The sequence below is a fragment of the Psittacula echo genome (genome assembly GCF_963264785.1).
Source record: "Psittacula echo genome assembly, chromosome: Z".
NCBI lineage: Eukaryota > Metazoa > Chordata > Aves > Psittaciformes > Psittacidae > Psittacula > Psittacula echo.
Window position 1 is genome coordinate 3,977,620 of NC_137742.1, and position 251,186 is coordinate 4,228,805.

The window sequence follows — 251,186 nt, forward strand, 5'->3', positions numbered from 1 at the left end:
GACTAGAGGAATAAAAGATTTAAATCCATAAAGGAGCTATTATCAATAGTAGAGGAGAACAATGGAAGGTGTTCCTGCCAGTGACTGTGGTTGGAAGTAGATGATCTTGAAGGTCCCAGCCAATCAAACCATTCTATGATTCTATGAAAATAGCCCAATAAGTGTGTATTATTGCTGCCACTTTTTTGGATAGAGAAAACACCCTAGTAATAAGGATGTCAATGCCAAAGCTTCCTAAGTGTACAAGTTCAGATCTCATTAATTCTTTCCTACACCTGAAAACATTGAGTTAGCAAGTTCAGGTCTTAACCAATATTTGGGAGAATGAGTGTTCTGTTGAAGAAAGCAGATGTTTATGTAGACCTTGGAGACAATCATACTGACCTCAAATTGTACCACTGAATCCATACAAATGCTACAGGAGGGTGTCTCACTAGATGTCTGCTAGTAACTGTGATAACCCTCTGTAGACATCTGTAGGTAGAAAAGCAGAGATGCAAAACAGAGCTCCAGGGATGGGACAGCCCCAGCTTCTCTGGTCAACCTGGGCCAGCACCTCACCACCCTCACAGGGAAGGTGCTGAAGAGCTTCTGCCTAATACATAATCTAATCTACTCTCTGTCACTTTAGATAACATGGGCTAAAATCCACTGTTTTCCTTTACAGGGCATCTTTTGTTTATTTTTGCATGGAATCAACCTCATCAGATGTACTAACAGCCCAGGCTGTCACACTGTCAGTTGTTACACTCTTTCTGCCTTGCTGGACTTAGAGTCAGCTTTTGGAAAATGAAGTTCATCCTTTCCCCAGATGAGGTGAATGAAATGTCATTGAAGCATCTGAGCTGACGCCTGGAGCTTCACAGGAGCATTTCATCTCACAGCCTGTTTGCTTAGTGGCACTTGATAAACTCCATGCTGCAGTCAGGTCAGGTGGGCAAATGCCTTTCAGGCAGTGGAAGTTAATCTTGGTAACATCAGTGTTTCTAGGCACCTTATTTCCCTTGAGAAGCTCTGAGGCACTGAGGGAGTCTGATAATTTTGCAAATTATTTACCATCTTTGCTGCTCAGTGCAAATGCCTTTGGGAGATATAGTGGAATACTTGAGTCTGTAATGCTGTGCTCTATGGATGTTTCCATGAGCATGTGGCACAGGACGGTAAATATGGAATATGAATCTCTTTCACTTGAAAAGATCAATAGCATTTTCAACTTCCTTTATGGGTGTTCCATGAAGTAATGTGTGCTGGGAATGTTTTGGGTTTGTTTTTTATTTTGTTTCAAGTATGTCCCAAGTAACATCTTTAATAAGCCTTTCAGAAACTTTGCTTCATGTGGCAACAGTTGGGAAAGGTTAAGCAACAGTGATGGATTTCAGTATCTCACTATATGGACACTGATGGAGTAGGCCCTTTGAATGATGGTGTCCGGGCCCATGTCAGGGGGTTGGAACTGAATGAGCTTTAAGGTCCCTTCCAACCCAAACCAGTCTGTGATTCTATGATCCATGATAGCTCTTTATTTCCCTAAAATGTTCCAGAAACTATCTAGGAAGAAATTGTCTTTGGGAGCACTCGCTCTCAGCCTTGACTGAAACTTAATGCAAGAGTTGTAAGGCAGAAGGAAGAGACTTGACAAACAACAGGCAGGGGCTTACACAGCCCTTTCTATAAGACATCACGTCAACAGGCACTTCTGACCTCAAATAGTAAGTACTTGCCCAATAACTGCTCTGTTATCTTAATAATTTTTTTATCCTAGTAGATTTGCGGACACTTTTCCAGGCTGATGCTTAACTGTTTGTCACAGGGAAGAGGCTGATAAGACACATACAAATGTAACTCAGTGATTCTCTTGGAAAAGTAGCAAGCATTTACATCTTTATAAGCTCTTATCATTAAAGTTTTTGGGTGAGTTTTCAACCAGCTCACCAGATGCTGACTGTCCTCTGCAGGGTCTCATCAGCAGCGTGGCTTTGTGGCACAGCTCATTCTCATCTTCTCTGTTGAGGACTTTTGTCCTCCTCTAGTGCAGATTTTTAGTATCACTAAGCTTTTGCTTGAAAAATGTTTTTTTGTGATTAGCAAACTTTGTAGCTGCTTGAACAAAAGATTTCATTTCTTGAGATTAATTAACCTATGCCTTAACAACTCATTTTCATCTATTAGTCTTTTGATTTTTAATGTTATACTAATAACCAAGAAGAAAAATTAAACAAGATTCATTCACTGAGCAATCAAATAGACATTTTTACAGTGGATGCTTCAAAGGACATTAAAGTAGTTTAGCCCCATCCCCTTACCTTAGCCAATATTATTTTAACTTAGCAGAGAAGGACTTGGGAGTGTTGGTCGATGAAAAAATGAACATGAGCCGGCTTCAGTGTGTGCTCACAGCCCAGAAAGCCAACTGCATCCTGGGCTGCATCAAAAGCAGCGTGACCAGCAGGTGGAAGGAGGTGATCCTGCCCCTCTACTCTGCTCTCATGAGACCTCACTTGGAGTACTGTGTGCAGTTCTGGTGTCCTCAACATAAAAAGGACATGGAACTGTTGGAACAAGTCCAGAGGAAGGCCACGAGGATGATCAGGGGACTGGAGCACCTCCCATATGAAGACAGGCTGAGAAAGTTGGGGCTGTTCAGTCTGGAGAAGAGAAGGCTGCGTGGAGACCTCATAGCAGCCTTCCAGTATCTGAAGGAGGCCTACAAGGATGCTGGGGATGGACTATTCATTAGGGACTGTAGTGACAGGACAAGGGGTAATGGGTTAAAACTTAAACAGGGGAAGTTTAGATTGGATATAAGGAAGAAATTCTTTACTGAGAGGGTGGTGAGGCACTGGAATGGGTTGCCCAAGGAAGTTGTGAATGTTCCATCCATGGCGGTGTTCAAGGCCAGGTTGGATGAGGCCTTGGGTGGCATGGTTTAGTGTGAGGTGTCCCTGCCCGTGGCAGGGGGGGTTGGAACTGGATGATCTTAAGGTCCTTTCCAACCCTAACTATTCTATGATTCTATGATTAACTTAAAAATGCTATTTTCTGTTACGTAATTTTATACCATGGTTATGGCTATTTTAAGTGGCTTGCTATGGAAGACAGTTATTTGTTAAAGGCTGTCTCCATCCATACATAAATCATAAGGACTTAGATGGGTCTGGCTGGGTTCTTAGCCTTGACCATCTTTTTTAAGCCAAATCTTACTCTGCATAAGAAAACTGAATGTGGCTCATCTCAGTGTTAAGTTTCATCTTTTTTAAGTGACAAATGGGATCTCAGCCTAGCAGAAAATGGTTTTGTCCAAACCTGTGGTCAAGGTTTTGCTTGTTGACCGTTTGAGATACAACCCCAATGTGTTAAGACCCTGATAAATGAAGAGGTGATGGTTGGCCATTGATTTCCAGCAGCCTGAGTAGCATTAATGAACTCAGCTGAATATTATATTCTCAGTTTACAAATGGAAAAACAGACAGAGAAATGTTGAGTCTGCACCTTCTGCAAATACAAACCAGCAATACTTAGTATGAAATTCATCTTTCCTAATTTTAGGTGTCTCCAGTGTAAAGCCTACAGATGAGCTCCTTGCCAAGGCTCTGTTTGTAGAAATGTGCCCTAAATTTGCCAGCTTTGGCCAAGTGTTGGTTTTGTTCATCCAAAATGTCATGAGACCGATTATGGATTTCCTGAGCATGCCACATCTTGCCTTTCTTCTCCCCGCTCTGCAGCACCCTGGCAGGACTAGAGCTAAAAGGAAATGTCATCCCGTCCCTGACAAGGCCAAGATTAAGTTTTGTTTTCTCCAAAATATGAACTGCTATCTTTAAAGAGAAAAACCAAAGTAAAATTGGTCTGACCTGAAACCTGGAACAGTCTCCCGTTTTGCATACTACAGGAACAAAGTGAATATCTAGCTATCTGTGACACTCTAATTAAGAAAGGTCATTCATCCCAACAGAGCCAGCTTGTGTTGCAGAGCAGTTTGTGCTCATACGAGCTCTGATATTGGGATGTAATTGCTTTTCTGATATCTATGTATTATTTACACTATGCTACTGTTGTAACCAGTAGCAAACTCCTTTTGACTCCAGATCTGTTGTTACTGTAACATATTTATTAGGGCAATGCAAGATCAGGCTAACCTGTTACTTGTCTGTAAATGACCCAACTGAAACCAATAGTTTTAGTGCTGTAACACCAATGTGAGATTCAAATCAGGACTTTGGAGTATTAATTTACTTTATTGTCATATCTTGCTAGACGGTTATTAAATACTTTGAGTATTAATGTTGCTGCTTGATTTATAACACAGAGATGTATGTGAAGTGTTTCCTATGTATTTCTTCAGGAGAAGGGTTTGAAAAGAAGACAAAGCAAGACACACACACCAAAGCTGATGAGATCAACAGTGATGGAGGCAACATTAGTCTTTGAACTCTCAGTAGAGTAGGTTAATACCTTTGCAACTCACAGTCCAGAAATCATATATACATATATATATATAACAAAATATAAATATCACCCTGCAGAAAAATGTTGGCGTGGGATTTCAGATTGTCTGATTTCTTTCAAAGTGAAATTACAGTCTGGAATGGGCTGGGAGGAAGTGTAGGAACTTCATTAGCTTAAAATCCAACTAACATTCGAGATATTCTCCCCAACCCAGTCAGTTTTACTGGGTTTGTACTGCCAGGTTGGAAAGGGCTTGGAGCAACATGCTCTAGTGGAAAGTGTCCCTGCCTGTGGTAGGGGGTTGGAACTGGATGAGCTTTAAGGTTCCTTCCAACTCAAACCAGTCTGGGATTCTATTCTATAATTTAGGTGGGTGCTTGATATAAATGAGGGCTGTGCAGCGGAGTTCCTGTGCTCTTTGCTGAATTCAACAGCTCAAGATTGCAATGGCCTTGCTGTTGGTGTGAGGAAGTATCATCTTCACCTCACTGACATAGAATCATAGAATAGTTAGGGTTGGAAAAGACCTTAAGATCATCTAGTTCCAACCCCCCCTGCCATGGGCAGGGACACCCCACACTAAACCATGCCACCCAAGGCCTCATCCAACCTGGCCTTGAACACTGCCATTGATGGAGCATTCACAGCCTCCCTGAGCAATCCATTCCAGTGCCTCACCACCCTCTCAGCAAAGAATTTCTTCCTTATATCCAATCTAAACTTCCCCTGTTTAAGTTTTAACCCATTACCCCTTGTCCTGTCACTACAGCTCCAAATGAAGAATCCCTCTCCAGCATCCCTATAGTCCCCCGTCAGTTACTGGAAGGCTGCTATGAGGTCTCCATGCAGCCTTCTCTTCTCCAGGCTGAACAGCCCCAACTTTCTCAGCCTGTCTTCATACAGGAGGTGCTCCAGTCCACTTGTCTTCCTTGTGGCCCTCCTCTGGACTTGTTCCAACAGTTCCATGTTGAGGACACCAGAACTGCACACAATACTCCAAGTGAGGTCTCACGAGAGCAGAGTAGAGGGGCAGGATCATCTTGCTCTCTGGCTTGAATGAGGGTAGTCCACACACTTTTCCACATTTCTGTGGTTTTCGGGAGTTTCCTGTGGTGGTGCATATATACCTAGGAGGGGTAGCTGTTGATAGATCAAAGGGATGCCAAATGAACCACATCTAAAACTTTAAGAATTTCCCAAGCATTAGTTGTATTATTCAGTGAAGATATTAATGCAGCATCTAAATAGCATGTTCCTTCTCATTACCACATTCAGTGGGACTGATACAAAAAACACCTATAAAAACAGAACCCAATCCAATGGTTGGCCACATACGAGAAGCCCAGGGTGAGAAGGATAAGGTGGGCAGGCTGGTACTGGGATCTTGTCGCATGTGCTTGGAGCATATTTTCATCCATAGAAATGAAAAGACCTTTTCCTTCATAGATTATTCCTTTATTTCTTAATTAGGTTCATGTCTCTCATTCACATAGACACGTAAACACTGGTTTCCATTTGATAAGTGTTAGGTCATTTATTCTCCTTATGTCTCCTCTTCACTGCTCAACAATATTTGAATAGTCCTCACCTTCTGTAGCTGAATTAAAGAATTTTCCACTTTGCAGATTATTCCATAACAGACTAACTTGCAAATATAAGAAAGCTGGCACATTTCTTCTTCTTCAAAAATAGACAATGATCAGGGTGAGAATTTAGGTTAGTCATGGATCCTCTCTGTTTAAAAAATCCATGTTGCTATATATCATATACTTTCTTAAACTCTAGTGTCTAACTCAGACTGACTTTTGGAGTATATGTACCATCACCACCTTAGCTTATGATTTATATCTGAAAGAGTAGGCTTTGAATTTGTGACTCAAAACGTTTCAAATACTTTGGTCCTTTAGCTCTTTGAAGAAATTTTGTTCACTAAATGGCTCCATTATTTGTTCATGCTTTGGTGGTTTTTTGAGTTTACAAAAGCCAGTAAAGCAAAAACTACTTCAATGTGTACACACAAGCACAAGCTCAGACAACTGGGCCTTGTTCATAAACAGCCATTTGTGGAAAAGTGCTTTTTCATCGTAACAAGTACACCACAAAAAGGCTTAAATTAAACCTTTTACCTTGGAGGCATGATGTGCTATAGGGTAAACATGCCCCCTGGTCCATGCTGCATAGTTGACAGGAACCCTAACATCCCCCATAGCACCCTGTGGTAGGGTTGGTATATTTAATGTCTCCAAGGTTCAGTATTAAAGCTTAAAGGGTGCTCTTCAAAGAGACTTCATAAGATGTCACTTGCTCTAGTTTGCTGGTGGTCTGCAGTGATGGCTGGATCTTCATGAAACCGGCTCTGTAATTCTTTATGTATTACTTTAATTACAGTGAAAACTTTTCCTTTTCCAAAGGAAAGTGCATCTACCGAGTTGTGACCTGAGGAAACACTGCAGATAGTGTCTTCAGTGCAGGATTTCTAGGTCACATTTACCTAAGACTTCTGCTCTGACCTAATCTTGTTTCTATAGCAAAGCAGTGGTGACCTGCCCTTTGGTTGAATGCAGGTCAATCTGACTATCATGCTCTCCCCAGTTATCCTCTATTCCTTTGCTCAAGTAGTAAATGCCTGGGAAAGAGGGAGGAAATCTGTGTTCAGGATTGAATACTGAAAAGCAAAAGACTACCTCAAGGTCCATTTAACATCAGGACTGAAGGTATTCTCAGTTTATATGACAGACTCCATAAACACCCCTGGTTGTTGCTTTGAGAAGGGGATTTTACTGTTCTTTGTGCTGATGTTGAAAGTCAGAAACTGGAGGTTTTTTTCCTCCTTTGTATAAAAAGACAAAATAGATCTAGTGTGTAGTATATGGAAAAAGTCGAGGTGAGTTAAATGGAAGAAATGATATTACGGATGAAACGTGCAATGGTAGAACATCTGCTTAACATGCAATTAGTTATTCTTCCTTCCCCCTTGCCTTTCCCTCATGTTATCACACCCCCTCCCCCCCCCCCCCCCCATAGTCTCTCAGAGGTCAATAGGTCCTTACTGGTTTCATATTTTGTTAAAGCCCTCATTAACTTCATCAGGGCTCTCAGCTGACTGCCTTTGGCACATAAATACCCTGGCTCCCCTCGTAGCTGCCTCTGGCAATTCCTCTGCTGAGGACATTTGAGACCTTGGGAATAACTTTTTCTCTCCCAAGTGGCTTTATTTAGCAATTTGCAACCAGGGCCTGGTTGATCACCTCTAAAGGAAGAGGAGTCACCATGTGGTGTGGTAATATGCTCCAGTCTGCTGCTGGGTGTGCTGGTAGGATAATGATTTTCACCTTTCTGTCTATTATATGCCACATTAGATGTGAAAAGATGCCTTTTCCAGGTGGGTTGCTCACCTATAATGCACATCTAGGTGAGATGAGCCACACATGGGCAGCTCTGTTCGGGTGTATGCATATTTGTGTGTGTGTGTGCGCCTAGGCAGTAGCTGGACCTGCAGAAAGAGCAGGTCTCATAGCTTGGTAGATGACCTACTGATGGGAAGGACTTGATTTCTCATTGAAGTGTTCATCTGTGAGGATTTGGCTGATGGTAGGTGAGCTGTGGCTGGTTCTGTCATAGAATAGAATCACAGAGTGCTTAGGGTTGGAAGGGACCCTAAAGCCCATCTGCTTCCAACTCCCTGCCCCTTGGCCAGGTTGCTCCAAGCTCCTGTGTCCAACCTGGCCTTGCACACTGTTGGGGATGGGGCAGCCACAGCATCTCTGGGCACTGTGTGCCAGTGCCTCGCCACCCTCATGCATGTGAGATGTTCCCTGTCACCCAGAAACATTCAAAGCCAGGTTGGATGGGGCTCTGGCCAATTTGTTTAGATGAAGATATCCCTCCTTATGGCAGGGGTTTGGACCAGATGGACTTTGAAGGTCACCTTGCCCACTTGTTACAGGACATAGAGCATTTGTGCAGCCATGATGGAGTCACTTATAGACAAATAATTGAGAGGATACTTGGGGGTGGAATTGGTGTGATGCACTTTGGGGAAGCTTATTTGCATGCCTTCTGCTACTTACAGCCGTATTCAGATAAGGTATAGAAAGCAAAGAGTCCTACAGGAAATAACTGGATCAACCCTGACAGCCTAAAAGTAAATCCATGGCATAGAAAGATAAGGGGTATTACTATTTCTTGAGTTAGGTCTGGATCCTGGTAACCCAGAGAGCTTTTCTATTTTTGTGTCAGCTTAAGAGAAAGTTTTGTGTTTATTTGGTGTTATCTGGGCAAGTTCAGCTGCAACGATTTTACTTTTATCCTTTCCCAGACACGCTTACGTAGACTTGCATTCTTGCTTCTTGGCAGCTTGTAACATTGCCTCTAATCCTCCTTGGCAGAAATCTTCAAAACTAATTCTCTTGGCAAAAAAAAATTGTTGGTGATAATTTCATTGGTGATGCAAGAATGAAGGTGAAAAAATACTTGAGAGAAGAAACTTTGGCCAGAACTTGGCTTTCTTTCAGTGCCTTTCTTGAATAGTTTGTGTGCTGCAAAGTCTGAGTAATCCTTCAAGACAAGGATCCTTGGGTGGAGAAGGAGGATGGTATTATGAGCAGAAGGCTCATAAGGTACAGTACATTATAGATATAGATATTGTATATAATACAATAAATAATATTGAAAACTCAGTACTACTTGGATGACTCGGAGATCTTGTGTGAGCTGGGGAACTTTCTGCTTGGATATGGTCTTTTGGTTACAAGCCCTTTGATGACCTATCTTAAAACTAAATAAATTACAAAAGAGAGCACATACCTAGCAAGGGTCCCAAGCTCTTGTGACTGATGGGAAAGTGTCTCGCTTCTAGAAAGTGGGAAGCAAGGCTAGTTTCTTTGAAGGAGATAGCAAAGATCATCTTCCTTAGCAATTGTGGTCTTATAAACTTAGTAGCTTATGGTCTACTACTTTCCATCATTTACAGTCCTTGAAGGAGAGAGAGTACTGACTAGTACAAACAGATTATGAAATGCCTCAAGTAAGCTCATTTAGCCCTGACTTCACTTCTGTATCTGACATGCTAATAGCCAATAGTCTGACGAGGTAAAGAGCAGATTGATGGTGCCATCAAATGTCCATTTGCCCAGAGAAGCTGTGTCTGCCCCATCCCTGGAAACGCTCATGGCTACATTGGATGGGGATTTGAGCAACCTGGTCTAGTGGAAGGTGTCCCTGTCTATGGCAGGGGGTTGGAACTCGATGATCTTTAAGGTCCCTTCCAACCCAAACTATTATATGATTATATGATTATATATATATATATATATGATTAAACCCATTCAGCCCAGATGTGTGTATGCAAACTGACAGATACCACCTGAAATCCAGTATCACAGTTTGGATGGGGGTTTGCAGAACTAATAGAACTAATTTACAGTCTGTGGAAGAACTTTGAAACACTTTCTTTGGTTCCTTCCTAACAACAGGTTTTGGAAATTCATCCATTACAGGTGTTTTAAACATTCTGGGGATGATTAGTGTTTTACAGGTGAAAAGATGAAGATAATACATGTATTTGTACAGAATTACAAAAACAAAGCTTTGCTTTTTTTATTATTACCTTTTTTTTTTTAAGTTTTATTTTATTTTAAAAGGAAATAAAACCTAGCAGTCTTGCAGCTGTTCTCAGTTCTTGATCCTCTCTGATTTCTCCTACAGCAGAGTTAATGCACAGGATTTTCAGCTGTGGTCAACCAGTGGCTGATACATTGTGCTGAATATCCAAAACTGAAATAAAAGTATTTGGTGTGCTTCACTTCCTAGGTGCTGTGCAAAGAAATGATTGTTTTTAACAGCTGAGACATGCACTGAAAAAGGACCCTAGCTTGACATTTGGCAAGACATTGGACTTTCATCTTAGAGGCCCTGTCTGAAAAGAGCTGGTTATTGTGTTTTCTGGGATTTAGAGATGAAAGTAGCTGTGTCACTCTGGGTTCTGAAGCAGGTGCTGGCAGATGTATGTAAAATATTAGTAGGATTTCCTGCTTTCCTTGTAGAATATGTTTGACAGCTGCGTCTGGCTGTGATCAGAGCTGTTACTGCAAGCTGCTGCCTCAAATCAGTGATGGAACATTACTCTGTTCATGGGGAAAAAGGAAGGAAGGACCCAATCCATATAGCAGTAGCAGAAAACCTCTGGTAGGTTGGAGAACAGTGTAAAGATGTGTGATGGGCAGAAAGTAGTTCGTTCAGTAGGTGTCCACAGCATTGCAAGCTCTTCATTAGCACTTCTACATCTCCTGCACCTGGAGGAGCCAGGGCCACCCTTGCATTCTCTTGGGTGGAATTCATCATTGTGTATGAAGACACATCATCTTGGTCATCCACCAGACCTGGCAGAGGTGTGGGGTGGGTTGCTGGGGTGTCCATTCCAACCCAAACCACTCTATGATTTATCTATGAGCAGATATCCCTTGCTGGGGACAAGTCCACTGGTGAGGCAAGTGCTGCTATATTGTAATTGGTGTGAATGATCACTGGATAAGGCCCTGAGAATGGTGGAGTGCCATCAAGACAGACACAACTGAGAAGTCAATGGCAGGATGGTGACTCCTGGACCATCTATGAGGTATTTGTATTGTGACATGCCTCTGTAGCATCACCTGCTCACAAAGTGATTATTTTGGGGAATGCAGTGTTGCAGGAGACCATGTGTGTCACCAACTTTAGTCCCAGCTTAACCCATGAAGTACTTAATCCATGAAGGCCCCAAATACATGCTGAATCTAGCTGTGGGGTTTTTCCCATTACAGTTTTTTTGGGGGCCATTTGAGAATCTCCCTGCTGTGATGTTAAGAACCTGAAACTTGTTCATGACCAACTTATTCAGGAGCCACCACTGCTTGAATAGTTCTTTAGTTGTTAGTGAAGAGCACCTATTTGTTAGGGGAGAAGTGCATGCATGAGCATTCACACACCATTCAAGACTGGTTTGGGGTCTCCAAGCTCTTTATCGGGTACTTTGTCTCCATACAGCAGGCCATGAACTGTTCTTATCTTGTTGTGCTGCAGCTTCTGATGGTTGTGGCCTCCATATCTTGTGGTTTATGGTTTTTGTGCCCCTACTCATGGGCAGAGCATGGGAGACTCTGTTCAGGACACTTCTTATCTAGGACATACAAGTCATAGACCAAGGGTAAACATGACTCAGAAACAGCTAAAACATCAGTGTGTTAACAATATTCTTCTCACACTAAAAACAAGGCAAAATACTGTGCCAGCTTCTAGGGAAAATTACTAAGAAAACTATTTCTATTCCAGCCAAGAGCACGACTAGATGAAAGTCCACAGCTTATGGCTTAAGGCTTCAGCACATCTAGCTGCTCATACTAAGCAAGTAAAGCTAAGTAAATAGCACACTAAATCGCACAACACTGTAAGTGACTCAAACTATTTAGAACTTACTTATTTAAGTTATAACTAATGTCTCTCAAGATAGTACACTCCTGAGTCTGTTTCCCTGCATGCAGCAAGGTAGATGTGAAGACAGTAAAATTTGGGGGTTTGGCACATGCTGTTGCTGGAGACTCAGTGGGACCTGTCCTGCATCCAGCTCTGGGGCAGCAGCACAAGAGGGACATGGAGCTGTTGTAGTGAGTCCAGAGGAGGCCATGGAGATGCTGCGAGGGCTGGAGCACCCCTGCTCTAGAGCCAGGCTGAGAGAGCTGGGCTGGGTCAGCTTGGAGAAGAGAAGGCTCCTTAAGGGGAGGCCTTAGAGCAGCTCCAGTGCCTAAAGGGGCTGCAGGAAACCTGGAGAGGGGCTTTGGCCAAAGGCCTGTATGGACAGGACAAGGGGAATGGCTTTAACCTGCCAGAGGGGAGACTGAGATGAGCTCTTAGGCAGAAGCTCTTCCCTGTGAGGGTGCTGAGGCGATGGCACAGGGTGCCCAGAGAAGCTGTGGCTGCCCCATCCCTGGCAGTGTTCAAGGCGAGGTTGGACACAGGGGCTTGGAGCAGTGTGCTCTAGTGAAAGGTGTCCCTGCCTGTGGCAGGCAGTTTGAACTGGATGAGCTTTAGGGTCCCTTCCAAATATAACTGTTCCGTGAGTCTGTGATAATTAATTATTGCGGCTCTTCTGATCTCTGGTATGTGGATATGATATAGAAATCTCATCTTTCCTCTTGAAATCTTTGTTGAAGTTGGAGGACATGCATGGGGGTATGGCTATTTACTGTTGTTACATCAGTTATGGGTCTGAACTCTGAAAACACTTGTGAACACTTGCTATCTAATGTCAACAGTGTTACTAGCATCACTGGCAGCACTGAATTCTCATAGGTGACATACTGTTTGCGTTAGATATTAAATGTACTTAGATGTGGTAGCCTGTGCATATGTTTATATAAAAAATTAAAAATTGTGTCCTTTAGTTGCACAACTTTTAAGTAAATAGAGCAGTAGAAACATCTGTTAGATTTGATTTTTAATTTACTGTGTAATAGCTTACATCATAATAAATGATGTTGTGTGATTTGGATATAATTTTGAATTTGTCAGGAAGCTTGCAGCCAAATCACTGAAGCTAATGATAGTTCTGCAATCAGCTGCACTATGTGTCAGATCAGAGGAACCATTATTGAATTTTAAGAGGCTGAATTATTCTGTTGCTTGTATTAAATCTTAATGTCATTTTGGATAAAGGTAGTGTTTTCCCTTGGAGGTATGTACCGAGTAGAGTTTCTTTTCTTGAATATAAAACCCAGACAGGGTTTTGGTGAAATTGTTGAAATTCCAATTTAAAGGGGTTAGATGTATCCAAAAGTAATTTCAAAGCTGCTCTAAATGAAAGTATATATTTCCCCTGCTGGAGGTAGTGTCATAGTGGAGTCATTTTTATGAATTGCGACAATTTGGTGTGCACTGTAATCATTGAATCATAGAATAGTTAGGGTTGGAAAGCACCTTAAGATCATCTAGTTCCAAACCCCCTGCCATGGGCAGGGACACCCAAGGCTCTGTCCAACCCAGCCTTGAACACCGCCATGGATGGAGCATTTACAACTTTCTTGGGCAACCCATTCCAGTGCCTCATCACCCTCACAGTAAAGAATTTCTTCCTTATATCCAATCTAAACTTCCTCTGTTTAAGTTTGAACCCATTACCCCTTGTCCTGTCACTACAGCTCCAAATGAAGAATCCCTCTCCAGCATCCCTATAGTCCCCCTTCAGTTACTGGAAGGCTGTTATGAGGTCTCCACGCAGCCTTCTCTTCTCCAGGCTGAACAGCCCCAACTTTCTCAGCCTGTCTTCATATGGGAGGTGCTCCAGTCCACTTGTCTTCCTTGTGGCCCTCCTCTGGACTTGTTCCAACAGTTCCATGTCCTTTTTATGTTGAGGACACCAGAACTGCACACAATACTCCAAGTGAGGTCTCACGAGAGCAGCGTGGAGGGGCAGGATCACCTCCTTCAACCTGCTGGTCACACTCCTTTGATGCAGCCCGGGATACAGTTGGCTTTCTGGGCTGTGAGCGCACACTAAAGCAGGCTCATGTTCGTTTTCTCATCGACCAACACCCCCAAGTCCTTCTCTGCAGGGCTGCTCTGAATCTCTTCTTTGCCCAACCTGTAGCTGTGCCTGGGATTGCTCCGACCCAGGTGTAGAACCTTGCACTTGGCATGGTCAAACTTCATAAGGTTGGCATCAGCTCACCTCACAAGTGTGTCAAGGTCCCTCTGGATGATGTTAATTACAAAAAATAATCTAGTGACATGGCTGATCTTTAAGTGGGTAGGGGGTAAGAAATGTTTAAATTCATCTAGAGATAGAAAAGGAATGGGAACTGCCCTGTGCTTGCTTGTTCTAGGGAGACTCACTTCCACAGACCACTGCAAGGTGTGCTGTGAGCACCATGAGAGCAGCACCTTGTACTTCTCAGGATGGGCTGGGACCCAGTAGATGGGTATATGTATATATGTTCCCAGACCTTCTGGAATTGATGGTAGGAGTGATTTTCTTCTTCTTTCCCATGGAAAGGGACACCATGTTCTCTAGAACACCATGACTTTTCATGGTGTTTTAGGCTGATTGGTTCTGGTAGTCTCTTGCCATCCATAAGTTTCTATTTTAAAATACATAATTTTTTAAAAGATCTCCTCCCATAAAGAACTTCTGGAGCTGAGAGCTTTCCTTGCTGAGTGGAAACAAGCCTCCTAACTCTGGGAAAGTGCTTTCCTTCACTGAATCTGGTGCTTTGGAATTACCTGCCTGGTCCCTGGAAAGGAGAGGCTACATCAGCCCAAAGTGCTAATGTTAAAAACTTGTGCCAAGGAAGGGGGTGAGATAGGACTCCTTTGCTCATGTTTCTGTCTCTGTTTTGCTAAGTCAGCTTGGGGAACTGCTATAATAAATTCATTATCTTTCCCAAGCCCCAGATTACATGTTCACATGGTGGCAAAGCTTTTTGGCTTAACTACTTGCTGTAAGGATTGATTTGTGTTCTAGTTCTCTGACATGTTTGGAAGAAAATCAGAGATGCACAGCAAAACAGCAAAGCTTGATAGTTTCCATCACTTTTTATGTAGATGATGGCTGGAATGTGACCTGGCTAGATTTTTTTCCCATTGGCTGCCCAAACACAGTCCAAATGGGGCAGGGACAACAAACCCAGCCTACCCGTGCATTTAATGGGAATTTAAAATCATTTCTGTTGCCCTTGGTTAAATCAGCATTTCATGGGTATCAACATCTTTTAGAGGAATTTTATTTGACTTTTCATTAGCCCACAATTTCCCATGGCAAATTACTGGCTGGTAGGTTTTTCTTCTTCTTCTCTCTGAAATCATTGACTCACTCTGTGTGGTGTCTATCCCAGCAAAGCCTCTCACCTGCAAGAGAGCACTGGTCCATGCCATCACTGGTGAGCTGAGAGAGCTTTCCCATCTCTCTCAGGTGGTACATGACAGCAATAGATATAATGGACTCATCTGGATAATTTAGTACTTGCTCAGTGTATTTGGTTTCTCTAGTGACACCCTGGCATTCATGCTTGACTTACCCACCTCTCAGATAATAAATGAAAGAGGTTTCACCCTGTTGGCAGCACTGGCTTTTGGCCCATTACCTTTACTGACATTGTATACTTGAGAAATTAAATTACCTAGTTTCCTGGCTAGCTCCCTAATGAATGCCATTAATTGATGCATTTTCAAAGGAGGAGGTGTTTTTATTCTTAAACTACAGGAGAATCTCTTTCTTTGGCAGTCTGTGAGCAGGGAGGTTGCACAATCAGGAGCAGGTTGGTCTCTCTGTGGTTGGCTCTGCTCTTCAATATCCCATAGGTTTGTGCTTGTGGCTCTGGTCCCCAGGGAAATGCTGACTGGAAATGTGGGAAAGTGAGAGGTCTGGCATTTTCCCTATGTGAAGCACAAGTGGAAAGTGCTAGATGATTCCCTCTCTCTTCCCCATCTTCTGCATCAGCCTCTGTTGTTATGAGCAACCTCTGTCCCAGCAAGGACTGTTGATGTTTCTGCCCTTATTCCTCGTAGCCAACCTTAAAATCCTCTTCTCTGTGCATCTTAGGCTAATGTTACACAGTCCTATCATCTTCTGCTCTCAGGCCTTCCTCAAGCCCTGAGAAGAGAAGGAAAATACACTTTGCAGAAGACTTGTCCACCTCAGTGCTCTCTACATACGCCCTTTGGCTTGTAACTTGTTTTATGGCACTTCTCAGGGGAAGAGCTAATCCCGTAAGTATCCAAGTTAATGAAAAGGATTATTATCTCTGCAGGTGGTGGACCAGTGTAGCAAAGATGTGCTGCTTATGATGTAGCTGGAAGGTGGATAGAAATGCAAGCTGGTCCTTTGGTAAGAATTAGCAGGAGAGTTTGGATCTGTCACTCTCCCTCTTTCCGTTGTTTCTCTTTAAATCTCCTCTCCTCAGTGGAAGTGGCAGCCCCACATATGGATGGACATTGGGTTATAAAACCAAGCTGGGGAGAGGTGTGAAATGAATACACTTTGAAGATCAGGGATGAATTTGGTTCTTCTGGATGGAGAAAAAGGCGCTGATCTAGGGATGAAGATCAGGGCCGGGGCAGTGGGCACTGGCATGGTTGCAGTGTCCATCTGTCCTTGTTAAAGATGGAACTAGAGTGAGTAGGGGGAAGCTCAAGGTATTAGGGATGGGCTGGAACAGTTCCTGGCCTCCACCGCAGATTCGACAGGGTGATATAGAATGACTTGATACAGGCTTAAATTCCCACTTCTGAGCCTTCCAAGGGAGAAGCTGGGTAGGACCTTGGTGTTGCAGTTGGTTTATGGTCTATGGAGTCTGGGAGCTGGGTAGGAGCAATCAGAGATGTGCTTGAGCTCTGCAGGGAGAAGCAGCCACCTGAATGCAGGCAGCAGTGACATGCTGGGTGTCACTGGGATAGGAGAAAAGCTCTCAGATTTCCTTAGAGCTGTTCTGATTCAGGTGGCAGTTCAAGCATTGATTGATCCCACTGACTTCAGGGTTTCTATTCATGCTTTAAACCTCACTGTGCTCAATACTTTGATAAACTGAATGCTTTTAGTTCTTTACCCTGCTGCAGTGCCTGAAGATAGCTGCTTTTCTCCTCATATTCCTACCATTTAGTCACTTCTGCTGCTACCTCTTGTGGTCCACAGCATTCTTCATTGGGATGAAAGAACAGACCCCTTTGAAATACTGAAAGCTGATATGAGTCACAGTATTTGTAAGGAATGCTGGATTTTCATAAGCCTTCTGGCTCAACAGATATGTCAGAAAGTTTTTAGGAAGCAAGGAGGTAGGTTGATCCCTCCTGGGGGAAACTTAAGCTAATTCCTGCACAAGATGATGGATCTTCACCATCTGTGGGGATGCTCAATACTTGGTACAGAAGGGGATGGTGCTCTGAATCCCTTTTCCCACTTTTGGGGGCTGGGCTAGTGTGTATTATGATCAAAACGAACAGGTGAATTATAGTCTTGAGGCTGAATCATTCTCTTGATAACAGTTTGAGTCCTGTGGATAGTCTTTAAGGAAAAAGTCTCTTCAGTAAGAAACCATATTCAATACTAGTGATTGTAGCTAATGCCTTACTTAGGGCTGGCCGCACAGCTGGTTTAAATAGAAATAATGTCCTTTAAGTTGCTTAGTGGATAGTCTAGCCCCCCTGTGCTGGAGTGTATCTAGGTATGCTTGAAATTCCTGATGTGGGTCTTATTTTCTTATCATTTTGCTATAAGGCAGTTGGAGAAGTGTGTGAAAATGCAGTAAGCTCCTTTCCTGTTTTTTTTCATGCTGAAAAACTCCCTTCAATGAGAAGTCTTAGATTACATTCTTCCGAACCCCATGTTGCACAACTCCCCTGGTGAAAGAGTTCGAAGTCTCAGCTTTGAGACCCCTCTGTTTTATGCCAGAAGCTTGAAATGCAGATTTTTCTTGAGTTTGTATTTGCTGAGTACATTTAGGCTCAGCTTGACTTTCTAAGGACACATAATCACAGCTGTAATCATGGCTCAATCTATTTCTAATGTTTGCTAATTAATTCTTAGCAGTGCTTAAACCTTGTGAATTAAATTGATACAAAAGAAGAACAACTCTTTTGCAAGGCTTATGCACATGTTATTCTAAGGACTCTGGCAGCATTAAGATGCTGTTTCATCCCAGGCTTGTGGCTTTTAAAACAACTCATGGATGTGAATAAGCTTTAGTGGGTTACTGCACGTATAACTTGCCAGCTTCATGTATCTGGGGCATACCATAAGTGTTTGGCAGGAGCCTTCAGACCAGAGCACCAGGGAAAAGTAGATGAGGGCATTACACTCTCCCATCACCTACTTATTTGAATTGGAAGCCTCATCCAGTGAAAACCTCTGGGAAATGCTTGAGTGTTGAACCTGCATTGATTTCTGTGCTCCTGCAGCTCCTCCGGACCTGAAGCTGGGTAGGTAATTTTTAATGCTTGCTTGACTGTTCCTAGGAGGTGCCAGGGATGCTGGTGGGGTCTGTGCTCTGACGTCTGTCTGTTCAAACAATGGGAGAGACTTAATTCTGAATTGTGGAATAATATCATAGAATTCCAGGTTGGGAGGGACCTCAAGGATCATCTGGTCCAACCTTCCTTGACAAAGCATGACATAGAATAGATGTCCCAGCACCCTGTCCAAGTGCCCAGCTTTGGCAGTCACACAAATCCCTACCATGACATGGACTTCCATTTTCAATCACCTGTTCTTGAAAGAGCTGTTGTAAATATATATATATATAAAAATATGTATTTAATTCTTCAGGCAAATTCTGGTAAGAGCCATCATGCTTTATCTCTGTTTTCAAGGCTTATTTCTTACTACCTTGTATAAAGCAGTTTCATAGTATCCCAGACTGGTTTGGGCTAGAAGGGACATTAAAGCTCATCCAGTTCCAACTCCCTGATACGGGCAAGGACACCTGCCACTAGAGCAGGTTGCTCCAAGCCCCTGTGTCCAACCTGGCCTTGAACACTGCCAGGGATGGGGCAGCCACAGCTTCTCTGGGCACCCTGTGCCAGCGCCTCAGCACCCTCACAGGGAAGAGCTTCTGCCTAAGATCTTACCTAAATTCACTCTCTGTCAGTTTTCCCAGACCCGAGTTGAGATGTCTGTAGGAGCTGCTGCTTTGAGAGCTCAGGGTCTATAATCATGACCCTGCTGATAGGTGCCTGCAATTCCCGGGGACCAGGAGCTATTACTCTTCTCTTGGTGGGACACAGCATCTCTCGCTGCGTTTTGCTGGAGAAATACTTCTCTCGACTAAACCGCATTTTACCAGCAGAGGCCGTTATGTCCATACGCTTGAAGGCAGCGAGCTCCCACTGAAGCCTCTGGGCACATGAAAACCTTTCCAGCCTGTCTGTGAGATGGGTTGGGCTGCGTATCCCAGTATCCCCAGCTGCCTCTTGCTGAGCTGTTGGGCTGATGGGATTGCAATGTAGATGCAGATTTTGTTATTGGAATTAAAAAAATAGAAAGGAGTAGTGAGGAGCCATATGGGGATGAAAGAAAAAGCAAAGTTCTTAGTAGACACCGTGAAGTCTGATTAAATCTGTAATGACTGGTGCTGCAATAGTGTCAAGCAACTCCCCCAGCACCTCCTTTGCCCAGCCTGGTATAATCTTGTGCATTTCTCATGTACATGGGAGAGAAATGTGATGGCTTCATTGAAGGAAACCTTTGGTATTTATTTCTGTGGCATTAAATTGTTTTCTGAAGCAGATGGACTGTGTGTACTGAAGTATACGGTGTTCTGGGCTACAGGGAGTACTATCAAGAAACTATGCAGAGATGGGGGTAGATACTGCCCTACTGCAAAGTATATGAACAGAACAGATACGAAATATTGCAGTACTAAAGCTGAGGCTGTGCCTTTGGGACTTGTAGCTGCCTTGGGCAGAGCATCATGGGCTTTAACCATCCCTGAATCTCTCCTGACTGTGGTCATTCAGCTAGAGCTCAAAGATGCCCTATTTTCCTGGATTATACCCCAACTTGCACCCCACAGATGCAGCAGGGGAGACAGAATAAACCAGCTGGTTCATAAAACATCTGCTTTGCCTAGATCTGACCTGTGTCTTGCAATCTGTCCTTCAGAGTCAGCTTCTTCACCCTCATCTCCATGGGGTGTGTGGGTCACCAAAAGAGCATTTAAATATGAACCATGGATGCAGACATCAACTTTTCCTTTTAATTGCCCCCAGATTGTGCAATGAGGATCAGACATTTCTAACTGTAAGTGCAGAGGAGTACATACTGAAAAATAACCTCTTCTGAAACAAGAGGTTTCACTGCATCTGCCTGGGGGAGGATTCTAGAACAAAAGTTCCCTTGGGATATGCCACCTGTGTTGCATGGTGCCTGAGAACAGGACATCTGGATTTTATGCTAATAGGTGCAAAATCGGAACCACATAGAAGAGAATGAACTAAAGAAAAGATGCGTTCATGCCTTGCCTAATATTTACCTAATAATTATTAGTAATAATACTCTCATTACCTAATAATGGGATAATTCCCAGTTAAACACTGTACAGGTTTTAACATCCCAGGGGAAAATAGAGGCTACAGCTGAGTTAGGACCTCAAAGAGCCAAATTCTGACCAAATCTGTGATAATACAAGAACTGACTCTGGGCTCATGGTACTCTGATGAGTTCTGGGCTGAGTCTGTTTGGCAGGGAGGATTTGGGGGATTCTCTTGCTGAATGGAGGGTAAGAGTAAAAACCCATATGAATATTGTTGATGGTTTTAACTAATGGTTCTCACAAATAGCTTGGTTGCTTTCCCGGTAGTTCTTTATGCACCAATAAATCCCATTGTTCTCCTCCCAGCTGTTATTCACAAAAAGAACAAAAGCGAGCTGGAGCGTTCCCTGCACATTTCTTTTTAATTAAAGCAGCAGACGAAGGAAGCGTAAGGAGCAAAACTTGAATGAGCCACGATGAATGTTTCTTCCTCCCCCATCGTTTTAAGCCTGTTTGATAGAGGTGATTTGTTTCTGACATATACCTGAGGTCCTGCTCTGCTGCATGAAGAGAAAGCGAAGTGCAAGTTTAGAGGTAGCTCAGATGGGTGGGTCTCAATGGGGCAACTACCAAGGTGTCCCACTGGCACTCTTAGAGCCTTGGATCTTTCTTCCTGACACATGACTCATTATTTCTGCCCTCTGTGGAGCTGCATCAACCAGAGGCTGCTCCCAGAGGTGCTCTGAGCATCCTAAAACTGTGTCTCCCAGTGCGGGAGAGGGAAAAAGGCATTTTTTTTCCCTACCCCAACAGCTCTGCTGTCAAAGGTAGGTAACTTACTACAGGAGCAGATATTAGCAAAGCTATTTTAGGGCTAGAAGGGACCAACCTTGCAACTGGATGTGCTGTTCTGGGTAATCATACTGCTGCCTTTTGGCTTTACATGTTGATTCTGTTAGCATTTTGCTGCCTAGAGCTGGAGCTGTTTGGAGCAGCAACACTCAAGGACTTGGTGTGATGAAGTGTTTACCTTGTGAAAGCATAACAAAGATATAAGCTTTGCTTTTCTGCATGATCCTGTGATTTTTCTTTTTCTGAAGGCGTGTTTTTGTTCTGTTTTGTGGGATTGTTTGTGTTTTGGTGATTGTTTGTGTTTGTGCATTGGCTTTTCTGTGGCCAAAACCTAAGTCCAGCTCCCAGCTTAAGCTGAAATGTTTGTGTCTGTGATTTCTGCTAGGGGCTGAGGGCCATTCCAGAGAGGAGAAAGCTAATGGTTATGAATATAACTGTGCTGCAAAGCATCTGTCTGGGGAAATGTGCTGCATCACCAAATATCTCTGCAGGATCCCTGAGCTCTTTTGGGACTGGCAGCATGGAATGATAGAATCACAGAGTGGTTTGGGTTCTAGTTCCAACCACCTGCCATGGGCAGGGACACCTTCCACTAGAGCAGGTTGCTCCAAGCCCCATCCAACCTGGCCTTGAACACTTCTAGGGGTGAGATATCCACAACTTCATTCTCGTGCCTGTATGGTGCCTTTTAAGCAGTGTGCCCTTGGTGCCTACTGGGCCAGCCACCCCATGCTCACTGTCATAAGTGCTATGCAGCGATGCACCATGTGCTTTTCTGCTCCTTTCTAAAAAATAAATACCTGAAAGTAAACACAGGATTTCTAGCATGGTGCAGTTCCTGTGACGCTGTTATCCCAGGAGTCTGATAAGCCAGAGATGTATCATGAGGAAGAAGAGTGATTAATTTATTTTCTGTATGATTTTTAAGACCTTGGAAAAGCCATTCTTGTGTTTCATCCCAAACCTGTGCTTTAACCTACTTGGAAGGTGTCCCTGAATTGCTAACTTTATGATTCTTAATAGAAATATTTCCATTCAGCAGCCAACACCATAAAAACACTCAGTTTTTAAGAAAATAATATTAGTCACATTAAATTGTTGGAGACTGGTGCCAAACACCTGCTAAGGAGGGTGGAACAGACTCCTACCAATGCTGGATCCCCTGGGCCTTGTGCTTCCCATCCACTCCTGCTCAGGGCAATGCCACTTCCATCCTGCTTGGGCTGCACATCCTGCCACCAAAACATTCATGTTCCTTATAACCCACCACTGAAGCCATCCCTTCCTTCCAGGCTTGGTCCTGGAAAGCCCCAGGTTTATCTAGGAAGGGTTTTAAGTCATGTGAATTAAAGACTTAGACTCTTACCTATACTTACAGTATCATTAACTTGGGCAGCATACCATCAAGCAAATTGCACTTAATTTATCATTTGAGGAAGCTGTGAGCTGAGTTATCCCACAGGCAGTTTGTGTGGTACAGGAGGCTTTGTATCATCATCTACAGCCGTGCCATAAGTTCAGCTCTTGCTTCTCCCATTAGTATGATTTAGTGCCAGGCTGACTGATTTTGGTTTACGTACAATTGAGCTACACCAGAGCAATTCAGTATGGTTTTCTCTATTGCAGTTTTTAACAAAACTTCATTTTCTATGACAAATCCATAATGGCACCTTTGAAGAAAAAGGAATGGTGTTTCTTCTTTTCTCTTCCTGTTCTGAGTCAGACTTTAAATCACCTGCAGTGCTGAGTGCCAGCCTAGGTTCAGCAGCTGGGGCTGTTGTAGGGCTTGGACCTGAGCTGGTGGCTAAGGTGGGAAGAGAGAGGTTGAAGGACCCTCGGTTCCTTCCTATGTCCCACTGACATATCTGCCTTTGGACATGGCAGTGAATCCTCTGTTGCATGTGCTAGCTGTTAGGTGAGGCCAATGCTGACATCCCTGGCACAAACTGGGTGTTGGGCATGCTTCATGCTGTGGTGTCCTTCCAGACATGATGTTAAAAACTTATTTTTGTCATCCTTTACCTATCTCACCTCAGTATTTGCCTGTTAGAGGTGTCAGATAGGTATATTTGTACTTATACTCAGTTATTACTCTGAGTTTTATTTCTCTTTGGTTGACCTAGACAGGCTGTTGTACAACCATCTTGTGTAAAGCACATTCAGTGTCTTCTGACTGTTGCATTTCTTTATTGAGTGTCAATTTTCCATTTGATTGGAGGTAGAGCACAGTGATGGGGATGGAGGAGCTGGATGCCGGAGCGCATTACTGATGCTATGGAGATCTCCAGACAGAGATCCTGGAAGTGCTTGTTTTTCTGGTCATTGGACTGGCTGGTCAAGAGGAAAAAAAATCCAGGTAAAGCTGAGACCCTTGTTATCAGTAAGGTGATCCTGACACCATGAATAATGGAGAGGAAATATAGACCAGTGTGATATAGTTGCTTGATCGGTCTCCTTTTTCACCTGCCCATCTGTCTTATAACCACATGACTGGGTAGCGCTAAGTAATTTTTCATGAGGTTTTTGAAGCTGCCACATGTTATGAGGAGGAGAAACACCTCTCTTTCAACCCATCCTGAGCCCATGTGAAGGATAAGAAGTGGCTTGACCATGTGTCCTCGTCTGACTGATTTCCCAGATAGCTACAGCCTTGATTGGCACATCCTGATACCATAGACCCTGATTGGCAACTGACCCTGAGCGGAGGCTGAGGCAGCTCTGATAAAAAGAAAGAGTTCTCAGCACAGACCAATGAATAAGTAATAATAAAGAAAAGGAGAAAAAACAAAGACCAGGAGAGACAAAAAAGAGAGGAAGGTGCCTCAGCCAAGGAAGTGAAGGGAGGCAGGAAGAGTCAGAAGGTGAGCTGTTGGTACCTGTGGGTTGTGAAGGACAAAGGACTCCAGGACACACCTAAGAAAAAAAGATGGCCCAGTTGTAGGTAGATAGAGGAGGACTAAAGGACATCAGTGATTCATAAAGGAGCCAAGTGGCAGAACTGAGGTTAAGGCAATTGGAGTGTTTTTTTAAAATGTAGAGGTGAAAAACAATGACATGAAAGAAAAGACTAAAAAGAACGAAGTAGAAGAGGTGGAGCAGGAGGAAGAGGAAGAACAGGTGGTGGAAGGGGTAGCTGAGGAAAATGGGAAAGGTGAAATCCAGGAGAAAAAAGGAAAAAAACAATCAAAGTCTGAGGACTCAGAGGTTGATGATGAAGTGAAAAAAAAGAAAAAGAAAAAGACCAAGAGAAGGGAGTACAGCAGTGAGGATGAAGATGACTATGAGCACAGGAAGAAAAAGAAGAAAAAGGGCAAAAAACACAAAGAAAAGAAGAAGAAGAAAGGTGACAAGTCCAAGAAAGGAAAGGCAGATGATAATTTTTTGGAGATGTATGAACAGGAGCTTCGGGACTATCATTCGGACTCCTCCAATGCGACTGAAGACGAGTACAACAAGAAAAAAGGTCAGCTCCATCGTTCCTCATCTCCCCTCTTGAGTAGGCATTTATACTGTTGGCCCTGCAGATGTCCATTTTGGGACCCTTCCTGGGAGTGCAGGCACTTGTCGTTCCTAAGTGGGGGATATTTCTAATGAATTAAGAATTTTACTATGTGAAGTGGCACTGACAGATTGTGTCTGTATTAGCTTTTCAGTTCATGAAGTCACTTTGCCGTGTGCATGGTACTGCTGTAATTACATTCTCCTAATTAATATTTGCATTGTGGTACCATTCAGAGGCTGCAATCAGCAGATTCCCTTCTTGTAAGCAGGATACATAGCAAAGACTCACAGTTCTACCCAAGCATATGCAGCAGCAGGAGTGTGCCGGTGATTTTGGCAATCAGATGAGCAGGCAGTGGAGCGTTTAGGATTGATGTAGAGGCAGAAGATCCAGCATGCCACCTCTCTGGCTGTTGTAAGTAACCAAATATGCTGGGGAAATATTGCTAGTCATCCCTAAATCTTCATACTGTGTCATTACAATAAATAGTCTGCTACGTTTATATACACAGGGTACTTCAGTTCGATGCATGGCATACTGTGCAGTGACTTAAGGATATAGATCATAGAATCATAGAGTGGTTAAGGTGTGAAGAGACCTAAAAATCACCTGGTCGATCCCCGCTGCCATGGGCAGGGACACCTTCCACTGGAGCAGCTTGCTCCAAGCCCCTGTGTCCAACCTGGCCTTGAACACTGCCAGGGATGGGGCAGCCACAGCTTTTCTGGGCACTCAGTTTCATTAAAAGACCATGGTTTGGGGAAGGATTGCAGCCATCAGCCTGGCAAAGTCTAGACAGCTTGTGGAAAAAGACTGTACTTCAGCATTTTATCTGCTGGGCTGCAGCTAGTAATCCCCTCCTTCCCCAGGAAACCTGCAGTGCTGTGGCAGAAATGTGAGGAAACTTCAAGGCAAATGGCAATGACCCATGGTGTAGATCCATGGTTAAAGAAAAAGCCCTCAGTAGGTAGAAGGATGCTCCTGAGCACAGTGAGGTTATCTCCTCATCAGAGGGGTGGGAAGCAAAGACGTAATGGACCGCTGAGGGTTGACACCAGCTGTCCATTACCTGTGCAACTGGATCTTGGCACAACTGGGGCAAGATGTTTACCCTCTCAGCACCATGGTCTCCCCATCAGTCAGAATAATAACGCATTTTGTATGTGACAATTTGGAGAACCGAATGCGCTTAAGGAATCTTGTACAGCATTTCATGCTTGTAGTGTGGCTATAGGTTAACTATAACTGATGACTTCTGTAATGGTGCCATATGGCTATGATGGGAAAAGAAAAATGATTCAATTGTTCTGATGCAGAGAAGCAAATTCCTCCTGTATATACTGTATTTAGGTCATTGCACACAACCTACTGCATTTGTGACTGCTTTTTAAGGGGAGAAAGGTTGTCTCAACTCATACTACAAATTTTTTAATAGTAGAGGAATCTTGCACTTCTCAAAGACAGAATTTCCAGCACATATTTCTAATAATCTTTCCATCATATTCTCCTTAGTTTGTCAACAGTTTCTACATGGCAGGTGATAGCTTGCAGCTGAAACACAGGGAGATAAATGAAACAGGGATTTGATTCTCATAGTCCCTATCAGAAATTAAAAATCCTGTTCAAAAACCTGCAACTTTGACAGCCTCAGGACCTCTATGAATGTTGTCATTCAGTGAGTCCCACTGAACCACTGGTTGCTCCAATGCATGGTGGACTCTCTTGCTTGAGCTGTGTCTCGGTATTTTGCATCCTCCATTTATAGATATTGATGGAAGACAGTGCACATGTACATGAGGGAAGAATAGGGGGGCAAGGAAGAGGAGAAAAATGCTGGGCAGAACATACACTCTCAATAAGCCACTGAGGATTTCCACCAGTGAGAATCTCCTTCTGGGCCATTTGGCATCAAAAAGCAAAAGCTCAGGAGTAAACTCTAACTGCCCTATCCCCCTGCTTGAGTTTCAGCTATTTTCTCTGCCATGCATTGTGCTGCTGCTCTTCCTGTTTTGATTCATAACAGTAAATTTTTGTGTGTGTGACTCATTTGGAGGCTGCTGCTGCTTTTCTTCCAAAAGACCATTGACTGAAGTGACTGCTGCTGGTCAGGGTTTTGAGAAACATGCAACCTCTGCAAAAAGCATCCCAGAAGCTTTGGGATGCAATCTCCCTTTGGTACCGGTGAATATTCAGTACAGCTATATTTCAGTCCACAAGCTGTGATTCCTTTTGCAGTAAAAAGAAAAGAGAGGTGTTGTAAATGTTTTATAAGCAGGTAGTCAATGGTGCCTGTATCATCTGATGTCCTCTTTATCTTACTCTATTAGCAAACAGAGGCAGGGGTGCCCCCTATCACTGTTGATTGATGATTGAAGAACAAGGCAAATTCAGCTCCTGGGGACAGGAAAACAAAAGATACCAAGTCACTGGGAGATAGTGTATTTGAGAAAATTATAGCAGAGAAAGCAGGCTTTTAAACTAAATTGCATCTGTTGCCCATTCCTGTGATCCTGGTGTTAATGAGATTGCTTATTTATTAATAAAGTATTTGCAAAGTCACTTCTACAGTGCAGTGTGGAGGGCTGCAAGTAGACCTTATTGCAGCCTTTCAATACTTAAAGGGGATTTGTAAGAAATATGGAGAAAAACTCTTTACCAAGGTCTGTAGTAGCATGAGAAGGGGCAATGGTTTTAAACTGAATGACAGTGGGTTTAGATTGGACATAAGGAAGAAGTTCTTCCCTGTGAGGATGGTGAGGAACTAGCACAGGGTGTCCAGAGAAAAGATACTGTGGTTGCCCCATCCCTGACAGTGTTCAAGGCGAGGTTGGAAGGTGCTTGGAACATCCTGTTAGAGAGGAAGGTGTCTCTGCCCATGGCAGGGGGTTGGAACTGGATGAGCTTTAATGGTCCCTTCAGTCCTGGTTTAAGTCCATGACACCTTCCAACTCAAATCAATGTATGATTCTAAGATCTTGAATTGCCAATAATAGTGCAAACAGGGTACAGTATATTATGTAAATTTATTGATGGAATCAGTAGATTTCAAGTGCAGTAGGTATCCAGAGACTTCATATAGCACCCTGGCTGCCTTAGACTATCATTGAAAGTTCTATAGACACCAGCAAACTGAGGCACAGAGTGGATGTCTAAGGCCTGAAACCAGCCCTTTGAAGGAACACCATCTCTTTCTCCGTATCTTTCTCTTGATATCTCAGATCTTGTCTGTGATGGAGAAGAGGGAGACTGGTGTGGTTATTGATCCTCCTGCTCAGATTTGGGTGCTTGAGAACCATGAAGGAATGGGTCAAGTGTTACATCTGTTTTCTGGGTCATTTTTGCCAAAGCCATAGGTACATCTGGGTTGGTAGAAAGAAAGGAAATGTTTTCTTCTCCAAACTTGCTTTCATGCCACTAACTGAGCCTTCCCTCTGGCTGAGCTGGCAGCTGCTGGATGACTGGGTTGGCATGGAGACACCCCCAGGCTGTGGCACTGGAGGAAAACTCCCTCCTATACTCTGCAAAGTGCTGCTGACTCGGGAGATCTTGGGGCTTCCCTTTTTGCATAGCTGTAGCTCAACAGAGGCATATCTCATCTCAGAGGAGATCAACCTTTTTGGGTTTGTATTGATGATTAATTCTCTTTTTTTTTTTTTTTTTTTAATTTTCTCCTCTCCTGTTGTTTTTGTTTTTGTTTCCTGATGAGTTTCATGTCTGGGTATCAAGGAGTAGGCATCTTTCCTTCAAAAGGAAACAAATCCTTTAGTGGGTTTTCCTTGCCTTTGTGGAAGCTCTACTCTAGCATGTAGTCAGACCTGCAGCACTGTGCTCTCATGGTCACCATCTTCACTATTTGAAGATTTAAACCCTTGCAGATGTCTCCTTTCATTTACAAGTGTATGCTCAGCAAGTGTGGCCAAAGTTCCCAGGACTTTTTCACTGAGGATGAATGATAAGGAACTTCCATACATACAATTTATCAAAAGGCAGGTCTGTGTGACAGCAAATGGCTAGGAAAGCACAGGTGATTCTTGACAAAGACACTGTAGAGGTCCATGGGATGTATACACTCCCAGGCAAGGGAGCAAAGCTTGGATTAGCTCCCAGGAGATGCAGTACTTTGAGACTTTAGGCCTCTCTTCCAGGTACAGATGCTGAGACCACTTTGTATGCAACACCACTGGTTTGTCCATATTGCATAGTGGGTGAAGCTGGGCTTCAGTGATGTTGGCAGTGCCAATAATAATCATAAAATGAAGCAAGCTACTCAAGAAATGCAGTTTTTGTTAACACGTTGTCTCAGATGGTGATGGGGGGGAGGAAAATGGCCACTGTTGATTTGTAAATAGAAATACAAGCTGCTCATAATTTCTTTTGATGTGAGACATCCATTTTATTGTGTTATATTTATCACATCATGTTACTTTAGTGACTGCAGCAAGGGGTTACACACACAAAACATTCAGGACACGCTGATTTTATTGCTAACTTATGTTTAATGTAACTCAGCAGCAGAATGAAGGAGGAGAGCAAGCGCTGTGTGATTGCCAGCTCTCTCTCTGTGCTATGTACAGGACTGGAGAGAGGTATCACATATTTTTATGATAGATGATCATCAGTAGCAAAACCATCTCATCTGTTCCTTACATCCACTGATCTTCCCAAACTGAGGTTTTGATGGATATCCAAATCAGGATAAACAAAGACTCCTTTTTGGAAGACAGATTTTCTTCTTCCAATTAAACTGAGTTGAGTCTCAGGCATAAAGCTTTCAAGGAAGAGTTTTGGACTCAGTTTTATGTCTTGTGATCTGGTGGGACATGCAAAGCACATCACCAAGAGAAGGTGGTGCTGCACCTGCCTTGCAAGCAGGTGAGATCCACCATGTCTGCACCTCAGCATTTTCCATAGTTACAAATCACTGCCTGAAATATGACTTTTGAAAAGGTTAGATCACTTTCACTCAAAAGCTATCAGCCTGTGTGACAGAACAAGCCAAATCTAAACTAGCTGTGATACTGAAGTGTTGATTAAGTTGCAGTAGCACATGCTGATATTTTTATGTAGGCACCAAAAACTACCCCCCACTGGAAACTTGTGTAGCCCCAATGGAAAGTTGCAGTTGTCTGGAGATGTTGTGCTGAAATGGGGTCTTACAAATTGGAAATGAGTAATTAAAATGCTGTAGATGGGGCCTTGCCAGGAATCACACAACTCTTTGCCGTCCATGATCAGCCATCAACCCGCGGCAGGGCTGTTGCTAGTCATTGGTATGGAAAATCAGTATTGCAAAGCAGATGAGTGTGAATAAACCTTTCATAGCAAGCAGTTGTTGGTATCTGAAGGTTTAAACCCTTGCAGATGTCTCCTTTCATTTACAAGTCTGTGCTCATCAAGTGCACACACAGGGCTGGGGGGAGTGATCGCTTATGTACCCCTGCCCAGGCAGCCCCGAGCATACATAGGAGCCATCCCCGTTACTCACACAGGATCCATTTGGGATGGCTCAGCCCAGCTGCCAGCACCAAAAACAGCACCGAGGAACAGCTGTAGGCACGAGGCTGCCAAACGCTTGGCACAGCTGATGCATGGCTGATGCTTGTAAAACCCGCACCCGTGAGAATGCAGCCTTACAGCACTGCTGCTTTCCTCACACCCCAGATCTCATATCTGAACTGAATGGCAAGTTCAGTTTCATATCCTTAATTGTCTGTGGCTACTTTTTAGACTGAATATTTGGGTTTGGACTTTTAACAGAAAATGCCTGAGAGTTCCTGAAGAGAGTTTCTCTTCAGGATTTCACTGAGAAGCAGATGTTGAATGCAGATCAAGATATTAAATTCTAGAAGTGTTTTCCCCAGCCTATGTGTCCAGTCAGCCTGGACTCAAAGCAACCAAGGTGTCCTCTCTGAGGAAGGTGACCTTTAGAAGATGCAGGACTAGAACTTGATCACACTGAAATCATTCAAGATCTGTGGATTTTTGCTTTTTGTCTTCGTCTTCCTGTCCTCTCTCCTTAAACTAATCAGAATTCCTGGATTTTAGAAAATCTGAGATTTGCCTGGGTAGCTTTTCATTCTCTGGCTGCAGAAAGAAAACTGAGGAGCTGCTTTTCCTTGCAAATACTGCAGATCCCTCCACTGATGCATCACATTCCCGGTTTCAGGACTGCATTGGTATTCTGAGGGTGACTGGTTTTGTTCTTGCTTATACTTTGCTAAATGTACTTCTTCCAGGCTCTTTGTAAAGCTGTTTATCACCCTCTCCCTGAGTATTTGGACCAGTATCTGAACACTGTACCATTAAAACAACAGAATTATTTCCATCCAAATGGAAAGTCTGGCCAGAAAATTGTACTGAGCTATACGGGACTAAGCATAGAGAGAGAAAGAGAGCAAACCTGGAGTCCTGTGTTCAGCTCTGGGGCAACAGCACAAGAGGGACGTGGAGCTGTTGGAGCGAGGCCAGAGGAGGCCATGGAGATGCTGCGAGGGCTGGAGCGGCTCTGCTCTGGAGCCAGGCTGAGAGAGCTGGGCTGGGGCAGCCTGGAGAAGAGAAGGCTCCTGAAGGGGAGACCTGAGAGCAGCTCCAGTGCCTAAAGGGGCTGCAGGAAACCTGGAGAGGGGCTTTGGACAAGGGCCTGTATGGACAGGACAAGGGGAATGGCTTTAACCTGCCCGAGGGGAGACTGAGATGAGCTCTTAGGCAAAAGCTCTTCCATTTTAAGTCAATCCCCACAGCTTCAGGTGAGCTGTTGTATCCATCTAAGATCAAGGAAAGCAAAAACTTCTGGCAGGGTTGGTATCAAGACTTCTGCTTGTAAGCTACAGTTTACTAGGGGTTCCTATGTCAGCTGTCAGGGATGTGACTAGGATATTACTTCCACATAACATAATTTTTATCTTGTTAAGGCCTCCACTTGGCTGACTATTGCTGCTCAAACAACAAATACTTGTTTATTCTCAGTGTCTTGCATTTGCAGATATGTCCCCAGGCATTGTCAGAGGAGTTTTTCTTATGCCTTTGGCTCTTCTTCCCTGCTGGACACTGTTGTCTAACACAATGTCACAGATACCTGAGTGGCAGCACTTACAAACAGTCTGAAAATAATAATAATGATGGCTTTTGCTGATGGATTTATATGCATTGCAGGACTCGCTAGACACATACCATAAAGTAGTTGTTCATCATTGCTGTAATTAGATGTGGCTGTTGGAAACGATTAGTCTTTTTGGCACTTCATGCCCTGATGTTCAGATCTGTTGTATTTTTCCACAGTTTCCTCGATTTTATGGACATCAGTATTATGGTAGTATGTCTATCAGACTTCCTTGGTGAGCTGTAAGTATTAATCAGGAGATACATGTAAAGAAATGAGGTAGGAGTTGGGAAGGTCAAAGGTTGTATCAATTCACAGTATCTTTTTAAGTCTTTCTTTAAGGTGTCATTCAGTTTTTAATAAGTGCCTCCATGACTTGTTAAGTTGCAGAATTATGATTAATTCATCATGACATCTAATAATGTGTGTGTAAGGATAGGTAACACTCATAACTTGCCATAAATAAAAGCTTCTGCAGGCACTGGTCCCTGCTTACCATAGAACCACAGACTGGTTTGGGTTGGAAGGGACGTTAAAGCTCATCCATTTCCAACCTCCTGCCAAGAGAAGGAACAACTTCCACTAGAGCAGGTTGCGCCAAGTCCATGTGCCCAACCTCGCCTTGAACACTGCCAGGGATGGGGCAGCCACAGCTTCTCTGGGCACCCTGTGCCAGCGCCTCAGCACCCTCACAGGGAAGAGCTTCTGCCTAAGAGCTCATCTCAGTCTCCCCTCTGGCAGGTTAAAGCCATTCCCCTTGGCCTGTCCCTACAGGCCCTTGTCCAAAGCCCCTCTTTAGATTTCCAGGAGCCCCTTTAGGCACTGGAGCTGCTCTCAGGTCTCCCCTTCAGGAGCCTTCTCTTCTCCAGGCTGCCCCAGCCCAGCTCTCTCAGCCTGGCTCCAGAGCAGAGCTGCTCCAGCCCTCGCAGCATCTCTGTGGCCTCCTTTGGCCTCCCTCCAACAGCTCCACGTCCCTCTTGTGCTGCTGCCCCAGAGCTGGATCAGGACTGAAGGGGGGGCCTTCCCAGGGCACAGCAGAGAGGGAGAATCCCCTCCCTCGACCTGCTGCTCACTCTCTAGGGTTGCAGCCCAGCACACAGTTGGCTATCTGTCAATCAGCCTCAAACGCAGCTGGTCTCAGGAACAAAAGGTGCTGGTTCCTCACTGAGAGCTGCCAGGGGTTCAGTGTTCCCCTCTTGCAGGCGGTATGGCTGTCGTGGGACAACTGTCCCCACTCACAGCGTTATCCAGTCCTCACATGCTGGTGGCTGTGCCAGCTACTGAACACAGTCCTTCTGGATTCACTGGCTCTGGCTGAGCGGTTCTGAAACATGTTGTTGTCTGTGTTGTTGGTTTTTTTCTGCAAAAACAACTCAGCTGTTCCTCACAAACAAACCATGAGACATGTCTTGCCTTGCTCATCTCAGCATCCAACACCTGCAGCACCTCTCGGCCAAGGGTTCTGGGGAAGTCCGCAAAAAAATGGTCTTTGCTGAAATTCCTCTTCCTCAAACATGGGTATTGGGGGTGAGGGCTGGCAGCAAGGAGAGCATCTCTCCTTGGTTGTGGTTGTCCTACTGCCTAGACAGCTAGGAAGTGGGGCTCTTCTTTGAATCTAGTGGTGTGATAGACAGCAGTGAATTAGTTCCACTTGTGTTCTGCAGACACATCGCTCTACTACAGACTTGATTCAGTGCCACAGCTAAAATCAATATTGTATTTTACCCAGGTTGCATGATACACTTCCTGTTGGACAGCAGTACCTAATGTTGGTGTGTACAGTTGTGATTCAGAGACACCCCACATCCTGGCAAGCCCTCCTCGTCTCCAAAAGATAATGAAAGAAAAGGAACAGTTTTTTCTCATTAATGTTTCCCTCCCCTGAGGCACAGCGTTTTCCTCCAGTGCAATTTAAACTTGAGTAACAAAGATGTCGATTGCTAAGCTAATTCTGCCTTGCTGTTCCAGCAAAGAACTGACTTTTTTTCTGGTATTGCTAAGGCAAAAGCACTTTTAAGTGATAGCTGGAGCAGCAGACGTATCAAGTTTGGCTTCCTACAGTGCATGAAAATGAAATGTTGATTTTGTAATACCTGACGAAATAAAACAAACTCCAAACCTCAACTAGAATGCCTGTGGGAACAGGCAGGACAGTGTTCAGCTTTAGATTTGTATTTTAGAAGATAAATGATGTTTCAGAGCTCTGTATAGTTCTGTTTGTATGTACAAGTAGTAACTTTGCAGGAAACTTCCCTAATTCGTATCCATGAAGTATCTCAAAATGCAAGGTACTATTAATTCTGCAATTCTTTCTATAATGTATAGTGAAAATGTATAACAGTGTGCAACTGGTCCAGATATTCATGGAAAATATCCCTCTCTTTTGCTTTGAATAATTAATTTGGCATCTATGCTGAACTCAAGAGCTGCTTTTGCTAAAGCATGTAATGAGCAGGCAATCTCCCATAGCTTGTGAGGCCCAAATCTGTTCACAGTTTGGCCAGTATGAATCCAAAGTCATGGTGCTCAAGTCAATGGAGTTAGCCAGCATCTCTCATTCCCAGAGTGAATGAGAGAAGATTTTGACTCATTTTGTGTATGACAAGAGATTATTGCCCAAATTGTGGCTTGATAAAAACAAGCTCTGATTCCAAACGCCCCTCTTCATGGTGGTGAAAGGATAGTCCTGATAAAGATGTAATTACAGTAAATATTTAACTGGTGTGTTCATGTGCATAGAACATAATTTTGTCAAACGTACCCTGTAACAATCAGCACAGACCCGTAAAAACTTCTAGGTATTCTGCATACATGTAGTTATCAAGGTTCTCTTCAGGTACTCCAAGCAAACATAAGCTGAAGTGCTTCAGTAGGAGCCAGAGTGACTGGTGCTTTGCATGAATCAACATTAAGTGAATACTGAGAACAATCACTGAATTTCCAACTGGAAATACAGTGAAGTGCAGACAACCATTACTGCTGCTGAGGTAAATGCATCCTGTCAGATGCTTCTGAAGGTAGCTCTGATAGCCATAATTTCAAGCTGTGTTGGTCTGGGTTTTATAGTCGAGATGAAGACAGCATCTTGCTGGTTTCTTCTGCTATCTTGGTGTAGGAGGGTTTGGATTTTGTTTACTTTGTGCATGTAGCCTGGGTTTGTGGATCTTTAAGGAAGCAGGAGGCAGTGAGAGAGATGAGGTTTGCCACAAATGAGGTGTATGATGATATTTGATATATCAGCTCAAAGAGGAGTGAAGACATACTGGAGGGGGGAAAGCTGCCTTCAGGACACTGGTGCTTTTGTGCACACTGGGATGTCTCATGTCTGCAGCCACCTTGGGGCTTTTACCCAGTGCAAGCTTTACTAAGCTAGCCAGCTTAGCTTGGCTCTAGTTCCTGCTTTCCCTCTCCTTACCCAGACTCTCTGATGACTCCGTGCTTTGCTGTCTTGTTGCATTTGCATAACTGTGGCATATTGCTTAATTATTTTCTACCAAGGGCCACTTTTGTTGCACAGTTAGGCACCGTCGTGAGCTCCAGCTCAGTTCTCCATATTCACCGTATGAGAATGTGACCTGAAGGGCTCTGCAGTCACTGCCAATATTGATCCTAAGCAGTCCCATGTTGGAGTGAGAAAAACCTGAGTTTATCAGACAAAGCACTCTTCTACCCTGAAGATATTCCTTCCTCGTGGAGCTAAGAGAATTTTGCATGCTGTTAGCTAGGGGATCTCAGCCTTCACTTGTCAGTCTTTACAGCTTTACAGTCATTTGAGCAACTGTTTTGAAGTGAATATTTACTCTGGCCACTCAATGGACAGGTTTATATTATCAGCTCTTACTGCAAGACAGGGAAACGGATGTAAGTTCTTCCAGGAATGCTGCAGTGAAACTTGATACTGATTTTATGCTGTCTGTATCTTGTGCTTGAAATGACCATTTCTGAATGCTTGTTTTCAGCAAAGAAACTATGTCTGTTATTTCCATTATTGAGCTTGTATATGCCCATGAAAAGCAGTCCATAGCAAATTAATTCTGTTTTGCCTGCTGAAACTTTGACTGGTCTTCATACTGGATAGCTGAACAGTGCAGTCAGCTGGGGATTCAATATTTACCAGATGAGATAACTGCACCAAATTCCTCTTGATTGAAGTAATATTTGGAACTAAAGAGACTGTATCGGTGGCTGTATTTAAAGCTTTGTATTGACTCTGCCTAGCCTACTGGGAGAAAAGCAAGATTTGGAGACTGGCCTGAAAGTCAAGCGTTCCCATAATAACACCACAGATTACTGTAAATTGGCCGTGTTCATTCAGAATAGGCTTACCTTTGTCCTAGAGCACCTAAATGTAGGTTTCTTTCAGTAAGCAGTTGCCTGCTCAGCAGGATGATGGTCAAGCTGAGATCCAGTACTCTCCCTCTTCCTTTTGTGACCTCTCTTCGGGGCTCGCTTATCCATGGTGCGTGATGAACTCAGCCAACACTGATAGGAACTGTTGAGGAGTAGGTAGCACAAATGGGCAGGAGCATCCTCATATTTAATGACCTCACCAGGTCAGCAGCTTGGGTGAAGAGGCATGGACATTTGGAGCATCCTGTCCAGTTTGAAGGGAGGCAGATGACCAATGCCAATGTCATGGTTTGTTCCTTATGTTTAACCAAGAAGGAAATAGGGGCATGGTGGCTGCAAAGCTATCCATCCATGGAAGGGCTGAGAGCTCTCTGCCACAATACATCTCAGGGTGTAAGACCAGCAGGAATGCATATAAAGGAGTTGTTTTTCACATCATAGAAGCTAAAAGTTATTGCAAAGCTTTGAAGACAGTTCATTCTCAAGTCCTGCTGACTACAATGGGAAAAACTATAAACTCTTGAGGTGTGCAGCTAGCAAAATGTTGCAGTGTCTCGACTGTGGTCTCTCAACTGACTCTGTGGAGGAAATGTCAATGGGATTGAGCCAGCCCTTCCATACTCCACTTTGAGAGCAGACCTCTTTGAGGAGGTTAAAGATTGCCTACAATATCTCTTAAAGATGTCAGACAGCTAAATGCAAAGTGACTACACACAGACATCTCATAAATAAGCAAGGGAAGGAGACTCTTTGGATGCACTTGGAAACTTCAAGGGTAATCATAAAATCCCTGTGGGTGCTCCCTTTATTTGCATTTAGTGATTGCTTCCATTGAGGAGTATAAATAATAGGATGCAGCCAAATTTGGAGTGATACTCCAAAACCTTATTCTATCCTGAAAAGCTTTGCTATAATTTGTCTTTGACTGTTGGACCAAGCAACAACCCCGAAAGAAATCTTGAACTGACTGTGTGCATCAGTGTCAAAAGATGGGAAAATAGCAACCTTTGTATTTCATGACTTTGCAAGGAAATATTGCACTCCTGTTGTGAGCTGGTTCTTGGGGATTTTTACCTTTCCATTTGTAATGATAGAATCACAGAATCATAGAATAGTTAGGGTTGGAAAAGACCTTAAGATCATCTAGTTCCAACCCCCCTGCCATAGGCAGGGGCACCCCACACTAAACTATGTCACCCAAGGCTCGGTCCAACCTGGCCTTGAACACCGCCAGGGATGAAGCATTCAGAACTTCCTTGGGCAACCCATTCCAGTGCCTCACCACTCTTACAATAAAGAATTTCTTCCTTATATCCAATCTAAACTTCCCTTGTTTGAGTTTTAACCCTTTACCCCTTGTCCTGTCACTACAGTCCCTAATGAATAGTCCATCCCCAGCATCCTTGTAGGCCCCCTTCACATACTGGAAGGCTGCAATGAGGTCTCCACGCAGCCTTCTCTTCTCCAGGCTGAACAGCACAAACTTTCTCAGCCTATCTTCATATGGGAGGTGCTCCAGTCCACTTGTCTTCCTTGTGGCCCTCCTCTGGACTTGTTCCAACAGTTCCATGTCCTTCTTATGTTGAGGACACCAGAACTGCACACAATACTCCAAGTGAGGTCTCACGAGAGCAGAGTGGAGGGGCAGGATCACCTCCTTCGACCTGCTGGTCATGCTCCTCTTGATGCAGCCCGGGATACAGTTGCTTTCTGGGCTGCAAGCACACACTGCTGGCTCGTGTTCATTTTCTCATCAACCAACACCAACATTTGACAATGTAAACTGGATATACGCTGGATTTGGAGAAGGCTGAGGTTCTTAATGACTTCTTTGCCTCAGTCTTCACAGGCAAACGCTCTGACCACACCATCCAAGTCTTGGAAGGCAGACACAGGGACTGTGAGAACGAAGACCTTAGGCCCACTGTAGGACAGGATCTGGCTCGAGGCCGTCTGAAGACCCTGAATGTACACAAGTCCATGGGACCTGATGAAATCCATCTGCAGGCCCTGAAGGAGCTGGCAAATGAAGTTGCTAAGCCACTGGCCATCATATTTGAAAAATCATGGCAGTCAGGTGAAGTTCCCAATGACTGGAAAAAGGGTAATATAACCCCCATTTTCAAGAAGGGGAAAATGGATGACCCGGGGAATTACAGACCAGTCAGTCTCACCTCTGTGCCTGGCAAAATCATGGAGCAGATTCTCCTGGAAGGCATGCTAAGGCACATGAAAAACAAGGAGGTGGTTGGTGACAGCCAGCATGGCTTCAGCTAAGGGGAAATCCTGCCTGACCAATTTGGTGGCCTTCTATGATGGGGCTACGAAACTGATGGACAGGGGCAGAGCAGTTGAAGTCATCTATCTGGACTTGTGCAAAGCGTTCGACACTGTCCCACACGACATCCTTGTCTCGAAATTGGAGAGACATCAATTTGATGGGTGGACCACTCGGTGGATAAAGAACTGGCTGGATGGCCGCACGCAAAGAGTTGTGGTCAATGGCTCGATGTCCAGCTGGAGACCGGTAACGAGTGGTGTCCCTCAGGGATCAGTGTTGGGACCGGTCTTGTTCAACATCTTTGCCGGTGACATGGACAGTGGGATTGAGTGCGCCCTCAGCAAGTTTGCCGAGGACACCAAGCTGTGTGGTTCGGTTGATACACTGGAGGGAAGGAATGCCATCCGGAGGGACCTTGACATGCTTGTGAGGTGGGCTGATGCCAGCCTTATGAAGTTTAACCATGCCAAGTGCAAGGTTCTACACCTGGGTCAGAGCAATCCCAAGCACAGCTACAGGTTGGGCAAAGAAGAGATTCAGAGCAGCCCTGTGGAGAAGGACTTGGGGGTGTTGGTCGATGAGAAAATGAACATGAGCCTGCTTCAGTGTGCGCTCGCAGCCCAGAAAGCCAACTGTATCCTGGGCTGCATCAAAAGGAACGTGACCAGCAGGTTGAAGGAGGTGATCCTGCCCCTCTACTCTGCTCTCATGAGACCTCACTTGGAGTATTGTGTGCAGTTCTGGTGTCCTCAACATAAAAAGGACATGGAACTGTTGGAACAAGTCCAGAGGAGGGCCATGAGGATGGTCAGGGGAGTGGAGCACCTCCCGTATGAAGATAGGCTGAGAAAGTTTGTGCTGTTCAGCCTGGAGAAGAGAAGGCTGCGTGGAGACCTCAGAGCAGCCTTCCAGTATGTGAAGGGGGCTTATAAGCATGCTGGTGATGGACTATTCATTAGGGACTGTAGTGACAGGACAAGGGGTAAAGGGTTAAAACTCAAACAAGGGAAGTTTAGATTGGATATTTAGTTCTGAATGCTTCATCCCTGGCGGTGTTCAAGGCCAGGTTGGACTGAGCCTTGGGTGACATAGTTTAGTGTGAGGTGTACCTGCCCATGGCAGGGGGTTTGGAACTAGATGATCTTAAGGTGCTTTCTAACCCTAACTATTTTATGATTCCATGATTCTATGAATTATTTTTTTAACTTTGCCTGGTAATGAGTACATATCCCATGTTCAGCTGATGGAGGTTGAAGATAATATGTGAATAAAGAAGTGCCTCTGTTAAAACCAACTTTGAAGATCCTGGAGACTTTGGGTAGATATTTTCCATCAGCAAAGGGGTTTTAGGGGCTGGCATCATTGCACTGTATAGGCACATTTTTGGTGAGCATTAACCCCCGTTATCCTAAGAATATTCACAGTAGTGATGGAGGTGAATCCTCAGCAGGGAATTCAGATCTTTTGAGTGGTGGAGAGGGGTTTGAAAAATCAGGACTCAAAATAAGGAAAAGTTTGGAAATACCGTGAGACCATCTGAAAAAATAAGGAACTCAGTGGGAAGGGAAGACCCAGTTTGTGTAATGAAACATGTATGATACTCGAGATACTTAACTTCTGTGTTTTCTTAATCTTCCCCTTCACAGCTGGAGAGCCCTGCCTCAGCTGCACTGAAGTAGCAAAATTGATCTTTCTAGCCCAGAAACCCTTGGTTCGAACTGTGACTTCTACAGAAATCAAATTTCAAGCTTTTCAGCTAATTCGGCTTTATTGTCCCAAATCACAAAGTACAAGATGTTTATGCCTGGGATTTGCTAAGGCTGAACATGTTGTCTCAAAGCCAGAATATTCAATTATTCAAGAGCAAACTACTGGCATGGTTAAGAAATGTCACTAGTGTACAGTTCTTGTTGTCTTATACCATAGTTGCTGTTCCCAGCAAAGGGGCTTATGGTACAGAATGCTGCCCCCCATCCCAGAACAGTAGCTTGTTCTGCCTGCTGGGTCCTCAAGCTGCAGAAATGCTCTCAACAAAGATGATATCCATCAGCTGTCAGTGGTTGATCACAAATAAAAGAAATGCAAAGAAAACCAGGTTGCACAGGGCTTGGGGCAACCTGGTCTAGTGGGAGGTGTCTCTGCCTGTGGCAGGGGGCTGGAACTCGAGGAGCTTTAAGGTCCCTTCCAAGCCAAACCATCCTGTGATTCTGTGAAAGGAACAATTCTGGACTCAGATCAATGAACTTCTATGCTTTCAAAGAATGTAGCTAAATAAACTGTCTCCAGATGCCTTCTCCAGAAAGAGCTAGCTTCAGTACTAGTATTAAACCTCTATTTTCTTCCTGCAGAGGAAGTCCTGACTTCCTGGACATCTCTGGAAAGCTATGACATCATTGACTTGCACAGCTGGCTGCACAGCTGTAGTGCTGGAGAAGGGGCAGCAGGGCTCCTTTTCCCTTCCAGGGGTGCACCGTAATGCTTGTCAAATGTGGTGATGTGCTGGTGTCATCTACCCAGCCCCTCCTTTCATCCCTCTGTGCAAAGTTAATTAAAATGGTGCTAACCTCTGCATATGGTCAGTAATGACATGTGCTACTCTGGCAGGGCTCGACACATTTGTCTGGTAAAAACTGCTGCCTGCTTGCTGCAGTGTGTGGAGGCTGAACTTGGGTTTGTGAATGTATAGTGTAAATTTGGATGTACTCATGGCTTTTCTTGCAATTGTGAGACTCCCATTGTGGGAATTAGAGAAGGGTTTTGATTTTTTAGAGGTGGGGGGAATATTGTGGCTTGTCGATGGTGTTGTCTTAGATACTTAATTTCCTTGTGTACCATCATCTCATTTGTTAGGCGTTGAAAAGTAGAAGCAGGTCAGTCTGACTTATATCTTCTCTAAGGAAGTTTAGGTTAGATATATAGATGGGGTGACGTCAGTGGCTGCAGAGGTGCAGCAGATCGGTTCAGAAAAGGGTTTCACTTGATGTAAACATGAGCAGATGTAACATGACAGATTCTGCCTGCCACGTATGAGTCCTGACATTTCTCTAGCAAGAGAAAAACAACTCACTAGAAAAATCTACCTGAGCTTTTGAAAGGTCTCTGCAAAATTAGAGTGTTGCAATTATTATTTTCCCCTCCCTTTTTACAGGAAAAATGCATTCAGCCATGTGCCTGTCAGCAAGAAATTGGACACAACGTAACCTGAAAACAGGAAAGAGCTACATTTTGCTGAGTCTCTGTGGGAAGAGGGGGGGAAATGCATAAAAGGCCCTTTCCCAAAAGAATGCTTGCAGAGGGATGCTGAGCTGTAATGGCCACTTCAGAAATGCCTATAGGATGCTCTAACAGTCATAAGTACTTCCATAGTACAGATAAGTTGAATTTGCTTCGAGAGGGCCAGGCATAAAAGGCTGCTATAAAAGAGTACAGAAATATTATGAATTAACGGTGTAAACTCCCTGTTACCAAAGCAGAGTCGATACAGCACTGAAAACCATGAAGCAATCAGTGGTGAATCACTGGGGCAGAGTGGATTACAAGTCTTCCTCCTGCTAATGACTAACGCGAGGACGTTGTCTATCTCCCCACACTACGCCAAATGTCTCCCTTTGGCATGTGTGAATGCTAAAAGGAGGAAGGTGGAATGAAAACACTGTTCATACATATTACTCATATGCAAGCTCTGGATTTCATATTCTTTTTTTCTGAAGAAATCTCCTTTCCTTTAAGACCAAAAATAAAATATGCCAAGGCAATGAATTCTGAAAATTTACCAGAACACATATCATAGCTTACTGTGTTTATCATAATAATGTCCCCTTTCTGTCTTATTTACCTTCATGGAAAGGTGAGGTTTGGAAAATATTTGGAAATATTATGGTACCTTTTTCTTTCCTATCTCAATGAAATAAAGTTGCTGGAAACAAGGAGCATTTTCTAATCAGTTTTCATAGAATCCCATACTGGTTTGGGCTGGAAGGGACCTTAAAGCTCATCCAGGTCTAAGCTCCCGCCATGGACAGGAACAGCTTCTACTAGAGCAGGTTGTTCTAAGCTCCTGTGCCCAACCTGGCCTTGAACACTGCCAGGGATGTGGCAGCCACAGCCAGCGCCTCAGCACCTTCACATGTAAGAGCGTTTGCCTAAGAACTCATCTCATTCTCCCCTCCTGAGTGGCCTGGATTTTGCTTTAGCTCTCTGTCTCCATGCTTTTCAGTTAAAATGGTAATTTAATTTCTTCTCTGTGGTCCTTTGAGGGAAGAGTGTTAGTGGGGAACAATGGTTGCTGCTCAGAGTATAGTTCCAATACAGGTTTTGTCTCTTTTGAATATATATGTGATGTAAAGAGGGAATGATGGGCGCTAACAAAATACATAACAGTTCTGATTCACTCATGAAAAGGACATTTCTACAGCATTAGTTCTGATTATTTATAATCACATACTTAGCAGTCAGGCTGTGCAAAAGGAAATAATGAATGTTTAGCCTTTTATCCAGCTTATAGGTCTGAGCCTGAAATACTGATTAGCTAATGACCATCATGTTGTCTAATGCCACAAAGAGGCCATAAGGATGCTTGGTTTGCCCATAGGCTAAGTTTTACAATTTTTTCCAATTCCTTCTGCACTGAGCCAACCAAGACATGTAACCTGTTCTCAAGCCTTACATCTTGTTCTAAATTCTCTCATCAATCTGCTTAAGAAATGGGCGTCTGACACTAATTTGAATCTATCTGTCTCTACATTGTGACCATTGGATCTTGTTGTGCCTTACTCCACTTGAATAAAAGGCTCCTTTTAACCTGTGTGTCTTCCAAGAAGATAAATATGTGTAGTAATAAAGTTGCCACTCAACCTACTACTTGGAAAGATTAATTGGTAGAGCTTTGAGACTCTAAACATTTTCCTACCTTATTCTCATAATGATTTACCATTTGGTCTTTGGTAAAATTTCCAGAACAACCAAAATGCAAACTTTATAGCTGTAGTGATTTCTCCGCTTCATACAAATATATTATCAGAGTAAACAGGAAAGCATGCACTGCATTGACATGTGCATAAATGAAAAAATGGCTCAACAGCTTTAACACTTCACATAAATTCATCTGTTATCTGTAATACACGCACATGCATTATGGTAGGGGAGGCAATGTGTTCACAGAGAAGTGTTTTATTTGCAGCAAAATTTGTCCTACCTGCATCCCTCCCTTCTCATGTAAAGTGTCTCCAGCAGTTTTGGTTTGATGTGATGACTTTCACCAATTGTGTTGATCCTTAGCAGTGACTCTGCCCTCTTCAAGAGATGGGTTTGTTTCAGTGGTGGGTGCAGAGATCCATCTTTGAGGTCTGTATTTCAGCTCAGGATTGGGGATGACTTAGATCTAAATGTAATAGACATCGAGAGGCTTACAGAGCTGGGTTTTTCAGCCTGGAGAAGAGAAGGCTTCTTTAGGGCCTTCTTAAGGACCTTAGAGCAGCTCCCAGTGCCTAAAGAGGCTACTAAAAACCTGAGAGGGGCTTTGGACAGGGGCCTGTAGGGACGGGACAAGGAGGAATAGCTTTAGCCTGCCAGAGGGGAGACTGAGATGAGCTCTTAGGCAGAAGCTCTTCCCTGTGAGGGTGGTGAGGTCCTGGCACAGGATGCCCAGAGAAGCTGTGGCTGCCCCATTCCTGGCAGTGTTCAAAGCCAGATTGGACAGGGCTTGGAGCAACCTGCTCTAACGGAAGGTGTCCCTGCCCATAGCAGGGGCGTGGAACTGGATGAGCTTTAAGGTCCCTTCTAACCCAAACCAGTCTGGGATTCTATGATCCTATGAATATATAAGGTAAGGGATTTCTCCTGTTGTCCTGATCTTTCTTTTCTCCTTCCACAGTCTACGAGGTGGTGACAGTGACAGGAGATGTCCGAGGAGCAGGAACCGACGCCAATGTCTTTGTTACTCTCTTTGGAGAGCTTGGGATTACTCCCAAGACTCATCTCACAAGCAAGTGAGTACCTGGAAAGAAATCTGTATCTTTGAGGCCTGTATTTCAGTAACATTTATTGCATTTTGATGAAACGTAATATTGTGCTTATGGATGCAGAGGGAATAAATCTAAAAGGTATTTTGAGATCACCAGGGAAATCTGAATTTTTTGCTGTTGCATAGTTCATACAAAATCCCTTGCAAACCTGTATTCCCTTCTGTAGGTGGAAATGTATGTTCAGTTCCATATTATATAAAGCTCGCACTTGCAAGGTGTGGGGATGCTTGCTTTTCTTAAAGCCTAAATTAGGAGCTCCCAATTTAGGAGATGAGAATATTCATCGTTTGTTGGAGTGTGCATGATGGGCCATGTTTACATGTCTATAATCCCACTGAGGTCTCTGTGCGAAGTCAGGTACAGAGATAAGTGTCCTTGAATGTTTCTGAAGAGTGACTCAGTGGGTTTGAAGTAACGTTGATGGGTAACCACCCACACCCAGCCACAGGAAATCTGAGGCGAGTAGAAATGGAAGAATTGAAGCTGATTCCTAATTTAGACTGTTTCCATCCTGTCTGATGTATGCCTTATTGCACACCACTGTGGCTGCACATTGCTGGTGGTACTGCTCTGTTTTCCTCCAGCTGATGCCAATGCCACCCTCTGGCTGCAAGTTCTCAATTCTTATCATTATGTTGAACTTGGTGGAAACCATATTTTCTAATTTAAACACCTACTGTTAGGCTTTTGACTCTCTCAATAGCTTTTATTTTTCTTAAAAAAAAAAAAAAGTTAAAAAAGGAAAAAGTGGGAATTAGGGCCAGCAGGTGCTCAGCTCCCAAGAAAGCAAGGTGACTTTTAACAAAGTCACAGCTCTGCATGTACTAATTTCTCCTTAGGTAGATAATTACACTAAGATAAAGCAGAAATCCCTTTTCCATGGGGTCTAGGAGAGGCTGTGTGTTTCTGTTTTTCGGTGTTCTTATTGTTTTGGTTTTCTTGAAAATGTGTTTCAGACTTATTAATCCTGTGCTAATGTCACACGGTAACTTCACATTTTCTCCATTTCTACAGCACCGACAAGAGGTACCTGCAGCTATTTTAAATTTTACCCTCAAAAGAGCTTCTCTTCCCAGTGAAGCAACTCAAACATGAGAGTCTGTAAAGAAAATGATATGGGAATGGTAAAGAAAATACATGAAATTTCAGCCTTGTTTGCCATATTTGAAATTCAGAAATTAGAGCTAGGCAAAGGAGTTCTATCATCCCAGCATCCCTAGAAACACCAGGGAGAACTTGATGATCGTATATTGTGTATCTATACAAAATGCTTTGTCTCTGCCCTGTGATTTTCATCCAGACATCCCAGTGAACTTGTAAAGCAGAATACCATTTCTTTTGATTTAACGGTGAAGGAAACCGAGGCAAGGAGGTAAAAGACATAGCAGGTCAGTGGCAGAGCAGGAAGCAGCAGCAGCAACTCTGTGGGGGAAAGACCTTCTAGCACCCAAACCTGCCTTGTTGGCAAAGCCATCAAAGCAGCTTTCCAGGGAACGTTCTTGTGGTCAACCTTTACATAAAGAGCCATTTCACTGTGAAAGTGCTCTTCTGCATGTGGCTATGGAAAGAATCCAAGTATTATCTTAAAAATATAATACTATATGCCCTTTACAGAAGGAGTCAGGAGATCCCCATAATAGATTTCTCAATCAGCTGTGGCCTTAAACAAGCTACTCATTGTAAAAGTAATTTTTGCTGGCACTCTGGTTAACACCTGCTCTTTCCTCCTGGATTCACTGCATTTTACCCTGTGAAAAGAAGGGACACACAGGGATTATTTTAGGTTGCAGCAGCAGCAATCTGAGCTTGTTCAGACCTGGATTAGCATTCTGGGCTTGGTCCCTGTTGCTTCAGAGAGCAGATGGCTGAGGTGTTGATGAAGAAGGATGAAAGGCATGGGAAGGCAGCCTTCTGCAGCTCAGGGCACTTAAAGCTGGTCCCGTAGGAGGTGAATGTTAGAACTGCAACTACAGCTTTCCAATGGGAATTTCCCAAACATCAGCAAAACTTCTGTCTCTCTATGCAAAGGCTGGTGTTGCAGTGCATCATCGAGGAACAGCAAGGAAAAAAACTAGACTGAGTGTAGAAGTATCTGCAGATCTACTTAATTGATAGTCTTTCCTCCTAAATATGAAGCAAACCAATAAATAGTCAGTTTGTGCCAAATTTATTATGCAGCTTTGTGAATATGGCAAAAGGATGGAATCTCATGCATCTTTCAACTAAATGTTTACACGAGTTCACGTACGACTGCAAATGCATGACATTTTTTAGGTGTTTACATTCCCTGTGTATGACAGAAAGCTAAAATATCATGCATTGCCTAAAGACGGTACTACCACTTCAGCTTCTGGTTAGAATAGGTTTTTTATTTCTTATTTCTTTTGTGATTGTGTGCTGGTAGTGAAATACGTGACATTTCAGATCTTTTTGTCATGAGTGGTAAAGGGAAGACATGGCAAGCTGGTGAAATATCCTGTGTTTTCAACATTGGCCAATAATAAGATAACTGTGAAAAACAGACACAAATCTTCATCATGTCTTGTTAGAAGGTACATCAGTTGTAGAAGTGGCAGCACCTAAATTCTGTCCCAAAAGATGGATTTATTTAGGCTAGAAGGTTTAGCCGAGTAGTGTTTGGGTCTGGGAGGAACAGGAATTCCTCCCTTGCAGTCACTGTCTGCCAATCTGGCGTATGGCAATGCTTCCCCACTGGTGCTGGAGGTGGTGGATGGGTGCTGGCAAAGTGCTGCTTAGCCCCAGCCACTCTTGGCAAAATCCCACTTCAAAACCCAGCTCGCTCAACATTTCAGGTCCCCCACCTGCCATCCTGCACCAGCTACAGCTCGGCCAGAAGCTAAAAGCGCTACCACAAGTAAGTTTCTTTCCACAGCCTCCATCATGGGCACCTGGAGGGACACCAAGGCCTTGCTTGGTGGCATTTTGGCAGTTGCCAAGATATTTGCTACAGGCAAGAGATGCTTCTCCAAGGTCCAATGCTGGCCATGTGCTGATCCAAACAGTGCTGATCCAAACAGTGCTGATCCCCTATAGCATTTTAGTTCTCCATGCTCATGTGCTTTCCACCACTCTGAGGCTGAGGACTGAATATAGGACTCAGCTGGGAATGCCGCTGCCAGCTCATTCATAGTGTTTAGTAACAAATTTATTTATTTGTTGTTAGTGTAAACAAATCCACTTTTCAGTGTCAGGCTTATCTGGTCCAGCTTGTGACAACACAATAAATATTCATGGAGAGAATTTTCCTTAGAAAAAAAGAAAAAAAAGATATAAAAGATGGAGCAGCAATGGCAATCTGAAAGAATGATGAAGTAACTGGTAAGTGACAGCTGGCTTCTCACTGAATTAGGGGACTTTTCAGTGGATTTTAATTGTTTCTTTATTTCCTATGCTGAATAACTTTAATTGGCAGTCTCTTCTACCTGGTCACTACACAAAGCTTTTCCTGCTCCTAATGCCAGCAAATAACACATGAATTGTACAGTATGTACATGATGGTCTTCAGAGGATGTTGATGTTTGTAGCTCTACTGCATCTAAGAACTGTGGAGTTGCATAAGATCTGTCTTTACTGTTTAACAGCTCTGGAATAAATAAGCATCTTATTTGCTGTTAATAGTTAATGTCATAAGTTAGGAAGTGTTGGAAAGTCGGTACAGAAGGGACTGTTCAGGCAATGCAGCAAACAAACCCCAAGCTCAGTGGAGAAAGGCTTCTCGCATTGCTGCTGAAGCACTCATTCAGAAATGAGTTGTAGTGCTTTTCCTTTAATGGCACAGGATGTTTCCCAGTTTAAAGCTGTTTATGTATCTAACTGTACTCTGATTTATGCCCATACAAATCTGCAGAACTTACACCTCACTGTGCAGACTTTATGATCTAGAGCAACGTTAGGTGACAGCACAATTTGTAGTTTATATTCACTTCTGAAAAAGAAACAAAGTGGGAAATTTCTTCATTCTCTCTCACTCAGGTTTATTGGTTAGCCTTTGTCTAACACTTCAGAAACAAAATTACCTTAGAGGGTGCTTAGACAGCAATGTTGAACAACCCAAAGATAAGACCTGGTAGCACTGGCGCCTATGTAAATTATAATCCACCTGCAGCTATGCACATAGCAGCTGGTGGTACCAACTGCAAGGTCAAACCTTTGAGGAAGAAAGAGGAATTTACTCAAAACAGGCAGACTTTTAAGGGAATTTAGTGCTAGAGCAGGTCTCTGCTGATCAGGCATCAGCAGCATTTTTCAGCTTGTAAAACCTGTCCAGTTTTCCCCATGGGATGAATATAAGGTGCCTTCCTGGAGCAAACTCGACCTTTCTGCCTTGCTCAAAGTCCTGCCCCTATCCCAGCTCCTTAAATCTCTGTCTTAAACATTCATGAGCTCATTCTCACTAAAATTTTCAAAAAATATTTCTCCAATGGAATGGGATAGAATTTTTCAGCAGAGTGAAATTTGCCCCCAAATCTGTCAAAAAAATTGTAATTTAATATTGGGACATGTTGAGTAACCTTTGCATTTTTTTTTGGTGGCACTATCTGCTTTGAATACAGTTTTACCAGAAAATATTAACCAAACACTAAATAAAGAAGACATGAAGAATAGCTATGATTATCTGAATGGAATACCACTCTCTTATACTCTTTACGTAAATCATGCCACCAAAGATGAAAAACCGGTACAATTGCTGCTCCATGCAGTGAAGAAACACATACCCAATACGTGCCGTTAAGGCTCTTAAAATCTGTACTGGGAATGTTTATAGATAAGGCAGGATCTGCTTCAGTGTGCCTTATGGCACTTCGTTAAGTTTTAGGGTAAGTTCAGAAAAAGGCTGTCACAGTTTTGGGCCAGTGTTTGGCTCCTGGGTGTCATCATGCTGCTACAGCCCTGAGCAATTTATCTTATTCAATTGAATTCTTTCAAGTGGGACCATTTTTTCACTAATTCTTCTGTGCTTGTTCAAGCAGGATTCCTACTGCTAGTGAGGTTATCGGTAGGAAAAGAAAATAATGTCCTTGGTACACAGACATTTGTATTCACTGCGCTTCTCGGCTGGTTTCTTCTCCATCTGGAGTATTTTTGGACGTATACTGCCTTATGCAGTATTTCCAGCTGCTTGCAAGCTGATGTTGTCAGCTTCATGACAGTCTTGGCAAAGTGTTTGCAGACCAAACTCCCTGGTGTATTTGTTGCTCCAGGAAGGAGGTTAAAGATGCTGCTATTTGAGCTCTGCGTTAAGGTAAATATGGTTTGAACATACGCATGAGTCCAGACAGAGACAATTAACAAGAGCATGTAGTGACAGCACAAGGGGGAATGGCTTTAATGTGCCAGAGGGGAGATTGAGATGAGATCTTAGGCAGCAGCTCTTCCCTGTGAGGGTGTGGGACACTGGCACATGGTGCCCAGAGAAGCTGTGGCTGCCCCATCCCTGGCAGTGTTCAAGGCCAGGTTGGACACAGGGGCTTGGAGCAATGTGCTCTAGTGAAAGGTGTCCCTGCCCATAGCAGGGGCGTGGAACTGGATGAGCTTTAAGGTCCCTTCTAACCCAAACCAGTCTATGATTCTGTATAGAATCATTTTGAAGTTAGGCTGCCTGTAAGTCCATCCAGGTCAGTGTCCTCTCTCCAGGATTAGTCAATAGTGAATGAGAACAGAATAATGAGGCAAACACACTGTAAGCATTTATCCAATATCTTTTTGTGTCCCGTGGCAAGCTGCCATCTTAGCCAGAGGCCTGAAAACACAGATTCACCCAGCCTATAATGCATACTGGATAATCTGAGGACAAGGAAAGCTGTCTGTACTTTCAAACCATCTGTGCTTTCCAGCCGGGACAACAACAAGGATACAGCAGTGCTCATCCGTGCTACCTCTATATGTTAACACTATACTGCCCACCCCTAGTCCATGAGAAACTCGCCTCCCATGAGATAGCAGGTGAACTGCTCTAGGTGTTCCTAGAGAGTGACAAGCTGTGGGATGGTCTTTGCTGTGCAACCTTCTGAAAGCATCCCCAATACCCAGCTCCTTCCTGATGCTGCTTAATGTCAGTGTCAGGAGCAGGCAGACCTGTGGGCAGCATTTCAGAGACATACCACCAAGAATTGACTCTTTCTGATGATTAGCAGAGCATCATTAAAATTTTGTTTGAACTGACATCCATGGTAACACTTTGTGCTTCTGTGCAGCCCTTCATCCTACTTTTGCAGGCTCTCCTGTGTGTGAAAAGCATTATCAGATAAAACACCTAATAAAAAGGCAATTTCAATGATCATTTATGCAGTGATTCAAAGCTAAATAGGTTCAGGTTACTTCATCACTGCTAAAGGCTATTATTTTTATGCCTCTGCTGTGATCATACTCAGGTTTTCCCTCTGTTCCTGAGAGCTCAGGATGCTGTGAGCTGATCAAAAGTGATGAATATTTTTTTACAAATACTCAAAATTTAAATTTCAATTGTGACCTTATTTAGTTGGTGGGATTATCTCTTGTTAATTCAAATATTTTTTTTTTTTAAGGTGATTTACCAATGCAGATGTTCGTGTACTTTTGCATTTAGGAGTGCATTACTGAAAATGTTCTTGTTGCCAACATACCAAACAGTAGTGAAATTCTAGCACTGGCTCTGTTGTTTCTGCCAATGGCCTGCAAAAGAGATGCATACAAGGATTTATAAATACTATGCTCAAACACTCACCACCCTTGTGGTGCTTTTTAGCAATGTGACTTACCCAACCAGGGACATTCAGGTTGGAAAAGACCTTTAAGATCATCAAGCCCAACTGCTAGAGGCTGATGAATGCTCTAAATCATTGTACATTTGCAGTATCACTGCAATGCAACCTGCAGGCAATCATTTGAGTAAAAAAAAAACAAACCTGTAAACAGCTTCAGATACAAAAATATTTGAGAATTTCCTATAGGAATCTTCTTCGAAGTTCCTTGGATGTTTCTTACGAAGCAATTGGGTGAAACTACAACAATCCATAAAAAACCAGGACTGCTAATGACAATTAAATAAGTGAAATAAAAAGCTGAGTTGAAACATATTTCTGAAGTTGCCTTAGCCTGCTATCCCAGTTGAATTATAGAGCTCTGAGAGAAATTCTGCTGATATTCAGACTATGACTAGCCATGCCCAGTGCCTGTGTGTAAACCCAGTCAAGCCTGAACATTGGAAATTTAGTGCTGTGATTTCCAGCTCAGATTTCTCCCTGCTTTAGTTGTCACCAGAGCTGTGCAAGCCATCATGCTGCATTGTTTGGTGTAACGAGTTCCTTGTGGTAATCAGGCTATGGATTTCTTACCCAGGTCAGATCAGACTCTGATAAGGCCCAGTTGTAATTTCTCCTTCTCTCTCTCTCTCTCTTTTTTTGGAGGGGTTAAATTCAGTATAGTTATTCACTGTGAGGTATTCCCTCACTCTCTTTTCCCACAACTGGCAACAAGAGAAGGATTGTTTTTTTCCCCTAAGACATTCCACTTTTCTGTGCTGTTGATGCTGCATATCAATCTCAAGGGAAGAGATGTGTCAAATTCTCCTTACCTTTTGACAGCAAGACTTCCCTGGAGTTTGGCTCCTGGGCTACATCACATTTCCCAATGCTTCCCCAAGGTCTTTCAAAATACACAAAGCATCTGCCCATTGGACACTTTAGGATGCTCAGTTGATACTCCTCCAACAGAAGGTTTCCCTCTCACCATCCCAGCAACCAAGACTGCTCAGCACAGCAGTCAGACTGCTGTAACCCAGCAGCAACCAGAACGGGTGTGCTGAATGCTTTAGGCTAATTAGTCTCACTTTATACTTTTGTGGCATCTCTGTAGCAGTCTGGAGCACTGCATCGATCTCTGGAGCCGAAGCAGGGAGATGCTGCTGTCATTACAATGATCGCTCAAGCCTGACAAACTAATTGCCTCGCACTCACTGCCTATTTTCCCTCTGACAGCCAGGTTGGGGGAGGCTGGGCTGGATTTAATTGTCTCTTGTCTTCACAGCAAGGTTAACTGTTTTAGCTTTTTCATGTAGCAGCAATGCTCCTGGTGCATTATCTGGAATAGCAGGAGGGAAGAGAAGGAGGACTTCACAAGCATTTGCAGAACACACAATGTAACCTGTAAACATAGGTGCATGCAGGTACTTCAATGATGTGCAGAAGAGAGCTGAGCAAAGCTGATCCCCCTTGCTGTGATTATTAATATTCATTAACTTGATGAGTACAAGCTGTGTGTCACTGTGGCTTTATGCTGCTCAAGTGCTGTCGTTTCTTGTTCATTTTAATATGACTTCTGGGTTTTGCTGTGTTTAATCATCTGTAGCAATGCTTAGTGGCCCAGGTGAAATGGGAGCCCATCAGGGAGGGTAAGTGAGAGAGGCTGTGTCTTCACAGCAAGGATGGGGTTTTGCCTTGCTATTATTCTTAGTGGTTTTGTGGAAAATAGGAGCTCAAAAAGGTGTTTGCCAAAGATCACTCCTCAGGCTAGAGGCAGAACTGGGAATTACATTCTACAACCCCTGACCTGGGCCAATATACTTAATATTGACTTCTCTTTCAGCTGTGAAATGCAAACTGCATACTCAACACTTCACAAAAATGTCAAACTAGTACCTGTCCTACAGTTATTTGGCTTTGAGTGAGATACAAATTGTAGGAAGGAAGTTTTCTAGGTAAGAAAGGAAATTTCAATGGTCATTAAAAAAGTGTTGGAAGATGGATGTGGAAAGAAACCTTTGATGCAGTTGGATGCTTTTATCTCTGGCTGAGCTCTGGGCAGATCTGCAGCTCTACAGGGAACTCACTATGTTACAGAACCCCTTTACTCCATCACCAAGAGTTGGTCTGCTTGATGCCTGAAGGCTTGGATGGCAGGAGATGATATATTTAGGAGCTGGAAATAGAGATAAAAAGCATACTGAGGCCCTCTAAAGCAACTGAAGTGGGTGTTCAGGGCTTCACATTCACCAAGGTCTTCTGCATTGGTTGGTCACCAGTTGCTGGTTGATAAGCTCTTGACTCAACCATTCCAAATGAGCATTGTCCAGCTACCTTGGATGGGAGCAGCTGAAATCATCCCCGTGTTTTTTCCTGTTACTTCCATATTTTAGCAACAAATGGGCAGAATGACATTTCTTGTGCCTGAGGAACCATAAATGCGGTGTTACGGAAGAGCTGGAGTTCATCTAGTTTTTAGTTCATTGGTGCTGCCTTGAAATACTTTCACCAAAGGTTATTTTCAGACACCTCTGAAAGGCACTTGCTTATGGGCAAGTCTTACAGGCTCTGTGAGCTCCCCCAGCTCTCACCTCTACAGGCAATTTAGTTGAGGATTTTGAAAAACCTTAGTCATTTTATATTCTTGGAGGTGATATGGAATGTGATCCAAGCTTTGCATCTGCTTGGGCCAGCATTACAGTTCCCCCAAAGCTGCCATCTCACCTCCTAGAAGGACTCTTAGAGCTCAAGAAGGGAAAAAATCTGTTAAATGTCAGTACTTAGAGAATCTGAAACTTGTCATAAGGAAGGGGGCATTGAAAAGTAGGTCTCTCCAGGGCTAGGAATGACATTTCTTCATCCTTAAACACTAGTGCTCTGTCAGGCCACCATGCGTGGTGGTTTTGCTGACAAGGTTGCTGTTTCTTTATCATAACTTTTGTCGCATGTGCATTACAGGAGCAGCACGGCCTTTGAGAGGAGTAAAACAGATGTGTTCCGAGTGAAAACCAATAATGTTGGACAAATAAAGAAAATAAGGTACCTGCACAATGTTACTACCACAGTACCTGATCCAAGAGGTGTTAATTGAATGACAGGCTGTAGAGGTTTTGGAGTTTCCATGTTTTATTCATTACTTGTTAATGTGCTCCTATCAAGGTGAAGTTAAAGGGTAGTAAAAGCTTGTTTACTGCCTAAGATTTGAACTGAAGCATAAAATCACCTGCAGAATTGCTCATAGCTATCCATGCTCCCAACCAAGAATTGTATTTCTGTCATATGCAATCATGGAAGAAGGTGTTTAGGACTGGTTTTACGTCCCAATGAAGGTCAATGGGGTTCACTACCCCCTTTTGTTAAATTAGTGTGATATAAATGATAATTATTATGTTTAACCACCATCTGACTGACCCATATAAAATTAAAAATTAGTAAGTAGTACAAAGGAAGCTGTGGAAATGGGAAGTGGTGGATAAAACAAAGCAAGAAGAGAAAAGAGCAAGAGGGATACAGAGTGGGATGAGAGCCACTTATATTTTAGACATGAAGTGTAAGATGAATTGTTACACATATTGAATGAACATGCAGGTGTGTGTATGCTTGTGTGCATCTCCTTCAGATAACGGCCCACGTATGTGCTTATGATACCTGCCCATAAATGTATATGGAAGGTTGTTATTTTCAAAATACTCTGTAAAAGCCCATAAGACCCATGAAAAATTTTGGGTAGGCAGGTATAAGCAAGCATTTTGTGTGCAGTTGCTCTAGTCTTGCATAATATAAAATATTCCACAAAGTTACAGTTCTAGTGGTTAGTCTTAACCAAAATACAAATCCAGGGTTGTTCTTCTCCTAGGATTGAGCACGATAACACCGGACTGAATGCGGGCTGGTTCCTTGACCGTGTGATTGTGACTGACATGAACAGACCTCACCTGCGGTTCTACTTCCCCTGCAACAACTGGCTGAGCAAGGAGGATGGGGATGGACTGTATGTCAGAGACCTCATTGGCAGCCTGAATCCCATGGATGTGCCCAAAAGTAAGGGTTTTCCAAAAAGCTTTGCTTCCTGGTGTCTTGTCAGAAAGGACAGGGTTGTTTTCAGGTTACTTCAGCCATGTAAAAAGTAATCGTTTAGTGAATTTTTTTCTATATAGTCAGTGGAGAGAGAAATAAGGGGACACAAGATGCCTCCAGAGGATAATTCCTTCTTTCAATGTTAGACCTCAGATCTTAGGGTGGGAAAAATTGCTATTTAGAGAAGTTCTGCTCTTTGGTTGAGCACCAAAGGATCTGTGGTGACTACTTTAAAGTAGATTAAACGGCTACTGTAGATGAGATGCATCCTACCCTGGAAGATGTAGCTGGTGTCATTGTGTGCTATCAGAAAAGGCAGCATAGTTTTAGTCCTGTATATAAAGTGTTTCCAAGCTCTGGTGATGACCTGCAGGAAAATTCCATAAACAAGCCAACTGTCTTACTGTAATTCTATGTTGGTTTGCTGTATGTGTATGATATCCATATTGAATTGGTGTCTATTTTTTCAGAGTGGTTTTAAGCTAATGATGTTGAAACGAAGCCAGGACAGCTTGCAAACCAGACGTACTCCCAAACTGATATCAGTGTGTAGGCCATGCGGTGATGTATAGTGCATGTAACGTGAGTGGGAAGATGATCGAGATGTGAAAGTGGAGCCAGAAAACCAGCCTCAGGTGGTATGTCAGCAGTTTATCTCCAAGTGCTAATGAGGAAACCGAGTTGTGTTTTCCTGATGACTTCACCGATGCTCTATTCCTTTCTGGGAGCTTAATTTTTCACTCATGAAGAGTGAAGTACACCTGCTCCTAGCCAAAGGTCTCGGGAAAAGGAGAAGGGAAACTTGTGGTTTTGTTGTTTCATATATCTTTGAGAACATGTAGTAGATTTCTTGAAGTAACGTAGTTGATGGGACCACTTAAGAGTGGATTTTTTTGGTAAAACAGCTTTATTGCCAGCCTTAACACAGTGCTTTGAATGTTGATAGATGCTGTATGAGGGCAAAGTATTGTTATTTTTGTTGAGATCCTGCTTAAAGTTAAGAGAGAAACAGTACACCATGACACAATTTGTCTGTGAATTGTTGAATAATTTTTCCCTATTAAGATATGACCATCAGTATCAGTATGTTGAAGATGTAAGTATTGAATGTAAATATTGCATGTATTGAGGTATTGCATGTGAGTTAGCTTACACAAATAATATCCATTGACAAGAAACGTATGTGGGAGCATTTTATAAATGCAGACCTCTCCAGGGTGGCTGCCACAGGAGAATGAGATAACGTTTGGAGATGCTCTGCCAAAAGCCCACCCAGTTACTGTTGGGGTTCTGTGTGCCAAAGTCCCTTTCTGATCTTTTATCTGTTCAGTTTGTGAAACAGAATTGTTAAGGACACTCAAGGGGCAGGAGAGGTCTGGAGGAGATAGCAGATGAGTCAAAGCAATACACAATTAAAGAGAGGTTCTCCAGAGGAAGAAGTCAACCATTCAATCTTAATGGATCTTTAAATGACACAACAGTTTATCTGAATTTATTATTGCTCCTGCATGGGAGAGCTGATTCAAAGGAATGCATGTGATTTCCTCCATCCTGTTCAACACCTGTCTCTCAGCAGGAAGAGATTTGTGAGATAAACTCTCACTAGTAAAAATCACTGCAGCTCCAACAAAAGTGCTGGAGCAACTTCTCATTTCACCAACCAGCAACCTTGTCCCGAGCGTTCACTCTTCTGGTGAAGTGGTTTTGGTTAACAGATCAAAAGTTCACTATGTGCTTGGTCCAGGACAAACACAAATTACAGTGTCTCGTGAATATGAAAGAAGAGATTTAACCAGGCATTTGTCAGAAATGGATCTGTTATCATCATCTGTATCAGACAGAAAAGCCCACTTTAGAATGGCACAGGCTGGACACTCTGCGGCCCTCCATATAAATGCAGGGAGCTGGGCTAAGGCCAGAGGCATGGGTGAAGGGTTGGATGCCTTCCAGGCAGCAGGTCTGAATCTGTAAGAGGAGAGGGTTAGCTTGGCTATCTCAGGTTGCAGCTCCCCTTGAACCATAATTAATGAAAGATAAACATTCCCAGGCTGCTGAGGTGAACTGTCAACTGAAAATGTAAATTTAACTGAATTCATTTGTCTTCCTCTAGATCTGTAAGGGTCTGAAATGAAATTGTGATATGATTTTCTTTATACATACAAGTAATTTGCCCTAAATTTGGTTGGATGGTTGTCGGCTTTTTTTTTGTTTTGTGGTTTTTTTTTTTATTTTGTTTTCCTTATTTTCTTTCAAATAGATTAAATAGTTCTGTTTACTCTTTGAGTATTAATATTTTCTAGTCTACTAGAACAAATGAATAATTATGTGGTTTGGTGATTTTATGCGCCTGTAAAGAAAGATTAATTACTCCCTCTTAAGTCTATGTTCACATTAGCAATGTTCAGTGTCGTACTCTTCCCCCATTTGGTCATGTCTCTTCAATCACTGTTCTCCTGTTTTCTTTAGTTCTTCTTTGTAAATCACCCAGGCACTGTTGTTACAGATCTTAGTCTCACACGTTGCTTTCATGCTCCATTTGCTGCCACAGTCTGGTTTGTTTTTGGAGGTAACCAAACAAGTTTCCTCCTCCAACATCTCTAGCTTATGATGTTCTCCTGAAGAGTCTTCTCATATTTATCTTGAAGATTTAGCTTCCTCTCTTGAACTGGAAGTCACTGCTGCTATGTGTATCATCCCTGTGATACATGTGGAATGTGAACTCAAAAACAAATAAATAATTTTTTGGACATAAGTTTGGTTTCTTGATGCAGCTGAGCCAGCAGTGTGCGCTCGCAGCCCAGAAAGCCAACTGTATCCTGGGCTGCATCAAGAGGAGCATGACCAGCAGGTCAAAGGAGGTGATCCTGCCCCTCTACTCTGCTCTTGTGAGACCTCACTTGGAGTATTGTGTGCAGTTCTGGTGTCCTCAACATAGAAAGGACATGGAACTGTTGGAACAAGTCCAGAGGAGGGCCATGAGTATGATAGGGGAGTGGAGCACCTCCCGTATGAAGATAGGCTTAGAAAGTTGGGGCTGTTCAGCCTGGAGAAGAGAAGGCTGCGTGGAGACCTCATAGTCTTCCAGTATGTGAAGGGGGCCTACAAGGATGTTGGGTATGGACTCTTCATTTTGGACTGTAGTGACAGTACAAGGGGTAACGGGTTCAAACTTAAACAGGGGAAGTTTAGATTGGATATAAGGAAGAAATTCTTTACTGTGAGGGTGGTGAGGCACTGGAATGGGTTGCCCAGGGAGGTTGTGAATGCTCCATCCTTGGCGGTGTTTAAGGCCAGATTGGATGAGGCCTTGGGTGGCATGGTTTAGTGTGAGGTGTCCCTGCCCATGGCAGGGGGGGTTGGAACTAGATGATCTTAAGGTCCTTTCCAACCCTAACTATTCCACGATTCAATGATTCTGTATTTGAAGGGGATTATTGGAGGTTGGACCAAAACCTACTAAGCTATGCAGAGACTCAGCCTATTTCTTGGTGAGGAGCACAGCCCAGCCAGAGAATCCCTGTAAGTCTGTGAGCTTTGAAGAGGCATTTTTAAGAAAAAAAACCACAGAAAATAATAAATTCAAAAAAAATCGTCAGCATATAATTGAAAAATTGGGGACACACACGCACAAAACAACAACTCTTTTCATGATCCAAATAGAGTGATTGCAGACATCTGAATGATTGCATTTACTTATCTGAATAAAAAGCCTCTTGTCAGGTTCCCTGTTGAATGCCACACATTTCTCTAGGAAAACAGGTTGCATTTTAAGTGTTTCTGCCTGAATGATCCTCTATTCCCTGTGTTCACATCCATGGCATCTTATGTCCATGGCCCTTTGACAGATGATAGTGCCACAGATTCTTATTTACCCTGCAGCTGCTCTTGGCAGCCTGGATTGATTTACATTGCAGGTATTAATTACAAGGAAGGGCTATTGTTTAGGTTTATCCTGCTTCACTTGAATTTATGAAGCCTTAGGATTGTATGACTGTGGCTGAGCCTTTACGCAAGTCACTGACTCAAAACTGAAGTCAGGTGCTTTGAGTTTAGCAGGTTTTGGATCACTCTGAGGATGTCTGATACCCTACCAAAGTGATGGTGGGTGAAAGCATCCACAGCAGCTGCACTAACGAGAATTACTGACCCAATGGAGACACACAGCAAATGAAACTCAGGAGCTTGTTCTCAGCAGTTGTTTGCTACCTGCAGAATTACTTGTACCACTCTGGGCACAGACACTTTTATGTCTCCAACCCCATAGTGACAGTCATTTGGCTGGACTTCACTCACCTTTTCCCAATGGTCTGCATCCCCAGAGCCACTCTGGATCTGTGGCAGTTGGGACACCAGTGGTGTCTCTTTCTCCATCCCTATATGTGATGGGTACAGCTTTTATCACCCGGCTGGAAAGCAGGGAGTCCTGAAATGTGGTCTTCAGGTGGATTTAAGAGAGTCTCAAGGTTTAATAATGCAATATTTTTGCAAGGCTAAGTTTTTTCCTGACTCATAAAAGCAGCTGAGGCTTGGTCAGGTTAGATGATTTATTAATTAACCCTTGGCCATCTTCTCTCTGGGATGACAACAGGCTGTAATTGCTATTTAGGTGGTCAAGGTCAGGCTGGCTTTCTGCAGTTTGGCCTCAGAACAAAGGAAAAAATTGCAGTTAGATACCACCAACGCATACTGGCTCTTCTTGATTACTCTTGAAACTTCTCCCTAATCAAAACATTTCCTTCTATAACATTGCTCTTAGACTGAGAGAAACTAGGAACAGTAATTTGAAAAGAAGACATTCAATCACTTGGTCCTTGTGATTAAAAAACCTCCATGTTCAAGGATGCAGGTATCTGAAAATTGTCTTCTATATGATTACAATTTATGCTAACTTGTCAAATTTTGGTCAAGGCTTGCCAGCCTTTTGCAAATGAAGTTTAAGAGACAAGGATTGACTTCCATCTTCATCTTTGAACATCAGTACCCTGGAATAGTTTAGGATTGGACACAATGGGCTATATATGTGCATGGAGTAGCAGCTCATGTCAAACTGTTCCAAGGCTGCATTTTCACAGTAGGACAAAACCACATGTGAGACCTAAAACTGTAAAAGTTCTCCATTCTCTACTTTTTCTGGGTAAAATTTAGTCTTATTTGGTCTATTAATAATGAATGTGTTGACAACGGGTTTGTTACACAGCACAGTCCTGAGGAGTAGGGCAGTCACAATGCCCAGACCTTGAAGGTGGAAGAATCCAACATTGTTAATTTGCATTTATTTTTTTTCCATACTTCAAAGTGCTGGGCACTGATCACCTATTGCTTTTGTTATTACTGATACTATGTCAAAAATGGATCGCAAGACCAGATCAGGTGTAGCTGTGCTGTATTTAAGGCTAAGTCTGTGTGGTCTTTTGCAGGCAGAGATGCGTTTTCTCATGACATTGAACAGAATGGTTGGCTGTTATGTCAATTCTGGCCTGATTCTGGGGTTGATATGTAGTGCACTTGATAGTTTGCATGGATATGTCCTAAGGGGTAACAGCTGTAAGTTCACACTGAGCAATTGGAACTGGATTCCTGTGAAAGCAGAGGAGTGGTGAAACGTGCCCATGTGCTTGTGCATGCAGAGGGTAGTCTTGCCTTTAAAATATGAGAACAGTGTTATAATTACAAATGAGAGCAGTTCAGCTGATCAAGTTGCAGGTCAGCCTCAATCCATTAGTCTTTCACAACTTCCCCTGAATCATTGGTCTGTCCTCATTTTGGGCAGAGTTAATGAGATCACCAGGGAAGACTTGGAGAATCTGTGTTCATGGTGAGTCAGAGGAGAAGACCACAGGCAGAGAAAGGCACAGAACAGTTTCCTTAGAAGGCTAGAAACACAGTCTTTGTCTGTGTTATGAATGCAATCTGTGCACATGAAGAAACAGCCTGTGTTGGACTTCATAGAATCACAGAATGGTTTGGATTGGAAGGGATCTTACAGCTCATTCAGTTCTAACCCTACACTGCCAAGGATGGGGCAGCCACAGCTTCTCTGGGCACCTTGTGCCAGGGCCTTACCACCCTCACAGGGAAGAGCTGCCTAAGAGTTCATCTCAATCTCCCTTCCAGCAGGTTAAAGCCATTCCCACTTGTCCTGTCCCTACAGGCTTTTGTCCAAAGCCCCTCTCCAGGTTTCCTGCTCTAAGGTCTCCCTTAAGAAGCCTTCTCTTCTCCAGGCTGACCCAGCCCAGCTCTCTCAGCCTGGCTCCAGAAAAGAGCTGCTCCAGCCTTCACAGCATCTCCGTGGCCTCCTCTGGACTTGCTCCAGCAGCTCCACATCCCTCTTGTGCTGTTGTCCCAGAGTTGGATCAGGACTGCTGATCTGGGTTCTCTCCAGAACATAGCAGAGGGGGAGAATCCCCTCCCTCGACCTGCACTCTGGGGGTGCAGCCCAGCACATGGGGGTATTCTGACTTTTTTGCCCTGTGTGCTTTTGAGAGCATCTGCACAAGCACACATAGAATTAACATCCTCTAGATATTCTCTGAGATTTTCATATCCACCAGGACCTAAAACTCATATATTTGAGCTGGGAAGGTGAAGGTGAGCTGTGTTATTCTTTCCTCTACGAAGAAGGCTTGTGTTAAGATTTCACAGTTCATTGTCCAGAGTTTTAATGCTGGGCATTGACCTGGCTGTAGCTTGAGGAAACACTTGAGGGAGCAGATATTGATGCATATGCTTGAATTTTAGTCAGTAGCTAAATCTTTCCTGACCCAAAGGGATATGCATGTCCTTAAGGGATGCACTGGATCCAAACTGAAGCTGTGGCCAATATTACTCAATAACATAGTGGTGCTAGAAGCTCTGATAAAGAGCAGTGTTTTGAATGTGAGGCACCAGTCGATGATGCCCTGTGTGTTTGCAATCTTGTTTTATAAAGCATCAGATCTGGAGAGTGGGACTGGCCCCTCTCCTGGTTCTCCTGAGTTGTGATTGAAAATTAAATGCTGCACATTTGGAACTTTCCTGATCAGTAAAACTAAAAAAATTATTTCTGAGGATGAAGAAGGGGAGGAAGAGAAATATTAATAGGTGCTATCTGCTCATCAAAACTCATCTTTATTTACATAGAGAACTGGAAGTGTATAATCAGCACAGGAAAATGCAGCTAAATATATTTATGAAATAAATATGAGTTGTTTACTTTTATATAATGGTGAATACCCCCTGCATTAAGGTTGAGATCTTGCTGAATGCTGAGATATTCAATAAACAAGGTTTTTAGAGGGATCTTTTATCACCCAACTGATAATACTGGGCAAAAAATTACATGCTATCTGGCACATTGAGCACCCAAAAATGCCTTCTCTACCCCCAAAAAATACATCAGTTGGTCTAATAAATATTTTTTTCCTCGCAGAAAACTTTGCCCACCTTATATCACCATGTCTAAAATGAGGCAGCTATGGACGTTTTGCTTGTAATGTATTTTTTGCCTGTTGTTTTGTCTCTGAAGATGGACTATGAGAAATTGAAACACAGAAATAAAAAGGAACATGAGTGACTTGTAAGCCACAAGGAAGTCAAGATGTACAGAGCTTAGAAACAGGATGGAAATAGAGATTTGTAATTCATATAAAGGACCTCATGTTTCAAGAGAAAAAAATCTGGAGAGGCATGAGACATCTCTGTGTGCAGCTGGTATACAGAACTGTATGTACCAAATACAAAACACTCCAGCATGTTTGTGAAGATGGGGTATAATTTTGACCAATTATGTCTAGATGTTGCAATTAACTCAACCACCAGTTTTGAAAAGAGTAACTTTTAAAAAGTACCTTATATACACAAAGCAAGACTGAAGTACGGTGATAATGGTATGATTTTAAACAATACTGTAAAGTCATTTCAGTCTTCATTCTGAGAAAAAATATTTAACCCAAGAAGTTATTTTCCTCAATTTTGATAATAGCACATCTGGGCAAAACAGAACTAGATATTTCCATTATGATATATCTGCCCTTTTTATTTTTATTTTTCTTCCATGGGCTAAACTAAACCTTGGGACTAAACTAATGAAAAATAATGGGAAATCTTGGAGAATTAGATGAATGTGGATTTCCACACTGCTATAACAAGGTGTGTTACCCCTTGCTAAGCTCTGTGCCCCTGCAACTAAACTGCTATTGTCTCTTGAGCAAGGTCATTTAAAGCTCACTTTAAAAAGCCATCATCCCTTTGAAGTCACAGTAGGAACATCAGTTCAGCATATCCTATGAGCAAAGACTCCTGCATGTGGTAGATTGCCTCTCACAGGCTTTGCAGAGGGATGATCCATACTGAATCCTAATACATTAACTGTTTTGGTGCATACTTTGATTTCATGTAGGAGACAATCAAAATGGAGCTGACTCTTGTTATCTCTGGCCTGGGTGGGGAGACCAAGCAGCTGAGTTCATTATAGGAGAGGCATGAGGCAGCATTTGAGTATAATACAATATTCAGCAGAGCAAACATGATAATTTCTTTTTCCCATGTGAGAGGCAGCAATAATATCTCTTAAGAAAGCAGTTATAGAGAGCTCTTCTGGAACTAAAAAAATGCCACCCCAGGGTCATACCAGCCTTGCATCCTCAGTGCTGCCTCTAACGACGTGCACCCCAAAGCTGTGCAAAGGCTCTTTAGCATCTCCCCCCCACTATCACCATGTTTTGGCAGCAGTACTTATGGCCAAAAACAATGCAAAGCTCTTTATTCATCTGCATCCCCTGTGCTCCAGGTATGCTTGTAATCTGCACTTCTAGTTTGAACCCTTGGGTTAAGGAGCTGTTCACCACCTCTGAGGGCGCAGTTCATTAAGAAAGATAGTTGTCAATTACTCTTGACAGAGACTAATTATTTTCGAGCTCTAAACCAAACCTTTGAATTCAACCGTTTCTTGAATGGAGGGAAAAATATTCTTCCTTAGCTGTGTGCGGTTGCTTTGTACAAGAACAGGCCATGCTTTTGAGGCAGAGCTCACTCCTGATGAACTCAGCAGGGCTCCTCTGCTGCTCCAGAGGTTGCTTTAGGTTCTCACTATGTCTTGCTCTGCATAGTGTCTCTAGGATCCCTGCTGCTGCAGCAGAAGGAGGTGTAATGGTTAGGGCTGTGTGAGATTTCTTCTCTGCAGCATTTGCAGAGACTCCAGAGATTGTGCTGTGTGTGAATATGCAGCAAGGCGTCTCCACCAGAAGTTCAAGGGAAGCTCATCTAGGAGGAGGTGTTGTTAGCTTGGTGGAATGGGCTCTCTCCCAAGACAGACGAGAACTAAATTCCAATGCTTGCTGGGAGGCTAGACCCCACATGTGCCCTGGCCATGTCTGACCTTTTAAGATTGCTCTGACCAAGAAGTCTAGCTGTCGCTGAGGAATGTGCTGCCAGCAGTGGTGTAAAGAAGCTTCCATTTTGACAATTCAGTGCTTCCTCCATCAAGAAGACATATTGTCAAACAGTTCCTAGTGGGCTGGAATGACTGACTTGATATGACAGAGAAGAACTGAGACATATGGACGTTAAACCACCTTCCCGAGCTTGTGCAAAACGTCTGTGGCAGACTCAGGTTGAAGCTGCGCCTTGCCTGCAGATCCAGGCACCCGCCTCTCCCTCTAATAACAATTCTTTCTGCTTTTCATGCCAACCACAAATGTGTTTCTTTGCCAGCAGCAATTCAGAGACAATAGTGGTGCCTCTACCCTCCTTCTGAAATCTGCCTACTCAGTGCTGAGCATTACAGGATGGATCTTTTGCGCCCTTGGGAGCACTGTGAAAACAGAAAGATAATTGCTAAAAGTTGCCTTATGAGAAGAATCCATCGTTGTCTACAACATAGTTCCCTGCTTTTAACCCAGCGTGTTTTGCTTCTGAAGGCTGTGACATTTCTTAGCTGCTGGATGCTGTGCGGCTGCCCTGCTCCATGGCAGGCCATGCACATGGGAGGCGGCAGGGATGTGTAGCAAGAAGTTCACTGTGCCCCTCAGGAAGTAATAACTCTAGGTAATGAAGCATGGCTGGCTTTGTTTTCCTGCCTAAATCTGGTGTTCCTGCTGCTACAGACTCAGCAGCTTGTGCGTAAACACCCTAATGCCCCAAATAATATTAGCTACAAGATGTTGTCAAGCAATTCTGTCCTATGGCTTTTCAGGTGACCATGATATCATACTGCTAAATAAACGGCATTGGCAGATCAATACCACATGGATGAACAGTCAGCCATAGCTTGTAGGTAGAAGGATTTGGCTGGGATGTGTCCATGCATTTCCCATTGTTGGAGGCAGGGGAGAGGTTGCGCAAGAGCACCCAGGGGGGATGGGACTGAATAAAAAGGAAATGGTAGTGGGGCCAGCCTCAATGGGGAACATTAGGGCTAGGAGGGCTGCAGCTTCATGCCCTTTCTCCCCCAGAAGCAGTGTTGGAAGTGCCTGTAGCATCACAGCCCACCACTAAAATAAACCCCTTGGCTCTCTGTGGAAAGAGCCTGACTATCCCACTGCGCAATATTAATCTTTTGTCTTAGATGCTGAGAGCTGTTACTGACTTGATTAGCAGCAGACAAGCTGCTTGACTGTCACACCTCTGCTGAATTGATGCTGTGGGGTTATATCAGTTAGTGCCACCCCACTGCTTCTCAGAAATGGCATCCTTGCAACGTCTCGAAATGCCTTCTTCAGACAGCTTTGTGCGTGTTGGATGAGAGCTGTCAGAGGAAGCTGGAGGGTCTCTAACAGAGTAGACACCCAACCATAAAGAAAAGGAAGGTGCTGTAACCACGTAGGACATTTGAGCTCGTCTGTTGCAACTAGAAGAGGAAAGACAGCAGAAAATAGTTATGGCTGTCATTACTCAATTTGTGTTTTCTGCTTTTGGCATCTTGCAGTTCGTGCCTCTGAAGCTGGTAATTTTGCTTCTAGGAAAGCTCCCCTCTCCCTGCCTGTGCTGCAGCGAGCATGCAGTGGTAGATGGAGTCACAGCTTTTACACAGCCATACATTATAATTTTTGCATGTTCCCAATGCTAGGAGAAGCACTTAGAAAAAAGATATCCAGGCAACATCTTGATCTCTATTTTGCAGATGAACTCAGAGGCATGTATTGAGATTAAAAAAAGCCAAGTGGGTATTACTGAAAAGATGATGTTAATGTTTTAAATAATGCATGATTAAGGGCTTACAGAATAGGGAACATCCACCCATGCTTAAAATGAAGAGTGCTTGACTTCAGCCAGCTCTCTGCTTGGCTGCAATGAGAGCCTTTTCCTGCATGCTCCTAGCAGCTGAATCCTTGCTGTCTTTTTGAGATGCGACGTCCCTTTCTATTTAAATTTGCACATCCACCATGTAATTCTGCAAGATGTGCTGATGTATGAAGCACAGAAGGACCCCTGAGCAGAATGAAGAGCCACTCTCTCTTCTCTCACTCCGCACTCACTCTCTCTGCTGCAGCTGAGCTTTGAATTGCTTGGAGAGGGAGAGAGCTGGCAAAAATTCAGCATGGCTCAGTACTGATCTGTTTGCTTCCTGAAGATGAAGGAAGTAAAATAGTCCTGCTCATAGAGCTGAGTGGGGCAGGTATGGGGGATGGCTTGACTGCATAGTTTCAGAACGGGGACATATGAAAAAACTAAGGGGAAAACCTGGTGAGAACATGCTAGGCATGACCCTACGGTCTGTGAAGCAGGGATATGCTGTGACCTAAGCCAAGGACCACTAATGCTCTTGGAAACACTTCTGCAAGGAGCATGGAGATGTGTTCCAGTGTTCAGGGCCAGCATGAGCCATGCACCCCATCCTTGCTTGTATTTTAGAGGACAACATAAAACCCATGCAGCACAGTGCCCTGTGATTGCCACCAGCCCAAAATCTTATCCCGGTGCATCTCTGTAGGCTCAGGAATTAGCTTCACCATGGGGATCTTTGTGCTGACACTCTGACAGCAGTGTTGTGTGTGTACTTGGGATCACTTGTGATCCCTTGGGATCAGTTGTTGTTCTGAGCAGGTTTGTCCAATAATGTAGTTTCTTTATATCACTTAGATTTGAAATATAGCCATGTTGAGAAATCTTTCAAGGTATTAGATCTGCAATAGAATTTTACCAGTGTTTTTCTGGCTGACCAGACATATTTCTGCAGCAGCTATGCAAGGTGTCCTTCTTGTCCTTTTTTTGGTCACTGGGCATCTGCCTTCATGGACTTGTTCTCTACATGTCCTGCTTGGTGCTTGGCATGTGTTCTGCCATCCTTCTGATCTATACTTCAAAGGCATAAAACTTGACCCTACAAGGGTAATTTAAGTTCAGTCACTGATGCTTGTCCTTTTGTGGTTCTTTTTATGCTGTCAGGTTCTTCTGGTCCCTGAAATGCAGAGTAGTAAATTAATCACTGACATCAGAATAAATATTCTAGAGGAGGCACAAGGAGCAAACTTCCTGAAGAATGTGGCCTGTGATTAAAAATCCCAGTGCACAATGGGTCACATAGTTAGAGCAGCTTAGTGGCCAAACGGAAGCTGTAAATTGCACCATCTAATGCAAATGAAATCTTTTGGAGTTGGCATATCTCTAGCAGGTTGTTAGAGGAATGAGAACTGAAACAACAGAGTTAAAGAGAAACATTAGAGCATTTTTCCCCTTGTCTGAGCCTGGCTCAGTCCTCCCCTTTCTTGTTATTTAGTATTTATCGCACTTTTATCATTATTGTTTTATTTGTAATGGCATGTTTTGTGATGGGGTGCCAGGAACTTCAGGTCGATTTTAGCACATTCATTAAACCATGACAGGTGATTTTCCCTTCTGTGTGGGCTCTGCTCTTGTACTCCTCACCCCGGGAGCTGAGATCATCTTTATAATTCAGAGGATGGTAAGACAACCGCTTCTCATACGGTTGCTCTCACATCCTCTGCCTCAGCGGGAGCACCAAGGTGCCTGCTGTCTTTCAGACCAAGTCTTAATATACACTGGTGATGGTGGAGGCGGCAGGTGACCTGCTCTGGGACTGGTAACCCAGCTTTTGTGATAGTCTGAGGGCATTCATTTCTGGTGTTTGCTGGGGAGCCAAGGCAAGCTTCTCCCCTAACCTTGGTCCTGCCAAAGGGAAAAAGTTGCTCACCATGGATCATGGTGCAAAAGGTTCACAAGGGAGGTATGTGTGAGGTGCCCTGTGCATTTGTCCCTTTGGCAGGAGAAGCATGACCAGGACTCAGAAATAAAGAGGTGATGTAGCACAGAGGTTTCAGTATCAGCTAGCTAGAGCTCAGTAATACAGGGTATAACAGATGCTTTGTTGAAGGCATATATGACATTGTGTACCTCCCAGTAGATTTTGCATTAATCTTCATTAGTTTTATTTTGTATCTTGCTATTTGTCTGCAACACTGGTTCTGCACAAAGAATACAGCACTAGACATCAGTCATGTCTGAGTTTGCTTGGAGCACCAAGGTAGTCACAGAATCATAGAATCCCAGACTGGTTTGGGTTGAAAGGGACCTTAGAGCTCATCCAACTCCAATGCCCTGCCATGGGCAGGGACACCTTCCACTAGACCAGGTTGCTCTAAGCCCTGTCCATCCTGGCCTTGAACACTGCCAGAGATGGGGCAGCCACAGCTTCTTTTTAGTCAGGTAGACTTTGGTGGTGGATTTTGAAAGTTGTTCGTGTTTGGCCCAAATATATTGTCGTGGTTTAAGCCCAGGCCGTAAATCAGAACCACGCAGTCCACTTCCCCCCCCACCTTTCCTCCCTCCGCTCCTGGAGGGACGGGGAGGAGAATCAAAAGAATGCAGCTCCCACGGGTTGAGATAAGAACAGTTTAATAACTAAGGTATAACACAAATCACTACTGCTGCCACCAATAATAATAATGATAAAGGAAATAACAAGGAAGAGAATACAACCGCTCACCAACCGGTACCTCACCCCCACCCTGCCATGATCCAGCCCTTCCGGGAACTCCCAGTTACATCCCCGGGCATGACGTGCTGTGGTATGGAATACCTCTTTGGCTAGTTTGGGTCAGGCGTCCTGTCCCTGCTTCCTCCCGGCCCCTCCTCCTCCCTGGCAGAGCATGAGACTCACAAAGTCCTTGGTCAGTCTAAACATCAGTTGTTATCAGCTCTTCCCAGGCCAAAAGTCAAAAACACAGTGCTGCACCAGCTACTAAGAAGGAGAAAAACTGACTGCTACTGCTGAACCCAGGACATATATTCATACTGAAGGCCAAGGGAGTTTTCTCATTGGTTTCAGAAGAAACTGAGCTCACCCTTGCTATCCTTTAGACCCAAGTTAGTCCCATCCTGATCCATTTGAAGAACTTGCTTCTCAAAATCATTGACATGACATATGTGAAACGTCTGCAGTGTGGCTCATGTGTGTGATCTTTGTGTTGCTTGGTGCCACACATAATGTAGCTTCATCCTGGGCTTTACTCCTGTTTCTCCATAGAATGGACTGAATTGTTATTATTTGTTTCTTGAACAGGGCAGAGTAACAGGGTGGTCACCTTCACATTTTTGTGCTTGTGCATTGTGCATTGTGACTGATCTTTCCTCAAAATACAAGTTGTCACCAGCGAGGTAGCAACCCTGTAAGCTAAGCTGCAAAAATAGTTCTAGAATGTCATTAAAAATAGCTCTAGGATAGTATTTGGACTTGAGGGGTCAGCTCTGAGTTTGAGCACATGTCTGGCTCTGTAACTCACTGATGTTTTCAGAAAGCAAGGCTGTGTGTGGATCTTAGTTCACTTAATGGCCATGTATCAGTGTCAAAATTTTCACCCTTCTCATCTATTTCAGCTTTCAATGTCAAGGTCAGGAACTAAGTGACCTGTTCCTCTTGCCTTGGGCAGTGAATATGCAGTGTCAGAGCTTTGCATATGGATTTTGTTCCTCTTATGCAGTAGAGGGTGAGTGTACCAGGAGCCATGGTTCAGACATGCTTCCAAGACAGCAGCGCAGCCTGGATTGGTTTGTTCTATCATGTTTTGTACCAAACTGTTGAGTTATTAATGTATTGGGATTTCTGCCTCTGTTCTTGCAGTCAACAAATATGTGGTCCGAGTTTTTACTGGTGAAGTTAGCGGCAGTGGAACAGATGCAGATGTCTTCATCAATATCTTTGGTGAGAAAGGAGACACAGGTATTCAAATGCAAATCATTTCCTAAAATACTTCTTCCTGCTTTGCAGGCCTGCTATCTGAACAACACACAACAGCAATCTGGCAAAGGCAGAATAATTTAGCTGAGTGAAGGGCACAAAAAATGGTGGTGTTGGCTCTGAGGTTTCTCACATCCACAGCTTCTGGAAGCTGTGTCTGCAGTGCAGCAGTTGTGGCTGGAATGTGAGAATAACTGAAGCTACCTATCACCAAAAAACCCCAAACCCTTGGGAAACGCAACATAAATCACCAATGTAAACAAGTGCAGTGAGTACCCATCCACTGAGGGATCCAGAACCAATGTGTATTTACAGTGCCTGCAGTAAAAGCTGCATTCCAATGTTTCTGTGTCACTGGACAGATGATACCGGTTTTTTCAGGGAGGCAAAAGCTGTGACTGAGCCTTCTTGGCCATTTTGAAAGATAATCTAACCAAGGTTTATATTAGCTGGTTTTAAATTAATGGTGGGAGCTTACATCTTTGTTCATTTAGGTTGTTGGGTTTGTTTTTTTTTTTTTTCTGTAGATTGTATTGCAACAGTGATCTGGGAACTTGAATTTATGTTTCTTAAAAAATATTTTTTTAACTGATTAATAATAAAAGATGTACCCAGACCATAATCTATGGAGAAGAGCGTATAGAAATTCCTGGAGACCCTGAGAGCAAATATTCTCTCTCTTCTATACTGCACCTATCCTGTCAGATTCAAGAAATAATGATATGATGTCTGCCAAATGTCCTTGAACTGATTATGAAACATAGTGGATAGGTCTCATCCTTGATTAATTCACCTGATCTCTCTGGAGACATCTGAAAGCTGGAGTCTAAATCTAAGCTGGTTGTCCAGGCACTCGTATCATATCTACACAGAGAAATAAAAACCCTAGAAAATGATTCAACCTCCTAAAGTAAGAGGGATGGCTTTACCTCTAACACCTTTCTTGCACTGGTGCCTTGGGTGGGTTCAATCCCACTCCCAGCATCATTCACACATGAACAGTGCTGGATGCAACTTGGGTCATCACTTTAATAATCTTCATAAGGCCAAGCTCCTCTGAGATCAGGAAAAGCTAACAGCCATGATTGGGTCCTAATTTGAAAATAAATCTTTCCTGTTCAATGCAGCAAAGAATCCTGTCCTGAAAAGTCAAAATCTGCAGCTTGTGACCAAAGCCTTTTTTAAAACAGTTTAGAGATTTTTAAAGACATTAAAAATAAAAGGGAAATGTGGTGGTTTGAAAAAAAGACACAAGAGCCATCTGGATATAGATTTCTAAAAACTCTGAAAGCTGTAAGTAACTCTGACATCAGAGTAAAAATCCTGGTTTTTTGTGTTCTCAAGAAAAGCTACTTTTTTATTAGAATATAAAGTTCTCTGTCTTAACCTTGAATCCTGGTTTTAGAGAGCTGTTACCTGGAGGATATTTAATTCAGTCAGTTGTGACATTCCTAAATATTTCTTCACTTACAACACGCATGTGCCAGTAACCTCTTTCTCTTTGTTTATTAATCTGTTTATTTTTTCTCAGGTGTGAGGAAACTGGACAATGACAAAGACAACTTTGAAAAGGGAGCTGAGGACAAGTTCACACTCGATGCTCCGAATTTGGGAAGGTTAAGGAAAATTAATATAGGGCATAACAACAAGGGTGGCTCTGCTGGCTGGTTCCTTGCAAAGGTTAGTTACTTCTGAGGTATTCAAGATAAGCATGTTGTGGAATCAGAATACCTCATTTGCTCTCTTGGTGGTCTGATGTAGAGAAATACAAGGATATTTGCTGGCGAATCAGGTTCCTGGCTATGGGGAAGGCACGAATCAAGTTTTCACCTTTCCAGAAGTATCCTCTCCAGCACTTTCTTTTTCTGCAGAGCCAAGGGGGGTTGATGAAGCGCTGGCAGGAGCCTGGTGCATTCCACTATGGTGCATCTAAATCAGGTGCAGCAGATTCAAATTGAGTAGTTATAAAACAAGGGACGCTCTGGGTTAGGGTAAGTTGTTGAGCATCTCAGGCAACTTTGTGGCAGTGAGAAAATCCCGCTGGGAAGACTTGAATATGCCTGCTCTAATATTTCTTATGTCTCAGTCACTGCAGTTTCTTTGACAGACGAGGGGGAACTGTCCAAGCCCCTTCTCATTCTGTTGACTTGACTCATTACCAAGATGGTAAAGATACCAGAGCCTAAGAAATATCTGTTGAGTCAGTTGACATTGGAAATTTGAAAAGACTTATAACCTGGCCACATTTAAGTGATCTATCATGGGCACTGCAAAAGAGATAGACCTGCCACAAAGATACCTTTCTTCCACTTTCATCCTCATTTTAATCTCCTGCTCTAAGTTGTGAAAGCTTTAAGCAGCTTTTAGTGGAATGGTTGAAGGAATATTTTAAAAGAAGAAATGTATGACTGCTCTTTCCTCTAATCTCATTTTCTTTCCTCTGCTGGTGTAATTTAACACAGCTGGATTTAATCCACTGAAGATCTGACCCCAAATTTATAAATCCTGGATGAGAGGGTGGTTTGATGTATCACTAATGCAAATATTAGCACATACTTTTCCACCACCACCATATGCTGCACAAGAAGTTTTTATGTTGGATGTCTGCAAAAAATGCAGAAGATAAAAAAGAAAGCTGTTGTGCCCCCTGGAATAAATAGAGCGAGAGGAAGTGGAGAGGGATTAGAAACCCACAGAGAAGGAACCTTATTCTCACATTACAGATGAAGTCTGCAGGACATGTTTTGCTTAAGACCCAAAGCCTGAAGTAGTGACTAGTTGCAGTCCACATGCTAATCCTATGTTCTGCACAGGGACAGCTCAGAGGTTAGTGATTAAGTAAAAGGCAACTTTTGCCTTGCAAGTTCAACTGGAAGCTTGGAGGAATGAGCTGAAACAACTCAGTTATCATCTACTGTTGGTAGATGTTTTTCTTTAATTTGCTCCAATACTTGGGAGTGTTGTCACTTCTGGATGAGCCTGTTAAGCATCACTCAAAGTTCTTCTCATGTTTCTTGTACTTTCAGTGTGGTTTAGACTCAGAGCTTTTTTTCCACCTCTAAATATATGAATAAACATATTAACAGGTACCCAAAGAGGATCAGCTGGTAGAGGGGGGTCTAAGTGCTGATATTGCTCCAAAGCCTCATATATTTTAGTCTGTAACACTCCAGCACAGCACTCCTCGCTCATGCTGACAATCCCAGCCCTGGCAGACGCTGCTGTCTGTGACTACAGAGACACAACGAGGATCAGTAACACTACAGGAAACAGCACAGTGTGGGTTGAGTGACAAGAGGGAAGTTCTGGTTCCCAAAAATGGTTTCACAAATCTATCAGAAAGGACAGATTTCATATTTTCACTGTTTGCTGAGAAGGCAGAGAAAAGTGGCAATGACTTTCAATCCCTTATAGTGATTTTGGGTTTTTATTTCTTTGAGACATAAGCCATGAAGGTGAATAGATATCTTTTATTTCTTCTTTTCTGGCTGAAAATATTCAGTACTCTTCACTGCTTGTTTAAAATACTGCAGTAACTCTATTACAAGATTCAGGAATACAGAACAAGATATTGTAAGAAATGCCTCTGGAGGAGGTGTAAGAAACTCCAAGCAGTTGACGTTAGCTTATCTAGCATTAAAAAGGAAGATTGTTTTAGTAAAATATATATCTACATAGGTCCAAGAGCCAAATCCTCCCAAATAAAAACTATTCCTACTGTGGGTTTTCTTAGCTGTCTTTCCAATGATTCTATCCTGGAGTAACCGAGTGGGATCACACAATTTCATTAGGTCACACAAGCTGATTGATGGTCTTGATTTGTCCTGAAATTCCTTGGTATTATTTTATAACAAAGCTCTAAAACCAAGAGTGAAAGAAGACAGCCTGTTCCTAAAGGAGAACAAAGAGCTGCCATTCAGCTGATGGAGAAGGATAGCCAGCAAATGAGCTCTGGAGGGAAGGAAGACAGACCAGCCAGCTGGTCTTGCTAGCAGAGACATCTGGTCTTGTATATGGTGAGAGATGCAGATTGAGTTCACTAGATAAAAAGAGAAAATAAAAAAGCCTGCTTTTTTACTCGCTGATTGTCTGAAATTCTATCAGTACTTAATTAGGGAGCAGAGAGGGATCTGCCTGACTATTGAATATATTAAATACCAGGTGAGAGAGTTTACATTAAGCTTCTGCTGTTTTTTCACCCCCTCATGTAACACGATAGCTTTTCCCATGTTATTTTACAAAGTGCTGTTTCTTTTCTCTTAGGTGATTATTGAAGACATTGGCAACAAATGTGTGTACCAGTTCCCAGTTGGACGCTGGTTTGCTTTAGATGAAGATGATGGAAAAATCCAGAGGGACATTCTTGTTGGGGGCACTGAGGCCACAGGTAAAGTTATGGGTTGAATCCATGGTGGGTAATATGGAGGTACAAAAGCATGATTAATGCTACTAGCTGTGCTTTTTAGAAGATGGAATGTGTTATGCTTAGGGACACCTGCAGTGGACTGTCTGCTGGTGACAGAGTGTTTTGAGCGAGAGTCCATGGACTACCATTGCATTTCCCATCTCCACATCTCACTAATGAAACTGCACAGGACCTACAAGCTGATTTATCACCTGATGATAAATCCAGGTTCAGCCTGGAGAAGAGAAGGCTCAAGGGAGACCTTACTGTGGCCTTTCAACACCTTATGGGGGTCCAATAAGAAATCTGGAGAAGGGCTTTGGACAAGGGCTTGTAGAGACAGAACAAGGGGGAATGGCTTTAGCATGCCAGAGGGAAGATTGAGATGAGCTTTTAGGCAGAAGTTCTTCCCTGTGAGGGTGCTGAGGCCCTGGCACAGGGTGCCCAGAGAAGCTGTGGCTGCCCCATTTCTGGCACTGTTCAAAGACAGGTTGGACAAAGGGGCTTGGAGCAATGTGCTCTAGTGGAAGGTGTCCCTGCCCGTGACAGGGGGTTGGAAGTGGAGGAGCTTTAAGCTACCTTCCAAACTTCCAACCCAAACCAGTCTATAGTTCTATGCATGGGGCTGATGGACAGATGATGAAAGACCCAGCTTGTACTTCAGCAAATCACTCATAAGGTTTCAGAAAGTGGATTGCTATTTCCACAGTCCCAAGTATGTACACATTGTACTTCAGGTTTTGTTCTGGGGAGCTGTGCGTCCTTTTACAAAACAAGAAAGGCAGACCTGAGCCCTAGAAGGGGCATTTTTACTGTCCAACATGAAATAAAAGTATGTCTCTATTAAAAGAAATGTGGATGTAAATTCAATGAAAGAACTTAACATGAGGCAGAAGATTATTTGGATAGAGTTCTGCCTGTATTTATTCATTATCATAAACGTTAACACTATGATTATGCACATAATAGCTGTTCTTTACTTGTTTGCATGGTCTTCAACATCTGCAGTCCTCATATTCCCCCCTCCATGTGCTGAAGGAATGTGGACTGAGTGCACTGTTCTCACTGCAGGATGCGAGAATGTGTGCTGGGAAAAACATAGGGGAAGATGGGAGAGAAATCAGAAAAAAGTACAGTTGATTTACTAAAAGATTTTCCTATTTTTTACCATTCATGACTGTGCATTTTTCCCCCCCCCGTTTCTTATGAGTTTTATTGAAGATATTTGCACAGCAGAAGGTGCTTGAATACATTTTTAAACATAAACTTCAAAGAGAGGATTGTTTGAAAGAGAATGAGTTCTGATGTTTTGTCTCAAGTCCTTATTGAAATTCCAGGGTAATTTAAGAAAAGGAAGAACTTAGCTTGGGCCCCAACTGTCTTATACATGCTCCCTAAAACACTGTTATGGATACAGAGGTGTCTCTTTATTTGATATTATGATTATTTATTTTGATATTATGATATAGGTCTGTTTTATGGTTGCCAGTGAATGAGCCTTCTGGGAATTAAGGCCTGTAGGAAGAAATATTATCTTTCTTAGATCAACAATCAGTTGGTGTAGTTAGAACTGGACATTAAACAACCAAACTTTTATGCACATAGACTTCTTTTCAGAAATATTTCTATTTCCTCCAGCTGGGATCATATCTCTCCCAAGCCTTCCTTGCTGAGATCTTTAGGATCTCACAGTGACAGTGAAGGTCCTGCTGGCTTCAGCAGCATTGTAACATTTGTGATGTTACAGATCTTGCCACCATTGTTTAAAGCAACACTTTTTCAACCTCTGACGTGTTTGGTGCTTGGTACCTCTCAAAATCAAGTTACTTAGTTGTGAATTCTAATTTTTCTCCTTTCTTCACCTAATCATCACCATATGGTGGTGGTAAAAAAACCCTCATACATTTTCCATGTGACAGGGAGTCTGTGTGCACAAACCTGTTTCTCTTGGACAATCTGAAGGTAGCTCTGAGTTTCTCAGAGGTATGTGTGGGACAAAGCAGAAGAAGCATTGCAGTCTGTATAAGTTGAAAGCTAAAAAGATCAGTGGAAAACCAGTAGAGCTCAATGTAAATCCAACCAGCATTTTTACTCTTAACCTTTTTTCGTCCCTTGTTTTCTTCATAACTGAATTCCTGAATCCTTCAGGTATCGTATACAACGTTGCTGTAGTGACAGGAGATATCAGAGGAGCTGGCACTAACTCCAAGATCCACATAATCCTCCATGGGTCCAAAGGCTTAAAGAACAGTGGGAAGATTTTCTTGGAAGGAGGTGAATTTGAGCGTGCCAGGACAGATCTCTTTAACGTGGAGATAGCTGCTCTTCTCAGCCCACTCAGCAGAGTCACCATTGGGCACGACAATTGTGGTGTCAGCTCTGGCTGGTATTGTGAGAAGGTGAGACCAAGCTGTTTGTCTGTAGGAAGCTGTCAACCCCTTTCCCATTCATGACTCCAACACAACAACTAAATATGGTTAAAAACCCCCTAAAATAAAGCTGCATTTATTCAGATGAGAATATCCCTGGTTTAACAAGTCAATATTATACATAATGTATGGTAGTAGCTTATTGTCTCAAAGGCACACTAGATGAATAAGTCAATCACTCTCTAATGGGGTTGATTGTCCCTTCGCAGTCACAGAGATGGAGATTACTGTTTGCTCAGCGCCAAAAGCACCTTCAGATGTTAGCCCAAGGGGCCAGACAGAAAAGCAGTCTTGGATTATGCTGAGCATGTCAAATTTATCATCTATATTCAAACTTCCCTCAAGTTTTTAGATGCTCTTTTCGAGCTCAGAAAAAGAAGTGGCTAACCACAGCTGTTACTGGGAGGTAGTGCAGCAAGATGTGATGTGAGGTCATATACAAGATCAGCAGGAGGTAAGTGAAGGGTGGAAAATAAGGCAGCTGCATACCCTGAAGGTAGGAGTAAATGCAGTTTTCCTGGAAAGGAAAATCAGTTTAGGATGTGAGTTAGGGGCACGAAATTGCTCCGAGGGCTGGAGCATCTCTACCCTGGAGACAGGCTGAGAGAGCTGGGCTGGTTCAGCCTGGAGAAGAGAAGGTTCCTGAAGGGGAGACCTTAGAGCAGCTCCAGTGCCTAAAGGGGCTACAAGAAACCTGGAGAGGGGCTTTGGACAAGGGCCTGTAGGGACAGGCCAAGGGGAATAGCTTTAACCTGCCAGAGGGGAGACTGAGATGAGCTCTTAGGCAGAAGCTCTTCCCTGTGAGGGTGCTGAGGCACTGGCACAGGGTGCCCAGAGAAGCTGTGGCTGCCCCATCCCTGGCAGTGATCAAGGCCAGGTTGGACACAGGGGCTTGGAGCAACCTGCTGTAGTGGAAGGTGTCCCTGCCCATGGCAGGGGGTTGGAACTGGAGGAGCTTTAAGGTCCCTTCCAACACAGATCATTCTGTGATTCTATGTGCTTGAAGGCTTTTTGTATCTTGTGCTCCCTTCAAAACTCGAACGTGCGCTGTTGTAGTTCGGGGCATGTGCTGCACACTGATAACAGCAGTGACTCACTGCCTGTTCTCATTCTCTTCGCCTTGTGGTATTCTACCTCTTCTTTGGTGACCCATTTTGATCTACTTCTGGAAAGTGGAAATAACAACACAGATGGGTTCTAGCTATACCCAAAATTGGGAATTGTGCAACCAGTCCAGTTCATGTTGGTCCAGAAAACTTGATTTTTTGTGAGCAAAAGCAAGATCTCTAGCTGTACCTTTGTTTCAGTTACTTAAGTTTTCAGTATCAGGGTCCTGTGGGCTGCCTGCAAAAGAATATTCACCTTCCCAGTCCCTTTTCCTAGGTGGTGGTTTATTGCCCATTCACTGGTATTGAACAGACCTTCCCCTGTGATAAATGGCTGGATGAAGATGAAGGAGATGGTCTTATAGAGCGGGAACTCTATGAAATGGTCTCACTGCGCCAGAGAAGACTGAAAAGTAAGTACAAGTGCCCAGGAGCCTCCTGAGACCCCCATACATGCAACAGCAACCTGAATATCACCCACACAACGTGACATGTAGTTTACCTATGGTCAAGTAGATGCTCAAGGGAATTGAGTACTGCATGAGTATCAGCTTTGAACATCCTGGTTTGAGGAGTTTAAAATGAAACTTTAAAAATATTTTGAAGAATTTAAATCATTTTCTTAAAGGAAGAAGTGGGACCTGGCAGCCTTCCTAGGTTCATTGGGCTTTGGGCTGCCTCAGCTGCCATTTCAACTTCGCAGGCAAGCCAGGCTACGTTTCTTATTACTACAGAACCAAAGCTTTCTTGTTCCAGATAGAAACAAAACCTAAGTATAATAAAAATACAAACATGGAGAAAACCAGGAAGAAAACCCAAACTCTTCCCACTAACTTCAACTTTTTAACTCTTGGCCTAAGAGAAAAAACCAGGTCTTAGTCCTGTCCAGTTGTCAAAAGTGCCTCCTGAGGCACACCAGTGCTGCATTTGAAGCCTTTTTTTCTTTAGAGGAAGGCAATGGCACACGTTTGCTGGGAGGCGTTGCTCTGTGATAGGCAGGGCAGCATACCAACATGTCCATCCATTCACACACAGCTCCAGCACCCAGCCTCATTTGCCACACAGAACAGATCGCTGTTGTCTTGCCTGCACCAGTGCATATGTGTAAGCAGAATGTTTTAAATAAGATAATACATCCAGTTTAATCTGAATGTTTCAGGTGGGCTCCTACTTAAACAGCAGTTCATTTAAATAAGCTTTGTCTAAACGTTAGTCAGTGTTAGAACCACATTGCTTCTCTGGCTCGGTCCATTTAACTAAAGCTTCTGCAACCTTTAACCCTCTATTATCAGCTCTGACTGTTATTGACAGGCTAATTTCCTTGCTGCTGCAGTGCAAGAGATAGACAGCATTAGCCTTGAGAAATTTGTGACCTTTATCTGCCAGATTATAGAAGCATAAGACTTGGAGTTAGAAAAGACCTATTATGTCATTTTGCCTATCTCCCCGTGCATACAGGACTGTCCGTTTCTGTAGAGATGATCAAAGCTTGGTTCAACCTCACTTTGGGTATCCATGGTGAAACGGCTGCCTGCACAGTGTTTGCAAGCTGTTCCCCCTGTGGATTGCAGCCCATCATATAGCTTCTATTTATTCTCAGCCTTTTATTTTCCCCTTGTTATCTCAAATGCTATCCTGAAAACTGTAGTGCCAGGTCTAGCCCTCCAGGGCACAAACAGTCCATGGGGAATATTCCCTGGGGAATATTCACTCGGGTTCTGAGAATTTCCAATCTGCTTGGATCCCTGGATGTGAAGGGATAGGGATTGGGAATGGGCCCAGAGAGCCCTGGGAGGATAAAGATGGGTATTTGGGGATATGCTTGGTCTGCTCCAGCAGCTGCAGACCTAGCTCACCCACTTTTCTCTGGCTTCTCCCTGACATCCCTCCATCAGCATCTTAATCCTGGTACAAGTTCCCTGTTCCCCATCCCTGCATGCATTTCTCCTCCTTTCCTTCAGCAAGAGGTCAGGGAGGCCGAATCAGACAGATGAGAGAAGTCTCTGGCCTGAGTTGCCCTTGCTCTTTTACCCAGGGAGAGCAGGACTGCTGTATCACATGCCGTGCACAAACTTGCCTTAGCTTCATTTCTGCTCAGATAAAACTTGCTGGTATTTTTCAGAGGGAGTAGTCATGGACATCACGCATAGAGGGGCAAAACTTTTTCTAGAAGAGAGTTCCTTCTTTCCCCTCAGTAGCTGTTGCCTCTTTTCCACAGTCGAGTGCTGAGTGCATCAGTAAAGATCTAATTTATATGCATGTCATTTTATTTTTATATTCCATTCTGGGCTCTGAAGGTCAAGCCATGCCGATCTGGGCTCTGGCATACCTAAAGAGTGAGCAATCCTTTCATTAAGATTTGTTAATAATTCAGCTGATGTCTGAGTCAGGAAAGAAGCCTGTTCCCTCTTCCGCGAGTGCTGCAAAGCCTACAGAACTGGAACACGTTATTACCGATAAAGAATGCAGATGAGGGGCTCTTTAGGGGAAATAATGTCATCTTTACATAGGCAACCATCCCCTGGTACGAAAACTATTACAAAGATGCTGCAGGTGGACTGCTTTTATAGACAAAGTGTGGGATGAAGACTTAAGAGAGGAAAACGTTGTAGCTTTGACATGATCTTTGAGCATGTTGCTTAGAGTAGCACAAGTGTTAGCTGAAGTCAGGTAGGATTTAGACATGTAAATAACTTCGAAACTTTTGAAACTTTGTTGCTCTGAGCATGTTTGCCCCACATGATGCAGACTGACTGGAGATACCTGAATGGGATCTTAGACAGCCTGTCCTGCAAAAGCCATATCTGGAGTAATTGACCCAACCTCAGGAAGGCTTGTTAGCTCAGGATGAACTGATACATGGCCATACCCATACTCCTCCTTGTTCCAAACACAGATCATCTGGAGCAATTTTTAGGAGCTACCTGGATGTGCTTTGCACCATACACAAATAACTGGAGACTCGTTGACAAAAAGAAAGCTGACTGTGTACTCAAACTACAGAGATGGAGTACATCCCTGGATTACCCTGTTAGATGTATGACACAGAGGAATATGGTTCACCTTGAAAGCGGTGATTCATGATCTATCTCATTTTATTTTAAATGAAAACATAGAATTAGATTTCCAGGCAATCTCATTTGTGTATATCATGTAGCAGCTTGATCATGTTTGTGCAGAAAAGGATAAAATGTCCTGAAGAATGTCATGCCATCCTATCTTCTCCCAGAGGAAAGAATGATAACTACGATTTTTACCTTGAAAAATTGCTTTTTAAACAAAATGTCTTGAACTTTTCTTTGTAGAAAGCCCCTGGTCTCTGTGGATCTGGACAAGTGACATTAAGAATGCAGGGACAGATGCCACCATCTTCTTCCAGATTTATGGAGATAAAGGGAAGTCAGATGAGATGAAGCTGGACAACAATTCAGACAACTTTGAAACTGGACAGACTGACAAGTTCATGGTACGAATCCTGTGCAAGTGGTAAATTTGGTTTGGTATTGTTTCCTGGGGCATTAGCTTCAGCCCTGCACAGAAAATCAGCAGCATGAAGTCTTTACCTCAGTAGATCCTTCTGAAGTGTAGGTGAAATCATTCAGTTTGCTGGTGTTGCAAATTATTCATCCACCCGTTTAGGCCATGTCTTTCTAAAGCTAATAATTTATCTATTTTTTCCCCAGTCCCTAAGAGGTTATTAGCTGTTTACAGAAGAATTAGGAGTGGTGTTTCCTCTCCCCAGCGATCTCGTCTTCAGCCTCCTTGGACGCGAGCCTCCTTGAACGTTTGGAGCTGAGCTCAAGAGCTTATTGAGTTTGGAGGCTAGAGAGGGTCTTCTTGTATTTAGGAACCAATATGCTTAAAAGTTAACTGGGGACTGGTCAGAGGAAAAATAAGAAACAAACAATTTTAAGGCATGGCTGGAGGCAAAAGTTTAACACTCTTTGAAGCAGCAAAGATGCTGCAGCAAACAGATGCCTTCTGGAGGAATTGTGGCTGTGCTTTGCAGACCCTGTTTGAGAAAGAGCTGAAGCTTGGGAACTGGCCGTAGTTCTTACTGGGATGAGTGGCTTCAAGCAGCTGTCATGATCAAAAGTGTATGGATTAAACTTATATGCTCTCCTCTCCAGAAAAGAGAAGCATCAAGCTCTTAGCAGAGTGGAAGTGATAACTTTTAAAGAACAAAATTTAGGGGTTTTAGTTTAGTTTTAGACTTCTCTTTGATCTGGCTCTAAAAAGATGTCCAGAGGTGTCCTTTGTGTGCGTGCTTTGCTGCCTTAAGAAATGGATAATACGTTTTTTCTTTCTCCCCCTTTATAGATTGAGCTCCCTGATCTGGGCACGTTTTATAAGCTTCGGATATGGCATGAGAAAAGAAATCCCTTTGCTGGCTGGCATCTGAACAAGGTGAGGGGATGGCAGGGGAAGGTAGACCTGGAAAGACAGATTGGTTGCAGTCCTGGGTCACTGCATTCCCCAGCTGGCAGCTGAGTTTGATGTGCAGTGATCAGAGGTGCCTGCCTTTACAGGCAGCCCAGTCCTAGGGGTGGAAGTGAAAATCCTTGATGAAAACAGGATGTGGAGAGAGCACATCATAGCATTCACAAAAATACATGGGAAGAGAAGGGTTAGTTGTATGCTCTTGGAAGAGATTCCTTCTCCCTCCTGTCCTTCTCAGTTCAGCCCAGGTATGTATGGGAAATGAGAGCAATGGGAAATGGTAGCTCCCAACAGCCCAACTTAATGGTGATAATGATATTCCCCCATACTTCCACCATCTGACCACTATAGTCCCCCCTCGCTGCTGGCAGGGACTTTTTCGCTTACTCTTCAAAAAGCTTCCTACTCTTAAACATTCTTACTATATGGAGAGGTAAACCTTCTATTTAGGCTGGTCATAATGAAGAACTGATTACAGCAGAGATCTATTGTATGGTCTCCTATTCAGAGTATAACCTGTCAAGAAGTTTTGACAGCCCCACTGCAGGACACTTGCAGACTGGGAGAGCCTGTGGAGACTGTGCAGAAGAGAGCAGCAGTGTTGTGTTTGGGAAATGAAAAGGGTGATCTGCAGCCACATGTCCTCTGTTCTACCTGCAGTGATTACCATGCTGTCAGCCCTCACATGGATCTGCAAGGCAGCAAGTTCATCTCTAAGCTTCACCCATACTCCTACTGCAGAGCTTGGAAGATGTTCTCTGCACGTAACAAAACATACTCTTTGTTCTGCAGCTATAAATAACTGCGATGATAAATCACAATTTACCGCTTAAGAGGTTTCTCTTGAGTGCTTTTAATGTGCTTTGACAGATCCTGCTGTCCTGCATTGTTAGGGAGCTGCTAAAGCATACACAGACAAACACCTCTGCAGTGGGGAAAGGACTTTAAGTAATGCTGTGTTCACCATGTGGTGGGAGAAGGTGTCTGGCTGTGGTCTTTATCAAAGAGAAGCTTCTGGTCAGACATTAGGCCACTGCAATCTGTTAGCTCATTCATGGCTGATGAGTAAGACTGCTTAGACCTTCCATAGCTACAAATTTCCCTAGGATATCCTTTTCCCCTGCACAGAAATTGTGTTCAGGAAGGACAAAAGGAATCTAACAGTGTGCCTAGGATTCACTTTGGGATAACCTTTCTGAGCAAACCTGGTGAAGATGCATGAAATCAATCTGTACATGTACACCCAGTCTGCTGTTTTCTGGATGGATCAGTCTCATGCAGATGATTCCCATCACTTGTGCCTCCATACTGAGATGAAACCTTAATGATGCTTTGTTCCAGTCCTCACAGATTTCACGCCAAGCTTCTTACAAGAATGCAAGAACAGTCACACTGGTCAGCCCAAAAGTCCATCTAGTCCAGCATCCTCTCTCCTGTGTCACATAATCCTTGTCTCTAAACTGGGGAGGAATGGACTTGATGGACCACTAGGTCGATAAGGAATTGGCTGGATGATCACACTCAAAGAGTTCTGGTCAACAGCTTGATGTCCAAATGGAGACCAGTGAAGAGTGGTGTTCCTCAGGGATCAGTGTTGGGATCAATCCTATTCAACATCTTTGTTGGTGACATGGGCAGTGGAATCGAGTGCACTCTCTGTACGTTTGCTGTTGACACTGAGCTGTACGATGCTGTTGACAGGCTGGAGGGAAGGGATGGGATCCAGAGAGAGCTGGACAGGCTGGAGAGGTGAGACTGTATGAACCTCATGGAGTTCAACAAGGCCAAGTGCAGGGTCCTGCTCCTGGGTCAGGGCAATCCCCAGCACAAATACAGGCTGGGGAAGACTGGATGGAGCAGCCCTGAGGAGAAGGACTTCGCAGTATTTGGTGAGGAGAACCTCTCCATGATCCAGCTTCAGTGTGTGCTTGAGCCCCGAACCCCCTCATGTGCTGGGCTGCATACCCAGAGTGTGAGCAGCAGATTGAGGGAGGGGATTCTCCCTCCCTGCTACACCTTGGAGAGATCCCAGACTTGCAGTCCTGATCCAGCTCTGGGGCAACAGCACAAGAGGGACGTGGAGCCGCTGGAGCGAGCCCAGAGGAGGCCACGGAGATGCTGCGAGGAATGGAGCAGCTCTGCTCTGGAGAAAGGCTGGGAGCTGGGCTGGTTCAGCCTGGAGAAGAGAAGGCTCCTGAAGGGGAGACATTAGAGCAGCTCCAGTGCCTGAATGGGCTACAAGAAACCTGTAGAGGGGCTTTGGACAAGGGCCTGTAGGGACAGGACAAGGGGAATGGCTTTAACCTTCCAGAGGGGAGACTGAGATGAGATCTTAGGCAGAAGTTTTTCCCTGTGAGAGTGGTGAGTCACTGACACAGGTTGCCCACAGAAGCTGTGGCTGCCCCATCCCTGGCAGTGTTGGACAAGGCTTAGAGTAACCTGGTCTAGTGGAAGGTGTCCCTGCCAGTACCATCAATATTTTGCTCTGTGGATTTATGCAGTGGCATATGACAAGCAGTTACTAAGATCCACAATATCCAACAATACTTTCACAACACTGTGGAGCGATAGGAGAATGTAGGAATGAAAAGCCGTCAGCTATGACAGACTTGCTCCATGCATCACCGTCATGCACAAGTCAGAATGATGGTCTCATTTTTAAAGTGTGCTATTTCTCTGTAGCTACCTACTCTTGCTTCCCAGGCAAAAACCTGTCAGGAGCTTGTTGCTTTTTTGTCTTTAAGCCCCTGAACTCACACAGTGTTTTGGTTTAATGAAGGTAACTCTGCTGAAAACGCTGACAAAAGAAAAATACTCGTTCAACTGTGGCCGCTGGCTAGATATAAATGAAGATGACAATGAGATCGTGCGGGAGCTCCCTGCGGAGGGATCTCTAGTGACTGAAGTCATGCCAGGTGAGAGCCATGGGCTCCTTTTAGGGGTTCACTTAGGACCTGAATAGAAAGAAACTCTCTTTTTGTAAGGGATGCACAAGCAGACCGATGCAATTCAATGAGCTTTTCTTTCTGGCACTTTCTCTCTGCAGTATTTTCTGAGAGCATCATTAGCTTCATGAAGCCTTAGAAATCCCAGGATCTTGTTCTGAGCAGATTTCTTTGTGATGGGAGAGGGGAGAGGTCTGGCTGCAATACAATTGTTTCCAGAGCTATATTTTTTTTTTCCAAACTTGGATTTTTTTCTCATTCTTCCTTAAAAAGTGGAATACGAGGATTGAGGGGTGTTCATGGAAAGGTCACTGGCTGAAAGGCAAAAAATTCAGCAACCAATTTTGGGCTTTAAAGTTTTATTTAATTATATGCACATTTAAGCAGCTATACGTATAAATGTATAGGAAGTTACACAGAAGAGTTCTGTGAAAGCATAGACACCATTCAGTACATGTAAGCAATCTGATATATTTATTGGGTTAACTGTGCTTGAACTGGAGATTTAATTAAGGAAAGCTGCATAACTTTGAGCTGGCGCCCTGAAGTGGCCACTTCAGTCTTGACCTTGTGTCACAAGAATTAAATGTACTTGAAAGGAGACTTTTGAAGAGCAGCATATCTCAAGGTGGATGCTGGGATTTCTCTTATTTCCAACAAAGCAGCCAGTGGGGCTCCACACTCTGTAGACCATGAGTCCCCTATTTTGTGAAGTTTCCAGTGAACTCAGTGATCTGCATGCAGCTGAGCAGTTCCTCAGAAGAGGAAGAGTAATTGTAATTGCAGATGTTATTAAAATGTAAATAAAGCTGGGTTTGAAATGTATTTTTAATCAGCTGTGGAGAGGGCTGCTTGAGTTCAAAAGCAGGCACTTCCCTGTGAGGAGCAATTGTGCTGAGCACGGGTGAGATGCAGCACTCGTGTGTTCGTTTCAGAGGGAGGGTGGCAGTATTGCTTCTTGTCCCTTCCTGATGCTAGAGAATAAGGTTACTCTCTTGAAGGTTGGTTTTGGGGCTGGTTCTTCCTTGTGAAATTTCTTCTAGAAATCCTTCACCCAGTGGGGTGGGGGGGAAGAGATGAGGGCAGGGCAGGGGGAGGAAGATGGCAACTCAAAATCTATCCATCAAAATCCTCAATAACTATCTCAAAGGTGATAAGCAGGCAAGGCACAATCAAACCTCCTGCACTATGAGGGTCCCAAGGAGATGGGGCCAACTGGACTTGTCTTCACCCATAAAGCCAACGTGAAGAGCCTGTTCCTCAGGTTCCCAGGTGCTCAGCACTTTTTAACTTTTTTTTATTCCCTGCCATGCCTCTGGGTGCTGAAAATGATGTTTTTCCAGAACATGTTGTTACAAGGTCTCCCATCACAAGGATCCACATGGAAAAACAGGAGGGAAGGTAGGAGAGGTGGGGCCCTGAGGAGGCTATGCACTCCAATTCATGAGGTTTTACCTGAAGGGGATGGCATTTTTGTGTCCTGTGGAGGGGGTTCATGGTTTTTCCTGGCATTTCAGGCCTTCCTATTTCGGCTATTTTTCTTTTCCTAGTGGCCCCATCCCTGGCAGTGTTCAAGACCAGGTTGGAAGGGGCTTGAAGCAACCTGGTCTATTGGAAGGTGTCCCTGCCTTTGGCACGGAATTGGAACTGGCTGAGATTTAATGTCCCTTTCAACCCAAACCATTCTGTGATTATATGATAACATGGAAATGTTAAAGTAAACACATCATCAGAAGTACCAACTGAAAGTACAAGCATTTAAAATTAATTGCAATTCTGTGAAAAATGCAGTAAATTTAAATGGCAATTAATTGTGTTGCTGCAATTGTTTTATTAATCTATGTCTCCACAGTGATTAAGTACCGGGTGACGGTTTGCACTGGGACGGTAAGTGGGAGCGGCACGGATGCCAATGTCTTTGTGTGCCTCATCGGTGACCAAGGAGACACGGGAGATCGTGTTCTCTACAACTGCATCAACACTGTCAATAAGTTTGAAAAGGGCAACGTAAGTTCACACAGCAGCTCCTTAAGACGGGTTTTTAAGTGTGTGACTCTTTGTAGATTTTCTTTTTTGATGTATGTGTTTGTAAGCTTTGCTAATTTTTGTGCCAGTTTGGGCTAGGGCAGAAAGGAGAATAAATTATGTTCACAGAGCGTCATAACAGGTTGCAATTGGAGGGACGTTCAGATCAGGGGCGGTGTGTCATTGGTTGAAATCAGTATGTTCATAAGAGTCTCCTAGTTTGCTTCCCAGCTAAGTCCTGACTGTTGACATTGCATCTTCAGATCAGGGAAGGCTTACAGAAAATCTGTGCATCTTCCAAGAACAAAAGTGAGCCTTTCGCCCTTCATCTAATATGCAAAAAATCTGTCTCCCAGGGCAAAGCAAGAAAAAGCATCTTATTTAATGTGAAAATTAGAACCGAAAGCCTAATCTGTTTCCTTTATATTTCCTCCAGTCTTCCCTCAACCATGATGAACTCAGTTTTTGTGTGTTATTTTCAATCTGCTTTTCAACATGTTTTTCTATGACCAAGTCCTGAATGGAGGGGGTGGAAATGGCCTGGAGTTAAGACAGAGATACTTGGAAAGCTGGAGCTAGGAAAAGGTTAAATTGTAGTTAGAGCCCTTGTAGCGTTAACAGCATTGACAGGTGTATAATATGCTGATCTGATCTATGGGGTCAACCTATGTTGTATGAAGCCAGTTTTGGATCTATATGGTCCAACTTTGACAGGTAAAATGTAATCTGTATCTCCTGGAGAGGATTTTGAGAATCTGATTACACAACTCTGCAGATTTCTCATCTTTTGTGTCATTATTTGATTTAAGATTTGGAATAGAAAGAAAATGAGGATGTTGGAATGGAAAAATGAAAAGGAGGTCACGTTTTCAAAATTGACTGTTGTATTCAGGCTTCTGAAATATGTATTGATACATTGGATTTGCCTTTGAGTGTCCAGAAGTTCCAATTCTTCACTGAAATCACTGAGTTTTTAGACTTTTAAAGAGCTTTCGTCACAGTTTTCTTGTGCCTGTAAGACCTGTACATGGAAACGTAGTATTTACATAGTCTATAAATTCACTCTGTTTCTAAATGACATACAGGTTTGCAGACATGAACATTGAAACATCATGTTTTTTCCTATGCAGTTATGTTCACTTTTTTATTTTTAAAAAGTAGGTCCAAGTTATAAAGGACAGCAAAATCTTGTTTTGTCAAAATGATAGCAAAATGAGTCATGTTTCGGTGATGATTTAAACACTGTTTCAATGAAGTCCCAAAGAAGGTGCTTGATTCTCAGAAGATAAAAGGTATTTTAAAGACAGATAATTATTATTTTATTTTTACTTCAAAAATGAGTTATAGGGTAACCTGCATGAAAGGGAAAAATTGAAAAAATGATAAAAATTTTGGAAAGCAATTACTATGATTAATATCATGCAAGTGATATAAAACAAACTGGAACTGGCTAATGGAAAACTGCTGTCTTGGCATGAGGAGTTGATAGCGGGTGAATGAATTGGAAGCTGTTTAAGAATTGATCCTGAGAAACTTAGAGCTCATAAGTTCAAGAGACTGAAAGAATATATCTACACTGATTAACTCAGACACTCCGTTAAAAAGAAATGTACCTAAGTCAGTGCAGTCTCTAATCTACAGCTACTTAAGCCAGTAGTACCTTGATTACCAATTCGACTTGAAAAGCCTGTATATAGGGTAAAATTTAAAGATGCCTCTAAATTAGGTGTTTGCCCTGCTGTTGTTCCAGTTAGTTACTTTCACATTAGTTTATATCAGCCATTAATAAGGGAGATGAACAGCAGGCCTAATGAATTAGACTTCATTGACTTAGACTGACTCAATGAGGTTCTGATACCTTACATCCCCAATTCAGCAGTTTTGACTATGAAAGTAGCACTTTTTCAGGTATGTAAGCCCATAACTAACACTTAAAAAGTGGTAATCTGTCTAGTCTGTATTTTAAAGGTTGGTTTCGGGTTCTGAGTGATGAAAAAATTACAACTCTTAATAAATTTAAATATTGAAATGAATATTGCCATGGCACCACACTTGCTGGGAACTAGTTGGATATATGTTACCACCATGTGTGCTTCATGGGCTTTTAGGAAATGAAGAACAAAGGAATGGCAGTATTTTACCTAGCAGGGCATCTCAGTTAGATGGTAATCACAGCAATCACATCTCTTTGTTGGACTATATGCTTCAGATACTCCGTGTGCTTGCACACAGTATTTACTATACATGTGTGTGTGTCTGTACATGTACCATAGATACCTGTCTGCCTGATTCCCAGAGGATTAACTTGCTCTTTTAATACATCTTCCATCACCCACTGGGAACTGCTCCTCCCAGTATACTCTTGGATAACAGAAGTCTGGTCTTGAGGGGCCATCTTTTGGGTTAATCTGTAGGTTGGCGATTTGAAGTTTTTTCCAGGAAAAAAACCCCAAACAAAAACCAACAACACAACAAAAACAACATAAAATTCATCTGTTTTGTGGGATATTAAGGGCGTTTTGCTGCTGGGTTAGGTTCACACCAAACTCTGACACAACCAAACACAGTTCATGGAGCAGCTGGAAATACCCCTATGCAGCCATGCCTAATTCTTGCATGCCAAGAAATTGCTGGGGTTAAATTGTGCTCACTAGTCCATAATTTCACGTGGAGTAATATCCTTAAACTGTACATCTAAATACCTCTGTGGATTTGTTCTGAAGTGACTGCCCTGGATTTCCCAGAAAGCTTGTATCTGAGCAGGGGTTTGAAGTTGGATTTCCGGCCCCACTGTATGAACTTCTTAATAATCAAATTACTTATCTTTTTTACAGTTATGGAGAACATGCAATGATGTGGGAGATTTAAGATGCTGGAAGATCATATATTTGTAAATCTGATGTTATACATCTAGCACAAATATTCAAGCTTTCATTCTTTGGTATATTAATTCATAATTTCTCCTTTGTCTTATGAAGAATTGTCTTGCAGAATGCTGATGATGTTGGTTTGATTACAATAATATATTTGGCTGGTTTGTTTGTTTTTAAGGAGAAATATTGCCTTACCTTTTTTCTTCTTCTCAAAGGCTGATGAATTCTTCGTTGAAGCAGTAACGCTGAAGCAGGTGAGGAGGGTGAGGATAGGGCATGACGGCAAAGGAGGAAGCAGTGGCTGGTACCTTGCTAAAGTGATAGTGAGGGAAGAAGGACAGCCAGAAAGTGAGGCTGTGGAATTCCCCTGCTACAGGTACTAGAAACAAAGCTTGCAAATTGTGCCTCCATCTATGCATTTGCAAGAGTTTGAAGAGCCTAGCTGTTGTTCCAAGACTGGAATCTTCCGAGCACAGCTTAATCCTTTTTATTTATTCATTCATGTATTTTTGCTAAGCCTGAAAGTAAAGATTGTGGGCTGGGAGGTTTAAGATATGGCTAACTCCGCTTACCAAATGAACTGCAATCTGAATTGTGAACTTCTCAGCAATTAGCTCAGTAATACAGAGTTTCCAAAAGGTAGAATGCAACTTTCCAGTGCCACATCCATAATCACTGCAATTGCCTGCTGCAGAAACATGCTCTGCAATCCACTACAATCTGCTAGTTTTATTGCATGTGTGTGACGAGGTTCTGGTCCCTAACATGCACATCCCATCTTTCCAGGAGCAATGGGATGCTATTTTTGTCTTGGGAGAATGCAGAATTTTTATGCTGCTGTCTTAAGAGCTCCTTGCATGAAAGGAAATGCATATCATGCAGACAGAGATAGTGGTAGAGCAGAGGGCTCTAACTTACCCCTATGGGTGAGTTATAAATGTATTCTTCTCTTTTCTAGACAACCTGAGGGTATCCATGGGGAATGAGATATACCATCTGTTCTGAAGCTAATGAGGGCCTGCCTCAACACTGCAGCACAAATAGAGAGAACTTGGTGGAAGCAAAAAAGACAAAATTCAGCATAGTTCAGTGTCCTGTAAAGTCCCACTTGACCTCTCAGATTGTCCGTCCTATAGGATGGAAGTTCATTTTGTTTCACTTAGCTACATCAAGTACCTGCTCTAAGAAGTCATCTCCTGGGGAACAAGGAGAATTACAAAATGTAGTTATTTTTAAATTGCAAAGGTAAAACCTCTAAGCTGGTTACTTGCCTCTTTTCTTGGAAGAACTCCACTATAATGAGGGGATTCAGTCAAATACAAAACATGAGCCAGCCCCAGCCTCTCTGCACTACTAAAGCCACATCTCGTCAGAGAGCAAACTCACTGGGGAGACAGCAAGGAGCAGCAGATGCAATGTCATCTTGGTTGTGAAAAGCAAGCCAGTCTCTCCCTTTTCAAAGAACAAACCACCATGTTGTCATTGCTGCCTTTTGATACATACTTAACAGCCGTATGTTTTACTGAGTTAAGCTAGCAAGCTAGACAGGTTTTTACTTGGACATGAAGCGTCCATGTGAAGAGCTGTTTTGCTCAGACTCCTCAGAGATACCTCTGTGTCTAACTGCACTATGCATCTGGTTCATTTTAAATATTTCCTTTTGCATTGCCTCCTTACCTGACTGTTTAGCTGGGCATCTTGCCTCAGCTTGGAGTGATAGCCCCCTTCCCCTTAGATTTATAGCTGTGCATCAGAGTCCACAGGGCATTTCCCTCAGGCCAGGGACTGAGAAAGAAGGAAGAAAGAAAACCCAAGACTTTATCCCCAAAACATTAGTGGGGTGTATTCAGGCTTCAAGTCACAAAAGATGGAATTCCACTCTTCCTACCTTTCTAAGCGTCTCTTTTTCCAAGTGATATCTGTGTTGTTCGTGCAGCTTTATTTGCTGTCCTTGTGCCAGCATTATCTCTTCCTCTCAGATTGAGAAGGTAACATGACTGATCACCTCCAAACACAGGGACAGCTGCTCCCTCTCACTATCTTTGGTGCCTGTGTCTCTTGAGAGATGGGGGCATCATCGCAGTATACGGGTGTCGTCATGGAGTCTGGAGATATCTGAGGGCAAAGGTGCTCACCCACTGCATCCTCTATGTGAGGGATAAAAATCTCCATGACCTGCAGCATTTGGACATTCCCCTCCAGTCCTGTAGGCCACGGACAGCTTATGTCCTCTCTGTTTTGGCAGCTGCTCATACAGCTGTCCTTCACCTGCCTCTTCAGAGCCAAGATGCTGAAGACTTAGCCAAGAAGAGCCAATGCAAGTGAGGTTAATTAGAGAACTCCATCTGGGGGACACCAGGGAAGCTTCTGTTTCTGCTTGGGTATTCTGAGGCCAGCCAGTATACATGCTGATGTTCTCATTGCCTTAATATCCAAGACCTGATTAACTTTGACTCTTCTACACAGTATAACTGCATGGTCTGGAAAAAACAGCTGCTGCTGCTGTATGGGTACTGAAAGATACTCCGTTGACTTTTTGCTGCTTAGCTGTCACTGTGGGACAGATAGAGGACAAAATGCCTTCCAGCAGAAGCACATCTCAATGATGCAGAAAGTTTCACAGGCTTCTTACCTCTACAAAAACTAGGTTGTGCTAGCATATGGGAAATGGATAGCAGAGCAAAGAGCTGGCTAACCAGCTTCTACTGTAATTAATATCTGTAGGGTATCCTTATATATCTTCACTGCATATAGCTCATTGAAGCCTCTGCTCTTGTTATTTACCTATTCATATACTTGGCTGCATTTTGTCTTTGAATTTGAAAGCTTTTTTATGACTCTATAGGAACATCTATCACCTAGTATCACAAGAGCCCTATGAGAAGAGCTGTCTTTGTTGTACAAGGGAGCCAGCCTAGATAAAGAGAAGCTAAGTGAATTAATTGTGAGTTTGTGTCACATTCAGGAAGAGCATCAAGAAATAATGACTTCCAGGCCTATGTTTTCAACTCTAAAAGCTCTAGCTGGCTGTAAAGGGAATGGTTTGTAGCTCTTCTCAGTGATTTTTAAAGCAGTCATTTGATTTGTGCTTTCAAGAAGTAAATACGAGTAATTTATCCAAACATTATCTGCAGAATTACGAGTATATCACTTGGATGCATTGCAGTGTTATTCCTCCCTTATGACTCCATAACTTTATACTATCTATGCTTTTAGGGAATGAACACTGAATCATCCAGTGGCACAACTAAACAATTAATACTTTATAATACCTGATGCGGTTTAGGTATTGTGATTGTGAATACTGCTAGAAAGTTCAAAATGAAAGAGTTTATTTTTTGCCCCAGAACTGGAGGCAAACTTTTTGAAGATCAGAACTGAGTTCTTCAGGTTTTATTTTCTCCTCAAGGCTCTGTGGAAGTCCAGGAATGGACTAGCTGACATTCTCTAAAATAGCCTATTTTCAATAATATTTCTATCCCAGACAGAAATGAATTTTCAATCAGGCAAAGTCACGAGTTTGTGATAGGATAGAATTTTATATGCTATAAATCATTACAGCTCCACTGAAATCTTCAATGATACTTCATTGCATTTTCTTCTCAGTGTATGGACTGCACCATCCTAATTTTTCTCCAGCACAAGCATAAGGGAACATCATTAATTCTCTGAAGAACAACAGACAGACCATGAATAGGATGATGCACTAGGAGACTTCAGTGAAAGAACATTTATTCAATCAAATGCCAAAAGTGTTCATCATAAAAAGGATCCAGATAAACCTCTTTGTGTTTTTTTTTTTTTTTTTTGTCCTCCTAGAATCAGACTGAAATGTCTCTTTTACACGTATTTATATACACAGGTTATATTTAAAGACACACACAAATACATCAGTATCTCTGAATCTAATGGATGTGCTAATCATTCTAATTAAACACGGCTATCACCTGGTGGCTTTCAAATGCTATATGTGATATCACACCATAGTTCTTTTCAGTACTTCCCTGATTCTCTGATCCTCTAGAAATTATCTCTGAAGTGGCTTTCATATAGTATTTGTGTCTGCTTTTGGTTATTGGACATACAGTATCTCTCTAAAACAAAGTACATGATACATCTACACCCTTGCAAAACCCACAATAAATCTCATGTACTAAAATCATGTGGAAGCTCTGGTAAAATAAAAGATTTTGTCACATCTTTTGTGCTAGAAATATGATGGCACCATACTGAAAAGTCTATTTTCTGAAGGCTGGTGTGTTTATAATATGTCAATCCATTTGTGTTCAGTGTAAGACTATAAACCCCTGGTTGCAATCTGCCATTCAGTGATATGCTATTGGAATTACATTGAAGTAAAATTAGGATATTGCAGCATATGTGCTAAAGCGAAGGAACACAGTGGCATTGCTCATCCAGATGCTTCCTCTGCCATGAAAGTCAGAGAAAACAACTTCTCTTTTTTTGAGAAAATAGTGCCTCTGCCACTTCTGGCTGTTCTCTTGGCTGAAACAAAATAAGGAGCCTTAAGCCCCTTCTGCTGATAAACTTCATTTTATCTCCTCCAGTCTAAGACATACTCCTCTTACCTTCAGTAGCTACCAACACTGGTAGTGGAATTTTCTTTATCTAGGGACACATTCTCCTTTTTTGACTCACTTTTCTCACTGTTGAAGCAGTTAGCATTTCTCATTCTGCACACAGAGATCTGTTTCTTGTGGATGTTATTTTCATCCCACCACTTTGGTGCAGAAGATGTTTCCCTAAAACATCGTCAGTGGTGAAGGCAACAGAAAGCAACAGCATGTACACCAGCAACAGAACAGCAGCTTGCAGAACACAAAAACAGCAGCAGGAGAGCAGAAGTGTGTCTGCCTCATGAGCTTTTGCCTTCCAGAAGGCCATGCTGTAATCAGTAGTCCTAGTGGGGTGGAGTTTACAGGCTCAAATTTTGTGGGTCCTTCCAGTTAACTTCCATGCATGCTTTTGCGATGATGCAATCCCCTAACCATTGGATACCTGTCCAAGGATGTGAATACTGAGCCGGCATCAAGAACTACATGATATAAAGATATTAAGGACCAGTTCTAACAGGTAAAAAAAAAATAATCCCCCAATTCCAAAGCAATAAAGGCTTCCTTCCTTAAGAAAAAGTGTTGTCTTAGTAGGCTCTTCTTCTGCTCTCCTTGCACTCTACCCTTGCTCAATCCTTGGCATCAATTTCATGGTCTTCTGTACAGATTTTTCTGCTCCTCTATCCCTGCTACAACTCTCAGCCTCCACTGAGGCACAATGCCGCATCTCATGCTCTCACATGCTGTCTGTGTGACCATCACATATTCATCACCTTCATGCTGACTCCCTTAGCTTTTAGCCCTTTTCAAGTAACACCTGCACTTGGCCACCTGCTTTAGTGAAAAGTACTGGGTAGACTGCGTACCCGACAACCCGCCAAAGCTTACAGGAGAGCTGGAACTAGAAATGTTTGTTTGTGTGATGGGGCTCTATGTACCTCTTTTGCATGGGAACTTTGCTGTTAGTGCTTCTGGAACCAGCTGGCTCTTAGCTCACGTTTGAATTTCTTTCCTGGTCCTGGTTTTTTACATGATTTCTTTGTGCTTATTGTTTTCCTCTGGGAAGGAAAGGAGAGAAGGACAATAAAAGATAATATCCCTTCAGATGGACAAAATGGTCTTCCAAAACATCTGCTTACTTCTTGATCACCATGGCAAGTCCAGCTGTTCATGACTGAAAGCTGTGCTGGCTTATTACCAGCAAGATGCCATAGGTCTGATCCATTTGGGCATTTGTTCATGTCCCCAGATCATAGAATCATCGAATCACAGACTGGTTTGGGTTGGAAAGTACCTTAAAGCTCATCTAGTTTCAACCTCCCTGCCATCGACAGGGACACTTTCCACTAGATCAGGTTGCTCCAAGCGCTGTCCAACCTGGTCCTGTCATTTGCTGGTTTCCATGTGTGCTGGCTCGTCAGCAAAATCAAAGACGGAAACTGAAATGGGAAAAGAGCTTCCCTTCTTTTTGGTGTGAGGGTCAGCCAAGGAGAACATGCGTGGCATGGCCATGTTGCAGGAAGCTTGCAGAACATCTGCACTGAATGTGTTTGTGCAGAAGCAGTTCTTCTGTGGTCTGGTGTCATTCACATAGCTGTGTGGCTGCCTTCTAAAAGAAACAGTTTCAGTGGATTTGTTTTTCTAGTTCTGGGAATTATTAAAGCAATTTAGATATCCTATGTGGCCTGCTAGATCTTGCTCACTTGTCCCTTGTTCACCCACACTGGTTTTAAGCAGTATTTTTAACTGCAAAACTGGCTGCTGCAAAGAGCTGTGTACCTGGGAAGAATGGGCTTTTTGGAAACTGCTTGCTCTCATGTGATGTCTGGGGGACTGAAATGGCCCCAGTGTGCTGCTGTGGGAAATCTGACCCTAAGCAGATGCTTACAGGAATACCCTGAGCAGTCTGGGTTTGAAGTGGAAAGTGAGAAACCTCTGCCAGAGTCTTTGCCATTGTCATACTATGCTGGTTGTATGGCATATGATGGGATTGGGGCTGTAATTCACTCATCCCTGAGGCTGAAGGAACAGCTGTCAAGGTTCCAAGATTAGCAATTGGTTTCCCTAAGTTTTCCTTTCACATCTTTTTTCCCTTATTCTTCTTGATTTTTTTCTTAATTAGTCTAGTTGGGTCACTAGATAGAGGCTGAGAAGCAAAGGAAATTCTTCCTTTTGCTGGTGCCAGCTGCCTCTACAACTCATTTCTGAAACTGGGTCAACATAATTCATCCCCTTCCTGGTGGAGAAAAGAGTGTGATATACTGATGTAAGGAAGGAATAACTGATGATAAACGAGAGTAAGCAAACAATAAGAAGAAAAGTAGGGGTTAAGTAACTTAGACGATATAAAGGTTGTAATAAAGGTGGGTTGTAATAAAGGCTTCAAGTATTTCTGGTTAATGAAGGTCAACGCTTTCAAGAAACTGAGCTTGCCCATTTACAGGAATAACTTGTGACTATGGAGTTTGTGCTTTCCAAACAGATGGACATCACAGCAGATGCTCATGTACCACAAGCAGGGCTCTTATGATCTCAACTTTTGGAAAATGGAGGTTTAAAGTGTGACTGCTGTAGGGTTTGGTCAAGCTTCTGTGAATTTAACAGGATAAAGAACACCTTTGTGACTGTGGTGTGGATTTTTACAACGTGGATTTTTACTATGTGTAGAGCCAGCCTAGGTTTTGAAAGGTATAATAGGTCCTAATTATTCAAAGATAACTTACTTCTGTTTGTAAACCAGATGGCTTGACAAAAATGAGGATGACGGTCAGATTGTCAGAGAACTAGTACCTGCTGGGGAGTCACCAATGCTAAAAAGTGAGTTTAGCTTCAAAAAAGACAAGGTCTGAGTTTGATCTGTGTATGCACGTATTTGTTTCCTTTATTCTATTTCGTAATCCATGTCAATTCATAGCAAAACTACTGGGTGTTTTTTGCCATTCTTATGCAAGAAACTGAAGTGGGTTGCTCAGGAGGAAATGCCTTTGACCCTTAAATCCTAGTTTACAAATGAGATTAATTTGTAAAAAAGAGAACAATTACAACATCAGTGTAGAAAGAAACTTTGATTTTTAATGTTATAATTTGTTCTAAAACTGCTTTCTTGTACAGATTTCTCTGAAGGATCTTGAATCGCCACTGCTTTAGTGGAATAAATTTCATTAAATAACATTGTGTTCCCTGAAGAAAATCACCAAAAAGATTAAATTGTCCTTTTCTGAAGAACCAGGGCTCAAATAGTACAATTTTCTTTAGAAAAATCACGCTTACAGAGCTCAGGCTGAGATGCTTTTTGTTCTGTTTTAGGAAAAATAATCAAAGTTATTGAATTAAATTGTAAATATAAAAAAAAAAAAGAAAGTGAAATTACCTCACTTGCCCAAGCCATTTTTACGAATTGCTAATCATCTAACAGTGAGAGAGAGGCATACAGAACATTTTTTGCGTATTAGTGTAACTGTTGCATCTCTTATGTTTTGCTGAGTAACTCTAAGGTGTGACATCTTACCCAGTGTGGCCCTAAGACGCTGGATACATGAACAGAGGAGAAAACTCCTTTCGGTGTCTCTAGCTGAAGCCCTTCTTCCCTGTATCTCTTTGAGGCTGATTGCCTGGCTGAGCACTGGAAATGTCACTTGTGTTTCTGTGTTCTGTAAATTGATCTCTCTAGATGTCAGTTATCACATCAGCGTGAAGACAGGAGATGTCCCTGGTGCCAGCTCAGACTCCAAAGTTTTCATCAAACTCTACGGTGAAAAAGCAGACTCCAGTAAAGAGACTCTCTTAGTCTCTGATAATGATCTAGGCAATTATTTTGAACGTGGTCGAGTGGATGAGTTTACTATAGATACGATGGACATTGGGAAGGTAAGAATTAATTGTAGGTGGCTCTGCACTTCATCTAAGTGTCTGAATTCCCAATCAATGTAACACTCAGGACTGAATATGATGTAAGTTTCTGACTTTTACACTGGATATTGAGAAATACATTTTGTACATACTGTGACACTGGCACTCTGACGTACATACTGGCATGTGAAGAGTTTTGTCAGTTTATAGTGAAATACATATATAGATTGTGTACATGAACATAGTGGAAGAACAGGGTGCCAAGGACAGGGTTTTTTTATATATATTAAGTAAATTCTGTTGTGTTGGGGATTTTTCCTGCCCTTTTGTTTTTTGTTTGTTTTTTTTCAAAGATCAACAGAATACTGATTGGACATGATAATGTGGGTCTTCGGTGTGGCTGGTTCTTGGCCAGTGTCCAGATCACGGTTCCAGTACAGGGAAGGCAATACATGTTCCCTTGTAACCGATGGCTTGACAAAGATGAGGCTGATGGCAGGGTGGAAGTGGAGGTCTACCCAAGTGAGATTTTGCCTATTGAGAAATGTAAGAGAAGACACATTGAGAAATGCATGCTGTTTTATAGCTAGCACTAGATTTGTATCACTAGCATTCTTAAGGTACAGGACTCCACTGTGTTAGACACCAAAACCAAAACGTCCCTGTCCCAAAGAGCTTGTGTTTGTAAGAAAATAAAATTATTCTCCTCATGTTTTGTTTTCTAAAACAGCTGGAAAAACATTACTGAGGTTTTAATTTCTATTTCCTGAGATCGTATGAAAAAATTATATCCTGAGCAGCAAAACAGAGCACAAGGCACTGTGCTTCATTGCAATATCAGCAGATTCTGCTTTATTCGCATTTACTGCCTCCCTGTCCCAGGGCTTCACCAGCATACATCCCATCCTGCCTTTATTACCCCATTGCCTGGAAGAGAGGAGCTGTTTGATAAATAAGGACCAAATCCCTACTGCATATTTGAGTTTCATCAGTAGATATATTTTCTTTTAAGGATATGGTTGAATTTGCCTTAGGATCTTAAGAAAGGATGCCGTGGTTTTCCTTTGCTCTGTGTAATTCCCTCCCTTGTATTATATTAAGGAGGTCATTTATCCACGCCACAGTTAAAACTGGAATGAAATTCCCTTTTAAGGCTCTATTTTGCACCACTCTGACACTGGCTTAATACTTGTTAAAAGAAAACTGTTAAGCTAGTCCTCAGTAAAGAGCTGTGTTATCTCACTTTTGGTTTAGATAAGAGCAAATGGTCGGCTACATGGTCATTTGTTAAGACAAGGTAATTTAATTTTGAACCTGAGCCCTAGGGAGTGTTGTTATTTGAGCTTCTCTGCTAATTTAATGGCTTTATTTTTGGAGTAGTGATAAACTACGAGGTGTCTGTAGTTACTGGAGATGTGCGGGCCGCAGGCACCAATGCCAAAGTCTTCATGCAGATTTATGGTGAAACTGGCAAAACTGAACTGATCACCTTAGAAAACAGATCGAACAACTTCGAAAGGGGAGCCACAGATATCTTCAAGGTATGATGAAGGTAGTCATTGACGCTTCTATGAGGGGAAAGAAATGACCAACCAAACCTGAAACATCAACACGATAATTGGCCCAATCATACAAACAATAGATTTTCTAACAAAATTGCCAGGTCTGTGGGTATCTGCTGACCTCTATCCATATTTTAGGGAGGTTTTCTCTGGGTAAGTTTTATGTCTTGGGGAGTGACTTTCATTTCCTGAGGGACTGGTAACAAAAATAGCATGGAAGAATACAGTCTAATAGCAGCATTTGTTTACCTTTTCTTTCAAAAGTAGGTACTCATGTTAGACCTCAAAAGACCTTAACCTTCTATTTGGGCCTTACCACACTTTGCTGTCTCTTTTCTTTATCTAGTTGGGGAAAAAGAAACCCCATACAGAATATAGGATATCCTGACCTTGCCTGTGGTCACACATGCTGTTAACCACAGGTACCTGTTGTCAGGCCAACCCTGCAGAGGTTTGCTGCTGTAATTTCTGAGAACATGTGAATGCCCCATGGATTTTACTGCCTGTAGTACCACTCCAGGTTACACTGCACAGGCATGGCTCTTGGGGTGTATAGCACACTCCTTCAAATACCTGTCTGGTCAGTAGTTAGGTAATGGAATGATCTTCTTTCCTGGATGAGGTTTCAGAACAAGGACAAGATGTGCTGTCAGGGCATGTCATAGCCATGTCCTTCTGTGTTGAAGCAACCACCGGAGACAGTAACGCACAAAGTACAGATGGAAGTAGGCATTAAGACATATCTGTCATATGTGCTCACAGCACAAGGCTCAGAATGGTGGTACCTTGGTCTCCTTGTGAATTTGCAGTCCCACAGGGATGGGATCCAGCTTATCACAGATAAGTGCCTACTTGGAGCTAGTCATGGAAGACTGGGGTATTCTTCCCATTGTCACTGACCAAATGAAGGTGCCTTTATCCACAGCTTTACTACAGTTCTGAAATGTGCATTTTTGAGATCAGTTCAATTCTCCTGCCTCAGTTTTGTGCTTTATAGAATGGAGTTAGTGCTGTTTATCCAATTTTAATGAGTTCTTTGAGATGTAAGATGACTTGCACCTTATAAATGCTTGATTTTTTAAGACTGTCTATAATTTTAAGATTAGGCTTCTCTGATTTTAAAAGAAATAAGCTTTCAAAATTTATGAGTAAGAGCTATTAGCCCATATCAGATTTATAGTAAAGCCATGTGTACAGTGTTCTGTTTACATAGCCATGCTTATATCCTCAGATGTTTATTGCTGGACTTCAAAGTTCTGCCTATTTTCTGTGTGGGGTTGGTTGTTATTTTTTTAATAAGCACACAAGGCAGAAGCTCTGAGGCATTAATAAGATTATCTCTTTCATGATATGAATATTTACAGAAAGATATGGGTAATAATAAGATTCTGTGAGCTACATGTTAATAGGAAATGACATCAGTTACAAGACAAGGACAAGCAAAGTGATTATAGCAAATCCAAGGGTAAAGCAATGTAAAAAAAGACACATTTTTTATGCAAGGACAGCTAGATCAATTTTAGTTTTCTGATAAGCATCTTGTGTGCAATTGATTTTGGTTTAATCTGCTGTAGAAAAAATGCCTCTAGACTGAAACCTTATATGCGAAGTTGCCAGAATTTAGCCTGAAGCAAATGTTTGCAAGTTTTATAACATAAACACTGCCTAGCAGCCTAAGTAATCACCAGAAACAAGCCATTGGTTGTTGAAGGATTTCATGGAGTAAAACTTCCTATCCAACTTCATTAGGTAGTAATCTGGACAAATAATCTAAATGAACAAGGTTTTGTATCCGCTGTATTGACTGGAGAGATGGAAACCTTCTTACTGATACAGCAGTCTGCCACTGATGCATTGTAATCACTAATAATTGTATCCTCTCTGCATAGTAGTGAAGTGAGAAAGTACTTTTCTAATTTTCCGGATGAGAAGGATGGTCCATGTCAGAGATCAGGTTATATGAGTCCAAGTTTACTGCCTGTTCGCTTTACCATCATTGCTTCTTGCTTGGTTCTTGTCTTGTGCAAAGTATTAAATGTAACTTATTATTAATTTAAAAAATACCTCAGGGACTGAGAATCTGTATGTAGTATGACATTCTAGCATATTCACCTTTAATGCCAACATAGAGACAATACGGATGCAGAGAGCAATGGCAAAGTAGGGAGCCCAGTAAATATGGATTCAGCTCCTATCCTAGCCATGTTTGTTCTGAATATACTCAGCTGTCTGTTCAGAAGATGAGATTTGGTGATGGAAAGTATGAAAGAATAAAATAGGAAGGAAAAAGTAAAGGTAAGCTTGCATAAAAAGTTGATCCTATCCTTGCTTAGATGTTTTGGGTGGTAGACGTGATGCTCCTCATTTTTAAGAATGCACTTTATAAAGTTAAGATGTTTTATATCCTCCTGGATGCTGACTTTCCCTTGGTGACAGAGAGAGGCTGCAGATGTTGGCAAGATATATAAGATTCGGATGGGCCATGATGGGAAGGGCATTGGGGATGGCTGGTTCCTGGAGAGCGTCACGCTGAAGCGGCTTGCCAAAAGGACAAAGGACTCTGATGAAAAGAAGAAGAAGAAAAAGAAGAAGTCTGAGGAGGAGGAAGAAGATGAGATCAAGGAGGAAGAAGTAATGGATGTCTATACGTTTGTGGCACACCGCTGGTTGGCTAAAGATGAAGGAGATAAGGAGCTTGTGGTGGAGCTGGTGCCTGAGGGAGAATCTGCCCTGGAGGGTAAATATCAGAGGGAATGTGTGTGTGTATGTGGATACAGCAGTTGCATGGAGAATGATAATCACACTGTGGTGCTTTGCAGGACCATTTATGGCCCTGCAGCAACCCCGTTGCCCCAGGCCTGCAGTGTAGCTTACACTGTGGTTTGGTTAATCAGCTCTGGGGAGGAAGAGTACAGTGGTTAAACTAGAGGGAAGGGAGAGGAGACAGCCTGAAATGGGAGTATCCTAAAGATACTCTCATTCTGTAGAATATCTGTAAATACAGATCTCTACAGATATCTGTAGAATTCTTCAGGGCTTCTCTCTGGTCTTGAATCACACAAGTTACCACTGTGGATGAGAGTTTAGTAAACTCTAAGTGTTCACATGTTTAGTGACAAGGGCTGAAGAAAGATAGAGATGCTCATGTTTGAAGATAGATGCAAACAAGCTCCAGACAAAATCTTTACTAAAGCTGGCTGTGCTGGCATTCTGGGGCTCCATCAAAGCCATGGATCTGATGGAATATGGCTGTTTCTGGTCTTCTCCTGATCTGCTCTTGCAATTTTACTTGCAGAAAATACGTATGAAGTCCATGTTCTCACTGGGAGTGTTTGGGGGGCTGGGACGGATGCTAATGTCTTCTTGAGCATCTATGGCATAGGAAGAGGAGACACGGGTGAGCGCCAGCTGAAAAGGTCGAATAATCTCAACAAGTTTGAAACAGGACAGGTAATGCATGAAGTCAACTCACTTAAGCAAGCAGGAGGCTGGCAGAGCTCTCAGTTATCATGCTGGCCATTCATTCTCAGCAAGGCTTGGCTTCTTCTTTCAGGTTGCAGCTCAGATGAATTTTATTTCTTAGACATATTATTTAAAGCAAAGTGCTTCTAAACATTTTTCAGGGGAAATCCATTTGAATAATAAGCTGAGCACCAATTCTACATTGAAGCTACCTTTTGCATCTGCTTCCTGTGAGCATTCTGGTAATAATGTTTGAAACCCACAAACTCTAAATTAACATTGGAGAATATTTGTGAGGGAGCTCAAGTATGTCAAAATTTAGATTACAAATATGATTCTAAATGTTCTACTCAGCCACTCAGGGAATAAAACCAATATTACACTATGTGCTGTAATTGCATTATAATCCAGTCCAATTGAACAATATCACTTGCAGGTTAAATATTTGCCATAAAAATGTTCACGAACAATTAACAAACTAGTATTACAGCCAGGCATTGCTGAAGGAATAATTCTGAATAACAAAAACTTACAGAAACAATAAGCAGCTGTGGCAAACTTGGAATCACAAAAAGAGAGACTTCAGGTTGTTAAATAAGCTTTTCACCGTGATTTATAAACTTGGCACTGATGAAACTGCAACCTGCACATGGTTTTTCATTCAGTGGGAATAGCTCCAAGCTACAAATATAACATTCTCTGCTCTTGGAAATAGAAACCCAAAGTCCACCAACAAGCTAATCACATTAAGATGCTTAAAGTGTTATGATAACAAAGACCATCCTGTCACACTAATACAAGTAATAAATGAACCTCTTGATTGTAGTAAAAATAGGAAGAAATTCTGTGGTTTGAAATAAAACACATGGAGGTGCACAGGAGAGTTTCCATGTAGTCAATACCTTTTTGTCCAGTTCCAGATTCAATCTGAGGGAAAATACTATGCCTCAAAGGGATGAGATTTAGAATAAACGAGTTAAACATGGAGGAAGCTGAAACTGAGGTAAAGAAAGGAGTGAAGGGTTGTGCAGCTCAATTTAACTGCCTTGTAGAAGCCAACAATGAGTGTTAATGGGAGAGCTCAACTCTGTAATTATCTTAGTACATTCATGCAAAGTAGGTGTAGAAATACCTATTGTTTTAATGGGAAAAAACATAACCCTTGCCCTTTTGCTGCCTTTTTTTCCCCCTTTCTGGGAAATCTGTCATTTGCCTCTTGCCTTCTGTGCAGGTGGATGTGTTCACCATCAAAGCCATTGACCTGGGTGAGCTGAAGAAGCTGCGTATCCGCCATGATAACTCAGGAACCAGTCCAAGCTGGTTCCTGGAGAGGGTAGAGATTGTTGACCTCAAGGACAGCACCACGTGAGCAGCCTGTTGCACCCTTTTTGTATGGTCAGAAACAGGGGCACATTCTCAGGATCCCACAGAACCATGGGAAGTTGCAGGAGATGCAGAAGGGCATCACTGTAGTTCCTCATCATCTCACAGGAAGCCTTGTGATGATTGTGCTGCAGTACCTCTGTGGGGGGTTTTGCTGCCCCAGCATCTCTGCAGTTTGGGAACCAGCAGTGTTTTGAAAAAAACTCAGCTTTTCTCTGTTTCTCCTGTGAGGGGCTTTCCCTCCTTGCAGAGCCTGCACTCATGTTTCCTTTCAAAGCTCCACTCTGGAAGTTCCTGACCTCACTTTTTGTTTGTCTTTTGTATTTAATGTGAAGATCTGGGCCAAAAGCAAGCCGCAATCTAAGCAAACTTCCATGATTTTCACAGACAACTGGATGAGCAAAGCCTGGGCTGTAAGAAATCTGAAATACAGGCTTGCCTTTGATATGAAATGTGCTTGAAGTCACATGCTTAATAGCTGTGCAGTGCTCTGATGGGTGGGACTGCTTGTAAGGATCTCAGAATGAGTCCGTTCTTCATAAGTGTAAAATGCCTGAGAGACTGGAGGTTCTCCTAAGTTATTTAACTTTTTCCGGGACTGAAAACCAAAAGAAATCATTCGCATGAGGTTGACAGCTCAGAAACAGCACTTTACAGTCAGTGCTCGCTAACCTATTTACGGATTTATCTCCTACAAATGATACAGAGCTCAAACAAAACAGATGTATTGTTCAGCTTCAAGTATTTTTGCTTTTTGTTTTAAAGTAGCCTCTGATCTCTGTGTATGTTATTAAAGCCTGTGAAGTACTGTGTAAGTGCTGGGTGCTGCTGTCATTCTTGTAGGTATTATTTCCCATGCCAGCGATGGTTAGCAGTTGAGGAAGATGACGGTCAGATTGTCAGGGAGCTGGTCCCAGTGGATGAAGCATTTGTAAAGAAAGATTCGGAAAACGAAGGCCAGTCTCTTGCAACGCTGGGCCTGGAACAGAAAGGTTTATGTTAGCCTTATATTTCTTCCAGTGTGGGGTTGAAAAGGAACCAAATTATTAGCACTGCTGAGGGCATTAGCAGTTAGCATGCTGTGTGTAATTCTGCCCTGACCATGAAATTTTCAGGTGTTAATGAAGTGTGAAGTGCATGTTAGCCAGTGAGGATGGACATTCCTCATTTTTAGGTGATTTAATCATCCTGCATGATTGGACCCAAAGTGAGAAAACTGGGAAGATGTATAACACATTCAGTCATCATCTCTCAAGTGAAATGCACACTTGTTGCTAATATCTAAGGCATGATTCCCGGTCATTTCACATTGTGGACTGGAATGGTTGAACACATCAACATAAACCAAGCAGAGAGCAAACATGACCAGAGAAAGGGAAGGGACCTATATATGTCTTACTTTCCATCCTGCTGCTTGTGTCCATTGTCTTCCAAAATAACTTTGTCTCTCTTGTATGTAATTTTGCACAGTAACCACAGAGCAATGACACACTCTTGCATATTATGTTGAAAGGTGCTGAGTGCCCAGCACTTCTATTTCTTCACTGCCAGTGAAAAGTCCTGAACTCACCCCTCATATGCTTTCAAATACAAAATAATTTCCACAAATTCTATAGCAAACAGATTTCCACAAATTAGGTATCCCTTTGGTTCAGGAGGACCTTCTGGCTGAGCAGCATCTTGGAAACATGTGTCTAACTGTGGAAGAAATGTGACCATTTGGAAATCTTGAGTAGGTCTTTGCAGTGCAGTGATGACTATAATAGACTTTTCCACAATTTTCGTGACTTTAAACTGCCTGCTAGACAATGGTGTGATAGAAATCTCCCTAAGGATGCTATGATAAAGGGTGTGTTCGTGAATATGAACTACATACGTCAACATGCACGTATTTCGTGGTATGTGCTATATGCACATATATATTATTTGGTGCTATTTGCACATATGTGTTATTTGGTGCTATTAGAATAAGTGGGGTAATGTGTTGGGTTTTTAAAATGAAATAGCATTATAGGCAGAGGTGGATTTGAAGAGCCTTACAGATTCCCAGGAAGCAAATACCTTGAGCGCATTTCTTATCTATAGACATGCAGACAATGTACTGAATGGCTGGAGCAGTACATTGAGTCTGCAACCAAATATCCCAGCTCACCCCAGGAGCTACCACAGCATACAATGAGAATTAGAGATTACAATCAAAATAAAACCCAAACCAAGCACACATATGCAATGAAAAGTAGAGTTAATTTCTTCTCAGACTTCACACTCTTTAATCAAGGTATTTTATCTGACAGCTAAATCAACAACATACACGGTGAAAGTGAAAACCGGGGACAAGAAGAATGCTGGGACAGATGCCAATGTCTTCATCACACTCTATGGAAGTAAAGATGATACAGGTATGGCTTCACATAGTGGAAAAGGATAGCACCTCACTGCTGGACACCTGAAAAGGCAGGTCATGGTTCCCTCAGTACCCATTCTTCACTCCTTTTTAGCACAATTCCTTGTTCTTTCTGTCCCCACATACATCGTGATAAGTGGGAGCATACCACCAGCTGCTGTAAATCATTGCTGAACTTTGTGATGCTGATTTGCACCAGCTGCTGATGTAAAGGCTTTAATTTCAATTACAGAAACAGCACAGTTGACTGGGACTACATTACCAAGTACTGAATGCAGTGAATGATTTGCTTTCCTCAGAGATGAATCAGCATGCTCCTTAAATCCAGTTCTCCTCTGCCTTTTTGAGTAGCTCAAAAGTATTTAATCAGCTGATGAACAAATCCTCTTGGAAGCAGACAAGCTGTGTGTGCGGCGACTCAGATGTCTATGAGAGTGATAAGTAACTGATGGGCAGGACTGATTTCTTTAGCTTTGAACATAGCACACCAGCATCGTCCCTGTGACACTACCAGGGGATCACTCAAGAAAGGAATTCTGTGTATTTTGCTTGTTGATGCATGTTTGGGTTTGGGGGAAGGGACAAAGCTCAGATCTTGTGATGAAAAGCCATTTTTTTTTACATTTTAGCCACTTCCCTCATGCCATTGTTGACATTCCCAAAGGATTTGTTTCACATGCTGAGCAATGTCCTTTTGCCTCACCGCAACAGGGATAGTCAGCCTGAAGGCCTCAAAGACTAACAAGAACAAATTTGAGCGTGGGAAGGTAGACGAGTTTACAGTGGAGTCTGTGGACATCGGAGACCTGAAAAAAATCAAGATAGGCCATGACAATAAAGGTAAGATAATCTACTTTGTAATGTAGTATTTCTAGTGCTTTAGGCACATTGCTGTACAAAATTACCTGCCTCCAAGACCCCAAACCTAATTTAGCTTTTAATGACAGATCCTTGTTGTCTCTTTGGCTGTTGCTGCTACTATAGCACAGTGGTGGCAACTTGCTGGTAGTTTTGCAACCTCTCTCTCTGCAAAGTGCTCTCTAGTTTTGCAGCTACATCTTTAGAGAGATTTCTCATACATCACCAAACCATGTTTTTTCTTGTCACATCTATAGGCTTGTCTCATTTATTTACGAATATTTTTGGTTTTTTGGTCATCAGGTCCTGGCTGCTTTTTAGATATGACTGTGTCTCTACTGCAAACAGGGGAAGGAGTGGAAGGATGCATGGATTCCTTCCCTATGGGGCATCAAGGGACATGTTTGCTGATAACTCCCTGTCTGATTACAAAAGCAAATTAATCTAAGGGATATGGTTATTAGCACTTCCACATGCATATCTTTAACCTGACACATATAGAAATTTAAAGCACATTAGCTCAAACCTGGACAATCGCTTGCAATGATCTTCATGGTATCCATTCTATTTTTCCATCTGCAACAGAGAGGTAGAATTCTTTCTCAAAAGTCTGGAATTCATTTGCTGTTGTCTGTAAAGGCTTTGTGGATTATTCACTGTTATCTCTCCAAACCATAGGTAATTCAACTGGCTGGTTTCTGGAATGGGTGGAGCTGGATGCCCCATCACTGGGACAGTGCCACAAGTTCCCTTGTGGCCGTTGGCTGGATAAATCAGAGGATGACGGAGCCATTGAAAGAATTATCTTTCCTGCAGAACTGCAGACAACAGAGTATATCCCATGTGAGCAGAATGCCAATTCCCCAGGATACACCCATCGTTACAGAGGATAAAATCTCCCTAGCTCATGCAGTTTTATTGCTTTGGCCTGTCCCTTGAACTGGTTTTGAAAAATTTGTAAATGCATCACATGCCAACTATTCTGATTATTACAAAAAGGTTCATAACGGTGCCCTAGACCAACATTTCCTGTATTTACCAAATTAGAGAGTCATGAGAAGCCATGTGGCTTTGTATGATTGTATTCTTGCTTCCACTTGCCCTGTCACCTCCAAGTCCTCAGCCCATTCCAAGCTGTCTTCTTTGTCTCCAGTTTCCCTTTGATCTTGCTCCATTTTAGTATTGCTGTTTCTGTGGACAAAGCAGACACTTTGGTCCTGCTTCCAAGCCTTGGTTCCCTCAGTGCCTTTGGCACTGCACATGTCTCTCTTGTTGAAAGATGCTCTTCCACAGTTTCTTCAGTGTTGTGCTTTTCTGATCGTATTGCACCAGTCTGCCTCTTTTAGTGTTCTCCAGTTTCTCCTTATTCTTCAATTCCCTCTAAACTAATGTTTGGGGTAAACTCAGCTCTTTCTGAGTAATAAGCTTTTAATTTTCAAGTCTGCTATGATACCCAAATTCTTCTATTCAGGCAAATTCTTTTCCTGTCTCCAGAATATTGAGTATTGGATAATATGGCTCTCTTGGATAAATGACTGAAAACATTATTTTGCTTATTTTGTAGACCTCTCTTTCCCTTTTCACATGTGCATCCTTGACTGCGTGTAGGTAACTCACAGCACCATGACTGTTTGATTTGTCCCTCCTTGATCTGTTTCATTTCAAGTTGTTAACAAATATTTCCTGGCCCACCTTCAGGGGGCTATCAAAACTGCCTTTTCCCTTTATTATGTTGGATGCCACAGTGATGTAGGAGGAGGTCTGGAACCTGAGAGCTGATTTCCATCTCCATGCCCTGGCGAGGTGCTACCTAGGTTCATGTTCAAGGTTTCCTTGACACTGGCTGGCCAACCCTCCAGTGTCCTGATCCTCATACCCTGCAGTCTGTATGCTAAAATCATAGAATCATAGAATGGCTTATGTTGGAAAGGACCTTAAGATCATCTAGTTCCAACCCCTGCCATGGGCAGGGACATCTCACAGTAGACCATGTCACCCAAGACTCTGTCCAGTCTGGCCTTGAACACTGCCAGGGATGGAGCATTTACCACTTCTCTGGGCAACCTGTTCCAGTGTCTCACCACCCTCACAGTAATGAACTTCTTCATTATATCTAACCTGAACTTTGCCTGTTTAAGTTTGAACCCGTCATCCCCTGTGCTGTCACTACAATCACTACAAATTATCTTTCTTCTCTGAGGATCTGCAAAAGTCTTCTTTTTGTGACTCTCGTATGCTTTGGCCAAGCTAATTTTTTTATTTCTCATGCTTTGCCTTCTTTGCCTAAACTGTCTGGAGCAGAAGAACAGATACTTTCTGCTCCCTTCCTCACTTTTGTCAGTCAACTGGAAGACATTTAGTCTTTGTATCTGAAAAAATAAATTGGTAGATAGATACAGTGAGTAAGTTCAAGGGAGTGAGTATAACCCAGAGACATTATATGTGTTTCTCATCAGGTTTTCCCATGTTATCCCAGTCAAAATTTTTTTGCAGATGTTCACTATGTAATTTATTAATGTCCCTGTATATTACAATGATGTAAGGGTTTCTGGCATACCATGCCTTTAAGTACACAGTTTGTGTAAACCAGATTTTCCTCAGCAGTCCACATTCAGCCTTTGAAAATAAGCTTCTCTGGTGAAAAGCTTGCACTAGATTTGGTGTCAGATTTGGCTCTTTCACCATTTAAACCATTCCCACTGTGCTATTTACTGCCTTCTGATTTCCTAACTATTAACCCTGGGCTTTCAGATTGCCAGAGGTAACTAAACCGGTTTGATGTGTTTTATGGTGACTTGTGCCAGAATTGTTTCACACTGAACAAACGATAAAAACATGTCATCGTCAGCCCAATTAAAATCATCCCTATGGGGATGCAATTTTAAAAGTGCCATGTAAATGAAATGGGTGTCTGACAGCTGAAAGTTGTGCTGCTGGTGACCTTGTTACAGTGCCACTTTGCTGATTCAGTTCTAAGCCAACGTTAATATTCAAGCAACAAGAGCAAGCACCATGAACTTCAGCAGAGATCATTTTTAATTCATAATGCATAGAATGTGATTTTTGATCTCCAGGATTATTTTTTTTTTCCCTCCCCTTACATACTGGAGAAACTATTCCAGTTTACTTGTAGCACAGCAGAGTGGATTTCATTGGGTTGGACAGAAAAGAACATTAAGTATCTCCAGGCTGACTCTCTGTAGAAGGAAACTTCATCTATGTTCTTCTGAGAGCTGTATTTAGAGAGCCTGAGTTTTTAATGAATGATTAGTCTCTGATACACATAATTAGAGTTACTCCAACAGTAACAGTTATGGTGCCAGAAACCTTCTCTCTACCCTAGCAGAGATGCTGAATCTGTAATGTAGCACAAAAAGCTGTGGTGTGAATAGCAAAGATGACTGAAGTCGCTGCAATGTAGGAGGATGCAAAAGACAAGCAGCTGAGAAAATAGTAGTGAGGGTGGGAAATGGTGGAAGCTGGGTGGGCCGTGTATAGAAGAGGGATGGCCGGGCACGGATCCTGGTGATAGCACTGGCTGTGCTTAAGGATAGCAAGGTGGACTACAGGGATTGTGTCTGCTTGTGGCAGGAGAACTCCCTGTGATAAATCAGTGGTGCCCAAGCACAATCTTTCATCAATAGATTACAGAAAGGATTTAAAGGAGAGTGGGACACAATCCAGTTTTCCAAATGGCACACCTGAATTTGCATGTCCTCATGGCAGTGGAAAGTCTGAATTCCTTTTATCATCAATAAATGTTTTTTCATTCACAGAAGGTGAATTTGGAGAATGATTCAGCTAACCCAGAGGAAGATGCCTGCATTTGCTTGTCTGATTCTTTCTTCAAACTGCATTGGCTTTAGTGATTACATCTGCAGATGAACATGAATATCTGATGTGCAGACACCTCAACACAAATTTCTTACTCTGTGAGATAAACACCATCTCACTTTGGAAACAGAATAGTCAGCAAATCTGTAGCAGAGCCAGAACAGAGCCCTAGTCTTATTCTATGGTCAGTCTTATTCCTGAACAAGTCTGAATCATGTTTCAGCACAACTCAGGCCTGAGAAGCTATGAAGATAGGAAAGAGCAAAAAGACTTTTCAGATTTTGGGGTCACAGGACACTCTGAAGAAACCAAGGATACAGAATAAGGAAGTATTTAGGGGCTTGACCTTCATGGTTCTGCATTCACAGGTGACCTGGTATTTGCCTTGGTGTTACAGAGAAGATAGTATGAAGAGGAAACTAGATCAGAGTGGACAAGAGCGTTTTACTTCTTTTCATTATGATTGATTTTTGTCACTTGTTTAGTAATGAAAATAATAGATATTTTTACCAGTAAGGCTATCTCAGATATTTATGTACTGCTCCACTTGGCTTAACTTCATCCATCTGCCTAGTTGTTCTAAAAATTCTGAATTCATGTTTTGCTTTAAGACTTGAGCTATTGAAGTAAGTCTCATTTCAATAACTTTAGACGACAAGCGTAAATATACTGAGTGCTTTCTTATCATGGGATTAACCCCAAAATATCAGTAAATGAACATGCATCAAGGTCAATTTGCCTTATAGGGTTAAAGGAAGTTCCTCTGGCTTCTGGAAGTGTTCAAGACAAGGCTGGATGGGGCTTGGAGCAACCTGGTCTAGTGAAAGGTGTCCCTGCCCATGGTAGGGGGTTGGAACTGGATGAGCTTTAAGATCACTTCCAACTCAGACCATTCTCTAATTCTATGATTCTCATAGTACATAGACCAGATTGCTAACTAAATGACCATCTGTGATTCCTACCCTGTCCTATAAAACTGTTGAAGTTTCTAATCCAGATTTGCTTCACTATTTTTTTTAGGGTTATTTGAATGCTGCTTACAAACTTCTGATGGTTTATTTAACTTTTTGCTGTTTCCAAAATCAGTTGTTCCTTACGAGATCACGGTCTACACCAGCAATATCTTTGGAGCTGGCACGGATGCAGATGTCTTCATTGTTCTCTATGGAAGTGATGGGATCTGCACTCAGCAGAAATCCCTGTGCCTCAACAAGAGAGAGCAAAGAATGTATTTTGAAAGGAACTCGGTCAATCAGTTCATTGTGGAGGTAAGATTGAAGATGCTTGCTGTTGTTGGAGCAATGTAGAGATATTCCAGCTGCTCCAGCCAATGAGCCGGCTTCATTTGGAGCTCAGCTCGGATGCCTCTATACAAACACCCATAGCATGCGGAGCAAACAAGAGGAATTAGAGATGTGTGCACGTCTATGGGGGTATGATATAATAGGCATCACAGAAACATGGTGGGATGGCTCCTATGACTGGAGTGCTGGAATGGAAGGTTACAGGCTCTTTAGAAAAGACAGGCCTGGCAGGTGGGGAGGGGGAGTTGCTATTTATGTTAGGGATAGGCTGGAGAGTATGGAACTCTGTCTGGGGATGGGTGAGCAGTCAACAGAGAGTTTGTGGGTAAGGGTTAAAGGAAGAACAGTGACAGGAGACATTATTGTAGGGATCTGTTACAGACCACCAGATCAAGAGGAATTTGTGGATGAAGCACTCTACAGACAAATAGGAACAGCCTCACACTTGCAGGCCCTTTTTCTCATGGGAGACTTCAACCACCCTGACATCTGTTGGAGTGAAGGACGGCCCGGCACAAGAAATCCAGGAGGTTCCTCGATTGTGTGGAAGAAAACTTCCTTCTGCAAGTAATAGAGGAGCCGACAAGGAGAGGTGCCATGCTTGGCCTCGTGCTCACCAACAGGGAAGGGCTGGTTGGAAATGTGATGCTCCAGGGCAGCCTTGGTTGCAGAGATCATGAGATGGTCGAATTCGAGATCCTCAGGATAGTAAGAAGAGCGTGCAGCAAGCTCACTGCCCTGGACATCAAGAGAGCAGACTTTGGCCTCTTCAGGAACCTGCTTAGTGAGGTTCCATGGGATATAACCCTAGAGGGCAGGAGGGCCCAAGACTGTTGGTTGGTGTTCAAGGACAAGGAGTATTGCATCCCAACTAGAAGGAAGTGCAGCAGGAGGGCCAGGAGACCTCCTTGGATGGATAAGGAGCTGCTGAGGAAACTTCAAAGGAAAAAAGACGCTTATAAAAGGTGGAAGCAAAGACAACCTGGGAAGAATACAGGGATGTTGCCAGGGAAGCTAGGGACCAGGCTAGGAAAGCTAAGGTCCAGTTAGAAGTGAACTTGGCTAGGGATGTTAAAGACAACAGGAAGGGATTTTACAGGTACGTAGCGAGTAAAAGACAGAGTAGAGATAACGTAGGCCCACTCCGGAAGCTATCAGGAGAACTGGCTACCCTGGATTTGGAGAAGGCGGAGGTTCTTAATGACTTCTTTGCCTCGGTCTTCGCTGGCAAATGCTCTGACCACACCACCCAAGTCTTGGAAGGCGGACGCAGGGACTGTGAGAATGAAGACCCTAGGCCCACTGTAGGAGAGGGTCTGGTTTGAGACCATCTTAAATACCTGAACATACACAAGTCCATGGGACCTGATGAAATCCATCCACGGGTCCTGAAGGAGCTGGTGAATGAAGTTGCAAAGTCACTGTCCATCATATTTCAAAAATCATGGCAGTCAGGTGAAGTTCCCGATGACTGGAAAAAGGGAAATGTAACCCCCATTTTCAAGAAGGGGAAAATGGATGACCCGGGGAATTACAGACCAGTCAGTCTCACCTCTGTGCCTGGCAAAATCTTGGAGCAAATTCTCCTGGAAGGCATGCTAAGGCACATGGAAAACAAGGAGGTGGTTGGTGGGAGCCAGCATGGCTTCACTAAGGGGAAATCCTGCCTGACCAATTTGGTGGCCTTCTATGATGGGGCTAAGGAACTGATGGACAGGGTAGAGCAGTTGACGTCATCTACCTGGACTTGTGCAAAGCGTTCGACACTGTCCCACATGACACCCTTGTCTCTAAATTGGAGAGACATCAATTTGATAGATGGACCACTCGGTGGATAAAGAACTGGCTGGATGGCCACATGCAAAGAGTTGTGGTTAATGGCTCAATGTCCAGCTGGACACCAGTAACGAGTGGTATCCCTCAGGGATCAGTTTTGGGACCGATCTTGTTCAACATCTTTGTCGGTGACATGGACAGTGGGATTGAGTGCGCTCTCAGCAAGTTTGCCGATGACACCAAGCTGTGTGGTTCGGTTGATACGCCGGAGGGAAGGGATGCCATCCAGAGGGACCTTGACACGCTTGTGAGGTGGGCTGATGCCAACCTTATGAAGCTTAACCATGCCAAGTGCAAGGTTCTACACTTGGGTCGGAGCAATCCCAGGCACAGCTACAGGTTAGGCAAAGAAGAGATTCAGAGCAGCCCTGCAGAGAAGGACTTGGGGGTGTTGGTCAATGAGAAAATGAACATGAGCCTGCTTCAGTGTGCGCTCACAGCCCAGAAAGCCAACCATATCCTGGGCTGCATCAAAAGAAACATGACCAGCAGGTCGAAGGAGGTGATCCTGCCCCTCCACTCTGCTCTCATGAGACCTCACTTGGAGTATTGTGTGCAGTTCTGGTGTCCTCAACATAAAAAGGCCATGGAACTGTTGGAACAAGTCTGGAGGAGGGTTACGAGAATGATCAGGGGTTGGAGCACCTCCCGTATGAAGAGAGGCTGAGAAAGTTGGGGCTGTTCAGTCTGGAGAAGAGAAGGCTGCATGGGGACCTCATAGCAGCCTTCCAGTACCTGAACGGGGCTTATAGGGATGCTGGAAAGGGACTCTTCATTTTGGACTGTAGTGATAGGACAAGGGGAAACAGGTTAAAACTTAAACAGGTGAAGTTTAGATTGGATATAAGGTTGAAGTTTTTTATTGTAAGGGTGGTGAGGCACTGGAATGGGTTTCCCAAGGAAGTTGTGAATGCTCCATCCCTGGTGGTGTTCAAAGCCAGGTTGGAGAGAGCCTTGGGTGGCATGGTTTAGTGTGAGGCGTCCCTGCCCATGGCAGGAGGATTGGAACTAGATGATCTTAAGGTCCTTTCCAACCCTAACTATTCTATGATTCTGTGATCTTAGGTTGCTCTAAAGGGATTAAGAAGATAAAATGGAGTGAAGTGAGAACTTCCCTTTTAAGAAAAAGCTTTTCAGCTCTTTTCTTGAAGAACTGTGTTCTGCAACTGGATCAAATATTTTCTTACACACCTTCAGTTAGTAGCAATTCAAAGGTATCAACCTGCAGTGTCCTTATGGCTTAATGCTATGTTAAACCCTGTAAAGGCCTGAGCAACTTTATAATGGAGCTGAGATGTACATGCATAGATAGAAAGGCTTGCCCTTCCAGGTAAAGTTTGAAGCCACTTAGGAAGGCCTTTGCATCTTCCATTTCCTAGACTGTATTTAGTAAAGAGAGGGTATCAGTCACTATGCATACCAGATCTAATATGTGTACCTCTCCTTAACACTCTTATTTTTCTTGTATATTTGCTTTCTCTTGCAGTCTGCAATACTTTGAAATGTAACTGGAACCAGGTGCTTGCAGTATCACTGAAATTAGCTGCCTTGTGTTTAAGGTCCCTTTGCATCATTTCATGTTCCTGTTTCAGCATATCATGTTGAAGAGTCCATGGTGCTCACTACTTACATAGCACATCATTTGGTGTAGATGATCTGTTCATTTATGCTAACTTTATGGCAAACTAAACATCTCTTTTTCTCTGTATCCTTGGACACAGAGACTATTACTTTGTTGCAGTCAACATGATTTTTGAATACCCAGGGCTAACATTTTGAAAGATCTTATCAAGCATTTCCTGAAGTGTCTACAAAACTAATAAATAATCATAGAATTATTGAGGTTGGAAAACACTTTTAAAATCATTGAATCCAGTTGCTAACCTAAATTGCCAAGTCCACCAGTAAATCATGTTCCTAAGTACCACATCTACACGTCTTTTAAATACCTCCAGGGATGGTGACTCCACCAGTTCCCTGGGCAGCCTGTTCCAATTTATCTTAAGCAGAAACTCCTACTGTAGCACTTAAGGGAGAAAAATGCATAAACTTTTATAGATACCACAAATTAAGGAACTAGGCATCAGGGAAAAGGAAAGGATTCTATTTCTGAGATGTTTAATTCTATATTAAGTCTTACGGGTTTTATTAAATAAATTTAGGGAGAAGTTTAAATCTCAAAGATCTTTTGCTTGCATATTCTTATAGAACTCTATGCAGACAGTAAGCCAATGCACATCAGCGAGTGAGCTCATTTACATGTATTCAGCTATTCCCGTTCATAATATACTCATTACTGGGAATTTTTAAGAGGTAAAACTATAGACAGTCCTGCTTTGGCTTATCCTTCTGGTACTGCTTCATGCCCTTACCCTCCATTTCTGGCTGCAACACCAACACTGACTTCATAGAAGACCTTACAACCTCTGTGTTTTGAGTTTGGTTTGTTTTTGTAATTGAAGGCAAATCTTAAACTAAACTTTTTAAACAAGTTAAAATACTTCCAGCCCATATTGTTGTTATATGGCATGAATCATAAAATAAATCCCCAGTGTGATTCCTTAAAAATAAAGCAAAAGGCTTATTTGGTAGAGTTTCCATGCAGTTTTTCATAATAGAGATTGCATTAACCCATAGGTATAAATCTTAAACTGAGTGTTATTGTTATTCCTTTATTCCATAAGATTTATTTTAGGCTGGGTAGAACCTGAAACATCAGTATTTTTCTTAGATGAAGAGAGTGGAAATGCTGTTTGTTCTCCAGATTTATAACATCATATTAACCTGTCCCCAAGCCTCATTCTGTCTTTGCCGGTTCCTCTTGCTGCAGGAGATGGGGATGATCAAAATACGTTCTTCTTTCATCTACTTGTGTAGATCCATAATTTGGAGTTCAACAGACCTTAAAAACAATTTGGGGATTTCAGAACACACAAACTGAGAATGGCCCATTTATTTTAGTGTTTTAACTGCCTTTACCATTTTGTATTTCACAAAAGAGGCAAAAAAGGTTAGCGACTGTTCTCAGCTATGCTCCAAAGTGATGATTTGCTGCCGATGCCTACAGCAGAGTAAAGACCACTTTTTTAACATGGATTTTTACTGGTCAATCATCATGGTATTGCTATGTATTGATTAAAAGCCTCATTGAAATATTAGTACTTGGACAGAACAAAAGAGGAGAAAATAATTTTCCCTTAGTACATACTTGTATGCATGTGTGAGTTTTAGAAATTAGTTTGGATCATATAATTATTTTGCAATGAATCTTATGCTGTCTAAAGTCAGGACAGGGCTGATGAAGTCAAACCCGGTTTGTATGGAGTGCAAAACTCCGTGACTAGTGCGGTCACTGATTACTGATGTCTTTGCTTCAGTATGGGGCAATTCTATCAGATGGGAAGCAAAGAAAGGAGTAGTCTCCAGTGGTCCAAATTGAGATGTTCAGTTTTCTCATGTTTCCAAGAAAACAAGATTCCAAGTCCCTATGGGTAGAAAGACAGCTCAGTGTGCTTCTCCTATGAACAAGAGGTTTGCAGCCAGCCTTGTTTTATTTAAAGGCCAGCTATACAAAAACTTGCAGTGAAATAACCAGAAGCTGTTACTTAAGAGAAAATACAATTTTTCCTGTTCAATCCTTTGTAAGGGAGATGACTTAAAAGTAATGAACTAATAACAAGTTACTCAAGTAATAAGGTGAGGCATTAAAAAAATAGTATCCACTTCATATGATAGTGACCCTCTTGACCTGTTCAGAATGACATTGAAATTCTGTGGCAGAACAGGAGAGATATAATACAAAATGCCAGGCTGTTAATATTGTACGTTGACCTCAAAGCTATTCTTTCAGTGTTTGAAGAGTGCATGTAAGTGTTTAAAAAGAAAAAGGATATAAAATAACTTAAAAAGCATCACTATTGCAATTTCTAAGCATTTACTTTCATTCCCACTCATACAGAGAAGCCGGAGCTGCAGGATTGCTGCTAGGCAGCCAAACCTATCTTATATTGTTGGTAATTTGTGTAAGGTAAGATTGTCTCAATATTTGGAACAGAAGTTCAGAGAAACCCTGCAGCTAAAATTCAAGTTAGGGCATAACTGACAACAACTCTAGTATTTGCTCCCCTAGAACTCCATACAGGCTGGAAAAACAGGAAATAAGCTAAAGAAGTAGTATCTCAAATATCTGCTGCTCTTCAACATATCTCTTTCTCTCTTTTTTCTCTGTGGATGGAAAAAGCTGGAGGACATTGGTGACATTATTGAAAAGATCCGCATAGGACACAAGGGTGGAGGACTGAACTCTGGATGGCATTTGGACCGTGTTGCGATTCGGAGGTTGCTGCCAAATGGAAAGGTAGGCTGCAAATCCCAGCAGTTTGCAGAATGTTTCCATCAGCAGCTGCTTCCATTTCCCAAAGCGCATCTTCTGTACACAAAGCATGATTAACAGTGAAAAACGACTCCCTAAAGAACAATGCACACTAATGAACTTGCTAGAGCTTTGGATATGGAGACAACAAACATGTATTACCATGCTTTATTCTTCAAATGTTGACTATAAGATTCTGCAGTCATTACTTTACTTTGAAAAAAAAAAGCTGTTTTCATTCTACCTTTTGACTAGAGTAGACTTAGTCCATCCTGGCAGAAGATGGGAGCAAAGCAGTGATGTGGCTCCTAAACCTTTTGGAAGTCTTCGCTAGTCTTTATCTGGTGTGTGAAGGAGCAATCTGCTCACTGAGTTTGAGGGAAATGGTATCACAACTTGCTTGCTGGACTGAGAGGGGAGATTCTTGACTTTGTACCCATCACTGTGTAAATGCAGCTAAAGAAGTAGGGGGCTGAGCCAATGTCCCTGTACTGCACTGCACCACTGTTGCTGGACATCTCTGAGTCCTGAAGGCTAGCTTAGATAATGGTTTTGGGTGATGAAAGCTTAATATTGTCATGTGTACTTTTGTTATGAACAATCACAGGCAAGGAAGTGAGTGTACTATTTCAAAATTAAAAAGTTACTGTTACTAAACATGGACAAGAAATAAATTCATCAGCCCCATAATTCTGGAAGAACAAGTGCAGGGAGCTGGTACAACTAAGACAAGCAAAATGCTTGTCAATGCAAGTCCCTGAATCACGCCTATAAAAAACATCAAGTTAGGTGCCAGGACTTTTGGTTGATTATGTCAATAGGATTAAGGCAGTACAGCCAGATAGGACATCTTGACCTTGTCCACCTAAGAAACTGTTCCGCAGCCCTGCTTTCAGATGTTGGCTGTAGAAACAGGAATGAATCTGGCTGTAGAGAAGTTTGGAAGAATATCACCTCTTCAGGACCAGTTCAGAATTGGAGCAGTAGCTGTGTTTGGCAGCACCAAGGCTCTTTCCTCTGTCTTGTCCTTTCTCCCCTTATTCAAAGGGATGTCAGCTTTCATTTCCACCTCAGTGCTCAGGTCTGTTCCCCTCCTGAAGTGACTTTTGATATCTAGCCTTGGTGTAAACACACCTTGTTCAGTCATGGTGAACCTACTTCTTGTCTTGTTCCTTCCATCAAAATTTCCAGGATACTTTTTACTCTTTTTTGCCTCATGATCAAATCAAAGGTCTGCCAAAACCCTCCTCATCATGCTCAAGTCTGTATCCTCCTATACAAGCTTCTTCACAAGCCAATACTCTTTGATTCTTTATTATTATTAGCTTTTTGCTAGTCTGTTACTATCAGACCCTTTATCTGTGTATTGACAAACCCTTGCCTTGCACAACTTCATTAAGTTAATGGACAAGATTACTTTTTTTTTTTTGAGATATTGTTATTGGTCATAGGCTAGGGAAGGGAGACACACAAAGGTATGGAAACCAAGACAAAAGAGATTTCTGTGCTGCCTTTTTCTACACCTACTGTTAACTGAGCACTTAGGAGGCTCCTGAGGGCTCCATGTTGGGTGCTCTTCCTTTGGTCCAGAAAGAGTCTTGATGATGCATGCCTCTGCCATCATTAGAGCCACTTAAAGGACGATGAGAAACCTGGGAAAGTGGAAGAAGGAAGGAAACTCATGAACAACTTAAAAATTGAGAGATTTACAAGTCTGCTTATCTTCTGATTATGGCATGGGAAGAAAAGATGAAAGCAGAACACTGCATGATGCCACTGATCAGCTGCAGGATATTATGACCTGCCACAGCATAGCAATATGCTGCCAACACTTCTAAAAGCTGTGCTACCTGATTAGACTGCTAAGATGGGTCTAGATGTATCTGTAATAGTGCAAAAGAAAAATGAGGTCAGTAACTTTTCAAATTAAATTGAAAGCACTTGGGTTGGAAACGAGGATTGTTGCATGCAAGTAAAGCTCTGTCTTGGCATGCCAGTTATATCTGATGATTGTATTTCATTTGTTACAACCTGGGGAAGGACAAAGCACTGATTTTTAGCACATTATTGTACCCTGCTTCTAGCTTTGGGCCAAACTCAGAATCCAATGAAACAAATCCTGTTCAGAGCTAGAAGAGGATGTTACCATGGGTAACATAAAGCAGCACACTTTACGTCACTTAAATATTAATGCAATCACTAATAAGGAAACCCCAATAAAGACTATGGCAATGAGATGGTGATTAACAATAATGATACAATTAACTCTTGCAATTACTGCACATTATGCCCCACTGTGCAGATACTCAAGTCCCTAGATACTCTATTAGCAAACAGTGTTCATATCAATGGCATGTACAGCCAACATTATGAAAGTTTAGAAGCAGTTAAAAGCTTCAAGTGAGAGATGTGACTGAGGTGGGATCTCTACTTGAATAAGAAAGTTTCAGCACTGAAGGATCGTCTGGAAAGCCCTCTCTTCCCAGGCTGTAGGTGGGGAGATAAGCACCGCTCATCAGCCCAGCATGCAGCAAAATAACACAGGGTAAGTGGTCAGACAGACAGTGCAGAAATGAGGAGGCAGCTGTAATGGCATGGCCAGTCCGTAGGTGTTGTATTTTGCTTAAACCGCCCAAGTAACACTTGAAAGTGAAATATTTGAAATCATCCAAAGTGGTGCTAGTTTGTTTGACACCATTTTGTACTAATCATGGTCCAAACCACTTTACAGATTTAAACATTGCAAGTCTGGGGGTAAACAGCAGCACTGCAGAGAGCAGCAGAGAGGAGGAGAAATGGCATTTTGTTGACAGCAGAAAATTTGGGCTGTGTGGATAAAAGCTGATTCTGCTGCAGAGTCAAGACACTTGATCATACAAACCCCTTGGAGGGGTTCAGCTCCTGCAGATGAACTCATCTGTGATTTGTGCATGATCATATGATGGCCCATTCATGCAAGGTTAGCAGTGACTGGAGTGTGCCTCTCATGTTAGTTGCACAACTTATTTCTCCCCAGCGACCAAGTCAGAAAGGGCAGGATCTGACAGCTGAAGGCAGTATTACACAATGATAACAATATTCAAGATTGCTACAGGGAGATCTATTCCCTTCTTTTACTATATATTAATATTTTACTATTTAAATAATAAAAATAGTGAAGAAAGGACCCTGTATTAGTTTGATAAATAATTACATGAGAGTAATTAAGGTGGACAGTATTCATATGTATATTATACATAAAAATGCTGGCACATAAAGTAGCAGAAGAAAGTTCCTGTGCTGCTTAAGAGAGAAATTATGAATTTGTCAGTAAGGAAAAGGCCATATTCTTTTATTCCTTTATTTAGTTACTGTGAGATTAAAACATTTCCTTTTCTGTTCAGACTTGGGGTCTTTGCAGCTTGCATGATGGCTTATGCCCCTTTCTTTACGGAGACATAGCCCGGGGTGCCCAGCACACAGAAAGCTGCCTGCATCTTACCGTCTTGGAGGCCTTATGGGAGTCTGTTCTTAATGAGTAGTCTGGGATTGATTTTGTTTCCCAAGTAAAAAACACATGTTCTATTGTTTTTGTTTGTTTGATGATAGAAATCATATTTGTTTCCACCAAAATGAAGTCAAAACAAAAGGTCAAAAAATTAAATCAGTATTTTTCCCTCTTAATGTGCTTATAGGAATTGCCTGGAAACCAGCTTGAGTCACAGAATTATAGGGCAAAATCTTGAAGTACTGTCTCAGAAAAATCCCCTACTAACTTCAAAGAGAAAGCTGCCTGAATAAGGATAGAAGAGGGATTGCAGTGTCTCAGTAAAACACAGCTTCAGCAGGAATGGTGCAGTCCTGATTAGGACTTTGCAAGATAAGGAATTTGCAAGATTGAAAACTGGGAAGGGAAGAGATCTGTTGGTTCATACATCCAGTCTCACACAGCATTGGGAATACTGTTCTCTGCCTCTTCTCAGAGACCTCAGATGTCCTCTTTCCAGAGGAAATGTATTTCTGTATACTATTTCAGGTCTGCATCTGCATATAAATGCATACAGACATGAGCTGAAAATCCTTGCCTGCATGTCAGAGTGTTTTCAAAGGGGAAATGCTAACATGTGTTCACATTGTTTTGAAGAGATTAGCTCTGTCATGTTCACTTCAGGGCTCAGAAACTGTCACATTTCCGTGTGAAAGATGGCTTGCGAAGTCTGAGGATGATGGCGAGATTGTCAGAGAACTGGTACCATCTGAAATTTTTACTGAAAAACTCATGAAGGATGGGACACTTAAGCAGATAGAGGAAGAAGTTGAAGACCCATTAGAAGGTAACGTAATACCATGAGTAAGTAGGGACCTTTTAATCTGATTTTTTTTTTTTTTTAATAAAACACATGTGGTTCAAGCAAATGCAACGCTGGTATGACTGTTCACATTTCTTCCCCTTCCTGTTCTCTGGCTTCTGTTATACCTGAAGCACTTCTGTGCAATAATACCATTATTTTCCTGCAGGTCATTTATAAACCTGTCACAGACACCCTTTCACACAGACATAGTTTGCACATCTCCTCTAATGCCTAACAAAATTCTTCTATCTTTTCTTCCAGGCTCTGCAAACATTTGTCCAACTTCACCTGTCCTGTACACTCTGCCTCTTCCTTTCCTACCCTACCAGTGCCCCTGAGGAGGAGAATCATAGAATCATACAAAAGTTAGGGTTGGAAAGGACCTTAAGATCATCTAGTTCCAATCCTTCTGCCATGGGCAGGGACACCTCACACTAAACCATGCCACCCAAGGCTCTGTCCAACCTGGCTTTGAACACTGCCAGGGATGGAGCATTCACAACTTCTCTGTGCAACCCATTCCAGTGCCTCACCACCATTATAGTAAAACACTTCTTCGTTATATCCAACCTAAACTTCCCTGTTTAAGTTTTAACCCATTATCCCTTGTCCTGTCACTAAAGTCCGTAATGAAGAATCCCTTTCCAGCGTCCCTATAAGCCCCCTTCAGATACTGGAAGGCTGCTATGAGGTCCCCATGCAGCCTTCTCTTCTCCAGACTGAACAGCCCCAACTTTCTCAGCCTCTCTTCATACGGGAGGTGCTCCAACCCCTGATCATTCTCGTAACCCTCCTTCAGACTTGTTCCAACAGTTCCATGGCCTTTTTATGTTGAGGACATCAGAACTGCACACAGTACTCCAAGTGAGGTCTCATAAGAGCAGAGTAGAGGGGCAGGATCACCTCCTTCGACCTGCTGGTCATGTTTCTTTTGATGCAGCCCAGGACATGGTTGGCTTTCTGGGCTGCGAGCACACACTGAAGCAGGCTCATGTTCATTTTTTCATCGACCAACACCCCCAAGTCCTTCTCTGCAGGGCTGCTCTGAATCTCTTCTTTGCCTAACCTGTAGCTGTGCCTGGGATTGCTCCGACCCAGGTGTAGGACCTTGCACTTGGCATGGTCAAACTTCATAAGGTTGGCATCAGCCCACCTCACAAGCGTGTCAAGGTCCCTCTGGATGGCATCCCTTCCCTCCGGCGTATCAACTGAACCACACAGCTTGGTGTCATCGGCAAACTTGCTGAGAGCGCACTCAATCCCACTCTCCATGTCACCGACAAAGATGTTGAACAAGATCGGTCCCAACACTGATCCCTGAGGGATACCACTCGTTACTGGTGTCCAGCTGGACATTGAGCCATTGACCGCAACTCTTTGCGTGCGGCCATCCAGCCAGTTCTTTATCCACCAAGTGGTTCATCTATCAAATCGCTGTCTCTCCAATTTAGAGTCAAATTAGAGAATTATAAATAATAAATTTATTATTATAATAAATAATAAATAGAATAATAAATAAGAAATTTAGAGAATAATTAATTACTCAGTTCTGAGCCTATCTCAGTGTTCGTATGCTATGTTTGGCTTTCCTGGTAGCTGAAGCAACTGAACAAGAACTCAAGTTTCATTCCAGAATTGCTGCTTCTCTGTTTGTCCAGCTGATCCTAAGTATTTTTCCTCTAGGACCTACTGTTCCCACTCCTTCTGCCCTTGGGAGAAGTCATGCACCTTCTTACACTCTGAGTAGAGCAAATTGAATTCAGCTGCCATTTTCATTCTTGGTTCTTGCATCTGGCAACAAGATGATTCAACAGAGAAAATAATTTCTCTCCCTGTTTATTTTCTCTCAGAGTCTGATTTAAATTTACGGTACACCACTGTCAGAGTGGAATTTAGATGGATTTTAAGTGTTTTCCATTGCCAGGGGAAGAGGTGCCTTGCTTTAAGGAAGGCTGGAGCCTGACCACTGTGCCCTTAAAAGCGAGAAGTGTGCTCTTTCTTCCTGTTGGGAACTACATGTGAGATTTTTTTCCTGCAGAGACAAAGACAGTTTTAATATCAGTGAGTAAATACATCACTGCTAGATGCTTGCATGACATTTTCTTTTATTTACTAACTTCTGTTGCTTTACCTGCCCTATCGCTGGCAATGTCCAAGGCCAGGTTGGACAGGGCTTAGAGCAATCTGGTCCAGTGGAAGGTGTCCCTGCTCATGGCAGGGGGTTGGAACTGGATGAGTTCTAACGTACCTTCCAGCACAAACCATTCTGTGATTCATTCTATGATACCTTGCATTAGTTACTATGTGATAACTAACCTAGGTGAATATTTTTTATCTTCAAAAAGCAGAGACTTAAATCAAGTTTTACAATCTGTGGAACAGGATTTTTGAATAATTAAAGGTTTCTTTTGATTGGGAGCTAGAACTAAGTTTGGGGACTTCTGCTTTAGATAAATATCTGGGATGGGAACTATGTCTTCTTCATCTCCATGAGTCCTCACACATCTTGGGCTGTGGCACAATCTAAATGACAATGGAAAATTAGCTTGTGTTATTCTGAAGATCATTTTTTATATAGTAGACTACATTTCAGTCTTGAAGGTGTCCATAACTGGCAAGTGAAAACCAAACAAGGATGCATAGAGTTGCCTTTATTCATTACTTTCTTTATTATTAGTGTAACAGTTGTCTTTTTAATATTAAGCTATAACACTGCAGGACATAATATGAAGAGGCAAACCAGAAAACCTGTTGTACCTAGCTTGTTGAATAGTCTCAGGTAATGATCCTGTTCCATTTCTTAGAGAAATCAGTGGAAGTCCTTCATGGACAATGAAGCAGAATAGTCCCTGGTTTACTGGGAAAGCTAAGTACAGAACAAAAAGGTAATAGAGATACTTTCTTTCATGCTGTTAACATGCAAAAAAGAATCATAACTAAGATTTTGTGCCTCTTTCCCATTTGCATTGCCCTGGGATTTGCAAGGAAGCATTCTCCAAGGCTCTTATGCCACCACAGTAATCAGAGACTTGTGTAGTTCCTAACTGTTTTACTGGAAAGGATGCTTTCAGTAACTGTTTGTTTTCCCTGTGTTATTAGAAAAAAGAGTAGCAAAATAAAAATAGGAGTATTTAACAGGTTTAGTAAAGTACATTACTAAAGACATGATGGGATTTTATTGCACCATTATTGAGCAAGCTAAAGAGAAAACGTACTTAAACAGTACAGCTCCAGCACTTCCTTAATTAAATACTGTCTCAGCAAAAGGACCCAGAAACCTGTTCTCTTTCTGTTTGTGGAATTTATAGAGATACACACCATTAACTCTGGTAATAATTGCACATCTGAATTCATGGGTTTGTTTATGGCAGATGAAATATAAAGAATTCACAACACTGAATCACTTGTTCTCAGATGTATGTCCCTTGAGCCTTGGTATGAAAAGGTGCTGAGTTCCCCCACCTCTATGGACTTTGCATCCAGTAATAACCATGATTCTTTGCATTTTTAACTGTGAACTATGTGATCAAAGCAATAGACAGACATTGATTAGATGGAGAAAAGGAAAGTCAGCAAACTTCAGCCCAGTGATTCCCCAGTCTTTGGATCATTACCAGAAGCCTGGAAGCGTAAAGCATATGGGATTTTAAGCATCCAAGAACTGAGTGATAAGCAGAAAGCTTGGGGACCATTTTTGTCGGTAAATTCAGTAGCTAAGATGAATAGATCTTGATAATTCACCTGACCAGAAATCACACCTCCTTTTCTTTCTGCAGTTCACACCTACAAGATCAGCGTGTTCACTGGAGATATCTACGGTGCTGGGACAGATGCTAATGTTTTCCTAAATATGTATGGAGATCTGGGGGACACAGGAGAGAGAAAACTCAGCAAATCTGAAACAAACTTCAACAAGTTTGAAAGGGGACAGGTACAAATGCAAGGGGTTAATAACACTTCCCATTTCACAGTCTTTAACCTAGTAAGTCCATGACTGTCTTTATAGGCTGCATTTTCCTATGAGGGATGAAATGATTGATACCACTTACCATATTCATTACCTTTTAAAATTATTTGTATAGATTCTCAGCTGGGTATTACAACCAACAGGCACTTCAGCAAATGGGTAGATGCTTTTGTGAAGTCATTGACAGACAAATTATGATCTTGATCCATATAAACTGGCCTGAATTGTTAGCTGTAGGCTTGAGAGCGCACATGAAACCTGAGGTGTCTCATTCGCATAGACTCTGTGCAACTGATTTGCATGTATAAAGTATATACTGTAATTCACCACATAGCATGATAAATTGATGGGATCTAAACTACAGCTGTGTTTGACAAAATAACTCCAAAAGTCGTACTCTGTGGTCAGCCCATGAGTCATATTCACAGCCTCATATGGAGATACTTAGATATAATGATGCCAAAGATTGTGGTATCTGGATTGCCCATACAAATCCCACTGCGTTAGAAAGGGAAGTATACTTAGATTTAAAAAATCAGGATGTAAAATTCCAGAAATTCAATATTCTAATTGATTGTAAAAGTGACATTTTATGCAGCTCCCCTCATAGCAGAAGCAGGCTTCAAAACACTTCCCTGCAGAACAGTTTTAGCATACAGATATGCTTCTACATACTCCTGCAAAGCCCTTAACCAAACACCATCATGTCAAACAGAATTTAAACGCACATCGTGCCCTGCAGTCTCCACTTGCTTTTGTCTGGTAGATGATCTGTTGAGAGGTCTTTAACAAAAGCAACTGCTGTTGAACACACTGCAGGAGGACACGTTTACTATACAGGCTGTGGACCTTGGCATCCTGTATAAGATCAAGATTCGTCACGACAACAGCATGTTCAGTCCTGACTGGTTCCTGGATAAAGTAGAGATCCTGGATGAAACAACAGAGGAGTCATTCATATTCCTGTGTGAGCGCTGGCTGTCTAAAAAGAAAGAGGACAAAAAGATAGAGCGTACGCTTTATGAACAGGTACAGTTACGGCACAGAGTGGTGATCCCAACCCACTGCTACTTATGAAAATAAAATGATTGAATATCTGATTGAAGTCCAGGACAGCTCATTAGGGTTTTTTTGCTTGTCCAAAATGAACTTGTGATTTTCAGACAAGTGCTGAAAGTATGGTCACTCTCAGCCCAGTATAACTAGCTCTGTAATTTGCAATTTCTACAGAAAAATTAAGATATCTAATTGAGATTCTTCAAATGAGAGCAAAAGTATCTTGCTGATGCACAGTGAAGTATATTTTCCTGTTTCTCTGCTTGCTGTGCTCACAAAGTAGGTTAGTTATGGATCCCACTATTCAAAGTCCTCGAGCCAAAATATTGGATCCCTTGACTTCATCCTCACCAAACTAGGCAGGTTTTTACAGATAAACCTGTATCTTTTCAGCTCCTTCTTCCATCACTGCCAAACGTAAGAAGTCTGGTCTGTTTGCTACCACTCAAAGCACCAAATGGTCCTTATTGAAATGCCCTTTTTACTTGCACATTCTCTACTGCTTTATCAGGCTAATGTAGGTAATTGGAATTCGAGGTACGTGCATGAATTAAAATGGGCAAACAAGATTAATAGACCTCTCTTGCTTCTATACAGTGAGACATAATAAAGCAGCTGATTGTAAGTCCATTGTATTCAAGGAGTCCATTTTGCAAAATACAGTGATATATTAATTGACAGTTACCACTAAAATTATCATCAATGGGATAGGGCCAGACTCATTCTGAAATACAACAGAATAGATATGAGAAGAGTTACACCATGGATGAGTATTGCCATATGCTCCCTCATAAAACTGCAGCAGACAATGCTTTGCATGCTTGTGGTCACACTCACCCTGTTGCCAATATTAATTCATAATGAGGAAAAGCTAATCACTTTTTTTTACAACTTTAATTACATGACTGTGTGGTAAAAGCCTCACATTTGTTGGATAATGGCATTAAGCACATCTGCAGTGACTCTTCAAATACAATAGACATTTTTTATCATTCAGCTTTGCAGTACTCTCCCTCTCGTGCTCTTTGAACTGTACCAGATACTTTCCTCTGACACCTTGGTGTGTGCCCTGATAAGCAAATCTGGCACTGCTCCATTTATCTGAATTTTCTGTGGCTATCGCTCATGCAGGTAGCAGAGGAAAAGTCACAACATACCATTAAAGTCTATTAGGCCCATTATATTTTCTTATATTATAACACACATCCAGAATGACCTGTCAAGGTCACCAACGAAGTGAATGAATTACTTACAGTAAATTACAAGTCATGTTTCTTTGAGCTACACTGAGTAAAAGGCTACCTGGGTAACTATAGGGATTTCTTCTTACGTTGTTCTTGGAGGCATGTGGGAACAGCTGACAACACTTGAACACTCAACTTCATTACCCTCTACTATATGCCTTCCAACTAGAACTATGGCGGTGAGCGGAACAGTCTGGATGGCTTATCTCTCAGCCTGTCAAGTCAGGATAGCAGTGGAAACCTGAAGGAGACAAAAAAATCCAGCTTGGTCAAGGCTGCAGAAGAAGGATCATGTGAGCAATCACTGTGTTTGATTGCATGTGTGCATGTGTTCTCAGCTTTCAGTGCTTGCAAGTCTGTGTTCATCCTGCTGAAGAGCAAGGAGAGGCAGAACAGCAGGTTGCTTCTCTTCAACTTCTGTTGTGACTGCTTTGTAAAAGCTCCATCAGTGCTTGTGTTTCTGTGCTGCTTTTGTGTAGCTCTCCAACCCTAAATGTGAAATAAGCCATGAAGTTCATAGCAACTTCAGTGTTTCCAATCCTCTTATACATCCCCTGTAGAAATCTGTGATGCTGCAGCTTGTCAGAATTAACTTCTCTATTGCCAGAAGATGTAAGCTCTCCAAACAGTGTGATGTGTTGTACAGTGTGACAATAGGGTTACGTAGGTGGTTATTCAAGGGTACGCCATTTTCTGTGACAGTGAGGCAAAATGCACAGGGGAACTCTATGGGCGGCTGCAATAGCAAATCATGTCCCTTAGATGCCTAAAGTTAGATGAGATCGTTCACACCACCTATTGTGGAAAATCAGCCAGCCAACAACATCCACAGGACCTCTTCAGAAAGAAACCCCTGACTTGAAGAACTATACACTCTCTTCCTCCTCTTCCACCATAACTTCATTAAGGACAGCAATTTAGAGGTGGGGAGAAATGACACTAGCCTCTGATCATTGGGTTCTCATAGAGTAAAGGGAATGATTTATGCAAATTTTGTATAATTTTGTACGAGGTGTCCTTTAAAGGATCCAAAGCTCTTTGCAGTGAGAAGGACAGTAAGTAAATCTAGATATGTTGTCACCAAATAGCCTTCCTTGAAGTATCAGAGGCTCTTTTTCACATGATTGTTTAAAGTAGCTCTTGTTGCTGATATCAGCCTTTTTTCTCCTCCTGTATCTCTTTGACCTTCTCAAGATGGTATTTCATGTAGCATATTAGATCTGTATTACCAAAAACAGCTTTGAATTTCTTGTTTGCCACATTTAAGCCATCTCCCCTTTTTTCATGATCCGTCTAGTAATGCCTCCTCACCAAGGATGTTTGTTTAACATTAAGTGAAATACGATTTGCTTTAGAGCCCTTCTGGTTTTTTTCTTACAACACAGCTGCACCACAGCAGCTGTTGTGAGATATGGAAGGTGGGCAAGAACACAGATAAGTCTCTTGGCTCTCAGAAACCAGGCTTCAACTGAAAGTGCTCAGGTGAGCTTGTTCTTTTCTAGAAATGATCTGGGTTATACCTTGGTAGAGGAGAATGTTCTGCAAGTGCTGTCATTGAAAGACAGGGAGTTCATGAACTCTGGACTGAGTTTTTCTGCTCAAATAACTGATGGAAACTGTTTGTGGCTTTAGTGTAGAGTTGCATCTTTAGGCTCTGGTTCCTGAGATAAGGCAAAGCTGACTATATGGATTGCATCTTATAAAAAGTGAAATATGCCAGACTGTGTCTGCAAAGGTCAGCTTACATGCAGGGGGGCTAGACCTGTTTTGGTGCTGCAGTAGGAAGTAGGAAAGCTGTGCATGTTTTGTTCTGTCCTGGCTGTGAAGGAAGCCTGGAAGATCGGTGTCCATCAGCTGAAGTTAACCTTGGTGGAAAACTTCTCTAGTCTATTGGTATTTCCTTATAACTTCATTATCACATAGGCTTTTTTTCTCTGTATACCTTTTTATTAACTACCTCTGTGTTCCAGGACAATGACTTATTATTTAAATTACACCTATAGTTTGTTGTCATCCCCCATGGGGTCTTTTGGATGTATGACTAAGTTCTTGTGTTGTAAGAAGTAACTGGGCAACAGCTGAGTCATGATTGCTCTTAGTCCACAGTGAGTGCCAAGTAATTAATTTTATCTTAAACTTCCATGGTAAGGCAAGTGTAAAATGATGTAATTTGGCTTAGGAGTTTAAGATAGCTTTCACTGATATGGTCCAAGGGAATTCACACAAATGGTTGCTGCAGCTCAGCTGATACCCAGTAGCTTGTTGTGATGTGATATCTGGGTTGCATGTCCCGTGCCTTTAAGTTGTGAGGCAGACATAATGCTGCATGTTGCTTATCCTGGTTTGCAACCCATGTGTCTTGGATCAACCCTTCTTTTGTAATCCCATATTGTGCTCAAGTGGAAAATAAGAGATTCCCATGTTCCTTCTGATATTACTTCTGTGGTGAGACAATGGATAACATCTGCCATGTTAGCATTCCATGTAGTTTCACAAATAATGGGTAAAATATCAACATCTCACAGGAGAATCTCTCTCCATCAGAGCTAGGATGTACCCATCATCTCCATTGTGCAGGGTGGTCTTTCTCTTCTGAGTCCTGGAGTTTGTCATCAACACTATCTCTGTTGCAGTGACATGACCTCATTAAGGAAACTGCATCCTGAAGGAATGTCAGATAAGATGGACTGTGTGAGAGAGACAGCCACCTCCCGAGATGGATAAAAAGCCAGCTGTTACTTAGTTGATTAGGGGAAATGGCATTGGGAGCTGCCTGGGAAGCAGAGTGAGAGTTCAAGCAACCCAGTTCTGACTCTCGCATGCTCAAGATGGTCAATTACTTTGAGGGGCAGGAGGTGATGTGGAGATGAAGAGCAGCTAAAGGCCCTGTTGGCTAGGAGCCTGCTGGAGACAATGTGGTCTGTATCCCTAGTGAAACCCAACCCTCTGTAAGGGGGATGTGTGTCCTCAAACAGCGTGAACCCTGCACAGGGCTTCAAGGAAGCAGGGCAAAGGAAGATGGGCTGTAGGACCTGTGGTGTCCTGCTGTGGCCACATGCCTCAGGTTCTACCTTCTCCAGTGTTTGAAGAAGTAGAACTATGAGTCCCAGACAAAAAGTGAGACAGTGGAGAAGGGAGATAAATTAAAGGATTACTTTTCCAGTTTTTAGAGGAAAGAACAGCAATCAGTGTTTCCTGCTGTTTCCTGAAACAGTGTTTCCTGAACCTACTCTCTGTGTCTGTATCCATTATTTAAAGTGGAAAATGATAATTTCTCATACTTCTCATTTTTTTCTACCAATATTTCAAGTACTTTGGCTTGAGAATGCAACATCAGTTGGAAATACTGGTAGTTCTGTTAACTTATTCAGCCACAGAATAACAGGATAAAAACTGTATAAAAAGGAAGTTCTGTCCCTCTTCAAAATATACTTTATTTAAAAAAGGGGTCTGGGGCTGATCTAAACATGATCCTTTGATATATTCTTACAAAATTTGTCTTGCCTAAAGCTAAGCTCTTTCTCCTCCTAATGCTGTCAGCTCCAATGACTACTTTGTGAAGAATGCATTGCATATCATTATGCTGATGCGCACACTGAAATGTAAATGATACTATAATGGGAAGAATAAGTCTTGCCTAATTATCAGTTTATTTTGTGTTAGTACACAAAATCCTCAGACTGGGGCTGAATTAATCTCTCTGTGTTCTGCTCTGCCCAGAGGTAAGAACAGATTTGGTCAGCATGAATTCGTGCCTTCCCTGGTATTGCACATATATTCTGAGCTTGACGTGAGTTTCTAGTACAACCCCCACCCTGAAAGTGTTGTTAGTCACCATAAAGCAAAACTAGATACCAATTCCAGGTGATCTGAAAGCCAACTGAGCCTTTTTAAACAAAAAAAGTGATGATAAAGCCAAGCTCAATTTCGAGTCTGTGACAAGGCAAGTTTCAGAGCTCTGAGTCTTGTCAGAACAGTTTGAACAGCCCTGCACAAATGTTCTGAGTTTTTAACGTCTAATTCTGCACCGCCTGCTTGGCTTACCCAAATGAGCCTTTGGAAAGCATTTGAAAAGCAGTCTGGCACTTCCTCCCTTTCAGCAGCTGAACTGAAATGTCTGAATACTACAGAGCAACCTGCTAAGTCCCAAGCGTTGGCCTGAAGGTTTTTACCCTGAGCAATATTATTACTCAATGTACAAAATTATTGAGTGGCCTTCTGTTAATACAAGGATTGTTCATAGTTTACCTGGATTTGCTAAGGGATGCTGAAACCCTGAGCTGCCCCATACATCGTGGCAATCTTGAATGAAGCACAAAGGAGAACCTTTTCAGTTGTACTGGGACTCTCACTCAGTTATGGTTTACCTTGGAGTCAGCACAGATTTATTTGCCTTTATTGAACAGTGAATATAAGATCACTTGGGTCTAATAGCCTGTTTAAGATTTAGTTGCTCAGTCTCATCTTCAGGAAGGTCTGTTGGTGTAAATAAAGATTCAAGCCCTTTGTTGTTCTGTCAACTATTAGTGAAAAATCTGGACTTACAACCTCCTTGCAGCCAGTAGGGTTGTCTGGGGAAATTAACCCTTGCAGAATTCAGTCCCAAGTGTGTATGGTAAGTAGTCTCTTGTGCACACTTATAGCCCAGTGCTGCATGGTGTTATCCCTTCTACGAATGAGCTCAATGGGATGTGAACCTATTTAGTATGCATGACTGCTCCTCCTGATGGCATGAGTCCCTGGTTTTCTGAAGTCTCATGTAAATGCATATGTGTGGGGGGTTTCTGATGACTAAACCTCTGTTTGTTGCAGTGATCCCATACCACATCACTGTCACAACGGGCACTGTGTACGACTCCAGCACCGACAGCAGAGTGTACATCATCATCATGGGTCCTCAGAAAGTGCAGACTGAGAGGCTGTGGCTGGATCTCCCAGAAGGAAAAGACGAGTTTGCAGATGGCTCCGTAGAGAAATTCTCTGTTTGGGGCCTAGATGTTGGGGAGATCAAAAAAGTGGAGGTACTTTGTGAAGGCAGCATGAGTACTGGAGGCATACACATGGCCAAAGAAAGTACATGTTGCTGTTATTCTTAGCAGTGAAGGGAAGGCACTTGGGTCAAAAAGGACTGTAAACAGGGATGTGCTAATGGTATTTCACATGTGTCTGAACTTGAAAATAAGTACGCTTTATATCTCACAAAAACCAAGATCCTTGAGATGCAGAACATAATCTTGAATTATAAGGAAGTTGTAATATGTTCCAGGTTTGTCCCAGCTCTGGCACTGTATTTAGTCAAGCACTGTTATTGACAGATGCAGTGAAGGTTCCAAGGGTGCAGTACTCCATCAGTCTTTTTCCTAGTTGATTTTTACTCTCTTTCCAGTTGGGTTTCATAAATTGTGCCTGCAGTGAGAAACACATCTTGTATAATTTTCTAGTTAAACATTAAAATTGTTTTCACAGCTTGGAGGACCCAGGCTCAGAGAAGAAAATTAATCATTGCTCGTAAGTAACATACACAAATAGATTTTGGTACAGGAGCCATTTTTAATGCTATGGCTCAGGGAGACAGAATTTGCATAGGCTTTCCATCACTGAGCTTAAACTTCACGAGTCTTCCAGAGCATTTGCGCACAACATTCTTGTTTCATATGGCAGTTCCATCTCTTTGAAAGCCTGCTCCAGCCCCTTGCCTGCTGAAACCCACAGCATCTGAGAACTTCAAGAGCTTATTTAATTTTATTTTTACCCCATGCTTTGTGTTGCAGTAAATCTACATGCTGATGCTTGTGCTTGTGTATTCAGAGGGAGAGAAATGAAAAAATATAAAGAAATCCTAAGTAATTAAAAAATCTTTGGAGTTTTATGTCCTGTTGTAGCAGCTGATAGACTGAAGCACCCCTATTAGCTTTCATTCAAGCAATGGATTCTGAGAAGCCTCCTTGAGAGGTTTCCATATTTTAAGTTTATCATCAAGCCATTTCCTTAATGCACTCCAAGCATCTGGTTATTATGAGTATTAGTGGCATTTTCTATCTGATTCATCTCTATGTGAAACTATGAAAGTGAAGCAAGTGCACAAATCCTTCTGTGTGCACATGGAAAAAACCGTGGGTTGGGACAGAGAGGAAGAAAAAGCTCAATATCAGAGAGACAAAAAGAGCAGGCTGAAGAAAGAAATAGAAAGGGGTGCAGGAAAAAAGCTTGTGAGTAGGGTGGGGAAGGATAGAGAATAGGAGAAAGTAAAAGCAGACACTAGAAAATAAGCAAAAACAAAGGATTACAAATGGGAAAGAAGATAAAAGGTTGTAAATGAAATGCAGTTAGAAAAAGAAAGAACATATAGCTTTCAAGCTGGTGATGGTCTTCTGCAGTCTTTCAGCCCTATCCTCAGTGATCTCACCAGTCTGCTGCCTCCTTCTTGCTCATTTTTCCTTTAAGTTTGTAACCTCCCCCCCGTTGTAGCTGGAGGAGCCATCTGCTTCTGGCCTTCTGCTTTCCTTCATGCAGTGCCCTGTGCTTGGAAGGTCCCTTGTTGTTGATCCATGTCCCAGCGATGACATCGATGTGCCAGTCTGCTGTGGTTGCCATGGAATCAGTCCATATTCTTCTTGTACAAAATTGCCGTGTTCAGGGACATTGCAGAAAACTGGTAGTTATCTACTTAGGAAAAGTCAGGAACAGTTTGTTCTCAGATTTGACATTTGGCTGCTTCTGGAAAAAGGCAAGAAGTTCTGAATACAAGTTACCATGTGAAAATAACAGAGCATGGGGATTAAGTTTTCAGAAAACCCTCTGTATAACCCAGGCAGCAGACTGCAGGATTTAGTAGGATCGTAAGATTTGCAGCGTGATGCCACTTATTCTTTGGTATTATTTTCCTGCTGCAAATATACTTTGGTGAAAGCAGAAACAGTGGAACATGAAGTTATTTGAAAGGGGCTCATTTATACCTGTTGTGTAAGCCTAAAGATATAATATTTACTACTGGGGTACTTTAACAGATACCCTGACATGAAAACAAATAATACATATTATTCAGTAAACACTTTATATTGTGTTCTTAAGACAAGTTTTAATATTTCTTCTCCTAATGAATAAAAGTATCTCTGTTTATAGGCTGCTGTTGCTGCAAAGACATAGGTATGTTGGGAAGAGTCTTTCACTGTTCTCCATTTCTAAACTACTTCTAGACTTTTTGTTCAGAGCCTTTCTTGATCACAAGCACAGAGTAAAGCCAAGGGCATGTAAGTGTTTCAAGTCCAGTCCTTCACTGACTAAGGGCCTGATCCTGGAAGACCCTGAGGTCACTCTAGTATTCTCTGCACCTTGCACATTAAGCAGGAAATCCTTTTTTTCGTTCTTTTTTATTTTATCTTTTTTCTTTAATCTTCTGCTTCCATCTCAGGTTAGAGATCACTCAGATTGTCTACCATTTCCCCCTGTTGTTGCACTTAGTCTCTTTGTGACTGTGAGCTGCTAGGTGTGAATTGTGCATCTTAGTCTTGGTGATGAGAGATACCCAACAGCCCTTCAAGGACAGTAGGAATGAGTTACAAAGGTTTTCAAACAGCCTTTGAAATTCTGTCATTCTGGCTTTAGCTCAAACATCACAGTCTCAAACTTGTGATATTAGTACACATGTCCAGGCTACGCTGCTGGTGTGGCTATGGCTTTGGACCACTCACTGTATTGGCGTGTTGTATCTACAGAATTACTTGGAATTGAAAAACAAATCCCAGTGTTCTGCTCTCAAAGTCCAGCCATAAGTAAGACTCAACATTGGATGAATTTATACCAGACTTTACAACACTGTTTTTGAGGCCCTTGGAACTCTGCTTGTGTGCAGGTTTTTCAGGGCAGCTGGATGTGCCGGATGCTTTCATCTATCCAGTCATTGATACCAAAGGAGTTAGAGGTTGCTGTGAAAATCTGGTACCTAGCAATGTCTTGGAATGATGCTCTGGGGGGGGGGCTGTAATGAACCCAAAAGAGCAGCAGATTTTAATAAGCTTATTGGGATTTTCCCACCAGCTGCTTTGTCCCTGCTTCCCTGCAGAGCCATTGCTCTCAATTTTCCCATCGCCTTGTCTGTGCCATCCTGCAACAGGTCTCAAGAGGCTGTGTGCAGACTCTCAGAAGGGGTGTGGTTTTGAATGAGGGCAGCTAAGCTGTCAGAGGGGCAATGGGTAAGTGTTCTATTCCCATTCACCTCACACCCCAAGAATATGAGAATTAATGCATCCATTGTAGACCTGTATTTCCCTAGTGGTTAACTCTAATTTTCTGCAGCTGCACAGACATTAGTATAGTAATAATATTCCTAACAAAAGTGATGACTGAGACAGATAAAAAAGATCATTTGTTTTTTGAGGAAAAGAGAGACACCATGGATACATTACCCTAGATGGATCTGTTATTAAGAATTATTTTGCAAGCAACACTAAATATCCTAATAATTTCAAAACAAAACCAGCAAGAGCTAAGGACCTCATTTTCCTAGAAATTATACAAACAACACCTGCTCTGAAAATAATGAAGTGCAGGTACCTCTTCTATTCTGCCTTTTATGTACAGATAGCTCACTGGAATGACTGGGTGGCAGAGTTTCATACATAAGCTTGGATACAGAATTATGCTTATAAGTCTGTCCCAGGATGAATTCCTCACATTTTTTAAGAGGAACACATGCAGTTCCTTGGAGAATTTGGACCATCATCCTCCTTTTGCTGATGATATACCTGTAGAAACACAACCTATTGCTCATTATGGCCCTTGCCAGAATCAGCTTTAAAGGTGGTCTTGGACCTTCCAAACCTCACCCCTGCACACTCAAGCAGCGTCTCTGCATTTCTCCAAGTTCACTGACCCTGCTGCCACCTCTAGTATTCTTTGTTTTTCCATGTAAGTTTTGTCAGGAGCCCCTTGTTCATCCATGAAGGTTACCTGCCACTCTTGTATGCCTTCCTGCTCTCCAGGTTGGACCATTCTTTACCTTGGAGGAGGTGGTCCTTGGTAGTAGAATATCAACCAGCTACAGATGTAAGCTCCATCTATTGGTTCCTACACAAGCATGGAGCTTTTGCAGTTAAAGTACATGGCAAGCAGAGAAACAGCCTGATACGTATAGTTGACTTAGACTTCCTTAGAGGGAAGGAGTGTTTGAATAACACATGTGGGTGTTTGCCTAGCTGTGTCTTTCATCTTGACTATGAAGCTTTGGATAGTCACTTCTAAGTGTTGCAACAGCAGCGGAAGGGGTTAGAAATATGGAGAAATGGGTCTTCAGAGATCAGCAAATTGGCAGACAGAGGTCAGTGAAGAAGAAGCAGAGCAGTATTAGACTGGAAATGTTTCCACGTAGGTCAGTCCAGTCTATCATCCTTAATTATGCGACTGGCAGTGTCCTGCCTTCTCTCATGCTGAACAGCCCTTCACCTGGGCTTCCTTGCCCACATCAGCTGCCATGTCCACTGATGTCTTGCCTGTGGGGCACCAATGGCATGCACTATTTCACAGCTTCTTCCATTCCACTCTGGAAGTGGTTTTTATGATGGTGTATGTGTTCAACACTCTTAGTCCTTCATCTCTGGTTGAAACACCCAGTCGAGGTCTTTCCTCCCAAGAAATTCCCTTTAACAAGCAGATGTTTTCTCACTGACTGTCTCAGGTGGGGCACGACGGCGCTACCCCCGAGAGCTGCTGGCTGGTGGAAGAGCTCAACATTGTTGTGCCCACCAAAGGCATCATGTATAACTTTGTTTGTAAGTGCTGGCTGGCCAGAGACAAAGGCGATGGGCTCACCTCAAGAATCCTCAACATCCTGGATGCAGACTGCATTAACATTGGCGTCAAGGTAGGCTCTTTTCTCACCTTTGGCTGTTGCATGAACCTGTGCTGATGAAGGTTGTGATATATGCATGTGGTTTGAGTCTTTTATTTACAGAAGGTTTGTTTGTAATTTCTTCAGCAAAATCTTTAGGAGTGGATAGGAGGATGACCATGAGCCAGCACTGTGCCCTTGTGGCCAGGAAGGCCAATGGCATCCTGGGGTGTATTAGAAGGGGGATGGTCAGTAGGTCGAGAGAGGTTCTCCTTCCCCTCTACTCTGCCCTGGTGAGACCGCATCTGGAATATTGTGTCCAGTTCTGGGCCCCTCAGTTCAAGAAGGACAGGGAACTGCTGGAGAGAGTCCAGCGCAGAGCAACTAAGATGATTAAGGGAGTGGAGCATCTCCCTTATGAGGAAAGGCTGAGGGAGCTGGGTCTCTATAGTTTGGAGAAGAGGAGACTGAGGGGTGACCTTATTAGTGTATATAAATATGTAAAGGGGGAGTGTCATGAGGATGGAGCCAGGCTCTTCTCGGTGACAACCAATGGTAAGACAAGGGATAGTGGGCTCAAACTGGAACACAAGAGGTTCCACTTAAATTTGAGAAGAAACTTCTTCTCAGTGAGGGTAATGGAACACTGGAACAGGCTGCCCAGGGAGGTTGTGGAGTCTCCTTCTCTGGAGACATTCAAAACCTGCCCGGATGCCTTCCTGTGTAACCTTATCTAGGTGTTCCTGCTCTGGCAGGGGGATTGGACTAGATGATCTTTTGAGGTCCCTTCCAATTCCTGATATTCTGTGTGTGTGTGATTCTGTGAGTGGTTTAGCATCATTATCTCTTAAAGCACTGATTAGTAACACTTGATGCAACCATGTCATAGGCAGAAGGACAAGGTAGGGCAGAAGAGGTAGGACACAGTTCAGCAGCGTGTCCTCTTTTTGTCACTACACTTGGCGCACCCCCCCGTCACCTCATACCTATGGAATGGGAACAGCTGAAAGATAAACACCTTGGTGCCATCTAACTCCATCTCAACCCTTTTGTTTGAAACTCAAACATTTTGTTTGAGGAGATACTTCCAACTCATCAGGTTAGAGGACTGGAGATGTTTTAATCTCCGCACAGTGTGGCTACATAGAATCGTAGAATGGGTTGGGTTGGAAAGGATCTTAAGATCATCTAGTTCCGACCCCTCTGCCATGGGCAGGGATGTTTCACACTAGGTCATGTCACCCAAGGCTCTGTCCAGCCTGGCTTTGAACACTGCCAGAAATAGGAAAACTGAATTCAGTTAGAAACTAATAATAATTGGAAATTGTTGAAACACAGAAATATTTGTTATCTTTATGCTTGAAATGAATAACTAATTAAAATCTAATAAGCAAGGGAGAAAAACCCAAACCCTACATAGTCTTTTCATCCATAGATATGAAATTTGAAGTAATGTATGCCAAGCTGTATTTCAACCAAGTGCAAAAAAGAAAGCTGAGCAACACTGATTTTGGATGTAAGATTTATAACTGAATTAACAGTCTAGATGAATGGGATAATAAAACTGTGTTTAATACCTGTATGACAGTTTAAAACCTCTGTAACTGTGTTTCTATATGCAGTAAGGTTGCACTGTCATAGTACATTATTTTTCTTTACATTGCTCTTGATTGCTAAGCTAGAGATATTCTCCTGAAATCTGTCTTGTTGCCCAGACACACAAAAATGGGATAACATTTTTAGCATCTCTGAAGGATTCAACAACTCAGTGCAGGCTTCAGTGTTGGAATTGACCTAAGAGGAAAAAAAAAATCCCTCCCTCAGACTCAATACCAAGGTTAAAAACCTAATCTTTTAAAAACTTTCCATCAGTTGTTTAACCTCCTGAATAAGTTTTCCAAACTCCTATCAGTGAGCTGATGACTTGCGTGTAGATTGAAGTGGATGTTAATGAAGACTTACGTTCAGTCTTCCTTTGAAAGCTTGATCCTGAATATTTATTTTCATAAGCATGCCAAAAGTAGACACATCTAACTAAATTTTTTTCTATGATGTTGGGCCAGAAACTTGAAAGGTTTGAAGGAAATCAGGGGAGATGCTTGGGATATGAAATCAGAAGTGTGTATTTGACTTTCTGATCAGTCTCCTGGTTGAGGGAATTTGGGACTCTTCCCTCATAAATAGCTGTAGTTAGAAACTGAGTTAGATTATTCTTTTTATTATTATTCAAAGAAGACTAATACTTTCAACATCTTTGGGAAAGTTAATGCTTTTTTGTTTTGCTTTTGCTTGACCCTTGCACAGCTATACATACCCATTTGAATTTAATTTTCTTCTTGGCTTGATATTCCCTCTTTGTGCTTTAAATTGAATATTTGCCTTCCCAGACATAAAGAAACTAGTCCATGTCCACCACAGTCATTAAAAGTCCTTAATGCATTGTGAAAAGAGTTTTCGTTTTCCTACATATAGCAATTATGATGTTTTGCTATTAATTAAAATATGCATAAGGATGAATATATGATGGACAGATTACTCAGGATTGAGAAAACATGAAAAATAATTTTTCTATGACATTATTCCATTGCACTGTTTTTGTGGCAATCACAATTCAGGCCAATAAAGCTTGTACTATTTGAGATGTTTTGTTGGGGCAGTTTCTTAATGTTCTTCCACCTCTTAAATCCAGAGGCCTTGTTACCATAGGTACAATCTTGAAAGCATGTAAGTGGCCTAACACTCGTAATGCCACTGACAGCCACTGGGACTTGCACACTGCTGAAATATTTTATTCTGAATCTTATTATTCACATGTCAGGAGAAAAGAACAAAGTTAAGCTAATAAGGTGAAAATGATGTAAAACATCTTTCACAGGTTGGCATACCATCAGTGTACAAGATTTGGGAACACTCTGTGTTCGAGGCTGCAGTGTGCATCCCACTGGGAAACAGTGATTTTTTTTTTTTTTAGACTGTGTTCAAATGTACAGACTTCAAACCTATTAATGATGCTGGACTAAATATTGTCCAGATAGACCCAAACACTGGGGGGAAATATTTTGCAGTCGGGGGAAATAATTGTACAATTGGGAGCTTTTTTTAAAAATGATGAGAGTTTGGTGCAGTGCAGAGGTCTGGAGTGCTGGGAGGTAGCTGGGAGGAGATGCCAGCAACAGATCCACCCATTGATGTGAGGGTTGTGACTCCCATGGAGAATCAGTTTACCAGGTCTTCATTGTTCCACAAGAGTGCTGTTGATAAAATGAATGTGTCTCTTTCTAAGTCTATCCAGGCTGAGAAAAATCTGCAGAGAAAGTCATAGACGATGCAAAGAGAAAGGTCCTGTAGCAAGTTCAGACTCTAACTATGCCTCTGAGAGCCATGGTATGGAGAGAAGCCAAGGAGCTCTGTTGTAACCATTTCTGGCAATGAAGATCTCCTGCAAAGCCCGTCTAGCCTTTTGCCCAGGCTTTTGTGTGGTTTAAGGACAGCTGTTCAAATGAGACCTTCTGATAGTTTCAAATCCTCACCAGGTCCTCTACGAAGTCACTGTTGTGACTGGAGACATTGAAGGTGGTGGTACTGATGCCAGCATTTTCATGACTGTCTTTGGATCCAATGGGAATACTGAGGAGATGCCACTAGAGAAAAATGGAGACAGGTACAGTAATTCTGAATTTTTGTTGGTTAGAAGTGGAGTGATAACAGATTCAGTGTCAAGTCAAGGAGCACTTGAGGTTTTGATGGTGCTCCCACTGAAACACAAAGATAAACTCCCATTGACTTTGTAGATTCAGAACTGGGCCCCTTGCAAATGATCTTGTAATGTAGTTAGCAGAGCAGAGGAAACTGGGTAGGCAGGGAAGCCATCCTTTGTCTTTTGTAGAAGCATTGTTTAACCTGTTCCTCACTGGCTTTAGAGATGAGCATTGTGGTGAATAAAAACATGAATTGCATTGGCTCCAAGAGGAACTATGGACATTGCATAAAACCACAGTTGCAATTTCTGCAATGTGGACATGCAGTGGCATCTGCCCAGATGTGGCCTTGCAGTGCAGAGACATGGAAATGGGCTGTGAGCTGCCCAGAACACTGCACTATGTGCTCTGATTTTAGTGAAATGGTGAAATCTCGTTTTCTTCAGCAGAAACAGCTAACAAACACTGTAACCCTGGTGTGATGCCAGCACTTCAGTAAGCCAAAAAACGTCACTGCAACAAATCCATTTCCTGATGCTTTCCTGTGCCTTCCTAGCACTTCTCCTGGTACAGAAAATTTTGGCATGCTCAAGAATGAACATGGCACTAACAATCTTTCAAAGACAGGCTTCATCAGGTTTAAATTTAATTAACTGGCTACTTCTGATCTTGTTCAGCAAAGCAGCAGTGTCAGGAGGGCTGGAATATTTGGCCACAGGGTTTGAGCTCAGCTTGCTGAGGTGATGTTGGACTCTTCACCAGCTTCCTGTCAATGCAGCTTCATGTATCACATGTGGGCTGAGTAATTGAAGATAAGGCTTCTTGCACAGAGGTGTTTGCTCAAACCATGTTTTACTTGCAGTTGTCATAGCAGAAAGCCATAGCTCTTGGCTCTGCTTCCCATCACAGAGAGACATGCAACGTGTGGGACAATGAACCTGGGTTACCAATGTGTCTGGCTGTTGGTGACATACCCCTTTCAACATCCCAGGCAACCCCAAACTGGTCTGTTTTCTGCTATTTTAAGCCTAACATTCAATTTTAATAGGAGAGAAAATGGACCACAGCTGTTTGCACTTAAAAATAAAGCAGATTTCACATCAGGGTAGGTCAACCAAAAATCTATAAAAGGGACTAAGGCATCTCTGTAAAGAGGGATTGCGGTTTTGATCCACTTTGTTAGGCAATTGATATCGCTATGTTGTGTGGCCTATCAAAACCTACTATATTTGTCTATATGGGTGGGATGGATAATCTCTGATATAAGAATGTGAAAATGCAATAAAGGACAGCCATGCTGTTTGTATGTTAATAATTGCTTGCATTGTCTTCTGCCAGTGGAAGTTCTGCAAAAGAAAACTCACTGGGGCTGTGTGAGGAAGGAGGATATGTAAAACACAGCTGTTAATATCTTAATATCCCAGGATGCTGTGCTATTCTTTGAGGATGTACTGGCACATCTCTGCTAACTGGAGGTGCTCTGTATCATACCTCCAGCTATACATTAGCACTCTGTGCAGAGGACATCCATGTCCCAAGATACACATACTGCCTGTTTCCACACTGCTCCCACCAGTCTTCATCCAGCTGTTAACAGCACGGGCTTCCCTTGGAGACATTTCTCATGGAAATGTCTCCAGCCTTTGTGCCAGCAATAAAGGATGGGTGAGAGCCACTGCAACCAAATGGTAAGGCACTTCATCTTTATTGACGCTATTCAGTGCCAATTCACTCACAGCAACTTAGTGCATTACGAAGAACTGCCTGTCTAACCTGCTGCAGATTTAAGGTAATTTTAGCTACATTACTGTTATTGCCAAGACCTCTGGGCAACAGACATATTTCTAAGTGCAGGCATGGGTAGAAAAGCTTAATGAAATCCCTCAGATAAATGCTTCAGTGTCCTGGAAAAGGAATAGCAGCAGTCAGCTTGTCTGGTACTTCCTCCTTTCTCAAATTTTTTTCAGACTTATGTTCATGTTTATATAAATTAGGAATAGAAAAGAGCTCTTGGGTCACCCAGGTTGTCACTTTAGCAATTTCTTCCCTTTAGTACAATGACTTCTGGGAAGTAGCAGGTGAGTATCAGCCTTTCCTCCTGTAAACAGGCCATTTACTGAAGATAAATAACGGTTTGTTTTGCTAACTGACAACTTAGTTTAGAGTTGCTTATCCTGAAAAAGATCAGAGTAAGAGACTTCTATGAGGCTTTGTAGGTAATAGTGATTGTAATGAAAACTGATCATTAGAGCATGGGATAATTCAGGCTGGAAGGGTCACACCTTTTTCTTAAATAGACGTGGAAATCAATCCAGTCCAGGTACAAAAGCACATTCTCTTTCTCACATTGAGACAGGCTGTCTTGGTATCCAGTACCACAGAAAGATAAATAAAGAGAGGGGAATTTTTCAAAGAGCAAACATATAACCCTTAATAACTGGAAATGGACTGGGATCAAAACACCCCATCCAAATGCTGCTGGGAGTGCAGGGAGAGCAATGCCTGCATGAAAACTGAGAGGCTGGAGTCAATCCCTATTGCTAACATCTGCAGCTATGCAGGCTTAGATAATGGTATGAGGATAATCACATTCATGCTGTGAGGTGTAATGTGAGCAGAGGTTGGTAAATAAATGTTTTTTTCCTCCATATCCTGGCACTGCATAGCTACAGCAGACTGAGTGCATTGCCAGGAATGACGTATCATCATTATGGATTGTCTATGCTATGGTAATGCCCACAGTTTGCAGAGCTCTCTTCAAACCTCTTAGCAGACTCAGGTAACATGTTCACAAGGAGAAGTTTGCTTGAAGGAGGAACCTCAGTCGCAGAGTGGCCATAGTGCTGCTTGGTAGACCCCCAGGATTTTGCTGTCCTTCACTTAGCAAGGGTTCTATTTTCATCTCCGAGCCCATAACAGATCTAGTAAAGTGATTTTGGGGGAAAACCTAGAAGACACACTTGCTCTGAACAGGTAATATTGAGCCTGAGGCAGAATTTTCATTGGAGCAAGGCTTTCTTGCTAGCAATATTGATGTTAAGAGGGAGGTAAAGTGGCTGCAATCCTAGCCATTGTAATATCTTCAGGAAACGTATGTTTTTACTTTCTGCTGATTGCTATGGATGAGCAATTCCTACACATCCTTATGCCTATACAGAGCAGCCAAGCACAGGGTAAGATCTTTCATGCAATGTACACAAAGCCACCCTGGTTCTTAACGAAGATGAAGCTAGTTTGCAAATCCACATTCCCCAAATTCATGAGGGAAGTGCAGGACAGTCGGTTTTGGCTCCTTTCTAACACAGTGTGCTGAGCTTACTAAACTTAGGCGCTGAGCTCTGACTTGCAATGTAGTTGCTGTATTTAGCTGAGCTGCAGCAACTGTCTGTCTCCACAGTGAATCCAAAGTTATGTATGTGCTGCATCTTAGCAAAAGAAGATTAAGCAAAGTTGCTTTGCCTTCTAGTTGGGATGGGCTAAGGACACGGGCAGATGCCAGGAGCAAGGCAATGTGCAGAAACCTGACTGTGAGTCTCTATTGTTCTGGGTACAAATGGAGTGATAATGTCTGTGACAGGCTGCCTGGAACGACTCCAGGTGCCTTGTACGGTCTCGATTTTCCAAGGGATGAGGAATCCCTGTCAAATCTGCACTGAGGCAGTCTTGCCAAATACACAGTAGCTGATGATTGGAGGACAGGAAAGCTTAAGTGCAATAAAGGGTACTCATAAACTTTTAATTTGAGGCTGTTGGCAAAGTGTGAATTGCAGCATGGACAGCAGATCAAGACGTGATGATGCTATAAAGCAGTGGGAAACTTCCTTGGTCTTTCAATCCCCCCAGGTTTGAGCGAGGCCAAGAAGACAGTTTCATTATGGAGATTGCTGACATCGCACCTCTCAGGAAGATGAGGATCCGGACGGATGGGAAAGGAACTCGCCCGCACTGGTACCTGGAAAGGGTAATGCGCTTCACATGGCACATCGCTTTGCAACCTACTTGTGTAGAAGCCTTTCAGCCTTTGAGAAAGAGGAGAAAGGCAGCGAGTGACTCACTTTTATTCATTCCCAGCATTTGGTTTCTTACGGGTTTTTCCTGCGTGAATTAAGTCAAAAAAGAAGGGAGCAAGGACAAAAGCAGTGCTGTGAAGCTTTGCCACAGTCTCTCCTGTTAGATCTCACTCTCCCTCCCTGCAATAGAGCTTTGGCTTGTCACCGAAGCACCAGCAATATTGTATGGTCCCTGAGATGTACCCTTAGCTCCTGCAGCCCCCTGTCATGCTCTGCCCTCATGGAAGAGTGGATGTTCCTCTGCCAGGCAGGGACAGCTAGCATGAGCCTGGGATGAATGGGACATTTCCAAGAAATCCATCCTTTGAGGTGAAACATCCAACATCTCCCCTTCTGTTCTCCCTCCAGCACACAGGCAGATTTCTTTCTTTTCTTGTTCATACAAGTAAGTTGTCATTTTCTGCCTTTGTTTTGAGAAGAGCATTCAAAATGACTCCCACCACTTCCATTGACTTATTTTTCTCTAGTGTCCTATCTTTCACAAAAGCACAGTGCTTGCTTTTATCTTCTTTGCCAAACCACCAGCTCCTTGTAAAGATCACTTGTATTTGAGGATGTCTTGACTTTTTATGAGAATAGGTTAAGACTCAATAGCTTAACCCATGTTCAGAAAGACTAGTGCATGGGTTTTTTTATTGGGTCCTTTGTCCTTTTTTGACTAGTCTGAAGCTGTTCTTCTTTTTCCCATAAATAATGTGTTTCTGAAAGGTAGCCACAAGTTTCCAGTGAAGTGATGAACTGCTTTTCACCTCCATTAGCATGGGCTAAAAAGCATTCCTGTCATGTAGTACGTTTTTCACATGAACATTTCCACTTCAAAGTTTTTTATCAGGAAAAAATTGTGAGAGGAAAGCTGACTTTTGTACAGCTTTCCAAAGCATTAGACCTCCAGCGTCTATCTTCTGAATAGATGCCACAGACACAGATTTTCTCTCTGTGCCTCAGGAATAGCTCAATCTGTTCACTAATTTGATTCAGTCATCTTGGTCAAACTCCCTTCGTCAGTCCCCAAAACTTTCCCATGAGTTTTATAAATCATATTTATAGAAAATGAAATCAAATAAAGCTTATTCATCCAGAGACATTCCAGATCTTGCAGTCATGAATTAGCAGTACCTCAAAAGCAAGGGATGGCAGCACCTTTAGTGGCAGGTAGCATCTTCCCATTGCCAGCTCTGTCCAGTCTTCCAACACCTGAGCCTGATGCATTGTCTCACCCAAAGCAAGGTTTTCCCAAGGAAGTGGGCAAGAAAGAGTTCTCTTTTGGTCTTGTCAGATGGGCTTATAACTCTCTTATAGCTCTATAGAAGCAATGGGCAGGCCAAGCACCAGGATTTCAGGAGGTTTTGAAAATTATACCCATGGTTTCTATTTTTCTTCAGGAAACAGAGCATGGAGCATCTTCTAACCCCAGTGCTACGTAGACAACTTTATCCATTAGTTTTCTTTCCCACCTTCCCTGCAAAGGTTAATGTAGCATTTATATTCCTAGGCAGAGAGAGAAGACAGAAGTGCTCTGGAAGAAAGGAGGAAGGATTTGTGTTCTCCGATTTGTATTCCATCCTTGAAAACTTATGTAGCCTGGTGTGACATGAAAACTGATCTGAGCCCATTTCCATTTCTGTCAAAAGTGCATATTAAAACTGCATAATGAAATACTTGTGGGGGTAGTGCTAAACTCTCAGACAGATGGTTCACAGTTAGTGCTAACTAGCACAGTGAAATGAGAAGCTAGATTAAGCCATCAACCCCATAATTAACCATTTGTTGCTCCATTTATCTACAGGATATTCTTAGTTTTCTTATTCTATTAAAATAACAATAAATGATCTATTTAATTGTCTTTAGTCTTTTTGTAAACTGTTGCTAGTCATAATTTATACTGCTTTTAGTTTACTAGAAATTGAAATGCATAAATACAAATTAAAATGCATGAATGATATTGTACATAGCCAAAAGATTCAATTTACAAGGAGGGAAGTCGTCATAATTTTTTTTTCTGTTTAGATAAAATACACTGAAATTTCATTTAGAATCTCCTCAAAGTAATGAACATAGTGCCAAAGATTCAAACTGCACCAATAGAGGCAGTAAGTTTTAAACGCTGATACCTAATCTCTAGAAGGAACAAAATTTGATTAGTGATGTGTTGGGCCAGAATGAATTTTATTGATTATTGCTATGCACAGACATGATGAAAACTCTCCAGAGCCAAGCAAAACATTCCGATCCCACCACTGATGAGAGAGACAGAGTTTAAATATTTTCCTCTGACCTAATGATGAATCGCATGTTCTCCCACATCAAGCTACTGTGACACTGGCCTTTGTTCTGAAAAATCAGAGTAGAATCACGGACTTATAGAACCACAGACTGGTTTGGGTTGGAAGGGACCTTAAAGCTCATCCAGTTCCAACCCCCTGCCATGTGCCTTCCACACCTTCCACTAGACCAGGTTGCTCCAAGTCCCGTCCAACCTGGACTTGAACACTGCCAGGGATGGGGTAGCCACAGCTTCTCTGGGTAACCTGTGCCAGCGTCTCACCACCCTCTTAGTAAAAAAAGCATTGTGATTTCTAATAATGAAACTTATCTAAACGAATGTAATGGAAACCTCTTCCTGGGATAGCCGGTTCCTGAGTTCACATGATGATTCCACCTGCTGCCCAGTGTCATAGATACACAGTTGAAAAGCCAGCAGTAAGAAGGGATGAAAGCTGTCTTGGTGCAATAACAGGAATTCTGAGACTGTTCAGTTCTGCAGGATTGCTTCTCTTGGAATTTTAATGTTACTTTGTGCTGTCAAAGCCAGGCAGATAAGAAGCTGCCTTAATGAAACACTAATTGCATTGCATTCAAACATCACAAATAATCATGAATGTTGGACTTGGTCTTTATTCAGTTCTTTTCCCTTTATAATAAAGGAGATCAAGAGAATTTGAGACAATTCATTATATAGCTGAAGCTTACTGTTATTATTTGCAACAGAGCAAAGTCTTTTTGTTTTACAGTCAGAAGATCTTATTTCTAAGCAAAGACTAATGACATGCAACAGAACCATAAAAACCTGTGGATGAGTCTTTAAAGACAAAATCCAGGACCTATGTATTTTGGAGTTAATGGGGTTGTGTGCCCCTGCAGCTGGCAGAAAGCTGGGTAGAGATAGATCAGATCAGATCAGATATGTCAAACCTTTCAGTTACAGAATACAGCACACAGCACACAATTAATTTCAAGTTGCTGTTCTAAAGTTCCTGTCAGCTATGATATTTGATCAGCTGCAAAGCAAATTAACAATGTTTTATTCATACACACAGTTCCCGCTTTCTTTTCATTGTTTATAGGTGTTCTACAGCACAGTTAAAATGCATAATTAGTGATAGAGTTTAAAAGCATGCAGGATGTCCACAGCAAGTTCCAGGTGTCCTAAAAAATAGTTTAGATGCAATGGAAAGTAGACGTCTCATTTCCAAATGGTGGCTGATTTTCCTGAGGGAAAAAGAGAGATAATAAAAAGTTTCAGCTCCTCTCCCTGAGATGACTTACTTGACCGTCACGATCAAAATGAAAATCTTCCATCATCCTCTATGTGCACAAGACTCACAAACATCTCCTTGTAGGATGAGATTAATTTTGTGCAAGTTTAGTAATTGAAAAAGTTACATTCATCTTTAATCATAGAATCCCAGACTGGTTTGAATTGGAAGGGACCTTAAAGCTCATCCAGTTCCAATCGCTGACACAGGCAGGGACACCTTCCACTGGAGCAGGTTGCTCCAAGCCCCTGTGTCCAACCTCGCCTTGAACACTGCCAGGGATGGGGCAGCCACAGCTTCTCTGGGCACCCTGTGCCAGTGCCTCAGCACCCTCCCAGGGAAGAGCTTCTGCCTAAGAGCTCATCTCAATCTCCCCTCGGGCAGGTTAAAGCCATTCCTCTTGTCCTGTCCCTACAGGCCCTTGTCCAAAGCCCCTCACCAGGTTTCTTGTAGCCCCTTTAGGCACTGGAGCTGCTCTAAGGTCTTCCCTTAAGGAGCCTTCTGCTCTCCAGGCTGACCCAGCCCAGCTCTCTCAGCCTGGCGTCAGAGCAGAGCTGCTCCAGCCCTCACAGCATCTCTGTGGCCTCCTCTGGACCCTCTAAAAAGTTTCCTTCTTCTACCAGTTTCCAGAACTCTACCAGAGTTATTTCATCTCTTGCACCAGTTTATTTAGGCCTCTGTGTTCAGCAGAGAGATTTGTGAGGGGAAGAGATGCCTTGAATGGCTGTTTACCTGCCCCCACCTTGGGTGGGATAGGCTGTGTTGCTTCCTGTGTGATACCAATCTCCAAGAACAGACCTTAGGGAGGACTTGGTCTGGATGCACAGTGTTTAGGCAGTTCATTTTAGGTAAGGTAGGCAACATACCCACGCTGTGACTGAGCAATCAGACTGCACAGGCTACCTGCTACCTTCATATCCCTTGCTGTGATCTCCCTTAAGCAAATGATGCTCGTAAAAATTAATCTCTTTCTCCTGTCTGCTCCACCCTGGAGCAGCATCCCAGAATGAGATAGCAGAGGCTGCTCACTCTGCCTGTGCTAACTGCTTACATGAAGCTGCATACGGATGAAATCACTCATCCTGCTGAAGGGCTGGGAATGGAAAGAGAGGGCATTTTGCTCCAGCAGGTTTAGTAGCCAGACAGTTTTTCCCAGACAGCATCTGGAGCACTGGGCATGGGCTGGTTATTTGTCTGTGAATGCACTCCAGCTGGCAACTCTAATCTGCTTCTACCCCTCGCTGCTTCCTTGACGTTTCCCTGTAAGCTTTGCTCAGGACATTCTACTACTAACAGCGCCACTGTGAATCCTGAGCAGGGCAGAGGTAGAGCTGGCTGAACCTTTCCCAACACAGTTTATGCACCAAGAGGGAAAAAAGGCATTTTTGATCAAACTGACCTTATTCTTTATTGAAATTTGCAAATTTTAGCCAAAGAAAAGTTCCTAGGTTGGACTACTTAGAGTATGTAGACATCATTCACACATCCAAGGGTTAATGGGCTCAAACTTGAACAGGGAAAGTTCAGGTTAGATATAAGGAAGAAGTTCTTCCCCATGAGGGTGGTGAGGTGCTGGCACAAGTTGCCCAGAGAAGCTGTGTCTGCCCCATTCCTGGCAGTGTTCAAGGCCAGGTTGGATGGGGCCTAGAGCAACCTGTCTAGTGGAATGTGTCCCTGTCCATGGCAGGGGGGTGGAACTGGATTATCCTAAGATCCTTTCCAACCCTAACTATTCTATGATTCTATGGTCCTTGATAGAGGAAGCTTCCTTCTGGTCTGTGCCCCAGCAGACAAGGCACTGGCTGGGGTGATGGAGACCTGATTTCTGCTTGGCTGAAAGCAAAGGTTCGTTTCAGCTTCTCTTGACGCTTAGAGAGGTTTTTGACCACAAAGGCATAGTATCTCTGGCTGTGAATAAGCAGCTTTTTAAAACAGTGGAACAGCTTGAACAGCCCAAAATATACGGTACCTCTGGGATAGCAGATCTCCATTTAGCATCAGGCAGAGAGAAAACCCCAAATGAGTGTTCTACCCGTGAACTGTACAATGCACAAAGAGCACAGCTACAGCTTCAGCTTCTACTGCCTTCTTTAAAATATCTTTTTTATGATCTGGAGCAATGTTCTTCTTTTGAACTGCTAAAGGTTCCTGCAAAGCTTGGTTGGGGTCAGCAGAAGGCCGTGGACTGGGACACATGCAGTTTGAGGACAGAATTTGAGCAGTTTTTATCTCAAGATAAGTCTTATGAGCTTTTTTGGCTGATATACAGGAGTGCAGCAGGAGGTCACTAAGACAGTCAAGGGGCTGAAGCATATGGCATACTAGGAAAGGCTGAGGTAAATGGAGTTTTTGAGCCTAGAGAAGAAAGATTGAGAAGGAATTTAATTGCATCTTCTGCTACTTAAAGGGAGGTTACAGAGAGCAACAATCCAGTCTCTTCTCAGAGGTGAACAGTGAAAAGGCATGAAGCAATGGACACAAGTTGCAACAAGGAAAATCCTGACTGGATATAAGGAAAAAAGTCTTCCCAACGAAAGTGGTGCAGCCCTGAGATAGGGACCCAGAGGTAATCTCGACCCTTAAAAATTTTCAAAACCCATCTGGACACAGCCTTGCAGTTAGCCATGCTTGGAGCAGGAGATGGGACAAGACACCTCCAGGTATCCCTCTGACATTTTCCGGAGACGGAGCCTGGTTAAGGGCCTGTAGGGACAGGACAAGGGGGAATGGCTTTAACCTGCCAGAGGGGAGACTGAGATGAGCTCTTAGGCAGAAGTTCTTCCCTGTGAGGGTGCTGAGGCGCTGGCATAGGTTGTCCAGAGAAGCTGTAGCTGCCCCATCCCTGGCAGTGTTCAAGGCGAGGTTGGACACAGGGGCTTGGAGCAACCTGCTGTAGTGGAAGGTGTCCTTGCCCGTAACAGGGGGTTGGAACTGGATGAGCTTTAAGCTACCTTCCAACACAAACAGTTCTGTGATTCTATGACATGATTCATTTCTCCCTAATATCATGTCACACTTCTCTGACAGGTCTGGGCTCATGTTTCCATGGCCTTTGCAGAGATACGCCTTGCAAGACACTGTTTGCTGATGCACTGCTGCACCCAGGTGTGGTCTCTGTTTCTGTTAGATGGTAACACAGATGGTAGTTTTCAGCCCTGTCTCCTCCCTTACCTCCAACTCCCTCAGTTTAGTGAGAATTTACTACCACTAAGGTAAGTGTAATGTCTTTCTCCCAGTGGACTGATGCTCCACTGAACAGAACCCATAAAGGTGAGATGTTTATTAAGGATTTGTTGGAGTACCTCACTGACTTGTTCTGAGTAGGTTCCTATTCTGTTCTTATCACCACAGCATCTTAGCTCCTTCCCATGACACATTAGACAGCGTGACTAGTATCTGTTGCATACTGTTTGTTCTGTCACCTTTCCCCAGGGAGAGGAGTGTGTGAAGCATTAACTTTTGCTGCCCTAATTTTATCCTGTGCATTGCTTTAATTTGTCTGGGGTTGGTTTGCATATCTCTACAACAGTTGCCCTGTGTTTGCACAGAGAAGACTGGTGAAAGCAAGCCTAAAGAGGGATAATGTGGTTTTTAATAACTCTCTGTTACTTCTTTGGAGTAAATTCCATACTGATATGCCAGAGAAGAAAATTTCTTCATATGCTTTACACCATGCATTGAAAGGTCCAATATTATGAAAAACATTTCTCAGGACAAGTCACGACAGTAAATATTGCCCATAGGAAAGAGTTCTTTTCTTCCCAGAAAAGCTCAGCACAGGTTCTGAAGCTATGACCAAGCTCTACCTATGACCAACCACACTATATACTTTATAAATTTGATCTTTGTCCTTATTCAAATGGTAGCTATGCTTTGGCTGGAGTTTTCTGACCTCATTTTGCCTCTTTGCAGATCATCTTGAAGAACCTGACTAACCAAGAAGTGGCCACCTTTACCTATGGTGAATGGCTGTCAAAGCTGAAAAATGCCAAGGGAAGTCTTGTGTGTGAGATGCCTGCTGTTGTAAATGATGAGCAGATGATGGAGGACACAACATACACTCTTCAGGTTAAAACCAGTGACATTGGAGGTATGTTTATGGTGCATGTTTTATGACTTCTCTAGTAAGAAGTTTAATTTTTAGCAATGGAAAAAAAATCCCCTGCTTGCAAATTGGAATTGTGTTTAAAAAAAGCATAATTCAGTGTAGTATGCTGGAATACTGCCATTTTGGCTGGCTGTTCATCATGACAGTGTTACTCTGTGGGATTCAGCCTCATTTAAGCTCTGGGCATAAAATATTTAGACGCAAGGCCTAGATTTGGCTTCTCAGAGCTTCCTCTGAAGATGTCTTAAAGCAGCTATTGCCAGACCATGTTGCAATAGTCAGGAGCCTCCTTTTTGGTTTTGGTCAGGTCATCCACATAGGTTGGAAAGAAAAGGCTGTGCTCAAAGCTGGTGGGCCCCAGGTTTTCAGTCGGTACTGTCTGCATTGCCCAAAGAAGACAGCAATAATTCACCCTGCTTTCCAGTGTGTCTCAAGACCATTTATCTCAGGCTGAGAAATACCGTCCCTACATGCACACCAGATAGAAGAGGTGGAACAGAGCATAAAGAAAGCTACAGATCTCCCAGAGCCAAGAAATGGGATTTCTATGTCATTTCATGGGATCACTGCCTCTTTTCATGAGAACTTCTGTCAAGGCTGCTGAATGAAAGCTGCAGCCAAGTGCAAGCTCCCTTGTGCCAAAATTGGGCAAGCTAGACATTATCTTGTGGACACTTTACTTGAAAGGCTGCCCTCAAAAGTGATTCTGCCACACCAGTGCACATAATCACCTCTTGCTCTCTACCTCTTTTTATTTTTATGTCTATATATAGGGTTGGTTTTTTTTTTTCTTCTTTCTGGATTTACCAGTAATTTATGCAGCTTGTGAGGTTTGATCTGAGAATGTAAAAATCCCCTGGCAGAGTGTCTTCATGCCATCTCACAATTTTTTATCTATCAGCTCTGCCTGCTGCTTGTCTGGAAAACATGTAGTGAAATGCATAAAAAAACACAATGGAGAGAGAGGAAGATTTGTTTATATATCTGGCAGTCCATCTAGTGTAACGGTAGATCTTTCTGTGACCTTTTTGTGAAATCCAGCCCTAACTCACAAAGGCGGTGGAAATGGGAATGAGAGGAGAATAGAAGATACCAGGAACAGCAGACAGATCTATCCTTCCCATTGAATGAAGGTTGATGGGTATTAATAATGAAACATTTTATTTCATTACAAGCAGCAGCAACCAGTAGGAAAAAGCAGTTTTGAGAGAGTCTGTTTATGATTAGATCACGCGGAACACTGACATAACGCTGAACTTTATACAGCTTATCGAAAGAGGACACAAGTCATGAACTATCTCTCCACTTTGATCATTATTTAGTCCATGCTCCTGGTTAGACCAGTTCAGGAAGAAAAGCATTTTATCCTTGACTGTCAGTTTGAACATGTCTCCTGACACACTGACATTGTCTCAGGACAGCAATGCTCAACAATGAGTAGAATCAGACGTGTTTATTTCTACGTTTAAAGTATGACTTTGGAGTAGCTTTCATCTTTTCAGTGCACCAGAGGAACTGAGACAAAAAAGAAAGTGGAAGAAAAGAAAAAAATTAATCTCAAATATTTGTCACCCTCCAAAAAATCCTACTTTTATTCTTAGTATCTTCTAATCTAGACCGTGTGGTCAATTCATCCAGGAGAGAAATCTTTAGGAGTGGTTTGGATCACCCTCTGGAGGGTCTCTGTCAGTCTCTCTTCATCAGATTCAAACAGAGCCAGCACAATTAAGTTAGGGTAGATGGCTAAAGCTTGGGGAAATTAATCCCACTAACAATGTCCTGCAGCAAACTAGAAAACATCAGCCATTTCCTCCCCATCATACACACATATTCAACAACAGTCTCATTTTACATTTTCCTCAAAGAAACCTTTGAGTCACAGTTTGGTTTTCCAGAAGCCTTTCAGCCTGGGAGATCATGTAACATACCTATTTCACCAGGGGAAAGCTCCTCTCCTGCAGTGCTCAAACCTCCTGTCTTTCAAAGGTCCAATCCAGAGGCCCCCAGAAGTAGCTCAGATGGCAGTTCTGAGTACACACAGATATAGGCAGAAGAGGTTGTTGTAGCAGACACAATTGTGGTTAAAACCAAGATCTTGATCTATTTTTGATCTTACAAGAGATGTAAAACATAATCTTATTTTCTTCAAGGTATGACTCACAGACACAACCGCAATAGAGTCAGACCTCCTGATATCTCTTTCTATGGCACAAAAATGTCCTTGTTGGTTAATTTTGATTTACACAAACTCCCTGTATTCTATATGCAGGCATGTGCATGGTAATGCAACTACATGAAGAAAGAATAAACACCACTTTCTGATTTTCCAAGCACTAATGAAGCAGAAAAGTTTTATCTTCGCTGTTATAAGGTTAATTAGTATGTTGACAGCTCAGCTACAGCCTAAAAATTACATAAATTTGGACAGTTGGTGTCAGTTCCTAGTGCCTTATCCAAGTCAAAAGAAGGATGTTCTTTGGCCTCAGAAGGCTGACTCAAGCCCAGAGTTTGTTTAAAAATTATGCACCTCCTCAATAAGAATAATAAAATCATAGATCTTTTGTTGAAAGGGGTCTCTGGATGTTGTTATTTCATCCATTTTCCTGCTCAAAGGACCGTTGCCAGGACTAGGTCAAGTCAGCTCTGCCCGGAATCATGGGCATCTCCAGAGATGGTGACGCCACTACCTCCTCAGGCACCTGACCCAAACCTGAACCATTCTCATTATAAACATTTTATTCCTGGTGCCTAATCTCAACTTCCCCAGCAACTTGTGGCTGTGGCTTCTTGGGGTATGGTTTAACAGCCCTACTGTACCTGACCCTGTCACTATTATCACTGTCCTTCCATGTGGTCGAAGGACCCTTTTCACCTTCCCCAGCTCATCTCCCTTGGCTTATCCTCATGGTCATGTGCCCCAGCTCCTGTCCATCTTGACAACCATCTGCTGAGCCCTCCCCAGTGTCTTGACATGACACAGGAATTTAAACTGGTGGCATGGCCTAAGTGTAGGCTTCTCAGTACTGAGCAAAGGAGGTTTCATTCCCTTCAGCTCCTCTTGATGTAGCCCAGTATACAGTTTGCACTAACCACTGAGAACTTGCTGTTAGCTCAGATTCAACCTCCGTATGAGCATTCCTGCTATAACCTTTGGGTCATCTTCAACTCCCCAGCACATACATGTGCGGCATTTATTCCACCCCAGATGCAGAACTTTATATTTCACCTTGACAAACTTCCTGGGATTTCTGCTTGCCCAGTCCTCAAGTTTCTCAAGGTCCATCTAGGTTGGAATTCTGCCATTCAGCATGTCAGTCACTCCCCCAAACTGGAAATCTGCTGAGGATGCACTCTGTCACTGCTTAGGGTGTTGATGACAAAGTTCAGTGCTGCAGACCCCAGTATTGACTCATAAGCTATTGCACTCATTGCTGTTTAAGGCTTGTGCAACCATAGTACCTTCATCTCTTCATTTGCCAAGTTTGTCGCAGTTCCTGAATGCGCCTGACAGGTTCTTGGAATTTACAACAACAGCAGAAAAAAATCAGACATCCAGATAGGTGAAATGTACATCGATTCAGAAATATCTGTTCTTTTCATTCCCATCTCCTGCTAATTGCTTGTGAGGTAAAAGTCACAGCATGAGGCCTTCATAAGCTTCTACCTGCAGGGATGGTCTTGCTAAGAAACAGTTGGTTCTGTGCTTTTTCAGACCTTGCATTAATTGTGAGGCTGCTCCTTGTAAGGAAATGGACTTTGGTTTGCTTTTTTCCCCACCTCAGCAAGCTTTAGGGTCATAAAAGGTACTAGCAAATGGACTGCCTGAATCCCTGATGCTTTCTCTTCCTTCTTAAGTCCCTCCCAGGTAACTGCTGAAAATTAGCACCAATTTAACATAAACAGTTTTTTCACATGGGCACCACATGTTGCTTTGCCTTTTCTCTGTATGACTCTTTTTCTTCCCTATTTTATTTTCCTTTTAGCATTTTTTTTCAGTCCTGCTATAAGAAGAGTTGTGATTTCTTCCTGATTTCTGTATTTAAATAATTACCCTGAAGAAGCAGTAGCTTTCTCAAGAAGTTTTAAGTGCCCTCTACTTTGTCTCTGCATTGTGTTGTGAATGGAGCTGTGGGAAACATGGCCCATGTGGGCCAAAGTGGATTTACAATACTCTTGCATAAGGAATGGCTAAGCAGGCAGTTAGTTTTCAAAGCAGGGCTGCCTAATCAGCAGCAGCAGAAGCTGACTTTATAAGAGATATTTGAGCTTCATGATCTTATGTTCATTTTCCCAAAATTTAAGGGCTCTGGTTCTGAGACAGCAATGAATGTCTTCCCATGTGGAACAAAATTTCTTTTTATTAATCTGCTTTTTTAATTATAGCATCAAAATATGGCACCAAAAAATAAAAAGCAATAATTTTGGTCAAATTATCAATACTGCCAGGTAAAGTGTTGTAGCATTTTAAGCTAAAATGTTTGTAAAGTTATTATAGGTGATGGATTAGCCCTAAACTTTCCAAAAGTCAGAAAATGCATGGCAGGGGGTTGAAACTAAATGATCTGTAAGGTCCTTTCTGACCTAAACCATTCTATGATTCTATGGAAATTGACAGCATAGCTGTTCTTTGTGGCAAAATATGGACAGTAATGGGCATACAACAGTCAATTTCAGGTAATAAAGATCATCTTAGAAATTGCTCTTTTTCTAACATATACATAAGAAAAAGTAGGAGTTGGTGGAGGGAACTAGGGAACGAGAAATGGATTTTTTTCCATTAAATGCAGCATGGGAAACATTTTGAGAAACCTGAATATAGAAGGAAGACCTATGGAGGTAGAAGATTGGTCCACAAGATGCTGTAGTGGTTTGGCTGATGATCTGTACTTTGCTTTCAAAGCCCTGTGTTGGGCAACACAGGGAGAGCAATATGACACAGACCCAAGCTGAAGTGTCCTGGGTGCCACAGAACAGCTTGGAGGAGGCTGTGGGACCACAGTGTGGAAAAGGGGTTGTGACCCAGTTGGAAAGACAACATGTACTAACACTTTGAAGATAGAAACATTAAAATATGTTCTTTAACACTTTTTCATAGATTGCTGGGTTAGTCACTTTGCTTCCCAAGCCACCTTGGAAAAACGGAAGTGACAACACTGATATCCCCTGCAAAGTGATGAGATAGATAGTGCTCAATCAGTAGCAGATACTCCTCCTTCCTATTACTACTGCTAACCATCATGGTCACCATACGCTGAATGCAAGGGGGAAGCATTCCAGCTGTATTTGAGGGATGGGCTGGAAGGGCTGGCTTGTTAGCTATCATGGGGTGTACTCCTTGGAGGATCCTGCACAAATTCAGTGAAATTCATTGACTGTGCCCAGACAGACCTGATCAGCACTGCACCCTCTTCCAGCCTGCTTTTGCTACCTCCATTTCCGTCACTTGGGGGCTGGGTGTCAGGTCTATATGGCAGGCTAGCTGTTGACCGTGTGCCTTGCTCTCTTCTTCCAGGAGCAGGTACCGATGCCAACGTGTCCTTGATCCTGTTTGGGGAGAACGGGGACAGCGGGACCCTGCCTCTGAAGGAGTCCAACAAGTCTAACAAGTTTGAAAGGAACCAGATGGACGAATTCAGCTTTTCGGACATGCTGAGTCTGGGAGATCTCTGCAAAGTGCGGATCTGGCATGACAACAAAGGTCAGGGCAGTGACTTGGGGGGCAGAAGAGGTCAGGACAATGTTTTAAATCAAAGCACCTCCTCTGTAGACATGGGGCAGGCTGAAGGCACTCTGATGCAGGCTGGGTAATCTCAAAGATCTTACCTGGATCCTGTGTCTTAGCTTGCCTGCCTAGACACATCCCGTTATAGAGGAGACCTTCTCCTTTCATGCTGATGAGGTCTGATGTGGTCTGATGTGTCTGCTCTAATGGGTCCACAGCTTCAGTCTGAGCTTATAGCCACTGCAGGAGTACAGATGACAGCTCATCCAAAGCAAAGCCATTTGCTGGTTCTTTTAGTGCAATACCTTTTTTCACAGGCTGATATGGCACTTCTTTAGCAATTTAGTACTATTAGCATGACACCTACACATGGGGCATTGGAGCCTGGCATAACACAGTGAGCTTTAGAACTTAGAAATAAAGATCTGTGTCTGTGTTTATTAAAATCACTATACCAGCCGGTGAGCTTGTATTGCCCTGCTGAGAGAGATTCTGACATTTCCTTGCTGCTGGATACCCTGATGGGTTTCACAAACAGCAGCACTTGATACCACTGTCATAGCCATTGGTGTTGTTATTCAGGCACCAAGCAGCATCTTGCAACAAATGCATCATTCACTTGCTGTGATAACATCTCATCCCATCTCCATCTAAAAGAGATTAACAGTGACTTGCTTGCTAGTGGCAGGCCCTTGCTGCAGCCCAGAAGTGAAGCTTTATAGCTCTCACAGACCCACTTGGTTCAGTGTTAACAAGGCAATTTTGGCAGTAGTATTTATCAAAGTCCTGGGAGGAATGGCAGCAGGACTAGCCAGTTGTTGTCTGGTTGTACTGAGGCAGCTGGTTTATGGCTGGGCAGGAGTTATATGTCAGTATGAATAGATCCTGGCCATCATCTTCTTGACCCTCTGCAAGTCGTGGCAGATGGCGAAAGGCTGCATCTCATGCAACATTAATGGAAGATACCACCTCTGGGTCAGCCTTCCCCACTCGAAGTTTGCCCCCTTGTTTTTATTTAAAACAGTAAAAAGTGAAAAGAAAGGAAATCTTATTGTAGCCTCTATTGTGAAATATGGAAAAAACCCCATCCACCTAACATGATTGTTTATTCCCAGCCACTGCAAACTTTGCTCCCATTTATCACTCTCACAATGCAGGACAATTTAGTTGCTTAACCTCTGTGATATCATATTATACAGCCAGTGCTGTATGCAGTCAGAGTGCTGCTTTTACCTGATTTTAGTCGTCAAATCACTTCTTTGAATCTTCAGTTTAGATGCAGATAAAGAAAGGGCTATAAAAGTACTAGAGTTTTAACTCAGCAAACCGGCATCTCTGTAGTTGCAAGGGTAGTTTGGGTGCCCTGAGAGCATGAAGAAATATACATGGACTTGAACATTCATTTCCAAATGCATCACTAGCTAAATGTATACAAAAAGAACACTCCTCAAGTCACATAGTGGCTCTCCATTGGTGGGTCATGCAAACAAGATGAAATGCACCCACCACATCAGAGCTGATATTTAAGGCTCAGGCACGTGAACAGGCTGGGGTGTAGGGAGACGGGAACTCGGTCAGATGAGGATCTGTTGAGCTCAGCAACTGTTTCCAATAGCCTCATCACTGTGTGCCCAAAAAAGAGGAGAAACTGCAAGAGTATATAATCCTTCCCCAGTCCTCTGCATCTCACTATGCGTAGCTCCAGGCATGTCATGAACTTGTTATCCTTTTTGTCCATTAAGCAACTTTCAGTGTATTTTCTCATTCAAGTGCTTGTCCAGACTCTCCAGGAGACATTTGGCACCCACGGCAACCTGTGGCAATGAATTCCATGGGTCTACTCTCTGCTGAGTGACAAGCAAATCCTGTTAATCTGGGCTGGTTTGCTGCCTTTTTCTTCTTGCACAAGTAATCACAGTTCAACTTCTCTGTGCCAGTGATGATGAAGCTGATGCAGGTTGGGAGGTTACCACATTGCAGCTGTGCTATGGTAATGGCTATCAGCATGCTCTTGGTTAGAGGCAAAGGGAAGAAACAGAGTTTAGCCTTAGGCTAAGCAGTAAATAGTCTCAATTAGTTTAAATTTGCTATGTGCTAAGAGCATCTACCCAGATAGCCACCAGAAGTCTGCTAAAATAGTAAACCATGTGTCCAGAACCTGAAATATGAATACAAATACACATTGCAACTTCATACTCTTTCCATATTACTGCCTTATCACTGGTTTCCATTTATAAACACAAGTCAATAGGGCTTTTAACAGACCTAGTTGACTGCAGGGTTAAGGCTTGGACAAAAAACATGAACAGGTTTTGCTCAAAAAAAACGTACTTGTTTGCCCCCCCTAGAAAGGAGAACTGTGTTTTAAATCATAACATATGTTGCCTTCATTGTTCTTGCATTAGTCATGCGAAAGACATATCCTATCTAAAACTTTACACAATGCAGCATGACAGTTTGTTGAGTGGCTAGAGTATTTATTACTGCTGGGATCCTGCGCTATAGCTAGCTTTTACATATATGCCTGCTCTCTTTACCTATTTTATTTAAATTGGCTGTGCCACTGGTTAGAAATTCCTGGCTGTATTTTTTTGAAAGGAGTAGCGGGGTCAGGGTTTGAGGGTCGTGTATGGTTTTTGTCAGATGCTTGGGGGACTTGAGGTATTAAAAAAAATGTACTTGTATTTGCCATTACTTAGAGGCATCAGATGTTGATCTTTCTTTCCTTACTTTTTTTTTTTTTTTTTAAACTGAACAGTTTTCTATCAGTGGTCTGTGGAAGACTCGGCCTCACACTGGCCTATCCTGCTGCTGCAATCATAGACTCACAGACTGGTTTGTGTTGGAAGGGAACTTAAAGCTCATCCAGTTCCAAACCCTGCCACGAGCAGGGACACCTTCCACTAGACCAGGTTGCTCCAAGCGCCTGCATCCAACCTGGCCTTGAACACGGCCAGGGGCCGTGGATGGTGGATGGGGCAGCCACAGCTTCTCTGGGCACCCTGTGCCAGCGCCTCAGCACCCTCACTGGAAGAACTTCTGCCTAATATGGTGGTCAGTGGTCAGTAGGTCGAGAGAGGTTCTCCTTCCCCTCTACTCTGCCCTGGTGAGACCATAGCTGGAATATTGTGTCCAGTTCTGGGCCCCTCAGTTCAAGAAGGACAGGGAACTGCTGGAGAGAGTCCAGCGCAGAGCAACTAAGATGATTAAGGGAGTGGAGCATCTCCCTTATGAGGAAAGGCTGAGGGAGCTGGGTCTCTATAGTTTGGAGAAGAGGAGACTGAGGGGTGACCTTATTAGTGTATATAAATATGTAAAGGGGGAGTGTCATGAGGATGGAGCCAGGCTCTTCTCGGTGACAACCAATGGTAAGACAAGGGATAGTGGGCTCAAACTGGAACACAAGAGGTTCCACTTAAATTTGAGAAGAAACTTCTTCTCAGTGAGGGTAATGGAACACTGGAACAGGCTGCCCAGGGAGGTTGTGGAGTCTCCTTCTCTGGAGACATTCAAAACCTGCCCGGATGCCTTCCTGTGTAACCTTATCTAGGTGTTCCTGCTCTGGCAGGGGGATTGGGCTTGGTTCTTTCCAACTCTAACTGTTCCATGATTCTATGATTCTATTTCTTGTAGGTCCCCATGATGGAGTGAAAGAATGCCTACATGCTGAATGCTTGGTTGATGTTCCTTTCTTAATATTCTTAGTAATCAGCCTCAATGAAAGCATCATCCTGGTTTGACTCACATTAGATCATTTAGCACTAGTTCACGACTAGTTCAGAGAACTACTACTAAGATCACAAGGCTTCTTTTTTCATTCAGACATCACCTGGTCCCAGCAAAAGTCAGCCAAACTGCTCTCATTTCAGAACAAAATACATTTAAATAGTTTGTCAAATGTGGCTACTTTGACATGAAGTCCAGCTCCACATTACGTCCTCATCACAAAGTTCTGCTGCAGTGGCTTTGCTCCCATTTCACATCCCACTTTTGTTTCTCTTCTCACTGAAATTTGACTGCAGAAGGGTATTGAGAGTTGAAGAAGCAGTAATTACAATGCCAAAGGCTGATGGAATGTTTTTAAATAGCAAACACTGTGTTTGCCTCCTCTGGAAAAGCATGTCAGTTTTATGGTCCCACTTTAATGCTTTTAAATGCCATTTTCCCCACAAAAACTGCTGAATGGCATCTTTCTATGAGATCTAAAGGAGAAATGAACTACCTTCTGACTTCAGTAGTTTCCTCTGTCTTCTGTTAAAATTGATTAGGGAAGAATTCGGCACTCATTTAAAAGCAGGCAGTTTAGAGACTTCACAACTGCAACTTTCAGGAATTTGTTCCTGGCTTTTTAGCTGTTTAGAGCTCACCTGTGAAAGTCTGGTAACAATGAATTGCTGTGAATGAAAATTAATTTCAAGTTTCGCTCCACGTCTTTTTAGCTTGCCGCTATTTGCTTTTAGATACTGATGTTCAATCTAATATATTTAGGCTCCCTGAGCAAATCTAATAGTTTCCAGATTCCCCATCTCCTGATCTCAGATAGACATTATGGTTTTTTTCATATCTCAGTTAATTTACTTCTACATTTATGCAAGATCAGTATCTGTAGGTCTGTAGAAAAGATGGCTTTCTAAATATAGGCCTCAATTTTTTCTCTGGTTTAAGGACTAAATCAGCATTCTGGAATAATGGCTTAAAGTTTCTCAGTATCTCAGTAATGGAATTATTTACCTATGAAACTCTTTTTTTTTTTTTACCTTTTTCTCCTTGCAGAGATGTATCTCCAAGGACATATGGGAAATCTGGATTTAGCTCTTTCATCTGCCTGAGTAGATTTGAACCCAGATGATAAGCAGTCTTTCTAAAGTCATTAATTTCAGATTCTTGATTATCTCAGTTGCCATCAGCCAAGGGGAGCCAGAGAGAGTCTAAGTATGGGTAAACCAGACTTCTTTGTGTATAGAAGCAAAGACAGAAGTAAATAACAAGGTTATCCAACATCTTTGCATCAACAGGGCCTTTCTCTCAATTATGCCAACTGCTGTGACATTGTCTAATTAAGTTTTAAATAGCATAACTGCCCAGTGACTTCTTTTCGGTGGCTCTTCAAATGGAGAAAGTATCTAATTCCAATTTCTTGATCTGGACCCAAGTCACAAGCATTAAAAGCATACTTCTTTTCTTTCTTTGAAGGAACAACCTGTTTAAAGAGCAGTATCTTGGATCAGATCTTAAATTGTCCAGGCATTGAACTTGTAGCACATGGTCTTTCCAGAGATATATTTGTGCAATTCACAGGCAGGATTTAAAGCCTTTTGGGCACTTGTAGGTCATAAATTATTAAAAGAAACCTGAAGATCTGCCTTTTTAGTCTTTTGTAAGGGCACACCCCACCACTGACTCACAAAGCCCTTATATACCATGCACCTTCCTCCCTTAGAAGTAGTTTTTTTCCTTACATTCAACATTCCTATCACAGAGATGTGCTACAGGCATTACAGCAGAAGCAGAAGACACTGCCAGTATCTCACTGTCCAGATTTGACATAAAGTAAGGAACAAAAGAAAAAGTTGTAAGCAAATAAAACAACAGACTTGGAGAGAAGGTGAAGACTGCAGTGTTGACCTTGTGCAATCATTCATTTTTTCCCAATTTCCTGTAACTGCAGAACCCTTCACTACAGAGTAGAAGGGCCCCAAAGACCATCTGTAGAATCAACAATTCTATAAAAGCTGCTCTTTTCTACAAGCCTCCTTTGCATCTTTTGGGGAGAAATTACATCTTTCTTAAATGCTTTTGCATCAAGTATGTCTCAATAAAACACAAAAATATACTTCAATCACAAGAATATAATCTGAGAAACTGCTATATCTTCACTCTGAGCTGTTAAGTGTTTTTGCACAGGAGTTGTTTATCTGTAAGATAAGTGGGTGGGGTGGTGTCTGAGACTAATTTATGAGTGGTTTTGAGTCAAACCCTGGACTGTGTAAGTTACACAGACAACAGAAGAAGAGGGACAAGGGATCTATTTTCTAAAACTGTCGCAAGTGTTAAGCTTTTGCTTTGCCAGAGGTTGTGAGAGGTTTTGCATTGCCTGTCTGCTCTGATGGGAAATGCTGTGGTGTGAACCAACACGATCCTAAAGGAGAGATACACAAAATGAATCTATTTTTATTCTGCCACTGGCCTGCAGAATGACCTTGAGTAAATCACATCCCTGTACCTCATTTTCAATTATGTAAATTAGGGATAAAAAATATTCACCTTCTGAGAGTGTTTTGAGATGTACTGATGCACAGCTAGATGCTATGATTTTAACACCTCACAATTAACGCTCCATTTCTAGCAATCCGATGCTGCTATCAAAGATCCACCACTTTCTGGGTGATGTCTTGTGTGGTGGTTAAGGATGGATGGTCATCTAATCAGGCAGGGTATAAATAATGTCAGAGGACACAAGGCTGATGAACTGTCTTTGTAGTGGTCATTACTTTATGTTTCAGAAGATGTGGAAATTAAAATATTGCAATTAAGAGGCTGATCAGATCTGGTTGATGGCTGTGAAAGGCTGGGCAGCAGCAATTCTTCACTGCCCCCTGAGCAGCCAATGTCCCAAGAAATATTTTTCTTTCACTCCCATGGGAACATAAGCACCAGCAATGACAGCTATTATCCTTGATCAGGTACCCACTTCTTCCAAACCAAAGAAGATCTGCTATAGATAGATAAAAGGATAGAGAAGAAAATCAATGAATATAGAATCATAGAATCATAGAATAGTTAGGGTTAGAAAGGACCTTAACATCATTTAGTTCCAATCCCCCTCCCATCGGCAGGGACATCTCACACTAAACCATATCACCCGAGGCATTGTCCAACCTGGCCTTGAACACTGCCAGGGATGGAGCATTCACAACTTCCTTGGGCAATCCATTCCAGTGCCTCACCACCCTCACAGTAAAGAACTTCTTCCTTATATCCAATCTAAACTTCACCTGTTAAAGTTTTAACCCGTTACCCCTTGTCTTATCACTACAGTCCCTAATGAAGAGTCCCTCCCCAGCACCCTTATAAGTCCCCTTCAGATACTGGAAGGCTGCTATGAGGTCTCCACGCAGCTTTCTCTTCTCCCGTCTGAACAGCCCCAACCTTCTCAGCCTACCTTCATATGAGAGGTGCTCCAGTCCCCTGATCATCCTCGTAGCCCTTCTCTGGACTTGTTCCAAGAGTTCCATGTCCTTTTTATGTTGAGGACATCACAGCTGCAAAGAGTGGATATGGTTTAGCTTCCACGGACATGTGTTTGCCAAGCCTGGATGTGATTCTGACAGCACAGATTTGACCCCACCAGCTTTCACTTTGCAAGGAATAGTTAATGTTCAGTAACACAAAGCGAAGGACCAGGCACCTGATGAGCAGTGAACCCACCAGACTCGGTTCAATCTCACTTTTTTTCTCCCATCCTTCCATGTTTCTGCGTGTATCAGAAGAGCTTAATAATTTAGGTGTCAATATAGGCTGTGGAAGAGGTGCTGTTCCCCAAGAGGGGCAAAGGAAACTTGTAGTGCTGCAAGTTGAGGTTTTAGTTAAATGAAGCAGTAATGTCATTATGTGTTACATCTACTACTTCTAAAGTCAGACTTGACTGATCAAATCACTGCAGAAATACATGACAAGAAGCCTATAATCCAGCCTGTCTCTCTAATATCAGGAAACCACAGACTTTCATCATCACCTGGTAAAAAGTCAAGATGGTCATTTCAGGTATGCGCAGAGGGTCCTCGACCACCATTACTCAGATGTCAGCTTGGACCCTTTTGAGAAAGGACGATAAATGGGACAAATAACTGCTCTTTTACATAAGAACACTTGGGGAAGATAATACCCTTCATGCCACTAAATTATACAGAGCCAAGCAAGCAAAATTATTCTGTTTTCCTGAAAGCTCTTCTCCTCCTCTAAATTTCATTTGAAATGTTTTTCATGCTACTGAAAATGTCACTTTCAGATGTGGACCATTAGGGAGCCTACATGACACAGCCACAGTTTTATTAGGGCAGGTTTGTTGCTGGAGATTTCGATGGCAGCAAAACAGACCCGGATTGAAGTACCTTTTATTAGGAACATTGAACATTTGTTATAGTGAGAGGGGATCTTCTACAAAGGCGCGGTGGTGGCAACATTTTTATAAAGACTGAGACCTGAATAATCAAGCAGAAACTGCTCAGATAAGTGCTGTTTCTATCCCTTTGCCCCAAAGCAGTAATGGAGACAAATGTAATAGTCCTAGTTCGTACTGGGGTCACTGCAGAAAAGCCCACTATGTTGTCCAAAGCCTTTGTACAGTTGATTTGTTCCTGAGTCCTTGTCCTGATGCTGTTGATTGAGGTGCCAGTGGGACACAAACAGATCTGCTCTGGCTCTTCTACAGGCATCAAAATTTGAATGATGGAGCAGCTGTGGTTTTCATGGTAAGTCAGGAGGGTAGATTTAGATTAAATATAAGGCAGAAGCTCTTCCATGGGAGGGTACTGAGGTGCTGGCACAGGGTGCCCAGAGAAGCTGTGGCTGCCCCATCGCTGGCAGTGTTCAAGGTCAGTTTGGACAGGGCTTGGAGCAAGCTGCTCTAGTGGAAGGTGTCCCTGCCCATGGCAGGGGTTTGGAACTATATAAGTTTTAAGGTCCCTTCCAACACAAACCAGTCTGGGATTCTGTGATCAGGATTCACTATCCAGTGGTATCCAGGGAAAAAGCTGATGAGCCTAATCGCTGCAGAGGTCCTTTCAGGCTGTGTGAGCAGTGGACAGGACTTAGGTTAGTTCCTTCTAACCCTGCTACATCCCTACCACTTTTCTGGCTCCTCTTCCTCAATCCTTCACTGCTATCTACTTCATAAGCCAGCTAGTGCTGAGGGTTTCATGCCTCCAGGTTACATCTGTATAGGATGTAGTTTCCTTTCCTGCTGTTCCGTAGAGATTGTAATGTCTCTGAGCCCATTGCACTGCTGAAGCCACACAGGAAGAGAAGCTGTAAACAGGGTGATATCCTGAAAGTAGCATTTCATACCTGAAAAGTGATTCTGCAGACATGGTTTCTTTTCCTTCCACTGATGTGCTTTCAGCACACAGAGTCAGCTCAGCAGAAGGAAAGTCTCACATTTACACTGTGTTTTACTGGACTTTGCAGTTTTTTCCAGATGGATGCAAAAAGAAATTGGATCTATCTTTTCCCAGTCTGAAACAAGAGTAAAATAATACCTTGGCTGGTAAACCACAATAGTTCCTTCAGCCTTGAACCAATCATTTCATTTCCATATCAGCTTTTAAATGGCATTAAATCCTGTGGCAGTGAAACCCTTGATGTGACACCACTCCTGGTACAAGGGGACACGGACTGGGTGGGAAAGTGTGCTGCTCTGGGCACAGCCAGTACAGCGTTCACCTGAATCATTTTTCTTGAGAAATTAAAAGTGATATGGAATACTTCTACAGCTTCCAGGTCTCCTAATTTAAATTGTTAACCATTAGGAAGGAAAACAGGAAAAAGGAAAGACTAATTCTAGTGAGAAGGGAGAAAAATATTTTTTCTTTAATGCAAAAAGGAGGATGCTTTGGGGCAATAACACAATTTTTCTAAGCTCCTTGGCTTGAGATACCCTTGTGCTGTAAGGGACACCCTGTTGGTCTTTTCTTTTCAGTGTCAATTCCCTGACAGAGCCCAGATCTTGCCCTTTAAATAACCCAAAGCTGATAAATGCATCTTTCACAGGGAACACCAGGACAAGCTGCACTTTGTGCTTGCTTTTCCCTCAACTCCAACATGTGCTAGAAAGTCAGCTCTGGCTCACCTCTCCCTGTGATAAAAGAGCAGGCTTTTGATGCTGCTCTCCTGGTAAGCGCATGCTCAACCAGGTTGAAGAAGAGGGAGCAAGGTTTGTGTATCTCATTCACTCTTCTTTCTGATACTGCTGCTTAGCACTGATACTGTCCAAGTCATGCTGCTCACTGCTGGCAACAGGACTAGGATCAGAGATTTATTCTATCCCAGTGTGCATTCATTGATCTCTCTCTCTAGAGAATTATGTTTTCTTTCTTTCATCCTGTACGGTTTTAACTAAAGTTCTGATGGAAGCCTAGCAGCCTTCTGAATATGCTGCAGAGATGTTCATTAAACTTAAATGGAAATGAGCATGCTGAAAAGAATAACTGCTGACACTGCCAACATGCTTAGAATACATTTCCGTACAGCCCGAAAGAGCAAGTTGCTCCAAGTAGAGCATGGTGGGAGCCCTGGGGAACTTGATAAGGTCTGCCCAGGAGGCAGTAAACTGATACTTCATCCCATCCCACCCCACCCCCAAAACCATGCTCAGGACTTTTGTCCTGCTGATGCAGCCTGAAGGAGATCTTGCATGTTGGTAGTGCACTCATTTCCCCTGCCTGGGTGCTGGACCCGTGGTGTTTGTACAGGTCTTGTCACTGACACATGGCACTTGTCCTCCCAGTTCAAGGGGTCAAGAATGTACTGGAGAGAGTCCAGTGAAGGGCCTCAGAAGTGATTAAGGAATTGGAGCATCTGTTGTGGGATGTTGGAGCATCTGAACTACCTGGGGCAGTTCAGTTTGGAGAAGGAAGGTTCAGGAGGATTTTATCAATATGTACCAATATTAGATGGGGGAGCAAAGAAAATAAGAAGATGGAGGCAGACTCTTCTCACCAGCACCTGGTGACAGGACAAGAGGCAATGAGCATTATTTGAAATACAGGAAACTCCATTTAAACATAATAAGAAAGCTTTTTTTTCCCTGGTCATGGGTAATCAAACACTGGCACAAGTTGCCCAGAGAGGTTGTGGGGTCTCAGTCCTTGGAAATGTTAAAAACCGTACTGAAACAACCCGCTTTAGCTAAGGTTGTTCTAAGCTAGCAGCTGGACTAGGTGTTCTCCAGAAGTCCCTTCCAGCCACAATGATTCTGCACTTTCATGCCCCAAAATGTAAAGGGCAAGTGGTGTCTTTGGTTGAGGTCTGTCCTTCATAGCAGGCAATTTCCTAACTTGAAGAAGGTTCTGGAAGCCAAAGTATGAAACAGGAATCCTGTGAGGCTGGTAAAGACCTGCCAACACATAATGTGGAAGGATGTCAGTCCACTGGGTAACTTGCTGACATAAACTAGAAAGGTACCATCATTTCATTTCAGGGCTACAGAAGATTAATATTTGCAAACTAAGGAAGTAGGCATATGGCAGTGAGTTCTTGGAAGAGCAAGGGCTGTTTAATGTCTTTGAGATGTAAATAAGCCAGCAGAGATCTTTCATCATGAGCATCACATTTCTTTGTCTAACTAATAACAGGACTTGTAAGTAGAACTGTCAAAACCTTTTGTCCTCCCCCAACCTCAACAAGAGCTTCTTGTATTTCAACAAAGAAATGAGGAAAATGTTCACAAATGCCCTTTTCTTCATTTACAAGTTTCTTTTCCACTGTGGAAAATGAAAAAGTAAAATAGGAAACTGAAATGGAGCTTGTCGTGGTTTAAGAAGGCCCCAAGGCAAAGTTTGGTGATTTGGTGGTGTCCTGCTACAGCATCCATCGCTTTAGTCTGTCCTATGTTCATATCCAGTCTAGTGCTACTGGATTTGTGCTGGTTGCTTGGCAAAGTCAGGATAGCATGGGTAATTTCCTTGCATGTGTTAGCTCGCAGGGTCAAAGGAACGAGTTGCAATTTACCTTCTGACCTTCAAATCCAAGTACAAAGGTTTTGGGGGTAAGACAGCCCATAGGAAAAGACACTAAACCCTACAGCTTTTGGACAGCTAGCACTCCAAAAAGAGAAGGGATCCACCACAAACCATACCTACATTTCTGTGTCTAATAGTTACAGACATGTGGTGGAGGAGTGGAGCTTAGATGAAGCATGAATTCATATATTTTGTTTGGATTTAAGTTTTCATGTTTCTCTTAAAATGGAAGGAAGAAACAATAGCAGTTTATGTGACAGAAGCTGGTTCATTAACTTTTGCCCCCAAACCATCTGATTTCCAGGAAATTTCATTCTTCTGGCTCGGGCAAACAGCTCTGCAGGGCCCTGATTTCCCTGGAGTTTTGAAAGCTTTGGTGTCCCTAAGCCCCGGCAGTGCTTCTTCCTGGGACAGCTCCAGTACTGGTATGCTGACAGCAGGCCTGAGCCCCAAGCTCTCCCTGCTCACTGCTTACTGCTGCTGCTTCTGGTATTGCAGAAGCCCAGTCTCATGCAAAGTGCTGGGTAAGGACAAATGATTCTCCCTTGCCCAGAGACCGTAAACCTTGCTTATCCAAGACCGTGCTCCAACTCCCTTAGATGTAATCAAAAGCCAGTGACTCTCTCAAAAGCACAGCTTGAGTATAGAAGGGGGATCAGCTTACGGTCTTCAGCAAGTCAACATTAGTTTTGGTGGCAGAACAGTCCAGTGGAAGGTGTCCCTGCCCATAGCATCAGGATTGGAACTAGATGACCTTTAAGGTTACTTCCAAGCCAAACCAGTATGTGATTCTATGATTTCTAGCACCAAAACAGTGCTACTGAGGAGAGGGAATCTCACCTCCATGCCCAAGATACGTGAAAGTATCCAAGTCTTTTTTATTCTATTGCTTTACTAGGAGTCGCACCAGGTTGGCACTTGGAATATGTTGATGTGATGGACTCTGCCACAGACAAGACGTTTCGCTTCCAGTGTGATCGCTGGCTGGCTAAAGGTGAAGATGGCGGGCAGCTGATAAGAGAACTGGCTTGTGCCAATAATGACATTCTGGAACTGAAGGAACGCACTGGTAAGATTAGAGTTGACTCGTGGTGTTTGCTGAGAGACTGCAGAGGCCATAGGATCATTAGCTCCTCCACTAAGGATTCCCATGCAATAGGTGTTTGCAGTTGCAGTGTGTAAGGGTTGGGTCATTTAGGATACTCTTCAGTTCAAAAGTGCAGTGGTATGATCAAAAAGAAACAAATCAGGATTTACAAGGAAGAAAACCATGTCATTCTGTGTTGAAATCTAAGAAGGGCCCATCTGCAGCAGTTCAATCCAGCAGTAAACCGTAAGCATAAGCAGTAAGACACATGGTTATGGTCTCATTAGATAAAATGGGTTTGAGTCTTTCAGGTGGAAGATAAGTTCAACCCTTAAAGCTTTGTAGGTAACATTGATCCAGCTTCTTCCTTAACATGTTCTGGGCTACTAGCTCAAGTATCCCAGCTGAACATGATGGCTGAGCTAAACACCCCATAGCCTTGAGTCTGTTCTGGGCAATTTCCCAGGGTCTAAGGTATTACACTGGTGTCTAATGTGGTTAGCGAGTAAACGATCAAGAGTTATTTAACTGCACTGGTGATAGGCAAAGTGCATTGCAGTAACTCCTGCACCACAGTGCTCTTCTTTGTGAGAGTGCTGGAGAGTCAATAATCACATTCCTTCAGTGTGATTTCACTCTGCCCCTGCAAAAAAATCAGCCTTGTGATTGTCGTTTTGGGTACTTACATGCCACCACAGCACCTGAGCACATCCTGTTGGGTACATGCCTAACCTCACTGTCCTTGTTAGGATTGTGGAACAAAAACTTTTGGATTTGGGCTGTGTTGAAAAAGGAGTGCTTAGCACAGCAGGGAGCTGGGCACAGCTTGTTCAAGAGCTGCTCCATCTACGCTTGCAAGCTGATCGAGCAGTACTAATGTTTTTCATGTACTCTATCCCTGCATGAAATCCAAAGCACGTACAAGTCAAAAGTCCCACAGACTTCAGCTTGGTTCCATCCTTGTTTCACAAATGTTTTCTTGTGTGCTGTGATAAATATTAGAAAGAGAATTTTTACAGCAAAGTGACAACCAAATGAAGAGATTTTTCTGACCATGTGCTCTTCCTTTTCTGTTTAATGTGTGTGTTAATTATGCTTTAAAGCCTATGAGATTGTCACAGTAACAAGTGACAGAGAGGACGCAGAAACAAAGGAAAACATCTGGATCATCCTAGAAGGAAAGCTGGGCCGCTCGAAAGAATTCCTTATGGAAAACTCCTCCAAGAAAAGAAGATTTGAAAGGTAGTAGGACACGACAGTGGGTTAAAAGAACAGTTTTGTGGATTCCACAAACACCACCTCTTCTCCAGTATGGTTTACAGGGCTGTGTTTGTGCCATGTTGTTTTGCATCCCTCCTTCCCAAATGCTTAGTGACTTCTCATCTAAAGTAAAAGGAAGATGTAAAATCAGTTTCTTATGGGCAGACACAGGGCAGGTTTAAAATCATTAGAAAAAGGCATCTGTAATAGGAAATGTAGATTATGCGTGTGTGTGTTTGTGTGTGTCCTTTGTATTGGTACATGCAACCAGGCTTCTGGCAAGCCCTGGGAAAGGCTGTGTGCTTTTGAGCTGGGAGGAGCAAAAGGAAGCTGGAGGTGTTTTTAGTTCCTTTTACAGCATCATACTGGCAGTGGGAATCAGAGAAAAAGTAAAAATAGTTGGAGGCTAAATGCTGTCAGAGATGCTTAGATTTGACTTTCCAGATGAATCTGTGGGGGTAAGGCTGAAAAATGGCGGTCACGTGAGGAAGGCAGAATATCAGCCTCATTCGCAGATGAGCAGGGGGCACATTTAGAATCATAGAATCATATAATAGTTAGGGTTGGAAAGCACCTTAAGATCATCAAGTTCCAACCCCCCTGCCATGGGCAGGGACACCTCACACTAAACCATGTCACCCAAGGCCTCATCCAACCTGGCCTTGAACACCACCAAGGATGGAGCATTCACAACCTCCCTGGGCAACCCATTCCAGTGCCTCACCACCCTCTCAGTAAAGAATTTCTTCCTTATATCCAATCTAAACTTCCCCTGTTTAAGTTTTAACCCGTTACCCCTTGTCCTGTCACTACAGTCCCTAATAAAGAGTCCCTCCCCAGCATCCTTGCAGGCCCCCTTCAGACACTGGAAGCTGCTCTGAGGTCTCCACGCAGCCTTCTCTTCTCCAGGCTGAACAGCCCCAACTTTCTCAGCTTCTCTTCGTACGGGAGGTGCTCCAGCCCCCTGATCATCCTCGTGGCCCTCCTCTGGACTTGTTCCAACAGTTCCATGTCCTTTTTATGTTGAGGACACCAGAACTGCACACAATACTCCAAGTGAGGTCTCACGAGAGCAGAGTAGAGGGGCAGGATCACCTCCTTCAACTACTACAACAACTACAACAACTACAACCTACTTCAACTCCTTCTGCTGGTCACGCTCCTCTTGATGCAGCCCGGGATACGGTTGCTTTCTGGGCTGTGAGCGCACACTGCCGGCTCATGTTCATTTTCTCATTGACCAACACCCCCAAGTCCTTCTCTGCAGGGCTGCTCTGAATCTCTTCTCTGCTCAACCTGTAGCTGTGCCTGGGATAGATCCCTTCTCCCATGTGGGACCACAGTACTCCAAATGTGAGATAGATTTTCTACTTTAAGGGCACAGCACAATCTAAGGAGACAGAAATGTCTTTGAAGTCATGAACACTGCTCACATTCTGTTGCTTTGCAAAGAAGAAAGGTTTCTCTTGTGGTTCTGTAAAGGAAGGTGAAATTATAGCTGATGTGGAGTTTAGTATGAATGGCTGATATTTCATACAACCATGGAACTAGATGATCTTAAGATCTTTTCCAACCTTAACTGTTCTATGATTCTGTGATTCTGTGGTTTGTGTTGGAAGGGACCTTTTAGCTCATCCAATGCCAACCCCCTGCCAAGGACAGACACCTTCCACTACAGCAGGTTGCTCCAAGCCCCTGTGTCCAACCTGGCCTTGAACACTGCCAGGGGTAAGGCAGCCACAGCTTCTCTGGGCACCCTGTGCCAGCGCCTCAGCACCCTCACAGGGAAGAGCTTCTGCCTAAGAGCTCATCTCAGTCTCCCCTCTGGAAGGTTAAAGCCATTCCCCTTGTCCTGTCCCTACAGGCCCTTGTCCAAAGCCCCTCTTTAGATTTCCAGGAGCCCCTTTAGGCACTGGAGCTGCTCTAAGGTCTCCCCTTCAGGAGCCTTCTCTTCTCCAGGCTGACCTAGCCCAGCTCTCTCAGCCACAGAGAGATGCCCTTGCAGCATCCCTGTGGCCTCCTCTGAACTTGCTCCAACAGCTCCATGTCCCTCTTGTGTTGTTGCCCCACAGCTGGATGCAGGACTGCAGGTCTGGGGTCTCCCCAGAGCACAGCAGAGGGGGAGAATCCCTTCCCTCCACCTGATTTCATTATTTCATGTGAAACAGGCAAGATCAGGAAAAGCTTCCTCCTGGCCTTAAGCTGCTGATGTTCACAGTGAAGTTGAAGCCAACTCTCCAAAACATTTGTCACAGCCTGTCCTTGGAGGTAGGCTGCAATAAGGACCAGTCCAAGCAGATAAACCTAATAGACACGCCAGGGACAGGACAGGGAGCCAGCCAAGGGTTTGACAGAGACCTATTGTTTCTCTAAACTGTTTTCAAGCTGAGCTTCAGGAAGGGTGGATGAACTAGCAAATTTAAAACAGCTATGGTGGGTAGAAGTGTAGCAGATACAGTATCTGTCAAGAATGAATAAGTCCTGGAGGGGAAATAAATCATTCTTTAGCTTTATCTACAATGAGGCAAATTTTTTATGTAGAACAGCTCAAGTTTATCCTGGAAAGTCCTGGTGGCAACAATTTGAAGTGTCACCCCTAATCAGAGAAAATACTAAATTTATATATGGAAATTATACTTCGTGTTGAATGATGGTGAGCTAAATCAAATTACTGTAAATGAACACTTACCTTCTGTCTTCTGTGGCATTGAGCAAATTGCTTAATGTTCACATGAGACAACACTGCCAGTGTTCAAGGTGCTAACTGAAACTGCTCCCTGTTTCCTGTAGGGCTGCAACAGACACATTTCAGTTCTCTTCAAAGAATGTTGGGGATATAGCAGCCATCTGTGTTGGTCACTGCCCAAAAGATGGAAAGAAATCATCTGCAAAAGCTGATGTCTTCTGGCACGTGCAAGAGATTATCATAACAGAGATGGAGCTTTGCAACAAGTAAGTGCCTCTCATCTGCAAGGAGCTGCTCTAAGGTGGCATGGGGAAGCTCAGAAGCTCTGCATGTGTCCTCTTGAAGCATTTCTGACTTAAGTATTAGCGGAAAGTCTTACCAAATTTTAATCTCTTTCTGAAAGCTAAGGACAAGCTGTTTGGTGTGTTGGGTACAGAATGTCCCTGCCTGACTTCCCTGTGTGATTTCTGAGTTGTTAGAGAAGGCATTTGTGTGTGCAGATAAATTTATAAACAAGTTGGCTTAGATGAATCTTGCAGCCATGACAAATTAATGTGTCAGCTTGTAGAAAATACTCACACTGACTGAAATTTAAAGGGTTTGTAGGATGCTCTGCACAGACTGGCTTTTAGGTAAGTCTTTAGGTAAGGCTTTTAGGTAAGTCTTGTGAAAAGAGCTCCTAGAAAGAAGGTAAGAGTAATAGAAAAACTGAACTTTCAATTCAGACTAGATTGGATGATAGACCCTTTTGGTATAGTCCAAAAGGTCAGGCTGGATGAGGCTTGGAGCAACCTGGTCTATTAGAAGGTGTCCCTGCCCATGACAGGAGGCTGGAATTGGATGAGCTTTAAAAGTCCTTTCCAGCCCAAACCATGCTATGATTCAAAAGGCAAATATAAAAGTTACAATTGTGCAGTTTGGATATGCTGACTTGAGCATGACTGAAATATGCCATGGCCAAAAAATGAACATTTCTGAAGAGCCCTGAGCACATCAGGTCCTACTAGTTTTGGAAGGAGTGATGTTCATTACTCAGGGTGCAGATAACACAGGGGCTATTCAGGAACCAGAGAAGGTTTCTATTGGCAGAGCAAACTGCTCTTCAGAGAAAATATTTATAATGTTAAGTGTAGATTTCTTTTCCTCTCTATGATACTTCCATGCTGCTAAAGAATTTAACTATAACAAGTTTGTTCCAACAGAGACAATTGAGTGTTTAAGAAAAAATCCTTGAAGGTTTTTTTTTTTTTTTTTCAGAAGCTAAGAGTCTCTCTAGCAAATTAATCAGTCAGCAGAAGAGCCACAGTAATATTTGCTGAATGAAAACTCAGTCAATTACATACTAAGACATGTTCTTTTCTCCTGGTGGGGAAAAACCTGGAATCCTTGAAGTCCATCTGTGCAATTGAATCTGTGCACTAAACTCATTGGGAGCATGCTGAAACTGCTGAAACTGTGCTTTGAAGGGGCCGAAGATGTTCTTATGAAACCCCAGTGTTTTTAGAGTTGTTTTAAATTAAAGAGGGCAGCCAGGAGATTCTGGTGAAGCCTGCAGCTTGTCATTGCAATGAAGCAGGGCTCCAACTCTGCAGACGTAGCACTTCACAGCAGTGTTTGTTCTGCAAACCATCCACTGGAGCAGATTGCACTGTGAGAGCAAGCTCTCACTTCAGGTATTCCTGATCCCAAGCACCCAAAAAACCTCATCAAGTCAAGCCCAAAGACCAAACTAAAAGAGTTGTGAGATTTCTGCAGCAGTAATTTTGAGTTATATTGGGATGTTTCCCTTTCAGTAGTAGATCTTAGAGTAGATCAGAAAAGGCAGTATTTAGAAGGTTTTTCTTGCAAATCCAAGGGCTAGAAAAGTCATCTTTTTTTCTTGCCCCCCAATGAAAACTTGCATGCTTTATTACAACTCCAAACCATGAGACATTACACTCCCTAGGAAATAAAACTGCAGCTTCAGGCAGACCCTCCACCCCACTTTCAGACAGTTTTTCTGTCTCTGAGCCTAAATCTTTCCTCCCATGAGAATTTTTCATTCTATGAAGCTTCTTTCCAAAGAAATAAGTGGTTTACTTTGGCTGCGGAAAATGTCAAAGGCATTGGAAGTGCTTAAGAAGCACACCACTGCTGGAATCACAGTAACCCTTCCTCCAGGTGTTTATTTTATGCACACATACAGGACAATTCATCCGCATTCCCTCCAGGAAGACCTGCTGCAGTTCAGGGAAGGCCGGGGATTGGAGGGGAAAAAACACTCATTTGGAAATGGTCTGCATTGTTGGAAATGAAATACATCACTAAAAGCAGAGTGCTCCAGTCTCTGGCTGGGTTCCAGGTATACAGTGATTTATGGATGTGATGTGTGCTCACTGCACATCACCAGAGGCAGCACTGCAGAGCCAAGGGCTTTCAGAATCTGGTACCTATAGTTTTGGTGCTAAATGCTTTTCTTTTTGCCTACTAAGGATGTGTTGGGTGATCTAGATGAGGGAAGGGGGGGATTTAAACCTCTTCCTCCCCTTCTTTCCCATTCCCCTTTTCCTAGTTCCTAGCCCAACCTGAACCGTACTATCAGTGAGGATAATTGCTGGTCTCCCTGCTCTCAGAGGAGCATCGTTGGGCTGCTTTAGCTCTGAAGCTGGTTGCTCATCCTACTTGAGTGGATCTATAAATGGACATGCCATTGCACAGGAAAAAGAAGTGACAAATGCTCTACACCAACCCTTCCATGTGTCTGTGGCTGTTTATGGAGGTGCTGGGTTTTCTGGTTGAAATATTCAATCATGGCTGCCTTTCTACAGAGAAACTGTAGTGCTAGCACATGTATAGAAACAACATATCATATACATATATATATTAATACTGGGCAAGTTAGTAGCATACCAAATCCATACCAGTTGCCCAACACAGTGACCATGCAAACCATTAACAAGCTATTCTTTCTTTTTCATCAGATACTTTTTCAGGTGCAACGTGAAAATCCCTTTGTGTTACAAGAGAAGGGACTACAAAGTCTTTGAGTGTGCCAAGGTCACTGAGAGCTTTGCCAGCAAAGCCAGGAGCCTGGTGCCAGTCAAATATGAGACCATCATCGTCACAGGATTTGAGAAAGGCGCAGGGACCAATGCCAACGTGTTCATCACCATCTTTGGGTTGAATGGGGACTCAGGGAAGCGGGCACTGAAACACAAGTTCAGGAACCTCTTTGAGCGAGGCAAAACCAACAGGTTTTACCTGGAAACGCTGGACATGGGGGAGCTCAAGAAAGTCCGGATTGAGCATGACAACAGTGGCCTGGCACCTGGCTGGCTGGTGGAGAGGGTGGAGATCACCAACTCAGCAACTGGTGTGACCACCATATTTCCCTGCGGGAAGTGGCTGGATGAAAACCGGGGCGATGGGTTAATCTGGAGGGAGCTTTTCCCTCGGTACTGAGGGTATTGATGCTGCAGGAGGGCTTCAGTCCCTCTGTTCCTCATTATTCTCTTTTATATTGCATTTTACTTTTAAAACACTGCCTTTTATATTGAGAGATTTGCTTTCTGGGTTAGCATTTTGTAAAAGTGATACTGCTTTTTTTAAAGAGCTTGTAAAATTGTGAATGAAATAAGCATATTTCTCGTTTATTTACAATTAAAAACTTCAACCAGCAGAGTCATTAACTATCTTTTAGCAGCTCAGATGCCATCTTCTGCTCTCAGTACTTTGCCACGGCTGGGAAAGCCCGCTCTTTACTCTTAGGTGAGTAAAGAGGATAAGAGAATTGAGCCAACGTATTTCATGGAGTCACAGCATCATTAGGGTTGGAAGGGACCTCTGGAGATCATCTCTCTGGAGATCATCTAGTCCAAGCCCCCTGCCAAGGCAGGGCCATCAAAAGCAGGTTGCAAAGGAATGCATTCAGGTGGGGTTTGAATGTCTGCAGCTTGGAGATGCCAGTTTTTCCCACTTCTTTGCCAGAACTGCATGTCCATCCACACGCCTTCGTACATCAGAAGCAGTGGATACAGCAGGGCTTTCTGCAAGGAGGTTTGCAAGGGCCCGTTATCCACCCAGCCAGCTCTCAGTGGGTGGGATCTGGGTCATGTTTTCCACCAATGTGCTTTTCCCCTCAAACCAGGATCTGCCCAGAGCTGAGATCTACAGTTACAGCAGGATAGCAAAAGACCTACTGGATAATCAATTCCACTCCAAGGAAGCTGTACTAACTATATTCAAAGCTGTCTCAGGACAATTTACCATATATGGCCTGAGTACCAACTCTAGTTCAGAGCAGCTGCCATTCATTCCAATTTTTACATTTAATAAGGATTGCTATTTTAATTTTCTGTAGTGGAGAAGGGATTTCTCAGCCACAATAAGGGCCAGTGTTTGTGTAGAGCTCTCCCCAGCTCTACAGGTAGATCATTACTTCTGGAGCCCCATCTCCTGCCCCAGGGAGCAAAGTTGCAGGACACATCCTTTGGAGGAGAAAAGAAGGTATCTGAGCTGCGATGGAGACATTCAAGACCAGTCTGGACATGATTCTGGGCAACCTGATGTAGTTGAAGATGTCCCTGCTCACTGCAGAGGGGTTGGACTAGATAATCTTTGAAGGTCCCTTCCAACCTATACTATTCTATGGTTCTGTGAGGAGACCTTCCTCCTGGCCCACCCATGTTCTAGGAGAGGTCATTCACCTCCCCAGAAGCTGGTTTTAAACAAGCACTTTGTGTGAATGGGGATCAAATGGGTCAAGAATGTGTTAAACTCACTGAGTCCACCCACTCTCTCCACCAGTACCTGGGCTGGGAAGAATGCTCCACCGGATCATGACCTGAACATGTCAGACCACAAGGCAGGACTGTCCCAGTGCTCAGTCCCTGCTTGGTCGTGGGCAAACCAGGCCTCAGAAAAGGCTAGTGATGCTGAGACAGGAGTTAGGGGCATATTGCAGGTATTGTTGATTGCTCCTGGATATAAAGCTGCTTCATCCCACCAAAGCCCCACCAGGGAAGTACTGCATCTTTATTTTAAGCAGCAGGCACCACCGAAGAGACTTGAGCTGTCTGTGCCAGCTCACAAATAATAGCTCAGACTAATTTGTTTTAGAAACCTTTATAGTAACTGATGGTTTTGGAGCAGAGTAAGTTGCTTAAATGAGCCCAGTAATCAACCTCATCAATGATCAACTACTTGCTGATGGGAATAATAATACCAGCAGTGTTAACTGTGTAGAATACAGAATACTGGCTGTATTCTCCCCCATCACTGCAGAGTGGTGAAACCAAGCTTTCAGCAAGGACCAAGATGGGGAGCTGGGAGCTTACAGGAGGTGCAGAACAGACCCCTAAAAGTGGGTGCTAGGGTCGACCAGCATGTTGTATCCCTAGGACTTTGGTGGGGCTCAGGCTGCCAAAAGTCTGGAGCATTTGCTTTTGCTGTGCTTCTGCAATGTTATTGCAAAGCAGCGGTTCCCCGGTGTGTGTTTTGAAACAGAAAAGTGTCAGGCTTTTGATCTCTCTGCTTTCCTTCCCACCCCAGCCTACCACGGCTATGAAAAGACATCCCTTTCAGTACAATTGTCCCATTTTTAGACAAGCATGTGCTGCAGTGAAACAGGAGGTTTTTTTCTCATTGAAATGCTGTAGTTCCAGCACTTCCAGTTGGCTCCAGTCAGCACCCGCTTGGTATGGGAGATGCCAGAGATGCTGGTTTTACAGCATTGCTGCATAGCAGCAGTTTAACCCCTGCCAATCCCTGAGCAAAATCCCTGTGAGGCACGTGGGACCTGTACTAATCCATGCTTCCAGCCCTTGGGAGTGGCAAGGCAGCTCGTGATCCACACACTATCCCTGCATGGGGCAAGGAGGAGAGAGGAATCCTGATTGTGCATATGGGATGTGCTCACATCTGGGAGTAATCACACCTAGCTTGTAGCTACAGCCATGGATTGAGGTTCTGTGGCTCCTCCATCCATTGATTCCCACAGGAATGAACAGCTTCAGGGTCACCAAACCACAGCATAGGTGAGAGATGGGCTTGCATATACCTTAGTTGCCATCAAACCACCTACCATCCCTGGATGTGGTTGTTCAACACGAGAGCTGTACTGAGCTCCAGGCGATGCTGCCCTAAGAAGGGCCAAGGGACAGTTTGCTGATACAGGGGTCAGCAATTTCACTGCCTTGCAGGAAGGCAATGTTGGCAAAGCATGAAAAAACTCTGCTTTGTTCTTCTAAAGGCCTCAAAAATGCCACTTGTTTGTGCAACACTCAACTCCACCCTCGCTCGGGGGAGTCATTCTGTTGCTACAACAGGCTAACACTACAAAAGTAATAAGGCGAGAGTGCAGTTTTTCCAAGGGATGGATTTACATTAAGCTGCTAAAACCAGCATGTTCATGGCCAAGTGGAGAACTGGGGAGGAGGAGAGAAGCCAGAATTACGTAGTGCTGTGCCTTTTGCTGGGCTTAGGCAAACTCTGCCTGCTGGGACAGAGCATCCCAAAGCTGTATATTGAACAGGTCCTCTGCCTCCCAGCACCCTCTACCATTACTTTTTGCTCTTTATTTCTTAATTGGTGTGGTTTTAATGCAAATGTCTTCATCCAAAAAACAGAAATGTAGATGAAAAGCAAGATTAAAGGACAAGGACGGTGGCACTCTGCAGGAGGCTGCAAAACCAGGCTATCCCATCGCCTCTGTGGTCCCTATTAGTTTGGGAAACTGATGAAGAGTTGTGTTTACAAAAGCACTTGAGTGTTGCTGGTGAAAACCAAGTATAACCAAAGAGTCCTTTGCAGTGCTGGATGCTAAGAGGGACTGGTTGTCTCTTCCTGCAGGACATAGAGGATTATTTGAAAATATCTATAGAATAGTTGTGAAACATTTTTGATAGTATCACATACCTATACCCACTTAACATGCACAAAGGCAGAATAACTGAGGGCTGTGAGGCATACATCTTATAATTTCTCTACTATAGAATCACCGAATCCCAGACTGGTTTGAGTTGGAAGGGACCTTAAAGCTCACCCAGTTCCAAACCCCTGCCACAGGCAGGGACACCTTCCACTGGAGCAGCTTGCTCCGAGCCCCTGTGTCCAACCTGGCCTTGAACACTGCCAGGGATGGGGCAGCCACAGCTTCTCTGGGCACTCTGTGCCAGCGCCTCAGCACCCTCACAGGAAAGAGCTTCTGCCTAAGAGCTCATCTCAGTCTCCCCTCTGGAAGGTTAAAGCCATTCTGCCTTGTCCTGTCCCTACACACCCTTGTCCAAAGCCCCTCTCCAGGTTTCTTGTAGCCCCTTTAGGCACTGGAGCTGCTCTAAGGTCTCCCCTTCAGGAGCCTTCTCTTCTCCAGGCTGAACCAGCCCAGGTCTCTCAGCCTGGCTCCAGAGCAGAGCCGCTCCAGCCCTTGCAGCATCTCCATGGCCTCCTCTGGACTCACTCTGACAGCTCCACGTCCTTCTTGTGTTGTTGCCCCAGAGCTGGGCACAAGACCGCAGGTCTGGGGTCTCCACAGAGCATAGCAGAGGAGGAAAATCCCCTCCCTTGACCTACTGCTCACTCTCTGGGGATGAGCCCAGGATTTTGACATAGAAAAAAGCTTCATTTTAAACAACAGCAACATTAACAGGACATTTACTGATGAGGTTTTACAGCTCTGAGCTGCAGCCTGTGGGCCAGCTGAGGATTTAGATACTACAAAATACAAGTGACAACTAGGCTTCCCAACCTCGGGCAGCTGCTGCACAAGCAGATGCTTGCAGTGAATAAAGACTTTGCATCTTAGCCTGTGCTGTTCTACCTTAATGGGCACAATCCCTATCCCTCCTCTCATAGCCACCAGTTGCTGCTTGCTGCACTCCCTGGGGCTGGTATCAGATTGTGGCAGTGAGTTTGCTTTGAAGCAAAACCAATTGCCATCTTCAGCAGCTCTCTCAAACCCTTTCGAAGGACATCAGCAAGATCTTAGTGGGCCACTGAGATCTTCCCCAGCTGGACCAGAAGGTCATTTTTAATGTGTTTTCTGTTGTCTGAATTTATAAAAGCTTCCTATAACAGGAGCTTCGCATTGCCTGAATATGATGCATCCATTATGCAGCCTTTGCTGGATGCTGGAGGCGCTGGAAATTCCCTTCAGCTACAAGACTGAAATCTCTACAATCAGCAGCCTCCTGTCTCCAAAGCTAGTTTGTTTAATCACATAGTCAAAGCTGGGGACTTGTCTCAGCCTTTCTACATGAAATACATGAGGGGGAACAGCTGAACAGAAAGTGGGTGGGAGCAGAGACTCTCGCCATTCATTGTGTAAAGAAATTAAAGTGCAAGAGGACCTATGAAATGAGCTGTGCTGGATGCGTAGCTGGATGTGTGGCCCACTGGATTCAGCCAACAAAAGAATTGAAAACAATCTCAAACATATCTGTATTCATTTGGAGGATTTTTTTTCCCCCTCTTCCAATAAGTTTATCTTTCCTTAGTTATTAAAGAGGAGACCCATGGGGAGGGAGATGCTTCTCCACTGGAATGATGGAAGACCGGACGTTATCACTCAAGCAATGATGGAGATAACCTACAGGCACCATTGGATGTGTTTAGAGGAGAAATCTCTCTTTAAAAGGCAATTTCCAGCCTGATTCTGGAAATCAATTTTGGCACCTAATCATAAAACTTGTACCACAGAACATCATGCATGGTGGTGTGCCCAGTGTGTAGAGCCTCACCTCGCCTCTGCCATGAAGCTCAAACTCCAACAGCCTCTGTAAACTAGCTGGGCGGAGTGTTTTATACCCCAGCAGTGTCTTTTTTACACATCAAAGTCCAAAGGCATAAACAGTGAAAGAAGAATTTACTTGAACCCAAAGAAACAAGAAAGGAGCATTGAATAAAGACCAAGCAATTCCCCCCAGCAGGTGACTTCTGTGTGGCACTGGTTTATAGTTAGCAATGCAGTTTGTTTTATTAGTTATAAATAAAGTACAAAAAATCCACCAAAAGTGAATCTAAGCATTTACACAATTTCTAATGTCTTTTCATTTCTTCAATGCACTATTGCTTTAATATTAATAATAAATATTTTTCTAGCTTTCTTCTATAAAATAGTCTATGTAGGAAAATGTTGCACAGCACAACAGAACAGCAGTAGGAATACAAAAATGTGGGTGATCCTTTCACCAGCCCAGGTCATTAGAGGAGAGGATTTTTGTTCGCTCACTCCTTGTTTCACTTTTTACTTTTGCAGTGTCTTTGCTGCAGGGCGGAACATCCAGTCCCCCATCCCGCACAGCTCAGAACCGCAGCTACAGGCTACAGGGGAGAGTGTTAGAAAGCAGCAAGGAAGAAAACACAGACAGGTTTTAAAACCCAGGGTAAGGCAAAGTCAGCAAAGCAGAGCAGCACCCTGAAGGGACAGAGAGAAAGAAAATCAAGGTACAGTCATTCTGTGACTTTCTAACTCAAAAGAGAATTGCATTCAAAGCCTTTGGGGAGGATGGCTACTGGCTGAGCACATGCATTGATCCCAATGTCCGTTCATAGATGGCTGAGCATCTGCACTGACTGAAAGTGGTTATGGCTTAAAGCTAAAAATATTATCAAAGGTGCTCTAAAACCTCTTGCAAGGCTTGAGCACTTGATATTCATGAGCCTTTTAGGAAAAGGCAGTTCACTGTGAGAGTGGTGAGGCTGTGGCTATGGCTGGGAATGGGGATGGAAATGGGGATAGGAATGAGGATGGAAATTGAGATGCTTGGACACTGCTGCAGGAGCAGGACAGCAGCTTGGGGCTGCCCCACTCTCCGGGTATAGAAGGGTTCCAGTGGAGGTCTCAGGTCAACAGTAGATTAAAAAGCTCCGAATTGAGATTTCTCCCTTAACAAAGTGGACAAAATTAACTGATCAAGACAATCAGCACTGAGGCCTTCTGCTCCATGTGTGTTTTGCAGCTGGGTTATAGTGAATACTCATGGCAGACATTACAAAGGGATGCTGAATTACTCTCACATCCATCCCAGCCGCTCTCAGCTAGACCAGTGGTTAACCCTTAAAAGCTGCAATGAGTCCCTCAGTTTTGTTGCCTCCAAGCTCAGGCTTAGCTGATTGCCTTCTCCATCCTCTCCTCAGTGCCAATGAGGCATGCACGCATGCATGCACACATGCATGCACAGAGGGTGAGAAGAACCAAACCAAGCACCCATAGGCACAAAAAACTACACAGAGCCACCATGCCTGGGCTTCCTTTCTTGGATTTTGAGCAATTTGAAGAGTCTTTCACTAAATGCATGCATTGCCTGAAGCACAGCTTCATACCAGGTGGTGTTGCAGGGTAACACATGCAGCAAGAGCAGGAGCATAGCCAGCAGTGTCAGGGGATGGGGTGGTAGCAAGAATCAACTGAAATGTTTTGGTTTTGCAGAGCGTCCTTAATCACCTTCAATGCACAAGGACACAAGTGAAAGGATCACCAGAGTTTGATTATGAGTGCAAATAATATTCATATATATGTGCTAAACACAGTCACTATATTGCAGTTTTCCACTATGTCACAGCATACAGAATCAAAGGTTTGCATTTTTATGGAATGTATCCAAGGTAACAGCACCACAGTAATACAGTTTGTAATCACACACCCTGATTTTTTTATATTTTTTAATTTTTTTTTGTGACAAGATAAGCATTACCCCCCACATCCCATGTTTAACTTTTTATTTTTAAAGTACCGATGCATGCAAAGCATTCCATTCCCAGAAACAATGCAAAAATGAGGTAATAGGAGTAATAAAAAAAATTAGTATTAATTTCTAAATAAATAAATTATAATTAAAAATGCAAAAAGAAAAAACAACTATAAAAATAATTAAATAAGAACCCACAATATCTACAAGTTAGTCATAAATTATGATTGTTAAATATAAGGCATTTAAGCTCACAAAACCCTGTAAACTATCCATGTTTTGTTTCTAGATATTTGTCATTTTTCGTCTTGTTTTGCTGTTTAAACTCAGCCTATTAATCTCAACCTACACGTAAATAATTATTTCAAACGCAAAGGAACCTGACACACCAATGCAAGTTCAGACGCTGTAAGCTCACACGCACCTTGGGATCAATCACTCACACGAGACCATGGGAGTTTGGTGCTTTTCTTCACCAAAGGGTACTTTTTTTTTAAGTTTGTTTGTCTGTTTATTTATTTTTTTTAAAAACTGTGCTTGTTCATTAGGCAAATAGTAATACTTTCGCATAGGCTTTAAGAAAACACACGGTTCGAAAGCGGCCCTTTTTCTCTCCCTGCATGGCCAGGGTCTAAATCACCCTGTTCCTCTCCCTGCTTCATCCCCAGCTCATGCCTAGATAGACCAGGCAGGCTTACAGTGTATTTTACTAGCAAAGCCTTGCTTTGCTTGTCCACATTATTAGTAATATTAATATTATTTTTAAGGCTGCTTCAATCTGCTGCTGCTGGAGCAAGCCCCATAAGTATCAATGGACCGCTCCTTGACCCATGGGCATCAGGCCTGGATCTACCACATCTCCCAGGAAGCCATCACTTGCACTGGGTGACAAATAGATCACAGAATCATAGAATTTAAAAAAAAAAAACCTTTAAAGTTCATCTAGTCCAACCACCCTGCAATGAGCAGGGACACTTCAACTAAGATGGCTCAGAGCACCATCAAACCTGACTTGAATGTTTCTAGGGATGGGCATCTACCACCTCTCTGGGCAACTTGTGCCAGTGTTTCACCACCGTCACTGTAACGCATTATGTCTTTGTCATACGTCACTATTTGTCCCCCTGTTCACTCCCTCTTACCTACATGGGCACAGCAAAAGAGGGGCTCCTCCATCCTTACATCCACAGGGCTCCCCTCTTTTTCTCCTCCCTCTAGTTAGGAAAAAAAGTAATCTCTGGGGTGCCTCTGAAACTGGTGTTTTCCAACTACAGCTCATGGGACTCTCTCAGTCTCTCAGGTAGTAATTTATGATTGTTTCTACTTGGAAAGCATCACTTGGCTCCAGTGAAATGAATGCTCGGGGGAGCCAGAATCCCTAGCGCCACATCAGCATTTTCAATATATAATTTTCCCGACTAATTCCCTTTTCTCCTCTGCTTTTCTGTCTTTTGCTCTCCTAGTATACAAAGATAATAATAAAAAAGATTTAAAAAACAAAGGGAAAAATGTGTTTATGGTGCGAATGTTGGTTCTCTGAAGGGTTTTCAGCTCAGTCCCTATGGTTGGCAAGCTGAGATCTTTATGTCAAGAAGACTGAGCTTGGATTGCAACAGCTCAGTCTTCGGAGACAGAACCCTCCTAATTCTGTTTTGAGAGTTAATGCAATTAAGTTTAGTTCTACCAACCAATGAATTCTGTGTATAGATATGGCCTGAAACGCATATACAAATGCACATAGGTGCAGGTACATATGCTCTGAGGCAGGGTCACAAACCAGCCCCTCCAAAAAGCATCGAAACCTCCTTCCAACCTGCCTCCCTTTTCCACGCAGAAATGCTCATGGCCTCAACAGCGCCTTGTGAGCATTCATTTTAATCCCATCCCATTATCAGAGATGCTTTTGCATGCGAGAGGAGTCGGCATTGTACATCTCTAAACACCTCTCTGTCATTACTATGCTCCAAAGCACAGCTGTAGGCACAGACTCCAGTAACCATCATTTTGGATGGCTGATGAAGCCAACCAGCCTCACAGCTCCCATCAGAAAGCAACATAGATAATGACAACCATGAAGACACCCCTTCCTTGAATTTCAATATGACAAGCTACTTCGTTAAGATAAAAAGCGAAGAAACATCTACTCCAATATTGCACCCCTACAGAAAGTATCCAGCATCAGCAGATAAGCAGGAATGAAGCTTCTACCTATTGCTTCATTAATTTTATTCAAAATTTTTGTTGGTTTTTTTAAGCTTCTCTAAATTTGGGACACACTGTAAACACAGGGAAAGGAAGCACATGCGGATGAGGCAAAGAGCACAACCCTTCTGACTGTAAACAGGATTTTGCTTTTTCGCCTCTTCCCCACTCAAAAAGGGTGGGAAAGGTTGACCTTTTTTCATCCCCCTCTGCAATGTATTAATCAGGCACCAAAATAAGGAATCTATGAAAAAATATTTGGTGCAAATTAGCTAACAGCAACATGTCCACCACAAGATGAGTAGGGCATCAAACACAACATTTCTCAAGCTAACATGCTCCAGCTGCCATCCATAGAAATAGCTAAAAGACCCCTAACGTGTTTCTACATATTCGAGAGGTATATATACAATCCTCATGAAATGCAGGATTGACAGGCCAGACTACCACAACTAGTTCCTTCATGTTCAACACTAAATCTTCTGCAGCACGGGGTCTCTGAGCTCCGGGAATGCCAGCTCCCTTTTACCGGGCCCGTATCCTGCGTATGTGCAATATCTCCTACCGCTAGATATTGTACTGCAACCTCCTCCACCTCCTCATCACTACCGTGCCTGCAGACTTTTCTTCTCAATCAAATGGCTCAGAAGGCAAAAATTTGCTGCAAGGGTTTATGGCCATACGACCTGGTAAGGAAAATGGTGTATCCAGCCAGTCCTTTCAGCTGTCCGAGCCAAGCTGTGTTTCAATGTCCACCCTGCAGATTGGGCACTTCTTGCTGGTGGCCAGCCACTGGTCCACACACACTTGGTGGAAGAGATGCATGCAGGGCAACCGCCTGCAGAGAGAGAGGTAACACACTGTTAAGGTTGGAAGAGGTCCAGGGGAATAAGAAGAGCCAGAAAGCAACAGTGGATGCTTCAAACACCAGTGCTACAGCTTTCCCCAGCAACTCCAGCTCACATAGGGTACTAAGTCAAAGATGGTGTCCTTCTTGGCTAAAAGCCTTTTAGAAAAGCCCACACTCTCCTAACTTGCATTATTCCAGTTATTAATTACCCCAGCTGCTGCTTTTTTAACCATTCAGGAGGACTAGGGTTCACTGCAAAGCCCCTTGGTTTTTCACCATTGAGGCTCATTAGCAGTGAGGTAGGTCCCCATGTGGGTGTCTCGTGTAGCGAATGTAGCTGCTTTTCACCTACATTAGATTAATCATCAGTTTGTTCACTGTCGTCAGAGGAACCCTGAACCACAAGGACCCACAGCAAGAGGATCAGGGTTTTTCTTGATGGTTTAAATTGCTTTAAAAGGTGAGAAGCAGGACCAGGTAGTGTAGCTGCACTGCAGCTCCTTTAGACATGGTAGCTCAGCCCCTTGCAGTTGCTTGTCCCCATACTCTGTCACAGGCAGAGATTTGACCCAGCTGAGAGCCTGGAGATGTTTCTGGGGCTTTTTTGTTGGCTCAGGACAGCTTCTAAACAGCATTTGGTTTCCCAGACTCTGCAACAGCCCAAGTGAGTTTGTCAGGACAAGAACAGGGACAACCCCACCAGCACACACCAGCCCTAATCCCAATAAACACAACTCAGACAGCATTGGGAGGCAGAAGAGCAGATGGAAACATTGTACCTGACATCTTCTCCATCTTCAAGCATGGACAGACAGATTGTGCATTTCTCGTCAGTGTCTGACTCTTCTCCATCCTCTTGCCCAGCTTTGCCTTCCTGCGGTCTTCTCTGGAGACAAGGTTAAAAACATAACCAACAAATTGGTTAGGATTTGACTTTCTAATGCTCTCCCAAGCCTGCACAGTTGCACAAAGGTAAATAATAAGAGCTTCATCTATCAGCCAGATCCTCCAGTTTGAGGAAACCAAAGCGGCCAATGAGGGGAGGATGCTACCAACATACTGGTCATTGGCATATCTCTTCCTGGGGCCAGGAACAATGGGACTGCTGGTAGCGTCCCACAGAGCAGCCTGACCTCTGCTGCCCTAACACGGCCCCCCCCACCTCCTCACAGTGGAGATGGCCCAAGATATCCTTTGCTGGAGGCTTCTCCTGGAGAACCCAAAGCACATGGGGCCACCACTGCCAGGAAGGGGAACCACTGTGTCCCATGACAGCTTAGCCACTGGCCCAGCCACATGTTGTGCCATGGGGCAGCACTTAGTCAGTCAGCTCTCCCTTTTTCTCTTCCACACACACATCCATTCCTACTACTATAATTCTTCTGGATCCACTGGAGATGCACTCAGAGATGAGCACAGCAGGAGTCAACTTACTTTGTATGTGAGCAATACAACACCTCTACCTCTAACTGCCCAGCTGCAAATTACTGACATGTGAAATTTGTACCCAAGCAAGAATTTTGCCCATTTTCTACTCACCACAACCCAAAAACATGGCACCATCTCCTTGCAAGAAGGAGATCAGCTCCAGCAGAGGAGGTACCCCTTGCAAAGGGAGGGGAGGCCCACACAATATCAAAGCACCAATTCTGGGTTTTACATTCCTCACACATTTTGGGAAATATTTTGATTGATGGCCCCCAGTTTGACAACCTGAGGATTGCAACCCACCAAAGACCTTCCGTCTGCTCTGTGTGCACAGCACTTGTACAACTGAGAGGGGCTGTCACCCTTGCCAGGGTTTGGGGCTCTCACCTTCTTGTACTTGTGGGGGAAAGTGAACCTCTCAATGGTGTTCTGGACAGCACCACGGCTCACACTGCCCAGCCTGTCCTCCAGCTGCAACAGCTCCTGTGGCACAGCAACAGCAACAAAGCACCGTCAGCATTGATCCTAGGCACAAGGCCCCACCAACCCACCATACCTGCTGGTGACCAAGGCTCCCTCCTGCCCTTTCCTTCATAGAAATGTCCACCAACCCCAAAGCAGTCATGCTAAAATGATGGATCTGAACCTTGGTACTTGAGCTAATAATTAAAGACTCAAGGCAAAGAGCAGGATATCCAGCAATTCAGAAATTAGGGTGGAATTTGAGCTCTATTGGGAAACATAACCCTGTAGAACTGAAGCATTTTCATAGAATCCCAGAACTGTGTTGAAAGGGAGCTTAAAGCTCATTCCGTTCCAAACCCCTGCCATGGGCAAGGGACACCTTCTACTAGACCAGGTTGCTTCAACCCTTGTCCTGCATGGCCTTGAACACTGCCAGGGATGAGGCAACACAGCTTCTCTGGGCACCCTGTGCCAGAAACTCACCACACTCACATGGAAGAACCTGAGATGAGCCTAATGTCTCATCTCAGTCTCCCCTCTGGAAGGTTAAAGCCATTGCCCCTTGTTCTGTCCCTACAGGCCCCTGTCCAAAGCCCCTCTCCAGGTTTCTTGTAGCCTCCTTAGGCGCTGAGAGCTGCTCTAAGGTCTCCCTGGAGCCTTCTTTTCTTTGTTGACAGACATGGAGAGAGTCATAGTCAACCCGAGTCAGATGCAGGCACTTTGGGGTAAACCAGCTTTTAACAGACCCACTCAAACATTGCTTCCCAGTTATTACTAAAATTGAGGTAAGACTCAGTGCAACTGCCATGCCACAAAACACGAGTTTATGCCAGAGCTTGCATAGATTCCCAGCATTTAAAGTTAAATGATAATTCCAGCCCCTGTGATACGTACTTCATAGCTCTCCCTCACAGCTGATGTGTGCCTGCTTGGGTTCAGTCCCTGAAGAGCAAGTAGCTGCAGCTGAGGATAAGGGTAATTTCTGATTTCATGAACAACCTGTGAGAAGCGAGGGAGAAGAATAAACCCACCTGTACTGCACATTGAAATCCCTTGTGTACCTTGACTTAAATCAAGTGCCTTGAAAATCTAAAACAAAAGAGCAGACTGGCACCTTCCCCCAGTGGAAGCATTGTAATAACAAAAACAAAAAAAAAAAAAAAAAAAAAGAGGTTTTATTAAAAAGATCTCCTATAAATGATAACTAAGAACACGCATTTCATCTGAATAAACTGTTAAAATATTTCTGTTGCATTCATAACATTGCAGCACCAAACTCTAAACATGGGTCAGCTGTAAAGGGGATTTTATTTTATTTAGTTTTAAATGGGTGGATTTCTTTTCTTCCACGCTTTGATTTTTTTAAGCGTCATTGTAGTACGCAGGTGTCAGGGTCTAACTATGGAGGCGAGTTAAAAACACCTTTGTGGGATTTCTGAAGATGCTTTAAGGACTAGAAGTGTTTGGCATGACTCAGCTCCAAACACAGCACCCTGATAGGAGAAGGGCCAGCAAATGACCCCAGTTAGCCCATCTTCTCATCAAATCCCACCTCCATCAGTGATAAACCTCTACAGATGGCATCAAGGCTGATGTAGGGAGAAAAGACATGACAAGAATGATCTTCTGAGCCCAGGGAAGGGATCAACTACCACCAATCCTTATGCATACATGGAGTTCTGTGAGACCATAGTTTGTTCCAGTGTTAATAATACTATTAGTAATAACTGCTGAGTCTCTCACATGCTGCCCAGGTTTTGCAGACCAGCTTGTGAGCATGGTGCTGCATGCGGTTGATCAAATATTTTCAGAGCAGCTGAGTTTTTCTTTCTTTTCTCTAATCCAGAGTGCAATGATGCAACATTATCCTTTCAGACACTCCCTCCCACGGCCAGAGATAAGTGGGATTCACAGAAGACAGGTGATAGAAAGATAGCAGCCTTTATTTTGACTGCCTTCTGGCAGACAATGCATAAAACATTTCTTGGTAAAAGCGTTTCACTTACCATCTGTGTTGAGGATGTGCTTCTGGGGAAGTGGTGCATCCGAGGTGTAGCTAAGTAATGCTGATAGGGCTGAGGGACTGGACGGACCTGGAACTGGGCGTGAGTCAGTCCCGCATCAACACTGAGGTCCCTGTGGACAAGAAGATGAGGATATGGATTTTAGATTGGAGATTAAGAACAGTTACTTCACCAGAGAATGATCAGGTGTTGGAACAGGCTGCCCAAGGCAGTGATGAAGTCACCATCCCTGGAAATGTTCACACACCATGTAGATGAGGCCCTTAGTGATGTGGTTAAGTGGTGGCCTAGGCAGAACTGGCATAGCAGTTGGACTGGATGAGCTTAAAGGTCTTTTTCAACCTAGTCTATTAAATGATTCTATATCCCTATGGCTTTGACTGCATGGTTGCATTACATGGCTTATGCCAAGTCAGGTCATGCTCAAGGGCAACCTCCACTGGTGGGGTCTGGGCTCCTGTGGGTTCCTCAACATTGGGTGATGCTACTGCTTGGAAAGGAGTTTCCTCCATTTTGGGCAATCCCTCATGACTGTACCAGCTCAAAGGAGTAAGGGCAGTTTTTATGCCAGTTAGCTTTTGTGTTAGCCAGGGTCAAGAGCTGCACAGACTCAGCCTGCTAATTTCAGAGCAAGAGCATGTTGGTGGCTCTGATCAACACCCAGGCTTGGTAACTCAGTCTGGTCAGACCAGGTACTCCCCATGCTGCTATCACTGCAAACAATTACATTTTGCCTTGAATATTTTGTGGGAATACAGCTAATTGCTCAGAGAACACACCAATGAATCATCCACAGTAGTTAGGAGCCAATTAGGCACCATCAGGGGGCTTTTAGATGTGCCTGTGCTTTCCTTGAAGATCTCCCAACCCACATCATGGCAGGACTTGGGGAGGCATGGGAGACTGCAGCTCACCTGAATCCAGCCTCAGGAAGCTCCAGAACTGTTCTGTGTGCAGAAGGTAAGAGATCTATGGATGAGACTGATGTAGGAAAGGGTGTCACACCACCAGCAGGTCAGCACCAATGAATCATAGAATCATAGAATGATTGGGTTGGAAAGGACCTAATGATCGCTCATTACCAAACCCCTGCCACAGGCACGGACACCTCTCACTAGACAATGAATCAGGACATCCCAAATGGTCCCACTTGCATGCATGCATCCTGGCCTGGGCAAGCAGAACTGGGGGCTCAGCTTGGTGAGTTTGGGTGGATTTTTCAAATAATCCATCTCAATCCCAGGGTTTAGCATGACCAAGATCCTGGCAAACACTACAGCTCTGCCCAGTCCAGCATGTAGAGACAAACTGCAACCCCATCCCCACACTGCGTGGAGGGGATGAGAGAAGACCTAACACAGCTCCTCTGTCTATAATCCAATTAGCTGATCCCTTGTCTGTCCAGCTGGAGTGTCTCAGCAAACACATCATTCTCTTTATCATAATTACAAAAGCCAGCGCTGTAATAACCATTGTCTTCACATTTGCCAGAGCAAAGCTAATTAGATCACAGGGGTGTCTTCCCATTTCAGCTTTGAACTTCCTTTCCCCTGCATGGAGGACAGCAGCAGTGAGTGCCATGGCTTGTTAGGAGCAATCCAGACGTGTCCTCCAGCAGCTGGGAAACTGCGTTCATCAAGCAGCAGATAACAGATATGAAGGGACAGTAAATGCAGGAATCCTTTGGCCAGAACCGCCTGCATACCAGGCACTAGTTCCTGTGCTCTAGTACTCCCTCATAAGACACCCCACACTAAGATGAAGCAAAAATGGACTATCTTTGGTGGCCCTGTGCTAGCCATGTGCTAGACAGACAAAACCTGGCAGAGGATAAGAGACAGCAGGCGACTGGAAAGAGCACAACCAGAGTGAGAAGCTGCAGGACTGGGCATATTCCAGCTCCTGTGTCACAATTTTGGATGTTTATCCAGTTTCTTAAGACTGTTCCCAGGTGGATGGAAGGCTCAATTGGAAATCAGGAGGCTTTGGATCCATTCCCAGCCCTGTCAGTGGCCTGATGCATGACCTTGACCACTTCCTCTCTGCCTTCCCATATTCACTGTCTAAAAAATAGATGTGATAATCCATGGAGTGTTTTGAGATTGAGGGCTGCAGAGATCTTTCAAAGATGAATGGCCGTCATTGACTTGCATAAGTAATTGCATTAACAGCACTGCTGACCTGTTTGTGCATTCATGCATCTAAAGCCTTACAATCGGATGCTGAGGCCCCTGAAGTGATGCTGTGGTAGTACAGAAGGATCCGAAGCAGAAGATTTCATGGAATGGTGTTTTCTTAGGGTTTGGGGATGGATAAGCAGAGGACATTAGATGAAGGAAACCAAAACCAACCATCATCTTCTAGCCTGTGTTACATGGATTACTGTACAACATCTTGATGCTCAGATGAGACGTTCAAGAACTGTGATGCTTATGATACATGGGCTGCCAACAACCAGCAAGTAAAGGATAACAGGTTGAATGGTCATCACTAAATACAAATGCAGAAGTTGATTTAAGGAACCAAATGGGAGTTTATTTATTCTTCACCAGGGGATTTTAATCAAAGTTGGGCTGTCTGAGATGACTGATCATGTTCAGATCTTCCTTCCATCCCCATTTCTCGCAACACTGCCTACAACTGCTGCTGTTTATGCAGTGGTAACACATTAGAGCAAAGTTCTTATATCCATCACTGGGCAAAACTCTACATATGCCCCGAGGGGAAGTGAGTCACCCAAATATATATACACAGTATATGATTTCTGTCATCCTTACTTCTTTTATAAGGCTATGGAGCAACACAGGGAGGGGAAAGAGGGGAAGGGGAGGGGAACATAAAGTGATTATCAGATCCTTCTAATGATTATAATTAAACATTCTGCTACAAAAGAGAGGCAGAAAAAATGGCTGTATCCAGATGGTACATGAACGGCTTTGCAAACTGATCTGAACAATGTCATCTTGGCCAAATTCAGCCCACAGTGGTGCCAGTAATGGGAACACCTGAGAAGAAAATAGCAGAAGGATCTGGCCATACCTTAAGTTGTGTATTATTAATACACAACTGTATTAATTTGTTATTAAAAAATACCTGGAGGGGGAAAACTCCTCCTATGTTAGAAGGACTCTCCATTTGCAGAGTGAAGTGCTCAGATGTTAGAAAATGCCATAATTAAGATTTCCTGTGCCATTTTATTTTTCTCCCTTTGTGCATATTCATTGTGATTGTCTCTAATTACATGTTCATATGCCATTTCTTCCATTTGGTGAACAGAATGGACTTTCCTCAGCTAAAAAGCTCAGAATTATGTTTTTATTTTCTTATTCTTCCAAATAGGGCCCTATTAATACTAACTGCACAACAGCTCAAGAGCTGCTCTGAAAATGAAACGGTCAGTTCCCTGCACGTTTGTTCCACGGTATCGAACACTACAGAGGGAGAACAATTAACAATTATTAATTCATTCACACCACCCTGCAGGGCAGGTCAGCACAGTGCTCCCTAATTTAGACAGAAGAAGCTGTGGCCACTGTTTTTTGAGTGCCTGGTGGACAGCAGGAGATCTAGTTTGGACAGAGACATTTGTCTACAGGACCCTGGCTATGCCCTTCAGCAGGAAAAGCCCCTGGGGAAGACTAATGCTTGGCTGGATGCTTTGTCCATGGATGAAGAGTTACGGGCAATATCAGCACCTCAACGTGATCATATACATGCATACAGATGGAGCAAGTCCAGAGGAGGATGATCAGGGGCTGGAGCACCTCCCATATGAAGACAGACTGAGAGAATGTGGGCTGTCCAGGCTGGAGAAGAGAAGCTGCGTGGAGACCTCATAGCAGCCTTCCAGTATCTGAAGGGGGCTATAAGAATGTCGGAGAGGGACTTTTCTTCATGGGCTCTAGTGACAGGACAAGGGGTGATGGGTTTAAATTTAAATAGGGGGGATTTCGGTTAGACATCAGGAAGAATTTTTTTGCTATGAGAGTGGTGAGGCACTGGAACAGGCTGCTCAAGGAAGTTGTGAAAGTTCCATCCCTGGCAGGGTTCAAGGCCAGGTTGGGCAGGCCTTGTGCAACCTGGTCTAGTGGAAGGCGTTCCTGCCCATGGCAGAGGGTTGAAAGCAGATGATCTTAAGGTCCTTTCCAATCCAAACTATTCTATGATTCTGTAAGTGCTTCAGCCAAGATGGCCCTCCCTAAGATGAGTTTCCTATTGCACACATAGTATCTGTTGAGCTGAACCATTAACTTCCATGAACCACTGATCCATGGTGACATGCACGAACACTTGTACCTTTCCAGTACTTTTCAAATACATCATTCTACACACTAGTGAAATATGGAAGACTTACCAATCCGTGCCTTCGGCTAAATACCTGGGCTGGGGCCCTATGGGTTGTGGAGTTTGCAGTTGGTGACTGAAGTCAAAGCTGGGGTGTAGGCGATGAGGCTGGACAGACATACGCTCTTGAGCCCGCCTGTGGGGAGGAGAAAGAGTGGGTGAGCCATGCGGCGTCACTGGTATGTACAGCTCCTGCTCAAGAGCATGTGTCAATGAACCACGGCACAAAAACAAACGGTTGGGCTTGTGAATGTGCCTCATCCATGGGTTCAAGGCCAGGTTGGACAGGGCTTGGAGCAACCTGGTCTAGTGAAAGGTGTTTCTGCCCAAGGCAGGAGGCTGGAACTGGATGGGCTTTAAGTTCCCTTCCAACACAAACCGGGCTGGGTTTCTATGTGTTCAAGAGAAAAGAGTCCAGGCAGGTGTCAGGGATGATAGGAAGAGGCTATGTCATTTACTCATGGTCACCACAGACATAATGCAGACCTCCACTTTTCCCCCCCTGCCATGGCATCCACTTATGCTCACTTTACAGGAGATGCTATTACTCCATGGACAGAAAAAGAGGAAACCAAACAACTTCTTCCTCAGCAGCTTTGTGCCATTTGCACTATTTTATTTTTCACTGCCAGCCCCATAAACAAGACAAGATAAAACGTGTCCCCGCTTCAGCCATTATCCATCATCATAAAGAAGCTGCAGGTTGTCTCGTCTCCCCATGCAGTCCATAAACTCGTGGGAAACCTCATTCATAACAGGATTACTGAGGAGTAACTGAAAGCAGAATTTACTCTCGCTGGCTTTTGCCAATATTTCTCTGGATGATGGACAGGCCAGGCTGGGTTCCAGCTTCTTCTCCCTCAGCTCTGCTGCCCTTGCAGGCAGGTAAAGGAAAATGGTAGAAAATGCAGCAAGGTTTTTCTGAGGATTTGAGTCTCTTATCTTGATTATTGCTTATTTGAATTACTTAGGGGTAGCGCATGTGCTACTTGATCAGTATCCCCATTTGGAGAAAGACAAGGTGGATACACAAGTTACGGACTCATATACCTTGCTGCCTGCTGAGCCCCTGCTTACCAGTGGAGCCATCACAAAACAAATCTATGGGAAAACACTAGAGCCAATGCAGCAGGGAACAGCTAGATAAAGAATTTTTCATGCAGCCACAGTTCAGAGGCTTCACTTTTACAGACACAGCCCAGATTCCCATTACTGGGATCGCATGCCTGTAACCTATGAGGTTTCTGACACCCTCCTCTGATGCAGGTGTGCTTTCAGAAACAGGATGTGGGACTGGGCAAGATGGTCCTGACCTTTTACACACCACAACCCACTTCCAAATGTAACACTGACAGCATCTACCAAAGCAGCTTCTGCATGGAATTATGCTCTGTGCTTTTATTTGAATTCAGCTTATGACTAAGAGATAAACACTTGTATCATCAGTGCCTCAGCCTTGCACATATTTGCTACCCAGTTATTAACTAATCATTAAATCCACCTAAAACCCCAGCTTATGCAAAACAAAACAAGCATGGGAAGAACACAAAATTTTCAGGCAGAAAGAGTATGGCAAGAAAGTGTTTTCTGTCTGCAGCATTCTTTCCATATGAAGCATTATCACAAAGACTCATCCTCTGATTCTTGATCCATGGGTACAACCCACAAATAGCTTCCATATGTTTCCAAAAAAAGCGCTCCTGTCCTACGTGCTATCTAAACCCCTCTCTCGAGAAACACAATCAGGACAAGGCCAGGCATCCATTTCTATCTCTGCTGAGTAAGTCTCTCTGCAGTCATGAGCCCAGTCTGAATTTAGGCTGCTTTCTGTGACTGAATGTGCTGCAGGTCAACAGTGTCATTCCCTTATTGAGCTGGGAAGCCTATCTTGACCCAGAGGAGCAAGGTCTTCATGTGCAAAACCTGATGGTACGGGTGGGTACAATCTCTGACACGGTTTAGAAACAGGAGCTGTGATGAGGTTGCTCATACAGTCTATTGCTTTCTGTCACAGAAAGAACAGGTTCATTGCAACACCAAAGTGTTACCAATATGATTCTCCTACAAGTAACAATAATAGATGACCATGGAACACACTAGATGAGCACGTTCTGTATCCCCATGGGAAAGGTGTACCTGCAGGTGCAACTTGCCCTGCATCTTCTCTTCTGGTGGATGCATTTCAGGGGTACACAATGAACTTATTTGTGAAGAAAACACATTACCAGCTTGTGATTCTGAGGGTACAGAAAAGGGCAATGGAGCTGGTGAAAGGCCTGGAGCACAAGTGTGATGAGGAACAGCTGAGGGACCTGGGGGGTTCAGACTGGAGAAGAGAAGGCTTAGGGATAACCTTATCGCTCTCTATAACTACCTGAAAGGAGGATGGAGCCAGGAGGGGGCTGGTCTCTGCTCCCAAGGAACAGGTGACAGGACAAAAAGAAACGGCCTCAAGCTGCACCAAGGAAGGTTTAGACCAGAAATTAGGAACAATTTCTTCCCCAAAGGGTGGTCAGGCATTGGAACAGGCTGCCCAGGGCAGTGGTGGTGTCAGTTCACAGACTGCATAGTGACATGGTTTAGTGGTGGCCTTGGCAGAGCTGGGTAACAGTTTGACTTTGTGAACTTAAAGGTCTTTTCCAACCTATTTGATTCTATGATTCTATGTCTCTACATACTTTCACGGTTTTGCAGGAGCCACTTTGCTGAAGTGAGGCTAAGATAGGTTCTCAGTATCCTACAAGCCAAGTAGGTTCCCCTTACCTGTGATGGGGCATAAGCCGGCGGTGCTGTGCCTCGAGGAGCTGCTGCTGAAGGAGGTATTGCTGGTGTAGCGCCTGAGGTAGGAAGGAGGGTCCGGCCATGTCCTGGAAGGGCAGGGCTGGCACAGGGGCCAGGGGCTGGTGCAAGGGACCACTGTGCTGGTGTGGGGGGGCCATGTGAGGAGCCAGCCCCGGCTGGGGCTGCACTGCGTGGGGCAGGGCGAAGTCAGCAGGGAGCTGAGGCTGGGGACCCAGGTGGAAATGCCGGCAGGAGGTAGCATGGGGATGCTGAGACCTTTGAAATGGAGCACCTGGAAGAGAAGATCACAGCTGTCAAGGTGGCCAGTGGCAACCAGGGCAGTCCAGCACAGTGGCTGGCCATCCAGGGCAGCCCAGCATGCTGGTTGGCCATCCAGGGCAAGAACTGGGCAAGCATCAGTTTTCTTCTCTGCTAAAAGGGTTAAAAAGAAAGAGAACAGGTCAGTTAACACCGATTACATGGGAAACACTGATTTTGACTAATAGTTTTTCTCCTCCAAAGAACATTGGAACCAAAACATATGTTTGAGTTCAACGTGAATTTTGGCTCCAAACTGAAGTGTGTAGTGATCAAAACTACGTCAGCTTGGTTTGGTTTTCCTGTCTTAAAGAGAAAAGAAGAAAACTTTTAATAGTGCCTGTAGCGATAGGTCAAGGGGTGATGGTTTTAAACTGAAAGAGGGGAGATTCAGACGAGGTATAAGGAAGAAATTGTTTGTTGTGAAGATTGTGAAACCCTGGCACAGGTTGCCCAGAGAGATGGTAGATGCCCCATCCCTGGAAACATTCAAGGCCAGGTTGTGCGTAGCTCTGAGCAATCTGGTGCAGTGGAAGATGTCCCTGTTCATTGCAGGGGGATTGGAACTAGATGACCTCTGAAAGCCTCTTCCCAGCCAAACCATTTGATGATTCTGTGATACAGCCTCAGTATTTTAGGAAAGGGGAAAAAGACAACTGTTTTCCAAAATATGTTGCATGGGCTATGAGCTCACTGAAGTTTTCAAAGCTTGCTGACTTTCTAAGCCATTCAAGGTATTTCTTTGCCTGTCTAAATACATCTCATAGGCAAGGAAATAATCTCTGCTCTAAGAAACTGTCTTTCGCTGGCTGCAGGGCATGAATGAGACCTTCCACCTCCAAAGGCCGGGACTAAGACCATGTGTCTTTGCTGAGACCCTTCAATAGCCCATCTTTGTGAGCTGCATGCAGGGAGAGGGTGGCTGCAGGAAACACAACAGCAACAGCTATGAGACCAGCCATGAAACTGATTGGAATGAGGAAGAAATGAGGTGTGAAAGTCATCTCTAGTGGAGCCTTTTGCAAAACATCTGTCACTGGATTGTACCTTGTTGGATAGGCCCTTGGCCCAATATGGCATGTTAATTTACAGGCGTCATGGTAAAACTTCTGGCTTTTCAACTAGGGAAAGATTCAACTCCAAGGTGAAGAATGGCTCGAGTGAAATTTTTATAGGTGTCTCTTTGCTGAGGATCAGCCCCAGAATAGAACATCTACCCTTTGGTGTTTTGAACACCTTCCTAAAAACCTCCTCTTCCTTTGTTAATCTTTGCCAGTGGCACAAAATATCCAGGAACAACAGCACCAGGAGACACTGAGTGTCACCCCAAGACATAGGCATCATGCCTTCTTCACACAGATCCCTTCTGCTCCCATCTCACGTCTGCCAGCAGGCAGGTTCAGTCCATCCCAGCAGCTCAGGGAGCCCCGAGTGCTTCCTGTTCATACCCCTATGGAAACAGAAGATGCACAAAGCATGTCAAATACCAGCAAGGGGAACAATGGGAGAGGACCTAACAGAAACAAATGGTTTGCAAAACTGTGTGAAAGTAATTATAGTATCCCTTAAATATAAACTAATCCTCCATAGTGCCCCTCTGAGAGAGGCAGCAGGTAACAAATACGTGTGCTACCACCAGCAGCACTTCTTGAGGTGATAATTCCTCATGCTGTCAGATAACAGTGTGATTCGACTGTGTCATCAATTAAAACCAGAGGAGGTGGGATCGGAACTGCCATTCTTCCATGACAGAGCTGCAAATACAAACCCAAGAGCCATTCACATACCCCACTCCCCCAGTACTGGTCATATTTGTTGCTGTCACAAATTCATTGTGAACCACAGGCATGTAAAGGCTGAGTAATGAAACGGGAATTCTGTGCTGCCCTGGCACATTGCTAAAGCTGAGTAACACCATAGTCATGGAGAGATGCCTCCTAACTGCTGTGTTCGTTGAGTACTTGCAAAGCAATTCATGGTGAATTGCTCAACCTTTAATAGCCATGGATTCCTCCCCGTGGAACGTTGCTACTGGTGAGTCATTTTACACCTCCAGGTCTTCACAGGGCCTGAAAACAAGGTGCAAGAGCAGGTGAAAGTGCTAGCCCCCCTGCACACCCTAACACACTAGCCTGTGACACTAGTGTAATTGTATTTCAGACAAAAACAGCTTAGAGTGACACAAGACAGTGAAACTTAAGTGGTATTTCCACACATTTACTGGGACACATTCTGTAGCACACAAGTAAAGCAAAAAAGCCCGTCTCTCATCTCTTGATGCCTGGTGCAACTTTAGCTAAGGATTTCCAGCCTTTTTTTTTGTATCTTGGGAGGCCTTAGTCTGGTTTAGTGAAGCATCTGTAGGACCTATCAAACTCCAGAGCTGCTAATTGCATCCTCCACGAGCCATATTGACTAGCAGTGGCTGCAGGAAGGTGATGTTGTCCTGGGATCAGCAAGGCAGAGACCTCTCAGCTCACTGAGCTTGAGTTTTGGTCCTCATCCTGCAGGAGGATTCTCCTTCTCCTTTGGGATACTTTGGTTTTGCAGGAAGAGAGGTCAGCCAGGTCTTGGATGGTTTTTTTTTTTTTGATGGCCTATCCCAAAGAAACCTAGCAGGGTCATCAGCTTTGCTGCAAATACCTCTCTTCTCCAGCTAAAGAGGGAGAGAGAAGCGCAGTGTCCTTGCTGTAGAGGTAACACAGTCCTCACTGGCCCCAAGAGGCTTTTGACCTGAGGCCAATCTGGAAACACGTGGCCCCATGTCCAGCCTGCTGGCCAGAAGGACCAACCTACCCTGCTGTGTGAGCCCACTGACGTACTCCTCCTGGGGGCATGAGTAGCTCCAACTGCTCATATCTCAAGCCAATATCAATATCATATGGAGCACTGATTTCTCTGAGCTCATTGTCAGGCTGCCCATCAGCCAGAAATCCTTCTTTCCTTGTCCTGTTGGTTCTTCCTTTTATTTAAGTGCTATTGTTGTGGCAGATGATGACAGCTCAGAGCAACATCAGATCAGCAACTCTGAGATGAGCAGTGCGTCACATCTGTCAGCAAAGCAGATGAGCTGTTGCAGTTTCGTGCAGGCTCCCATTAACTGGTTGAGGCCAAATGTCACTAAAATCAGGGACGTCTGTCTCAATGTAAGCATCTAAACTGAGCTATTTCTCAGCAGAGCACAATGTATTTCTTCCCTTCCCATAACCCTTTCTGCCCTCTTCACATTAGTTCCTCATGCTGTTCTGTTGACCATACACATTTGCAAGGTCTGTTTTTGCAAGGTCTGTTTTTGCAAGGGCTGTTTTGCAAGGGCTATTTTTCTCAGCCCTCCCATCCACCCAAGTTCCCATCATGGGCAACCCTGTTTGCTTTCCATGGTCTTGGCCTCAGCTAAACTCCAAAGACAGCTAATGTCTATGCTGCTTTTCAAGGCCGGGTTGGACAGAGCCTTGGGTGACATGGTTGTGACATCACTATGTGAGATGTCCCTGCCCATGGCAGTGGGGTTGAAACTTGATGACCTTAAGGTCTTTTCCAACCCTAACTATTCTATGATTCTATACCTAAGCCTAGATAATCCAAGTCTAAAAAGGGACACCTCACTCTAGACCATGTCACCCAAAGCTCTGTCCAATGGCCTTGAACATGACAGGTATAGAGCATTTACCACTTCCTTGGGCAGCCTGTTCTAGTGCCTCACCACCCTCACAGTAACGAACTTCTTCCTTACATCTAACCTGAACTTCCCCTGTTTCAGTTTAGACCCATCACCTCTTTTCCTATCACTACAGTCCCTGATGAAGAGTCCCTCTCTGGCATCCATGTGGCCCCCTTCAGATACTGGAAGCTGCTCTGAGGTCTCCATACAGCTTCTCTTTTTCAGGCTGAACAGCCCCAGCTTTCTCAGCCTGTCTTCATATGGGAGGTGCTCCAGCCCCTGATCATTATCATGACTCTCCAATCTGTGCTTTAATTCCTGATGCTGCCAGAACATGAGTACAGATCAGTAGTGGCCCTGGCTGGCCTGGCTCACCTCCACTGCTGCCATGAACACTGCGCGTTCACCGGGGTGTCAAGGACTCACCATGAAGCTGGGTTTGCTGTATTTCCCACAGCTACATAGCTTGGCAGCACTGTGACTGCCATCTCCCTACCAGCACCTAAAGCCCATCTTAAACTAAAAAGCCCTTGGGGAAGATTGCTTAATAGCTATATACAAACCACCCAAAACGCTTAGCTGGAAGACAGTGTTAACATGCTACAGTCTCAAACTGAGGAGGTATAAATTTGTTTTTAGAAAGGCAACAGATGACGCAGGCGTGTGGAGAGCTGAACCTGTTCGGCTGCTCACTGTTTCCACCCTTCCAACACAGCGGAAACCCGCAGGAAAACTCATCACGTCCGCCTCAATGCTGCTTTCTCACTTCCACAGCTTTTCCTCTTTCACCCCCTTCCAGTTCTACAGTTATATTTATTGTTTCTATACATTTTCTGAAGCAGGCTGGACGTTTCTCATTAAAAGAAGTGCTGTCGCTTCCTTCATACCCCCAGGTGAACCCTAACTTCATCTATCGTTGCAGGTTGGTACATGACATTGAGTCATTGTACTGGTCTGCTACTGGGTGTTTCTGTCACTGGGGAGTCTTCTTTAGCATCAGTCATGATTTGACTATGTCTGTGGGCATGCAAATTTATAAATCCAGCAATATTTCACTCATAAAGGCTCAAGGAATCTGAGTTCCCATTAAACACTGACCCATCTCAGAGATGAAAAGCCCGTGGGTAATCTCTGCAGGGGGTATGCTATGGAATTGATGAAAAGAAGGCCCCAGAAAGCAGAACTATCTATTTTCACCTGCTTTCCTCATGGCAATCACATATTTGATGCAGTCAGGCTACTGGTAAGGGACAAGGATGAGGCCTGGAGCTGGTGTTGGGTATAGGTATCTTGAGCAGGCAGCTGCAGCCCAGGGAGCCCGGTGGTTTTCAGAGCAAAACAGAATCTGTCTAATGCTGTCAAGCTGCCTGTGATGCATGTGCATTTTTCCCCTGGGTAAGGCAACCTGGCCAGCTTGTCAAGGCATTCATGGTCTGTGTGCGGGCATGCAGGGAATGGGGGGAGGAGGGGGGGGGGCACAGTGGGGAGGCTGGGGCTGGTTTTGCATCTTGATCCCATTGCTCAGACAGGGAGATGGCAGCTTCTGGCTTCACTCACCAACAGGCTTTGCCACCATAGAAGATATGCTCATTGCAATCAGAGCTGCGCTGGCTCAGCTGTTTCACACTGACTACAGTCCCCACAATGCCTCCTTCTGCACTGGGGATGCCGATAAACTCCATAAAGAGGAGCCATCAGCAGTGCCTTTCCAAGCACTGGGCTCTGCAGAGAGACTGCTAGGCTTTTAATAATCCAGAAGCCTGCAGCTTGTTTCCCTGGACATGCATTAAGATTCCCCACAGAGACAGCAATGAGGCGGGAAGTTAGCATCTGTCCCAATAGCATAGAGTGAGTGAAAGCTGAAATTGTAGGAGCAGCTCCAGCTTCATGTAGCACAGGAGAAGGACATCAGAGGGGCTTCACAATGTGTTTACAACCAACCTTCTAGTTGCCTGGTGTCATCAGCCATGTGTTAACCCTTTGCAAATTATATGTGAATATATGCCTCATTTCTGGCAGTGTTCAAGGCCAGGTTGAATGGGGCCTGGAGCAACTTGGTCTACTGGAAGGTGTCCCTGGCTGTGGCAAGGGGTTGGAATTGGATGAGCTTTAAGGTTCCTTTCAACCCAAACCATTAAATAAGTTAAACTGACTTACTAACAGGAAATGAGAGATGACAATGCACCTGAATAATACAAAATGAAAGAAATAAACCCCCAGAGCAAATCCATAGTATATTTAGCCATATAAAATTTAGAGGTCTTGAAAAAAGGGAGATATCATGCTGTCTCACTCCCATTATAGGACAGCAAACTGCAGGGCAAGGAAATAGGGGCAGGGAGGATCAAATAGGAGGAGGAAAGAACCTGAGAAAAATTTACCAGACAGGAAGGAATGTGCCTCACTTTCAGCACCTTCGCCAGCAGCCTTCTCATTTTATTTAGCAAATGGCAAGAACAGTGCCAAAAATAATAGGGACTGGGCTCAAATCCAGCCCAGGGTGCAGCCTGCTGTCCTGCACCTCTACTGCCATATAATAGGTAGTGCTGTGGCCAGGAAATGAGCAACCCCAGCACACAATAGCTATGGATAAAGAGCATTCTCATCAGTGTTATTTGTTTGGCCAGGCTGTGCAGTGTCAGGAACCAAGTCAGGATGGATACCTTGCATTGCGCAAAAGAATGGTCTGCTGTAGTTGGGTCTTGGGTGGAAACATGGAGTTTTGGAGGTATATCATCCTCCTGCTCAGTCTTGCACATTTGATGGAAAGGGAATACAAAGGACTTTAGAGAAACAGGGCTGAAATGGGCTCCTTCACAGACATTTAATGGGTCATTGACACCGAGTGTCTCACCTCTGAGGACCTCTGTGTAGGCACAGAAAAATACAACTTAGGTCATCCCCAAAAATACATAAACACGGACCTCAGAGACTGCAGATTGCCCCTGCCTGCTTGTACAGTCCCCATTCAATATTCTCTCATCCTAATTAAGTTTCTCATTAATTGCTGAGTGACATGAGCTGGCCTGGCTAGAGCACGGGATCATGCACACATGCACATGGTCCCTAACACTGAGCAAAGCATCTTCTCTCCTGCACACCATGGGGTAAAAGCACATTCAGACAAATGCACCCAAAAAACCTCTAAGGATTTAGGTTTTTTTTAGGCTCCTTTTAGAGCCTAGACTCAGCATCCAATGGCAAAATAAACCTGGAAATAACCAGTATTTATCAGTATATTTACTGATGCAATATATCAGTAGGGTTGGAGCAGTCTGGGTTAGAGGAATTCAGAGCAGTGGGAATGGAGAGCAGTGAGAGCTGGTGATGGGATACAGCCAGGCAGCCTGGCCCCATCATAGGAGAGAGACAGCTGTTTATACAGCTCTGGATGAGGGTTTTTTTCCTGCAACCCTTTTCCATTAACTTTAGGGGGAAAAAAAAGAAAGTTTTGTTGAAGATGATGTTTCACAGGAGAGTGTTGAATTCAGCAATATTTTCCGAGGAGGAAGGAGAAACACTTCAGCAGCTTTGCTACACTTAAATTCGTCTTTTTGCTTTTATATTTCGCACTTCATTTTAATTATAGCTTTAATCTCATGTATGGCATTCGAGGGTGTATTTATGATTTTTGGATCGTCACACCAAAGGGAAAAAAAGAAAAACAGCTAAATTTCATGGAAAGAAAACATTTTCTGAGGTTTAGTGGTCCCAGCTTCACTCCTGCAATCCCAGACTCCTGCATGCCTGGAGGGATGGGTGGCCCAGGCATCCTGGCATGATGTTTCCCACCCAGCCCAGCTTTTCCTTCCCAAACCGCCCCATTTCTCACAGTTTTGGGCCCAGCTCCTCACATCTGCCAGGAAAGTGTGGAAGGAACATGGCTTTGGAGATGTTGCAAAACCCCTCAGCAACTTTTTCATAACACTTCTCATTTCTGTTCGATCTGAAGGCATCGGAAAGGATGGAGGATGAACAGGCAAAAAGAATCACCCCTCAATGACCATGCTAAAAGCAGGGGTCACATCTTGGGTCTCAATGATATTTTTGGGCTACTCAGCCGTTTTCAGGGCTTATTCCCAAGTGAAACCTCAGCACTACCAAGGGCACAGAGGGTTTGGCTGGTACCTGAACTTCGAGGCAACTCCTGTGGCTTTGCTCATCCGCTATGCAACCCGTTGTGCTCAGCTGTCCCTTCTTCACCAGCATCATACCAGCTCTTATGTGCAACCCAAACCCTGTTTTATGTGACACACATTGGGAAAAGCAAACAAAACTGGAGATTTTCCCAGTTTATTGGCAGGCACGTGGGCTTGACAGCTCTTCTACAGGGTTTGGACTATTAGCCCAATTAAAAAAAAAACCAACAAAACCACGAAAAGCAGCTCCTTTGGTCAAAGGGGGCAAAAGAGCTCATCGATTTGTGGTTATAGTTACTAGCACAGTGTTACACTCATGTGAATGGGTTCCCAGCCTGGAAATGAGAAAATTAACGAGGGGAAGGAATTCATCCTCAAATTAAAAATAAGAAATCCTGACATGACAGCAGTCTGTTACTTCGCTCTGTCTGCACAGAGCAATGGGGAAGCACTTGGAGCAAGCCCTATCCCTACGCTTGGGAATGTAAAAATGTGCTGACTTGTGCGCATAGGATCCTTTGACTTTGACAGGCAGTAATATGCTGCAGCCAGTTGTTTGGAAAGCAAAATTCAGTACTTGAGTTTCCAATGTTTCCTTGTTTTCATAGTGTCCAAATTCCCCCACCCCCCTCCCAGATACTTGGAAGTGCTCAATATCTGCCTTAAAACACTCTTAACTCTTTCTAATAGCCAGCCAGGGGGTCTTGCAGAAGCTCCATCCTATATGTAAAGATAGTAGGACACTCAGAAATGAGCAAAAAGCCAAATCCATGGGGTGAAAAAAAAAAACAACAGCTAGACATAGCAAGGAGCTGGCAGGGTCTTGGGCGTCATGCTGCATTGCTCACAAACCCTCTTAATTCTGCGACAGCGACAATCAAAACCTTCCACTCAAAGGCTGTCAAATTTGGTGGGTCTGAAATCCGAATGCAACTTTAACCTTCCCCCAGAGAACATGTTAATGAGAAAAGCCAATGCCTTCAGCTGCCTTTTAAACCTGCTTAAGCAAATTGCTTTGTGATCCCACCTTGTGTCAGACCTGCATCCGCTCAGCATCACCCATGCCAAGCTGCAGCATCTCAGACAGGAGCACAGTCTTTTGGTATTCCCATACCCGACAGCCATTGGGGAACCAGGACTGATCCACAGCCCTGGCACAGGCTGCACTGCAAGGGCTACGGGAATGCAGGACAGAACTTCAATCCTATGCCAGCACATCACCTTCCTGTTATATCTCTTGTCCATAGGGATTTTCAGTGAAGATATTCTTTACTTCTAAAGAAAATACTCTTCCCTGTGAGGGTGGTGAGACACTGACACAGGTTGCCCAGAAAAGCTGTGGCTGCCCCATCCCTGGCAGTGTTCAAGGTGAGGCTGGACACAGGGGCTTGGAGCAAGCTGCTCTAGTGGAAGGTGTCCCTGCCCATGGCAGGAGGTTTGAACTGGATGACCTTTAAGCTCCCTTCCAACACAAACCAGGCTGGGGTTCTATGATTCCAGGATTCCCATCCTTCTTTCCACTTACTATTTAAGATGGGAAGGATGCTTTTGGGGGCATGGTTTGTCTGACCTGCTTTAAACCTCCCTGCTAGGGAGACATTGGAGCAGCAGTTGAGACCTGTCCTAAAAAACATAAGAGGAGGCTGCTTTGGGTGGGTTATTCTGCATCAATCCCATACATCTCCATTTTCTATGCACTGATTTTCGTCCCTCCCTGTGTTTTAAATGGGACTGTAATAACCAGCTGGATTTTCATGCTAGGTTTGTTTATCTACATCTTAAACACAGAGGTTAGAGATCCCACCCAGCACATCCCTATGGATCCATAGGGAGTGCAAGTGACTGGGAGTTGGGTTTGGGAAACCTGTGGAGTGTTTCAATACTTCTGGGAACAGAATGTGAGGTTGGATGGCTGATGTTTTGCAGTCCAGCGTTTCTCTTTTGCTGGCTGCCTGGCAAACCAGCCCCAAAGCCAGAACTTTTTGGCAGCGAAGCACAACTCTGAGTTTTGTTTTTCCTTGCATCTGCAGAAACGTGCCACCAAAACCAGCTGCCTGACCCCACGGGGACAACACAGCGCTGGGGAGTGGTAAGAAGTTGGGCTGGCTACTAAAGAAAGGGAGGTGGTAAGTGCTGTGTGTGTCGTTAGTACCTCTATTAATGCTGAGATCTAATAAAGATGTAGCGGTGAGAGGCAAAGATGGGAGTCAGGACATAGAACATCCCCTTGCAAAGGGGTTTGTTGATCCCATGTTGCAGGCCACCTGCTGGACTTGATCTTAAACCCTGCAGACACATGTCAAGTAGGGTGCAAAGTATTTACAAGGTTACACGAGACCCTCAGTGGGGCCAAGAGGGCAACTTTTGCAGCACTGAGGTACCTGCCACCCAGGGAAGCCAGTATACTGCATGGTCCCCTTGAGGTTTTCAGAAACCACCCAAAAAACACACCAAAAAGTGCTCATCCTCACTCCACAAGGCAGAAGGTAGCAGCCATTCAGCAGCTGGCATGTCTTCTAAGTGACAATACACAGAAGACAGGAGCTTCTTACAGTAGCTGGGGTTCAAAAAATGAAGATCACCTCTTAAGAGAAAGCAGAAATATTCCCAGTAGCAAAGGTTAGTAAGTCCCCTGTACAGCACTCTAAGTTCCTATCCCGAGTCCAGGATCTCAGCCCATAGTCCAAGAACAGCCTTCAATAGACCTCTTTATTTAATTAACCTAAAAGATTTTGGAGGTTAGACCATGACTGTGCACTGGTTGGAGGTGCCATGCAGGGACCTGTTTTGCACCCCTGGCAGTAGTCGGGACCACGGTCCACCCCAAACACCAGGGCTGAAGAGAAGCTGCATGAGATGTGATGGGTGCTGGCAGTGAGCTGAACTCAGGTTTGGGATAACGCCATCTAACACAAGTCCTGCCATGCCACATCCACACAACTCCCTTTTTTATGCTCCAAGAATACGAAGTCTGTAGCTAAGAATCAAAGATTCTGGAAGTCTGTTCCCTATTAAACTTCATATCCCAAACTTTATAGGTATGTGTTACACCAGGAGAAAGAGCGCTAAACATAACGTACAAGTAAAACATCAGTCTCTCGACACGGAAATAGCTCTTACTTTACATTTCTGCATGAGGTCCTGGCATGAGTTAGTGCTGCTAAGCCATACTGTAACAACATATAAAGGAAAACTTCATCCAGACAGCAAGAAATATGCATTTTATACAGCTAAATGGAAAGACATCCAAGAAAAACCATACAGGTCTGATTTGCAGCTGGGAGGCTATGCGAGTGAGAGTGATTTTTGGTAATCAGCAAACCATGAGCTCCCAGAGCCCCAGCAGCATCTGAAGGCACAAGTATTTGTTGTATAAAAAGGAGGAGGTGGGCTCCCTTGGGAGCAATAAGCCTCTTATACTGATGCCAAAGGCTAGAAGAAGGCTTGGAGAGAGGCCCAAGGGTGCCATGCACGCACCTCTGGAGCGAGGCAATGCTGGGACTCCACATCAGAAAGACCAAAGATGAAACCATGGTTGAGTAGAGCCTAAAATGGTGCCTTTCATGAGTTGGGCAGGGGGAGGTTCATCAGCCTGGTTATGAGCCTGACAAAACCTAGCTGAGACTGACCTGCAGCCAGCACAGACTGAAATACCAGGCACCACGCACCCACAGCAGAAATCCCCTCTGGGGCACCAAGGCTGATAAATCCCATCATTGATAGCTTCTTAAAGGACAACCCCTCACTTAGGCTGGGATTAATATGGAGATGTAGGATGGAGGAAGTGATAACAGCTGTCCCTTCCAGCATGAAAGTCAACCTGCTTGTGGGAAATTGCCCTCCTGCTGAAGTCAAGGGACGCTAATTGCAAGGAGCTCACTTTTCCATCATGATGGGAATAGGAAATCAGGTTCCTGTTTATTCCATCAAGAATATCCATAGAAGTGGCCTGGCAGCTACCAGGTAAGAGGCTGCAGCATCTCGCTTCCCTGCAGCTGGATTCTGAAACATCCCAACAAGCATGTGGCATCCCTGAGAGAATTAAGGCTAAGTCAATGTTTCTGTCATCAACCCCACTTTCAAGGGGCTCATAACTCTTGGCGTTTGTGCTCTCATGATGCCAGAACTTGGCACAGAAGCACACAGACCAGATGCAGTTTTATTAGGTAATAAATAGCTTAAATCTCATAAGCCCTTTTTTTTTTTTGTGTGTGTGTGTGTGTGTGTCTTTCTTGTTTTTGGCTTAAACTTGTAAAATGGGAAAAGAAAAATGTGTGGGATATTTTTTTTCTCCTACCTTCCAATAATTTTGAAAAGCAGCTTATGCTGATTAATGGCTTTTTTTCCAGATACACACACAGTCCATACTGCTATTTCTCAGACATTTTGCCTTTTTAATATCTGCTCTTTTAGGGGTTCAATGTCCTGCACCCAGCAGCGTGCCAGCATTGCAGCCTGACATTTCTGGGGCTGACTTGCAATGCTGGATTATTCAATCTCTGGCACATGAAGCCTGATGCTCAGGAAGAGTTAAAACATGGCAAAATTCCCCAAGCTCTTTAATCAGGGTCAGTAACATTTTGAAGACGGATTGCTGTTTTAATTACGGCCCTGTGACATCCCAGTCCTCTAGAGTAAAAATAGTTATTGCAGCCCAGCACTATTTAACCAGCTCCAGGGTGAGCATAGGTTTTCATCAGCTATCCACCAGGATTTTAGCACTTCCAGATTTACTCCACACTCAGACTTTGCTCTATGGAGGCCAGCTACTTTCCAGTGGCCAAAAGCCAAGGAGGCAACCCAAGCCCCCAAGCCCGAGGGCTTGGCCACCCTTCAAAAGTCCACCTCAGCTGGAACAGAATGAAATAGCAGTGATTTTGCTCATAGGGTCAGCTCCAGACATTGGAGGGTCGCCAGAGGGATGCTGGTGCTGTTACCCAAATGCTTTGCTGTCTGCAGGGCTGGGATTTTTGGCAAGGGACGATGGGGGCTGCTGGGTACAGGAATGTTGCAGTGTAATGGGGAGCTGGGCTGGTGTTGGATCAGGGTCATGCAACATGGCCCAAGAAGAACCCTACACGTTACCTTAGGAAAATGTGCTTTCCATGGGGTGCAGATCCACCCATTTTCTTCTCTGAACCGTGTCCTTATTTGCTCAGAGGAAGGACTGAAGGCAATTCTGCAGTGCTGCAATGTTTCTCCCAAAGTGCCCTCCCACCAAGTTATCCATCTCAACACCAAGCTTGCAACCCAACAGCAGGCACAGAGACTTCCCATGCAATCATCCCACATCACAGCCTCCCCAAATCCCAGCAGATCCAGTGAAGAATTACTTGCAAAAGAGGTATGGGGAATTTGCTGGCTGGAAGCAAGGCAGGAGGCTCATGCTGCAGAGCATTTGTCCCTTGTCCCAGCCTGCCATCAAACCCTGTATACATATAGGCTCCAGGAGGAATCGGATGGCCCACATATGGTATGGATTTGCACAGGATCCTGGTGACTCAGAAGAAAAACTCCCAAATATATAGGTACACTTTGGGCCATCTGTCCACAGGCAACACCAGCAATAAGCCACAAGGCACATTATAAAGCAAGTAGGACATGTCACAGTGAGACATCTTAGTTTTGCTCATGTGAAACTACTCTGACATGGCATAGAAGCTGCACCCAAGGAAGAAGCATCCTCCTGCTGCAATGAGGCCATTGCAGGGATTTTTGACAGGCTGAGAGAGCTGGGTTGGGTCAGCCTTGAGAAGAGAAGGCTCCTTAAGGGGAGACATTAGAGCAGCTCCAGCGCCTAAAGGAGCTACAAGAAACCTGGAGAGGGGCTTTGGACAAGGGCCTGTAGGTAAAGGACAAGAGGAATGGATTTAATTGCCAGAGGGGATATTGAGATGAGCTCTACGGCAGAAGTTCTTCCCTGTGAGGGTGCTGAGGCAGTGGCACAGGGTGCCCAGAGAAGCTGTGGCTGCCCCATCCCTGGCAGTGTTCAAGGCCAGGTTGGACACAGGGGCTTGGAGCAAGCTGCTCTAGTGGAAGGTGTCCCTGCCTGTGGCAGGGGTTGGAGCTGGATGAGTTTTAAGGTCGCTTCCAATGCAAACCAGTCTGTGAGCCTATGATTTTTTGGTGGACAAACTGCAACACTGCCTCCAAAGTTACCTCCAAGCACAGTACGGTCTTCCCACCTCTCACTCATGTGAGATGTAACCCAGGTCTCACAGCTGAGTCTCTAGAGAAAACACATGGCATGGTCCTTGGCTGGGAAGCATTTGGCCAGTGCCAGGTGTATCTGCTGCAAATCATAGAATCTCAGACTGGTTTGGATTGGAAGGGACATCAAAGTTCATCCAGTTCCAACCCCCTGCCATGGGCAGCAACAAATTCTACTAGACCAGGTTGCTCAAAGCCTCTTTCAGCCTGGCCTTGAACACTGCCAGGGATGGGGCAGCCACAGAATCCTTGCATGCTGGCTTCAGCCTGTCTGTAGGAAAGACAGCTACAATGTCCCTGTGCTTGCAGTCAATGAATGGCTTGGATTTTTTTCCCTTTTAGATTTAAAGGCAACACAGTGCCAGTAATTAAACTAATCTAAGGCAGGGAACAGCCACCTGAAACAGAAAAGCTGTTGCAGTGCCAAAAGATTAATCCACATGAATATTAGACATTGAAGCTACCAACAAATCCAGAATGAATGAAGCTGGGTGGAAGGGAGGCCCATACGCAAACCTACAACCCTGGTTTCATGTCTTCGCCAGCTGCCATGAGAGAAACAAGGGGCTTGAGCAGATGAGGACATAGGGGAAGAGGACAGGGACCCCAAGAGCAGTCTGCTCCCTCCTTCAAGCAAAATACAGCCTCCAGCAGTCTGTTCCCCACCAAATTAGGTCAGGCTGAGCTAACTGAGCATCACAGGGTGGGAAACTGGATGCAGTGTCCTCACATCACATCAACCCGTCAGCTGGACATGATGGCCACTTCATGGGATGGGGAGCACTGGATTGCTCCTGGGAGGAAAAAGTGCTTCTCAGCATGGGACAAGCCAGACTAGGCAGCCTTAAGTCACCTAATGGGGGAATTACCAAAGCAAAGCCAGGCAAGTTTATCTCCCTTTACCTTTTTCTGTCAAAGAACTGCCTCCTCCTATTGCACACAGGAGCAAACCACCTGCCAGGACCTGAGCTGACCTCCCAGTATGATTTTTACCATTCCTGACAACAGTTTTGCCAAGCCCACTCAAACGGAAACATTTTACTGTCTCACATGGGTTTTGTTTTTATTACATCTACCTTGGAAACCTGCAAGCAGAGCAGGTATGGTGAGGCTACACAGCTCTCAGACCCGCTGGACTAACAAACCCTTTGGAGAAGCCTATTAGCTGCATCAGGTTGCCATCATTATCTTGCTTTCCACAGGCAGGCTTGCTGCTGAAAAACAAAACTGGCATTCAGAGGGAATTCAGCTCCTGCGGCTGTGGGTGATGCTCTTAACAGATATACCAAAATGAGATGATGGTTTTGATTACAGGGTAAGAAGTAACTTGTAAGTTGTTGTTTATAGGGCTGGTTAGGTGCCCTGTAAATACAAGTGGTGGCAATGACTGGAGACTGTTGAGCTGTCACCCTCGGGGAGGAAGGTGAGATGCTGTGGCAGGGAAAGTGTATGTCTATGTCCCCAGGGCTTTCTGCACTCCAGACACTTTTAACTGATGCATCCACCCACACGTTTTCAGGACCAGTCACTACCCACCACATCTGAGGTGAGATTTCTCTCATGCTGGTAGGTTATTTCACGTTTGCAGGATGTTTCATATATAGGCTCATAGTGGTTTTAACGGGTGTGAGGTTCAACTGCATCTCAGACTCCTGGTCTTAGTCCTCTGGAGGTTGTGGGAGACCCAGTATCAGAAATTGGACTGGGGAAAGATTAGTGAAACCAGTTAGACCAGCATCAGCACAAGGAATTTGCCAGTTAATTAGCACAATACTATTAAGGGAAGGTTGATGGCCTTGGGAAGAAGCCTTGTTGAGCTCTCTCAACAAGAGCCCAACTGATGCAAGTTAAACTGATGCTCTGATTGTGCTTATTCCAGATGAAATTCCAGCCTAGTCCAGCCCAGTTCCTGCACTGGCACCTTTTATGTCATACAAAGCATTTAAAAGACCAGATTTCCAAGCAAATGCAGGAGCGTTGGTCTAACAGAGCTATGTCCCTTGCCATTCCCAGGAGCTGGGGTGGGAGGCAGGCAGACAGACAATGCTCTGTTTCACAGCTGCTGATTAAACAGCCATGATGATGCTTGGCTATAAGCCAAATTAATTAGTGCTATCCACATGATCTACAAGTCACTTTCGGCCTTAAAAAAGCCCTCCAAAACCCAAGAATTTTAGAATCATAGAATAGTTAGGGTTGGAAAGGACCTTAAGATCATCTAGTTCCAAACCCCTTGCCATGGGCAGGGACACCTCACACTAAACCATGGCACCCAAGGCTCTGTCCAACCTGGCCTTGAAAACTGCCAGGGATGGAACATTCACAACTGCTCTGTGCAATCCATTCCAGTGCCTCACCACCCTTAAAGAATTTCTTCCTTATATCCAATCTAAACTTCCCCTGTTTAAGATTTAACCCGTTACCCCTTGTCCTATCACTACAGTCCAAAATGAAGAGTCCCTCCCCAGAATCCCTATAGCCCCCCTTCAGGTACTGGAAGGCTGCTATGAGGTCTCCACACAGCCTTCTCTTCTCCAGACTGAACAGCCCCAATTTTCTCAGCCTCTCTTCATATGGGAGGTGCTCCACTCCCCTGATCATCCTCGTGGCCCTCCTCCAGACTTGTTCCAACAGTTCCATGTCCTTTTTATGTTGAGGACACCAGAACTGCACACAATACTCCAAGTGAGGTCTTACAAGAGCAGAGTAGAGGGGCAGGATCACCTCCTTCGACCTGCTGGTCACGCTGCTCTTGATGCAGCCCAGGATACGGTTGCTTTCTGGGCTGTGAGCGCACACTGAAGCCGGCTCATGTTCATTTTCTCATCAACCAACACCCCCAAGTCCTTCTCTGCAAGGCTGCTCTGAATCTCTTCTCTGCCCAGCCTGCAGCTGTGCCTGGGATTGCTCCGACCCAGGTGCAGGAACTTGCACTTGGCATTTTCTAAGTATATTTCCACACACCTTGCTGGCCTGACATTTTCCCTTGAATTTGCTGTTCCTGAAGCTGTATCTCTCTTTCACAGGGGGCTTGTGCCATTTTTAGATGCTGTGAGTCTGAACTCGTGGCAGAAGGAACTCGGAGCCTTTATAGCTCTTGGCCTTTCAGAGGGGATGGACTAATCTTTGGCTGATATTTAGCAGAGGCTCGCAGCACTGTACACAACCTCCTGCTTGATGTTGTGATGACCTTTCAGCTTCATTTGTGAGGCCATCTGAAATTTGTTTCATTTCTGTTCCTCTGCAAGGCCTTCAAGCAGACTCTTCATATTGTGGCAAATCATGGCACACCCAAATTAGCTGTTTCTATGCTTAAATATCACAGGGAAGAGGATGGCAAAGACCTTGCACCCAGTGCAGTGAGAACTGGGTTAGAGAATGCACCTTGATTTAGGGAGGAGGAGATGGGAACTGGGCAGAGAACAGAGCTGGCCTGGGCAGCAGAAGCAGTTGGTGGTAGACCTAAGGCCAGACTTAAGTATTTCCTATGAAAAGGTGTTTGTACAAATGCAGGTTGCTGCCATGACATTTCCTTCCCCACTGCCTTTTGGTGATACTTCGTGGACCAAAGCCACCTTTTCCCCTGTGACGACAAAAGGTCTCCTTCATCACACGTGGTTTGCAGGGCATTGTCCGATATACCCCACCCAGGGCTCCCACACTTACCAGTATGTTACCATTGCTAGCAAGATGAACCAAAGGAGAACAGGGCTGAGTTTCTACCAGTACCACCCCAGAAAACCTTTTTCACCTTACATTACCCATTTTTCCCAGCAGCAGGCAGTTTTCTGCATTGCAGACCATGGACACACACGGCCAGGAGTGGGAATATCCATCCTGAAGGATACTGGAGAGCCCCAGGGATTTGTAGACCATAAGATAGTACAGCTTTGTGTGTGTGTGTATGTGTGTATATATATACATATATATATAATCACTCACGCATCTTAGGGAATGGAGACCTTTCCTTCCCAAAGGATGACAGAGCACCTTTTACAGTGTCATGGGCCTAGATGCTTAGGAGGCATTTAGGAAATCATAACTCCACATTTTATCTGCCCCTGCACTATCCCAGGGCTCCCTTTTGGCTCCAGAGACGTGTCTTTGTCTGCTCCAGACTCAGGAGGTGTCATGCTTTTCCCTGCCAAACATCTGGGGTGGTGGACTCGTTCTCCAATTTTACTTACTCCGTGGAACTCATGGGAAGAGGGGAATTGGCAATAAACCTGGTTGACACTCCCAACCCAGACACCTACTCATACCTCTTAGCTTTGGGACTCATTGGGCAGGAACTTACTGGTACTGGGTCACAGTAAGAGTCCAAAGCCCTGACACACAGGCAGAGATTTGTGCTTCTTCACATAGTCTCAAAAATCCCATGGGAATGGAAGAAAACAGCCTCAGATCCACCCAGCTTGTGACCCAGCTGCATGGATGTTCTTGACAGTGGACAGCCTCACTGAGGGAGCATCTCAAATCAGAGCAAGCTCCCAAATCCCCAGGTATAGCATATCAAATCAACCTGATGTATGCACTTTCCAGTGCAGCAACAGCTGCAACTGAGCACTGGGATAAGGGGTAACCACATCCACTCTGGGCATCCATGGATTCTTAGCAAAAGGCCAGATGAGGACTGTAGCTAGCCCAATCACTGCAGGTAACACAGGAGGGAACCCATGGGGTGATGGGTGCATCAGGAAAGACCTCATGGATGAGAGTCTTGGGGTTAGAGGGCCTGTGCACGTCAGCAAAGCAAAGGAAACCAGGAGGATGATGGCGATGGCTGCAGGGCTGGAGATGCACCCACCCAAATGGGGTCAGGAGCATCTCAAAACTTTCCCACCAGTCCAGGATATATAGACTATATCACGCTCCTCCCATGGAACACAAGAGCCTAAAGGAACCTGTGCAGCTGCAGAGTGTGAAAAATACACTTTATTTCCTCTAAGCCCCAAGGATTCACTTCCATGTGTACTACAAATGTCCATAACTTTTACTCTTATTTGTGGCAAGATCACAAATCAAGAACTCACAGGAGGTGTCAATTTAATGGACAACCATAGTCAGAAAAGAGTTCAGTGGCCAGCTACACGATATAACATTTCCTTCAACAACAAAGTCAGGACAGAACCTCCCAAAACCAAGCTGGAGCTGAGGACAAACACAATCTCCTCAAAATGGGAACTGCAGCCTCAAAAACTTTTGGACTCCTCAGCACCACATGAGGTCCAGTTAGTCAGAACAAAACTAACAGGCAACCAAAGAAATCTGTCTTTTCCCACATGACATCCTTGTCTCTAAACTGGAGAGACATCAATTTGATAGGTGGACCACTTGGTGGATAAAGAACTGGCTGGATGGCTGCACACAGAGAGTTGTGGTCAATGGCTCGATGTCCAGCTGGAGACAGTAACGAGTGGTGTCCCTCAGGGATCGGTGTTGGGACCGGTCTTGTTCAACATCTTTGTCGGTGCAAAAGGTTGTGATCCTGCCCCTCTACTCTGCTCTCCTGAGACCTCACTTGGAGTATTTTGTGCAGTTCTGGTGTCCTCAACATAAAAAGGACATGGAACTGTTGGAACAAATCCAGAGGAGGGCCACAAGGATGATGAGGATACTGGAGCACCTCCCATATGAAGATAGGCTAAGAAAGTTGGGGCTTTTTAGTTTGGAGAAGAGAAGGTTGCATGGAGACCTCATTGCAGCCTTCCAGTATCTGAAGGGGGCCTACAGGGATGCTGGGAACTGTAGTGATAGGACAAGGGGTAATGGGTTAAAACTTAAACAGCGGAAGTTTAAATTGGATATAAGGAAGAAGTTCTTCACTGTAAGGGTGGTGAGGCACTGGAACGGGTTGCCCAGGGAGGTTGTGAATGCTCCAACCCTGGCAGTGTTCAAGGCCAGGTTGGACAGAGGCTTGGGTGCCATGGTTTAGTGTGAGGTGTCCCTGCCCATGGCAGGGGGGTTGGAACTGGATGATCTTAAGGTCCTTTCCAACCCTAACTATTCTATGATTCTATGATTTTTACTAATCACTAAATTTAATTTATTTAGCTGTCTTTTCAGGACTAAGGCTTTGCACTACAGGGCCTGTATTGTTTCCACTACAGCCCACTGGTGTCCACAGAAACTTCAAATTAAATATTGGTCACACATTAAGGTCAGTCAGCTCAATTCCATTAACAAGTGTTGGGAATCAGCACCCCTGTAATGAATGCTGCTCATGCCTCCTAATGATAGAGGCAGAGGAACCAGGCAGTACCACTACATAGTGATTGGCACCCCACTGACACCTGTGACCACAGAATCTATGTCAAAAGTCCCTTCATCTCCTACATATCATGGCTTAAAGTTTTCTTGACCTGTGACAAACCTGTATGAGCTACAGTCGAAAATTAGAGAGAAAAAGAGGGGTAAAACACAACAAAACCCACAAAAAATCCCTACCAAACCCCAAGAAATAGATTTCAGCAGGCTTGTTCTGTCTCAGCTTCCTCACCCCCAGGCCAAGTATTTCTGCTCCTCCCTTTATGATCATGGTTAAAAGCTTTTCATCATGCAGTCTGCCACAAAATTGGGTATGAAGGATTTGAAGATGCTACAAGATCCTTCCTGATGCTGGACTCATTGACGTTGGGTCAGGATAAGTCCACCTCAGTCAGACCTATTGGGTCACCCAAGGGAAAAGAAGGACCTACAAAACCATCAGAAAACACTTTTCCTGCTCTTTAGCACCCAAACCCAAAGGTGCAGCCAGCTCATCTGTATACCCAGCCAGCACAAGCTGCAGCTTTTTCTAGAGCCTAAATTTATCAAAGCCCCATTTGGGTATCAGTGTGAGAATTATATCCACTATGTAACACAACAGGGAGAAGAAGCTGACTTGGTCTGAATTCAGGAGTTCTGCGGCTGAAGCAAAGTGACAATTTTAGTTGTGTGTGACTACCCAAGGTCTAACTAGCTGTGTGCCCAACACCATCATTTCAGAGACATTTTGAGAGCGTAATTAGGGTGAAGGAGAAGAGGAGGTGGGGAAAAGGGTGAAACAGGTCTTTAAAGCACTACCACAGCATAAGGAGCCTGGGTTTCAGGCTGTAAGCTGTCATGTCATTATTGCTGAGGCATTTGGGAGGCTTATAATAGCTCTTTTACTCTGCAAAATTCACCCTTCCTAAAGGAAAACATTTATTCCACTCAAGTATGAATAAGAGTTAAACACATGCAGATCAGTTTAATAGTGTAACTATGCCTATTAAAGTGACTGTAAAACTAACATCAAGGCATTTCACATTAATTCCCTCTCAGTGACTCCAGATCTGATTTGCTTCAGTAAATCCCCTGCTAGCAAGAAGTGGCCGCAAGTCTCCATTGGCCCTGTATCAGCTGGCATTGCAGAACACTGCTGTCAGACTCAAAAAGTCAAGATCTATCAGTTACACAGGGAAAGCAAACCTATTGATCAGAGCAGCTAAGGAAGGAAGTCATACAGTTAGTGTCAGCAGCCAGGGTTTTCCCCCAGATCATTATTTTTAAGCAGGTTTTATAAAGAGATGGAGTCTGAGTCACTCTTCCCACTACTGTAATGGGTGACCTTGGGAAAATTCTTCCCCTTGGATTAAAAACAAATAATGTTAAAACCATTATTAAAAATATATATATGTATCTGTGACACTAGGAAAGAGTTGAGCTTTGTACTTTTCATCCAAAAATCTCAGCTTTGTCAGCTGTTTCATTTCTAAATCTATTTCCTGAAGAAAGCAGAAACATCTGGCCAAGCTTTTATGGCTAAACACAATTCTTCAGACATCTCCTGTAACACATTTCCTCACCAGTGACCACAGAAAGGAGGATAAAAACCAGAAATCCACTTTTCCCCATCCACATTTACATTTTATCAGGAATTTTACCTACAAAGAAGCAGAATCATCTACATTTTCCTTGTTCCCTGAAATTTATACCCAGTGGACAGCGAGATGGGCAGCTGTGTGCTGTACAGATGGAGAAAGGAAAGTGGAAGACCAAAAGCACATACTCAATCTTAGGGAAGACTGCAGGGTCCAGCCTGATATCTGTGGAGATGGGGGTCAGCATGTTGTGCCCACTGCCCACCTGAACCCACACATGCCATTTAGATAAGCAGGAGCATGTCCAGCACTTTGGGAAGAGCCAGTTTCTGCTCCAGGTGTTGGACACAGCCCGGTTGCTTGGCCTTGCACCCATGCAGATGTGGCCATGGAATTGGATTTCTCTTCTCACGCAAAGTCCTCTTGTCTGGAGCAGACAACCCCAGTGCAGAACGGAAGTGTCCAACATTGAATTTTATGACAGGGAAGAGCACATCTGTCCCTTCCCAGATGAATTATTCTGCAGTCCTACTAGCTGGGAGAAAATGCTGGGGTTTGTGGTTCTTTTCAGAGCAACTTCTGGGGCAGATGGGTATCTGCCTCCACGTTACAGCTCTGAAAGAAGCACCACCAACATGGAAGAAGTCTCCTTTACCCTTGCAAGGATATACACATACTCATACAGAGCATGGTACCTTGCACAGCACTTCTGCATCACGCAGAGCATTTCAAAGGCTGGAATGAAAATAATCCTGCGTGTACATCTTCCATTTACATTGTCAGCTCACCACAGAACTGAACCATTAAAGAAAGCAGGAAAAGATTACTGGATTTTTCACAGTACTAACCACTGAATCCAGGAGAAGACTTCTGCCTGAGATGAAACGCTACAGCATGAATAACAGTGAGCCTTGTAATGTCTATTGGATGGTGGTTCTGGCAGATATCAAGCAGAAGAGAGGGAAGGAGCAATTACAGAGGTGTATTTCAGAATCACCCCAGCTCTGGAATATAAAAATAAAACATCTTTTCAAGCCACAGAATTTGTTAAGTCTTCAGAGCTCCCAGTTACAAACAGAAAGGAATTAAAGTTGGGATCTCTATTTCTCGGTGATGTTAATTAAAGCCTCCAGAGCACCAGCTGAGCCACACACTCCATTTCTAAAATGCTTCTCATGCTTTTGAGAAAGATGGACTACAAAGCGTCTAATCCTCTTCATACACTGAGAATTTTGACCAAGCAAATCAAACCAAGCTCCATTAGAAGGTGCCGGCTGGCTCAGAGGTTGTCCATGATTTGGCAGATGTGTTGTCATCTAGAAGAGATGCCTGTAGGCAGTCCCTGAGCCCTTACACAGAAAGCTGGAGGGGAAAATCCTGATTCCTGACATTCTAGAGTGGGAACATTCATATTTTTTAGAGAAACAACAAAAGATTCCTCCTGGCACCCTGGGTAATTTAGTCTTCTGCTGTAATAGAGCATGATTTCTGCTTTCTGTGTTACAGGGTAACAGCACTGCAGTGTAAAGCCTCACTAGCATTAACCTGCTTGTAGTTTCAAATGCAGAAATGCCCTGGTATTACAGGTGCAGCTTGGGCAGAGTCACCACACTCCTGAATGCCCCATCTTCCTCAATGACAGGTGATGGCTCATTCAACCAAAGCTCCTAGACCTTGCGAGCAGCTCAGCTTGCTTACAAAGATCTCTTTTCTCTTAATATCGTGGAAACCAGTCAAAGGCCAACCCGAGCTCCTGACTGGCTTGGATGCAGTGAAGACCCTAATTTCTTCTAACCATTTACCAAGCTGTGGTGATGAGCATCTCAAGCCTGCAGTATAGGACCTCTCTCTGTGTTTCGTTGCTTTTCCTTGACTTTCTGGTCCATCACCCACTGCCCTGGGAGCATCCTGCTGTGTTGCCCTCTCTCCTCCACCATTACCCAGCACTTCCACACCACAGCTCAGCCAAAACCTCTCCCACAGATGCAAATTTACCAGGAATTTAAGCCCTGCTCTTCTAAGAGAGCAGGACACCAGAGGTGGAAACCACCTTCCTCACCATGGAAGGTGGTATGCACATGTACACAGAGAAAGCAACTCCTACAGCTAAAGGTCTGCACCACTGCCAGCCCCAGGAGACATGGGGAGCAGACCCCTCATGGCACCAATAAGAACAAAGCACTTCTCAGTGGCTTTTTGGTACCTGAACTTTCACTAGCACTTTGCATTTTCATGTTATGTCCCGGGCTTTTATCCCTTTTTTCCCTTTTTTTTCCTTCTAATCCACAAAGGTTCATTATATTTGGGCTTTCTCAAAGCCCTCCAGCTCCAGCTCCCTGGTATGATGTGGAAGTTTGAGTGTCACGGCATCACTAGAAGTGGAATTGTTGTTTATGCTGGGAAACAAAACTAAAATAAAAACAAGCTGGAGCTGGGTCTGTTCATGGGCTGGAGGGGAGCATTTCAGCTGCCAACTTTGCAGACTAGCAGCCCCATTAAACTTACCTCCAACAGGCTGCATTCAAAAAGGTCTCCCTAGAGCCTTCTGCAGTGGTGACATCTCCAAGCAGAGTTAGTTGTTGGGTGCCCTGGTACATCCCTCTTCACTTGCACCATCCACCTTCCCCCCAAGGGATGCTGCGAGTGAGTTGGGTTTCTGCAAACAATGTCCACCTCTCTGTTTGCCAGGGCATTGGGAAGGGGCTCTTGTTGGATCCCCGTTCCCATCATGGGCCAGTGTGTACATGAAAAACAGGAGGTAGGGAAGAGGAGAGGAACCATGCTCTTTGTTCAATGTGATAGAAGAGCAGCAGCACTTTTGCACAGGTATTTTCTGCAAAGCATTCATCAAAACCACACACACACCCCCACACCCAAAAGCAGTGGTTTTTTAGAAGTGAAGCTGGATGAGAGATATGCATCCAGAGCCCACTTGGTACCACACCATGGTGCTCCTTTCCCCTGGCCAAATGACTAATGAACCACGGTTTAAAGCAGATACTCCAGTTAAGAGATAGACCTCCCCATCACTGCATTCCCAGCACCAGTTATTACAGCACATCAATCACAGCCATCTCCTGATGCAGCAGGCAGAGGACAGCACTTGTTCTTCAGCCTCCTCTTCCCTTCAGCCCACATTGAGCATTCCAGAAGATCCTCCATCTGCGAGAAACTTCCTGAATGTCACTGAGGTCTGGCCCTTGATTTTGTTAGTGGGGCTCAAAATCACTTGTTACAGGAAGAACAGAGTCACACTGAACACCTAACAAACATAGAATCACAGACTGGTTTGGGTTGGAAGGAATCATCCAGTTCCAAGCCCCTGCCACGGGCAGGGACACCTTCCACTAGAGCAGCTTGCTCCAAGCCCCTGTGTCCAACCTGGCCTTGAACACTGCCAGGGATGGGGCAGCCACAGTTTCTCTGGGCACCCTGTGCCAGTGCCTCAGCACCCTCACAGGAAAGAACTTCTGCCTAAGAGCTCATCTCAGTCTCCCCTCTGGCAGGTTTAAGCCATCAGAGCAAATATTTCATATTTCAGCTTCCCTAACAGCACCCCAACTCCTTCCAGGAGGAGTTTTCTGCCCAAAGGACAGGGCATTTTCCTTGCCTCACTGCCCCTTGGTCCATGTCCGGTTTTTCTAAGCTTGTAACGACCTCCTGGTAATATTTTCCTTCCCAAGACACCCCTGCACCCTATAGAAGAAGCACTCAGATAGCCTCAAGTGCCATCCGGGTCTGGCAATAGAGGGCTCTCCTTGCAGATGATCCAGGGCAGGAAAGTAAATCCTTATCTCAGAGTGCTTCTGTGGCCTCTTTTGGCAAAACACCCAGGATTTCCACTGGCAAGTTTGTAATCACATGTGCCAAATTGATCTTTCCTACTCAAATCAAACAAAGACATGGAAAAAGAGCTATTTGTTTCTGCAGGCTGAAGTAACTCAGGTGGATGAGCCCAGTGAAGAGCAAAGCAGTGATTGCACATTCCATTCAAGACCTCAGCTCTCATTTTCAGTTTGGAAATCTCCTCCAGTTCTCACAAGCCTGGAATCCCACCTTCATTGCCAACAGAGGCAAGAAAGAAGGAGAGGCAGGGACTGATGCGAGCTTCCTTGTTTTGTAAGGACCCAACTACCTTTAGTGACTTCCTGCACTGGGTACACATCCTTTGCTTCTCCAAAATTCACTCAGGCATTAAAGCACTTTCTGTTGATGAAATCGATCAGATTTCTACACACTCTAAAGTCACAACGTGGTTTCATGGTACAATAACATAGAGGACTGGGGCAGCCTATTCCATACCGTTTCGTGCTTTCCATGTGAGTACAAAACACCAAAACCATCTCTAGGATATAAAAACTGTCTAAGTGAAACATCTTTGTACAAAAAGCCCACCTGAGATGTTATGATGAATAGGTCTTATTCCCTCCATCCTGTTGATGCCATTTCATTTTCTACAGTAAGATAGCATTTCACTTCTGGAGTTGTGGCCTATTTCATCTCCCTTCAAATGAGCCATATAAAAGCCTCCCCCTGCCCCACTCATTATGCTGAAAAACTCAAAGACAATAAAAAGCCAGGAAAATAAGTTTTCAGCCAGTGAACCAGAAAATAATCATCACAATGAAAGCCAGATATCTCTGTTTTCACACAGCTCCAGTCCCTGGCAACTCGGATTAATAGATGTGCCATCAGCTCAGCTACTGGTCCACCATCCGTCACTCATCCGTGCACCCTCAGACTGCTGCTGGGACAAAATACCCCTTGCTTTGGGGCTTAGTTCCTGTACAATAACATATTTTCATCTCGCATCTTCAAGGAAGAGCCTCAGACAAGAGTTTGGCCACCTCTAGTTAATTTAATGCTGGAAGGAGTCAGGCAAAGAGCTGAGCAACAGAGGATAGATGATAGGTTTTGCTGCTACTTTGATAAGAGCTGGAAGGTACAGAATCACTTAACTGTTTAGTCTGGAAAAAGATGTTTAAGATCATCAAGTCCAACCATTCCCCAGCACTGCCAAGGCCACTACTAAACCATGTCACGGGGGGCCTCATCTACATGGTTTTAAATATCTCCAGGGATGATAACTCCACCACTGCCCTGGACAGCCTGTTCCAGGGCTTCACAGCCCTTTCAATGAAGGATTTTCCCTAAACTCCAGGCTAAACCTCCCCTGGTGCAGCTTGAGGCCATTTCCTCTTGTCCCAATCCTCATTCCTTGGGAGCAGAGCCCAGCCCTCTCCCGGCTCCATCCTCCTGTCAGGCAGTTGTAGGGAGCGATCAGGTCCCCCCTGAGCCTTCTCTTCTCCAGACTGAACCCCACAGGTCCCTCAGCCCTTCCCCATCACACTTGTGCTGCAGGCCCTGCACCAGCTCCATTGCCCTTCCCTGGCCCTGCTCCAGCACCTCAATGTCTCTCTTGTAGTGAGGGGCCCAGAACTGAACACAGGATTCGAGGTGTGGCCTCACCAGAGCCCAGTACATGGAAACGGATGATCACTGCCCTGGCCCTGCTGTCACACTGGTGCTGATATAGGTCAGGATGCTGATGGCTTCTTGGTTGCCTGAACACAAGCTGCCCAAGTTCAGCTCTGCCAATCAGCACCTCCAGGTCCATTTCACTCCCTAGGCTGTGGGTCAGACCTTGCAGACAGAAGGTTGATGGCTCCACTTCACCACATGCCCCCAGCCTCCAGCTGTCTCATGACCCAGGATGTCACTTCCCACCCAGGCCAGATTCATGTGATGAAAACACCAAATGGTGTAGACCAGCCCACAGCACCTGGCCAGATTTGTTCAAACTTCCAGGCTCTCACAGAGCTGCAGCTGACACACAGTATAACCAGTATCTCAGGTTCTGTCTTGGTATGGAGTTGATTTTCCCCACAGCAGCCCTCATGTTGCTGTGTATGGGTAGCTAGGAAGGTGTGGGTAACATACCAGTGTTTTGGCTACTGCTGAGCAGTGCTCCACAGAATCAAGGCTGTCTCTCCAACATTCCCTATTCACCAGTAGGGCTGGGATGCCACATAGCCAAGATAGCTGACACAAATTGACAGAAAAGATATTCCATACCCAAAAATAAATCTAAGAGAAAAGAGGAGGGTGCATCTGTTATTACAACATCTGCAAAAGCTACATGTACTGAAACCCTTCTTCCCAGGAAGTGGCAGGATGTCACCTGCTGATGAGGAGTAGAGAATACATCTTTTGTTTTCTTTTGATCCACACACAGCCTTTGCTTTTGCTTTATTAAGCTGCCTTTATCTTGAACCACGAGTTCCTTTTCATCTTATTCTCTACCCACCCCTGTCCTGCTGAGGAGAGCAGTGATAGAGCGGTTTGGTGGACACCTTGCATTCAGACAAGGTCAACCCACTGCGGGTTCATACACAAGTTTCCCACTCAGGCCAATGAGGGCTGAGCAAAACCACCTCAGTAAGTGCTTTTGCACACAAGAGAGAAAGTGTTATCTGTTCAACCTGATGGAGAGCTGCCTGCAGCCCTTTGAAAGTGAAGGAGGCTCTGCCCACAGGAGCAGCCTATTGAGAGACTCTGGGGCTGCCAATGTGCTTTACAAGTGGCCAGTGCAGAGGGGACCCTCCTTCATGCAGTTGCACACAACTGAGATATTCACTATTCAAAAGGCAGCCTTGTAACCCCAAGCCTAAGCATGTCACACTATCTCTGAGCAGAAAGCTTCCTTGTTCCTTATCTCAGAGATCTGTGGGATATCACAAACAACAGCTGGACAAGATATGGCTTCTTCCAACATGCTTGCTGCTCCTAAAATCTATGCAACCTCAATCGTGAAGGACCTGAATGGACCAGCACCTGGGGATGCTACATCTCATCTGTTTTCACTCCAGCCCTGCTCTTTTCCAGATCCTTTGAGCAAATATTGAGAGCTTCTTCCCCATTTTCATGCCTGAAACACCCATCTCCAAACCCTACCAACATCCTCATCTCCCATCAGTGAGAGCAGAGATGCTCTGTTTTGGTGATGCAACGCTTAATCCACTCCCAGTCCCTTCCAGCTCCTGCCACTGGGGGAACTCCTTAGTTTCAATTAGATGCTTGTGCAGTAAAATCCCTTCAGGAGGAGGGGAGCTGTCAGGATCTGACCCTCCAGGGTTCACCGCCTTGGCAATGTGAAACCAGGCACACTGGCAACAAGATGTTTATAGCCCAGTGATTCATAATACTGCAGAGTTTGCAGGAAATGTAACACCATTCACGATTAAGAAATGCTCTTGTTTTCTGCTAAATATATAAAATAATCACTCATCCCCTAAGCAGCAGATGCAAATTATACATAGTATTAGCCCCATATGCCAATCGCTATAATTCCGGTGCAGCATGAAGCCGTTTCCCAAGGCTCTAGAAGTCCCTTAATCTGCCTTTTGATGTCAAGTGACAAATTTCTTGCCTAGGATCATTAACGGGATGACTAATGAAAGCTGATAAGTGAATTTATAAATGAAATTAAAGATATTAATATTAAAGGCCAGGCTACAAGAAAGAGAAATATGGATTTAGCAAACCACAACAAGAAGCGCAGCAATCTGCATGACATCTACAGCTCCTTTACTGCCCAGCGAATTAGACATGGTATTTGCCTGGAGGTTGTGGAAAGTGCTAGGCTTGACGGACACATCTCCCAAAGCATCAGCATCTTCAGACACTGCCTGAGATTTAAACAGCTCGAACGCCATACCACAGGGCTGTAAGCAAACTGATAGTCTTGCAAAGACAACTGCATCGCCAAATCCTTCTGCAAAGAAAATGCGTTCAGACTGTGGTCAGTTTACTGCCAGTTACTTAAGAAACAAAATAATCTCAAGCTAGATTTTCATTTTACTCATCCCAGTATAAACGTGAAGAAAATCTTTTGGAAGTTGAGGACTTATTTTGGATTTATGCATATATAAGTAACTCCAGACCTTTCCAGCTTTGTGTCCAACTTCACATCGAGGCAGCTTCACCATGAGCCCACAGCTCATTCCTGGCTCCAGCTGCTCCTTACGGAGGTTTGCGGAGGCTCACAGAAGAGTCTATCAAAGTCTCAGCTTCCACCAGCTAATGATCAGCCCTGAATGGACCAAATACCCTCCACTGCCCTAATGAGCAGAGGCAAATCAGATCCTACCGATGTTGCAGGGCTACATGAGAACAGGCATCTCCTCTGCTATTGAAAATTATGAGAAAACTTCCATTTGTTGGTAGATGCCCAGTTTTCACACACACTTTTCAAGGAAACAGGCTGGTTAGTAGTGCCTCCTCCACAGCTTCCAAAAACTCACATGCCTACTCTGTCTGGGGACAGGTGAGCAGTCGACAGAGAGTTTGTGGGTCAGGGTTAAAGGGAGAACAGCAATGGGAGACATTACTGTGGAAATCTGTTACAGACTGTCTGATCAAGAGGAATTTGTGGATGAAGCACTCTACAGACAGATAGGAAAAGCCTCACGCTCGCAGGCCCTTGTACTCATGGGGGACTTCAACCACCCTGACATCTGTTGGAGCGACAGTACAGCCCGGCACAAGCAATCCAGGAGGTTCCTCGATTGCGTGGAAGACAACTTCATTCTGCAGTAATAGAGGAGCCGACAAGGAGAGGTGCCATGCTCACCAACAGGGAAGGGCTGGTTGGAAATGTGATGCTCCAGGGCAGCCTTGGATGCAGTGATCACAAGATGGTCGAATTCGAGATCCTCAGGATAGTGAGAAGAGCATGCAGCAAGCTCACTGCCCTGGACTTCAAGAGAGCAGACTTTGGCCTCTTCAGGAACCTGCTTAGTAAGGTTCCATGAGATATAGCCCTAGAGGGCAGGGGGGCCCAAGGCTGTTGGTTGATGTTCAAGGATCACCTGCTACAAGCTCAGGAGTGTTGCATCCCAACTAGAAGGAAGTGCAGCAGGAGGGCCAGGAGACCTCCTTGGATGGATAAGGAGCTGCTCAGGAAAATTCAAAGGAAAAAAGAGGCTTATAGAAGGTGGAAGCAAGGACAGGCAGCCTGGGAAGAATACAGGGATGTTGTCCGGGAAGCTAGGGACCAGGTTAAGAAACCTAAGACCCAGTTAGAATTGAACTTGGCTAGGGATGTTAAGGATAACAGGAAGGGATTCCATAGGTACGTAGCAAATAAAAGACAGACTAGGGACAATGTAGGCCCCCTCCAGAAGATATCGGGAGAACTGGCTACCCAGGATTTGGAGAAGGCTGAGGTTCTTAATGACTTCTTTGCATCAGTCTCCACTGGCAATGGCTCTGACCCCACCACCCAAGTCTTGGAAGTCAGATGCAGGGACTGTGAGAATGAAGACCTTAGGTCCACTGTAGGGGAGGATCTGGCTCGAGACCATTTTAAGAACCTGAACGTACACAAGTCATTGGGACCTGACGAAATCCATCCACGGGTCCTGAAGGAGCTGGCAAATGAAGTCAGGTGAAGTTCCCGATGACTGGAAAAAGGGAAATATAACCCCCATTTTTAAGAAGTTAAAAATGGATGACCCGGGGAACTTACAGACCAGTCAGTCTCACCTCTGTGCCTGGCAAAATCTTGGAGCAGATTCTCCTGGAGGGCATGCTAAGGCACATGAAAAACAACAAGGTGCTTGGTGACAGCCAGCATGGCTTCACTAAGGGGAAAATCCTGCCTGACCAATTTGGTGGCCTTCTATGATGGGGCTATGGAACTGATGGACAGGGGCAGAGCAGTTGACGTCATCTACCTGGACTTGTGCAAAGCCTTCGACACTGTCCCACATGACATCCTTGTCTCTAAACTGGAGAGACATCAATTTGATAGATGGACCACTCGGTGGATAAAGAACTGGCTGGATGGCCGCACACAAAGAGGTGTGGTCAATGGCTCAATGTCCAGCCGGAGACAGTAACAAGTGGTGTCCCTCAGGGATCGGTGTTGGGACCGGTCTTGTTCAACATCTTTGTCGGTGACATGGACAGTGGGATTGAGTGCGCTCTCAGCAAGTTTGCCAATGACACCAAGCTGTGTGGTTCGGTTGATACGCTGGAGGGAAGGGATGCCATCCGGAGGGACCTTGACATGCTTGTGAGGCGGGCTGATGCCAGCCTTATGAAGTTTAACCGTGACAAGTGCAAGGTCCTACACCTGGGTTGGAGCAATCCCAGGCACAGCTACAGGTTGGGCAGAGAAGAGATTCAGAGCAGCCCTGCGGAGAAGGACTTGGGGGTGTTGATCGAAGAGAAAATGAACATGAGCCAGCTTCAGTGTGTGCTCGCAGCCCAGAAAGCCAACTGTATCCTGGGCTGCATCAAGAGGAGCGTGACCAGCAGGTCGAAGGAGGTGATCCTGCCCCTCTACTCTGCTCTTGTGAGACCTCACTTGAAGTATTGTGTGCAGTTCTGGTGTCCTCAACATAAAAAGGACACGGAACTGTTGGAACAAGTCCAGAGGAGGGTTACGAAGATGATCAGGGGAGTGGAGCACCTCCTGTATGAATGTAGGCTGAGAAAGTTGGGGCTGTTCAGCCTGGAGAAGCAAAGGCTGTGTGGAGACCTCATTGCAGCCTTCCAGTATCTGAAGGGGGCCTACAAGGATGCTGGGGAAGGACTATTCATCAGGGACTATGGTGACAGGACAAGGGGTAACAGGTTCAAACTTAAACAGGGGAAGTTTAGATTGGATCTAAGGAAGAAATTCTTTACTGAGAGGGTGGTGAGGCACTGGAATGGGTTGCCCAGGGTGGTTGTGAATGCTCCATCCTTGGTGGTGTTCAAGGCCAGGTTGGATGAGGCCTTGGGTGACATGGTTTAGTGTGAGGTGTCCCTGCCCATGGCAGGGGGTTTGGAACTAGATGATCTTAAGGTCCTTTCCAACCCTAACTATTCTATGATTCTATGATTCTATGATATATAAATACCTTGATATAACAGTGTTGACTTAAGGAAGGGTCAGATACCATGAGGACAATGAGCAAGCCCAGAGATATAACACGTAACACTGTCAGGGAGGGCACATTTGCTATGGGGAATATTTCCCAATCCCATCCTTCACTGGAGAAGCTCAGTGTGGGGAGCAGCTGCAGCATGATGGACACGCAAGGGACCATGTTTCTGAAAGTCTTCTAGAGACCCTCCCAAGCCTAGAGAAAAGGACAGGAGCAGGTTTCAGAGCAGCTCCTAATTCAGCCCCAGTATTGAGTGCCTGGACATGTGCTTTGGTGGAGAGCCCAGTTCCACCCAAGTCCTGCTCATGGCCCCTTCTTCAGACAAGTCCCAGAAGATACCATGGCTTGGCTTTTTCCTAGATTAGGGATAATGGCTGCTTCTTGTACCAGTTGGTGAAGGAAATGGAGAAGCAATGCATACTAACAGCTCTGCAACATTACTTGAGCCCAGCAGGGAAAATCAGCACTGGCCATTGACTCCATCTAAGCTCACCCACACCTCGGGGTGTCACCTCCAGGCAGGGCCAGGGTCACAGGGATACGATGCAAGAGACAGAAACATCCAGGTCCTCCTCCGAGCTACCAAAATCACACTCAAACATGTTCCCACAGGCATGTCCTCGCTTCAAGAGGTCCCAGACCATGGGCACCTATTGCCTCTCCCCATAACCTGCAACTTCACAGCTTCCAGCTTGGTCACTCAAACCAAAGTGATAATGTTCATTAAAGAGCTACAAGCCACACACATGCAACTTTTCCTGCAGGCACATTTTACAGCCTTTAAAAGGGAGGGAGAGAAAGCAACAGCAATTAAGCACACTTACCAAGATGGATCCTCGACAGCACGTGCCAGCCAGCCCAACCCAGCTGGGGCTGGGAAATGTAAAGGACAAGTAGGCAGGAAAATGGGTGAGAAAAGGTCCTGGGAGACTGCAAAACTGAGCAAAGGAGGAGCAGAAAAGGTTAAGCAAGGGTGGTGGGAAGGCATGGGGCAGACACAGGTTTGATTTCCATAGTCCCAGCTCTGCCCACCCAAGCACAGGATCCTGGTCCCTGTCACCATCAGGATCCATTGCTCTGGCTGCAAAGATTGGGGGGCTTGCTTTGTTTTAAAGGGAGAATTTAGCCATTCCCAAAAGACCCAGTTTTCTCTCTGATAAGGTTTAAGAGTAAAACCTTTCCAGGATTTAACCAGTGGATCTCCCATGGTGTTCTGTGAGGAGCCACTAGGGAAACCACAACCCCTCTGCCAACCCACTGCAGACCAACCCACTCCATCTCCCCAAATTGAAACCAGAAAGGGAGAAAACTATTATTATTTTCCTCGCTGGGTCTTAGCCCCTCTCTCACTGCCCACCTGCAGGTCCCTGCCCTGACCCCACCATAGCCATACATAACCCTTTTCCTTCCCAAACCACTGCACTGGCTGAAATCCTCCTGTGTGTTGTCACTGACTTCTCAGTTTTGAGAACCAAGTTTGCCATAAGCAGCAATTTGAAGCTCTATTTTATATACAACCCTTTAATCAAAAAGCATTGCGCTACTGCCTGACTCCAGCAGCTGCAGGTTGATGTAGAAACACCCGAATACTGTGAGATGCCCAAAAGTCATGATGCCACCACACCCCTCGCTGTTGCCAAACCAACTCTGTCTGGTCTTGGAGGTTATAGATATTGAAGATGATCTAGGTGTAAAAGACCTTTTGCAACGTCCCCCCTTGCGTTTCTGGAACATTTGTTTAGTGCTTCCCAAAATGAGACCTTGGCTTGACCTGCTGCAGCACATGTCCCCCTTTGAACATCTCCAGAGAAAAGGACCTTCCAGTTGAGTTGGAAACTCAAACCAGCATGTAAATGGCCTGGAGGAGATATTTGTGCCGTCACTACTCAGAATCATGCCCCGCAGTCTCCCAAGAAGAGCCATCCTTCCCTCTCCTTCCACCCTTGCACCTCCAGCAGTGGCGACCATCACCCATCTGGTCAGCGGAGAGGGGTGAGCCAGTCTTAGATGTCACACATGCTCCCCATGGCACTTGTGGAGGTTTCTCCTACAGGTTTGGGAGGACAGGGCTCCCACACTGCTCCATCCTCCCCTTTTCAACTAATGAAGTGCTCCTGAAATTACAATCACGGTTTAAAGCAACAACAACAAAGGAAGCTCAGACTTACTCTAGGGCAGTCCTTCCAGCAGGTTCACAGAGAGGTACTCAGAAAGCACCGAGATGGTTATTGCACCACCCTGGTGCCTATGGGTCTTGCACCACAGTTTGGCACCCCATACTCTGTTCAGGATACACTGAGTAATGCTGAAATGTGTCCCTGCCGTGTCCCCACCACCTTATGTCCCCCCACAACCAGAACACCTCCCAGATTCTGCAGCAAACACCCCCCAAACCCTCTCCCAGCTTCATTCGCTTCCTTACTTGGGCACCAACTCACCAGTTCTTAAACAACACACTTCCACGGGGCCAGATCTGCACACAGCACAGTAAATCCAGATCAGCTTTAATTGCTGGCAATTCCAGCATGAGCAAAATGTGGCCACTATTTGTTAATCTTTTCCTTAAAAACAATGGAAATCATGACACCACCCCAAGACCCTTGTATGAGGGACAAGTCAGTCCAGCTCCCATTTGTCACCACTAAATGCACGCAGATGTGTGTAAGCCGTTTACACAGCCCTTACATCAAGGAATCTTAGAGCCTGTTTTGTCTGTGTTTGGGGCTAATCGTCTCCCTGTTATCAAAATAAGTTATTTAAAGGAACACAGGAATACAGGTTGGTGTTGTAGAGATGTATAGGCTCTATAGAAACCACTGCACACTCACAGCAGCACCACCAGCACACGACTTGCCCTGGATTTCCTCAGCCTACAGTGCTAAAATTGAAAGAAAGATTATTTTCTTTGTACCAGGTGGCTTTCCAAGACTCAGGAGCGTCAAAGGAATTAAGCCATTAAATGTGTATGCATTTGATGGATTATGAGCTATGAAAGCCTGGTGGTTACTGACTAATAAGTCTGGGAGGTGGAGGTGGGGTGGTGGCGGTGGGGGAAATGTTTCCTCTTGTAAGAATGAGTTTCTAACAAGACAGGTCAAAATATGATGTGGATGATAAATTGCTTAGTACGAGTTGCCATTAACCCAGCAGCTTCCTGCATTATTAGATTACCGAGGTATCCTCAGAGTGTATTGACCAAACGGTTCTGCTCTGTATCGGCGCTAATTTGCAGGGTAGGATCTGGAACGGGGGTTATTAGGCTCACTGCAGTGAATCCAACACTCCAAACAAAGGGGCAGCTGCTGGCAGGTGTCCGTATCACGAGGAACACTTCAGAAGGGAATGGGTTTATCCATGTCGAGGGTTTGGGGTGGGGTTCATCTTTTAACATGCAGAATCTCATTGTCTGACATGATGGTGCGGAGGTGAATTAAAAAATTAAAATAATAATTAAAAAAAGGACTAAAAATAATGAAAGATCACATTGGAAATGATCAGCCCCAACAGGCATGCACGTCTCCCTTCATGCAAGCGAGAAGCACAGCTTCCCTCCTCGGGATGCTATGGGGACATGGAGCTCAGCACTGGCCCCGGGGCAAGGATGGAGCAAGAACAAAGGGCCACAGCATACACTACTACATTCATGGAGAGCAACCCGCTTGTGCTCATACAGGGGATTGGGTGGGGAGGGTGGGGGACACGACAGGATAGTGGCCAAACAGTCATTGAGATACACAGAGAAGGAAGCATGAAGAAGGAAATCATAAATAGATGTTTTTAAAGCTAAAATAAACCAATGAACCAAACTGAGGATAAAGCGGGGTGGGAAGGCATGGCCTTGCAAAATGAAGCATTTCTTGGAGGGCTGCTGGGGTGGGAGTTGCTGGAGACACTAGTTTTTGTTTTGTTTCTTGACATTTTTGCAGCGGGAACCACCACCGACCTGCTGCATTTGTTCTCCTCTCACTTAAAGGCAAATAACCCACCCAGTGTCTCCCACCAACTTCTGTGGAGGTGCTATTTAGATGCTCCCTCTCCTCCCCTCTCCCAGCCCCATCTCCACTGCCCTCCCTAGGTTTCTTGCTGCATCCAAGCCAAAATTGGGAGGTTTTACAGGACCATTTTGCAGACCTGGGATGGGAAGATCTGGCGCAGGAAGAGGGAGAGGTGACTGGGATTATCATTGTGTTTCAGCTGCAGCAAAACCTCTCGCTGACCGCTGTTAGGTTGCCCATCCCTCCCTGCTTCCCACATTTTAAGCCTCCCAGTGACTTTTTCCCAATATATAGTTATCTCTATTTGCCCAAATGGAGTTATACAGGAGATGGTGGGTCTGGAGGCATCAGGGAGGAACATGTAGTTACAACATTAGCAGCTGGGATGGTTTTATGAGCCTCACGGGGGTCTACTGAAGATATTTACAGCATGCCAGCCACCACGGGACCAAGGCACCGCCACTTCTCTCCTAGCAGATCGTGGGCAGGGCACTCGCACATATGTTTAAATATACAGCTAACAGATTAGCAGGATCGTTATCTTTTTTCCCCAGGTTCATTTACCTCCTGTTAATCAGAGTTCAAATAATAATAATAATATATTATTATTATTCCCCCCATCCATCTGAAGATCATCTCATTTTGGCATCAGATTCATAAGGAATGTGCAATGTTGTAACTAGAATGAGATAAGCGGCAGACCCTTCATCAAATAGCGAATTCTGATTGATAACAAGGGTTTGGGCTTGTATTTTAGGCTATTCTGCAGTAAAACAGAACTCTGCATAGGCACAACGGTAATGCGGGCTGTGCGCCTGGAAAGCACAAACACAGAGGCTAATGCTGAGGGTAGATATGGGATAGGAGAACAATGAAAAATAAAATGTATTAAGAAGCCCCCACATCTGCGCTACGGGGAGGAAAAAATCCACTCACTTAAACCTCACGATGGGGAGAAAAGCAAGGGAAAAAATCTAAACAGCAGGATACAACAATAAATGGGAAAACAGCAATAGAAAAAGCACACTAGGTTAATATAGGAAAACTAGTTTCTTTATTGAGAGATCGTATATTAGTATTAGTGGAATCATGTGTAACAATGTCATCATGCACACAATACAAAAAAGGCAAGGCCCACCATGCTATGGAAGGGCAACAGAACAAAAGCAGCGTACACTGAGCAGATGTATAGGCTACAGCACATTACATTTCAGCAGGGTATGTCTCTACAGAGAGATTTACATCAGAAAACTAGGTAATGTAAAAAAATACAGACCATGCTTTAAGTTTTAGTACAAGAAAAAAGGTGAAGAATACACAACCAAAGGATATTCGATACAGAAAATTACCCACAAAATAAGAACAGGAAGTAATTTAGCACAGCAGAAAAAAATGTTATCCCTGTTTAATGGAAGCCCATTTTGCCAGGCATCTCTTTATGAGATTTTATGGGCGCGGGGGGGTGGGGTGTAGAGGGGGGCGGAAGGGACGGGACACTTGTGGCTGGTGGGATGGGTGGGATGGAGATGGGGTGACTGGGCATCACCCCCGATGGGGACAGGGATGCTGCATCCCTTTTGGAGTTACCCCCCCGCCGCTTCGGGGGGGTATTTTACCCCGTTTCATCCCAGATATCTCTCTCATACACTTTTCCAATTTTATTTTCAGAATTCAACCAAATTTTGCGTTTCTTTGCCCGATTTCCCACGGCAGGAGACTGGAAATGGTGATCTTAAGGTCCTTCCCAACCCAAATCTCTATGATTCCATGATTTCCCCTTCTCAGTTCACGTTTTCTGGGAGGGTTTTGGCCACAATTTGGGAGCTTTTGGGTCATCCCCCTCTAAAGGAACTTTGCGCCCAGGGACCACGGCAAAATGAAACCACTTAACAGGAATTTACAGTGCAATGTACTCAGCTAAACAGGATGAAGGTACAAAAATGGCTGTTATCGTCTACAGCTATGCTGAGATGGGCTGGTGGCTACGCTACACGGCGAGACGGGGAGGGGGTAAACCAAATAGTAAAGTAAAACTTAAAAGAAAGTTAAAATTAAAAAAAAAAGGAAAAAAAAGCAAAGGAAAATGGACCTACTAAGCACAGACTGGAGGTGCAGGCGGGAGCTGGGGACACCCGGGGGGGAGAGGCGGCATCCCAAAACGGGCACTGCTGGGGCTGCGCTGAACGGGCTTTAGGGGGAGGAAAACACCCTTTCTCCAGCCGGGGAATACGGAACCACGCACCCGCACCACCCCACAACACAAACACACACATCCCCTCCCCACCACCACCACACCATCCGCGGCGGAGCGGTCCCGGGACGCGAACCCGCGGCCCCGCGGTACCTCTGTTGCGCACGGAGCCGAAGACGGGCAGCACCAGGTAACCGACGTGCACCAGGACCATGCTGCGGCCTTTGTGTGGCGGCGCGGCCCCGACCCCACTCCCTGCCGGCCCCCTCCGACCGACCCTCCGACGCGCCGCCGCCGCCGACTGCGGCCCGCGCGCTCCGCTCGCGCACAAAGGCTCCCGCCGCCAATGGCAGCGCGGCCAGAGACGTCAGGACACGCCCCCTCCCGCCCCCCCCGCTGTGCAGGGCCTGCCAATGTGGGGAGGCCCTGGGGCGATTGGGAAGGGGGGAGAGGGGCGGGGCGTGCGCGGGTGCGCGCGTTCGCACGTGCGGTCGCTTCTCTTCCCCCCCCCCCACCCCCCCACTCCCCGTCAAGCGGGCGCGCGCGGGCACGCGCTTGTGAACAGCGCGCGCGGGTGTGCACAAGTGTGCACACGTGCGCGCGCGCGTGTGTGTGTACACGCACCTTTACACGTGTGCGTGAATGTGTTCATATGCACACACAAGTACACGTGTGCATGCGTGCATGCATACACACGGCCACATGTGCGTATCTTAACATACACACAGCAGTACATGTGTGCATGTGTGTGTATACACACACCAATACACATTTGCGCGAATGTATACATATGCACGCACAAGTGCACATGTGCATGCATTTGTATGCACACGCCAATACACATGTGTACATGCACATGCATACATGGGTACACGTGTGCTTGAGTGTTCACATGCGCAGAAATCATAGAATCATAGAATTATAGGATAGTTAGGGTCGGAAAGGACCTTAAGATCATCTAGCTCCAACCCCCCTGCCATAGCATACGTGGGCGCTAGCACATGTGCATAGACACATGGAGACATGTACCTGGGCACATGAATGCATCCATCCCACCTTCATCCACATCCTATTGCCATCTGCATCCTTGTCCTTCCCTTCCTATCCCCGTGCCTGTGTGTTGTCACTCCAGTTTCTGAGCAAACCCATTTGCTGGCTCATGACTGACCTAAAACATCTCCAGCTGAGCCCAGTGGGACATGAATCCTGGAAACCCCCAGGGCTCAGAGCCCTCCTTGTGGGGCAAAGACCCCCATGGCCTATAGAAGTTACAATTCCCCCTAAAAACACCAAGGAGACCCCCATCCCTGCTCATTATACGCATTGTAATGGAGTGAGACAGACCTCATAGTGCAGGAAGCCTTCTGCAGACTCCAGGACCCATCTCATCCTGCTGCAATCCCATTTTGTGATGGCCTTTCCAGGCTGGCCAGGCCAGGGGGTGCTTTTGCCATGGTCCTGCAGTAGGAGCCCCTTAATCCCCGATCGGCTTTATTCAGCCCATCCATCTGGCGGGTTTCAGGCTCCTACACGTGTGTGCCATGGATTTGCTGGCCTGGATTACTGTGCTGGTTTGTCGATGGGGTTGTTTTGTGGGTCTATTGTGTTTTTTAACCCTAATCTGAATTAAAACAGACGACTGGCAACTTGGATCTGTTTAACCCTTCCAGCCTCAGGGCAGACACCGGCTCCAGCAGCATGGGAAGGATTAACTTCATCCCAGGCAGCAGGGACAGCTGCCTGCACACCCTGTACATGCCATGATGTCCACCCAAAAGGGCTCTTTTGGGTGAGGGTTTGCACAGATTTCCTTTCAAATGGGAGCAGGGAAACTCCCAGATGCCCAGTGCCTCCCAGTGCAAACCCCCCTGCATCCCAGTCTGGGTTTCCCTCCTGCTTTGCCCCCTCAGTGTCTCCCAAGAGACTTTTTTCCATGCTTATGCTGTAATGAAATGCTTCCTGTGCCCTGTTTGTGGTGCAGCATGGAAAAACTATCCTTTTATATCCATCTGGGGAGACCTTAGAGCACCTCCCAGTGCCTAAAGGGGCTACAAGAAACCTGGAGAGGGGCTTTGGACAGGGGCCTGTAGGGACAGGACAAAGGGGAATGGCTGGGAGATTGAGATGAGCTCTTAGGCAGAAGCTCTTCCCTGTGAGGGTGCTGAGGCGCTGGCACAGGGTGCCCAGAGAAGCTGTGGCTGCCCCATCCCTGGCAGTGTTCAAGGCCAGGACGGTGCTCGGAGAAAGCTGCTCTAGTGGAAGGTGTCCTTGTCCGTGGAAAGTGTCCTTGTCCTTGCAAGGGGGCTGGAACTGGATGAGCTTTAAAGTTCCTTCTAACTCAAACCAGTCTGTGCTTTCTGCCAGTGATAAGAAGTGATTTCCAAGACGTGATCTCTGGCTCTCACTGTATTAAACACATCCTGCAGACAGACACTCCTCCTGCTCTGGCTGCCCTGGGCAGCTGCTCCATGGCCTCTGTTCCACCAGAGCAGTTGTCAGGAGTATTGCATGAGGCTATTCCTTTTCATCCATGCACACACTCCCCCCTTGTCCGGGACACCCGATCCATGGCCAGGGCTTTGTGTGTCACGCACATGCCACAGGCACAGGCTGATGTTAAAATTAGCCCTTGGCTTCCTCCTGCCCGTGTGGCCTTGCCTGTTGGTGTCCCCTAGTGCAGCTTCTCTAGTCTCAGCCTCCTCAGTTTGGGGCACCCTCCCTCTTTTGCCCCAGGCTCTCATTAAAACATCATGGAATCCCTGCCTGTGGCAGGAGGTTGGAAATGGATGAGCTGTAAGGTCCCTTCCAACCCAAACCCAAATCCTTCTTCAATGCGCTGTTCTCCAGCCTCATGGAAGTCACACATGCCACCAGTGTTCCTATAGAGTAGATGATTTGGAGATGCTGCAGCACAGGTACTGAGGCACTGGGGTGTCTAACTCCTGTCTCACAGGGAAGGTTTTTCTCCTTATCCAGGCACACACAGAGGATATTCAATAAATATAAAGGTGACACAAAGCACTTGAGAAGTTCTGGGGCACACATGGCACACCAGCCATCATCCTTGGGCCCTAAATTCATCCTTTCTCCCCTCTCCTGCCCATATTTTTGGGGAGCATGGGTTTTAATGTTCCCCTTGGTGATCCCCCAATGCTCTACCCACGCCAGCATCCCACCAGCTCCCTGCTTTGGGATGCAGCCACAACCCTCTCCTGACAACATGCTCAGCAGCATCCTTGCTGCAGCACCCCACAGTTCCTGACACTAATCAAGGACATGGTGATAGTTTATTTATGAAATCAACACCTTGCTCTCAAGGCTGTTTTGTCTTAGCCAAAACTAAGGCAAGGTCCCTGTCCACATTCCAAGATCCTGGGCTTGGCACCCAGAGAAGCGACCCTGCATTGGACTGACTGATGGTTAATTACCTTGAAATCACAGCTGGGTAGCTTAATTTCAGTGTTACATTGGGTAGATTTCTTTTGCTCTTCCCACGCCTGTTTCCCTGCCATGGGATGGATTCTGGTGTATGGGCAGAGTCTGGCCAAGCCCATTGAGTCCATCATGATTGGGAAAACAGAAACCATTTGTTCTTTTCACATCCAAAAGCCTTTTTGCCAGTTTTGAGACACTTTTCCCCACTCCGAGGAATGCAGTGCAAGGTGCGATGACAGCCCGGAGTCCCTATCCTCTGGCTCTGGTGCCATCTAGTGCTTTCCCAAGGGCAGCTTCCAGCCCGGGCTTCGAACTAACCTGTCAGTGGCCAGATTGCATTAGGAATGACCAGTATTATCTCCTTTGCAGCTTGGGTGCCGCTGAGAGCCCTCAATTTCACTCTCATACCCCGCCCCCCCAGCTTTTCCATGGGGCTGGGAGCGGGTCTGGCTGGGCCTGGAGCACCAGGAGCTGAGGGAATTCCTTCCTTGGGCATAGGGAAAGGGATTTGGGTGAAAAGCTGATTTTGAAGCATTTTTGAGAACTTTTCTGAGCATTCTGGAGATTTTCTATAGCCCTGCACAAGCTGAGGGTGCTCATCCAGGGAGAGACCTCACACTGGCCATCAAAGGATGGGGGAGCTCAGCATCACCTGTCCAAAAAACTTGTATATGGCATGTGGTGCTGCTGTTTAGAAGGGTATAAAGCATTATAACAACACTTATTTGGCTGTCAGGAAGCTCAGACTCTGCTGGAAATCATGCTCCCTGCCTTGTGCCATCCCCAGGTGGGACTGCATTAATAATGGCCCTAATTCTTCCTCTTGACAAGCAGATGGAGGAAGAAAAGATTGTGCAAAGAGGCAGTGGTTCAACACCTCCAAGTGGGAGGGGGTTTTAATCACCTGAGACAACATTTTAGTGGCATCCCAGCCACAGAACAGTGTTAGGAGGTGGGAGGAAGGTCAGCGATGTGCCAGGGGCTCATTGAGTCACAGAGTGTTTTATATTGGAAGGGACCTTAAAGCTCATCCAGTTCCAAGCCTGTGTCACGGGCAGGGACACATTCCACTAGACCAGGTTGCTCCAAGCCCCATCCAACCTGGCCAACACAGTTCTCCATCCTCCTTTTGCAATAGAGGAGATGAACTCAACAGCATTTTCAACTCACCAAGTCTTGTCTGAGACATGCTGTGAGCTGCCTTGTGAAGTTACCCCTCTCTTCATTAGGCTGTACTCACTGTTTTGTCTTCTGCTCTGTGTGACCTACACCTCCAGCCTGCTCTTCACCTTCCTGTTATTGTCTTCCAATGGCTTGAGCCTGCTCTGGGTCACCCCAAAGCCCACTTGCACCCATCTCCCCACCTCTGCAGGGTACAGGGGTCTTCAAACCTCGTGGGAACCCACCCTAACCAGTGCAAGTAAGATGGAGAATCATAGAATAGTTCAGGCTGGAAAGGACCTTAAGATCATCTAGTTCCAACTTTCCTGCCAAGGGCAGGGACACCTCACACTAAACCATGTCACCCAAGGCTCTGCCCAACCTGACCTCGAACACTGCCAGGGATGGAGCATTCACAACTTCCTTGGGCAAAAGAAAACAGAAAATAAAACCCAACTGAATGAATGGTATTGAAACCAGGTTTAAATCTCCCTGCAGCAAGCAAGGGGCAGCACCCTGCTCTCTGGTCCTTTAATCACATCCCAGGCATCATCTGTTATGGTCTGAGGTGGTGGCATGGGCTTGATTGTACAAGAGGAGTCCAAGAGCTGTACTGAGACTGTCTGATGCTCACTGAACACATTGATAACATGCCCATGGCAAATGAATGCAGCAGCACAGGTAAACACCCAGTCTTCAATTATTTAAGGAAGGCATCTGCTTACTTGCTCCAGCCTAAGTAATGCATGATCATTTGAGCAGCTTCACACCTCCCTGGAGCTGCAGACACCAAAAAGCCACAAGATTGTGTTAGGAGTTAAGGGATGGGTTGACTGTCAGGTTATTCAGTACATCCTGGGTTGTCAGAGCAGATCAGTGCCTTGGCCTGAGTACCTGCTGAAGGTTGTACCCTATATACGCTGCTTCACCTACACGCTTCTGGCTCCCACAGCTGGCTTTTTCCCAGGCCAAATGTGGTCTGTGGACACATAATGACTTGAAGTGATTGGATTTTTTATTTCAGGGACTTTTTAAATGAGAGGTATTTGGGAGGCTGGTTGGGCAAAGAACAGATATAGGGGTGTCCCTATATATGACCAGCTGGTGCTCCCACATCTGATTGTCCATCAGGGTTTTGTCTGGATAATCTCATAGAATCATAGAATCACAGACTGGTTTGGGTTGAAGGGATTGTAAAGCTCATCCAGTTCCAACCCCCTGCCATGGGCAGGGACACCTTTCACAAGAGCAGATTGCTCCAAGCTCCATCCAACCTGACCTTGAACCCTTCTGCCCAGGGGATGCAATCTCTCCGGAAGCAAGAGGGAAAACTGGTGAAGCAGTTAAGGAGTCACTCACCAGCTGCCCTTGATGACATCCCATTCCCACAGGACACATCCTCTTTGGTACCCGTGCTGTGGGGACACCTCCATCAACTCTAACTATTCTATGATTCTATGATTCCCTGCTCCCATGCAGTGGAAGTGTAAAGCTGAGCAAGTGCAGTCCTCCCCTTCAAGAGCCAACCCCAAATGTTCTCAGAACCACCACTTTGCCCAAATCTATTAATTAACCCATATCACTGCTTTAATTAGGTGCAAAACGATGTCCTCAGAATGTCCTTCCCTCTTGCTGCCCTAAGCAGTATAGAGATGAGGAGGGGGTCTCCTCCTCTCAAGGATGCACTACTGGCCAAGGGAAGCCCAACCAAGGAGGTGGTGTCCAGCCCATTGCTTGTTGTGTAGAGCTTTTCTTTGGCTCTTTGTGATGATGGATCCCATCAGAGCTGTAACACATTACCAGAAGGAAGTTGTCAGGGAGATGTCAGAGAATGCATCCAAGGTGCTTGGCTAGTGATTTATAATGACGGGTATTTTCATTTGTCACACCTGGTCTAGGGAGAGTGTGGATAAAATAGACCTGAATGGGGAGTGTAATCATGTAGAAAACCAAGAAAATTACCCTCTCCTGAGTTTCTGTCATACCCTGTGCCAGGCAGGATGAGCTGCGAGTGAGAATACACATTTCCCATTAGGATTTTAAAAGCTTCATTTCAGCTCAAACACCTCTGACTTGAAAGCTCCTCTTTGGATTTACAGAATCACTACCAACTCATAACACCATGGACAAACATCTCCTTTGTATCCACAATCCCAGAGGGGGGATCTGAATTTGCCCTGCTTCAAAATGGCAGCCTCACCTGGAGGTCCATAATACCAAATCCACAGGCTGTAATGATGGGGGGAAAGTCAGGTATTTTTTTAGGATGCTGCTGGTAACATTAGGAAAGATGCATTTCCAGGGAAGCAACGGAAAATCACTGTTTTTATGGGTGACTTTGGCTTATAGAGTTGAAAATTTGTATTCAAACCCACTGATCACACATACTTGTGCAGCAGCGCTGTCAGTACTGGAGGACGTGGATGAAGTCAGATATGCTGGAGAGATGGACAGGACATTGGAGTTCAGCAATGTCAGGTTTAAGGTAGGCATACATGGAAGGAAATGTGGAAGTCCTTGATAATGGGCCAGCCAAAAGCTGTCAGTGCTGTGAAGTCATGGACGAAGCCAATGTGATCCTCACTGTATATGAGATGGTGTTTTGTATGTGTAGGAACCCCCCTTGAAAAGGCACCAGTCGGACTCTAGGAGTTCTGCATTCAATCTGCATCACCTACAGCAATGGAAAATGAATTTGACAGGGAAATCTCGCTTGTTCCATTTTTCAGCTCTGATGTGGTTGCTCTGAATTCACTCAAAGCTGCAGCTCTGTAGAAACTAACTGAAATTCAATTTTCAGGCAGTTTTCCCGTGCCCAATACAGCTTTGCCCCAAGATTCACTGTCTGAAAGATCCTTCCTTCCCAGTAGCTGGCTCTCCATTCTGATTTCAAACTGAATTGCAAATCCAGGTGACTAACCAGCCCCAAGAGAAAGCTTCCAATGGGCATCTATGCATCAGCAGTCATAAGGACTCTCAGGAACACATTTACTTTTCATATACTTCCTGGTATCAAGACATAGACCAAGGGAGGGGGGGTTGGATCCTCATCTGCTGTTTACTCTCAATAAAAGGATGCATTCAAAAAAGAAGGCATTCAACTCATTTGCACTGAAGATCTGAAGGGAAGCTATAGGGATGCTGGGGATGGACAATTCATCAGGGACTGTAGTGACAGGACAAGGAGTAATGGGTTAAAACTTAAACAGGGGAAGTTTAGATTGGATCTAAGGAAGAAATTCTTTACTGAGAGGGTGGTGAGGCACTGGAATGGGTTGCCCAGGGAAGCTGTGAATGCTCCATCCCTGGTGGTGTTGAAGGCCAGGCTGGACAGAGCCTTGGGTGGCATGGTTTAGTGGGAGGTGTCCCTGCTGATGGCAGGGGGGCTGGAACTGGATGATCTTAAGGTTCTTTCCAACCCTAACTATTCTATGATTCTAAGGTGAAAGTAAATGCGGGGCTCTTCTCAAGTTCGCATTTTGCAGGCACACTGTTCCTCTCCTTCACAGGCAGAAGGGAAACTGCATCCCTGTGTTGCTCTGAAGAGAGCCACAGTGCCGACATTCACAGATGACAGTCCTGAAAAGAAGAGGCACAACCAAGTAGCACTGCAGCAAATGGAGGTGATGCATGCAGCAAAAGGCACCAGTGACAGGTTCTCCAGGGAACTGGGGAACTAATGCACTTAGTCAAACCCTTCCTGTCCCTGCAGCCTTTAATTTGCATTGCAATGACTTCACAGGGGAAAGACAGAGGGATGTGTTGAGTGCCACAGGAGGAATGTTAAGCTTTCCATTCAGTATATCCTGAAGTCTAAAGACTCTGAGCGTCTCTTGGTGATGGAGAAAGAAAAGATTCAGGAGATACATCAGCTGTCCTCTTACCACATGTGCATCAAACTCCACATCACTGCTCTCCCTCAGCTGGTGATAGATGTGAAATAGCACCTCCATGGCCAGACCCAGAATTTGTATTTTCAAGCTTCATGAGAACCAGGAACTCACTGGAGCTGA

The 251,186-nt window shown here is 44.0% G+C and overlaps 2 protein-coding genes across 2 annotated transcripts; one reads left to right on the forward strand and one right to left on the reverse strand.

The window, feature by feature from the left end:
• Positions 1 to 23,540: 23,540 nt before the first annotated feature.
• On the forward strand, positions 23,541 to 181,965 carry LOXHD1 (lipoxygenase homology PLAT domains 1; the record flags this gene model as incomplete). The annotated part of the gene is made up of 43 exons (XM_080637336.1): positions 23,541 to 23,646; positions 24,328 to 24,552; positions 24,616 to 24,753; positions 44,395 to 44,509; positions 54,244 to 54,324; positions 55,142 to 55,326; positions 70,418 to 70,516; positions 72,066 to 72,214; positions 74,798 to 74,921; positions 77,088 to 77,338; positions 78,752 to 78,887; positions 81,780 to 81,940; positions 82,795 to 82,881; positions 85,694 to 85,829; positions 87,712 to 87,866; positions 90,973 to 91,133; positions 98,072 to 98,148; positions 99,002 to 99,198; positions 99,534 to 99,726; positions 100,561 to 100,721; positions 103,179 to 103,479; positions 104,038 to 104,192; positions 105,436 to 105,569; positions 106,431 to 106,579; positions 107,882 to 107,986; positions 108,703 to 108,831; positions 109,528 to 109,692; positions 113,770 to 113,951; positions 120,064 to 120,180; positions 124,346 to 124,508; positions 128,303 to 128,457; positions 129,313 to 129,522; positions 130,963 to 131,086; positions 135,606 to 135,814; positions 140,467 to 140,652; positions 144,153 to 144,280; positions 148,161 to 148,278; positions 155,836 to 156,013; positions 161,544 to 161,729; positions 174,390 to 174,560; positions 175,682 to 175,820; positions 178,629 to 178,790; positions 181,485 to 181,965. 43 exons carry the CDS (start codon positions 23,541 to 23,543, stop codon positions 181,963 to 181,965), a joined length of 6,984 nt encoding a protein of 2,327 aa, XP_080493462.1.
• Positions 181,966 to 192,110: 10,145 nt separating this feature from the next.
• On the reverse strand, positions 192,111 to 242,791 carry ARK2C (arkadia (RNF111) C-terminal like ring finger ubiquitin ligase 2C; the record flags this gene model as incomplete). Its single annotated transcript, XM_080637752.1, has 8 exons — positions 192,111 to 192,228; positions 193,020 to 193,126; positions 194,056 to 194,151; positions 195,028 to 195,132; positions 196,140 to 196,269; positions 200,512 to 200,637; positions 203,265 to 203,574; positions 242,731 to 242,791. The coding sequence occupies 8 exons, from the start codon at positions 242,789 to 242,791 to the stop codon at positions 192,111 to 192,113; spliced, it is 1,053 nt and encodes a 350-aa protein (XP_080493878.1).
• Positions 242,792 to 251,186: the final 8,395 nt, after the last annotated feature.